General features: G+C 44.9%; 5 protein-coding genes and 2 long non-coding RNA genes across 37 annotated transcripts in view; 4 read left to right on the forward strand and 3 right to left on the reverse strand.

Annotated features, from left to right (window-relative positions):
• Positions 1-319: 319 nt before the first annotated feature.
• LOC102899266 (cuticle collagen 39-like) lies at positions 320-11346 on the reverse strand. Its single transcript, XM_045037338.1, has 3 exons — positions 11329-11346; positions 2912-3693; positions 320-1388 (listed from the first exon to the last, which is right to left on the reverse strand). The coding sequence occupies exons 1-2, from the start codon at positions 11344-11346 to the stop codon at positions 2935-2937; spliced, it is 777 nt and encodes a 258-aa protein (XP_044893273.1). The 3' UTR covers positions 320-1388; positions 2912-2934.
• LRRFIP2 (LRR binding FLII interacting protein 2) lies at positions 3427-107864 on the forward strand. Of its 24 annotated transcripts, none has more exons than XM_045037897.1 (29): positions 3427-3564; positions 8464-8559; positions 23497-23640; positions 40765-40851; positions 42566-42616; positions 47906-47962; positions 48061-48105; positions 52360-52401; positions 53846-53911; positions 55442-55516; positions 57293-57340; positions 57422-57466; positions 58285-58332; positions 58799-58855; positions 62266-62334; positions 64551-64640; positions 71436-71480; positions 73055-73171; positions 76013-76084; positions 81327-81497; positions 89726-89818; positions 91990-92082; positions 97642-97743; positions 98007-98139; positions 99896-99945; positions 105452-105572; positions 106448-106527; positions 107113-107217; positions 107590-107864. In XM_045037897.1, exons 3-29 carry the CDS (start codon positions 23551-23553, stop codon positions 107698-107700), a joined length of 2163 nt encoding a protein of 720 aa, XP_044893832.1. In that variant the 5' UTR covers positions 3427-3564; positions 8464-8559; positions 23497-23550; the 3' UTR covers positions 107701-107864. The 24 variants fall into 24 exon arrangements, with proteins under 24 accessions (XP_044893832.1, XP_023116530.2, XP_023116534.2 ...); XM_003992258.6 differs by lacking the exon at positions 3427-3564 and adding an exon at positions 4389-4406; XM_023260762.2 differs by lacking the exon at positions 8464-8559 and having other exon boundaries at positions 3429-3564.
• LOC123380190 lies at positions 43880-48196 on the reverse strand. Its single transcript, XR_006585678.1, has 2 exons — positions 47814-48196; positions 43880-44739 (listed from the first exon to the last, which is right to left on the reverse strand). It is a non-coding gene; the product is annotated as an uncharacterized LOC123380190 (long non-coding RNA).
• On the reverse strand, positions 105845-154200 carry MLH1 (mutL homolog 1). Of its 7 annotated transcripts, none has more exons than XR_002145089.2 (21): positions 154051-154200; positions 151926-152016; positions 148606-148704; positions 144691-144764; positions 142564-142636; positions 141357-141448; positions 139867-139909; positions 139645-139733; positions 137634-137746; positions 134635-134728; positions 133658-133811; positions 127485-127861; positions 125750-125898; positions 118401-118509; positions 116439-116502; positions 112384-112548; positions 111753-111845; positions 111370-111483; positions 110422-110645; positions 106536-106653; positions 105845-106443 (listed from the first exon to the last, which is right to left on the reverse strand). XR_002145089.2 is itself a non-coding variant. In XM_019810954.2 (19 exons), the coding sequence occupies exons 1-19, from the start codon at positions 154164-154166 to the stop codon at positions 110478-110480; spliced, it is 2277 nt and encodes a 758-aa protein (XP_019666513.2). In that variant the 5' UTR covers positions 154167-154200; the 3' UTR covers positions 110322-110477. The 7 variants fall into 7 exon arrangements, 2 of the variants coding, with proteins under 2 accessions (XP_019666513.2, XP_023116529.1); XR_006585677.1 differs by having other exon boundaries at positions 105845-106438; positions 106536-109673; XR_006585676.1 differs by having other exon boundaries at positions 106536-109673.
• On the forward strand, positions 154200-162358 carry EPM2AIP1 (EPM2A interacting protein 1). The gene is made up of 2 exons (XM_003992266.6): positions 154200-157267; positions 160544-162358. The coding sequence occupies exon 1, from the start codon at positions 154648-154650 to the stop codon at positions 156472-156474; it is 1827 nt and encodes a 608-aa protein (XP_003992315.1). The 5' UTR covers positions 154200-154647; the 3' UTR covers positions 156475-157267; positions 160544-162358.
• A 28806-nt stretch (positions 162359-191164) lies between these two features.
• TRANK1 (tetratricopeptide repeat and ankyrin repeat containing 1) overlaps positions 191165-285549 on the forward strand; it is a 99966-nt gene continuing 5581 nt past the window's right edge. The window contains exons 1-22 of one of the 2 annotated variants that reach the window (XM_045037902.1): positions 191165-191248; positions 210951-211082; positions 214147-214273; positions 216818-216968; positions 219689-219807; positions 222509-222592; positions 222839-222977; positions 225407-225541; positions 237628-237798; positions 247852-248013; positions 250128-250382; positions 252223-252399; positions 253296-256229; positions 260996-261195; positions 261512-261649; positions 266287-266433; positions 268353-268509; positions 272169-272257; positions 276419-276522; positions 276635-276767; positions 281671-281816; positions 284801-285549. The exon at positions 284801-285549 is cut by the window's right edge and continues 2301 nt beyond it. In XM_045037902.1, the coding sequence (XP_044893837.1) occupies positions 191226-191248; positions 210951-211082; positions 214147-214273; positions 216818-216968; positions 219689-219807; positions 222509-222592; positions 222839-222977; positions 225407-225541; positions 237628-237798; positions 247852-248013; positions 250128-250382; positions 252223-252399; positions 253296-256229; positions 260996-261195; positions 261512-261649; positions 266287-266433; positions 268353-268509; positions 272169-272257; positions 276419-276522; positions 276635-276767; positions 281671-281816; positions 284801-285549 (6472 nt within the window). In that variant the 5' untranslated portion in view covers positions 191165-191225. Of the gene's footprint in view, positions 191249-210950; positions 211083-214146; positions 214274-216817; positions 216969-219688; positions 219808-222508; positions 222593-222838; positions 222978-225406; positions 225542-237627; positions 237799-247851; positions 248014-250127; positions 250383-252222; positions 252400-253295; positions 256230-260995; positions 261196-261511; positions 261650-266286; positions 266434-268352; positions 268510-272168; positions 272258-276418; positions 276523-276634; positions 276768-281670; positions 281817-284800 lie in introns of those variants that run through there. The other variant, XM_045037903.1, reaches the window with a different exon arrangement.
• LOC123380191 lies at positions 203509-208574 on the forward strand. Its single transcript, XR_006585679.1, has 2 exons — positions 203509-207304; positions 207454-208574. It is a non-coding gene; the product is annotated as an uncharacterized LOC123380191 (long non-coding RNA).

Raw genomic sequence — 285549 nt, forward strand, 5'->3', positions numbered from 1 at the left:
TAATGTATTATGGGTACGCAAGATGCTGCCAGAGGGTGAACCTGGGTGGAGGGTAACCTCGCTGCGTTATTTTTGTACCCTTTTGCGAGTCTATAATTATTTCCAAATAAAAAGTGAAATAAACACATAAATAAAATAAAAAAAGAAGACAGCAGGAAAAACAGTAAATGTAGAGAAGAAGGGATTTTTAGAACGAGAACTTAAATATACATAGTCAAAGACTGGCTTTGCCAGACTCCCATAGGTTTATAAGGAGTTAACCAAAATGAAAAAGACAGACAGACACATCTCATTAATAAAAACATTAGGCTCTGAAAAGTCGCATCCTATTTTTAATGTCTGAACTAGTGATGTTTTCTGGAAATGTGCAGAGAGCAACACGTAGTACTATGTGTGCAAAACACAACTGAATTTTGTGAAAACCACAAAAAACGACTGCTCTTGAGAAAGGAAAAGTTTTATTTCTTGACATCATCAAAGAAAAACGTGAAGGATCTGATAGGAACGAAACAAAAATGTACAAATCCTACTACCTCATTCCTCAAAACCATATAAACACTTGCAAGATTTTCCTTCATCCGTTAAATGTCTCTAGAGCAGCCAGCCTACACAGACCTGGGGGCATTCACATGTCAGAATATTCCATAAAAATCTGGGAACATATTTTTGGCAGAAAGAAGTCACTTTGTGTGCAAGGAAAGGCTGCTTGTGAAAGAATGCAGACTGACACAGTTGGGCAGGAGCCCCTTGCAATGACATAATGTTAGTGTCATCATTTATCACATTATTGGGAGCATTTAAAAGACACAGGGCGAGGGTGCCTGGGTGGCTCAGCAGGTTGAGCGCCTGACTCTTCTCATTTCCGCCAGGTCATGGTCCCAAGGTCTTGAGCTTGGAGCTCAAGCCCCAACACTGAGCTCGGAGCCTGCTTAAGGATTCTCTCCCCCTCTCCCTCTGCCCTTCCCCTGCTGGCGCTCTCTTCCTCTCACCTAAAACCACCAACCAACCAAAAGACACATGGCATTCTGAACTCCTAAAACAAGGAGAGTTGTTTTTTGGTGTCAAATAGATGGCAAATATCCTTTAGAGGGAGAAGTAAAAACGCAGAGAAGCTCGCTCCAACATTGCCTCGTATCACTCGACCTTGAAGCTTATTTCTGTAACAAAATTCTAAAAGCAACATACAAATCTGCTTGGCTGGACACTTGACTTATATTTCCTTCTTAAATATTAGGGGATAGCACATGGTGCAAAAGGGGAATTAGGGCTAGGGTTAATTAGAGTTCATTAGTTAGAGTTTAATTTCTGACCCTTCCAGCGACTATGTCTTCTGTCTTCGTTACGACAACGGGTGTAATAATCCCCGTATCTCAAGGTTGGTCCCAGTCCTGAAAGGGATAATGTATTTAAATGCCTAGCACAATGCTGTGCAAACAGTAGGCAGCAAGAAGTGTGAGCTCGCTCCCAGTTTTCCCAGAAGACACAACAAAATATTTCCTTCTGTTAGTTTGGTATGAACCAAAACAAATGGCCGAGGGGTAAGCAAAGAGTGCTCGAGATTCTAACCCCACTATTATTATCCAAACAATCGTTCCATTAATTATGCAGTTATATAAACTAATATTGAATAAACATTATTGGGTTTTTTGGTATCATTCAGGTAATGCGTTATAACCTGAAAAGGTCCTCTCTTCGCAAGTCCGCTTTTAATTTTGTCTTTAACTGATTTAGCAAAATAGGTCATTAATTCTCTTATTCAGATCGTAACAGAGCTCCATCTTTTGGGAGGATTAAGCTCCCAGGTAAAAATCATAGTTTTTATGTTTACTCATGGGTTTCAGGAAAAGTGACGTGGGAAAAGAAACGGCAAAAGGTTACAGAATTTGTCTTTCGGGGCTGTTTGCCTTCAAGCATCTGTTGATGTCCGTCTACACACCAAAGCTCCCTAATTCCTGCCTTGAACCTCCGCTAAGAAGCCACAGTCCCAGACCCCAACAACTCCCAAGGGGGAGCAAGCCCTTCGAAACTGAAGGAGTGGACAGGGCAGAGCCCTTAGAAGGCTTTAGAGGGGTCGCCTGTGTGGCTGAATCGGTGAAGCGTCCCACTTTGGCTCAGTTCATGATCCCAGGGTTTGTGAGCTCGAGCCCCGCGTCGGGCTCTGTGCTGGCAGCTCAGAGCCTGGAGCCTGCTTGGGATTCTGGGTCTCCCTCTCTCTCTATGCCCTTCCCCCGCTCGCGCTGTCTCTCTCTCTCTCTCTCTCTCTCTCTCTCTCTCTCTCTCAAAAAATAAACATTAAAAGGAAAATTAAAAAAAAATGTTTTTATGTTTTTAACATAATCCGCGGCCTTACGCAGCAGTTCTGGAACCTACAGTCCCCGGCTGCAAAACTGTGTCTAAGTTGTCATTTCATGCCTTTGTCTCAGGAAGCAGCTCAACTATCACTTCCCTCCAGAGGTCCTCTAGCCATCCTATCCCGAAAAAGGGGGTCTCGCCCACTCAACCCTCGCATCATTCTTCTGTATCTCCTGCATGGCACAGCCTTGCCGCAATCCGTCTTTACCTTGTCTGTCTGCTTAAATCTCTCTACTCCACTAGAAGGTAAGCTTCCTAAAGAGCAAGGCCCTGGGTCTGCCTCCAGCGCCTTGAACCTGCTGAGTCTCAAGAGACACTTCTGGAATGAACGACAGGTCCGGGTCTGGCAGATATTGAACTGCCTCCATATCCCGCCATCTCCGCCTCCCCGCCCCCCCCCTCCCCCCCCTCCCCCCAAACCACCGCCGCCGCCTTCTCCGGAAATCATTTCAAAATCACGGGTTTTCATTTTGGAAACAGGGCTTTCAGCGTTGCCGCTGCACCCGCTCGCTCTCGCACGCTCGTTCCCGCAGTCGGAGCCGCCGCCCGGCCCACTTACCCAAGCCCACTAGGCCGGACAGTTTAGGGGCGATCAGGGCAGGTGCAGCCTCGAGCGGGCGACCGCCTCAGTTCACCTTCCCGGTCCCCGGTCCTCCGCGGGCCCCGAGAAGCCACCTCTAGGCCGCCCGGGCCTCCGCCCACCGGCGGTCGCACCCTGCCGCCCTCCCTCCGGCGCGGCGCCAGCAGCTCGCAGCGGTCGCGGCGGGGTCTGCTGCTCCCGGCACCCGGCGCAGCCGGCCGCGGGAGAGCCGGCCGTCTTTTCGCCAGGCCGCGAACCCGCCTGTCCCGCAGCGCGCGCCGCCGCCGCCGCAACTGCTTCCGGGTGAGCGGGTCACCGACCCTGTGGCCCCGCCCCTCCTTCGCCTCCTTCGGCTGCCGCTGGGGCTGCGGCTCCTCTCGGGGGCCGGTTCCCGCTGTCTCCGTGTCAGCCACCGCGCCGCGGGGCCGCCGGCCTGACTGAGCGACCCGCTGCGGGCGCCGGGAGCCGCTGCGTCCGGCCGGGCAAGCCTGCGGGAGCCTGGGAGCCAGTCCGCCGTCCGCGCCCCTCGCCCTCCGCTGCTCGCTCTTCGCCCGTCCGGGTGCCGGCGGCCGACCCGCGCGCCCCAGCCCTTCCCGGGCGGCGCCGCAGTCACAGTCCGCGCCCAGGGACAGGTAAGGACCGCTTCTCCCGCCGGCCCCGGAGGCCCCCGTTCGGCCTGCAGCCCGTGCGACCCGCGCCGCCGCTGACCCCTGCTGGGGGCCGGGCTTCCCTGCCGGCTCCGGGTCGGGGTCGCCCCCCGCCTACCGCGTTCGCCGGCAGCACGCCTGATTTCTACCGCGCACCCTCCGTCTGCGCCGGGGGGCAAGGGTCCCTCCCATTGTGGAAGAAATTACATCGGGCCGCTGTCCCTTTTGCCTCCGGTGTTCGGGGCTCCTTCAACTCCTCCCCAGCGCGACACCCCAGCGAACGGTGTCAGGCCGGTGGAGGGCGTAGCATTTTTATGGGATTTTTTTTTTTTTTTCTTCCTCCTTGACCCGAACTGAAGCGCGGGCATAACAGGCGCTTGCTAGGAGTGTCAGGGTTAATGCTTGACTAATATGTGGCGTTATTCACACCCAGATCGTTAAGTTATACAGCTCCAGTCAGGCCTGCTTCTCTTGCCTGTGGATACCCAGCAGGAAGCTGGCGGACCTATGGAAACGCACCTCTTTGCCTCTCTTAGAGGGGAAAAAAAGTTCAAGTGTTTGCTCTACTTTTCCGCCGTGGGAGATACAAATATCAGGCTGCCGAGAAACGGCTAGGGAAATACTGTATCCTAAACTTTAACTGTTTGTAGCTCATTTTCTTTGAGTTTCCATTTAATGACTCAGCATTTCTGCCATAAACAGAAAAACTGCAGAATAGTTTAATTGGCTACAAGAGAAGATGTAAGGATAGTAGCCGTTACTTTATGTTCTCACAATGGGAAGAGAACGTGGATGCAGTAAATGGAACCAGAGGGACGGTGAACGGGGTACGGGTGGGCGAGTTCATAATGTTTAAAATAACATTTTTTTTTTCCAGGATAACATTTTTCTTTTATTCGGGGATGAATCTGTATATAAGGGTGCAATTGCAGATAAAAGTTAGTTGGCGAAGACTTGAGGTTTGCTGTGGTTTGGGCGTCTTGACGAATGAACCCTGCTTAACTTCTGTTTATCCTCTGTTTAACAAATGTAGAGATGATGACCTGGTGTTAAATTCATGTTGGGGTAAGAATTTCAGAAAGTGATTCATTTAGAAAGTTAGGTCACGCTGTGAATCATTGATACGGATCTTAGGATTGGAATAGAGAGGAAAGCTAGAAGTTTGTTACTGCCTGTTTAATTAGAAGCTTTCAGTCATTTTGTATGAAGTGTTGTATTATGCTTTGTTAGGTTTGTTGGTAGGTATTTATTGTTATGAAGTGCGATAAGGAAATCCTAATTGAACTTTTGCAGAATGTTTGGCTTCAGAACAGTTTGTTAGTTCCTGAGTATATTGTGGTAATTTTACCCCCACTCCTTTTTTTTTTTTTTTTTTTGGCCAGATGTGAGAAGATAATTAAAGATGTCTAGAAACAAAATAAATGTCAGTGAAAAGATATAAAAAAGTTTACTGAAAGAATCCATAGTTACAAAGTAGTCTTTTGAGTGAAAGGCCTCACCTATTTTGCAAATCCTCAAAAATGTGGAATGAGACTATACCGAGTTCTTACCTAAGTTCTGTTACAGAAGAAAGTGTATGGAGGTTGTGATTTATGATTGGAATGAATTCATTGTAAACTAGAAATAACTTTTTATTGCTCAAGTGTAATTTGATCATTTTTGGCTTTAAAAATGTTAAGCAAAATAACTTTGAATCACAGAATACTCGATACTCTTAACCTTGTTTTCCTTTTCTTTTTGGAATTCAGTTTATTTTACCTTGAGTTTCATTTATAGAGAACCTTAGTTATTACTTACAAAGTAATGGTGAGTTGGTCTTGCTTACCAGATTCCTTTAGTTGTTTGACTAAATCTTGGCATCTCATTTTCTTATCCATTCTTATATACAGAGTGTTCCCTAATGTTGCTTTTGATTTTTGTCCAGCTAATAGTAACTTAATTAGGAGTTTCAGTTCCCAGTGAACAGATTCCCTTTTGGAAAATCCCTTGTGGAAACCACCGTAACTAACAGTCTTGATAGGTAGATATACAAGAGAAGCCTTCTTTCTCAAAAATAACATAAAAACAGAGAAAGAGACAAGCCATGAGAGACTCTTAAATACAGAGAACAAACTGAGGGTTGCTGGATGGGTTTTGGGTGGGGGTAATGGGCTAAATGGGCAAGGGGCATTAAGGAGGGCACCTGTTGGGATGAGCATTGGGTGTTATACGTAAGTGATGAATCACTAAATTCTATTCCTGAAATCATTATTACACCATATGTTAACTAACTTGGATTTAAATAATAATAAAAATAATAATAATTAAAAAACAGAAGCCTTCTTTTGTTATGATTGAAGCATCTCCATTATGAAGGAAAAAAGTGATATGAGGGTATATTTGGCAAATAGATTCTTTCTCTCTCAAAACAAAACCAAAAACAGATCTTTACTAGAAATGAGAGCTGTTTCTTGCAAAGCTCTTTGTGAATTGTTTATCCTGCTCCTAGTGTGAAAAGGGACAGAATTGATGATGTATAGAAAAAGAAATTCTCTCTGCAGCATGCTGGGAATGTTGATGAGGATCATTTAAGCGAAAATACAGTTCTTCCGTCTTCACCAGAGGAGCACTATCCATTGCACCTACAAAATAGAGGCCATTTCATAGCCTTTTTCTTGTGGGTAGTTGATTGCTTTCTGGAGACTCTGAATAGAGAGATGGACCTTTAACCAGGAAAACCTACTACCTTATCCAGTTTGCAAACAATAGACTTTATGACCGTCATTCAAAACTTAACTTTTAAAATTTCAGAAGGAAGGTATTGAGCAAAATTTGCCCTTTTTCTCCATTTTTCCTTTTAAGATAGACACCTTTGGAAATGATTTTTTTGCGTTGCACATTGCACTTTGACTTTTAAAACTTTCTGCCCTACAGTAAATTAGGGTAGATTTAAAAGGAATCAAACATTGGCTAAAAACTGGGTTTGGCATAAGTGTTACTTTTTCATTTGTTCCATTTTTTTTTTATTTGGTGGGGGCTGGAGAGAGGATTCTGTTTCTTGGGGGAACTCTGAGCTTTGCCTTTGTGTGCTTTTGTTTGGGTCAGGAGAGCAGTAGATACAAGTGGTTGAGAAGGGGGAAGACATGGCATGCGTACCCGGAAGGAGAATGCCCACTTCATGGGTGCAGTAGATGTTTGTGGGAGTTTAAAAAATTGATAACGACAGTTTAAATGTTATATGGTGCAAAAGAAGCCTTCTTTCCACAACAGACTTCTAGCCTTTTCCCTTTTCTACTCTCCCACCCCCTAATCCAAGCAACCACTGTGAGTGGTTTCCTGTATGTCCTCCTCCAAATTTTTTATTACATATGTAATTGGCTTTGTTTAGGAGAGTTATCTTCTTTCGTTGTTACCCTTGATATATCTTAGAGACTTTTCTGTATTTGCACATATGTCCACCTGATTATGTATTTATTTATTTTTAATGTTTATTTTTGAGACACACACACACGCACACGCACAGAATGTGAGTGGGGGAGGGGCAGAGAGAGAGAGGGAGACCCAGAATCCTAAGCAGGCTCCAGGCTCTGAGCTGTCAGCACAGAGCTCATCACAAGGCTTGAATTCACAAACCATGAGTTCATAACCTGAGCCAAAGTTGATGCTCAACTGACTGAGCCAACCAGGAGCCCCCACCTGATTTTTAAAAAAGACTGAATGCCCTGGGTAGTGTAGATGAACCATAATTTATTCATTTTCCATGATTTATTTTACCATTCCTTGTTAACAGACATTTAGGTTGTTTTAGCTTTCTACAAATGCTGCTATAGTGAACAACTAGTATTTAAGTCTTTGCACTAGTCCATAAGCATGTATATTGAATATATTTCTGAAAGAGTGATTGCAAAGTTGGGGCTTAAGTTGTGAAAAATGTATAAATTTATTTCCATCTTATATTGGACTTTATAATAGTTAACTTTCTCAACCTTGTGGAAGGAGAAAGGAACTCTTAATTACTTTGGATTCTTTATCTTCTCTATTTTAAAAAATACTAAAATGTATTGTATAAGGTGGTCTTAAACATTTTAGAGTGACAGGTGGTTAATTTTATTTGTAGTGGTAAGGCTAAAAATACTGTAGCTTGAAGACTGATGTTGTATTTGGCAAGAGTTAAATGAATACCTTTTGTAGTGGGTTGTTTTAGGATTTTATGACTGGTGTCAATTAAAAATATTGTATATAGTTTAACTTCTTGCTCTAACGAAGTCTGCTACTATATTAGTCATGGGAAATAAATAGCCCACCTTCTGTCTTCCTTCACCGTCCACATCCTAGTCTATTCGTAATAAAATAAACCTTGGTAGAGTTTGAGATTCAAAAATCCTTTTGCAAACCATAGTGCTGTTGATGGATTAATTTCCCAAGGCAGGGGGTAGGTACAAATTCAGTTTTTATTCTGCAGAGTGTTTGTGAGCAAATTAAGGGTTTACGATTTTAATTTCTATACTGCACCGTTCACTCATGAACAAGAGGAAGGAGGTTGAGAACCTCTGTCCTTTGAAAATGATAGAGACTGGAGGAAAAAAAAAAAAGTACAGAGGGGCTAATGTATGATGATCAAGTTGGAACTTGTGAGTGGCAGTTTCTCTGGCTGGTGCCCAGGATCTATTTTGAGGCCTTGTCAAAGCTCATCTGACAGAACCTACCACAGAACTGTAATCTGTCCTGGCCCCCGCTGCAAGTCAGGAAGGCCTGCGGTTTAGGAAAAGTGGCAACCACAGAAGAGTGAGCTTACGAAGGACATTTGCTTTCAGAAGATTAAGTCTAAGTTTTGGGGTGAAAATCTGCTTCGCGTGCATATTCTAGGATCATTTTCTTTTTTTCTTTTTGCCCTCCTCTTTTCAGAGCACGATTAAGGAGAACTAACAAGGGAAGTGTTTTAGAAAAACGTGCACAAGGAGGAGCACAGGATTGTACCAGTATTGATAGCATGTTCCGGTGGTAAGAGTGATCAGATGTTTTATGACAGGGGAAAACCATTACTGATACTGGCGTAGGGTGGCCGTGACCCTTGTTGAACTAGTGCAATTCAGAGACCTGCACACGTGTCTTTGGATCAAAAGGACACTGGGAATGATGAGCTGTTTTATAAGCTTATTTTGAGTTCACACAGAGAAATTAGCTTCTTGCCAAATTCTCATTGTCTTCTTCCCATAGAACTGCTAGTCTCATGTACATTATCGTGAAGTTATCTCTTTAAAAATAACTTGTGGCTGTTACCAGATGCTGTATCCCAGCACAGCTGCCTCTGGGTATCATGTGCTTTCTCACGAAAACCTTGCTGTTTTCTATACTTAGTGAATGAGGCACTTGAGTTTCAAGTTCTTTGACTGATTTCACTTCTTAGCTAGAAAGCTGTTTAAAGGGTTAGTGCTCCACCAAGGTTCATTTCACCATATTAAACTGCAGCCTTGTATTACATTACAGTCAAGGTTGTTTGAAGAATTTGGTGCACAGTGCACATTTAATTTGCAGACGGAAAGCCTGCAGATGGTTTCCTTTCTTCTGCTTTACATTAGGTCGTAACTCCAAGAAATTTAGTTTTTCCTTGCCCTCAGAAATGTGAATTATGTGCATTTGATAATGATGGTGTATTTAGTACTGTAGTCAATGTGAGGAAGAAAAATAAACTGGAGTATTTTTCCTTTTTTTCCTATTCCTATTTCTGGTTTATTCCTATTATCCCTTCCCTGTTTCAGCCTTCCCCTACCAGAAAAAAAGAGGGTGGGGAGGGTGGGGAAGGGAGGGGAGGATAGGGCAGAGCAGAGAGAGTGGAAAAGAGGAGAAGAGGTTGGGAAAAGCGTTTGAGTACAAAGTGTGTAACAGGGTTTTTAAAAATTTTGTATATATATTTTAATTTTTTTATTTTAGAGAGAGAGGGATCTTGAACAGGGGATTGGGGCAGAGGGAGAGAGAGAATCCCAAGCAGGCTCTTTGCTCAGTGTGCAGCCCAACACAGGGCTGGATCCCATGACTTTGGGGTCATGACCTAAGCTGAAAGCTAGAGTCAGACACTCAACCAGCTGAGCAACCCAGGCACCCCAGGGTGTTTTTATTTTCTCAGGAGTGAGATTTTAAAACCCTTCTTAAAGAATTGTAGTTCATCTCTTTCATTGTTTTCACTTTGAACCTTGTATATCTTAGTTTTTGGGTTTTTTTTTTTTTTTCATTATGAACACCAAACTCTTAACTAGTGTTTAAAAAAATTTTTTTATAATATTTATTTTTTGGGGGGGGGGAGGGATAGAGAAAGAGGGAGACACAAAATCTGAAGCAGGCTGTAGGCCCTGAGCTGTTAGCACAGAATCCAACACGGGGCTCAAACCCACGAACCGTGAGATCATGACCTCAGCTGAAGTCTGATGCTTAACCAACTGAGCCACCTTGGTGCCCCTTAACTAATTTTGATATAACAAAGCTTTACTGTTTAGGAAACTAATTTTAAAGTTCCTTGTTCCGATCACTTTGTTTTTCTTCTATAGACCCTACTTTCCTAAGTAGAAACATTTTAACAGCCAGGGGCACTCTTTTGGGTCTCTGTTGTCTAAGTAAAATACAGTATACTGTATGCAGAGGATTAGGATGTTAAAATATTTACTTCTCTGATTTTTCTTTTAAGTTTATTTATTTTGAGAGAGCACGCGAGCATATGCTAACAGGGGAGGAACAGAAAGGGAGAGAGTATCCCAAGAAGGCTCCTTGCTGTCAGCTCAGAGCCCAGCGTGGGGCTCCATCCTATGAACGGTGAGATCATAACCTGGATGGAAATCAAGAGTTAGGCGCAAAACCTACTGAGCCACATGGGCTCCCCTATTTCCCTGTTAAATGGTTTAACTAATTTGTAACAATAAGTAATACAATTAGTAAGTATACATGTTGTTGCTATTAAAAACTTAAAAAAATAATTTTGTTTAAGTGACCCAAGGATTATAGGACTAAAGATAGAAAAACAATTCAGTTTTACATTGGATGTCTTTTACCCTCTCGTGGATATTGCCACATCTAAGTAGAGAGTCACTGTCCTCCTGTCTTACCCAACTCACCCTTTGCTGTCTATCCGATTTTTTTAAAAAGTACGTTAAAATATACATAATATAGGAGCGCCTGGTTGGCTCAGTTGGTTAAGCATCAGACTTCAGCTCAGGTCATGATCTCATGGCTGGTGAGTTTGAGCCCTGTGTTGGGCTCTGTGCTGACAGCTCAGAACCTGGAGCCTGCTTCGGATTCTGTGTCTCCCTCTTTCTTTGCCCCTCCCCCCGCTCACGCTCTGTCTCTCTCTTTCTCAAAAATAAACATTAAGAAAATTAAAAAATGTGTACATAATACAAAATTTACCATTTTAATTACTTTAAGTGTATAATTCAGTGGTGTTAAGTACGTTCACATTGTTGTGCAACCTTCACCACCATCCATCTCCAGAACTTTCTCATCATCCCAAACTAAAACTGTGCCCATTAAAAAAATAACTCCTCCTTCCCCATTGCACCTGACATCCACTGTTCAACTTTCTGTCACTATGAATTTGATACTCTAAGTACTTCATGTAAGCAGAATGATGTATCTCTGTTTTGTGTCTGGCTTATTCCACTTGGTGCAGTGTTCTCAAAGTTCATTAGCATGCATGAGAATTTAACTCCTTTTTAAGGCTGAGTAATATTCCATATCCTGTTTATCCCTTTATCTGTTGATGGGTACTTGATTTGCTTTTACCTTTTGGCTGTGGTGCATCGTGCTGCTGTCTATGAAAACAAGTATGTAAATATCTATTTGAGTTCCTGCTTTCATTTCTTTTGGGTGTATACCCATAAGTGGAATTGCTGGATCGCATAGCACTGCTGTGTTTAATTTTTTGAGGAATGGCCAAAAATTTCCATAGCAGACGATCATTTCATAGTCCAAAGAGCAGTGTACAGGGGTTCTGGTTTCCTGCATCTTTGACACACTTGTTATTTTTTTTAAATAATGGCCGTTCTAATGGGTGTGAGATGGTATCTCAGTGTGGTTTTGGTTTGCGTTTCCCAAATAACTAGTGATGTGTAGCATCTTTTCTTGTGCTGCTTGGCCATTTATAGATCTTCTTTGGAGAAATACCTATTCAGGTCCTTTGCCTGGATTTGATTTGGGTTGTTTTTGTTGTTATTGTTGTTGTTGAATTTTAGGAGTTCTGTAGGTATTCTGGATATTAATCCCTTATTAGATGTACGATTTGCAAATATTTTCTCCCATTCTGTGGGTCACTTTTTTCTCTTGATAGTGTCTGTTGATGCACAGAGGTTTTATTTTGATAAAGTCCAGTTTATCTACTTTTGTTGTTGTTATTGTTGCCTGGGCTTTTGGCATCATATCCAAGAAATCATTGCCAAATCCAGTGTCGTTAAGTTTTCACATATGTTTTTTCCTAAGAGTTTTATAGTTTTAGCTTACCCTTATTTCTTTGATCTACTGTGAGTTGTTTTTTGTTTGTGGTATATGCCAGTAACACACTGTTTTGGTTACTGTAGCTTTCTAGTTAACTTTTGAAATCAGGAAGTGTGGTACCTCTACTTTGTTCTTCTTTTTCAAGATTGTTTTGGCTCTTCAGGGTCCCTTAAGATTCCATGTGAATTTTAGTTTTAGGATGGGTTTTTCTATTTCTGAAGAAAATGTCATTGGGATTTGATAGAGAGTACATCGAATCTGTAGATCATTTTGGGTAGTGTTAACATTTTAACAGTGGTAAGTCTTCCAGTCTTTGAACACAGGGTGGCTCTCCATTTATTTATGTCTCTTTTTTTCTTTCAGCAACGGTTTGTAACTTTTAGTGTACAGGTCTTTTGCTCCTTGGTTAAGTTTTTTCCTTGAGTATTTTATTCTTTTTGATACTATTGTAAATGTAATTGTTTTCTTAATTTCCTTTTTGGATTGTTCATAGCTAGTGTATAGAAATGCAACTGGCTTTTTTGTGTTGATTTTTTTTATCCCTGTACCCTTTGCTGGGTTTATTCATCCAGAGTTTGAAAAGCGGTTGCACTTGTTTTCTGTGTTGTGTAACAAGTGTAACAAATTTAGCAGCTTAAAACAACACACATTTATTATCCTACAGCCTCTATGGGGCAGGAATCTGAGCATGGCTGAGCAGAGTCCTCTGCATAGGGTCTTAGGAGATTGCCATTAAAGTGTTGGCTGGGCTGAATTCTCTCCTGGAGACTTACATGATAAAATCCACTTCCAGGCTCACCGAGGAAGGTTTGGCAGAATTAATTTCTTTGTGGCTTTTGGACTGAAGCTTCTTGCTCACTAGCAGTCACTTTAAGGTAACTAAAGGTTATCTGGAGGCTGTCTTCGAGCTCCTGAAGGCTGCTCCCAGCTCTTAGAGGCAACGTGAATTTCTTGGCCCTGTGGTATTTCCTGATAGAACCACGTCGTCAAATCATCAAGGAGAGTCTAGAGCAAGTCTGCTGGCTGGCTAGTCTTATATAAGGTAACATAATCATGGGAATGACATCTCATAACCTTTGTCCTATTCTGTTGGTTAGAAGCAAGTCACAAGTCCTGGCCACATTCTTTGGGAGGTGTTTACACAAAGATGGGAACAGAAGGAGGGGGGATAATGGTGGGGAGCCACCTTAGAGTCTGTCTGCCATAGCTGATTACAAAATGGCACATACTTTATAAACCATTTTTGTTTAAAAAACATACATATGCAGTTAAAAGAAGCATCTTACAAAGTAACACATACTTTGAAAAACGTGCGTGCAATTGAGGCATCACTGGTGGTTTTATTGTTCTTTTGTATTTTATTATTTTCCTCCCACTTCTCCTCTCTGCAACATCCCAGTTTTGCAATTTTAAATCAATAGTTGGTGTTTTCACCATAACTAAATAAATATTGTTTACTGTTCAGCCAGGTTTTCTACCATGATTGTTTTCTTTCTTGTTTAACTTTCAATTTTTTCCAGGAGGGTTTCCAGGGGTTTCCCTTTTTTTTTTTTTTGGCTTAGTTTTCTGTTCACCTTACTTTTCCCAAGTGCTCCAACAGATTTTTTTTTTAATGTTTGTTTGTTTGTTTGTTTGTTTATTTTGAGAGAGAGAGACAGAGAGCACGGGTACTTGCCTGAGCTGGGGAGGGATAGAGAGAGAAAGAAAGAGGGAGAGAGAGAGAGAGAGAGAGAGAAAGAAAGAAAGAAAGAAAGAAAGAAAGAAAGAAAGAAAGAAAGAGAGAGAGGGAGAGAAAATCCCAAGCAGGCTCATTGCTGTCAGCTCAGAGCCCAACGTGGGGCTCAATCTCATGAACTATGAGATTCATGACTGAACCAAAATCAAGAGTGGGGTGCTTCGCTGACTGAGCCACCCAAACACCCCTCCGGGAGATTTTTCAAATGCCTCATCCGATCTCTCTAATTTCTTTTGAATAAGATAGTTTTTGAAATACAGAAAAATATAAAACAAAAATACAGTTTGAGGAAGAACAATACAATGAGCATCTGTGTCTCGCTGCCTAGGTCAAGAAATGGCATTATAATTATCCTAGGAGTTCCTGTATGTGTTCTGTAATGCACGCCTTCCGCTCCAGGCAATTACAATACCATTTTACATGTTAATTAATCACTCTTCTTGGGACCATTCCCCGCCCAACTCTGCAGTCCCATTCTCCCCTCCATACATGTATTTCTAATCAATGTGTGGTTTAATTTTGAAAAGTGGATTAGCTCTACCACGTTGTTCTGTCTGTTAGGATAGCCTAACCTTCTTTAATACAGTTCAAGTGTATGTCTCACTCATGTCTGTGTCAGTTGTGAGTTGGGAAGCAGTGGTAGAGGAGTGGTCACCAGATGGAAGGTGCGTGAGTCCCTGCGTGACTGTGGAATAGACTGCTCCTTTGAGTTTCTCTTTTCTTTTATGAAGCATATCTTCTAGTAGCTTATTGACAAAGGGTATCAAAGAGGTAAGTTTTTGAGACCTTGCATGTCTGAAAAGGCCTTTAATTGTCACGCGTGAGAATAGAATGGTTTTTGACTGGCAAGTAGCCTATGCCAGTCTTCCTACAGAAGTTTGAAGGCATCAGTCTATTGTCTTCTTGTTTCCAGAATTACTTTTTAGGGTTTAAAGCCATTCTGATTGTTAATCTTTTCTGTGTAACCTTAATTTCCCACCCACGGAAGCTTGTCAAATCATCCTTGTCTTTGGTGTTTGAAATTCACTGTGGTAATTCACTACGAAACACCTTGGTATTGACTCAGGACTTGTGTTGAGCATTCTGTAGACCCTTTGAATCTGACTTCTCATGTCCGTAACTTCTGGGGAAGTTTCTGTGGGAGGAGGGTCAGTTTCTCTTAATTTGTATGCAAAGGAGCCACCCAAGTGTTGACGTGAGGTCTTTTTGGAGCGGAAGTGGTGAATGTAAGGTGGAGCTCGTGGCATGTGGCTTTAATTGGAATGGCACGTGGATTGGCTACTCGCACCTGTACTGTCAGCTCGGCTCTCTTCTCTGATCCTTCCCTTGTGAACATTGAACTTACGTTGCATGATATCTTGTGGACTTCTCCCTTTTATGGGCCTGATTGGTGTGTTGCCTACCATTTCAGGGCATTACTTTGCCCTTTGTAAGACAGGTTTAAGCTACACAAACCTGACCAACATGGCTCAAGAGAGATGTTGGCCTCTCCCTTTCTACTCCAAGAGCATCTCAAGTCGCTACTATTGTATTTTACACTCAGTGAGCTACATGGGTAGAAGCGTTCATAGAATAAAGGTCTTCAGGAAAAGCTGAAAATTTCAAAGGATTTTGCTTTGATAATAAAAGTTGTAGGCTTAAAACTTAGTGCTTTTCCCCAGGACTTTAGAGGAATTAATGCTTGCTTCTTTGTTCTAATTTTGACTTGATGCAAGTCAGATTTTTAATTTTCAGAGTTAATCCAGTGGTGCTCATTCTATTTAAAATTAGCAATGTGTTTCCCACTTACTTAGAATTTCATTATGCCTATAAAAGTGATGGTTACTGGGAAATCTGTTAGAAAAGTATAGTTTTACCAGAGATGACCAACATAAATTTTTATAGTGTTACTTTGCAGTTGCTCTGACAGATTAAATAAATCTTTCCTCTTTATCAGTTTATTAATATAATTTCAAAGTTGGTTAGTCCTTTAAGTTTATATTTTCATACTATGAATTAGCCCCTAATTGTAGCTTTTAATTTAAATCATTTTTTGATAAAGTGTTTTTTCACAATATATAAAGCTTATGAAAAAAGGAAAATTCTGTTTTATACATATTGCCTATGTTCTTCATTATTCGTGTGTATGAGGTTTTACATATTTGCAGTCATACCGTATATATGGTTTTGTTATCTTTTTGTACCTTATGGGCATAATATCAAAATATGTCCTTGTCTTTGCTTCCTTTCCGTGAGTTTTCTACTACCACAATTTATTACATCATGTTGATTGGCCTTGACTTAAAGCTATTGCTGTCAATTTGGGTCATTTTCAGTTTTGTGTGTGGTTTTACTAAAAAGAAATTAAAATGATCATATTTATCAATTTTTGATAAGTAATTTTTCCTCTTGCGCTATGTTTTAAGTTTTGCTTTTTTTATTAGAATATAGTTAGTATAAGTATTGTCAATAGAATTCATCTTAGTGTTGAATTAGAATTAGAATTAGAATATAGTTAGTATAAGTATTGTCAATAGAATTCATCTTAGTGATGAATTAGAATTAGAATTAGAATATAGTTAGTATAAGTATTGTCAATAGAATTCATCTTAGTGATGAATTAGAATTAGAATTAGAAAGGTCTAAGGCTAATTTAAGTTCTTTTCTCCTTTGGGGCTTAATTCTGGCCCCATCTATTGTATTATCAGTAACGCAGGTTAGTTAGCACACTTCTATCATGTTGGTTTTGATTTTCATTTCTTTTGACAGAAGAAGTATTTCAGTAATAATTCTATGCTGCTCCACAAAGAAAACACACACTTGTATAGTTCAGGAAAAGGATTTCCAGTTCCTTTTATTGTTGCCACATGTCTAGTAAATTAGAAATAGTGAAAAATGCCTTCCTACTAAGTATATAGATGCAGTGTTGGATTATATTTGTGTTTGAAAATATGCAATTCCCTCACCCACCTGTGGCTCAATTAAGATTAACCTTAGCCATGGGATATACTTCTGAATTCTATACTTCACTACCTTCTCTTTTGCCTATCGTGATTTTAGATATTTTGTTTTTTAGTGTCGGCGATACCACATATTTCCATAGCATTTTACATTTTATAGAAACTTTTATGTCTATTTGAGCTTTAAAGTGACCCCTGTGATATAGGAATAAATTTAATAAAAGAAGTATGCGAATTACTCATTGAAAATCACAGAACATAGAATAGAATTAAAGGTCTGAATAAATCCCATGTTAATTGATTGGAATCTTAATATTGTTAAGATGGTAATATTTCCCAAAGTGAACTATAGATTTAATGTAACCCCTGTCAAAATCCCAGCTACTTTCCTTTTTTTTAAAGTGGCATGTTAATCCTAAAATTTATTTGGAAATATGAGGCACCAGAATCTTAAGAAGAACAAAGTTGACTCACTTGTCCCGTTTTAAAACTTACTGTAGGGATGCCTGGGTGGCTCAGTCGGTTGAGCGTCTGACTTCAGCTCAGGTCGTGATCTCATGATGCATGAGTTCAAGCCCCACATCAGGCTGTGGGCTTACAGCTCAGAGCCCGTTTTGGATCCATTGTCCCTCTTTCTCTCTGTTCCTCCCCTGCTTGTGTTTGCTTTCTCTCTCAAAAATAAACAAACATTAAAAGATAAAAAATAAAGCTGTAGCAAAGCTACAGTAATCAAGACAGCATGATACTGACAGAAGGATGTTTATGTTGATATGGATGTAGATAGATCAATGGAATAGAATGGAGGGTCCACGCATAAACCCTTACTTTTGGGGTCAGTTGGTTTTTGACAAGGCTGCCAAGACCATTCAGTTGCAGAAAGAATAGTCTTTTCAACAAATGGTACTAGAACAAGTTGACATCCACAGGCAAAAGAATAGTGTTGGTACCATGCCTCAGACCATATATAAAAATTAACTCTAAATGGATCATAGACATAAAAGTAAGAGCTGAAATTGTACAACTCTGAGAAGAAAACATAGGAATATGTCATTGAGATATTTGGGTAGGCAGTGCTTTTTTAGGAATGACATCAAATTGAATGAAACAACAAAAGAAAAAATAGGTAAACTGACTTCCTCAAAATAAAAGCTTTTGTGCTTCAGAGAACACCATTAGGAAAGGATATGTGGGGGGCGCCTGGCTGGCTCAGTTGGTTGAGTGTCAGGTTTTGTGAGATAAAGCCTGGCATCGAGCTCTGTGCTGGCAGTGCAGAGCCTGCTTGGGATTCTCTCCCTCTCTCTCTGCCCCTCCCCTGCTCGCTCACATTCTTTGTCAAAATAAATAAACATTAGAAAAAAATCACATCTTTACTGCATGCTTCCCTATATCTTCCTAGTGTTTGGTTTTATCTTTGTTTTTTGCTGCCTAAGGTTCTGTTATTCTCCCTAATACTTTGTTTTTTTTGGTTTTTTTTTCTGTTCTGCTTTATGGCATGCTTTTAAGTCTGACCTGTCCTCAGCAATATGTACTTTTCTCTCCCTTCCTTTCATCCTCTGAGTGTATGTCTATACATAACATTTCTGGGGTGTTTTTTTTTTTTTTTTTTTTTTTTTTTTTTTAGCATAGTTGACACACTGACATACTTTTTAAAAGGCATAGGAAAAGGAGAGAATTTGATACTAGAAAATGGTTTACTTCTCAGGGCATACTGAGAATACAGTTGTTGGTTAAGAGCACATCTTCCTAATATGGGTTCTGCACAGTTGATGAAAATAGTATTGTAAATCATGTCAAACATACAGCCCATTAGAGCTAATTTATTTAAACATGGTTAGCAAGGAAGGAAGTGCAACCACTGTATGTCATCTTTATGAAAGTAGGAAATGGAAAGATTTGCAGTTGTTTGGGGTGTATGTGAGCAGTATGTATTCAAAATATGAGACTTTAAATTTTTGTTAATTCTTAGGACTACTGAATGTGGAAGTTGGAGATGTGATTATACAGGTTCTCATGGAAATATAAAATATAAGAAATATAATAAGCATTGTATTTTGTAAAATGTAAGCTTAATTTAACCATTCTAGGTTTTAATATTCTCCTGAGATTTAGTTTGTGTTTAACATCTACCTTTCATGTTCTGCCAGGTCTTCCAATTTTGCCTCATATATGCGTATTTTCTTTCCTTCTTTCCATCTTTCTTTTTTAACGTTTGTTTATTCTTGAGACAGAGCGCGAGCGGGGGAGGGGCAAAGAGAGCGGGCCACAGAATCTGAAGAAGGCTCCAGAGTCAAGCTGTCGGCACAGAGCCAGACGTGGGGTTCAAACTCAGAAACCTTGAGATCATGACCTGAACTGAAGTCAGACGCTCAACTGACTGAGCCACCCAGGCGCCCCCCATATTTTCATTTTATACTTAGCCTCAATTTCTAGATGTACCTTTTATTCTTTCCGTAGATTCTGTTAATGATTTACTCATTTTGTGAATCCCATCTAGATATTTGCAGGATTGATGTCTTTAACTGTTAATTCTTTCCTCTTGCCTACCTGCCTACCTTCCCTCATGCCTCCCTACCTCCTTCCCTACCTCCCTCTGCTGCCGCTTTGCTCCTCCCCTGCCTTTCCCTCTTCACTTCTTTGTCTTCTAGCCAGCAATGGAGCCATTCTCTCCTTTGCCTGTAATCTTTCTAATGTATACATAACTATTGGTATTCTTCTGTACCGTGATTACAGTAAAAATCAAGATTTTGGTTGAAATTCCCAGTTCCCATGTCTTTTGTTCCCTTGGTTATCTACCTTTCTCAACCAGTTATTTTTTCTAACACTTTATTGTACACATTTTGAAACATACAGAAAAGTTGAAGAGAGTTCTACTGTGAACACTCATGTACTTACTACCTGGATTCCACTACTAATATTTGATTATACTTTATCTCTTACTATCCTTTATCCATTCCTCTATTTATTGTTACATCTTTTTTTGGGAGCGTGGATGCATTTCAAAATAAGCAGCAGATATCACTCGCTTCAACCCTAAATATTTACCATGTGTCTTATTAACTAGAGTTTAGTGTTTGTTGAGAGGAATTTTTCTTTTGAGGTAAAATTTACATTGAAAGATCTTAAGTGAACCATCATTAAATGACCTCTATGTTCTAAGTCATTTGTGTTCTCATAAGGGCACTAACTCCCATCATAAGGCCATACTTCTAAAACTTGTGTATTCATTTGGATTTTCAAAAATAAGACTTTGAATACCACAAAACACCTTAAAATTTTTTTCTTTAAAAATTTTTTTATTACATAAAAGTGCTACATAGTATAATGATTATAATTTAAGGTGTTTCTATTTTTTCTAGATTGTTCCATGCTTCAGCAAATATTCTTAACATTGTTAATGATACCACATAATGCATGCTGGAGGAAATAACTTGAGGGTGTTTTTGTTTAGTTAAGCGTATGAACATGTAAAGAAAGGCAAGGATTGCCCCTTTGTCTACTTCATAAGCTAAATGTGTAAAGAGATAGTTGATTTAACACGCTTGAAACATTTATGGAGTGCTTTATGAGTTTATTGAGTGTTCGCATTTGTCTGAACTCACTTGAGCCTCCCGTTCACCGTGTTGGATAGCTGGATGGTTGATCTGTCTGTGCCGTGAGTGAAGAAACCAAGGCTCAGGCACGGGAAAGGGCAGGGTAGCCGTTGAACTCAGATCCTCTCCCTTTAAATTTAGTCCAGTAGCAACAGCTGTGCTCACATTCGTCTTTAGTTCAAGTGCCATTCCAGCTGCTGGGATTTGCTGAATAACTAGCAAATGTTTTATTGCGCAGACTGGCGTTAACTGTAGTGAGGACCCTGACACAAAGACCTATGCCAATATTTTGAGTTCCCCAGGATGAAGTACTCAGATATAAAGGAACTGCAACTATTGGGATCCAGACAGAACTCTCTAAGTGGGCTATATTTAGAATGTGACGTACTGATTCTACATCCCCGTTCTGTTCGCACAAAAGTGAACAGTATCATGATTTAAGTGTCACTTAATGTGGCATAATGCCTATTTTTCAGAAATCGATTGCATGTGAAGCTCATTGGAGAAGAGAAAGCCTTGTTGATCTGTTTTGGAAGGTTTAGGTTTCACAACATCCTTGAAGGTACTTCCCTACTTTCCCTTAGGTAGCAGATCCTTAATGACAAAAGCAGCTGGAGAAAATCAGCTTCACATTGGGTAACGGACTTGACAAAAACGTGGGCAGTTTTGGTTTTGGCGGTGGATGTAAAGGTTTAGCTCTTGGTTTGGTTGATACCATTAAGGAAAAGCTGGAAGAGATGAATATGGCTCCTGAAGAATGTGGACTTGAGGAAACCTTGCGATAGAAATTTACTGAAAGTCCTTCAGGATCAGAAACTGGAAGTAGTCTATTTGAGATCACCTTTTGAGTCTGTATCCTTATTTTTGTCATTTTGAAGATAGATTGCATAGGAGCTGAAAAGCTTTACCCTTTCTAGTATTAGTGAGGATGTCTGCCTACAGAGTACAAATCGTGGAATTCTTTCAAAAACGTTAGATTGCTTTTTGACATAGGCGATGGTTGATCTGACTCATGTGCACCTGAAAGTGGTGATAGGCCCTGACCAATGAGTCATTGAAACTAGATACTCCCTACAGATAAGACAAGAAGGACCAGGAAGACCAGAAGTTGTTCCCATTTCCCGCTTATCCTGTGTTTCTTTTTTCTTGTCATCTTTCTCGCCGGGCTGGCTAGCCCGGAGCCTGTTGGGACAGTTTCATTTGGAGCATTTTTAAGAAAACATAATTCTTTATGTAGATCTGTGTGCTAGGAATATCCTGACAGGTCTGAGGTCTAGGGCAGTGTTTGTTGAGAAAGAAGGAAATGGGTTATGGAAAAAGAGGAAAAAGAAATACATTCAAAAGAGTGTCTCCAGCAGTGGCTTCAGATAGTGTGTGTCAGCTGTGTGGTGTATGGGGCCTAACTTGGGTGTGATCCACTTTGGGGCCACTTTCTTTTTTGAGCCTTGCACCCGGTGTGTTTATTACTTTTTTTAAGTGCATCTCTCCCTGATGTAGTTGGAATGCTGGAGAATCAAAAAGAAGAAAAAGCGCAGCCATAATTCTTTTCCTTCTAATGAAACCGCTGTTAAACTTTTGATAAAATCTTAATTTCTTCTGTAATTATCTTTATGTTCCTGGAATTAGAAAATGCCTGCTTTTGTCTCCTGTTTCTGTGAATTGTCTTTGAATGTGCCCTTGGAAAGCTAGCTGAAGGACAGATACTGGGTGATATCACTGTGCATCGGTTAAATTGTCACTCCTGTCTTTGAAAAGCGTTACCGGCTGCTTTTTTTCTCAGTGGGTGACTAGTATTTGTGCATTGTTACTATTAAGGTGTATGGTCTTTAAAATGATGCTGAGCATGGGGATGATGGGAGACTTCTGAAAAACCAGCACCGAGCTTTTCAGAAATTGTCTCGATTTGTGGCTGGGACTTATCAGCTGCTGGTTTCAGGCCTACATTCTTTCTCTTTGTTTCCATTGCTTATCGTGCCCAGATGGATTTTCTGTGGCAGAGTAATGAATTATCATCCGTCTTCGTTTTGATTGACAAACATAGCATGCTAGCTATGTGGGAATAAGAAATGGTGTCAGATAAGAGGGGAATGGCCTGAATTTTCATTGGAGAAGACTTTTTTTAGAAGAGTGAATTGATGAAGTTCTATTTTAGTTTGCCTGAACCGAGTAAATTCCAACACATTAAAGTCACTTGGAGTTTTATATAGTTTATTCTGCTGGTACAGACTTACATGAGAATTCCTTTGTGACTCACGGTGTGATGAAATTTTGTCAGTTTATTTTGTTAAAGCTAGGAAAAAATTTTTTTTAAGTTAATGAGTATTTTACTAAATGAGCCGTACTTCTCAGGAATGTGTATAGGAGAGAGGGAGGTCATGCAAATGGGGATGCTTTTTCTCATGGGAATCTTTAATTTCAAATACCATGTATTTGGAAGGTTAGATGATCTTTATTATCCTTATTATTTAATCCTGGCAGATGAATTTTTCTTCTCTCTTTTGTAAAAATAGGTCTCTTTCATAATAACCACAATAATAATAGATCCACAGATACATTCTTAATCATTGGCCTGAGTCAGTTTAATTTGTCACTGTATCTTTGGCACTTTCCACAGTACCTGGCAGTGACAGGCACTCAGATATTTGTTGTGTGGACAGTGTTAGTTATTGTTAATTGCAGAATAATAAGCCTTCATTTGTTCTTTTACGTGGTAATAGTTTAATTGGAATTGTTTCTTAAATTACATTAAACAGCCAACTTACCTTTGTAAGTTTAAAGTTCTATACTAAAATTTCTTGATATGTTTTTTCAGAGCTTTAGACTGAATGACTTTTCTGAAAATTTTTTTTTTCTTTTGCTCTGGAATGGGAATAAGTTTTAGAAATACCTGTATTAATTTTATACTGATAAGTATACTGTATACTGATAAGAATTACTACTGACCGCAGTTTTCTGAGGCTAATATTACCACACGTTCTAGTAGGTTGCCGTGAGTAGTATGGTAAAAAAGTATAAATTTAAGTATTCTAACATTTATTGGCATAATTTGATAGTGGGAAAAAGTATCTGGTGACTAATTTACATGTAAATTAAATACAGAAATATAACTTCACATTTCTAAAAGCAAATGTATAAAGGAGCTTTAAAGTGATACAAAGAGAAACATCCTAAGTTATTCTGTGTCTGTTTATTTCAGGGCTGAAAACAGTGAAATCACGTTTCACAGTTAAGGAACTGTTAAGAAGACAACATGGGGACGCCTGGTTCTGGAAGGAAAAGGACGCCTGTAAAAGACCGATTTTCTGCAGAAGATGAAGCTTTGAGTAACATTGCCAGAGAGGTGTGTCTGGAAAACCCCCTCCCAACACTGAGTCTTTGTAAAAGCCCGGGGGTGGGGGTTAGATCTCGGTAGACTTTCTCGTTAACTGAGCTAATTTCAGAATGCTTACTGTGAGATGTTATATGTGGCCTCGAAATGATGTGTTGGAGTGACATACAGTTACCGTCTCTTTATTTGGCTGTTCCTCTTACCTGAAATTAGTTTTTCCTTTTATTTGTTGCGGATTACTTTGAGGTACCTGTTGGAATGTTTTGAAATTTGTAATTAACCTTCAGTATTGAAACTTAACGTAATTAGAATGTGGCAAATCTGACAGCTGTATCATAGAAACGCTCATGGGCTGTGCCGTTAACATATTCCAGGAGGCACCGTATAAATGTTGACGGAAACAATCCTTATTTGGTGTCTGCTCAGATTCAGTTGCTTTAGCCGGGTTTTGAAATACTGCGTTGGAATTTTTATGTTTAACTTTTAGCTAATACCAGAGCTTCTGCAGCATTTTTGTTTTGGTTTGTTGACAATTTAGGAGAAAGAAACAAATGGAAAGGGCTGTCACCTTTGAGTCACTGGCAGCATTTCCTGTTGCATATTGGAAATTTAAGATAACTCCCAGCTGTGATTTCTTAGTGAGGTGCCAACTTTGTTTCAGACTCTGACTCTGTCTGCAGCTGCAGACCTGACGGTAAACTAATCTGGCACGAGAATTGGGTAGAGCATTATTAAATTGTATTCTTTTTGTGAGGATTAGGCCCTCACCACTTCCTCTTTGTTATTCTTAGTAAATAGCTCATTTAGGGCTAGTGCTGTTTCCTTTTGACATATTATACGGTCTCTTTTTGATCCAGCTCTTTGTTAACTTTTTCCTCTGGTCAGCTACTCAGTTAGCTTTTGAATTAGAAGTCAAATTCTGTAGAACGATGTTTGAGGCAAAGACAAAAGTAATCTAAAAACGGTTGACAAAATTGTGATATTTAAAAAAACTCAAGTGAGGGGTGCCTGGGTAGCTCAGTCGTTAAGCATCTGACTTCGGTTCAGGTCCTGATCTTACAGTTCGTGAGTTCAAGCCCCACATTGGGTGAGCCTGAGCCCCAAACTGGGTGAGCCCTGCTTCTCTCTCTCTCTCTCTGTCTCTCTCTCTCTGTCTCTCTCCCTCTCTCCTCTTTTCTGCCCCTCATTCACTTGCGCCCCCTCTCTTTCTCTCTCAAAAAAATCAAGTGAGCTATTTTCAGATAAAAGGGTAAAAGATATTTGAAAATGGAATGAAAAGGAGTTATAGCGATGTTAAGTATTTGCAAAAATGAGGCATTTTGGGAGCCACATAGTTTTAGTTGAAAACTGAAACTACTCAAAATGTTTACCTCCCAAATTGGAGAGATTTATCCAGATTTCTATAAGGAAAGCAAATGTGAGCACCTTCTAGGCTTGTCTGTATTTTACTAAATGTTTCAACTCTTCTTTTTTGGATGTGACACTTCATTTGCAAAAGTGGGTGCCTTTAAACATTTAACACTTGCATACTTACTATGTGACAAATACTATTGTAAGCATTCAAACTGCATTAATTCATTTAATCTTCACAAAATTCTGAGATTGGTTTTATTATTATCTCCATCTTAACAGATAAACCATCTCACAGAAGAGTTAAATATTTTTCCTCAGGTCACATAGGCAGGAAATAGCAGAGCTTGGGTTCAAACACATGAAGTCTGGTTCCAAGGTCTGAGCATTCAAACACTCGCTATGCTATACTGTTACTCAATATTCTCCAACTCCCCCAGTTTGTTTTCTGTAACTTTTCATGATTTTGAAAGTACTTGCACATCTTGATTCTCATAATAACTTTGTGTGTTAGGTAGGATAGGTATTGTTATTAGCCTTATTTACAGACAAGGAAACAGATGAAGCTGAGATGAATGTCTAAAAGGTATGAGACCTGGGGCTCAAATTCAGCTCTGTAAAGCCATTGTTCATTCTACTGTACCATACTCTTCCAGAATAGGCAGGCTTTGGAGAGTTGTAAGTGTGGCTTTTAATTCTGGCCCTGTTAGTTGCTGGTAGAGTAATTTTGTTAAGTAGCTACTGTGGATTTCAGTTCCCTCATCTGTAAAATGGGAACAGTATTGTCTTCCTGTATTTATAAGGCTGTTGTGGCGATTAAAGGAAATAAAGCATGTAAACCTTTAGCATAGTGTTAGGCTTGCAGTGGCTATTTTGTTGCTTATTAATGTCATAATTGAAAGTGAGAATACAGGTAAAAGAGTCTTTTTTTTGTAAAAAAAAAAAAATGTAGTAAGATAGGTGTTCTAAAACATTTTTGATTGCCAGACTCAGGGAGATTTTTCAGCGTTCAGATTCCCAGGCCTTACCTGTGCTTGCGAATCTGAATCTGTGGGGGTTGAGCTCAGAAACCTGTGTTTAACTGTGTGTGCACGTATGGGTATGCACAAACACCTACACACACACTTCCTCCCAGAGGATTTTGATGGCCAGTCAGGTTTGGGGACCATGAACCAAAATACACTTGGATGGTCAGTTTTTTATACTTCCAGGTTGTTTTCCTCCCTGTATATTATTATTTTGCTATGCAATAACAAATTTAATCTGATTATTAAATGATAAGTTATAGTATAATAATAAAAGCTATTACTATAAAAGGGTTTAAAAGGCCAGTATTTCTAGTTTATGTTTCTGTTTTCAGAGCTCTCAATATGAATATACCATCTCCAATAATCTGGTCAAAAAGCTGATCTTAGCCTTCAACGTGAAAGGGACAGTCTTTACTAAATTGACGACTTTTATTTGCACGGGTGCCCAATGTGTGATGTAGTGGTTTGAAAACTTTAGAAGTTCGGTAGTTTTAACAATTCTTTCATATATTCCTTGTGGTTATTTTTCTTTCCTTTACAGTTTTCATAGCCAATTCTTAATTGTCCATTCATACATTGCTTGGTTGACACTCGCAGATAGTCCTTAATCCTTATTTTCTCCTTTCACTCACTCACACACACACACACACACACACACACCATGCCTGAAGTTAGGAAGAAACAAAAATGAACAGAACCCTTATCATTTTTTAAACATTTTTTTTTTTTACGTTTTATTTATTTTTGAGACAGAGAGAGACAGCGTGAACGGGGGAGGGGCAGAGAGAGAGGGAGACACAGAATCCGAAGCAGGCTCCAGGCTCTGAGCCATCAGCCCAGAGCCCGACGCGGGGCTCGAACTCACAGACCGCGAGATCGTGACCTGAGCTGAAGTCGGACGCTTAACCGACTGAGCCACTCAGGCGCCCCCAAGAACCCTTATCATTTTTAAAGAGGACAATAGCTTAATCCTTTTTTTTATAGCTAAATTTTAAGTGTTTAATTTTTCTTTTCTCACTTCACATTGCTTTTTGCAGTAGACAGGGAATGCCATAAATACAGAAAAATAATCTCTTTTTCCTCCTGCTTACTATTTGCTCAGGTTTCTTTGCTCCTCAGTTGATCCCAAGTCAGGGAACTGGGGAGAATGAGGAGGAAAAGAAACAAAAGGCATAAATACATTCTGCAGACTGGATAGTTTGCCTGCTAAATATGGAACTGAGTACATTGTGGTAAAACACACACAAAACCTAGCATCTTAACCATTTTTAAAATGTAGGATTCTGTGGCTTTAAGTACATTCACATTGTTGTGTAACCATTATCACCACCCATCTACAGGGGTCGAAGTCTTTGTTTTGTAAGACCTGTGTACATTCTAAGAAGGACATTTAGAAGTTTGAAGATTGCTCTGGGAAGGCAGGAATGTGGATGGATTTAGAAGTCCCACCGTCTAGTAGGCATGTGACTGCTCTGCGGCTGGGGGCGGGGGCGGGGTGGGGGGGTTGGTCTGTCACAGCTCTCAGAAGAGCTCAGAGGAGCTGAGTCAGAAGGGGTCACCAGCAAGTCCTCTAGGGCGTCAGGAGACCAATGCGGATTCTTTTCCTTTCTTGCTTGTTTGGCTTTGGTTGTTCCAGAGGTTTGGGGGAAATGCAGTTGAAGCATGGACTTTAAGCGAAAATTACCTAACAGCACGGAGTGTATCAAATTGGGAAGCCTGAGGCCGCTGGCTCTCCAAAGGAAAAAGATGAGGGTTGGGCAAAAGCTACTTATGCCGCCTTACTTGCAGTAAGTTTGGTGAATGTTATGGTGAGTGTTCCCAGAAGAAGTTAAGCCTTTGAAGGGATAGCAAACAGTCTTTTTGAGGTATCAAGAAGCCTGGAATATTACTAATCTCCTTGTTTTGGAGCTGAAAATACGAAGAAAACATGTTTCATGCACATCTCTCCAAATGGAAGTTATCAGAACATTGCTTAATTTCGGATCTTATGATCTGAGAGTCCTTCCAGCTCTAAAATTCTGTGATTTCCCTTGAGATCCAGGACCCAAAAAGATTCATGCTCTTAATGGACAGTTCTTTTAAATCTAAAAGATCAGTGACGAGCATAGAAATTGATTTTATAGGAGCTGGAGTTGGAGTCTAGCAAATGGAGTGTTCAGAGACTTGTTGAGCAGGTGTACATGTGGACGTGTTTGGAGCATATACCTACTTGTGATAACGAAGGAAGGTTTTATTTCTTTTCAACATTTGTGGCTGCTAGAGCTTTCAGATTTCATTTTTTAAAAATAGCTTTATTAAGATATAATTCACCCATTTGAAATGTTTTTGGTATGGTTTTGAAATGGTTTTTGGTATTTTACAACATTATTTTTTAAAAGTTGTGATTATAATATATATAACAAAATTTGCCATTTTAACCATTTTAAGACTACAATTCAGTGGCATTCATTGCATTTACAATGTTGTGTAGCCATCACCACTGTCTATTTCCAAAACCTTTTCATCACCCCAGATGTCAATTCTGTAGCCATTAAGTAAGAACTCCTCATTCCCCTTCTTCCAGCCCCTGGTAACCTTTAATCTATTTTAGGTCTCTAGGAGTTTGCTTAATTCTGGATATTTCATATAAGTAGAATTATATAGTATTTATCCTTTTGTATTTGCCTTTTTTTCACTTAGCGTAAGGATTTCAAGATTCATCCATGTTGTAACATGTGTCAGAACTTCATTCCTTCCCCCTCCTTTAAATTACTTCACTCCTTTGTTATGGCTGAATAATTTTCCACTGTTTGATATATTACATTTTGTTTATCCATTTATCTGTTGATGGTCAGTGGTTGGATTGCATTTTGCTGCCTACAGAAGTAATAGTCATCCAGGCATCTAGTGTGAGAATCAGAAGCTTGTGGGTTTTGATTATGGATTAGCAGCCTGAATGGAAGGATATAAAGGGAAGAATTGTGCTTATAGTTTAACAGATACTGTCCAGTGTTATTGTTTTGTATTAAAAAAAATTTTTAATGCTTTTGCTTGCTTTTTTTTTTTTTTTTTTTGAGAGAGAGAGAGAGGGAGACACAGAATCTGAATCAGGTTCTAGGCTCTGAGCTGTCAGCACAGAGACCAATGCGGGGCTCGAACTCACGGACTATGAGATCATGACCTGAGTGGAAGTCCAATGCTTAACCAACTGAGCCACCCAGGTGCCCCTGTTTTCTATTTTTAAAGTTTGTTTGTTTGTTTATTTATTTATTTATTTATTTATTTATGGGGGGGATGGAATATGAGTGGGGGAGGGGCAGAGAGAGAGAATCCCAGGCAGGCTCCATGCTGTCAGCACAGAGCCTGATGCAGGCAGGGCTCACACACCATGAGATCATGACCTGAGCCGAAGTCAGTTACTTAACCAACTGAGCCTCCCAGGCACCCTTCCTCATCTGGTGTTATTGTTTTGTGGAATGCTAACTATAATAGGTTGGTAGAGCTAATGGTCCTGTGGTTACCTCACTATTTTACTTGAGTAACGTTCTCATTTTTAGGATAAATTAAGGATGAAAAACTTTTGACAAGGATAGCAGCTTTTGAAGATGCAAATAATTGTGAATTACCATAATCACAATATTTATGGGTGTTAATACCATCTTTCATTTAAGAATAGAGTTGAAAAAAACTGCACAGATGTTGAATGTCATCCATTCAGTATGCACATCTGTTCTCTGCAAGCACACGTATGAGGGATGTGGGGTAGACACGTCTAACACGGTCGTCGCCCTCGTGGTGCTTAGATTCTACAGGGGAAACTGCATAATGGACTAGCTCAACTTTCAGTTCCTTTTTTTTCTTCAAAATTAGTATCTACATTTTACACGGTAATTTCTTTTTTTGTCTTGTAAGCTGTGACTGTCAGTGCTGATCACCGGCATTCTTAGAATCAAGGAAATACGGTCATCTGTTTGCAACTGTGTTAAGTGCTTTGAATAAAAAGTAAATGCTTTTATTAAAGAGTGTGTGGCAGTGGGGCTTGACATGTTTGGGGGCTTTGGGAAGGCTTCCCTGAGGAAGTGCCCTTTCAACTGAGTTCTGAAGAATGAGTGGAATTATTGAGGGGAAGAGAGTTGCCAGATGTAGGTAAGAGCTCTCCAGTCAGAGGGAAGAATGTGTGACAAGCTTTTGAGACTAAAAGAGTATGGAGAATTCGAAGAATAATAACAACAGCTAATATTTACTGATTCCTGAGCTTGTATTATGTACCAGTCACTGTCCTAAGTTCTTTAAAGGGATTTAGTCCTCATGACGACGCTGTGAGGTGGTCTGCTATTCTCATTTTATCCATGATGAATGCAAGGTGTGGAGAAGTGAGTAACTTGCTCAGGGTCACATAGCTAGAAAGGGTAGGACTGAAATTTGCACGGGGGCTCCTACACCCTGAAAGTATTATGCCTTCCGTGAGATCACTAACACCAACATGCACAGCAAGGAGGAGAGGAGTCAGAGAGGTAGGCAGGAGCCAGATCATATAAGCCAGTGGTTCTCAACCGAGGGTGATTTTGTCTCCCAGAGGACATTTGGCAATGTGTGGAGATATTTTGGAGATAACAGGAGGGGTGTGCTACTAGATAGAGCTTGTGGCTAGAGACCAGAGTTGCCCCTAAACATCTTGCTGTGCACAGGATACCCTTCACAACAAAGAATTATCTGGCCCAAATGTCAGTAGGGCCAAGGCTGAGAACCCTGAGGCAGGTTCTTTTAGACTGTATTTAGGATTTGGGTCTGTGTCCTAAGAACAGTGGAAAACCATTGAAAGGTTTTGTGTAGGGGCATGACGTGATCAGATCTGTGCCTTGAAAGGATGACTTTAGTGCAGGTTGGAGATTATATCAAAAAGGACATTAGTGGATGTGGGGAGATGAGTCGTGAGACTTTCAGAGGCAGTGGGGGCCTGGCCCAGAGGTATGACGCTGGGCATGTTGAGAGGTGGTTGGAACGGAGAAGTAAGTAGTCGATGCTTGGTGAGTGGCTGTGTTTGGGTAGCAGAGAGGGAAAGGTTTGGATTGTGCATCATCTGGGTGGTGGTAGGGAACATTCAAGTGGGGAGGAGGCTTGGAGAGGGAGGATCACGGATTTATGTGTATTGTATTTAAGGTGTCCGGGAGGCATCTAAGTGGAGATTATGAAGAGGCAGTTTGTGGATATGGATCAAGAGTTCCAAGGAGAGGCCTGGGCTGTAGATAAAAATTGAGACTTATGAGCATGTAGAAGGTAATTGAAATTGTGAGTATTGGTGAGATTGTCTAGGGAGGAAGTATAGAGTTGAAAGTAATCATTCCTCAGGTTGAATCCTAAAGCACTTCAAGGATTTCAAGGTCAAGTCTCAAGTCTTAATTCTGACACTTTTTTGATCATCCTTTTGTGTTTGGTTCACATTGTTCTGTGCAAATCAGATTTGTCTGAAAAGCTGACTTCATAGGAAGCAGAGTTATTCTTGTTTAAAATATTTTTGGGGCACCTGGGTGGCTCAGTTGGTTAAGCACCCAATTTTGGCTCAGGTCATGATCTCGCGGCCTGTGGGTTCAAGCCCTGTGTTGGGCTCTGTGCTGACAGCTCAGAGCCTTGGAGCCTGCTTCAGATTCTGTGTCTCCCTCTCTCTCTGCTCCCCCGCTCACACTCTGTGTCTCTCTCAAAAATGAATGAACATTAGAAAAAAAATTTTTAAGTACTTTCGAGTGTTCTCAACAGTGGTCTTCAAAAATTTATAAAAGGTTATGAAATGTGAGTTAATTTTTCAGAGTTTTGGAGAGTGACTATATTTTTATTTCTACTCAGTTAAAAAATTCTCCCCCTGTACTTACTGTTTTTATTAGACAAATCCTTTGAAAGAGCAAATCTAAGTTGTTTTTAGTCATTTAGAATTCCTTCCAGTGGCATTAATACATGAATGCAACCAGTGTCCATTGAGTTCAGAACTCTCTCCATTTTTTTCCCCATTTACCCCTGGAACTGAGTCAGAGTTCTGGCTCTGTAATGGCCAGCGTCACTCTGATTATCTCCCTGTTCTTGATTTGTTCTTCTAACCAAAATTAACAAGATTTAGTTTTGTGTCAATGTGATTGAAATATATTTGGTATAGCATTCATTGTCATAATCTTTACCATTCCTGTGATTTACAGGAATTTGGAGAAAAAAGTTCAAACAGCACAGTATCAGTAACCTAAATATGAAGACGTTACTGGCAACACCCTTTCTTTTTCTCCCAAAGTATTTCTACTGTGATTCGTAATTTCCCTTTGGTTAGATGTGTCACTGCAGATCCAAAGTTTCAGTTCTCCTGAGTGATCTCTCTGTTAGGTTATATTCAGACCTCAGTAGTAAAGTCTGTAATCTTAAATTTCCTCTCTCATTACAAAAGAATATTTTGCCATCAAAAGGTCTCAATAAAAGGAGTATATAGTCGTTCGACATCAGAAGAAAATGGCTTAAAAATCCCTAGATTTTATCTAATACATGTAGCTGTTTGTGCTCAGAAAAATTTATACAGTTGGTCTTCAACTACCAAAAACTTTATGAAAAGTAGTTAACCATAATTACGTTGTAAGATTTAATTAAGAAAAAATGGTACCTGAGATTTTCTACTAAAGGGAAGTTGCTAAGAAATCAAGTAATGATTTTTATTTGTTAGTCTGGAAACCATAGCAACACAATAAATATTATGTCTCAATTTGTCTTTCACGGTTCTTTTGGCATGAGTGTCATGGAAAAATAAACAAAATTAAACACAGTAAACTCTGAGTCTTAGCTACCTGAATTAGTCATTTTCCTTGAATGTTTCACTTTCTAGAATTTTGTATTTCAGGTTTCTTGAAATTAAAGCGTAGTCTGTAAAGATCCAGATCGTATTTTGTCTTTTCTTCTTATGCCAGTTACATGGGTTTTATCTAATGGATATACATGCAGGCTGGCAACTCCACACTTGGCTTCATTAAGTGCATTTCTGTCAAATTACAAAGTTTTAATTTGCCTCCCTTGAAAAGTGTTACATGAGCACAGTAGGACAAAAGTTTTAAAGCTAGAGGTTTCTCTTTTTTTTAAGACATTGAAGTGTGTGTTTTCATGCACTACTCTTTGAAAATATTAAATGCAGGAAGGTTTTGATAATAGTATAATGTTTGGTGACAATTGTTTCAGATTAAAAAAAGATGAGAAAGAAGGGAGAAAGAAGACATTATAAACCAAGTCTAGGGTCCTTTGTTTCACTCCCTAGGCCTATCTTCCCCTACCCCTCTCACCCAACAGGGAACTACTGTAATAAAATCGTAAGATACCCTTCCTGTCTATGTTCTAAAAGTTCTAATACATAGCTCCGTGAACAGTATTGTTTTACGGGTTTTTCTGTATTGTTTTCTAAGTGCTCTACAGGCGTGCGGGTGTGAAACAAGTAGAACCATATGGGAAGCCGCCAGGGTGATAACTCAGTATGGCTGGGGAGAGGTTGGGGAATGGGAGGAGAAGATGCTAGAGAGACCGCAGGGACCAATCCTGAAGGGATTTGTGCGCCGCGGAGTTTAAATTTGGTTTTGCAAGCTGTGGAGGAGCCACTGAAGGGTAAAACCCTTTTCAGATTTGATTTGTAGCCTAACGGGTTTAGCTACCATGTGGAGAATGACTGGTAGGAGGCAGAAATCTAGCCGGGGAGCTGCTGTAGTCATCTTTGCTGGAGCTGCCAAGAGCCTGAGTTAAGGCAGTGATAGTGGGAATGGGGAGGACAATTTGGATGGAAGGAATAGTAAAGAGAGAGAGTCTCGATGGGAGCTACCTAGTTGAGGTCGAATGACCTAATGTATGTGTGTGGGGGGGGGGGTAAAAAAAGAAAGAGGGGCATTGTGTTGATTCTTCACCTCAGGTTTTGGGTGACCGGAACAGAAAGAGGAAGAGCAAGCTGAAGGGAAGGGCTATAGATTCAGTTTGTAATACGTTGAGTCTCAGGTTCCAGTGGGACAGCCCAAGTAGCTAATCGCCAGTTGGATCAGGACAGTGGGAGAAAAGTCTGAGGTGGACAGAAGATTTACGGGTCATCAGTGTCACCTGGGGTGGGGTGGGGGGCTGCGGAGCCTAGAGTAAAAAGAGGGAGTTAAGCCTGGAAGCTTTGGTTGCATTAAAATTTAAGGAGCTAGTAGAGAAAAATGAGCTCATGATAAGTTCTGAGGAGGAGAGATCAGAGAGTCATGAGGAAAACTGGGAGGTTAGTATTGCAGAAAGCCACGAGCTGAGAGTTTTAAGAAGCAATTGAGTGGTGAGGGATGTTGGAAGTGCAGAACTGACAAGCGAGGGAAGCATAGAAAAACCCTATTGGGCTTGGTAGTTAGAGGTCATTAGTGACTGACTTGCAGGAAAATGGTTGGGGCAGAAGCCAGAAGGCAGTCATGTGGAGAGAGTGAGAAACGAGGAGGAGGTGTGAGAAAAGTCGGCTGTAAAGACAAGATAAGGCAGAATCGAACCAGGATGGGATTGTTTGTTCGTTATTTGTTTTTGAAAGATGGGAGGGAGTTTGAACCTACCTAATGAGAAGAACAAGCCAATAAGGGTGAAGACAGAGAAGAGAGATCACATGGTTGAGGCAAGATCCCTGGGGAAGATGGGGTTCACATCATAGCATGGAGAGGGTGTGTGTGTGTGTGTGTGTGTGTGTGTGTGTGTGTGTGTGTGTGTCGGGAGGGGTATATTTATATTTATATTAAGTTATATAGCTTATAATTAATTTTCTTGCCTTTGAATCTTAGGATGATGGATTCAAGCTATTTTTTTAAGTAAACATAACTCCCCCCCCCCCCCGCCAATAGTCCCAAATGAAATTTGACTTGTGAATTGTATTCCAAGGAAACAGTGAGCACTCTGCAGTGAATCGGATGGATCCTGCCTTACTTGTCAACCCACTGGACAGATGGAAGATTTATGATAGGATTGGTTTCAGTTGAGTTTCTTATCTGGAATGCCACTGGGAGCCACAGTAGTTTTATTTTAGCCTGTTCTCCTGCGTTTATTTTACCAAAGGAGCAACAGAATCCAAATTTGTGTAAGGATAATTTTGAACATTGGATACCACAAAATATATTATATTTTATGTGGGGATGTTTTATCTCACTTGTTCCTTGGTGTTGCAGACAGATCATTTGAACAGTGTGTAGTATGGAATAGCAAGGATGGGAGGAGAGTGGGGATGGAGACAGTGAAGTTAGAATTAGGAAATGAAGTATTCTGGCTGAAAGTGGTAAGAGCCTGCTTGGGAGAGGGGGAGTCTTTTGGAATGGAAAGCAAAGGTGGGAACCAAGGGATATTATAAAGGAAGATTTGGTTAGGAAGTAGGAGGCCCTGAGACCTTTGGTCTTGAACAAGTGTGGCAGAGGTTCCATTTCTAGAGATTGGAAGATAGGGGAACAGAGCCTCTTCACTGGGGGAAGATGAGGCCTCTGTGGAAGGTGGTTGATGTTTTGAGGAATTGCTAAACTGTTTTGAATAGTGGCTGCGCCGTTTACCTTTCCAGTGTTTAAGGGTGCTGATTTCTCCGCATCTTTGCCAACACTAGTTATTTATTTATTTTTAATTTTACACATCCTAGTGGGTGTGAAATATCTCAGTGTGGTTTTGATTTGCATTTCCCTAATGGCTAATGATGTTGAGTATCTCTTCATGTGCTTATTGGCCATTTGTGTATCTTCTTTACAAACATACCTAGTCAAATCCTTTGCCCATTTTATTTATTTAAACTTTTTTTTTTTTTTTTTTTTACATTTATTTATTTTCTGAGAGACATAGAGAGACAGAGCACAAGTTGGGGAGGGACAGAGAGAGAAGGAGACACAGAATCCGAAGCAGGCTTCAGGCTCCGAGCTGTCAGCACAGAGCCCGACGCGGGGCTGGAACCCACCAACCGTGAGATCATGACCTGAGCCGAAGTTGGACACTTAACCGACTGAGCCACCCAGGCGCCCCCCTTTGCCCATTTTAAAATGGAGTTATGTATCTTTTTATTGAATCCCATCTTCTTTCTTTCTCCTTCTCCTCCTCCTCCTCCTCCTCCTCCTCCTCCTCCTCCTCCTCCTCCTCCTCCTCCTGCCAAGTTTTAATCTAAATTTCCAACTTCCTTGATGTGGCCTCTTCTGTCCCTCTAGTTGTGCAGTTGTTATGTTAGTCCTCAGGTCGATTTTATGGGTATTCAGAATGATTTGATAGTATCTAGTTGTGTTCTAGAGTGAAGATAAGCACAGGGTCCTCCTATGATGCCACCATCCTGGCTTGCAAACCCACACAATATTTTTACTTTCTTAAATTCCAAAAGAGGATAATGCAAAATCTTCATGGTAAAGGGAGAGTCCTTAGTGTAGAAGGTACTCAAACCATAGTGGTTAGTTCTCAGCTTTTCCTCCAAGTTCTTTCTTAGCGGTCACTGTACGATTCTAATCATTACGTTGAGTACTACAGTGAATGTCTTAACACATCTGGAATGTTTCTAAATTAACACAACCTAAAGCAGTTTTGTTCCGGGGGTGATCGAGTCCCATGATTTTTCCTGCTGTCATTTTCTTTTTCCATTTGCCCCAAGAATTTAGGAGGAAAGGGATTTAAATCTATCCAAATATAGCTTTACTTTTTGTACTATAATTTTCATTGTCCTAAGAAGAACAAATTTCTATACTTATGTGATTGCATATTTCCTTTAATCAGCCTTACTGTGTCTAATATTTGAAAGCAGCATGATCAGAAAAATTTTTAGAAACCTAGTCCATTGACCTGCTTGATTTCACAGGTAACTTGTGAACCCATATTTCCAGTTCCTAAATTTTCTTGTTTATTTTAAAAGTTTGAATCATGGCACTTCTGGGTGCTTGTTGGTTGAGTGTCTGACTCTTGATTTCGGCTCAGGTCATTATCCCAGGGCTGTGGGATCAAGCCCTGCATTCGACCATATGCCTGTTTAGGATTCTCTCTCTCTCTCTCTCTCTCCCTCTCCCTCTCCCCCTCCTTCTGCCCCTTCCCTGAATGTGCTCTCTCTTTCTATCTCTCTCTCTCTCTCAAAAAAAAAAAAAAAGTTTGAGTCATATATCAGCTTAAAGACCCTGCAATACTTCAATGATTTAGGCTCCTGAATAATTCTGATTTCATGTCTTATGCTAACTTTAACTTTTTTTTTGGTAAAATATATGTAACATAATTTACCATTTTAATCATTAAGTATATAGTTCAGTGTCATTGAGTACATTTACGTTGTTATCTGACCATCGCTATTATCCGTCTTCGGAACTTTTTCATCATCTTATACTGAAACCCTGTACCCATTAAGTAAAAACTCCCCATTTCTCCCTTCCCTCCAGCCCCTTAGAACCACTGTTCAACTTTCTATCCCCACTGTTCAGTTTTATTCTAGGTACTTCAAATAATTAGAATCACACAACATTTGTACTTCCGTATCTGGCTTATTTCACTTAACATAACGTTTTCAAGATTCATCTTTGTTTTAGCATATGTCAAAATTTTATTCCTTTTAAAAGCTGAATCATATTCTCCTGTATGGATATAACACATTTCGTTTATTCATCCATTGATGGACATTGGGTTGTTTCTACTTTTTGGCTGTTATGGATAAGGCTGATTTGAACATTGGCATATAGATATTTGTTTGACTCTTTGATTTCAGTTCTTTTGTGTATGTACCCAGGTACAGAATGATATGATCAAATGGTAATTCCATGTTTAACTTTTTTTTTTTTGTTTTAAACTTAATTTTTTGTGATCCTTTATTGTTATGTCCCATTTATTTTCCATCTCTGAGTGTGTGTTAAGACGAATCTGTACTAACTTTTGTGCAGGATTCAGAGGAGAAAATGCTAGTGTCACTACCTAGAAGTGTCCTGTGTGTGCCTGTAATTTGTCTATTCCATTGGATCAGTACACGCATACAGTGCAGGCTTTGTCTGCTGGGTTGGAATCTCCTGTAGCTGCTTGCTGTTCCTACTATCAGTTCTGCCTCAGGCATCTGTTAGCAATGTGTAGAAAAATACTAAGATAAAGTAATTTTAAATCCTGTTTCCTTTTTTTAAGCTTGCTGTTTAGTGACCTTCTTCAGTACGCTCTCCAAGGGAGGCATCTCTGAGTTTGCACAGAGGATAAGGAACAGGGAAGGGCATTTTTGTGGCTGTGAAGCCCGTGTTCTTTCTGTTACACTGCAGCCAGGTTCCCTGCCCTTTCATTGCAAAAGAAATCCTTATTAGAGAGTAGATCTCAATTATCTGTAATTTGGACTTGGTGAAAGAAAGATAGTGAGCCATTTTAGTATAGATTGTACAGAATGGGCCATAGATCTTGGATGAAATGGGCATTATTGAGACATTTCTAAGGAAGGCCACAAATACAAAGCTAATAACGTGGAAATGACAATCCCAACACATTGCTCTGGCTTTTCTTAAATAAAAAAGAAAAAAAGGAGGTTTGAAAATTTTCCCTAGAAAAGTGATACTTTGTTAATTTAAAAATGTATTTGCGATCTGCTGAAGCATAACTTAGCCTTGAAGTGTTTTTCTATAAAATACAAGCTCTAGTAAGAAAGTGGTGTCTATCTAGTCAAAAGGGTAAGGAAGGCAGGAATAGCTTTTTTTTTTTTTTTTTTTAATTTTTTTTTTTTCAACGTTTATTTATTTTTGGGACAGAGAGAGACAGAGCTTGAACGGGGGAGGGGCAGAGAGAGAGGGAGACACAGAATCGGAAACAGGCTCCAGGCTCCGAGCCATCAGCCCAGAGCCTGACGCGGGGCTCGAACTCACGGACCGCGAGATCGTGACCTGGCTGAAGTCAGACGCTTAACCGACTGCGCCACCCAGGCGCCCCGGAATAGCTTTTTTAAAGATAAGAGGCCAATGAAAAATTCATGTGAGAAGATTAATTGCCCTGGCCATGTCATTGTTTAAAGCTTGAGGTTGGCAGATTGCAGTTTAGGGTTTTTGTTACCAAAAGGCCAGTTAATCAGACTGGGAAAGTGCCAGAATTGAGGTGGTTGAATAAGTGTTAGCTGTTCAGCTGTCTCCTCTTCTTAGAAGCCTGCTGCGACCTTGCTGGGCAAAACTAATTGTTCTTCCTGCACTCCTTCCTGGAGCGTTGTGTTTCTGCGTCCCTCAGCTGGAGTGAAGACTTTGGGGCAGAGATGTCACATCTTACCCTGCATTCTCAGCACCGAGCACAATTGCTTCCTCACCATAATCTTTTAAATATTGGCTGAGTCTTAGTGTGAGACTTGGGCATGGAAGAAGAAACCGCTGTAGTTATCAGGGGGTGATCTGAATCAGACTCAGGTAGGATGTGGCCAAGAACAGGGGAAACCACTGCCAGATAGACATCATTGAGAAGATTTTTACGTTTCATGTGGTAGGTCACACTGTTTCCCTGTGTCATTTCCTCGGTGCTTTGGTCCATGGCCTGACATTCTTCTGTTTATTTAGCAGACGTTGATTGAGACGTGGAAGTTGTGGGAGTGACAGAAGTGTGTAATTTTAATACAGTGTTGTAGAGCCACAGTAGAGACGTTTGTATGCAGATGGAATGGGGAAAAGCTTCATAACGGGTCACATTTTAGCCGAAGAGGAGAGGGGATCCCTCTCGCCAGGTAGACCGTGTGTGAACAGAGGCTTAATGGGACACACTGGAGTCTGGGATGGAGCAAGGAGGCCTGCAGCTAGTGCACGTGGGACAAGTCCGGGGAAATGAGGGGGAGATCTGACTGAGAGGAATTATACCTGTGCTGGGCCCTCCCCTCCCCTATCTTTGTGCTAATCTGTGGAATTTTGTTTTAGCCATAAGGGAGGGGGAGCCAGTGGTGGATTTGATACAGCTTAATGACATGATCAGAAATGTGTTTTGAAAGGCAGATTGACAGTCCCGTCACCAGGTAGAAGATGAATTATAGGGTGGATTCTGGAGGCAGGTAGGTGGATTTGAAGGCATTGCGGTTGCAGTGTTCGAGCAAGAGATGAGTTCCCATTGTATGATGTCCCCGGTAGGAAATTTCCAAAATAGGCAAGTCCACAGAGACAGAAAGTACGTTTGGTGGTTTCTGGGAGCTGGGAGGAGGAGGATGGAGGGGTGCCTATAATGGGCATAGGCTTTCTTTTTGGGGTGAGGAAAATATCCTGGAATCAGATAGTAGTGATGATCATTGTGCAACCTTGTGACTGTGCTGCTGAAAACCACCAAATTGTAGAGTTGTAGGTGGTGAATTCGATGGCATGTGACTTACGTACGAGTTTAAAGGGAGGGAGATGTGAAGAGCTCCCCAGTCGGTCAGAAACAGCACAAGGAAGGCCGAGTTGGGGTGCGAGAAACTCAGCGGTAGAGGATTGGCAGTGCTTGGAGCCTGGATATTGGCAATGCCCAAGATGAAAGAGAGACTGCTTCTGAAGCTTCTAATTTGTAGGAGTGAAGTGACAGGGAAAGAAATTCTGGAAAAAGCAAGTTTGCAGAGACTAAGAAGACGTTTAATGAGTTGTGGGAAATGTTTGAATCAAAGCGAGCACTTAAAAGGAAAGGCCCAGATCGCAGGAGAGACTATGGGGCAGAACAGAGACACGAGTGCACGGGAGCGGAGTGAGGCAGCTGATAGAGAGGGTATCTCTTCCCCCCGCACCCCCTTTGAATGGTCGTGCCCCATCTGCCCCTTAACCTCGAAGCTGGTGGAGGTCAGTGTTGTTCGTAAATGAAGCTGAATCTGTCTGTTACTTTTCAGGCAGAGGCAAGGCTGGCAGCAAAACGGGCCGCTCGGGCAGAAGCGAGAGACATACGCATGAGAGAACTGGAGCGACAACAGAAAGAGGTAATTTGGGGGTGATCCTCGTTTCCTCATTTCATGCCAGTGTCAAAGAAATCAATACTTGGTTGATTTCCTTCCCTCCCTCCCTCCCTCCCTCCCTCCCTCCCTCCCTCCCTTCCTTCCTTCCTTCCTTCCTTCCTTCCTTCCTTCCTTCCTTCCTCCTTCCTCCCTCCCCCTCTCCTCCCCTCCCCTTTTTCTTTCTTTCTGCCTTTCTTTCTTTCTTTCTTTCTTTCTTTCTTTCTTTCTTTCTTTCTTTCTGCCTTTCTTTCTTTCTTTCTGCCTTTCTTTCTTTCCTTCTTTTTCTCTTTCCTTCCTTCTTTCTTTTCTTTTCTTTTCTTTTTCTTTTCTTTTTCTTTTTTTCCTTCTTTTTCTCTTTCTTTCCTTCCTTTCCTCTTTCTTTCTTTCTTTCTTTCTTTCTTTCTTTCTTTCTTTCTTTCTTTCTTTCTTTCTTTCTTTCTTTCCAGAGTTAGTTATTTATTTATTTATTTATTTATTTATTTATTTATTTATTTATTGGCTAGTTTCCTTCTGATGGAGTATATCTGGTTCATGTTGAAACACTGGGAATAGTTTGACCTGATGTGTGTATTTTAACAAGCCATTCTGTGTCAGCAAATTAAATGCAATCTTCCTTTAAATAATAACAGCAAACACCTATACAGCTCTTGCTATGTACATTGTAATAAGTTGTTACGGTATGAAAAGTGCTTTACTTATATCAGGGAGAATCAGCTTAGAGGAGACAAAGTTATTTACTATAGTCCTAATTGTCCTAGAGTTTTGGTTAATTGTATAATGATATCTACATAGTAAAACACTGTGAAGTCATTCAACCTTGTAGTTGTTAAGCATATTTAATAATGGAGGAAAGTATTCATATAAGAAAATTTAAAAAAAAAAAAACAAAAAACAAACCCAGCTGTAAGACTGACTGGTAGGACTTCCATCGTGTGTTACAAAAACTAGTATCCATATATAGGGTCAAAAACTACTAGAAAGAAATGATTACTATCAATACTTCAGTTTGTCAGTGGTGGAATTGATTGGTTTTGTTTTCTTCTTAATGCTTTTCTATAGTTCATAAATTTGAATATACCTTTATCAGAAAGAAAAGCAAAAAAAAAAATCATAGAAATTGGGCTTCTTTAAAATGAAACAAATATTCTTTTTTTTTTTTTTTTTTTTTTTTTTTTTTAGTCCTTCCATTCTGAGATTGACCTGGCTCTGAAAATTCACATAAAAAATACTTTGGATGCCATATTGGTATAAAGGGGAAAACACCTGCAGAGTAGTATTCAACACTTTATTTTGATATTGGTGGTGGATCTTCCGCTAATGGTTTACAGAGGACTGTGTAGACTTTATTCACAAACTCAAAAACAGTTGATACATACACTGCTTTTAACTTCATATATAGTTTCAAATATTGAATGCAGGTCTTGGCTTAAGATGAAAATGTTGCAGTGCATTATAGGAAATTATAGGGAGATTGTTACTAAGCATAAGTGCCATTTCCTCTGAACTACAGAGGGCGGTATATCTCTTCCTTATTGAACACAGTTAACTTAAACTTAGTGATTTTCTGTATTTTGAACGTGTAGCTTATGTCGAGCTAATGATCACTGCCCCTCAGGGAAGATGTACATGATTGATTGAAGACTTTTGAGAGCGTGCAGTATGTTGGAAACTTCAGTTTATGAAACTTTTGTATTTGTAGCACTGTCATTATTCCTTTGACCGGAAATGGGGACAGATTCACAAGTGGCTGGTAGGCCAGGATTGCCTGTCCGCATGTTGTGATCGGTTGCTGAAATAACACAGTCTTGAAGTAAAACATTGACTAATCGTTTGCCAAGTAGGAGTGTTTGGCATGTTTGAACCTAAAGGTCAGAGAGAGTCTCTTCTGGCTGTAGTGGACCACACATGTACTTAGAGTCCACCCATTTTCTCTCGTAGTCTAGCCTCACACTTGTGTCATGAGTGCTCTTGACCAAGGAAGACTGAGTAAATGGATGTGTTTTCTTCCTCTGTGTTTGTTCTTGTCTCCCTCAAATTCGTCCGTCCTTCTTTACTTCTCTCCTTCCCCCCTCCTCTCCCCGCTGTCTCCTTCCCTCTCCCCCTTTCTTTCTCTTTTTTTTAAAAAACGCTAGGCAGAAATGTCCTCATTGAGAGATGGTGGCCCAAGTCATTCTTTAATTTTCTGTGGAAATTACTCTTATGTTTTCAGTTCTCTCAGCTCCTTTTGGAGTCTTCTCTACCACCGTTCCCAGTGTTTTAGTTACAGGAGCAAATTGCGAACCAGTAGAATATTCGTACTTAGGAAGCATTCCTAAATTTGAGCTTTTTTCAGTGTTGTAACTTCCCCAACTGTCTCCTCCTGCAGAGCTTCTTAACCCTGGACGTGAACAGGCTTGGGAGAGGGGCAGGAAGCCTGAAAATCTGCAGAGTGTTGAATGCATGGATATTTTTAATGAAATGTCCACAGGTGTTAACGATCACCAGATCCTCAAGGGCATCTCTGACCCCTAAAGGGTTAGGAACCACTAATTGCTGTTAAACAAGACATTTTTATCAGCACGTTCCTTCTGTAGCGGTATTTTGAAGTACATCTGGAATTAAAATATTTATGACTGTATTGATCTACAGATTTCAAACTTTATCACACTTCTCATGATATTTTAGAAAGGAGAGAAAGATGATGTTTGGTTACTTAAAATTGAGTGAGTTCTCATGTATGTGTTTGTTACTTTGGAATGGAATCTGCCCTTGTTACTAAAGCTAGCCTAATTGGTTTTATTTAAAGTATCTTCTGCATGAAACTGGGTTATCTTACTGATAATGCATTAGGAACATTTTGTGTGACTCAAGGACATCACTTTTCCTTGCAAATTTTCCATGGAAATATTAGCGTATTTTTTTAAAATTACATATTATAATTCTAAAATTAAATTGTCTGATTTTATTAGGGCAGACCGACAAACACATGAAAGAAGAAAAGCCTATATTAAAAGTCTAATATTTGATTCTTATATTCAAAGGCCGTGAAGATAAACATACTTTTTTTTTTTTATCTCTGTGAAATGTGTGCAGTTCAGGCAGTGAATGCACTAGATTGTCACAGAAGGGGGAGTGTTTTTGGGTTTGGAGGCTTAGAATGTAAATGGTGACTAACTCAAGTCCTGAATGATAGCTGGGACTTGCAGAGAACATGGGGTTTAGTTTCAGAGGGGAACAGTGACCACTTAACCCCTTCGGACACTTGCTTTTACTCTTTTCAAACTAATTTTTCCTTTCACTTCTCACCTTAGCTCTGTCTGTATGACTGCTTTCTGTTTGTGAACCTATAGAAGTTGGCATGTAATAGTCACTATATAAAATATAAAGAATAATAAATGTATAATAAACCAAACATATACAAAAAGTAGGATTGTCTGTTACCAGAAGGAAAAATCCTCCTGTGTTAGAAATTTCTCCTAAGTTTAACACTTTGTGTGTGTGCGCGCGCGCGCGCGTGTGTGTGGGATGTTGGGAAGTGAACAGGGAAAGCGAGGGCACGGGGCTCAGGAAGGATGCTAACTCTGAGTACGCCTGCGTATGCCAGCGCTGTGTGAGTGCTTTCACATATGTCAGCATTTCGCACGATAGGAGAGGTACCACCATCTCCATTTTCTGGGTCGGGTGACGAAGGATTGGTGAAGTCAGCAACTTGCTCAGCCCCTGGCAGAGCCAGAATTCAAGGGTTGGGGAGAGCACCACGTCTGCCAGTGGGTTGGGAGGTGAAAGGACCAAGCTGAAAGGGCCTCGGTCTTTGTGGGCCTCCAGATAGTCCTAGCGTGTGGCCGGGGTTTCCGTTTGTAAACTGGGCGTCCCCATCAGGAGCATGTTGGTGACCTGGAAGAGAACGTGCCATTTCTGAGGTTTCCTAATTTGAAACTGAGGGAGTGGCTCTAGCCTTGACTTAAATATTACTTGTTGACAGAGAACATGGGCAGGTCTCCTCACGGGGTTGTGGTCTTCTTTCTTAACAAAATCACTTCACCCCCTCATCAGGTGAACTTTTAAAAACAGGCTACATTTCATTTCCACTAATTTAATTTAAATGTATCAAAACGATTTTCCAGAAAGCCTCGAACAAATATATATGCATCTTTGCAGGCGTTGCCCTATTTTTGCCACCTTGGATCCTTTATGCTACTAAGGACTTCCAGGACAATAAAAATGGATTGTTTCCCAGATGGTGGAAGAGAAGGATAGTCAGCCCTGTAGTTGGTACATAGAAACACAGGGCGCCGGATTTTTTTTTCTCTTGGTCTCTGGTGCTATTAATTCAGGAAAAGTCAGTTGACAATTTAAAATACTATTCTAGAAATATGGGAGAAGTGAAGCTGGTTGTTCTTCCAGAGAAGGAGAAATCTCTCAGTAAAAGCCAGACTACCTGGCCATTTTCTTTATGCTCTTATTATATAATCAGTGTGAATTTAGCCAGGAAAGGATGGTCTCTTTATGGTTCAGTGGTCTACTGAGTCGGAATATCCGAATGCTAGTCCCAGCTTTCTGTCTTTGTAGATTCCTACTTAATCTTTTTGAGCTGTGATTTCCTTTACTTTAAAACGAAGGGATCAGACTATATAATCTCTCAGGACCTTTCTAGCACTTAAAAGTAATTCTAGGGTTGGTGCTAGGGTCTTTTATAGAAGGGTTTCCTTCTCTTTCTCTCATATTTGCCACTGTGCAGAAGTATTCAAAGTCAATAATTTACAACAACTTAAATGCCTGCCTTTTTATACAAAAGTAGTGCTACATGGCAGCCTCTTAAAATATGTGCTTTGTGTCTTTTTTGGTGTAATAAAAATCTGCTTAAGCTTGCCTTACTGTTTATACAGTCACCACTAGCCATATGTGGATAATTAGATTAAAAATAAAAATTCATCAGTTGCACTTCTAGCATTTCAGGTGGTCAGTAGCCACATGTGGCCAGTGGCTACCATATTAGCACAAAGAGAACGTTTCCATTTTATCACAAAGTTCTCGTGGACAGGGCTGGCTTAAGGTGTAGTTTATGACTGGAATAAACTATATTCTCTCACTTTATGTTAACTGGCCTGTATGGGTTTACATGTTATTCTGTAGTCTTCTAAGGTCTTTTTAGGCCATTTTTTCCCAAATGGGATTAGAAAGAAAGGCTGTGTAAGGTATTCTTATTAAGAATTATTTTTATAGTAGTATAATTAAAAATAAATATGAATTCATCTGTCTTTACTGCATCTCTGATGGGCTGTGCTATTTTTAGAGGTAGGTTTTAAAAAAGTGCTCTTGTGTGGCAGGTGGAATGAAAATAAAGGGTAAAGAAAGGGAAGCAAAAGTAATATAAAAACAGGGAGGGGGACAAAACATAAGAGACTCTGAAATATAGAGAACAAACAGAAGGTTGCTGGGGAGTTGTGGAGGGGGGGAGGGGCTAAATGGGCATTAAGGAATCTACTCCTGAAATCATTGTTGGATTATATGCTAACTAACTTGGATGGAAATTTAAAAATAAATAAATTATATTTAAAAAAATAAAGAGTAAAGGGAAGATTGAACATTAAACTATGTATGTTGCCCTGGTACCCCAAAGAAGACTGGGAAGAGGCATGTAGAATTAACTTGCTTGTGTAGTACAAGGTTCTTTAAAGCTAACTAGCCCAGAACTGGTTACCACTTAATAAACTGTACCTACTCTTCTGGGTTTATGCACATGCCCCACAAAACTTTTGGGTTTATAACCTGATAATCAAGGGAAGGGAAGAAACTTGCTTGTCTTCTTGCAGATTGCGTGTGTCTATTACATAAGAAAAATGTAAATCAGTGGTGAACTCCCGAAAGTTCAGAACACCCTGTTGGATATTGAATCATTGAATCATACTGGTGCTTACAAGCAGACTTCTCAACATATTTGGTCACATGGATTAATGTACAAGGCAGATGACAACCAGGAGGTTTTTTTTTGAAGGAGACCGAAAGCTCGTGACCGAAATACGGCATTGTGGTGTGTCTGCTGAGTTACTGTTTCTGTATTTGAAATGAATGCTCAGACATAGCAACATCTGTGTGTTCTGTGTAGTGATCGTGCTGGAGTGCCATGTGTTGAAGTATTGATTCATTTTGGAAAAGACAGTGTTAATTAGCTCTGAACCCAGTTGGACAGCTGTGTGTAGATTCTTAGTCAATGCAAATTACCTTAACACTTTGGACTTTGAAATTCTGAAAGATCAGAAGTTCCTTACTGTTTCAGTTGATTAGATTCTAGGACTAGTCATTTGATTTCACAGACGCAGGCAGGGCTTAATGCTCCAGTGCTAATAGCTGACTGTGGAAAAGTTTAGAATTGCATTTTGATTTAATCAGCTGTTAGGCTGTGGTCATGGTTGTCGTTTTGTTTTGCTTTGCTTTGTTTTTACCGTCTTCATAAAGCATGACTCTTGAGTTAACTTTACCAACTCTAAAATATTTATTTAGTTTCTTCTAATTAAAAGTAGCTTTTCATGTTAACAACGCACATTTCGTTATTCTTTTCTGAGTGGTGCGAGAAAACAGGAAGAAATTCTTTTCTGTGAGCACAGAATTATGACCCAGATTTTTTTAGGTCCTTAAACTATCTCTGTATTAAACATTTCTTCCTGCCTTGCATAAATGAACATTCACAATGAGAAAAAAAATAGATAAAAGTCTACTTTTAATGCTGAACTCAATTTGTTCGTTAAGTACACTTGCTTATTTTTATCTGGGTATACTGTGCTCTTATGGTCATATATAGATTACATTCTACAAGTGGTCAGACATACATACACTTATTAAAATAAAAACATTTCCAAGATTATTTCTACTTTCTTTTTGCCCGAAGCATGTGCCTGCTCCAAACCCAGCTGCTGAAGCTGAGTGGTCCACACCTGCCTGCTATGAGAAGGATGCTGCTGTGCTCTTACCTTAACCGACTGTTCTTTGCTCAGTTGCTGTGATAGACAAAGACAAGCCTCCGTTCAGCGATTAACTCTCCATGTGCTTTCTCCTTTCCCAGGAAGATTCCGAAAGGGCCCGGTATTCCCACCGGTCCAGTCATCGTCGACCTTCTCTGGTTTGTAATAACCGATAAGCTTGCCCCTGATACTTTTCCTCATTGCCTTCATGCAGTCACCCTCAAACTTATGCTCTGTTTGTTTCTGTTCTTATCAGGGAGTTGAGGATGCACTGTCCATTCGAAGTCTTGGCAGCCACAGGGTTGGTATTTTAAGTTGTTTGCGCTGTGATAGCAGCTTCTGCGTGTGAGCCTTCTGCAGCACTGTTGCCCGAACAATCTGACAGTGTTCATATAGTCCTTTGCCTTTAAAAAAAGAGAAAAGAAAATATTGGCAAAGTCCTTTCATTGGCAAGTGATACTTTCTCTAAATCATTGCTATAATCAATCTAAATCAATTCTAAAATCATGAATATTTTAATCTATTAACATATATATTTACTATTTTTCTATAAAAGGACCTTTGATTTTGGAAAATTATCACAAAATAGTAAGGTTGACTTTTATGGGATGACATCTGTGTGGTTCAACTTGCAAATTTTCCTACTTTCATATTTTTTTTAAAAAAGCAGTTTATTAAATGGGTTAATTGCTTTGGGGCTTGGTTGACTAATTATAGTTTTATTACATACAAAAATTGAGCTACTGATTTGAAAAATTCCCTGCTTAATCATGTTTATAGTAATTACCATACTTCAACATTTTGATTAACAGTTTGTAGTATGCTTCAGCTTCTTAGCATACATTGCTGTAAATCAAGATAAATGGGAGTTTGTTCATTAAAGGCTGGTATATTGTGTCAAGACACGGGTCTCTTTTTAAAGAATTGTGCTTTAAACCTTAAAGCAATGCTTGTAATTTATGTATTGGTAAGATTGTATGTATGTTATATGTAGATTTTTCATCAGTAAAATGATCTGTCATGTTGAGGTCTATATTGGTTAACTTTCCCTAAGTCTAGTTTTCTTCCTATCTTGTGTAATATATAAAAGTACACTATAATAACCCAAGTATGATCTGGTATACTAGATACTGATGTGTTTATAATTCTTAAATGGTCCTTTCCTCTGGTTATATTTCTTACTGGTAGATGTAATCTACTGTCTTTTTACAGTAAGTTAGTAGACTTGTTTTTGAATCAAATATTTTTGTTAATTGCAAAAGTTTAGATTTATGAGAATATTAACAAGCTGTCACAGTAATCTAATCAGCAGCTTAAGAATGATTTTACCGGAGAACCATTTTTTAAAGATAATAAATTCATCCTGCTTCTCCCTGGAGATATTTTTTTTCCCTTTAGACACTTAGGAAAGAATCATACAGGGAGTTAGTCAACAAAAGCTTAAAAGTTGAGTGTCGGGGGCTTTGAAAATCATCTCTCCCCACTTTTTAAAAATTTATGGCTTTTTTCTTTGCTTTCCATTTTAATGTTCATAGTGTGAAGTTTCACACAGTTATTATCATCAAGCTGGTTATTTAAATTTCTATGTGGTCTCAGGCAAACTTGACACTATATTAGTTATATTTGTTTATTCGAACGGTAAAACCATCTAAGTTTGACCTAATTTAGGAACCTTTAAAACAAATATTCAAATAAGCACAAGAGAAATTAAACGTGCAATTAAAGTAATAAGGAATTGATTACCCTGAGTGTCTATAAAGTAATAATGAGGATTTTCTTACTATGGAAATTATAGAATTAAATAACTTGAAGATAAAAGTAGATCTTCACAGTAGTTTATTTCACTGTGGTAACTATGAAAATTTCCTATTATGGTATAATTTGGGAGTTTTGGTATTTCTTTGCAGTTATTAAAGAAATTTTTTTAATGTTTATTTTTGAGAGAGACAGAGTGTGAGTGGGGGAGGGGCAGAGAGCGAGGATGACACAGAATCCAAAGGAAGCGGACTCCAGGCTCTGAGATATCAGCACAGAGCTTGACGCGGGGCTCAAACTCGCGAGAACTCACGAAACTGTGAGATCGTGACCTGAGCCGAAGTCGGATGCTCAACCGACTGAGCTACCCAGGCACCCCTGTCAGTTCTTTTTTAAAATTTTTCTTTTAAAACTTGTAGTTGATGTGTGAAAATTAGCAGTACCTGGATGTGAGGGCAGATATAGTTAAGGTTTTCTGCCCCATTCTTAGGACTTTGATCTTTGATTTTTGTCCAATTAACTTTCAGTACTTTTTGTGACAAATGGCCTGCCCGAAGGTATTTGGGCTGGAAATGGTGTTCATGCTAGAGACATTCTATATAAAAATAAAAAGAGCAAAGATAGTTCAGAACTGAGAATGGTTGGTTTGGGGGAAAGAGGATGAAATGAAAGCCCTGAGCTTAGAATTTAAAGTCTGTTTCTTTAAAAAACAATCTCCCTTTAAAAAACATCTTACAAATGCTTGGTCACTGCTTTTTATACTGAAATACAAGAAGACTGTAAAGTAGACGTCCAAAATTAGAAAACTGAGGTGAGCTTGAACTAGAGCAGTAGGGACACATGGCAGGTTCTTACTGGTGCCGATTTTTACTGGTACAAATACTAGTTCCTATTTAATTATCAGTAGCCTCAGTCTAATTTTAATGGATTTGCTTTTAATATGCTTGCGATTTCTGTTTTGTCATTTACTACTACACTGTTTAATTCCATGGAAGAGCCCATCGAAGGACATGACTGGGACACACTGGAGCAGAGCCAGTTCACCCAGAAGGAAAGACATCATGGTGTGCAGTTCAGAAAAATGTGCAGTGTTAATATTATGCATTCACTGCTGACTTGGAGAGTTTTGTGGGCTTGAGTAATAGGTGTATGTTCTAATGGAAATTGTCACTTGCTGAACTTTGTTTCCACAACTTGTTTGCTGTATTTCTTTTAATTTTATTTCAAATGAAGACTTTCAGGTAACTGTCTGTGAGGGAAAAAAATTTTTAATAGCATTTTGGAAATGTTTTAGCTAGAGTCCTTTAATGTCTTCAGTTCTCCCTCCTTTGATGAATCATTTGTTTTAGACAACATAAATGCCATTTGGCAGGTACTGGGGGATTCTTTTCATTTACCCAGTTGTTTTAGTAGCAGTTGGAGTGCCAACTTTCGGATATCTTACCAGTTAGATTCAACAGTTTTTTAAAAAGAAACAGCTGAACTCTGCATTACATTGTGGGAAAGGAAAATCGAAATAGGTCAAGTTCAATTCAACTTGTTAAATCCTGTTTAAATCCTATGCCTCCGTAAAATGCCATTGGTGCTCCAGAGAGGATCAGAGAACAGAAGACATGACTGTTTTCTTCAGTGAACTTATCTGGTTGGGAGGGTGGAATAGTTTATATGCAAGAAATGTGTGGCTTGAGTGATACGTACTTTAGTGATGGTTTAAACAAAAAAGATACTTTGTTGACTGAGAAAAGACCTAAGTGAAATTTCTATAGAGAAGGAACTTTACTTTCCGGGAAATGTCACTCACCATACAGAGACGTTTTATCATTGCACATAATTTACCAAATGCACACCTTTAGGCATTTAAAAAATTTTTAGATAAACATTTTTTTTTTTTGCATATGTAATAACACTCTTTATTTCTCGCCTCTTCTGGGTAAGATTGCTTAAAAGGTATGAGCTAGAATGCTTAAAAAACAAAATTAGGAAACCAGAAATCTCAGTAGTTACTATTTTATTGAGTTTCTTGCATTTGAAATGTACTGTTACGCCTATTATCTTATTTTCTTAGAGACTGTACATGAAGTGTGGTTTTTCTGGTCTTACCATAAATTTTCCGTATTTTTCCTTTATTTATATTTTTAACGTTATGTATGTATACTGTGCATTCCGCACTTTGCTCGGACTAAGTTTCCAGTTTTGTCCAGTGTTTTCAGTTGTTAGTTTAGTCGAGAAAGGCAGTTTTTCACCTGTTTGTCCACAGGCAGCTCCAAGGGAACTTCCTACACTTTGACGCTGCATTTGTTTTTTTTGTAAGCCTGATTATATTACATGCTCTCGCTTCGTTATTCATGCCTTGCTTTTGTCACGTTTTAAACAATGGGAAATGATGGTAATGGTCACAATAATAAAGAGTAAAACCTCTTTTAACTTCAGAATGCTTAATTCCTGCATTTAAAGGCTTCCTTGGGATGTATCATGCTCTAGTGTACTGAGATCGAATCGTCTCACCATTACCGATGATGAATTCTGTGTCTGAAAGAGAACATATGGTTTTACATGTACATACAGTTTACAATAACTTACACTAGGGAAGTGTGGGTGAGGGGAAGAATATTTTTTAATCCACGTGTAACAACCTTTGCGTAGAATATGGGGCTTTTAATAGTGCTGGATCTTTTTTAAATTAAGTTTTTATTTAAATTCCAGTTAGTTTGGATTTTTAATCTTTGCACATGTTGCTTTTTCCTCTTTATATTTCTGATTTTGGAACTACAACCAACTTTCACCTTTCTCTGAAACCCAGTATGATGTTCTCAAGGATAGATCATCAAGACTTTCATCATTAGTATGTAGTGCATGATTTTGTGTTAAATGTAGAGTTTTACTTTATAAATGCTTAATGATGCTAATCATAGATTATGACTAACTTTCACAGGTTTGTTCTTATGTTTTGGGGAAAGAATATGGCCAACAGTACAATCGTGGCATAATTTAATATTTGAATCATTTTTCTTTTAGAATTTCAGGATCAGATAAAAATGATTTACTTCCCTATTTAGGACTAAGATTGGTAGTCACTTCTTTTTTTAGAGTGATAAACCACCCAGCTGACACATGTGCATTGCCCGGAAGACATGTTTCTGGCAGTGTTTGATACTCACTGAACTATAGACCCTGCTGTGTTTCACGTTTATGTGTCCCAACCCAGCAGGTGTGAAGTTACTAAACAGGAAACAGCCAGCAGTGAGAGATGATGCCTGAAACATCAGTTATGTTTGCTTCTATTTGCTTGATTTGGTTCGTTTTTTTTATGTGTGTCATCTTAGCCAAGGAAGTTTAGTTATAGCATGTTTTCCTTGAGTTATGTCAGTAGATTGCCTGAGTTTCTAGATTGTATAGTCATCTCTTAAAATGTTCAGGGTAACGTATACATGGAAGGTTATGCATATTCAAAAAAGGAAAGTGAGTGGACAGATTCAGGATCGAGCTCGGTGTGTGTGTGTCAGATGGTTGGCCTGGAGCAGACTAGTGATAGCTAGGACGCTTCTGCCCGCACCTCCTCATTTCACGTGAGCCGTGCATAGCTGTACTGGGTTTCTTGTCTCCCCATTGACCTGTGTAGTAGTATTTCTGTCCTTTATTCCCTCGTATACACTTGGCTCTGCACTCCTGGGAGAGGTTATGTATTGAGACAGTCTGTCTTCCTAGGACCTGCGTGTAAGGCCGTTGTCTGGTAATGCTCTTGCTACAAGGGACAATCCATACCACGTTGGCTGTTTTCTTCCTGAGCAGCGCGTGCTGTGGGACGACTAACTTGGGTCAAGGGTGCATTCTTGGGCAAAGCAATGTCCTGTTCTTTCTCTCTTGTTTTGGTTGATCCCAATGGATTGCCCTTTGGCTTTTAGCTGAGGACAACCTAGAAGGAGGTGGACCCTCCTGTCACCCATGTCTTTATGAAGAAGATAGAAGGACTCAAATAAAGGGTGGGGAGAACATCCCCACAGATCCCCTGCCTGGCTCTGAGTCGTAATTGCATCTTTTTTAACTGGTTGCACATGGAGCCAGCCGATGGCACGGGGGGTGGGGGAGTGCAGATGTGTAGAGGTGCTGGAGATCTTAGCTAGTCAAGGGCAGTGAATCATTTACTAACAGCTGGGAAGTAGATTGCATGGGGACTACTCTGTATCTCATGCATCTTTCTGTGTCTAATTTTAAAACAGGTTTTGTGAAGTGATTGTTAAAACTTCACTGTATGATCATTAAAGTTAACTTCCAATGTTTGTTTCCAGAATCATTCTTACAGTCACTCTTACGGAATGAAGAAGAGGTCTTCTGGTTCTCGTAAAGACCCACTGGTTAGTTGTGTTCTTTCTCATGTCCCACTATCTTGTGCTGCTGTAAAATTCACGGATTACTTTTAGGGAACTTGAGAATTATGATTGCAACTTTGGTGTGCCTTAGGCGTTATTGCAATCTGATACCATACTGAAACATGATTCTTCAGAATCTTATTTAAAAGTAGTTTTGTTTTCACTTACAGGATTTACTATCAAGTTAATACAAGAAGTTCCTTAACCACCTGTTTTCATTTATGAACTGTCTTTTGGCATATACTTCAAGAATACATTTAGTGAGATTTTTATCCTTATTTTAGAAATTTGAATTGATTTAGTTGTGGTAGTATCGGCAATGCCAAACTCACAAATAGGTTTCATTCTGAGAGTTTGTAGGTTAAATTTTGGGAACGTGGAATGAGTTTTCTGGTAGAAACAATGAAGTTTGTGTTAGCAGAGTTCCCATGCTGTCTTGCAGAGAGCTCTTTAACCTATAATGCCGTGAAGCCACAGGACCAACAACAGTGCTCCATTCCAGCCACTTCCAGCCACTTTGCTAGAAGAAGCGTGTCCAGAATGCCCGTTTGGGGTGTGAGGAACACCTCTCCCTGTTAGGCTGCCGCAGCACTGGCAGGAAAATCAGTCCCAAGCTCCCCTGCTAACTAGTTCTATGGACAGGGCTCTGATATTTGGTGGGGTGAGAGAGGGTCGGTGGGCTTTGGCACAGAGGAGAGAGGAGAGAATGTGATGGAGAGGACATTTGTGAGAGGTGGGGGCTGAAGCATTGGGAGGGCGTGGTACAGGGAGGCAAGGCCTGGAGTGGCAGGGGGGCGGTGGGAGGAGGGGTGCCCCCGACTGCAGGGGGATTCGGTCAGGGATTGCTTACATTTCTTCAACTTCTAGCAAAGAAGATGGCTGGATAAATTAGAAAGGGAGTTCTGTAGATGTTTTTCTCTATGTCAAGCAACCGCAGTCTGTAAAATGGGTTATTTTGTGCAGTGTATTGAAAATGAACTTGCCATGGAGGTTTTAGGCCAAACCTGTTCAGTAAACACGTGCACTCCATCTTTGGTAACGTAATTTGATCAGTTCATTTTGACAAATAATGGGATTAGGAGAAGTTTGGGAAGAAAAAAGACTTGAATATTTTCTGTGACATTGCCAAATGGAATTATAATTGGTAATTACTAAATGGTAATTATAATGGTAATTATAAATGGCAGTTACTCAGTTGTCCTGGATTTTTCAAGGATGTTACTAAATGTGACATGAGAATCAATCACTTATTATTTCTGTTTCATTTTGACTGAGGGTTTATGCTCATGTTTTTAAAGTAAAAAAGTTAGTAGTGACTTGGTTTGAAAACAGTTAACCTTTAGTATTGGTCTTTTTTTGGAGACTTGAGATAATTATTATTGTAACTTTTACTTAATGCAATTCAGCGCTTTAAAGTCATTGTTTTGGAGGAGAGGGCTTTGGCAGTATCGGAGTCTGCCTTTGTGCATTGGTAACGTTTAACCTAAGAAAAGTGTTTAATTTCACTTTCTGCAGAGTGGCCTCTACTTTGACCAGAGAAACTATAGCAGTCTCAGACATAGCAAACCCACCTCTGCCTACTTCACTCGGGTTTGTCTCAAGCTTTTTGGCTCTGTGTGTTTTATTGTCCAACTTTAACACATTTCTAACCCTCGATTTTGCCTTTGACTAGTTAGAACTAATCTGTGAACGGCTGTGTGTCCCCTGGTTTGTGGTAACTGAATTCATATAGTCTGTGTGAGTGTGTCTTCACACACTGGGAGCTATTGAATCACCGTTGTTGTAAGTGAGTACCATTTTCTTCCAGTTTTTTGAAGTGAAAAAACTTAACATATAAAAAAGTTCAAAGAATTGTATAGTGACCATCCGTGTGCCCACCACTTAGAGTCTACAATCAATATTTTGCTCTGTTTCCTTTATCGTATTATTGTCTGCCTGTCTGTCCATCCATTGATCCATCTTTTTACGGGGGGGGGGGATGTATTTCAGAATAACTCGTAGGCATCAGTACACATCATGGTGGATGTCTTTCTAATAAAAGCTGACATGTAAAGGTTTAAACTATAAATGGGATGAGAAGAATATAATTATTTGTTTAATGTTAGAACTCTTACTTTTTTCAAGGCATTTGGCACATCAATAAATTTAAAAAACATTCAATACATGGTGCGTAGTACATTTAAAATAATTCACTTGTCAAAGCCTGCACACACAACTCACTCTTATTTGCCCTGTCTGATGGGCTTGGGAAAAGGAACTGAAAATTATATTTTCAAATGACGTCAGAAAAAGAAAGATTTAATTCCATTTGAGAGTGCTGTGCCTTGTCGGTGCTTGGGCTTTGTTGTGACCACTACAGTTTATCTGATTAAACTAAGGCACTTGGTCCATGGCTTGTTTTGAAAGACTGGGTTTCTCATCCATTTGGAAAACAGTGTTTATAGTGATGGCTTGGAGCTCATTTACCTGGTTCCTCAGCAGTCAGGCTAAGCCCATCAGGAGTCTGCCGTGAGATCACAGAATGTCCCAGGAACTACTGGCGACCTGCGTGTGGCCACCGTCCTCCACAGACCCTGTGCCGTGACCCCCTTTCCTGGAGTGTTTTCTTGGGCTGCCACACTACCTCCTGACGTTACTGTTGAAAGCCCAGTAGGACTTAACCCATTTATGGAAAACCATCCCAGGTGTTTTTGTTACTTACCCCTTAAGATGGGTACTCAAAGACTTTTTTTTTTTCCAACGTTTATTTATTTTTGGGACAGAGAGAGACAGAGCATGAACGGGGGAGGGGCAGAGAGAGAGGGAGACACAGAATCGGAAACAGGCTCCAGGCTCTGAGCCATCAGCCCAGAGCCCGACGCGGGGCTCGAACTCCCGGACCGCGAGATCGTGACCTGGCTGAAGTCGGACACTTAACCGACTGCGCCACCCAGGCGCCCCATCAAAGACTTTTTTTTAACGTTTATTCGTTTTTGAGAGGAGAGAGAGAGTGGGAGAGCAAGAGAGCACAAGCAGGGGCAGGGCAGAGAGAGAGGGAGACGCAGAATCCGAAGCAGGCTCCAGGCTCCGAGCCCAAAGTGCAGAGCCCGATGCGGGGCTCGAACTGGTGAACCGTGAGATCATGACCTGAGCCGGCCGAAGTCAGAGGCTCAACCAACTGAGTGAGCCCCCCCGGGCGCCCTCATAAAAGATTTCTAATGACTAATTTTTTTTCACTTGTGTGTTACTTAACTGCCTTAAGCACTCAGGAATTGCTAATAAATTATGCAGTATAGAATAAACGAGGCTTCTGCTTTCGTGTTGGGGAGACCAGTTCTTTTGTTTTGCTAAGTTACCTTGTTCTGTTTTGCTTTTGTTTCTTAACAGTCTTCTTCCCTGTGTAGTGACCCCCTGGCGACCTCAAGGAGTAACAGGGTTAGTACTTTGTGAGAAGTGTGTTGCCTTCATCGCTACCAGTTGCTTTTCTTTGGGTGAGATCGTGCACTTTTTTCATAGGCCTCCTCCACTGCAGATTCTGGTCTGCTGAGAAGTACCAGTCTGGTTCGTATTGCTCTCTTCCAGTGTGTGTACTCCCGGGGAGCCCCTGTCATGGCGCTGACTCTGGCTTGACAGCTTTCCTCCACAACAGTCGGGGGCACATGGCTTTGATGCTGTGTGTCCTGCAGGATGTGCTGCCTGTGCTTAACTTGCAAAACTTTATGGTAGTAAAAAGGCCCCTATTTTCCAGATACTGCTGGCTGCTGGTAGGCCCTTGCTTAGGATTGGTTCCTGTAGAGAAGGCCGACCTGCATGGGCCCCACTTCACTTGTGTACTTTTGTGAGATGGCTGCCCATGCACAGCGGCCATGTCTTTCTTTGGGACAGCTGTGGCCTTGGCCACATTAATACCAGGCTCTAATAAAGCAAGCTGACTAGAAAGCGGAAGCCATAGCTCTGTGTAACGTGCGACTTGTGAGCCGGTTGCTTTCGAGCTGTCGCTTGCTTACTGGGGCCTGTTCTCGTAGACCGGCCCCTTAGGGCTCTGTAGTTTCGTTTTATGGTTGCCGGTGGGCGAAATGCTTTCTGTCCCTCGCTTTCCTTTTCTGTTCAGAGAATAAATTCATAAGTGTTCCTTCTCCTAGCTTCGTAACACAATGATGGGAGGAAATACTGTAACTAAAGGTGCTATTTAAACGAAGCGTGAGCTTGAAGTTTTAATGGGATCAATGTAGGGCTTCACGCATATCAGTGGGTGTTCTCACCTGAGATACCACTCTTTGACGCCTTTTTGGAACTGAGTACTGCAGAGACGTTGTGACATTTTCCAAACAACTTGGATGCTGAATCAATAGACAAATGGCATTTTCTCTGTTCTGTAGGTGTCATTGTATGACGGTGGATTATATAACCCTTATGGGTCTCGAACTGTAAGTCCAACCGGAGGGAGGTGGTGAAGAGGGTGATGTGCAGGTGGGCACAGTTCCCTTACAAAGGAAAAGTCATTTCATCTGACCTGCAGTTGCTCTGTAAGCAGCGACCCATGAGCTAGCCAGTTGTGACTCTCACCCAAGCTGTGAGCAAGTGCCTGCCGGAAATCGTGGCTCAAAGTCTGAAGGGAACATAGGCAGAGGAACCTCTTTTCCTGCTCACTAGTCCCGCAGAAAGAGGATGAGAGCAGTGCTCCTCCGGGCATCCCCTTCCCCTTCTCAGCCTCCTGCCGAGCGATGCTGGGTCTGAAGGGTTGTGGGGGAGGTAGGGTTCCAGACCAGGGAGTAGCCAGCACCTTCCCTCTGGGAGCCAGCAGCCACTTAGGGTCCAGGGTCCTTAATGTATTTCCAGCAGGAAAGGGAGCTGGCCATTATTGTAAAACCTTTCTTCTTGGAAACTTTATAGCCATCCGAATACAGTTCCTACTCCTCAAGAACGAGTTCGGCCCGAAGCAGTCCTGTGGTGAGCTGTCTGGTCTCTTTGCATGCTTTGTAGACACTTGGGGTTGTTTAATTAACCTGTACTCACGGTTCAGAAGACTGAGGATGTGTGTTTCACTCTTGTGTGTGGATTATCATTGGCCGTCAGAGCACAAACTCAGGTGTGCTAATTTGTCCTAATTGGTGGTTTCTGTATGAATGTGGCTTTGTACATAATTTCTTAAATGAGTCTGGAACCAATGCCATTAAACGTTTAAAAAATGTTGTACTGTCATTTATGTGAACTTCTTGTCTTTTTAGTGGTGATAATTCAAAAGATGGGTTGATCATCCTGAATTTCTCCCCTCCCTCTGTTTCTGCTTCCTGCGTTGAGCCATTTCACTTGCCTGCCAGCACTTCAGGGATCAGTGTTGTGAAAGGAGAAGTAGTAAAACAAGCCAGCTTCTAAAAATTGTTACATAAAAGACAAAACTGGGACAGTTCTAATCACCTAATCTTTCTGGAATATTAAAACATTTTTTATTTTATTCAAAAAAATTTTTTTTAATCTTTATTTATTTTTGAGAGAGAGACAGACAGACAGACAGACAGAGTGCAAGTCAGGGAGGAACAGAGAGAGGCAGACACAGAATCCAAAGCAGGCTCCAGGCTCCGAGCTGTCAGCACAGAGCCCGACACGGGGCTCGAACTCACAAACTGTGAGATCATGAAGTCGGACGTTCAACTAACTGAGCCACCCAGGTGCCCCAAAACATTTTTTAAACATTTTTTAAAGTTATAAAAGTGGTATTAGCTTAAGGAAAGTCCAAATTAAAAATCCCTTGACGCTTTCCCCCATTTCTCTTCCCCCAAGTGCAGGCTCTGTCCTCGTATATCCTTTCAGAGATACGTTATGCATGCATGAGTGTCCTTTATTTGACCAGTATGTATATGTATACAGATTGTGCCTCAGCTTGTTTTCTTTACTTAAAGTCTCTTTTTTGTATCCATACATAAAGATTTATTTCATTCTTTTTTTTGACATTTAAAATATTTTTTGGAAATGTTAATTTTTTAAGACAGAGAGTGAGAGTGCATCATGTGTGAGCACAAGCAGGGGAGGGGCAGAGAGAAGGAGAGAGAGAGAGAATCCTAAGCAGGCTCTGTGCTGTCAGTCCAGTGCAGGGCTCAGACCCACAAACTGTGAGATCATGACCTGAGCTGACATCAAGAGTTGTATGCCCACCCCGCTGAGCCACCCAGGCACCCTTGACATTTAAAAGATTTTTAAAAAGTAAACTATGTTCCTTTTTCTACTGAATGCTTTTTGGAGATAGGTTTGTTTTTTTTTTTTTTTTTTTTTTTTGTCAGCACTTTCTTTTTAATGGCAATCTATTATTTCATTAGTGCATAAATTGTACATTTCTTTTTGAGGATTTCTTGGATATATTTTATGTTTTGGTACGGGTACTGCTTTTCTTTTTTGTTTTTAAATTGAACTGTGGTTGGCGTCCAGTGTTAAATTACTTTCAGGTTTGCAACACAGTAATTGGACAAGGCTATACGTTCTGTGTTTGCCACAATGCATCTGTCACTGTTCAACACTGTTACAGTTCCACTGTCTGTATTCTCTATGCTGTAGCTTTTATCCTTGTGATTTAGTCATCACATAACTGGAAGTTTGTATTTCCCACTCCCCTACCCATGGACATTTAGGGTTGCCAGAGTTTTGTTACTAAACACTTGCATAGTAGACTTTCTTACACAAGTCTATTTTTGTGTACATATGAGTAGATCTCATACCAGGTAAATTGCTAATCCTAACATGATAGGGGTCAAAGAGTATATACATTAAAATTACGATGTACGTTGCCGTATTGCCCACCAAGAAGACCGTACTAATTTACTTTTCCAGTGGCAAAGGATGACTTTAAGAACTACCTTGTTATTCTTGACAGTGTCAAAATTGGAGAAGTTACTTTTTTAAAAAAAATGTTTATTTTTGAGAGAGAGAAAGAGAACACGCAAGCACACGAGTAGGGGAGGGACAGAGAGAGAGGGCGTCAGAGGATCCTAAGCAGGCTCTGTGCTGACAACAGAGAGCCCAGTGTGGGGCTTGAACTCACGAACCGTGAGATCATGACCTGAGCCAAAGTCGGATGCTTAACTGACTGAGCCACCCAGGCGTGCTGGAGAAATTATTAAAGCAGTTTCTTAACGTTCGATACAGATTGTTTTTGTGGAATGGAGTAAGTGGACTACGTAGGTTTTCTTTTATATATGTGTTTGACTCTGTTCTCCTGCCATTTCCAAGTGGCACTTCTCAAGAATTCTCCTTTACTTAACAAAAATGTGCACAGGAATGTTTAAGGAGATAAAGGTTTTTTGATATAAGTGGGGAGTTTACTTTTACCTTACTCCATAATAAAATTCCACTTGGCAATTCTTGGGCCTGGTAGCATTTTTAATGTACCAATGTAATGACCCCTTGCAAACAAAATTACGGTAATGTATTTTCAGTCAAGCATAGAATCTTGTCCTTGTGTGCTAGTAGCTACATGCTATTTCATTTGGACGTTGTGTTCAGAGTTATTGTCTTAGTGATGCCAGAATGGTTCCTCGGTGATGTCAGAATGGAGGTAACCTTCACCTGTGGAAGAGGAGTCTTCTAGGGCTGGTGAAATAGGAAGAAAACTATAGGGTGATGTTAGAAATAGCTCCACTCATTGCATAGGAATGAATAAAGGACTAAGAATCATCATTTCAGTGTCCTTGCTGGTAGGCAATTCTTTGACTTACATTATTTCCTCAGAAGATATTCGTATATTTTCTCTCCCAAACTGAAACGTCAAGTACGCTTACTGACCCCGGACGGGATCCCAAGGGGCCTTTATTTAAAAAAATTTTTTTTTCAACGTTTTATTTTATTTTTGAGACAGAGAGAGACAGAGCATGAACGGGGGAGGGGCAGAGAGAGAGGGAGACACAGAATCGGAAACAGGCTCCAGGCTCTGAGCCATCAGCCCAGAGCCCGACGCGGGGCTCGAACTCCCGGACCGCGAGATCGTGACCTGGCTGAAGTCGGACGCTTAACCGACTGTGCCACCCAGGCGCCCCAAGGGCCTGGGGGTTTAAAAAGCATGAAACCCTAGCTGCTTTTGGTTGGTCTGTTTATACCCCGGCCCCTCACTCCTGTCCTCTTTTCTTCTGTAACTTAAAAGATAAAGTAGCCTTTTATTCTGTGTGCTCTTTGGAAACGTCTGTTGGTTTTTAGGGATAGTTTATTACACCTTGAAGTCCCTTTTCTGTCTGATGGTGCATGATACATGGTGCCAGTTAGATGCTCACGTATAGGATTTGCATGCTTCTCGAAACCTTACCTAACGTGCTTACGGTCAGGTGAGACCTGGAGTGAAATCGCCGGTTTTCATTATCTGCTTTTACCGTCCATAGTTTACCGACGATGGCAGTGCGAGCGTTGGGTCTTCTGGTCGTGCCAGTCACGGGCGAAGGGACAGTGTGGTGAGCGTGGTTTGCATGCAAACACATAGAATGAGTTTTAAACTTGCACCAGTGTGTGATCACGTGAAATCTATCGGGAAGTGAAATTTGCATTTGGCAAAATGAGCATTTTCCTCAGATTTCGCTTATGTGAGTAAGTTGCCTTCAGAAATGTGTTCCCGCGACTGCGTATTCTCTGGGGGCTGTGGAAACTTTCATTAGTAACTTGCCTGCGCACACCCCTAACGTGCTAGTCTTTGCGTATTTGAAAGTTTTTCACTTTCTATACTTTGTTGCTATTTCATTCACATGCATTTATGTGCACAGTTCACCACAGACAAGTTTCTCAAGCAAAATTAATGCTCCGCTCTGTGTAAAACTCCTAACTGTGGATCACAAATCATGTTGCCATCAGTTGCTTTCTTCTCTGTGTGTTTAAGATGTATTGTTTATTGTTTACATATCTTTTAAGACCTGTGAGCTTTTTAAGAGTTGTTGATGGCAAAACTTAAAAATTCTGGTCTTAGAATTCAACTAGCTTAATAATTGTAGACGCAACAAATAGCTGGGTTAGACTACAAGTTAAATAATTTCAGATTATTCTTTTTGATGAAGTTGGAAGTTTTACAGAGAGCTGATGGCATTTTTGCTACATATAAGAATTGATTTGAAAGTTACATTGCTAAGGATGGTATGTCAGCTTCGAGCTAGAAAAAAGAACCGTGTTTTGTGAAAGATTGTAATAGACGTGAAGTTTTCTTAGAGAAGAGGAACACCAAACGTTCGTGAGATTTATGGCCAAGAATGCAGTGATCTAATGAAGGCAGTTGTGGTCCATCGGCGAGCCCGCTAGAGCTCATACTCATGGCTGAAGGAGAAAAAACAAGCCAGGCCACCTGAAAGCCCCTGGGACAGCGATGGCATTGAAAGGGCAGGGACTTGAAAGTCACGATGCCTGGCTTTGAGCCACTTCCACAGCCTCTTAGTTGTGTTAATTGCAGTTTATTTGCGGTGGGGATGTCAGTGACTGTCTTTGTAGGAGGGCTTAATATATGCATTAAATGAATTAGTATGTGGAAATTACCTACCGCAATTCGGAGACGGTGGGAACCGGTCAGATATTAGGTATGTGTCAATCTAAGTTGTATTACTATTGGTGTGAATAAAAATACTGTTGCTTGCCTGCAGTTGCCCTTAGCAAAACTTCACATTGTAAGCCTTTTTTGTCTCTGTGGATGGACTTCCAAATTCCGTTCCTGGAAGGGAAGAGTTTTTAAGCAAGGCAGTCAGACAGAGCTGAGGTAAGGAAAGCTGATGAGTGAGGTAAAAAATACTCCCTTATTAATTCACCAAATGTTTAGGGAGTAAAGTGCTGGCGGGCCAGACAGATCAGGTTTCTGACCTCCTAGAGCTTATATCCTTGTGAAAGAAATAGAAGATAAGTAAGCAAAGGAAGATAAAAAGAAAGTAACCCCGGGAACTGTGAAGAGAAAAGCAAGGACAGGACAGGGAACGTGAAGGGACGCCTGTGTGTGTGTGTGCAAGTCCCTTTGGACGGGGTGGTCAGAGAAGGCTTCCCCAAGGAAAGTGACCTTTGAGCTGAGACATTCCTCCTCGTAATGGGAGGAACCAGCTGCCTGAAGAGCTGGGAGCAGAGCTTTGTAGGCCAGTGACAAAGTCTCAGGTGGGACAAGACGCAGTGTTTGGGGAACCCAGAAAGAGGCCAGTGTAGTTCTGTCATTATTTTGTCCCACGGTTCCTGGTCTTGAGGAATGTGAAAAGGAAGGAAGTGTAGAAATGGGCTGAAAGTGCAGTAGATACCCTGCAAATCGTTCCGCATCGAGCATACAGGTGCTTAACAGAGTTGATACTGTGACGAACTGTAAATTTGAAATACGGTAGAGGTTTTAGGGAAATACTATTCTAGGGACCCTCCCAGTGAGGATGATGTATGTGCCACACACGCTACCTTTGCTGGCCCTCGGGCAGTAAGTGATCTCTGCAGTATCGAACTCTGGCGAAGGTGAATAAAAGCGTGTTTCAGGGAGCTGTGATTTCGTTCAGGAACCCTTTACCTTTCTTTTCTACGTCTTTGAGGATGTTAATTGCATTCGTTTCCTCATTTCATGATACGTTACCAAGCACCTAAAAAAGTTTTCCGCTCATATGCCAATGTTCTTACCTTTTCTGCTCTCTTTTCTTAACCTTTAAAGCCTCTCATTTTTTCTGATTGAAAGGTTTCTGCCGCCGATTATTTTAGTCGCTCCAATCGTAGGGGGAGCGTGGTCTCTGAGGTGGATGACGTCATTATCCCAGATGTGACCCGCGTGAGTGTATTGCATGCAGTGGTTGTGGTGTCTCGGTCTTGCGACTAACGGCTCACACATTAGCTGTTTGAAAGTTAGGAACTTAATTGTAGCATAAAATAGCTATTTGTTTTGGAATGTGTGTATTGAGATGCTCTGATTGAAAAAAAAAACAAAAAACTTTTCTGTGAAAAATTTCCCCCGTGGAACTTATCAGCAGTTTCCACGATTACCAGTAATTGGCCAATTTTGCTTTATTGCCCCGTTTCCTTCCTTTTTTCCCCCTGAACTATTTAAAAACAAAGCCATGTCATTTAGTTCAGTATGCATCTCTAATTGAGAATTTCTTTGTTGGTTTTTTTTTTTTTTAATGTTTATTTATTTTTGAGAGACAGAGAGAGAGAGTGGGGCAGGGGCAGAGAGAGAGAGAGAGAGAGAGAGAGAGAGAATCCCAAGCAGGCTCTACACAGTCAGGGCAGAATTCGATGAGGTGTTCGATCTCACAAACCGGGAGATCATGACCTGAGCCAAAATCGAGAACTGGATGCTTAACCAACTGAGCCACCCAGGCACCCCTGAGAATTTCTTTTTCATATTCACTCTACTATTATCATACCTAATAAAATAAATAATTCCTTGGGGTGCCTGGGTGGCTCAGTCGTCTGAGCGTTCGATTTTGGCTCAGGTCATGACCACATGGTTCATGAGTTCAGGCCGTGCATTGGGCTCACTGCTGCCCGTGCAGAGCCTGCTTTGGAGCCTGTGTCCTCCTCTGTCTCTGCCCCTTCCCCGCTCACGTGCGCGCGGGCTCGCTCTCTGTCTCAAAAACAAATAAAGATTAAAAAATAATAATTCCTTAAAACCATCTAATACCTAGCCCATATTTAGATATTCCTAATCAGTCTTAAAAGTTTTCTTTTTATTTTGGTGAATCTATGTAGTACTAGGTAGACTTTGAAGGTTGAACAATAGAACGTATTACTTAGCAAAGTATCACTAACGTGGTTACTTGAATAGATTTTAAACATTTGGACCATGGCATTGTTTTGAAGAAATGCTTATCCTTTGCTTTCACATTCATGGGGAAGTGAATTTAGGAAAGATTGTCCAATAGAGATGCCTCGAAGCATTTGTCTTAATGAAGGAACCCCAAACGGCATATACTCCTGACGGATCTAACAACCTGATTTTCTCTTTGACACCTTCTCTCCCTTGCTGGGATTAGTGTTGTTTTGCACATAGACCGGTGCTGTTTTGATTTTCAAGCACTTTGAAGTAGATGAGAGGTAGTATTTCTAAGCCAAAAAGTTAGTTTTCAAATGAAGAGATATTGCTTTACATTTAGCATGTTACTGATTGTATTTATTTGTATTTGATAAACCTTTATTTATTTTCAGAGAGAGGGAAAGGGAGAGGGGCAGAGAGAGAGGGAGAGAGAGAATCCCAAGCAGGCCAAGAGCCTGTCAGCAAGGAGTCCAACGTGGGTCTCGATCCCACTAACACAGGATCTTGACCTAAGCAGAAATCAAGAGTCAGATGTTTAACCGACTGAGCTACCCAGGCACCCCACTGATTGTATTTAAATAGCTGTTTCTGAATGACTTTAATCCTTGTAGTCCTTAAGTATTCCAGATCGTTGGGCCTCAAACCTGGCCTTAGAGCAATCCTGTCTTGCCCTCTGTCGGATCAAGGAATCTCAGCATGTGGAGTTGGAAAGTTGGCTGCCAAAAGTCTTTGCTCTGAAATATTGCTCATTTTATTTTTGCTTAACAACTTGTTCTTTTTTTGTAGATACAAACAATTTAATGTATACAGCTTTTTTTCTTAAAAACTTGAATTCTGTTAGCCTCATATTTGTGATGGTGGTTTTGTCCTCCTTACATGTATTTCTTGGCAGTTTATCTTAGTAACTACACAGAAGTGAAAAGCTTGATAGTTTAAGAAAAAAATCTCTTCCTGCTTCTACTAATTTAATATAACTCTTTTCTTTTCCCAGATAGTTATTTTGGTTTATTTACATATTTTAAAATGAAAGTTATACATATTTAATGTGTATAACATGATTTGATAGAATAGCCTGTGTGTGTGTGTGTGTGTGTGTGTGTGTGTGTGTGTGTGTAACCATTATACATGGTTATAGCGCCCTCTTATTTTATAGCTTGTGAGCTAATGATTTTTATCTTTTTTTTCATTGTTGTTTAAGTACCTGTAATGATATCCTTAATTTTACCTCTTGATAAAACCTTAATGTGTTAACTAAAATTTAAATTAAAAAAAAAAAAGGTTTTACTCTGTAAAAAAACAAAAACCCTAAAATGCTTGCCATTCATCTCTCTAGAGCAAAAATTTTCTCTAATATTATTTCTTGTAAAGGGGAACTATAATTCAGTTCATTGTGGATAAATGGGAAGTAGACTTGATATTGCTAAGATCCCCGCCTTTAAAAGGTAAGCTGGGAAATCTGCACTTTTATGTGAAATATTCTGCTTTTAAGACGCTGACAGTGAATTCACAATTTTAAAAGACACTTTCTGGCTTCCCCACTGTGGACCAAATATATGTGTACAGTCTGCTCCATTTATAACTTCTGAGCTGGGAGTGCTTGAAAAGGGTGCCAGGCCCTGATTTGGCAAGACTCTTAACACAGTGTTTGTGACTGCTCTAGCCAACGGCCTTTTTCTCTTATCCTATCGGTTAGGCTGGGGAGAAGAATGTAAATGTGCTAACTTTAGTTTTACTGATTATTAATAATTAGTGCATTTCTGAGTGGAGTCCAAAGCCATTTTTGCTTTATGAGATTATTAAAGTTAATTGCTCCCTTCCCTTCTGTAGTTGGGGAATCAGATCTTCAGTTTTCTGGGTTTTGTTTTTTTTTTTTTTCTGTCAAACAGAATTTTTATTAGTGTTATCATATCATATATAAAATTAGAAGTTAATAAATGATTAGACTAATGATTACATTAAACAAATACTATAAATACTTTATTTGACTATAACTTTATAACATTAAAAAATAAGTCGTTTATTCAAATGCCTTAATATAAATACCTTTAACTTCTGATCATATATATTACTGATACATTTGACCAAATGGTGGCTGCACGCTGAAAATTGTACACATCAGACATGAATAGCTCAGTCCTTTTAAGAAAATAATTGTAACAAGGTACCGGTCTTTATTTCTAAACAACTTTTAAATGACAGCATCAAAATGTATTTATAACTAAAATGCTCTGTTTCTATTCTATTCTAAAAAAATTCAGTTGTATTTTACCATTTTAGTCAGGTAAAATTATCTGTCAAACTAAGCAGCCTTATGTTTAAGTGGTTCAAAGGGCCTCTTAATCAGAGAATAAATATCAGAATAAATGCCTTTCTTTAAGAAGAAACAAGGAGTTTCAAAGATTTGACAAGATGTGTATTCTAAAATATTTCTCACATGTGTTAATTTCAACAAATATTCAAGGAGTTCAGATTTAAAGAGAAGTAATGTACAATCTGTAATGTCAAGAGCAAAGCATTTTCAAGCATCCTGGCATAAATAGGGCGAAGGCTTTTATCACTGAAATGTGGGAAAGATTATATTTAATTTTGTTTACTAGTTGATCATGGAAATTCTTCAAGAAAATGTTACTTAAAAATTTTTTTATTTATTTATTTGAGGGGGGTGGGCAGAGAGAGACGGACAGAGAATCCCAAGCAGGCTTGAATTCAGGAATCATGAGATCATGACCTGAGTGGAAACCAAGAGTTGGTCACTTAACCTAACTTTGAGCCACCCAGGCGCCCCTAAGAAAATACTACCTTTGAACTTAAGCTTTCAAATTGGAATATGAAGTTTGCCACCGTGTGCTCTCCTTTTCACATTAATACTAACGTGAAATATTGCAAGCTTGTTAGCTGACTTTCAAGTTCAAACGACCAGACCCCTTCCTTGATCGGAAAATTACCTATTTAATTATTTAAGAGTGCAATGACATAATGTTTACTTGAAATTTTTTGAGAAGAGTAGGCTACAGTTAACATTAATGAGCAAGTCCTGAGCACCATATTAAGGTGGAAAAAAGCTTTGCTTGCTGTTTTTTGCTTTTGTTTTTGGTATTTTAGTCTACTTTTTTATTAGCCACTTTTTTAACAATTTGATTTACTTTTAATAGTTTTTCTATCTCTAATTTGTTTTACAGAATTGCAACCATATATGCAGCCTTTGCTTTCTGATTTCTCACTAATGTTACAAAGTTTTTATATTGTTGTGCATATTCATTTTTCCATGGTTACTTATACACAACAATTTTTTATCAGCTCTAGTCGCCATGATTTTGCATTGGATCCTCAGGCCTTATTCATCTTATAGCTGAAAGCTTGTAGCCTTTTGCTGTTTCCCTATTTCATACTTTAATATATTAAACATGATTAACTTTTATTCCATTTGAAAGCCTTTTCAGTACCTGGCAGACTCTGGGTCATCATTATGAACCTTGGCTTGTCATTGCGGTACAGGTGTTTAGACCTCCTAGAGAGAGCACTGGGGCTTTTGGAAGACCAGGTTTCAAGTGGCTTTTTGTCTAAATGGGAGATAGCACGTAGCAGAGCACAAGTCTGAGAAGTGAGAACTGGAGCCTCTGGCCAAGTCACTGCAGCTCAAGAACCTGGACTGCAGCGTCGCTGCTCTTGGCATTTTTTGCTGCCTTAACAATCCCCGAGGTTTGGCGCGTGATCAGTTTGGGTTGCGACAGTTGGGATCTGTCAGAAGACAGTGGAAGCAATAGGATCGACGTTGCCACGGACTAGTTCAGTGATGCAGCCTCTGAAATGTAAGATCATTCCAAGTTGACTGTTTAAAAAATGGGTGGGTTTGGTGGTCATTTTTGTGAGAGGGGACATGAGCCAGGGTTTTAGGTGGACCTAGAAGAGTGTTTCCGGATTTTGCCTGTTTTTCTCTAACTCATTAGTAGAAGAGAGGTGGGAGATACTCTGAGGAAAATAAGGCAGTTTTATCCAGACACGGTATTTCTTTCACTCTGAAGAATAACACTTTAAATGTGAGGCAGTGGTTTTAGTAGCATAAATGTGATGGAAGATGATTCCTTTTCGTGGCAATAATCGCCAGTATTAAAAACCACTGTCATTGCTTGTTTGTTTCAAAATGTTTCATGTGTGACTTAAAAAAAAATCAGTTAACTAAAATCAATTCCTTTTAAAGAGTGTTACTGTAAAAAGTGGCAAAAAGAGATCAAAGCCGAAAGTTGAATATAAATGCATTATTGATACAGTACTTTTAATAAAGTAAACACCTTTTATTATAAACAGTGTTTATTATATAAATGCAGAGAAAAAAATGAACGTGATAAATGGGCGATGAAAAAGAACAGAAAACCTTTCAAATATGAGGAAATTAGAATGAAGTGAACTGAATAGAACCAGAAATAATGGCATTTTGTGTTTTAATAATTAACTGAGGAAAGTTTTCAAATCTTTTTTTCTAGATTGAGCTGGGAGGGTTGGTCTAGGAGTTGGAATCTGGGTTGATTTTCATTTAGTTAAGTAATTGGGACAGTAAATAATATGAAGGCGGGTTTTAAAATTCACAAAACTGAGATCTGAATCCAGCCCTGACGTTTAGCAGTTGTTCAGTTTTCAGGAAGATCTTCTGCCCCTGAATTTCTCTCTCCTCAGCTGCAAGGTCGGGGTTTGGGAGGAGACCTGTAAGATGCCTCTCTTTATGAAACGCTAATAACTAAGGCCTATCTGCGGAAGATAGGCTAACTCAATCATCATGTCTAGATAATAGGACAGACACTATGCTGCTGTTAAAGTAAATGAAGTAAGTCTGTAAGTCCAGATGGGGTATGATTCGTTTCCTCATTCACCCAGTAAACTTTTAGTCCTTCTACATGTCAGGTGCTAGTTTTGATGTTGTGAATACAGAAACGAACATACAGGCATAGGCTTACTTACATGAAAGATAAAGAGATCAGACAATAAATTAATAAATATCATGGGGTCAGAGATTGATAAATGCCATGAAGACAATGAAGTAGTTTCTTTAATTCCTGAAAGTTGGTAAGGAGAAAAAGAAGGTATAGAATGTATTTGAGGCATTGCTCTAGAATTTGTTAAAGACTTGGTGGCTGGTTATCCTTGGATCAAGAATTGGAAGGTCAGGACGTGGTAGGGTAGGCAGAAAGGCTTACTTCACGTACCCTTTTGTGCTATTTCATTTTTTCTTTTCTTTTTGACGTGTGTGTACTGCTTTAAAAAACCCAAAAACCAAAAAAGCCAAAGAGCTCCCTTAAGGCTGTAGGGGAAATCTTTTTTGATGGTATATTTCACATGCTTTAATCCAGTCGAAACTCTTTGTGGCTAAGTGTACTGGTCTTATCTATGTGTCCTGTGTCCTAATAATGTTTAGAGAATAAAGCTTTTTGGCTTTTGGTTTTATCAGAGTTTTGCTTTTGATGTGTACAAGTTTGTGGGGTTTTTTTTTTTTTTTGTATTAACATTTGCAGTGCTAAAACTTAAGTTTATAATTTTCTTTAATGTGTTTCAAATACCATGAAAAGAAAATCTAAAATTCTAAACTGCACAAGGACAGCTTGCTCACTGCATGTTCATCCTTAGGATAAGAATTAACATTCTTGACATTTTGTCTTATCTGTCTCAACTTTTATTTCAGTTTTAATATGTTTACTTTTAGGTTGCAAACAGCAGTTGAACTTGGAGAACTCAACTGTGGTCATTTCTTTTTTTCCTCTAAAAAAAAACCTGACATGCTAATAAGCATCTTTCCTGATTTTTATCTCTGTTCTTTTCTAGTTGGATGAAAAATCTGACAAACAGTATGCTGAAAATTACACAAGAGTGAGTATATACATTCCTAAGAGAATTAAATTCTCAAGGTCAGTTGAACTTAATTTTAACTGCAATTTCATGATTATACTACATGTGAACTGGGGGAGCTACTCTTCCTTTCTCCGTCTATTTCCTGTTCTTGACCCCCCAAATTCCTCCGAGGTTGAATCATGTGAAGCTCTGGGAAGAGAAAAGACCCTGCGTTTTATTTCCTTGAATGTCACTTCTGAAGCTTTGGGCTGGTCTTTTGATTTCCATTGCCTAGAACTGGATCCCGAGGAGAAGCCATTAAACACTGAAAATGAAGTGGAATGCTAGTGACAAACTCTGAGGGTTTTGTTTTTGTTTGCTTTTGGTTTTTTTCCTTAATAACACATTTTTCTTTGGAAGTAAAATAACTCCGTTCTAGGACTTGATTTATGTTAAAGTCTCTATATTCTGGAAGTACTTTCAGAAAGTCATTTTAGGGAAATTATCAGGATTCATTTCATGCTGTACCTAAAAAAGATACAGCTGTTCTGTCCAGTAGGGATACGATGCAAGCCACAAATGTACCCCACATATGTAAGTTTAACTTTTCTTTAAAAGAAATTTTTTTTAATGTTTATTTTTAAGAGAGGGAGAGACAGAGTGTGAGTGGGGCAGGGGCAGAGAGAGAGAGGGAAACACAGAATCCGAAGCAGGCTCCAGGCTCTGAGCTGTCAGCCAGGAGCCCGAGGCAGGGCTTGAACTCATGAACCGTGAGATCATGTCCTGAGCCGAAGTCGGACACTTAACAGACTGAGCCACTCAGGCGCCCCAAGTTTAACTTTTCTAGTAGCCTCATTAAAACAGTAAAAAGCAACAGTTAAACTTAATTTAGATAATTTATTTAACCCAAATATCCAAGATATTTCAGTGTAATTAACATGAAAAATTATTAATGAGATAATTTACCCTCTTTTTTCCATACTAAGCCTTTGAAATCTGGTGTGTATTTTACACTTAAATGTCAATTTCGTCTAGCCGTATTTCAGATGCTGAGTAGCTGCATGTGGCTAATGGTTAACTCTATTTGGTTGCTGCATCGTGTGTTCATCCAGTAGCGTATCTCACATGTAAACTAACTGTGGGAATAGCAGTCTAAATTCATAGTGATACACAGTTTGCTCGAGCTGCAAATATTGTTTCCAACTTTATCAGAGTATTAGAAAAAGAAAAGATTCTAAAGAAGCAGCCTCAGGAACTCAGTAGGAGGACTGCTAATTAGCATACCAGTTATAAATCCTGAACTGTTTGAAATTAATCTCGTGTGCTCAGTATTGTTTACAGTATACCAAAGATAGAAAAAAACTCGCACGCAAGCCATTTCCTTTGTCATTATGAATTCTAGACTACAGTAATGTGTTGGAGGGAACAAGGTTATGCTTCGTATTCCCCAGGCCCTTCTCTGGATACCCCTTTCCCAAAGCCAACCTATGTTGTCCGCACGTCTCATCCACAGGTTGTTAGGTGTCCCCCGCCCCCACCCCATGTTCAGCTTCCACAGCAAACGTCTTTGTACAGAAACGAGACTTAGATGTGTCCTCTTTCTCTTTCTCTAGCCTTCGTCTCGGAACTCCGCCTCAGCAACAACCCCTCTAAGTGGAAATTCATCCAGACGAGGGAGCGGAGACACCAGCAGCTTAGTAGACCCAGACACCTCATTAAGTGAATTGCGGGTAAACCGCAGTCTTTGGTTTGCTTTTTACAAACAGGTTTTCGGCTTCTTTGTAGTAGAGTATACTGGAGCTATTTAACACTTAATGTGACTTAGTGGAAAGAAAAGGAGTATGAGTTCTTGAAGAAATACTGTTAAAAGACAGTTTGGGAATGTGACTCAGATCTGAAAGGAAAGAGATGAGTTCATTCTTTTTTCTGTTCTCTTTCTTGAACATTTGATGATACTGGAGTGATCAGTATCTCTCTGCTCACTTACAAATGCCAAAAAAACTTTTTAATGTATGTAAAAGTAATTCTCTCAGAAATAGTTGGCCATATTTTAGATGGAAAATACATAGATATGCAAGGGACCAGGTTCTAGGAATTGTCGGCCTTTTGAGCCATTACGGTATTATTTGGCTGCTGGAGTGTAGTTATCTCTCAGTTTTTCATGGTAAGATAAGCATAGGAATATTTGGGATAACAGAAATACCTGAGTTGAGTCCTCGGTTGAGTTCCTGTTCTTATTAACCCTTTTATTTGAAAGATGGGGACTTTCAAAATGTAGTTGAAGGTCTGTTTGCTGAACCTGCTATTTGTGAGCAATGGGGGGAAGGGTTGTAATAAAAATTGCATTCATTCATTCATTCATTCATTCATTCAACATTTACTGAGCCGTTGGCTTCAGCAATTTAGGCAGTGAAACACACTTTGAACTTCAGGAATTCACTGTTTCATAGGGAAGATCCGCTGATAGAAACCAGTAAAACTAGGTCACGTGTATGATCCTATGTAGTAGCGAGAATAGGACTGTTAAGAGAATTCAGAGAAGCATCAGCTCTGTTGGACTAGGAGAAGAGATTACAGAAAGTTTTTCAGAGGAGACCCACTGTGAAGGAAGAATGCAAATGCATCGGGCAAAGAAGTTGGAGGGAAAAGGCTTTCTGAGAACTTCAGAGAACCAGAAGGTTCTCTGTCTAGCACAGTTGCCCGAGGGTAGGATGGGAAGTGAGGAGGAGAGGTGAGTGGGAGGGAAAACTGGGGGCAGTACTCGTGGGCCAGACCACAAAGCATCATGTGTGGTAGCCTAGAAGACATTTGGTTCGCCACCCCCCGCCCCCGCCGCCCCCCGACAACTGTGGGATATTAAATAGGGGAGCAGGAGTATCTTATTTGCATCCTTAAAGAGTGTCCCCAGGTCGGAGGAAGCTCTGGAGGTGAAGGGAACCCTGTGGCTGAGTGATGAGGATGGCGTGAACAAGGCGGAACTGCCGTGGGAGAGGATGCAAGGAACTTACTCCGAGGAGAATCCTGGGAGATACTGGAGTTGATTGGTCAGTAGCAGAGAGGAGAGGTTAAGGGAAGGTTTTTGTTTTCTTTCAAAGGCAGGCTTGATTATTTTTATCCGTTGGCTTGAGCCAGTTGAGAGAGAACAGGAAGGCAGAGCGAGGAGAGGGTGGCTGATGAGCAGGGTGCCTGAGAGGGATGCCCGGGCGCAGATAGAGGGGGGCCAGATGTGGCGGGCCCGTCCTGCTGACACAGGGAGGGAGGGAGGGAGGGGGCGTGCTGGGGTACTGAGTCAGACCGCAGGCAGGTAGGAGCAAGAGTCCGGCTTACGGGATGGGAGGCCTGTAAAAGTGGGCTGGGGGTTAGAGGGTGGAGACGTTTGCCGCGGCGGCAGTGGCGGCGGCAACGGAGAGCTGACCCAGGCCGACGTGGCGTGACTTTGAGGGTGTCCGTATTTATCAGGCTCTTACGAAGTGCCGGGCATAGGTGCTGGGGCTGCAGAGTTGAATGGGCGCAACTCTTGTCTGCAGTGGGACGGAAGACCGGAGGACAAGGCCTTCCAGCCTCACCACTCAGCTCGTATTGCTTCTTTGAGGGAATGACTCCCTTGAAGGAAGTGAGAGTTTTGTATCCTCACGCTTCGCTTGCGGTAGCCTCTTGACGTGTGTCTGTTGAATGAATCAGCGAGTACACGACAGACCTACCAAGGAGGAGACGAAGAGGGCAGGGGGGGTATAATATAGACGGTGTGTGTGACCGGCCTTTGAGGATTGGTCCTGCCCGTATTGCAGAATTGCACGTGGGGCCCTGTGGCAGTTGTATTCCGCCTAAATCAAGCATCCAGGATAGATTGTAGGTAGCAGGGTCAGGTATAGGAGGAACTGTATTTTCCATTTAAAATTTGACCTGCTTTACTTTTAATGATTGGGGTAACATTTGGAACAAATGCTCTTTTCTCATCATTCATTTAAATGGCCTCCTCAGCATAGACTCTCTCATCTGACATACGGTTTAAAATGTCGGTGTTTAACTTCCCTCCCTTTACTTTCGTTCTTCCAAATTAATTGTGATTAGTAACCAAGTCATTGAAAGACATTTTGTTCGTGTCCATTTATTACAGTTTTAAAAACTTCTGAATGAGCCAGTAAAATTTGCTGCTTATAATTAATTTAGTACTTTAGTAATTTACTGGTTCAGGTGAAGCATTATGTTAAAGATTATTGAAATGATTTATAAATTTTTAAAGTTTGTATGTTCAAAACATTATAATTGGTACAGCTTTTTCTCGTACACGGCCCCATCCCCCTCTTGCTAATGCGGTCTCAACACAAGTTCATGCCAAGAAGATATGTAACACTTTAGATTGATTACTCCAGGCCTTCCCCAGCCCCATTATCACCTGACCTATTTGCCTCGTTCGGTGGTTTTAAGTGGCAGTTACGTTTGTGTATTTTGATTTCTCTGCTTTTGGTCCGGAATACATGAAAGTAATTCACATTTTCATCTGAATCCTTTGAGACTTAAGATATGTTTGTGCATGGTTTTATGCAATGGTTCATTCCTATGTCCTGCAGGATATCTATGACCTTAAGGACCAGATACAGGATGTAGAAGGGAGATACATGCAAGGGCTTAAAGAACTAAAGGTATCAGGGCCCATTGTGCAGCCCACGCATGCTCTCTGTGTGCAGAATGGTTGGGTAATGGTGGTTTCACAAGTTCTGTTAACCCCAGTGCACAAAGCTTTACTAACAGTGTTTGTCTTTCCAGCATGTGCTTAACCTGCAGTGCACAGGAAAGGTGAACTTTCAGTCTGCTTATGTCTCAACGTTTACTATGGTTTTTGCAATATTCAGTACAAGATATTATACCTTAGAGTTTTTAAACTTTGTGAAATACTTACATGTCGCTTGTGTCTTAGCCATACAAAATAGAATTGGGTGAACTCTTAAAACGTATTCTGAGATTATGGTTTTCAATTGAGAATTAGACCTTAAAATTCTTCCCTGCTAAATGAGAGAGTATTGCCTATTTCTGTCAACAAATTTAGTCAGTATTGAAGGCAGGAGGAAGAAGCATCTAAGAGTGCATTATTATAAACATCTCTTACGGAGGAAGGAACCTGAGGTAGGAGGCCTGTGTTTTTATTTTGTTTTTTCTTCTCCTCTTCCTTTTCCTCTTGTTTTTCACTATGCCTCAAAGAAGATTACACAGGTTCAGTGCTTTGAAGAATCTGGAGGTAAACTGAGACAGGTCTTAATCTTTTCCGAGCAAGGATGGCTACCAGTTCTCAATAGAAGTGTCCTTGTGACACAGACATTTTGGTTGTAAATGGCGGTTGGTTATCATGCACTTCCCCATGTTTAATTATGAAGTTCAACTCTGATACAAGGAAGCTACAAGTTTCTCAACATATGCATGGCCCTGTTTGAAACAGAAATATCAGGTCTCAAGGTGCATAAACAAGGCATTCAGAAAGACGACTCAGGATATGCCCAAAGGACAAAGCGGGGACCTCACGGGCAAGGCTCTCATCAGCTTTCCTGGCGAGATGCAAAGTGGCCCAGTTACCAGTCGGTACCTTCACGCAGGTCATGATTGTCCAGAGGAAACTTACGGTTACGAGTCAGGACAGAAAAGGGTAGCGGGTCCTATGGAGAGTGTCCGTGAGGGCAGCCTGGAAGCTGCTGACCCGGCAGTGTGTGTGCGCGTGCGGTTGTCAGTCGAGCAGGAGAAGTACAGGGGTATATGCTGACCTGCCCGGTCTTCCTGGCTCAGATCATCAGGGTTGAATCACCTTTGAAGATTTTAGTGATAAGACTTTTGGAAATATGTTGGATCAAGGGAGCAAATTAAATATGTTAAATAAATACACTTCTATTGAAATCTCATATGTAATGTAACGTATCAGGAAAGCAAGCAATTCAGAGGTTTTCTTGCTTTTTATTTATTTAAAACATTTTTTTCTTACATTTTAGATCTACCATTTGTTACCTTCTTTGAAGGATACAAAAGAACAGATTAAATGTGAGACTGAACAGATACAAGATCCACTTTTTTAAGAGAAAAAAAGCAAAACTTCATGTTCCTCACATTATATGTTACCATGCTAAGAAAAACTGTTAAGATATACATTAAATATATTCATGTTCAATGCAACAGTTTTAAGCATACCTAGAGTAAAGGAAAACTTACTTAGTGATATACAGTGATGTGCCCTGCTTTATTTTATTATTATTATTATTATTATTTTCATTTAGAAGAGATATAGTTTATTTTATTGAAGTAAAATTAACATAAAGTGCTATATCTAAGGTGCACAACATAATTATACAACAATTCTGAACGTTACTCAGTGCTCATCATGATAAATGTACTTTTAATCCCCTTGTCTATTTCACCCATCCCCTGCCACCTCCATTTTCTTAATTCACGGTCAGCATATAATTGAGCTTGACTTCAGGTTATATTTGTCCTTGAAACAACTTAAGTGGAAGAAAAATCATTAAAAAATGATCTGATTGGTGGTCAAACACAATAGTGTGATAATATCCATACATATTCTATTGAAAAAGGATACTGGGTCATTGCTTATGATATATTTTTTTTAAGTTTTTATTTATTCATTTTGAGAGAGAGTATGAGTGGGGAAGAGAGAGAGAAGGAAAATCCCAACAGGCTCTGCACTGTCAGTGCAGAGCTCAATGTGGGACTTGAACCCGCAAACTGTAAGATCATGACCTGAGCTGACATCAAGAGTCGGGACGCTTAACTGACTCAGCTGGCCACCCAGGCACCCCTACTTTTGACAGTATTCGTGATTAAGTGGGTCGGCTTTTGGGATGCTTTTCCTCATTCTGTCCTCCATGCAGAACCACCTGGGTTTTGTTAAAACACAGATTGCTGGATCGTACTCCCACATTTTCTCATTCAGTGGGTCTAGGAGGGGGTTGAAATGTTGCATTTTTACCCAGTTCCTAGCTAATGCTGTTGCTGCTAATCTAGAACCCACCCTTGCAAAACCATTGCCTTAGATACATTTAAGTAAAACTATTTCCTAATAGGTATCACCATATAAGCTAGATTTAAATAATTAAAACTATCTTTATACTTAAATTTAAAACAGTCTTCTGTGGTTTATTGTTTAAAGGAAGAGTACATTCCGTAAATGTTATGTCACATTTATTGTGTTATATATTGTATTTTTGCATCTGTTGAGTAACTATCTCAGTTCTGGTTTTTCATGCAGTTGTGTCCCATTTTCTATGAGACTAAGCTGTGAAAAAGACTTTTTTAATGCTATCAGCCTTTAAGGTGGATCAGACTCATTCTAAATTCTGTATTATATAAGATCCTACTATATTTAAATCATTGTACGGTTGACTTTGCTTTTATTTTTTATTTGGGTTCTGTCTGTTCCCAGACCTGGTATAAATGTCTGTTAATGCAGTCCTAGTTTGTGAAGCATTATTAGTGTGTGTGTGTGTGTGTGTGTGTGTGTGTGTGTGTGTGTGTGTGTATCTTGATTGAGATATAATTCAAATACTGTAAGATTTACCCATTTGAAGTGTGCACAATTCAAGCGGTTTTTAGCATAGTCACAGTGTTGCACAACCATCACCACAATCCAATTTTGGAATGCTTTCATTACCCCGAAGAGAAACCCTGTCCTAATGAGCAGTCATACCTCACCCTCCCTCTTCCACTTCCACACCCAGCCCTCGGTAACCACTAATCTACTTTCTGTGTCTGGATTTGCCTGTTCTGGACATTTCGTACAAATGGAATCTTATAATATGTTGTCTTTTGTGGTTGACTTTTCATTTAGTGTAATGTTTTCAAGATTCATCCATGTCGTAACACCTATCCCATCATCTATCTGTGTGTCTCTGTCATGATTGGTTAATATTCCAGTATGTGTCTGTTGATGGACATTTGGGTTGTTTCCAGTTTTTAGCTGTTATGAAAAATGCTGCTATGAGCATTTGTGTACAAGTTTTTGTATGGCTATTCCTTTTCATTTCTCCTACATAGATACCTAGGAATAGACTTGCAGGGTCAGATGGTAACACCGTGTTTAACATTTTGAGGAATTGTCAAACTGTTTTCCAAAACAGCTGCACTATTTTACACTCTCCCCAGCAATGTATGAGGTTTCTGGTTTTTCCATCTCCTCACCAACACTTTAATCTTGTTTCTGTTTTTTTAATTATAGCCATCATAGTAGGTTTGAAGTGGTATCTCATTGCGGTTTTGGTGTGCATTTCCCTAATTGCTAATGATGTTGAGCCTGTTTTCATGTGCTTCTTGGCCATTTGTATATCCTGTTTGGAGAACTCTCTAATCAAATCCATACCCATTTTTAAAATATGTGTCTCTTTATGATAGTATTGTAAGAGTTCTTTATGTATTTTGGATACAAGTCTCTTACTCAGTGTAAGATTTACAAATATCCTCTCCTACTGTATGCCTTTTTTTTTTTTTCCTTGATGGTATTGTTTGTAGCACAAAAGGTTTTAATTCTGGTGGTCTTTTCTTTCATTGATAGTGCTTTTGGTATTGTATCTAAGAAACCATTGCCTACTCCAAGGTCATGAAGGTTTAGGGCTATGTTTTCTTTGAAGAATTTTATAATTTTAGCTCTGACATTTAGGTCTCGGATCCACTTTGAGTTAATTTTTGTGTTTGGTGTGGGTCCAACTTTAGTCTCTTGCAGTGTGGATATCCTGTTGTCCCAACACCATTTGTTGAAAAAACCTATTTTTTTTTTAACATTTACTTATTTTTGAAAGAGAAAGAGAAAGAGACAGAGTGTGAGTGGGGGAGGGGCAGAGAGAGAGGGAGACACAGAATCCGAAGCAGGCTCCGGCCTCCGAGCTGTCTGCACAGAGCTCGGTGTGGGGCTTGAACCCATGAACCATGAGATCATAAAATGAGCCAAAGTCGGATGCTTAACCAACTGAGCCACTCAGGTGCCCCTGAAAAAAATATTCTTTCTTCCATTGAGTTGTCTGGGTACTCTTGTCAAAAGTCAGTTGATCATAAATATAAGCATTCTGGACTATCAGTTTTATATCCTTAATCTTGGCTTGTTGAACATTTATGTTAGTACTTTTAAAATGTATTCCAGAAGTGATGATTTTTTCTATGTGAAATGTTTTTTCTTTTTAGCTTTAAAAACTGTCACTATGTAGTAATAATCTACCAAATTAGATATAGTTACTAAAAGATAGACTTGAAGCTGTTTTAAGCAGAAAGCTTTGAAGTATATAAAATTTCAGTTGTTTTTTGTTGCTCTTTTTTTGTCGTTGTTGCTTTTTTTCATCGTTTTGGTGTTGCTTACTTATTTAAGAATGACCAGAATTTGAATAATTGCTAGAAAAAATGTTTATACGTTTACATGAAAATTCCTATGCAGAACGGGAAAGAACTGAAAGCAGATGTCTAGGAAGCAGCAAAATTCAAATGAGTATGAAGCTTACTTGTGTAAGAGAGGCTGTATTATGTTGTATCATTGCATTCTGGGTACCGAATAGCTTGTTAAAAACGAGAGTAACGTTTCCGAAAACATTGATGATTCTTCGTTTTAGGACTCTTAACAAATGGATGTGGTCTGCATACCTTTTCATCTTTCAGAGGCTCCATTGGTGCTTGGTTTTGTTTTCTCGGGTAGCAGAGAGCATACGAAGTTCTCACGGTGGCGCAGCTGGCTTCTCACCGTCCTTCTGTTTTGCGTGCATGTTACTAAACATGGAGCTCCCCCGACTGCTTGTATTTTGCGAAAACGCACCTTCGTGTGTTTGTGCCGGTCCTGTATTTCCTGTCATGTTGCATATAAGCGATGAGCATGTTTTAGATGTCAGGCTAATGGCTTTGCCTTTCGTTCAGGAATCTTTGTCTGAAGTGGAAGAAAAATACAAGAAGGCCATGGTTTCCAACGCACAGTTGGACAATGAGAAGAACAATTTGATCTACCAGGTAGACACGCTCAAAGACGTTATTGAAGAACAGGAGGAACAGATGGCGGAATTTTATAGAGAAAATGAAGAAAAATCAAAGGTAATTGTGCACCTTGTGTCCTCTCTTGGTCTGGGGCGGAAAATTCACACCTGCCATTTAAAAGGTGCTGCGCTGGATGGAAGAGGGCTTCAGACCTGGAAGTGGAGCTTCAGTCGAAACTGACTGTTCCAAGGAAATTGACAGAACGTGAGCTACCAGTTCCTAGAATGTTTTCCTTTTAAGTTCTTACAGAATCTGTTTAATTTTAAGAAAAGTCTTATGACCTCCTTCAGTTTCTGAAGATAAAATGCAGCTCAAGTTTTATCTTTATTTTCTGTCTCTTAATTGTGGCAGTTTCAGTGAGTTACTTAATTTCTTCCTGTTGAAACTGGCTGGAAACTCCACAAAGCTCTGAAGACTTTCCGGGAGGCAGTTCATTTTGTTCTTTTCTTTTATTTCTATCGTTTTTTTAAGAGAATCTCTTTTCTAAATGATTAGAGAGTTTTTAATCAGTTATTTAAAAACAGCAGGATGGAGACTTGGGTCAGATGTCAGCAGATGTTTTCTTTAGAGGTTTGTAAGCTATACTGTTAGAATGTACAGATGGAAAATGAAAGCCACTGTCCAAGGTTCACATTTGCCCTTTGACGCATGCAGAAAACAAATTGGGTTCTCTTTTAAAATGCTAATGTCAGTCCAAGCAGAGGACAAAAGGCTATTACTGCCAAAATATGAGTTGTGACAACATTGCAAAAATAAAAAGCCCAGAAAACAATTTCGGAAATGTGCATTGGTTAGAAACATCAGTCATTTGAAGGGAGGGAAGCTGTTGATATAACCTCGAAGGGACTGGCATTAATACTGTAAATTCTAATAGGGATTTTTTTTTTCCTTGAGGATTGAAAATGTTCATTCCAGTCTGTTTTGGTCATGTTTAAAAAGTGTTCAGAAGTGTTTGCCAAGAATTTGGGAGAAGGAAGGATGAATAGGCAGCACATTGAGGATTTTTAGGGCAGTGATACTGTTCTAATGGATACATTATCCATTTGTGGAAACCCATAGGGTATACAATACCAAGAATGAACCTGCATGTAAACTGTGGGCTTTGGGTGTGGTGATATGTCACTGTGGGTTCAGCGACTGTAACGATTGTACCTCTCTGGTGCAGGATGTTGATAGCAGGTAGGAGAGCCTCTTTGTGTTGGGGGGAGGGGTATGTGGGAACTCTGTGCTTTCCACTCAACTCCCAAGAACCCAGAAGTGCTCTAAACAGTCAAGTCTACTAAAAAAAAAGTTAGGATAAGAAAACTTGTATCTGCACAAGTGGAAAAGAGACTTCTGGGTATTGTCATATTGGATGACAGGGCTCATTGCGGACTATGATTTGGTGGCATAGTTGGTTTCCTCTGTGATTCTTCCTGTTTCTTAAGGACCAGTTTTGGAGATTATGAACCATCATATTTTATGTAGAGCCCTTGGACTCCTTTTTTTGCTTTTCCATGCTTTTTTCGTATCTATTTCTGGCTCTTTGCTTCTAGGAGATTAGAGGACAATCTCACGCTAAAGTATTTAATGTTCAGTGCTAAATGCCCTTGAGCGTTTAAAAAAAAAAAAAAACCTCCATGATTAACTTACTAAGCCACTTTCTTTTTCCCTTCTTTTCCTAAGATCTAGAGATGTCTTAGCATACGTAGTGCTGTGGTTTTTAATTTTTATGTAGAAAAAAACTTGTGCTTTTCAAATTAAAAAAATCTGTGAGCTTTTTAAATACTCTGTAAATCTACTTCGGGTACCGTGATGCCAAAGACCTTGTCATAGCGTCTCTCTCTAGCGCACCTTCTCTCTGAGCACTTCTCAGTAGATACCGCCTCATGCAGGAGGCTCAGAGGTTCATGCTCGGAGACATACAGAGAGGTCAGGCGCTCAGGTATGTTTCATTATAGCTCAGAAGGTAAGGGTGGAGAAGGACCATTCAATTAAAACAACAATGATATTAATATAGTTTTTCAGATGTCGTCAGTGCTTCCTACTGGGAATATAATAACTGCATCTTAAATATTCTGTCTGTACCTACTTTGGGGAAGAATGCCTGATTAGGAATGTCTCAAGTATATTATTCTTTTCTTTTTATTTTTTAAGTAATTAATTAAAAAAATTTTTTTTTTAATGTTTATTTATTTTTGAGACAGAGAGAGACACAGCATGAGCAGGGAAGGGGCAGAGAGAGAGAGAGGGAGACACAGAATGTGAAGCAGGCTCCAGGCTCCGAGCTGTCAGCACAGAGCCTGATGCGGGGCTCGAACTCACAAACCGTGAGATCATGACCTAAGCCGAAGTCAGACGCTTAACTGATTGAGCCACCCAGGCGCCCCAATTAATTTATTTTTTAATGTTGATTTATTTTTGAGAGACAGTGTGAGCAGGGAGGGACAGAGAGAGAGAGACACAGAATCCAAAGCAGGCTCCAGGCTCTGAGCCATCAGCACAGAGCCTGATTCAGCACTTGAACTCATGAACCGTGAGATCATGACCTGAGCCCAAGTTGGATGCTTAACCGACTGAACCACCCAGGTGCCCCATTATTCTTTTCTTAGTAGCTATTTATTTTAGTAGGGGATTCTTTTTTTTTTTTTAAGCTTATCTGAGATTTTTAAAAAGTGTTTTATTACAGATTTTAAAAATACAAAAAAAATAGACTATACTGAACCCTCCTAAAACCCATCACGTACCCCCCAGCAACCATCAGTGTGTGGCCAATTTTACCCTGTCCACTTCCTTCACTCCTGTTCTTTGAGACAAGTCCTCAGTGTCTCATATTTTGATAAGAGTTTAGGTATGGCTCTCTAAGTGATATGGACTCCCTCTCTCTCTCTCTTTTTTTTTAAACTTTTTTTAACGTTTATTCATTTTTGAGAGAGCACAAGGAGGGGTGGGGCAGAGAGAGAGGGAGATACAGAATCTGAAATGGGCTCCAGTCTCTGAGCTGTCATCACAGAGCCCGACGTGGGGCTCCGACTCATGAACCGTGAGATCATGACCTGAGCTGAAGTCAGATGCTTAACTGACTGAGTCACCCAGGTGCCCCAGACTCCCTCTCTTTTTAAAACATAACCACAAGATCATTTCACATCTGAAAAATTCAGAATAATTCCTTCATACTACCGGTCCAACCATTGTTAAAATCTTAACGGTCTCCAGTGACCTAAGTTGTTTTCTTTTTTACACTTCAACAACAACGACCACCAAGGATCCAGATAAGTTCCACACATTGGAATTAGTTGTCATGTCTTTTAAGTCTCTTTTTATTTATAGGTTTCCTTTCATCTCTCTCTCTCTCTCTCTTTTTTTTTTTTTCCCCTCCCTTGCAATTTGTGTGTTGAAGAGACTGGATTGCTTGGCTTAACAGTTTCCAACAGCCTTAGGGATTTTGCTGTTTTATCCCTATGGTGTCTTTAATGTGTTCCCTTTTCCTCTGTGTTTCCTGTAAACAGGTAGTTAGGTTTAGAGGCTTAAACAAATACAGGTGTAGTGTCTTTGGCAAGTTCACTTCATAGGTTGTCTTCCTTCAGGAGGCCCTGATGTGTGGCTCTTTCTTTTTGTAATGCTGTCGCTGGGTGCTTCGGTCTGTTAGTTGACCAGGCGCTGTAAAATGGGACGTTCTAAGTCCATCATTACTGTTTTCTTTGACTATGTTAAAGTGGATTGGAGCTATAATTCACATACCATATGTTGTAGTTCATGTTTGAAGTGTACAATTCAGGGCCTTTGTATATTCACAGTTACGTGCAGCCATCCCCAGTTTCAGAGTCCTGTAGTCTTGTCGGAAAGAAACCCCGTATCCTTTAGCTGTTATCCCCCTGTCTCCCGCCCCCTCAGCCCTACGTAACCACTGGTCTGCCTTCTGTGTCTGTAGAGTTCCTCTTCTAGATTTGCATTTAGTGGAGTCATATAATATGAGACTGGCTTCTTTCACTTAGCTTAAATCTTTTTGAGGTTCACTCATGCTGTAGTAGGAGTCACTACTTTCACTGCTTTTTTATAGCCTAATATTATCCCATTGTATGGGTATAGCGCATTTTGTGTGTCCATTTGGGTGTTGATGCACATTCTCCCCCCCCCCCCCCTTGTGAGTAATGCTGCTGTAAACATTTGTGTACAAGTTTTTGTGTAGACGTATGCTGTCCTTCCTGTTGAGTGTATACCTGGGAGTACAATTGCTGGTCACATGGCAACGCCATGTTCAACCATTGGAGGAATGCCAGAGTGGTTTCCAAAGTGGCTGCGCCATTTCACATTCCCAGCAGCAGGGCGTGTGAGTTCTGATTTCTCTATACCCTCACCAACACTTGTTATTGTCTGACTTTTTTTAGAGCCGTCCTAGCAGCTGTGGTTTTGATTTGTGTTTTCCTGATAACTAATGGCTTTGAGTATATTTTCATGTATTTATTGACTCTTTGTATATCTTTCTCAGAAAAATACATCTTTTGCCTATTTTTAACTTGGGTTGTCTGCTTATAATCGAGTTGTAAGAGTTTATATATTCCAGATACAAGTCCCTTATCATGTACAGCCTAAAGCATGTTTTAAAATATCATTATGAAGTCAAGAATTCAAACATTTGATGATTCGAATTCATTGTAGCTTTTATTCTTAGTCGACTTTCAAGTTGTTCAACCTTTAATATGAGTGTCTTCAGGTTGATTTCCAAGTAGCTTTGACTCATTGTTAAGTCTCACCGTCTTGGTAAATTCTCTGCTACCCAGCACGAGAAAGGGTTCCAGGTTCGTCTGGTCGTTTCTTGCTCCAGACCTGGAACCAGCTGTTTGTCCGGGGTGCTGGCTCTCGTAGGGGGCAGTGTGTGTGCTAGAGAGCTCTTGCCACCGAGAGGATCATGGTTTATAAAGGCCTTTTTAGTGGATATATAGGAAATGTTTATGTGGGGTACTTTTTTCTTTGTAAAGTCAAAATACATTACGAATTTACGCTGGTAGTTCTAGTTCACGTTCAGGACTCAAGCATTTTTCCTTCTTACACGTGCATGTCTCCGTTTTCCCACTGCCCGTTCTCAAAGTCACTGGGGATGATAGTAATTATGTTATATTCTGTTCTCATTGCTGTGCCCCACAGTACTCAGAATAGCAATACCAATGTCACCACCAACGATATAATTACTGAAAATAGTTAAAAGTTTTTTTGTGTTCTTCTGTTGGGTTGTTACTTTGCTGCTAGCCTATGTATAGCCCAAGCACTGGTTTTAAAAGTTACTCAAAATAGTTTCTCTCTCTGTGCTTATGCTGCTACCTGGATATATAGTTAGGTTCTCTGTATTTTATGTTCAGTATTTAGGAGTTGCTTTTAAAATTTTTATCTTTAAATAATTTTCGCTTTTAACTGTGGTGAAAAGTACAACGAAGTTCACCGTCTTAACAACAGTTCGGTGATATCAAGTATATTCACATTGTTGTGCAGTGAGAACTTTCTCATCTTGCAAAACTGAAACTCTGTTACACAACAGCTCCCGTCCGCGTGCCCTCCGCCCCTGGCAACGACCGACCGTTCTCCTTGCTCTGTGGGTCTGGCTGCTCTGGGCGTCTCATATCAGTGAGCTCATACAGGATTTGTCTTTTTGTGACTGGCTTGTTTCACTAGCGTAATGCCCTCAGGTTTCACCCATGTTAGCACGTGTCAGAATTCCCTTCCTGAATAATATTGTAGTGTGTCTGTGTACCACATTTTGTTTATCCATTCATTTGCTGGTGGACACTCGGGTTGCTTCCATCAGGAATTGCTTCTTCAATTTAATTTTGTTGCAGTTATATAACATTTACGTGTATCTGAAGTCAAATCAAAGAAAATCTACTCAAAGAAATCAGTCTTCTATCTCTTCATTCCTGTTTCTTGAGGGAATTTTTCACCTAAATGGTTTATTCTTCCTTTCTTCTTCTTCTTCTTCTTCTTCTTCTTTTTTTTTTTTTTTTTTTTTTTGCTTAAGAAGGTAGATCTATTTTGCTATTCAAAAAATATATATACACAAATGTGTATGTTTTTATTTCCCCCCTTTCTTAGAAAATGGTAGCATACTGTAAATACCTTTCCATACCTCGATGACTGTGACCTTTATGATCGTGGATCTTCTTCACTCTTTTGTATTATTACATAGTTATTCCGTTGTGTGTGTGTCCCGTAGTTTATTCCACCAGCTCCCTATTAATGGACATTTGAATTGCTGGCAGTCTTTTGCTGTTAAAAATAGTCCTGCAGAAGTGGTGTGCTACATAAGTCCTTTTGCATTTTTGCTGGCCTGTCTACGGCAGTCGTCAAAGTGGGTTTACTGGGTCTAAGGGTATGGTAATTCTGTCGGATCTGCCGGATTCCCTTTGTGGTAGTAGTGATGCCATTTCGGATTCCTGTCAAAATGTGCAAGAGGGCCTGTTCCCTTCCCCATAGAATTTTCTTGAATATGTTGTCAAGTTTTGGACGAGTGCTTCAGTGGGACATACAGTTTTAACTTCTTGTTCTTTTAGTATGATCATCTTTTTATATTCAGAGTGATTTCTGTTTTTTTCTGTGAACTGTCCATATCTTTAGACTATTTTTCTATATACTAGTGTTTTTTCTTCCTAAGTTTAGAGACTCTCTATAGAGAGATAGTCATGTTTTGTCTCTGATGTAAGTTGTAATTTATTTTTTACAGCTTATCATTTGTATTTTTACTTTTCTTAGGGTGCCTTTTGCCATTCGAAAGTTTGTATGTGGTCTAACTTATTACCCATTTCCTATTCTTGGTTACAGATTTTTGGATTTCTTAGTACTGTTTTCCCTACTCTTTGGTTATAGGAATTCACTCATTTTTTTCTCTAGTAACTATATCCTTCCTTCCTTCTCTCTTTTTCCCTCTCTTCTTTCTGTGCACTTCCAATCCATTTGAAATTTGTCTCGGTGTATAGTCTGGGGTGTGGTTCCAATTCTCTTTTTCCATTTGGATATACAGTTTTTCCAGGGTCACGACATGAAAGTCTGTCTTTTCTCATTGATTTGAGATGCTCTTCTTGTTTTGTTGTTTGATATATTTGACATGTAACTGGGTATATTTCTGGATTTTCTGTTCTGCTCTCTGTGCTCATAAGCCATTACAACATTGTTTTAATTATGTAGGTCTTATATCCAGTAAGGCTAGCTTTCTGTTTTTTCAGTGCTTTTTTTCCTGGCTGTTTTTTCTTACATTTTTCTTACAAATTTTACAATCAGCTTCTCTAACTCTGATGAGAAAAAAGCCTAATAGTATTTTTATTTGGACTGCATTAAATGTATAGATTTATTTGGGGGAGAACTGACATTCTTATACTGAGGTGTTTTTTTTTTAATTTTTTATTACATTTATTTATTTTTGAGAGACAGAATGAGACAAGGTGAGAACAGGGGAGGGGCAGAGAGAGAGGGAGACACGGAATCTGAAGCAGGCTCCAGGCTCTGAGCTGTCAGCACAGAGCCCGATTCAGGGTTCAAACCCACAAACCGTGAGAACATGACCTGAGCTGAAGTCGGACGCCTAACCGACCGAGCCACCCAGGTGCCCTGATACTGAGTCTTTTTATCCAGGAAGATGGTATACCTTTCTGTTTGTTGAGTCCTACTTGTCTTTCAGGAATATAGATTTCTTAGCGTTTGTTTATTTTGAGAGAGAGAGAGAGACAGAGACAGAGACAGAGAGGGAGAGTGTGGGTGAGGGGCAGGGGGAGAGGGAGAGGGAGAATCCCAAGCAGGCTCCATACTGTCGGTGCAGAGCCAGACATGGGGCTTGATCCCATGAACCGTGAGATCATGACCTGAGCTGAAATCAATACTTAACCGACTGAACCACCCAGGCGCCCTCAGGAACATTGTATATAATTTTCCCCATATTGATTTTTGGGTATTTCCTATATGTTTACACATGTATTTTTAAAAATTTTATGTTGTGATCGTGTGTTTATTGTATTTTCTCTCTAGATTATATTTATGAAGATTATTGAGTTTTATATGTTAATTTTATGACCTGTTACTTTATTACGTCATCTCATAGTTCTTAGTAATTTTGCCATTGATTAGTCTGGGTTTTCATCTCCTAGGAGATGAAAAATGTTAATTTTCTGAGCCTTTCCCTAGAACACGGCATTTTTCTAAGCTGCTGTGCGTGGGAAGTCCGGGTGTGTTTCTGGAGGTCATGCGTCGCCTGTTACTCTGGCGTAGACGGTCCAGTGTCTTGTGCGCCATTCTCTGTGCAAACCGTGTCACTTGTGTATTGACAGGAGTTGGAAAGGCAGAAACACATGTGCAGCGTGCTGCAGCATAAGATGGATGAGCTTAAAGAAGGCCTTCGGCAGAGAGACGAGCTCATCGAGGTAGGTGCGGGCCCTGTGGAAACACTTAATTTTGGAAACAAAGCATTGGGTGGGACGAGGGGGTGTGCGCTGGGAGGGAAGGGAGTTAAGATGCCACAGCTTCCTGGTCTCTTCCTCACCCTAAAGTTTCACACACGTGACGCATCAAGTCAGGCTTAAAAAGTTGACGCTACCAGTCTTACAAACATTCCCGCTCTTGCCAGCAGAAGCTTCTGTAATTGTCTTTTATTCCTCAGCTCATTCTTTGCTAAAGTTATCTTAGAAAGCGAGCAAAAGGAAAAAGCAGGAGCACCATCGTTCTTTGGCACGTGGTGGGTGCCGTGTGTCGAGACGGGAGCCTCGGGGAGTGAGGCGTTTGGTCTTCGCCGAGGCAGCCAGACGACAAGGCCGAGTCGCCGTGACGCCTTCCCCGCAGAAGGGTGGAGCTCGGCAGCGCAGAGGCTGTGCTCGGGGAGGAGCCCGGGGTGGCAGCAGCGGGGGTCCCCCAGGGGGAATCCGAGAGCGCTCCTCATCTCTCCCCTGTGAGCATCCCTGATTTCCCGCGAATGTGGTTTTCCCGCTCGAGGCTGTCGTGTTTTGTAAGCGTCTGGGCAGGGGTCCCGCCCGCTGGCTCGGTGTGGGTATCAGAGGTGTCTCGCGTGCGCCTGATGCCACGAGGGCGATTTCAGGAAGGCCAGCTCTCGAGGGTCCCCGGGACGTGCCTCCTGTGCCACACGGGTGCTTGTCCACCTTCCTGTCGCTCGGCACCCGCCCTGCCCCCGCTGTTTCTTTTCCCCCATGGACCCGCCTCACCTAATCCCTCACCCTGTAAGTCAGTTAAGAAACCAGTTCATAGAGGAAAAGAAATGCCTGCTTTTTTGTCTGTGGATCTGCGTCACTTCTCTTCATCCTTGAGAAGAAGTGAATGTAGCCTGCCGAAAGCAGGTGGAGTTTGTGAATCTAAACACGGACGCAGACAACCCTTTGAAAATATCAGATGACACGTGAGGTTGGTTGTCCTAGTTTTTCCATTTATGGCATGGAGCATAATATCTAAATTTTGTGTCCTGCCGGTGTTCAAAAGTAATGGGAATTCCTCTCCTTTTTGTCCTTTTGTGTTTTTTGTGTCAATATGCCGCCACTTGTTGTTTCTTCTTCTAATTAAGATCTATACTTTTCCCGTTTTTGATATGGAAAGAATAGCAAAACTGCTTTGGCAGCTGCCTCTCAAATTCAGTAGCTTAAGTCAGAATTGGTTAAGCTTTTAATTTGATGATTGTGCTTAAGAGGAATTGTAATGCTTGATTCCTGTAACTTGTCACCGTGGTTTCTCTAAAAGCCGGGGGTGCTGGATATACAGACTTTAAAAAAACCTTAGTTTTGGGAGTTTTTATGTTTAGAGTTGACATCTCTCAGATGTGAATACCCATGTTTACGTATAACTGCCAAACCTTGAACGTGACAAAATAATGCTTTGAGGTCTTGCGTGGTTAAGTAGATGAGAAATGTGTAAGTTGAGAAGGTAGGAGATGGTAATTTGCCAGGAATTTTTAAAAGCAAACCTGTCAAATACAAAAGGATACACGTTGAGCCTCATTGCCTGAGGAGGACAGTTGTTTAGGAATCGCTGGACACGGCGTTCCAGTGTTTCTAAAAACCAACAGGACTGTTTATTCAATTCGTGATACTCTTGCTATCGTAGGTTCTGCTGACAAGTTCAGAATGATTCAGCTGAGATACGGCTCCCTTGTATTCTTCAGCGGGGCTTCAAAAAAGGAAGTTTAAAACCACTGCTTGTTCTCGGTGATAAGGATCATTTGTCCATAAGCAAATCTGCGTCTCCCTCTCTAGAAACGTCAGTCGTTCCATGTTGGGGAGAGTCAGTTACCAGAGGAGCACACGTGGGGCCGCATGCACACAGAAGCCCCGCCTGGCCTGCTGCCCCACAGCTGTGGTTGCAGCGGCTACTCCCGGTTTCCTTGTGGCAAGCCAGGGGGAGTCGTGTCGCCGAGACACGGGATGTCATCTTGCCCTTTAGCAAGCAACTCTGGCTTTTCCTGTTGATCGCAGACTTTCTTTCTCCCTTTTTAAAGTTTCCTTACCAGCTTTATTTCTGTTCTGTTTGCCTCCCTCTGACCCCCTCCATTTTTCTTTCTGCTTTTTTATTACTTCTCTCCCCTCTTCCTCTGCAGGAGAATCAACGAATGCAGCAGAAAATAGACACCATGACAAAAGAGGTGTTTGACCTCCAGGAGACACTTCTTTGGAAAGATAAAAACATTAGGGTACGAGATGACGTTGGGCTTTGGTCTGAAGCTCATTGATGAGGAACAGACCAATAGAATTTTACCTAGAGGTTCCTAAAAATCCGTCCTTTGGGTTATCTTTGAGCATTTATGCACGGAAATGTGAGTAAAAGCAGAAGAAGAACAAAACTTCCAGGGGGAAACCTGATACCGTGCCTGGAAGGAACTCTTCTTTCTAGCTGACTGTGGGATTCTGAAACCTACAAGTAGGAACTTTCTAGGGAAGTTTATTTCCCCAGGATTCTTATCCAGAAGCAGCCACAGGCATTTAATTCAAACTCTGTGGGTAACTTGATATCCTTACATTGCAAGAGTTTTGGATGAGAAGCGAGAGAACAGTGAGTGGGGGGTAGAGGACAAGTAATTAGTGTCCCATAAATCCCTGGTGAATAAAATAGGGGGAGATTAACATCATCGTCGTCGTTACGGAAGTGGATAGGAATGTGAGATTGGCCAGGGCTGCCAAACTGTGGCGTCATCTCTGATTATGACCCCGTGACTCCCCAAAGCAGGGGCCCCGACGAGGAAAGTCCTCAGTGCTTTTTCCCTAAGGCCTTCAGGTAGATTCCAGGCACACAGGAGGCTGGAAAAACGCCCCCCGGTTCGTCCTGTGTCACCCCTTTGACACGTGCCCCGTCTCCTGGCGTGGACTCCGGGTCGTGCGGCGGGGGTTCCACGCAGCCACAGCTGCCAGAGCAGCGCTTCCCTCGTCAGGAAGGGGCCGCGGGGGAGGCAGCAGACCGAGGAAGCCCCTGTCCCGAGACCGTGGTGAAAAAGCCTTTTCGGCTTGACAAGGTTTGGTGGCGTGGGGGGAAGTTGGCACAGACCCCCAAGAGCGCCTGCGTGGACCCGGGATGAGAAGCCCTCTGGGTCCATGTCCTTCATTGTAGGGAGGGCTCTCGGGTGCTTCTCATCCCTCCCGGGACCTGTCCTCTTAGGAATGAACACATGGGAAACAAAATGACTTCTTAAGAGTTTGGTAGACCAAAAGTTTGAAAGGAATAAAGCTACCTTTTTAGAATTTCTAATATTTAAATAATGGAGTTTCTAAAATTCCACCCCAAATTAGAAGAGCCTTCTGGAATATAAATTAACAGTTAAGAGTTTGGAAATTTTGATTGTCATCTGCTGATCTCATTGAAATTTTTACTTGGGGAATTTAAAATGAGATGTGAAAAATGTGTGGCACTAAGGAGTAGTTTGAAAGTTTGGTTGAAGTCTGGTCACTAGCCAGAATGGTCTTCTTTTAGGACCTTCCATGATTTTCTTTAGCGCAGATCTGTAGGTCCATGATTTCCATTTTGTGTAATTATCTTAGTATTTAAACTGATTATTTTGGATCAGCCATAGGAAAACCCCAACCCACACAGTCCAATAAAATAGCTATTCAAAATAAAACAAAAATTTTTTTCTACCAAAAAGATGTGCTGATAGTTGAGACACAAATTTTTTGACTTTTAAGTTTTCCTGGCATTACTGAATGACTAAGTGGCTATCTTCTTTCTGTGTGGTATATAATAATGTGTTCCTTTGGCTTTTTTTTTTTTTTTAAGTTACACTTAAAGAATTTTTTTGAGGTAATTGTAGCTTCACATGCAATTGTGAGAAGTAATACAGAGAGATCCTGTATGCCCTTCATCCACTTTTCCCCTAAGGTCACGTCTTACAAAGTGCCACAGCCAGGATATCGACCTTGATGTAGGCACAGCACAGAACATTCTCATCACCACGAAGGATCCCTCCAGTCGCCCTTTCGTGGCCTTGTCCACCACCTCCCTTACTCCTTGCCGAGCCCTGGCAGCCGCCAATCTGTTCTCATTTCTGTGATTTGGCCATTATGAGTCCTGTCACAGAAATGGAATCATACACTATTTAACCCTTTGGGGTTATGTTTTTCCCTCAGCACAGTTCCCTTGAGATTCACCCAAGTTGCATGTATTAGTAGTTGGTCCCTCCTTTGACTTTTTTGGAAAGTTTCTAAATTACGGTAAAGTACAAATAACGTACAGCTTGCCACTTGAACCAGTTTTCGGCGTCGAGTTCGGTGGTCCTGAGTACGTCCACAGTGTTGTGTTACCGTCACCACGGTCCGTCTCCAGGGCTCCTTCGCCCTGCACAACTGAAACTGTGCCCGTTAAACGCCAACTCCCCCCCCTCCTCCCCAGCCCCCGGCAGCCACCATTCCACGCTCCGTCTTTACGGACTTACTGCTCTAGGCACCTCACGTAATCATCAGACGGAATCAGACGGCCTTTGTCCTTCTGTGACTGCCTTATTTCACTTCCCATCGGGTCCTCAAGGCTTCTCTGTGGTGGGGCAGGTGTCAGAATGCCCTTCCTTTTTAAGACCAAATGAGAAATATTTCATTGTCCGGATGCACCACGTTTTGTTCATCCACTCGTCTGTTGGTGGACAGACCCGTGGTTGGCTTCCACCTTTTGGCTGTTGTGCATAATGCTGCTGTGAACATGAGTTGGCAAATACCTCTTTGCGACCCTGCTTTCATTTCTTCGGCTGTATACCCAGGAGTGGAATTGCTGCATAATGTGGCGATGGTGTGTTTAAGTTTTTTGGGGACCAGCCACACTGTATCCCACAGCCACTGCCCCATTTCACATTCCCATCAAGCACTGCGTAGGGGTTCCATTACCAACACCTGTTTTCCGTTTTTCCGATAGCCATCCTGATGTGGTCCTCCCATGACTTACCCAAGACGCGTTTTCGACAGTCAGTGACTCCCTAATGCACCACTTGCCTCTAGCTTCATTTTCAAGATTTCAAGTTAGTAACTTAATAAAGGAACACGGCCATTATTTTCATGCTACAGTTTGGTTCTCTTTAGTTCTTCCTTCATGGATCCTTGTAGTCATGCACACAGCCCGAAAGCAGCTCTAAGTGCCAGGTGGCTACATGTAGAATAAACGCATCCAAAGGACTTTTCGATCTAGATGGCCCAGTGTGAGACTCACTCCCATTCTGACGAAAGATATTTCTGCCCCTGTGCAATTATATGGAGAGTTAACCTGTTGCCCAAAAGTGCAGCCTGTTATACGTATCTTCCAGACTTCTTGACACTAGAATTTGAGGTTAGGTCAGGGGTAAAGAATTCTTTAGATCTCCGCAAGCATGTACTTTTTACCCTGAGAAAAAAAAATGCTGTATGAGCTATTACTGAATGCAAACACAGGGTAGTGGTTTTATGGTCAGGTACTACAGAGGATTTCAGATCCGGCGTGAGTACATTTGTTCCAATTATAAGGTATTTTGGTAGTCTCCAAACTTTGTGGTGAAGTGGGAGAACTTATAGGATGTATTTTATTTTCCCGTCCATAATTATGGGAAGACGAAGTTTAAAAAGTCCAAAAGTAAAGCTGTCCATTGCCAGAAGATGTAGAAAGAGGAGTGAATGGCATGTACCGGCATTTGCTAGAATGTCCAGTTTCAGATTGGTCTGTTCCTGAGAGACCGTGTATGTTCAGTGGTGGTGTTTCTGTGGAGCATGTCGTGGCCGTGATCGCTGACCCAGCTGTGTGTGCTGATGCACGCGTAACTGCACGCAGATACCAATAACCCACAGATTCTAACCCAGCGGAGGGTCCGGCTGTCTGTCAACAGATGGGAAAGTATTGCTTGTGCTTTTTTGTCCTGATGTGACACTTGTTGTTAATGGAATGGCATGGGAGTATTAGCGTGGAGGGTCAGGGTAAATGCCTTGTGATGCTAGCAACTCAAAGTATCAACTTATAGGCAGACTTAAGACACACCATATGGCGTGAATGTAAATTGTTGAAAAGAAATGAGATCTTGACGTTGCAGTGTGGGTGAGCACGGAGAAGGACTTGCCCTTATACACTGCTTTTCCAGCAACACTGAGACGACAGTAAGGAAGCGTAATTGTGGCTTTTTTAGGGCTGTGATACAGAGAAAGTATGCAAAGGCTTTGGAACTGAAAAGAACTGGCATTGACACTTACTGGGACTTTGGGCAAGAAAAGCATAACCTCTCTGGGCCTCAGTTTTCTCATCTGTGAAATGGGGATAACACAAGTACAGGATATATAAGGGAGAGATTATATATGTAAACATATTAGGGCAGATTTTATGTCTTTGTAGCAGCGCCTGCTGTATAGTTGGAGCTGCACAGAGGTCATTGCTAGCATCCCTTATTTACTGACTGCCAGTTTGGGTGCACAGTAGGATTTATAAGGATTTAGAACATCGTCCACCTGTTCCCCAGTCAGTAATGAAGCAGTTGGCTCATTTCTAGCCCACTAAACCGAGAGAGCAGGGTTACCTGTTGTAGTTTAATTTCTTGGATTAATGGGGTTGTGGGTAGAAAATATTAAATATACGAACACGTGTAGAGAGAGGCTTTTTAAAAATAGTCACCCGTCAGCTGTCCGCGTAGACTGCTTGCCTGGGGTACGTTTTGAAGTCTGGGTTATTTCATTACCTGGGGCAGGTTTGGTTTGTCACCTGCTTCTCCCGCTCGCATGCCCACTTCTCCCACCGCCACCCTCGGCTCCTCAGCTCCGACGGTTGTGAGGTCCAGGCAGTGGTGGGGGGCTCCAGGTGCAAACGGCGGGCGGGGGGCGGCTTTTCCGGAGCTTTCCCCGGGGCTCTGGTGCTGCAGCAGTGCCCACACCGTGTACCTGGGGCGGGGCTGCTGTTGTCCCTTGTGCTTTTCAGATGGGGAGTCTGAGGCATAGGTAAGTCACCTGCCACCACTCAAAAGCCTGATCCCCAAACCCTTATTCTGCTGCGCTCCGTACGCAGACTCCTTTGGTTTTGTCAGTATTTTAGTTTCGGTTTTCACATTCAGAAAGGTGTATCAGAACACCAGATGATTCTTAATTGTATTTAAGTAAATTAACAAAAAACAGGTCCTTGGGGATCCCTTTGGAGGTTAGCTATTTTGAATTAGGTGGTATTTGAGGAATATTTTGCCACACTGCTTAGAGAACAATCACTACGGCCAGTATTGAATTAAAATACCTTGTGCATACTGGTGTTTTTTCTTCCAGGGCCATTGAAATTTTCTGACTTAAAAAAAGTTTAAATGAAATTAATTTTTTGAATTAAACCTCACTATGTTCTTGAATGAAGTATTTTAAACGTGAGATGTATTTGTATTGGTCACCAGATGAAAATGTAGTAAGGAGATCAGTAAGGAAAACTTCATTTTAATATTATTGCTGTCTTCATCTTCCTTTTCCTGTTTTTTTTTTTTTGTTTTTTTTTTTTTCTTTTCATCGACTGGGAAAGAAAGATCAGCTCTCCTGCCTGATGGGATAAGCATGCTTTGGCGAATTTATGCACGATTAACCAGTTTCTGTTAAAATTCTCCTGTGGAGACGTGTGTCCCCAAGACCTTGTATTTCCTCCCGTGTCTACCTAACTGCCTGGTTTCCAAGCTTTTACTGCTCCCTCGTCTTTTATGCCCTTATATGTGTTTATTTGAATTAGGTGCTCTCTGCTCCCTCTTTCACTCGCTCTTTTTCTGTGCCATTCTTTCCCTTGCTACCCTGTCTAAAACCAGGCCCTAGAGAAACAGAGAGAATACATTGCCTGCCTTAGGAATGAGCGAGATGCGCTCAGAGAGCAGCTGGCTGACCCGAAGGAGACGGTGAAGACAGGAGAGGTACGTTAGCTTTGGCCCGGAGTTAAGTCCCTCGCTGCTTTTATTCTTCCCTTTCATCTGGTTATCTTTCCTAGCCCAAAGACAAACCAGTGCTCATTCTTCAGTGCACAGTAGACAGGAGTAAGCCACTTCTTCCGCAGAGCTCTGCTCCATGTAACTAGTTCTCACCAGGTGTTACCCGTGGCACACGTCCTGTCTGTCACAGGACGTACCGCCTCTGCGTGAGCCGTGTTTTGTGACGGTGGGTTTTGCCTTCTCCACAGAAGCATGGCTTAGTTATAATCCCTGATGGCACCCCCAATGGTGACGTCCATCATGAACCGGTGGTTGGAGCCATCACTGTGGTGTCCCAGGAGGCTGCTCAGGTCTTGGAGTCTGCAGGAGAAGGTCCGCTAGGTAAGGCACCGGCCGCTGCTGTGTCGACTGGGATTTAATGTCCTCGTGAGAGTTCCGGCTTATTCATGTCCCATCTTGGAAAACAAAAACGACACAAGGGCCATCTGAGGTGTATCTAAATCCTTAACAGGAAGAAATCTGGGCACGTTGTCTCCAGGCATCCTTGACCTTGGGAAACCAGCATCTGGGTCATTGTAAGGCCCCTGGGGAGAGGCACTGTTGGTGTATACACATTGCTTTTTCACCTAAATACAAATCTTCCTGGAGGAGATAATCCAGCACAGGCACCCCAGGGAAGCGGGGGGCTGGTAGGCGGCTCCCAAGTAGGTTTTAAGTTTCTTCTTCCTAGAGAATCTGGTTTTCTGCTCCTCATCCTGCAGTTCTGCAGCTCACCGCAGATGACCAAGAAGACAGGTCTTACAGAGCAGGGCCTCTGAGCCTCTTGACATCTAAGCCTCTTAAATTTAAGCCCTCGAGACTTTCATAACACCTCTCCCAGGAAACCACACGGGTGTGCATCCATTGGCTCCACTAAGATCCTGCTCTAGAGGAAGGAAAATGGCAGAAACTCTATCATCAGCTCACTTTTTTGTTTAAAAAAATCTTTTTTTCGTTTTCATAGATATCGTAGGTTTCCCAGAGGAGTGGGACATTTTTAGAGTTAGTAAGCACATTCTCTAATGCGCAGCACTTTGGTACAGCAGATGCGGGCGAGGCAGTGGGAGCCGCTCTAGAGAATGCGCTGAATGTGTGGCTGGGGGCAGCTCAGGGTGTCCTCTGTTGATCTGAAAGGTGCTGAGGAAACCAGCACTTGCATTTAGCTGTGACCCCGGTTGGTTGTGGGAGGTGCTGGCTTGATGCCGGCTGCTGCTTTTACTCATCTGTGGTCCTCCCTCAGCCCAAGATCCAGTTGTTTTCTTTTTTAATTGTTTTTTAAATGTTTTTGAGGGAAAGACATAGCGTGAACAGTGTGGGGGGGGGGGAGGGCAGAGAGAGAGAGAGGGAGACCCAGAATCCAAAGCAGGCTCCAGGCTCCGAGCTGTCCGCACAGAGCCCGACGCGGGGCTTGGGCTTGACCTCACGAGCCTCGAGATCGTGACCTGAGCCAAAGCTGGACGCTTAATCGCCAGAGCCACTCAGGCGCCCAGGATCCAGTTTTGATGCATGCCGGGGAAGCAGCCGTCTTCCTCTCGGGCCGGGAGCGAGCCCCGGCGAGCCAGCTGCCGTGCCTCGGATGAGCCCTTGACAGCCTTCGGCTCAGGGTTGGTCCCCGTGTGCCCCCACCGGCCCGCGTGGGCCTTTGGCTTCTTCGGCACGGAGTTCCTGCTTCCCCTGTCCAGCCTCCCCGCCCAGGCCCCCTCTCCCCCACATCATGTTTGCTCCTGTGAGGCTTCATCAAGCCTGCGAGAACACCCCGGCAGCTCGAGCCGTCTGCCTATGGTGAAAGCTTGCACATTTTGAAACAAGGAAGTGATCTTTGTACTTTGGTTTGTCTTTAAATGGAAAATCACTGCCCTTGGGAGCAAATGTTGTATTTAGTGCCTTGATAACTATCAGCTATGTGGCAATATGTGAATATTTAAGTACTTTTACTTAATACCATTAACTGAAGCATTTCCTTCGAAGCTCTTCAGTAGAAAGCTGTGAGCTGTTTATCAGATAATGTTTGTTGTTTTTGAATTTCAAGAATTATTTTTCATTGTTCCAGTACTGTATCATTACAAATTTGGTTTATAGCCTTTTCCAATTTTTTTAGACGTCAGGCTACGAAAACTTGCTGGAGAAAAGGAAGAGCTACTATCACAGGTAAAGGCATTCTTCTCATTGGAAGGTAATGTTGGTCGTAATGGACTAAATCACGGGGTAAAACGTTAGCGAATTAAAATGTACACAAGAAAGAAGGGTGCTTACTTCAAACATCGGTACGCAAGCAACATTTGAAGGGTAAAAAGATGATGCCCGTTTTGTCTCTTTGTTGTTTCCTGTTCTTTTAAAAAAATTTACAGGACATGGAGTCGAAGGAGTTAAATAGTTTCACAGAGCTTGTAGTGAAGACAGGAGCTCCCTGCCCTGCCTCCCCACCCTCACCCCTGACCGTGCCCACCTGGTCTGGCAGAGTCTGTCGATGGTACTGCTCTTGTGCATCTCCGTCCCACACGCTCAGTTGCTTCTGGGCGTTCTCTGTTGGCCTCCCTCTGTAGAAGCTCCCATCTGGCCTTCTGTCCTGTGCCCCCATCCTCCTCCGGAAGGAACGGCACGCCCGGCCCGTGCGTTTTATCAGGACTCGCGAGCGCCACTCGCCGTTGGAGCCCGGCCACATTCCAGGGGTGCCTTCCCTCTCCTCCGAGGCTCCGGCTCCCCCACAGTCCATAGCATGCCTTTGCTTTTCCTTTGCTTGGTTTCCTGTGTATTTATGACCAGTTTGGCTACAGAGTCTGCAACGGTAGTGAAATCTGCTGTTAGCGTTTTCAGATCCACCGTGTATTCTCTCAGTTCCGCTTCTTTTTTTTTTTTTTAAATGTTTACTTATTTTTGAGAGAGAGAGAGAGACAGAGCATGAGCATGGGAGGGGCAGAGAGAGAGAGACAGACACAGAATCCGAAGCACGTTCCAGGCTCCGAGCCGTCAGCACAGAGCCTGACGTGGGGCTCGAACTCATGAACCACGAGATCATGACCTGAGGCGAAGTCAGACACTTAACTGACTGAGCCACCCGGGCGCCCCTCAGTTCCACTGCTTGATTCTTGGAGCACGACCTGTGCCCCTGGGAACTTAATGGCCTGCTCCCTCCATGCAGAGCCGGACTGCCCTCCGTTGCCACCTAGGCTTTCCTCTGCTGTGGCTCAGGTTGGATTCCCTTTTGCAAGGCCTTATGACTTCCTCCTTTTTTATTCGTTCTCTTTTTGGTCTGTCCCCCAGTAACTTCCTGAGAAAGGTGTATATGGGCTGTAAATTTTTCTTACCTTTGGAGGCCTGATAATGTTTTCATTTTACTCTCTCACTTGATTAACAATTTAGGTATAGAATTCTTCATGACAGTCATTTTCCTTCTTTTTTTTTTTTTTTTTTTTTTTTTTTTTTTTTTTTTTTTTAGAAGTTGCTTCATTGTTCTCTGGCTTCCGGTATGGCTGTTAAAGATTTCAAGGGCATTCTGATTTTTCATCTTCTGTATGTGACTCCTTCTGTAGAACCCTCTCTGGCTGTTTATATCACACTTTTCCCTTAGTGTTTGGAAGTTTCACAGTGATGTGGTTTGGAGTTGTCATGCGTGGTATGGGCCCCTGTCAGTTGTAGGAATTCCTGTCCTTCAATCCTGGGGAAATTTCTTGACTGATCTGCTCCCTTCCCATCTTCTCTTCTCCTAGAATGACTGACTCCTGTTCAGTCTTTTCAAATGTCTAAAGAGAGCGCACTGTTTAGCAGGCATTTGGCATATTTCAGTGAACCCAGCAGTTAAAGAATTCCTGCACGAGTAGCCCTTACATTCTTGTGGAAGAAGAGCAGACAGTAAACAGCACACAAAACGAGCACGTCGGTTACACGGGATGTCAGAAGTTTGTGTGAACACGCCTACCGCGTGTGTGTCTGCAGTCACATTGAGTGGCACAGGTGCCGGCATGGGTGGGTGGAGTTGGATTTTACCAGGGAGTGTAACTGGGCAGAGGAGGTGAGGGCGGAAAACCATGGCCCCAGAGATAATGGGTAATCCGGGGAAGATGTCAGGACCCAGTGGAAAGAAGATGGGAGGTGCCGGTGGGATTGAAGGCTTTGGGGATTCTGGGTCCTGAGAGAGGGAGCTGGAAGGATCGGCAACAGAGGTTAGAAAGAAGAGAATGGGACTGACTTATGCAGGGACTACCCTCATCTAGTAGGAGATCTAGTATGTGACCGTGAGAGAGTGGTGAGGGCAAGAAGGGATAGATGGCAGGATCCTTGGAGAGGAGGTTTTCTAGAAACTGACATCAGTTGTAGAGCACTCCTCTACTTACATGTATCTTGAAATTGCCAAGGCTATTCTCGAGGGAGTGAGGTTCAGGAGCTAAATGGTGAAGCAGGAGTGGGGCACTGGCAGTGAGGAGGGGTGGCAGGTGTGTGGAATTAGAGGGGAAGAGGTCAGAAAAGAGGAGTTTTGGGGAGCACCGAGGGAGAATAGTTGGGACACAGCACAGAAAGGTCATGTGTTCTGTTCTCAGGCTCAGTGGTAGGAGGACTGTGGAAGCAATCTCCAGAAGGCCAGAGGGCTGCAGAGGGAGCTTCTCAGGGGAGAGCGTTTTTCTGCTAGTGCACTAGGTGAGGAGACGGCTCCGAGAAGAGACTGAGGATGAGGGGGAAATGGTAACCCAGAGTTCCAGGCTTTGGGAAGGGTGAGGAGGAGTTGTACAGAGCCCTTTAGGAAAGAGCGTAGGAGGAGGATGACTGTTCTTGAGATGGACGTGACGATGATGGGGATAACGAAAGACTAGTCCTGGTTCACTCAAGGCAGACGGTGATGGCGACCGTCTGTGTTGAAAGGGTGGAAGTGTCTGGGAAGCATGGCTTTCCTCCCAGTGCAGAGCTCACCCTTTCCCCATTGGGGGAGTGGCATACTTGGTCCTCGAGGATTCCCCTGGCCACTATTGATGGGGTCACAGTGAGGGAAGCCTTCTCTTCCACCTGGACCCCTGATCATCGCGTTCACCCTTGACCCTTGATGATGAATGGTGAAGGAGGCCCGGGGAGACTCACATCTTGGTCCCAGAGGCAGCTCCCCATCGTAGTTCTGAGCTGTGGTGCTCCCCAGACCTCTGCTGATAAGAGTAATAGGCATTTGGGGAAACATGGCTCTGATTTCTGGGGGAGGGGGCAACAGACCCCTGGGACCAGGGTTTTAACCTTTTTGTTTCTCTGGTTTCCCCATCCCTTTTGATCTCTTTCGCTTTTTTTTTTTTTTTTTAAGTTTATTTACTTAATTTGAGAGAGCGCAAGAGAGCAAGTGCATAAGTGGGGGAGGGGCAGAGAGTGAGGGAAAGAGAGAGAAACCCAAGTAGTCTCCACACCGTCAGCGAGGAGCACAACACAGGGCTCGAACCCACAAACCATGAGATCATGACCTGAACTGAAATCGAGTCGGATGCTTACCTGACTGAGCTACCCAGGCACCCCTCTTTTGCTCTACTTTTTAAAAAACGTTCTTAACTTTATCTTTGAATACTTCTGTTGGGTTTCGGTTTCTGCAGTCATTTCCAGGATGCAGTTATTTTCACTTATCCTGATAGCTCATTGCTTTGTTTTCTGATTTCTTCTGTCTGCATCGTTCATTTCCAAACAGATGCTTTTTTATGTGTATCATTCGGCCTTACGTTTCAGGGAGAGCTAAAATGCCAGTGGGAAGCTTTAAGCGTATGTCAGTGTCTTGGTGAAGTTGATGTGGCAGGGTGTTTCGTTCGGGTATGTCGGTCTTGACTTTAGACTAGGCAGATGGTCTTCTAGGGAGACGTGCCCGGGTCCCCCGTGTGCGGGTACCAGCCTCGCCATCAGCATTCTGGGAACTGAGGCTGCACCGGAGGCCTGAGCATGGGGTACGTGTCCATTCGCCTCATCTCCTTGTTCCCCATGTGCGGGGCTCCTGTCTCCACCAGGCCTTGTCTTTTTCCAACCCAGAGTTCCTTTTTGTTGGATTTTTTAGTTTCTTCACCTTGCCAATTTAGAGCAGCCTACAGCTTTACGAAGGTATAACTGGTACGGAATAAGCGGCCTGTGCGTAAAGGGTAAAAAGAAATGTAGCTACCGTATTCGTTTCCATGGCTGCCATAACAAAGTACCACGAACTGGCTGGCTCAGAGCAACAGAAATTTCTTGTCTACGCAGTTCTGGAGATTAGAAAATGCCCCAGGTGAGGCAGCAGTAGCCGGGTTGGTTCCTTCTGAGGCTTCTGAAGGGCAATCTGTTCCACACTTCTCTTCTGGCTCCTGGTGGTTTGCCGGCAGACTTTGGCATTCCGTGGCCCGTACACAGCCTTCTGTGTGTCTTCACAGCGTCTTCCCTCTGTCTGTCTCTCTTCTTATGGCATTCTTTTTGTAAGGACACCAGTCGTACTGGATTGTGGGCCCACTCTATTCCGGCATGACCTCATCTCAACTAAGTGCATCTTCAGGGACTCCCACTTCCAAGTAAGTTCACATTCTGAGGTAGCGGGAGTTAGAACTTCGTATGAATTTTGCAAGGACACTACTCAACCCTTAACGATACCGGTGGAAATATTTGTAACGCTCAAGTTTCTGTGTCCCTTGGTGAACCTTCCTTCCTGAGCCTCCCTCTCCCCAACTCTCCAGGCAACCAACCACTGGTCTGCTATCACTGGGGATTAGTCTGCATTTTCTGGAGTTTTATAGAATTAGAATTCTACACTATGTACTTACTCACTCTTCTTTTGTCTGGCATCTTCCACACAGCACACTCCGCTCTCCCTCCTTCCTGGGTAGTAATTCCACTGTCTAGATGTGCCACAGTTAGTTAATCCTCCTGTCACATTTGGGTTATTTCCAGTGTGGAGCTATTACGAATAAGTGACTATAAGCATCCTTTATTTTGGGCACAGTAAGGTAGATCAACTATGTAGCCAACTCAAAAACAGATTTGCAGTTATTTTTGCATACTAATATATTTAAGCCAATATTTAAGTTTTAATGTTAATATGGAATACCTAATTTAATATATTAATTAAACGTACTTCTCAATTTTAATATTTAATATGGATTTAAGTTTTAATACTTAAGTTTCCTGAATACTTAACGTAGAATATGTAACCTAATTCTAAGACAAAGCAAAAGCATCTAACTCCCCTTGGAATTTTATTAAAAATGGAATTTTAGGGGTGCCTGGGTGGCTCAGTTGGTTGGGCGCCCAACTCTTGATTTCAGCTCCGGTCATGATCTCCCGGTCTGTGAGATCAAGCCCCGCGTTGGGCGTAGCACAGAGCGCAGAAGCCGCTTGGGGTTCTCTCTGGCCCTCCCCCGCTTGTGCGCGCACTCGCTCGCTCTCGCTCTCTCTCAAGATAAATAAAAGAGTTAAAAACAAAAAAGCAATTTGATGAAAGTAGTGAAGAACACTGAAAAGACCTGTTGCAGCCGCCTACACACGATGGGGCTGCTGCGATCGGCACACCTGGTCCTGGGGCGGGCTCCTTCTGACGCTGCTTTACAGCTTGTCGCCAGCGCCTCTGGCAGTGTGGCCCCCGCGGTGGGCACTCCGGTTCTGGGTGCACGACCCGTGTGGCCGGTGAGGGCCCGCGGTGTCCTTCAGATCTTGTGACGGACCCCTCCTTCCGCCGCAGATCCGGAGGCTGAAGCTGCAGCTGGAGGAAGAGCGGCAGAGGTGCTCCCGCAGCGAGAGCACGGCGGCCGACCTGGCGGGGCTGCACAACGGTTCAGACCTGCAGTTCATCGACATGCAGAGTAGGTCCCGGGGCCGGGCAGGCGCCACGGGTAGGGAGGCTGTGTTCTAGGCGGGGGGGTTGCGAGCAGGCCGCCGGCCCGGGGATGGCGTTTCTCTAGAGGAGCCATGTTACAAAGATCGCTCGGTCCTCGGCGAGTGATTTTTGTTAAATTTGGTTTGCTGGAGGGAATTTCTAAACTTCTCGTTTTAAATGATGTGCTGCTTAGGTCAGAAGTACAAGTAATGACTTAGAAGTCGACCCATCACATTAGCCACATGTTACTGAAAAGCATTTCTTTCAGCAAATGTTTATTAAGCACACGCACAGAGCCCTCGGCAAGACGCAGATAGACCGAGGGAGGCGGAGCCAGGGCCCGCGTTCAGAGGCATGATCAGTGTTAGAAAAGACAGTGCAAATCAAAGCGACAGGGAAGAAGTCACAGTTGACTAAGGAGAGTCATGACGGAGGTTGCTGGGGACTTCAGTCAGCGGTGGGAGAGCGGGGCACCCGAGGTGTGGCAGCAGGAGGGAACCCGGGAGGCGGGAAGGTACAGGAAACTGGAGGCTCCTGGACGGGGGTCAGCAGGTCAAGGTTGGCAGGGCCACTGAGGCACCGACAGGGCTCCTTGCTCCACGTTCAGCCTACGCACATCGTGGGGTGAAGGGTACGTTTTCTTCTCCCCGGTCCAAGGGAGGCTTGGATCGGTGCCGGAGCTTCTCACAGGAGACTCGTTCTAGGGCCCGGGGCGCTGGAGATGCTGTGGCTGCCCTGCGGGCATTCGTGTCTGTCTTGGGGACCGCATCGTCCTCTCCCGGGCTGCAGCAGGTGTCAGCGCCTCATGGGTCACACCTTCACTCCCTCCGGGAGAGGATTCATTCTCTTCTTCTGTTCTAGGAGATGCCAATAGACAAATTAGTGAATACAAATTTAAGCTTTCAAAAGCAGAACAGGATATAACCACGTTGGAACAAAATGTAAGTACCTTCTCAGTATGGTGGCGAGAGATTTAAAGTCCCTTTGCAACATCTAAGTGGCCGACTCCAGGAGTACCTAGGTTTCTTTGGGTTGGGTGTCTCTGCAGTTGGATCTCTGTAGAAGCTCTGTAGTAAAGAAGAAAGCCAGCAGAAGAGACCCCGAAGGGCACTTCAGCCTTCCGTTCGCTATTGAAAACGTAGAAAACCGTAGCTGTAATTCTGTTTTTTCCAGATATTTCAGGGGACTTCAGGAAGTCTCTTAGTTTGAAAATCCCTTATTCTACGTTTCAAGAAGTCTGAAAGCTTTTCCACTTAGTGTGTCTGATCCTGCAGTGTTACTTTGGCACTTAAACAATATGTCCATCGTAAACCTGACGTGGGAAATCGGCCCTCTGTTGACTGTCCAGCTGTAATCCTCTCAGGGGACACTTCCTCATCTATAAATAGCCGCTGGGTTCTGAGAGGCCCTATGACTCACCGTGAGGGGACAACTTGGGATTTGTAATGACGCTGCGTTTCCATGGTGGCTGCAAGCAAAGGGCTCCCGGTGCCCGTCAGCAGTAGCCCGTGTTCTCTTGTTGACAGGTCAGCCGACTCGAGGGCCAGGTGCTGAGGTATAAGACCGCCGCCGAGAATGCGGAGAAAGTGGAAGATGAACTGAAGGCGGAGAAGAGGAAGCTACAGCGAGAGGTACCTGCTTTTGCGCGCTCACGTTCCTAAAACGTAAAGATCCTTCGCGGCGTCAGGAGTTGAATCCTGGGTCCAGTCCTAAGGGAACAGCGGTGGGTCTCTCCCTGTTCCGTGGTGGGTTTTGACCTGCACGGTGACTGCCATTTACTTGTATGTTTCGGTCAGTTCGAGACTAAGGAAGAGGAGAGGTTTCCCTTTTGTTTTAGCACCGGTCTGTTCCTCCACCTGCTGTATGTCTGTCCTTACTGTGATCCACGCTCAGTGTCCCCGTTCAGCGCCGCCAGCGGGTCCCGTCTCGCAGACAGGGGCATTGAAGTGGCACCGGGTTTTGTGTGTGACCGTGTCAAGTGACTGGGCTCTCCCTGTCCGCAGTTACGAACGGCACTGGACAAGATCGAGGAGGTGGAGATGACCAACAGCCACCTGGCCAAGCGGCTGGAAAAGATGAAGGCCAACAGGACAGCACTTCTGGCCCAGCAGTAGGAGGCACCCCTCTGCCCGGGAGCCGCGCCCGGGGTCCCGCCCAGAGGGACTTTCTGTCCACTGACACAAACCCCCTTCTGTACTGTTTGAGTCTTGTCAGTAAAATAGCCACCTTTGTATTTTATAATTTATGAGAGAATGAAACAGGTTTGAATCTTCATGAATGAACGCTTTGGATTTCGTTTGTAATTTGATTCTAGACTAAGAACTGGTCCGTGCTGTTTTTACTTTTTATTTCCATAATTGTAGAATCGAGTTTACTCACCATTTCCCCCAGCGGCCTCTGTGACGGGGCTCTCGTCACGGCGAGAGGACGGCGGTTCTGTGAGCGCCCCGTGAGATACTTGGCTGGAGACCTCGGGAAACACAAGTGCCTTCTCCACGGTGCAATTCAGACTTCAGTCCTCTCCAGCGGTCAAAGACACTTACCCTTCGTATCAGATAGCATTTATATTTTAGTGAAGAAACAGGTTCACACGTGGGGAATGTATGTTTCACTCAAATTTCTATGTTTGGAGGAAGAAGCCTTTTTTTGTAAAATATTTAAATTTATATAAGAAAATGTTAGAAAAAATACAGATACGGGGAGTGTATATAAAACTTGCTTTATTGCATGTGGCCGGGGAAGTCCAAAGCCCGACACTCTTAAGGTCAGAGTAGGGCCCTTTGTCGTCAACATCGCCTGTGCTGTATCTCGTGTAAAGTATCTCATCTGCTGCTGATTTGTGGAATGAAACCTCAGACGAGCCCGGCGGGGGGTGCGGGGGGGGGGGGAGTCGGCCCAAGACCCTATTAAACACACCCTCTTGCTGACCACAGCTGGCTCCTGACACATTCATTTTGTTACGGGAGCCTTTCAACACATCGGGGCAGCCACGTCCCTCTTACGCTGCCCCTCTTCTCCTCCTCCTCACGGAAAATAATCTGGAATGTACAGCTTTTTAAGAACTTCAGTCGTGTCTTTAAACGCATCCAGTTTAAGAGGCTTTTATCGTGGAGCCACTTTGCAGGATCCGTGATTCTCGTCTGCCCTCAGAATCAAGGTGTTTGTGGAGATGGTGGTTGCATGTTCAGAACAAATACCGCGAGAAGTCTAATGAGTCAGTCCAGGGCACGTGAGATAACAAAGTTAGACTTGGAATTACATCCTGAAGCTAACTCGGATGTGAAGAAAATCTCTGCGAATTACCCTCTTCAGAGCAGTTAGTCTTTTGTTTTTAAAATATGGAACCGGTGTCGTGAGTCCGGGGGGATTTCCTACATACTTCCTTCGCAGCCGTAGTAGTGGGACCCGGGGTAGGAGGGGTGGGGGCCCACAGCTGGAGCCAGCACACCGTGAGGTGACCCCTCCTCGCCCCGCCTGGGCCGCTCAGCCTGTGCCCCGCTGGGCTCCCGGAGGGCCGCTGCTGAGATGCCCTGTCAACCTTTTGGAAGTTCTACGTGGTAGGACCTGATCCTGCTTCTTTTGGGATACAACAGATTTGTCTCTTCCAAAGGGAATGGTTCCACTTTTTCTTAAGGGACGGTTCCCTGTTCTTTCCATGGAACGTTCTTTACTGAGTCTTGTCATCTGGATTTTACCTCAAAACTGTAGGCGTTCTTCCCGTGCACACTGCACATTTCTGTGAACCAGGCTAGTATTAAAGGCATCTGACGGTAGTGGCACATACGGCTCGGGTTTGTATTTTTACGTCATCCTTCGGGTCAGAATAATGAGAACTTAAGCTGGTAGTGTTCACATCCCTTAACAAAGGGGGCTGGTTTAAAATGTGCACCAGTTACAGATTCCGTAAGGACTTCTGTCTTCTCTCAAGGTTTTTTCATTACGAATAAACTAATGAGCTTAGGTTACTGAGGGTGCTAACAGATCCTCGATTCACCTTTCTCCATTCTCAGTGTCACCAGAGCCTCTTCTAGTTCAGGACTCTAGTTTTGGGGCTTAACCGACTGAACCACCCTGGTGCCCCCAGGACCTGTTTTAAAAGGCACGTGAACCAACATAATTTGTATCACCCAGTATTAGAAATTTACCAGAATACACAAAGAATCAAACCAGAGCAAGAACTGTAAAATCTTCAGGGCATTTTTAGAATTACGAGATGCCCAGAGGGCTTTCAAACTACTTTCGGATTTTTTTTTAACACAGCCAGGTATATTATAGGTAAAAATGGATCCAGAACCTTTCAAGTGTAATTCTTATTTTAACACTTACTTATTTTTGAGAGACAGAGCACGAGCAGGGGAGGGGCAGAGAGGGAGACACAGAATCGGAAGCAGGCTCCAGGCTCCAAGCTGTCAGTACAGAGCCCAATGCGGGGCTGGAATTCACGAACGGCGAAAATCATGACCTGAGCCAAAGTTGGAGGCTCAACCGACTGAGCCCCTCAAGTATTAATAAGGAATCGGGCGCCTAGGTGGCTCATTCGGTTAAGCGTCCGACTTCGGCTCAGGTCGTGATCTCGTGGTCCGTGAGTTCTAGCCCCGCGTCGGGCTCTGTGCTGACAGCTCAGAGCCTGGAGCCTGCTTCGGATTCTGCGTCTCCCTCTCTCTCTGGCCCTCCCCCGTTCATGCTCTGTCTCTGTCTCAAAAATAAATGTTAAAAAAAAAAAAAAGGAATCATGTTAGGATGTGTCTGACAATTTATTTCTGGTCAGTCCACCAAGGGTGAAAGAATGCTACGGGTCAGAAGGCAGATAGGGAGTCTTCAGCCATAAGACCTACCCTCATCAGGACACAGTGCAGGAACCGCACACCCCCGAGTCCAAGAGTGACGGTGCTTAACATCTCTCGAAGACTTTGTATAGATCGGGCAGGTTGGCAAGCTGTAGGATATTTCCATCTTCCGTGAAACGTTTAGGAGGCAGAAGGTGTGAGCGGAAGGCTTTATAGACGATGTGTTCCACAGTCCACTTCCAGGGGTTTGCTGAGGAGCCAGGCACGTCACTCTGGAAGAGACACGTTAGATGTCACAAACCTCCCGTTCACCCTGCTCACATCCCGGTGCGCATGGTTTCCTGGCTGACGTGTACTGGGCCCGGGAAGTCTTGCTGGTTACAACAGGCTTTCTAGCCAGTGCTGGTGACACATCCTCTTTGGCCAGCCTCTCAGGGAGCCTACAGGCCTGAACGTGAGAGAGGAGCCACGGGGAAGAGACTTGCTCGCATGGAAACTTTGTTTCCATTTGGGAGGAAGTTTACTATAGCGGGCTCTAACATAATGTCTGATCCTGACGATGACGTCTGGATGGCAGCAGTAAGCAGGGCATTCACCCAGGCCCTTGTGTGTCCAGCCGAGCCCATCCGTAAGAAGGGCCAGGGACGCCGCCCCAGTACAGCCCTGCTTTCCCGGCAGAGCGGCAGTCGGATGCAGAAGGCTGCCAGAGCCGGGGAGGCTGACGTGGGACCGGAAGGCGGAGGCGACACACGACGGGCTAACGATGGAGACAGCCTCCCATGTCTCCTCGGGATGGCCTGTGTCCTTCCATTTGACGGCGACATCGTTCCAGACCAGCAGAAGGAAGCAAAACTCACGAATAAAAGCTGACCGCCATGTCTAACCCTCCTGTGCAGTGAAATCCTAGGAACTTGGGGACGGCCAGTTTCATCTCCTAAAGGTGGTGTGAGGGCCCGTGCCCGTCCCGGGTGCTGATGGGCATTATCACCACAGTACCTGCTGGCCTGAGAGGGTCGACTCCTCACATACATACTGCTTCCGGATGGAGTAAAACATAGCACACTCTTTGCTGAGGCTTTCAAAACATTCCTTTTCTTCATCCCAGTTCACCTGGTCCAAAGAGAATTTGACACCTCAACATATGTACTGGCTTTAATAAACACCTTTCATTTCCAAGTGGAGATTGCACACCACTTAAAGCTTTTCAAATGTTACTTCTTAGGTGTTAAATCTACAGCGTAACTGCCAAGTACTGCCCGGGGAGGTGGGGGAAGGGGGCCTTGGGCTGTTCTATCCTCTTCATCATCCTTCTAGACGAAGGTGTGACCCTGTGCCCTCTCCCTCCGGCCCACACACCTGGGGTCGGCTTGGTCACTTGCCTCGGTGGCTAGTCGAAGAATGAAGAGAGGCAGGCCCTCCAAAGGGGGCACGTAGTTGTCGATCAGCAGGGGTAATCCAATCAGGTTCCCTTCCTGCTCGTTTTCAGAAGAGAGGCCAACCAAGACAAGGGGACAAGAAATAACACGGTTACAGTTAATCAAGTTCAGTTTCCCGCTGCTTCCTCCGGGTCCTGTCCTCCTCCCTGCACTCTGGGTGGCCAGGTGCCCGACTGGGCCGCGCCCTGGGGGCAGGAGAGCAAAGCACTTAAAGCGAGCTTTCTGTATTGACATGAGGCAGAACAACTATTTCTTTCTATATGCTCACCAACTAAACAACACTTGGAGATGGAAAGCCCCAAAGGTTAAACGAATAAGATGAAGAAACAAGGAAGGCAAGTGGCCTGGCATAATCTGTGGCCTGCGGGACCGTGGGATTCAGCTCTCCCTCACATGAGTCCTTCACTCTGGGAACAGAAATGGGCATGAAAGAGTAAGAAAACGGTTGTGTAACCCAGAAATGCAAGCTGGGAGTGAAGATGTGAACATATATGCTCCGTGCTGGGGTGGGCAGCCTTTTCATCCTGATCTTGGACCAACTACAGAACTGGACTCTTACGTGAAGAATACACACCTCATCGATCTCCAAGGAGAAATAGTCCGCAAGCATCTCAGCCTTCTTCTTTAGAAACTCAACAATGTACTCAGCAAGTCCTTCTTTGGGGCCATCCTCCTCTGTCCAGCCACTCTCGGGACTGTCTAAGGCGAGCATGGCCAGGTCAAAGAGTGGCGCTGGCTCCTAGAAGGGAGAAGTGTTAACCGTGCGTCCCGGTGGCGCCTGAATTCCCTCCCGTGAGACCGCCACGGGTGTACGTGCCTCGGAGGTGCTGTGGATTTGCTTCCAGACCACGATAAAGGGAGTAAAATGAATTTTTTGGTTTCCCAGTGCATATAAAAGTTCCATTTACACGTCTGTTACACGTGAAACAGCACTGTGTCTTAAAAAACAACATACATACCTTAGCTAAATTTATTGCTAAAAAATGCTAACCATCGTCTGAGTTTCCACTGAGTTATAATCACTGATCAGTTTGTCTTGTGCACAAATAGGAGAATAACAAAAAAGTCTGAAATGCTGTGAGAATCACCAAACTGACAGAGACACAGAGTGAGCACATGCTGCTGGAAAGACGGTGCCACCAGACTTGCTCTGCACAGTTGCCACAGACCTCCCCTTGGTAAAAATGCGATGTCTGTGAAGCGCAGCGAGGTGCAGAACGAAGACGAGGTGTGGCTGTGTGAACAACCACAAAACCATGATCGTGACGACGGGAGAAACCCCAAATCTAGCACTCATTCTCCATCTCCCACAAAGAAAACACCCGGAAATCCACAAGGAAACCTTGCTCCTCCTCACTGATGGCCATTTCAACAGAGAGGTGACAGCCTGCTGAACAGGGCAGGGTGAGGCCCGGTGGAGGCATCTGCCTTCTGTGTAGGTCTAAGAACTCCACTTGCTTTCATAGTTCTACTGCCTCACTGATAACTAAAGCGACGGGGGAGGGTGAATAAGTTGGATGACATTCCAGGTAAATCATCGGATTAGGAAGACTGAAATACATGGTTAAAAATAAGATGCCTAAATTGTCTTTCATTTCTCCCCTTCTGTCATTACCGTGGCCATACATCTTACTTTTTGGCATGTTAGGAACCTACACAACATCGTTAGTAATTTTCATAATGGAGGAGTTGATGAAAGGACCTGACGATTCTAAACGTTTACACACTCAGTAACAGCTTTAAAGTCTACGAAGGACCAAACTAATGGAAATGGAAAGAGAAAAAGACAAGTTCACAATGATAGTCAGAGGTTTCAATACCACCCTTTTTAAAAAATAAACTGGAACAAGTAGACAGAAAATCAGGATCCATAAGATCTGATCATCACTGTCAACCTGCTATGCTTGCCATTCCTAGAACACTCTACTCAACAAGACCAAAATACAAATTCCTTTCAAGTGTGCACGGATCAGCACAGACCAGACTCTGGGCCATAAGACAAGTCTCAGTAATGTAAGAGGATTCCAGTATGTTCTCTGACCAAAATGGAATTAAATTAGAAATCAATAACAGATATCAAGTCACTGGAAAATCTCCAAGTCACTGGAAACAACATACTTCTAAATAACCTGTGGGTCAAAGAAGAAACCAAAAGGGAAATAAAATATTTTGAACAGGATGAAAACGAAAATGACTTGTCAAAAGTTGTGGGAGGCAGCTAAAGCAGCACATAGAGGAAATTTATTGGCACTTGAACACCTACATTAGAAAAGAAGAAAGATGTCAAATCAGTGACCTCAGCTTCCACCTTGGGAAATTTGAAACAGAAGAGCAAATTAAGCCCAAAATAAGTAGAAAGGAAATAATAAGGATCAGAGTACATACCGGTGAAATAGAAAACTGGGAAACAATAGAGAAAACTCAATGAAACCAAAAGTCAGTTCTTTGAGATCAATACTATTGATAAACATCTAGCCACACTGATTAGGTTAAAACGAGAGAACATACATTCCTAGTATTAGGAATGAGAGAGGATCTACACATTAAAAGAATTACAAAAGGGGCGCCTGGGTGGCTCGGTCGGGTAAACGTCCGACGTCAGCTCAGGTCATGATCTCGCGGCCTGTGAGTTCAAGCCCCGCGTTGGGCTCTGTGCTGACAGCTCAGAGCTTGGATCCCACTTCGGATTCTGTGTCTCCCTCTCTCTCTGTTCCTCCCCCACTCATACTCTGTCTCGCTGTCTCTCTCTCAAAAATAAATGAAGAATAAAAAAAAATTTTTTTTTAAAGAATTAGAAAAAATACTATGAAAAACTTCATACCACTAAGTTTGAAAACTTCAATGGACAAATTCCTTAAAAGAAACAAAAACCAAAGCTCAGTCAAGAAGCAAAAGACAATCTGAATAGTTATCTATGAAAGAAATTGAATTTGTAGCTAAAAACCTTCCCATGAGGAAATCTCTAGGCACAGGTGGTCTCACTGAATTTTACTAGACATTTAAGGAATAAACACCAATTCTACACAGAAGGGATGCCCCCCCCCCATTCATTCTATGAAACCAGTATTATGCTGATACCAAAACCAGACAAAGACTACAACAAAAATAAAAACCAGTATCATTCATGAATATATATGTAACAATTGTAAACAAAATTCTAGAAAATCTATTTCATAAACCATACAGAGAAAAGACAGATACCATATGTTTTCACTCTTATGTGGATCCTGAGAAACTTAACGGAAACCCATGGGGGAGGGGGAGGAAAAAAAAAAGAGGTTAGAGTGGGAGAGAGCCAAAGCATAAGAGACTTAAAAACTGAGAACAAACTGAGGGTTGATGGGGGGTGGGAGGGCAGGGTGGGTGGGTGATGGGTACTGAAGAGGGCATTTTTTGGGGATGAGCACTGGGTGTTGTATGGAAACCAATTTGACAATAAGTTTCATAAAAAAAATTAAAAATAAAATAAATCTATTTCAATAACATATAAAAAGAATAATACATCATGTACAGGCAGCGTTCATTCCAGGATTTCAAGGTTGGTTTTTAACATGAAAACCAATGTAATTCATTATGTTAACAAATTAAAAAAGAACACCATGCAATCATCTTAACAGGTGCAGAAAAAACATTTGAAAAAACTCAATATCCATTCCTGAATAAAAACTCTAAGCAAGCAAGAACAGAAGGGAACTTCCTCAACCTCACAAGGGACATCTCATCTCTACGTACAGCAGAAAGCATACTTGATTCTGAAAGCTGAATGTGTCTGCCCCTAAGATCAGGAACAAGAGAAGGATTTCCATGCTCACCACTTGTATTCAACATTGTACTAAGGGTCTAGCCAGTGCAGTCAGGGAAGAAAAAGAGAAGCCATCCAGACTGGACAGGAAAAATAAAAGTGCCTTTATTCATACAGAGGCCATGTAGTAACTGATGGAATCTGTAAGAAAGCTACTAGGACTCCTAAGTGAGTTTGTCAAGATTGCAAAGTACAAGACCAACACACGAAAACACCTGTGTTTCTATGTACTAGCAACAAACAATTGGAAGATTTTTAACATGCCATCTATAATTGTGTTGAAGCGTGTGAGATGCTAAGGGATAAATCTAACAAAAGACTTTCTCCCCAAACTGATCTGTAAATTAAAGATACACCCAAGAAAAATCCCAGAAGGCTTTTTTTGTAGAGTTTGTCACCCCTAAAAAGAAGACATAAACCTACATAAATAGTAGTATTTTAATTCTAAATTAAAATTAAGCAATGAAAAAGTCTTGCAAGAAATGACCTGATATTGTCAGCTGGGGCTGGTTGCACTTGGGTCATGGGCCTTAGAGGATGTTTATTTCTATTTTTATCTCTTTACAAGTTTTCTTAAGTAGATATGTATTAACTTATATAACAACAAACACGTGTTTAAGCTTGGCTACCAAATGATTGTTCTGCTTTGTATAAAACTGTTGTAACTAAAGACACTTCCATCTACAAATCATACAACATAGACACTGTCCTAAGCATAGTTAGAAAAATCTAACATCCTGCAAATCAGATATTAGGGTAGAGCTATTATTTTCAGAAATGACCAGCTGTTGGAACTTTCAGAAGTGAGAAGCAGGAAATAAACTTACCGACAGCCTCAGAACACCAAAATTGGCAAAATCATAAATGAGTATCTGGTAGAACAGTTCTTCACTGAAAATAAAAATGAAGTGACTTTAAGGAAAGGCTGAATCCATGCTTGAGAGCCAAGCAGCCAGAACAAAGGGGAGAAATAACCCCTGAAACACGGATGGGTCAAAGGGACGCTTCCGCCTTGCTGCGGAGCCTTCTCGGCGGTCCACGGAGACCTCCTCCCCCTCCACAGCGCCGGGCCCACTGCGTGCTCCAGCCGCGGCTTTGGCTCTCTGGCCTCCACATGCAGCTTAGAGCACTAAGACTAAGTCACCCATGCTCTGTCCCCACCCCCTGGTGCCGCAAGAGGCGCTTGAATGCCCTGTAGGTGAAATTTAAGGGATTTTTGTTTGCTTACCTTTTCCCCACTTACAAAGAATCCTATAAACCACTTTTTTTTTTTTTTTTTTTTTTTTAACAATTCACCATTAAAAATGGTGTGGAGTGAATAGGGAGGGTAGGAGACTTGCTAAATAATCACCAGTGGACACAAGGCAGAATTAGACCACCCTGGTGTATGGTGTAGGATGATGCGCTGGCTGGCAACATTCCAGAAGCAGCGGAAAAGTACACAATACACTGAACCCCTTACACAACACAGCACTGAAATAAATGGCACTTTATAGTTCTTAAGCAATCCGAACCACACAGGGCTGTTTAAAGACTTCTTTTCATTATCAGTCAAAGTAGACAAAGCATCCAGTACACTCGCATTCTAGTGGGGAAACCGAGGCACCCAGTAAGTACCTGACTTGTCCCAGGTCAGAGTTAATAAGGTGGAAAAGGAAGGAGCTGAACCCAGACACTGCACGCTGAACCTGGTTCTCAATCGGGGAAACCATTCACATTCATTACTAGCTGAAATTCTAGGACTGGCCTGGATTTCTGTCTGTGAAGTGAAAGACCCTGACCACAACCGTGATTTGGATGGAGCCTTGGAAATGCACTCACACATGCTGGAAAAGCAGGAAGAAGGGCAGGCGAATTCCTAGCACATTAGTAAGAGACCGCTCACCGGACAAGCCAAAGGATCCTCAAAGCAAAGACCATGGACCTTGGACAGAGCCGCACCAAAAGGGCGTAGGAGGAGTGAGTTCTTAGCCAAAGGGATGTACGAGCCAACAGTCGGCTGCACGAGGGCAGTTTCTAGGTGAGGGAGATCAAATTGGTCTTCACCTGTGTGCCGCCCCCAAGCAACGTCCAGTGGCCGCCCCGCTCACAGGCTCCAGAGGCTGAGGCAACCGCGGGGCTCAGCGGGCAGGGGCCCCACGGGGACAAGCGAGGTCTCGTACATGTAGGGCGGCAGCACCCTCCCCTCTGTGCCGCCTACTCGAGGAGATACTTAATACAGCTTCTAGACTCACTAGGAGCTCACCCACCAAGCTCTGTGGAAACAGTCAACAGAAATGTTGCCGGCTACGTGCAGAGCAAATGGCACTGCTGTGATCACCTTTCTGTGCTCGTCAGCCCCACAGGCGGGTGTGGTGGCGAGGGTAAGCCTTGGCTGTGCTCGCGGAGGAGGAAAGGGGGCCTCAGGTCTTCTTTCTCTTGCGTCCCACAGTACCCCGCTGCACACAGCAGATGCTAGAATTCACCAGCACCAAGCCCTAAACACCTGGTTCACCGGGGCCAACATTTACCGAGCTCCAAGAAGCTTCCAAACATTAGGCTTCTCCTGTCATTTCCTATCCTCACAAAACCCTGCAAGTTAAGTAGTGATTTCCAAATTTGCAGATGGGAAATCTGAGACACAGTTTAGGAAAGTACCTTGTCCCGGTCACATAAATGGTAAATGGCTGAGCCTGGATTTGAAACCATTATCCGCCTGGACCTTTCCAAACACCTCATGCCTTTTGTGCCTGTGCCTGCAAGACCTTCCTTGTAGCGGCCCTGCTTTCCTCACACACTCACTCATTTACCTAAGTTTGGTGGTGTTGAGAAGGTATAGCTTGGTCTGATGCTGTGCCAAGGCCCACTGAGGATTCACGCAGCCCACGAAGGAGTGGTTGTGCAACATCTCTCGGAGAGCTGGAAGACAAAAAGCAGGTTACGTAATGACATCTGACCCTCTGCAGCCCAACACACCAAGCACCAGGACTAGAGACGATGACGCAACAAAAAGCTGCCCAAGGACGAAGGAATACTTGAAGATCACAACCTAAGGCAAAGCAAGGAGCCAGAGAAGTACTGTGAGGCGTGAAGCCAGGTTCACCCAAAGGCACCAGAGGAAGCTCAGGAATCACGAATGCTAGACTTTGCAGGCTCTGACGGGGAGAAAAAGAAAAATAAAAATCTAGGACTGGTTTGAAATGGGGAGGCTCACAGGAGACCTCTTCCCTGGCACGTGAAGCTGCACCTTCCAGCCAAAGAGAAGAAATACTGTGTCCCGTGCCCTCCAAGGGCAGTGGGCAAAACTCTACCCACCTCAAGTCTGGGTGTTGGGAGCAAAGAAAAACATTACAGCCCTGAGAATCTATAACCCCGATGAGCGCGTCGCCTAAAACCTTGTATGGAGATTATAGCTTGACGTGATTCGGGGCTGACTGTTCCTCCAGGTCCCTGATAGAATCAAATGCAAACTCTCTGTTTCAATCCAGGCTTCAAATAATCCCCCACAGATAAAATACCAGGAACTAGCAGTCAAAAAATTACAAAACACACAAAGAATGCACCAAGAATTAGAATCCAGAAGAAACCGCATGACCTCTGCAAAGGCTCAGAGACTGGAAATACCAGCAGAAAAGAGAAAATATGTATGTTCAGTATACTTAAGAGGGATTAAAATAATGAATAAGTAGCAGGAGACTATCAGAAATGATCAAGATTTCCAAAAGAACTCAAATTTCTAAAAATGAAAAATATAATAATTGAAATTAAAAATCAAGACGGACTTCACAACAGATTAGACAAAGCTGGCAAGGTAATTAACTGGAATGTAGGTCTAAATAAACTATCCAGAATGCAGCACAGAGAGACAAAGAGAATGCAGCACAGAGAGACAAAGAGATGAAAACTATGGGGAACAGCTTATGTAACATGGAGGATAATATGTAACTCGAGTTCCGGAAGGGGCAGAGGGCACGGGGAGAGATGATATTTGCTGACTTTGAAGACAAAGATATCAGAGACTATCTCAGAAGTGACATAAGACACCGAGCCTCAGCTCCAGGAGGCCCAACAAAACCCACATTTGGTGCACAGAGATACTGCAGTACACTAAAGAAGAGACCTTAAGGGGCATGTGGGTGGCTCAGTCGGTTAAATGTCTGACTCTTGATCTTGGCTCAGGTCATGATCTCATGGTTCCTGAGTTCAAACCCCAAGTCAGGCTCTGTGCTGCCAGTGTGGAATTGCTTGGGATTCTCCCTCCCCCTCTCTCTCTGCCCCTCCCCTGCTTGTGCCCTCTCTCTCTCAAAATAAAACATTAAAGAAAAAAAAAAAAAGAGTGCTTAAAAGCACTCAGAGACAAAAGAGAGACTACCCACAAAGTAATAAAATATAACACCGATAGCTGGATTTGCAGCAACAGTGGAAGCTGAAAAATGATAAAACACCTTCAATGCATTAAGAAAAGGTAATTTCTTTGCCAACTGGCAATTTCAATTGCCAATCTGGAATTTTAAAACCAGCAAAAACACTTTTCAAAATGCGGATGAAGTGGACCAAAAAAAAAAACTCAGTTTGCCACCCAAGACCTCACCAAAGGATGTGCTTCAGGTAGACCATGAAAGATCTCAGGGAAAGAATTATGAGCAAATAATATTTGCTAATTCCAAACAAGCAGTAACATATTATGGAACAATATGATATCCACATGAAAACCATGAATCTAACACTGTCCACCAAAGACAAATTCCAGGAGGACTAGGGATTTACACAAAGCATTTTAGGAGGCAATGTAAGAATGTATCTTTAATTATCCCAGAGTTGGCAAGGATCTTCTAAATAAGATTTAAAAAGCCAGTCTGTAAAGAACGATTCATAAAATCTGCCTATGTTAAATCTAAGAATTTCTGTTCATGAAACAAGTGTTTGTTTAAGAAAAGATGGATGAGTCCTAAACTGGGAGAAGATGTTTTCATGTAATGGATTACCATCTGGAATATATGAAGAACTCCTCAAATCAGTTCGAAAAGGCCAAAACCCAACAGAAAAATGGGCAAAAAACTTGAACAGGCACTTAAGGGGAAACATACTTTAATGTATTAGTACTCACAGAGATGCAATTAAAACTACCATTAGCTACCATTTCACAAACACTAAACTGGTAAAAAGTCTGACAGGATCAAATGCTGGAGAGAAAGCAGAACAAATCCAACTTCTGTACATCGTTGGTGGGACCAACAATGTGTACATTTATCCGACCCTTCTGAAAAACAATTTATCATCTTATGACCCAGGAGTAGCTCTCCTACATATATATCCATAGCAAGCTTCCAAACCTGCGTGCCAAGCTCTTGAATCTCCTGTGTCCAAGAGTGGGGTGGAGTATGAGGAAGCAGGGATGAGGCCATGTGAGTCTCTAAACGTCCCTCGACAGCAGAGTGAATGAACAAACGTGCAGTAATAGTCACTAAGTGGAAACTATTACATAAAAAAAGTAAACCAGAGCTATATGTAATAAAATGGACAAATCCTAGGAACATATGCATAGATACATACATATATATGTAGCAAAAAAACCACAGTATGATTCCATTTATGTAAAATTAAAAAAAAAATTTTTTTTTTAACGTTTATTTATTTTGGGGACAGAGAGAGACAGAGCATGAACGGGGGAGGGGCAGATAGAGAGGGAGACACAGAATCGGAAACAGGCTCCAGGCTCTGAGCCATCAGCACAGAGCCCGATGCGGGGCTCGAACTCACGGATCACGAGATCGTGACCAGAGCTGAAGTCGGATGTTTAACCGACTGCGCCACCCAGGCGCCCCCATTTATGTAAAATTTAAAACTTGCAGGCTAAACAAATTTTTAGGGCTACAAATAGGGGTGGTAAAAATAGATTATAAAGAAAAGAAATAACAATCACAAAATTTAGGAAAGTGGTTACCTTTAAGGGAAAGGGAAGGGGGTGGATTAGGAAGAAGCACCTAAGAGATTCAAAGGTGATCAGCAATGCTCTCTCTTCAGCAGACGTTCACATGTTTTCCTCTATAGGTCCTATGTAAATATTTTATAAATTTGATTTTGTATTTACCAGTGTGTGTGTGTGTGTGTGTGTGTGTGTGTGTGTGCGCGCGCGCGTGCGCGTTTTAAATGGAAGAACAAAAAATACCGCCACCAAGAGGGGAATGGGGGAAAGCGGTCTGGAAACCACAGAAAAGGGTCTGGGGACAGCAGTAAGCCTGTATATCATGTTTTCACTACACAGCACTTTTCTGTTTAAGCTTGGGCACCACAAGTGAATTCTCATATTGTTACATAAGTTCTGTAATACTCTCTGTCCCCTCAACCCCCAGTAAGAAGAGGCTTTTTTTCCCCTTCATTCTACAATGAAGCGTTCCCCTCTGTTACCACTGGAAACTCAATGTCTCTACGGGATGTTCTGCGTAGGCGGGAAATGATTATTTTAAAAGCTGGAGAACATCAAATAATCTTGAATAATGAGGCACTGGAGGAAAGAAAAGCAGTGTAATCCACCAAAAAAAGGGTCAGAGATTTTTCCACACAGATTTCTCATGGAACCCTCTGGCGCATCCCGGCTACTGAGGCGCGGCCCTGCACCCTGGGCGGGGAAGGCAGGAGGGGTCTGCGGGCGTCTGGCGTGGGGCCCCCACAGGTGCTCCTTCATGCAGATGGGACTCTTCTTCCCTGGGCTTCCTGAGGCTGCTCGGCCCTCTTCACCACCTCTCAGCTGCACCTCGAGCACCTCGATTCCACGCTTCCTCTAAATATCTCCACAGCCTTATTAGTCCGCGGGCATTTCCCTGCCATTCTGCCGGCAGCAAAACGGGACACGATCCCTCTGCGCTTCAAGGCCAAACCACACATCTGAGTGCTCGATGGAGGCTCTGGGTCTCAGTGTGTTTTTCCGAGAAGGAGCAAGTAAAGCCAAACCCGATGGAAGCACGAGCAGTCCTCTACTTCTGAGCGGCCATCTGCAGAGCAGAAGCTCGGCGCCCTGCAGGCCCGCCTTCCAGAAGCCAACGGGTGCCCAGCCTGTGGCTGCTGTCGGAGATGGCCCGGAAGCTCTCCCAGGCTGGTCTCTCCCTGGGCTCGGCTGACGTGGCCTTCTATCTGTGACAGAGTACCTTTTGCCTTACCTTAGGGGGTAGCCGGTTACTTACTAAACACTCCCCACAACACCCTGGTGTCCTGTAGGGCCGGGGTCAAGGCCCATTCACCTCACTTTCTGCCTCAGGGCTTGGCATCGAGCATCTGTGCGGAGAAGATACTTGACAAATGTCTGCCAAGCTGATTTCCTGTACCGAAAGAAACTATCATCTGGGGACAGGCCATGTAAAAGTATGAACATTTAGACCCAGGACTGTTCGCCAAAGATCAAGAAAGTGAAACTGTGGATAAAAAGTGAAGCACATTTTTACATTCAAATGACAGCAAAAGACATTACGACATTCCTTATCCTCATAAATTAACAGATCAAAATTACGGGACTAGCAGTAGGTTTAGTCATTACTAATCTGAGATGAGCCTAATTCCATGCAGCATCCAGTTAACTGGAAACTGGGCCAAAATTTAACCTCATTTCTTGACTGAAAGTGTGCCCACCAGGAGTGGGGAAATCCAGAAGACTCAAGGGAGTTGTCTGAGTGTTCAACTCTGACATCCTTCACGATAAAGATTCACCTCCCGGGCTACTCCCCTCAATCCTGAGTCCACCCACCAGGCACTCTGTGGACACCAACAGGGAGGCGGGGAGTGCGAGAGACGCGATCCCTGCACAGACAACACGATCGATCGCGTATTGCAGATTATTCGTAGATCGAATAATCACACGAATAAGCACAGCTAAGGATGTCGCTACAAGGAGGGTATCCCGTACTCCTTTCCTGGGTTAGGGGCACAGCCAGCCTCTGCGGGGGAGCGGTCAGGCTGTTGGTCTGCTGAGGCCGGTGGCCCACCTCACCAAATCTGAGCTTCAGGGAAATCCCGGTACAGCATTCACCTCAAAGACCAGCAGCTTCCCGCACCTGGGGCTGCCACGCCAGCGGGCAGGACCCAAGGCAGAGGTCCTTCCCCTTGGACGCGGGCTGGCGCTGACGAGGCCCACACATGGTATCCTAGGTGTTCATCACTAGGGCCCAGGAAGGCTGTTGCAGAGCATGAAAACGATGCCCCAAAAAGGTGAACAAATTCCGAGGGGCTCCAGCAGCGTGCTTCCGGCTCCCTCCACTCCCAGACCACGGACACTACTCCTCCTGTAAGCCCCTCCCCGGCGCATCTGAAAAACCAGCCTCAGATGCGGGATGGGATCACAAGGTGCACCTGCCCACACAGGCAGGTGATTGTTTAGCATCTGAATCCCGGGCCGGCCACCTCGTGCGCAGGCCGTGCCAGTCACGACCCGCCCTCACCAAGGCGTGTCCCTGGGCCTGTTTCTGACTGCCGCGATGTTCCAACTCATCTGTCCTCTCCATCTCCCATTCCACGTCCCCATCTTCAAAACACCTAACAGCAGCTGCTCTCACAGGGCGATTCTAGTTCAATGACATAATGCGTACAAAGACACAATTTGGGAACATCTAGATTTATCAACTGAGCCTCAGCGACGGACGCTACACCTGATCCAACGTGATGCAGGTTAGCTTGACGCTGCACCAAAAATAGTTTGCAACCAGTCAGAAGTTTCTCGAAACCTGAACTTTAAGTAGCTTGCTTTGCACGAGGGAGACAAACCCTCAAGAAGACTCAGTCAATTCCAAGTCTGAGGGAGGCTGTCAATGAAACTACTGTGAGCAAGCCTGCTAAGTAAATCAAGTTAACAGCCCACCGCTCTTACGTTATTTTAAACGGTTGTGAAAGTCCCCAGCTTGAAAGCCAATAAACAGAAGAGCAACCAGAACAAATCTTCACGGAAACAAAAGCCAGAAGCCAACTGGCAACTACTCCTGCAACTGGCAGGACCTCAGTCACAGGAGGCGTTTACTCTTGCCACGTGTGGGGACACCTGTGTCTTTGCCCACGTGCGGACGAAGGGCCAGAGTGCAAGGAAAAGAGAGAACACGGCGAGGCAAATGGAGGCCTTCCTGAATTTGTTCACACAGGGGATGACTGAGACAGAGAAAAATGGAAGGGGCCGCTGAGTCATGGCAGCCGCTTTAGAAGGTTGAGGATTAGTGTGGAAAGTGCTAAATTCACCTCGGCCACTCAGGACGTTATGAGTTAATCCAGGTTGTCCTATTTTAAGACACAGCGTTGAAATGTGACTGCTCTAACCAAGAAATGAGTTGCACGTGAAAAATGGAAAAGCCATGGCTGAACCGTGTGGCCTGCAGTGCGGACCTGCCGTCTGGAGCCCGGAGCCAGGTCGTCTACACTTGAAGCACGACTGACTCATTAGGTGGTGACAGCTCTCTGGGGGCCGCTGTTACACTCCTCAATCCCTCCCTGGTCAGTTCACGCCCAGGAGGGCGCTAGCCCCCTTTAATTCCTAAACCACATTAGTTAGTTTTGAAGTAACAGGGACCAAAATGGAGCTTCTATACTGAAGGATTATGAAAAGCTATTTCTGAGGAAGATGATGTTGACTTATGTCTTTATCTTCAGGATATAAAAGTATCTACTGACTCTTTACTGTGTAACAAGTCTTTTACTTACATTTTATCTCTAATCAACACAATCATCTTCAAGGGTAAAACCGATCTCATTTTACAGATGAGGAAAACCTGAGGCACAGCAAGGTTAAGTCACAACTTTAAGGTCACACAACAGAAGCGGTAGGGCCAGGATATCCACTCAGAGCCCTGCAAAGCCTGTGTGCTTCGGCAAGAGCACGTCCCAGCGAGGCTTAAGATTAAAGAATCTTGCTTTAATAGGGCTAAGAAACAAACTGAAGATAGTTTCAATGACTGCCTTACTCTGACTGCTGGGTTTAATGAGAATACCGATGATTATAATTAAAACCAAAGACTACTTTTCCCTTCCCTACCAGTTGAAAATCATCTGTAAGCTGCTGCTGCAGGTTAATAAAGGGAGGTCTGCTTGGCACACTGCGGTGGCCACCCTGACATAAATACTTCCTGCACTTCCAAAACCTTCACGTTCTGGCCCTCTGAGACCCCGACAGACCTTGGCACTTACGTACTCTCATGTCCCCGCTCATTAATTTCTTCCTGGAGGCTCAGGACACTGGTGAGGTTGATGATCCTTCTCCGGGGAGTACAAGCTGCTGTCATTTCCTTCCGGGAATCATCTTCCACCATTTCCACATCAGAGCTTTCCCGGGGCCTCTTTCTGTGATGACGATAAGGAACCCAGAGATTACCATTCTTAAAAATTGTGTTTTTAAGTCAGCCAAATTTTGTGTATGCATTTGGAAGAGGGGACAGCTTCTTGTGCTGGCTATGCACGTCTGGGGCGGGGTCCTTGTGAGGGTGGCAGGCCAGCAAGATGGGTCTGTTTTCTAGCATACTGTGTGTCGGCTGACCCTGCGGCCCCAGCAGCCGGCCCTGCACATAGCAGGACTCTGGAGTCACTCGCCCTGTGGGCCGTGGGGCCTTGAGCATGTGCGCTGACCTTGCCAAGTTTTGCTCGTTCAGTCCTCTATCAGACACGTAGAGTGCCAGCTCTGGGCAGCCACGCACAAGGCAGACAAGGTGACTGCCCTCACCACACTTACTTTCCAGCTGGGGAGTCAGAAAGACACAGAAAAAAAGCTCATTTTAAGTAGCAACAAATACTAAGAAGAAAACTAAAAAGGTAACACACTGATGGGGCAGTGAGAGGGCCTCTGGCAAGAGGTGACCCAGAAGTCCTGAGTGCCAAGACGGCAGAGTCTTCCTAGGCCCAGAGCACGGCGAGAGCAAAGGGCGGAAGCTCAGGCAGTTCAGGTCAGCCACAGAGAGGAGTGGCCAAGCACCCCGTGGGACAGGGAAAGCGGAGGCTGACGGGGAGGCAGGGTGGATGCACCCAAGTGCAAGGGGAAACGCTGGTTTTCAGCTAAGGAGTGACAGTTTCATTCCTGGTTTCAAAAGTTTCTTTTGACTGCTGTGCGGTAAAGAGCTGGTGGTGTTACCTTCCCCGGTGACAAACGGAAACATAATCCTGCCCTGCAGGGCTGCTAAGAGTGTGCATACAGTATCCACCACACGGCATCTTCTCCATAAGTGGCGGCACCCTTATTATTCTCTGGAAACAGCCCTCCAGGTGGTCTTGCCAGACCGACTTGACAACGGACAAACTGGAGTCCAGTAACGCGTCCAAATCCCAAAGGCCAATTTAGCGTCGGGGTCCCAGTGGCCGGCCACGGTGTGGATGGGCAGCCCTGGGCAAGCACCTGGATGCCCAGGTGTGGCACCCAAGCCCACAGGTAAGAAATGTCCGCCTGGGGTCCCAGCGCCGCACCTCTGGAGAGCGTACCGGGTGCATGCTGGGAACGCAGCTAAATGTCAGCTGTTGTTACCGTCCACCCTTCTCCTGCTCTCACCGCCAGCCTGTGGGCTTAATACGAACTGGGAAAATGCATTTTTACTGAGAGGAGTGGAATGAAGGAGAACCCTCTGGATGTTTTAGGGCTGTCTCCAGTCACCTCTGCTATTGGGGCTGTATCAAAATCCAGTACTAAAAATAAAGGATGAATCTTCTGATTTGTTTTTTCTGATGTGTGTTTAACTCACGCTTGGAACAATGGACATTTAAGATATTTCGCAGACTACTGGGTGGGGGACTCTCAAGCCATGGTCAAAGGCAGGGCACTGTCCCACTGGAGTCAGAGGCTGAGTCAGACAGAGAGAAGCTGCAAGCGGTTCGTGAAGTCGAGCCAGAAAGCAGTTTTAAGGGAGAACAGCAGAGGCAAGCCGCTCCTCCCCCCGAGTCCATACCTGGGGTTACCTGGGCTGGAAGGGGGCCCTCTCTTCTCCGACGCTTGCGAAGTCCCCTCTGTTGCATCCCCCTCCAAGCCCTGATTTGTGGCAGCCACTGCAGCAGGCTCCGGGAGTTCGAGCATTTCCTCATCCTGCTGCCTGGCCCTGCTGCTGGAAGCCTCAGGCCCATCTTCTGGGACCACGGCCTGAGGCTGACCGGACAGAGCCTTGCTCACAGGCTGCATAAACGCATCGAGCTTCTGTTCCCGCGAATCTGTGCGGACCATCTGGTGAGCATAGACCTTGTCGCTGCTTCCAGAAGTGGATGAGGGGGTCACACCCATTGTGGACTTAACCACCTCCCCAGAGGGGCCAGCAAGACCTGGGAGTAAAGTCTGGGTCAAAAAAGAAGGTAGCGGATTAAAAACACTTTTTTTAAGTAAATAAGATTCCTAGCCACCAAGATCTTTCAAGCTCAGTGGTATTTATGTAATAGGAGATTCCCTTTACGTTTGATGCTGAACTCTTACTGTATTCTATCTTATATGTTTCAATAAAGTAGGATCTATCAGAAAAAAAATATTAAAAAGAGGACAACGGGAAGATTTAGAACATGAACTAAGTCCAGGTTCCAGGGGCACCTGGCTGGCTCAGTTGGTAGAACAAGCCACTCTTGATCTTGGGGTTGTGAGTTCAAGCCTCAAAGTGTAGAGATTACTTTTAAAAATTCTTTAAATAAAAATAAAAAGACGTTCTGGTCCCAAAGTGAAGCAGTACTGGAGAAAGAAGCCAGAACCAGGTAAGTCGTTACAGAAGTAGTTATAATATAGGAGTTCTAACCAGAACTTGAAATTCAACAGATACTCCAGTAAAAAATTCAAAAGTTCAACAAAATCCTTATAATTTTAAAATTGGTTTCAAATGAGAAATATTAGTGTAAAGTTCTCCTATTTTTGTCTTTTTTTCCCCTGCCATAAGAGGATTTTTTTATTGTGGTAAAATTGTGGTAAAATAAACACAAAATTTACCACTTAACCATGTTCAAGCGTGTAGCTCTGTGGCATTGAGTAGATCACATCACTGTGCAACCATCACCACCATCCATCTCTAGAACTTGTTCATCCACCCAAACTGAAACTTTGTCCCCATTCTCCCCTACTCACCAGCTCCTGGCAACCACTATCCTATTTTTAAATATACATATTTCCTAGCTCTGTCCACTGGCAAGGACTAAAGTCAATGACCACCCAGCAGCAGTAAGGACCCCTGGACCCCAGATTATAGTCTCTAAATACCATCCCCACTAAAATAAACCAGATTTCCTTGGAGAAATGGCCAATTCCAGAGCTCGGGCTGGGAAAGTACGCAGTGAGCCTACAACATATTCTCTTGCCAGAAACAAGGAAACTATCAAAGACTAATGGAATTGGGTCATAAGGACAAGAGCATCAGCTTGAAGGGGATTTCGTTGGTCTAAGATGGGATAATTTGAGCATCCAAAATAAAAACGACTCTATGTAATTAAACTATATAGCTTTGTTAGCAGTTATGATAAAATACTAAGAGAAAAAGAAAAAACGGGTAGGAAGAGGGAGAGAGAGAGAGACAGTGAGGACAAAGTCATTAAACATCACTGCAGATCTCTAGGACACCAACTCATTCCTCTGCACATTGATAATTAAAGAGACGGAATTCAGCATTTACCCTTACTTTCTAGTATGAACTGTATTTCAGGATAACCAAAAAGCTCTAACAAATGAGGGAAAGTTATTGTATACAGAAGAATTACAGTTCAGTAATGTAGAAAAAATGATAAAATGAGAAAATCAATCTTGCAATCCTAGTGAAATAACAGAATCAGGTAATGGTCATCAATGAATGGTGAAACCATTAAGCTAAATATTCATGGAGAACTTAACAACGAAGGAAACAGGCTGTCACCAGCTGAACCCACTGATGAGTCCCATCACCAAAATGCATAACAAGTCAGTATGCGCCTCCTGCTGGGATGTGACCAAAAGTACAAGGCAAACACAAACTGCTTTTTAAAGCTGAGTGTAATTATGCTAGTTTATAGGAATTCCAAGTTTACAGGAAATGTGGAGAATTAGAACAAGTTAAATGACACTAAGAAGCAATCAGCCAAACAAAAATGTGCATTATTCCACAGGAAGCCTTTAGAATAAGCTAATAGGAACAACAAAAGATTGTACAGGGATTTTCTACTTTCAAAGAGATGTAAAAGAAATTTAAAGACAGATCAACTAAATACAATGGAACTTAAACGGATACAGATTTGAACAAAGCTACTTTATAAAAGGATCTTTTTTGGACAATTGGGATATCTGAATATGGACTGGATATTAAATGACATTATCATTGTTATGTATAAAAGAACACTGTGATTATATAAGGAAAAAATATTTAAAATTTTTTTAAATGCATAACGAAGTACTAGGGAAAAAAGTAAATGCCTGGAATGTGCTTTAAGGTACTCTTTCCCCTGGGGCGCCTGGGTGGCTCAGTCGGTTAAAGCAGCCGACTTAGGCTCAGATCATGGTCTTGCGGTTTGTGAGTTCAAACCCCACGTCAGGCTCTGTGCTGACAGCTCAGACCTGGAGCCTGCTTTGGATTCTGTGTCTCCCTCTCTCTCTGCCCCTCCCTTGCTCGTGCCTGTCTCTCTCTCTCTCAAAAGTAAATAAACATTAAAAAAAATACATTTAACAAAATATTCTTTTCCCCACCCCCAAGCCAGAGAGGGAGAGGGAAAACAAATATGGCAAAATGTTGGTTGTTGAAGTTGGGTGACAGGTTCGTGGATAATTTGTGTATTATCCACTTCCATGTATACTTAGAAATATTCAACGAATTAGATAACAAAAAGTCAAATAAAGTAGCAACTCTGCTCAAAAAAACAAAAAAACCCCCAAAAAACCTTTCTTCATGGACAATATAAAACCTTTGCAACACACACAGGAAAATGAAGTAAATGCAGCTGACCCTTGAACAGAGCAGATTTGAACGCCACGGGTCCACTTACATGCAGGTTTTTTACAGTATAAGTGTATTTTCTCTTCCTTATGATTTTCTTAAAAACCTGAGTTTCTTTTTTCTAGCTTACTTTATCGTAACAATACAGTATGTAACACATACATAAAATACGTGTTAAATGACTGTTTACGTTATCCGTAAGGTTCCAGTCATCACTAGGCTACTAGTAGTTAAAGGCTTTGGGGAGTCAAATCTTATACACAGATTTGTAACTGCACAGGGGGTCGGCACCCCAACCCCCGCTCTGAGTTTCAACTGCATTTGCTTCATTTGCTCGTGTAATATCCATAGGAGTGGAAATTAACATAAATACTTCGCAGACAGTAATTTTAAAGTCCAGAAAAGTGAAATGCTTTGATGGAGTCGGAACAAGCCCAAGAGCCCCTGGGGTTTGTGATTTCCATACCAAATGGTTTCATTGCAAACCAGGGCTTGTGCTGTAGGCCCTGGGCAGTCTTGTGCAAGGCACAGATGCCAAGCAGGAGAGAAAGGATTCTGATTCCCCTCTAGGAGGAGGACAGCTCTGAGTTGGGACCCCACCACACACAGCAATGCTCCGAGGCTTGTGCCACCGCACCAGCAGAGGCAGGCCGTCTGATCCAGAAATCACTTTCCTTCTGAAGACACACTGGTCAGAAATCTACTTACTGGAAAATACAACGTAAGCCCACTAAATGAATCTGACTCCTGCAAAATAAGCCAGGAGGAAGAGTTCTTTTCCCAGTGCGGTCACAGACACAGCCCGGGACCTCTGGCAGATCCCTTCCTTGGATCTCAGCTGGGACAGAGCGAGGGGTGGCCCCTCTGGCCCGGCCAGCATGCTCCTCATCTTCGTGTCCTGCTTTCAGCCCGTCCCCCTGCTCCCCCCCGCCCCAAGCCAAGCCCTGTCCGGGTCCCGGCAGTTCGAGATCTTCAACCCTCTGTGAGTGGAGCGACCTCCTCTGCCCAGACCCTCCTCTGCTTCTCCCAGACAGCTGCGGGTCTCCATCGTGCTCCCCCGCAATCCCTGCCCCACTACGACCACAGGATTCTTCATAAAATGGCACATCAGACCTCAGCATAAGCTCCTTAACATGCCAACAGAAATGTCTACGTGGGGGGATCTCTGCAGCCTCCTCTCCCCTCGGCCAGCTCCCCAACGGGCCCACGCTTGGGCTCCACCCTGGCTGCACGTGACAGCACCTGGGAAAGCTGTCAAACTACTGATGTGCCACCTTGAGACTGAACTCTTAGTCTGGAGAAGACCCAGGCAAGGGTGTTTTCTAAGTTTCCCAGGTGATTCTACTGGCAGCAGGGTAAACACTGGACCCTGGAACTTCTATAACCTCAAACACGCATCTTCCTGCCCTCCCGCCCGGCGCCCCCCCCCCCCCCAGCCTTTTCTTCACTGTTTCTTCAGCCAAAAAGAACTCTTTTCATTCCTCCTCCCCTTTGCCCATCTCATTCCTACTCAGCCTTCGGATCCCAGCCTTCGCATCCCTCCCTTCCCTTCCCTGACCGCCCAAGTCCGGGCAGGAGTCCCTCTTTCCCTCTCTCGTGAGATGTACTCTCTAGCAGGCTGGGGCGCCTCTGTGGAGGCAGGAACTGGCTATGGAGCATCCCCTGGCACCCAACGGAGTCCTGCCCACGGCAGGGTCCTCAGTGCACAGTTGCCAGGGAGCAGCCACAGATATAAACCAAGTAACAGTGATGGTTCGCACGTACCACACACTGCTGAGGGCCTCACCCGTGCACGCCAGGTGCACCAACCCTCACGGCGTGCGCGTTGCTCTCGCCACCACGGCACTGCGAGGATTTGTGTGTCTGTTACCTCTGCGAGACGTGGGCCTCACGTGGCACCAGGGGCCCACCAAGAGTCACAGGAGATTGAGGGCTGGTTCCCCGGGAGAACTTCCTTCTGCCCGCCTGCCACACACACCTTTCGGGTAGCATCGGTAGCAACCTGAGGGGACTCTGCCCAGCCCTCTGTCTGGGCTCCAGGGGCGGGGGGCTGCCCCACCGGCACTTATCTCACCGCAGTGCCCAGGCCATCTCCCAGCCAGGTGCTTTCCGTGGAGCGTCCTGGGTGAAGCATTCGCCAGCTTGGTGACTTAACAAGTTTTCTGTGAAGTAGGCTCGCAGAAGCCCACTCTCTGCTTGCAGAACCCAGAATAATTAATCGGGAAAGCGTTTCCGTTTCTACAGGTCTGGGGTCTGTTGTGCTTCTGAACACACCCTCGCCACGTGCTGCCTGGAATCACATCATGTCAGAACTGGGAGGGACACGGGACATCGTATTATCCACCTGTTTATTTTACAGAGGGGAAAACTGAGGCCCCAGACAGCCAGGAGTAGCTGAGAATCCAAAGTACTGGGAAGCTCAGTAATTACAAGAAGGCGAACGGTGCCAGGCTCTGCAGACTTTCACCTACTGCTTGTAACCACCCTCGGATGTGGGGAAGGCCAGTTCAATCCTTACTGAGGGAGACGTGGAGACCGGGGAAGTTAGTCACACAGTGGTGACCCAGGCCTGCCTGACTCTAAGGGCCCTGCTCCTCCCGCTGCCCCCCTGCTTCGCCACTCTGCCCCGTGAATGCGGGATCGGCCTCCTCCTGAACATCCCCAGGGAAGAATGCACGGAACGGTGCCGTATTCTGTTTCAGACAGCCTGTTTTCCTAAGGGGTCGGTCTAAGGTGCCAGATAGAGGCAGACTGTAAACGCAGGCCTCCTGACTCCAGGCCCAGGGCTAACATTCCAAATTTTTTTTTTTAACATTTATTTATTTTTGAGAGACAAAGACAGAGCGTGAGCGGGGGAGGGACAGAGAGAGAAGGAGACACAGAATCTGGAGCAGCTCCAGGCTCAGAGCTGTCAGCACAGAGCCCGACACGGGGCTTGAACCCACAAACTGTAAGATCATGACCTGAGCCGAAGTCGGATGCTCAACCGACTGAGCCACCCAGGCGCCCTGAGGACTAACATTCTAATACCTTCGTGGTTAGGTTCAAATCAGGAGATGTTACCAAAGGAAAACTACCAAAGCAATCCTTGGAAAGACAGTCTAAAGCAACACGCAGAAGTCTGGGCTCTCCCGTCTGAGGGGGCACACGTTCAGGTGGGGAAGGGACCAGAGCAACAGCCGGACGGGGAGCGCCCTCACCTGGGTGAAGTACATCCTGGACGAGTTGGAGCCCAGGAGCTTGCTCTCAATGTGCTGTTGCACCCGCTCCAGGATGCTGTCCTCGTGTAGGAAGTGAACCTCGTGCTTTGTGGGGTGCACGTTGACATCCACGTTCTGGGGGCTGATCTCCAAACTGGCAGGGTGAAAAGAGAATAGTTACCCCAGCAGACTTGGGAAGGCCAAATGACACAGTGGTCAAAACTTCAAGCTCAAGCCGGAGCGACAGGATTCTCCAGCTGTGCAGCCCCAGGTCACTGACATCATCGTTCTTTGCTGCAGTTTCCTCATTTGTAAAATGGACACAATGTACAGTGGGGATTAAATCTGCGTAAAGCACTTCACACGGACCTGGCACATTAATTCTACGTCAGCTGTTACCATCTTTCCAGAACTAGTGGAACTTCTTACTGAGTGACCTGGGGCAAGTCGCTTAACCGCTCTGGATGGGTTTTCTCATCAGTAACCTGTCCCCTACTTACTTCTCGGAATTATGAGGATCAAAACAAGAATACACGAGAGAACTTTCCATCATTAAAATCTAACACAAAGGTCAGTGGAGAGGCTGTGCCAGCTCCAAACCCAGCTTTCATCGTGTGCTCCGCGACCACAATGTGAATCTCTGTCAGTAGAGGGCACTGGAGGGACCCTGGGGGAGGAAGACGGGGGCCAGGTGGGGGCAGTTTCCGTCTGGTTCCCGGACAAGACCTGTTACCCACCTTTGTTTCACCAACACAGCGGCTGGCACGTGGGAGGCGTTCAGTGAGATTCTGCTGCATGAGTGAACACATGCAGGAAAACCGTGCCCTTTACCGTGAGAAAGGACAGAACACCCTTTGGCCAGCGGCGCACGGGACTCACTCCGATGGAGGTACTGGCAAGCCCATCTCTTTTAAGAGGACAGCCGAGAGGGATTTGCTCCTTGTGACTCTTGGGTGCGGCGTCTGCTGCTACGTTACCTGAGGTACAGGAACGGGTGTGTGTTTTTGGGCAAATAGGCTGCATACACGGTTTCAATGGCTTTTCTTAAGGAAGCTGACTCTACCAGACGATCTAGAAAATAAAAGGAAAGTAACCGGCTCAAAACTGTCCTGAAGGGAGAGGTAACGGGTGCACGTTCATACCATGCCATGAAATCACTCGGGAAGAACACTTCGGGAGTGACAGCCACAGCAGGCTCCAGGAAGGCCGCTTTTACGTGTTGCCGTGTCTCACTACGGGCTTGGGGCTCTCTCCGCTCCCCCACGTCACAGGTACGCGGGAGGGTGGTCAATTGGGCCTGCCCGCTTCCCTTCCCTCAGTCTGCCCGGGCGGACTACCTCGCTGGGCACAGTGGGCAGTGAACCATCGGCTCTCAGACTCTTCATGCTGCAACACAACACGCTGGCCGCCTATCGCAGGTACCACAGGAGACAATACGCTGGTGACTAGGTAAACTCCAGTTCCGAGTGGTGAGCACCACAAGAGAGGTGTGTGCTAAGTGGTGGGAGGAGAGAGCAACCGATTCTGCCCGGGTACCTGGTGTGGTGGGGGGCAGTGTTCCAACAGTGGGGTGTCCCAACTGAGCGACGAGAGCAAGAAAGTTTTCTGGACACTTCGGGCAGTACGGATAGCTGAATGTACATTTAAGGTAATTTAGGAAATGAGGCAGGTTGGAAGGGGGTGGATGGAAAACACCAAAAGATGGGAGAGGTAAGACAAAAATCAGAGGAAGATCTATTTTCACAAAACACAGCCTTCCTTTCTCCCCTGACAGGTGACACGCTGGTGACCTGTTCTTCTGGGTCGGTGTCGCAAGGACACGTCCGTGGTTTTATTTCCAATGGAGAATTGAGGCTGTGATCTTATCAATGAAGAGACCGTTCTTCTCTGAGTGCTCAGCACCCCCACAGCCCCTCAACAGTGTTGCTGTACTTGGGGACACGTGCCCTGAGCACACGGGCCTGGAGCAGGTATGCACACCTGAAAGGGGATGGCCAGAGTCCCTCTGCTGCGATTTCTGGACTGGAGACAATTTGAGGGAGTGTTCCTTGTCCCACCACCCAAGTGAGAGCACGCAGTGCAGAGATAACCCGATGATACACCTACAAGTCTGACCTCTCTGCTTCTGGGAACCTGGTATCATGACCAGGCTACTAGCACTGATGCACAGCCCGTGCGGTGAACAGCTCACCAGAAGCACAGACGTGAGCTACGCACGTGGCACTTACACGGATTTCTGCTGGCCTGTTCGGTAGCCAACACATGTGTTAAAAAGCAGCGATTCTTCATGGTTGGGAAAAACAAATGAAAAATACTTCTGGGCTTTGATAAAAGCAAACTTTGTTACACATCAGGCTTAAGTCCTTCTTAATAAAGTAGGAAAAAAACCCTACTATTATAGATCAGTTTAACAGAACGTGTCTATGAAATATTGACTCTCTCTTCCCTGTTCTTTTTTTTTTTTATTATTATTTTTTTTAACGTTTATTTATTTTTGGGACAGAGAGAGACAGAGCATGAACGGGGGAGGAGTAGAGAGAGGGGGAGACACAGAATCGGAAACAGGCTCCAGGCTCTGAGCCATCAGCCCAGAGCCTGACGCGGGGCTCAAACTCACGGACCACGAGATCGTGACCTGGCTGAAGTCGGACGCTTAACCGACTGCGCCACCCAGGCGCCCCTCTCTTCCCTGTTCTATATGGCTCTGAAAACTGCTGTAAAATATGTACAATCTAGGGGCACCTGGGTGGCTCAGCTTCTGAGTCTTGATTTCAGCTCAGGTCATGATCTCACACTCATGAGACTGAGCCCCAAGTTGGGCTTTGTGCTGACAGTGTGTAGCCTGCTTAAGATTCTCTCTCTCCCTCTCCCTCTCTGCCCCTCCTCTGCTCATGCACTGTCTTTCTCTCAGAAAAAACCCATGTATAATCTGGGACATTTATAGCTGGTTGTCATTATAAATGGAACAAAGGAATATACCATTTTCAATGGCAAGCAAACAAAACTGTAATTGTGAATTGCTTTAAACAAGAAAGGTAAAGGATCTATATGATAAAAATGGTAAGTGCTGGGGCGCCTGCATAGCTAAGTAAGTTGAGTGTCCGACTCTTGATTTCGGCTCAGGTCAGGATCTCACGGGTCATTGAGATTGAGTCCCATGTAGGGCTCTGCACTGACAGCACAGAGCCTGCTTGGGATTCTCTCTCTCTCCTTCTCTGCCCCTCCTCTGCATGTGTTCTCTCACTCTCAAAATAAATAAACATTTAAAAAATGGTAAGTACCAAACAAAATGGAATGATGCATCTCTGGTTGGAAAATTAAAAACCAAATCAGACACATTTCTAGTTCCCCCGTCAGTCTCTCAAAACCATATAATATGCAATTAAGTAAAAAGCAGCAGAATGCAAAACAGTTATTTACTTAACAAGTAGTGATCATGTAAACAATATGCCTGCAGAGAGATGAAGAGTGGAGAGGAAATTCACAAAAATCCAAATTCATTAGCTAATTTCCTCCTTGATTTCTGGTACTGCTCACTGTATCATAAATAACTCATTCTCTAAAAAGAAAAATTGCAAGGAACTTTGCTAATGACACCCAAGGTACCCCTCTCCTTGTGTCCTGCTGTGCAATTCAAACAGTGAATCTTGATCTCGAGAGAGAACAAACATCCGCCTGGGGCCTGCTTATGAGGTTCTGATGCCAGCAGGTGAGGAAGCTGCTCGGACTCACAAGGGTCTGTGTTGCCCTCGCCCGTGCTCCCTCTCAAAGGCAAGCATCAAGAGGCCTCTGCAACAGCCAGCCAGCGCTGAGCAGGTATCTGAGGGCTGAACAGGCGTCGGCCAGAAATCATGAACACCTCCTTACCGAGCCACACTTCAGCATGAGGGTTCCGTGTGTGTAATCGAACCTGTGGATTAGGAATTTTTCTATGGTCCCATAAAATTCCCTGCAGACATGGTCCTTTTCCACTTACGGTTGATGAAGAGTAAGAAGATACACTTCTTCACGGAGTAATTTGCATTGGATATAAAGCCATTCATTTTGAAGGCTAGGGTTTTATCCTCACACCCGACTTCTATCAGCTCTCTGGTTGGAAAAAAGAAATTCTGAGGCTTTTGAAGATAATGGAAAATTCAAACAGTATAAAAACTCAGAGCAGGAAAATGAGGGCTCCTTCCCATAAATGAATTCTGCCAAATAAGGACCCAGAGACTTGGTTTGTTGAGGTCTTCTGGGCCCACGCATCCATGCATGCGTCCAACCACCCACTCACACAACCGCCTGTTGTCCATCCATCTACCCACCTGTCCACCCAGTCACTGTTTTCAAGCACTTATGTTATATGCCAAGCACTGCCCTGACTGCTGGGACATAATCACAAACCTTAAGCTCAGAGACCCTGTTTTACTGAAACTCTTATGTATCTTAGTAACTAAGTCCCAAAGACGGAACTCCAAAAAGACTCATTTCTACTTAACCCCTTACTATATGAATAGCACCACAATGGGGATGTTCCTCAGAGCTGTGCTTACGGGGAGGCGCGTTAATAAGGAAGTCTCAGCCTCACTCATCTCTGCCTGCTGGTTCCTCTGCCTGGAAAGCTCCTATTGATAGCGGGCTAACTCCTCCATATCCTTCGTGCCAGGGCTTAACCTCATCAAAGAAGTACCTAACTCTATCACTCTCCTTGACCCTGAGAGATTCTCCTGTTGTGCCTTGTATTTTTCCTTTGAGACATCCAGCATGACCACTCATGAATGGCATAGTTATCTCATGTGTCTTTCCAACTAGGTATGAGTCCTCTGAGGGCAAGAAGCATCTCTGCTTTACGCCCTACTCTGTTTCTCAGCACAGTGCCCAGCAATTAGTAGGCACTCGTGAGGCATTTGCTGAGTGTATGCTAGAAGCTGTCATGTAGTAATGTGTACTCTGAGGCTGTGAGCAGAAAATACAGCTTGTGCTGTTTCTCCCACACAATAAACCAGCAAATCCTTTCTTCCCCTAGATATCTCAAGAGGCTGGTATTCTGGAAACACGCTTTGGGGAACGGCTGCTCTGTGGGATTTCTCATCTCTTGTAGTCCCTAGGAATCTCGTAACGACTAATTCTGAGTCTTCAAATATAATAAAGAAACTCATAAAAGTTTCCTTGTACAACAGGGTTCTCCCTCTGCTCTCGGAACACAATTAAAAAACTTAATTCATTAACAGTAAGAGAAGGGTAATTAAAAGCAAGTTGACTGTTCCCTAGTTTGGAACTTGGTTTTGCTCAAAGAATGAATAATTTGTCCTTTCAAGTAGAAAACTGGGCTCTGGGACTACTGTTGCTGCTCCTAAGATCTTTGGAAAAAGTGAAGTCAGGGTCTGTCTTCTCCATCGGTGTGTGGCCTGCATCTGGGGCATGCGGGGCACACAGCGGGCTCCTAGTATTTCTCCCTCAGTTGATGACACAGGCACTTTGGGCTTGGCAGAATCCTGAGGTCTAGCCAGGACTCTTTCCTTGGCAATGTAGACTTGGTAACATTTACAAATCTGCTTTCCACCAGACAGGGAAGTCTTTAAGGACAGGAAATATTTTGTCTTTACATCCCTAACTTCTGGCACAAAGCCTAGAATATGGGAGGCAATTAATAAATGCTGAATGATCACAAAGTCCCAAAGTGATGTTAAGGGAAATATCAGGAAAAGAAGGAACGTTAGAAAATGAAAGAATTCTACTACCCTATAAACATTTTAAAGACAGAAACTAGAGAGAACACACTGATTGACAGCCAGAGCCTCTAGGAGATAACATGCACCCAAGAAGTATGGATTCCATGAAATAATGACTCCAAGAATGAATCTGAACCATGGAAAGAAGGCTGCATATTTCATTAAAGCAAACTCTTAAGGCAGGTACTACCTTGACAGATTCCAAAATAATGTGATAAATAATAAACCAAGATGTGGAATGCAGATTTCTTAAAATATGAATTACCAACATACCGGCTAACAGCATTTCCAAAAATGGAGCGAATATTGTCTACAGTCGTGGCACTGGGCAGTGTTCTAACGTCAGCCACTGTCTCGCCTTGCTGATAAACAGAGCAGAAGATACGACTTACTGTCTCACAGCTGTGAATGAATGAAACATCCCAACCTTACCTCCACAGGTGAACTCTTAAAAACCAAAAACATCCCTTTTTCTGATACAAAACCAACACTTACTTTTTTAACTGAGAAACCAATGCCTGAATTGTGTATCGAATACCTGGCAAAGAAAGACAACAGAACAGTAAGCAGCAAGAAATCGCCTAATGCACAATATAAGGCAGAACCCCCTTTTGGTTAAATAAATTGGTGGGGTTAAGTGATTTAAACAAAGATATAGCCAGTCAAGAATATCTCCATATGTCATATTTTACCCACAGGAAAATAAGCCAGCACAAACATCATGGAGACAATCAATGCCAAAAGTGGCAGAATCAAACAAAAACCAGGGTTGTTTGCTTTTACAGGGTGCTGAGTAGATGCAGGGGTACTTTAACACACTCTCCTCCTTGCCTACAGCGTTACTACCCCAGACCCAACAGGTCTAGGTGCTACATCTTGAGAACCTGGCCTTTACAACTCCTGAACTCTTATTCTCTCTCAGAGCCCTTCAAGACACCCCCCCTCCTCATTCGCTTTCTCCTTGGCCCCCGGCCCTGCTCCAGCATCTTCCAGCCTTTTCTCAGTTGGCTGTTATTTATTTATTATTCCTCCTCCCATGGACCCCATGAACCGAAGGACTGTGTCTAGCAAAATGCATTTATTCAGCTAACAACTAGGAATTCACTTGACCACACCTAGAACCAAAACAGCCAACCAGAACTCTCTTATTTCCAGGGATAATATTTTGATGCTGCTTGTACAACGCCAGGGAAAAGCAAAGACACCTGAAGTATAAGTCTGTTCCACTTTATTAGGAGTATATGTTTTATTCATTTTGGAGTTTTGAGAAATACTGGAAAACAGTTAACCGATCTCTGCTACAATTCAAGGACATGCAGGCTTGGCGAGCCCATGCTGGATCCACTGAACCCGCAGATGAAGTAAGTCTACAGTGGACATAATGTTCTTTTCACCTGCCCTGCCTTTCACTTTCTTCTTTTAAGAGCCCCTAGCTTTCCTCTGGGAAACTACTTCTTCCCCATTCCATCTGATAGACCCGTAGACTGCCAATCAAGGAATCTCCCACAGACAGGAACGCATGATGGGGGTACCCAGGCCCTGCCAATCAGATGTACTCTCCAAGGAAACAGATGCTTGAGTAGAGACGGGAAAAGAATGAAAACACCTGCAGCAGGGCCACCATAAAATTCGAAGCCACCCTGGTTCTCGTGTCTTCCCCAGGGAGCAACTACTGACACTTGTTGCCACTTGGTGAGTCACTCCCAGCCTTCCCATAAATTTCTCTTAGGCGCAAGTCAGCTGGAGTTTGTCTGTTTTGCTTTCCACCAAAGAACCCTCACTGATTCAGAGACCAACTGCTCTCTCCTGGGAGATGAGAGAAAGCCCAGAAGTGGCGACCAAACCTTGATCAGAAACCATCTGTAGGCTAAAACACAGTGTACTCTTTTCCATCTAGCTCGGAAACGGTTCTCAATTTATAAGCAGGGGAACACATTTCTTTGGTGAGACACCTCAAAGAACCACTCCCAGATTTTGGACTGTACCTGCCAACAACTTCCAAAATTTTCCCATACTCTTCACTCGGATTTTTTAAAGCTTTCCTCCTTGTGGATATGTTGTAAAAGAGATCTTCCACCTGAAAAGAAGATTTTTTTCTTGTAAATTCACAGAAGTACATGGAAATAAAGACCCAAGCTATCCACCTAAAGCTGGCTAGCAGAGAATCAAACTGTACTTATCAACAGTACAGTTCTAAGCACTGACTGGGGAGGGGGCAAGAGATAAGCCAGCCTTAGCCAACAAAGGAAATAAAAGAGATTTTTCCTGCTTCTCATTTCATTCACTGATTCCTCAAACAGGTACTGGGGGCTTTCTCTACAACAGGCTCTTTGCTTTGTGCTGGGAATACGAAGATAAATAAAGCACAGTCTTACCCACAATAGCACACAATTCAGCGGGGCAAACATGTAAATTTACAAATAACTGTACTATCATATGGCATCCAAACGTATTTTTCGAACTAAGAATAATAATAAAATTTCTGAAATCATTTTGGCTTCTTGGAAATCACACTGTGGTCACCCTGGATACAGGATCTGTCTTAACATGCACTTAGAAGCACACATTCATTTCTGCCTCCTGCCTGCTGTACAAGTCTAGGGCTAGGAGCCTTCAGGGAAGTGTGCCTTAGCTGGGACTGGAGGTGGAAGATGGCATGCATAACCTGACAGTGGGGTGCTTTACGGGATCACACAATGGGAAGAGACCAAATGTGGCACCACAGAAAAAGGCAGCATACTAGACTTTTTCTGATGAATGATACAATCATATTCCTCAAACAACCTCTGAGTGGGCAGCTATTCTTTGTTCCATTTGATAGTTGGGAAAAGCAAGGTTAAGGGACATTAAACAACTTGCCTCTGGACACACAACCAGTGAGTTGCAAGACTGAGATGACACTCTTCACTCGAGTCTTTCCGGAACTGAGTTCAAGGTCCTCTCAATGCCAACTACCTTGCCATTCATTTCTGCCATCCCCATAAAAAAAGATGCAGGGAGTACACAGGCTGCCATGCCACAAAAGCCAATAACCACACCTCTTGTTTAGAGAGTAATTATCTGCTGTTTCTTTTAACTAGCAAGACTTCATTTTATTATTGCTTTGGAAACTCAGAGACAATATTATTCCTTATTTCAATATTTATGCAGCACTCTTTTTCAGCAACTTATACTCTCCTGTGCCGTTCTTACCATAATCTGGGTCCCCTGATTGCCTGCACATGGTTTAGGAGGAGCTGTCAGCTTTCCATCTGAGTAACTTGCTCTTAAAAGGAAATAATAAGAGATCATTAATATCCAACAGAAGCAGAATACTTATCCAAACGTAAAAAAGAAAATTATACAACAAATTAAAATATAGCCATATTATTAGACTGTCACTTTAAAAAAAATTTTTTTAACGTTTATTCATTTTTGAGAGATACAGCGCAAGCTTGGGAAAGAGAGGGAGACACAGAATCCAAAGCAGGCTCCAGGCTCTGAGCTGTCAGCACAGATCATGGCACGAGCCAAAGTCAGATGCTTAACCTACTTAGCCACCCAGGTGCCCCTATATATTGTCTTAATTACGATTTATTTCTTTGTTTTTCTACTATTCCAGTATCATTCCAATTGGATAGAAAGAGAGAAAGAAAGAAAGAAAGAAAGAAAGAAAGAAAGAAAGAAAGAAAGAAAGAAAGAAAGAAAGAAACCCTATTCTAGCAAATGTTGCTTTTTAGTTCCTGAGTTTTGTTTTGTTTTTTATTTTGAGAGAGAGAGAGAGACAGAGCAACAGGGTAGGGGCAGAGATGGAGGGAGACAGAATGCCAAGCAGGCTCCATGCTGTCAGCACAGAGCATGATGCAGGGCTCAAACTCACAAACCATGAGATCATGACCTGAGCTGAAATCAAGAGTCGGATGCTTAACCGACAGGGCCACCCAGGCATCCCAGTTCCTCAGTTTCAAGCTACAATGCAAATTGCTTATGGTGAGAGTAAAATGTCTTCAGTAATTCTGTAATCATTCATGGAGGGGCCATCACACGACAGACCTGCAGAGGCCCTGGTAATAAAGAAAGGCCCTAGAGAACCCTCAATCTAGGGACAGACTTTTCCCTTAAGTGTAGAACACTGTCCTAAGTGATCTGGAGAAGGAAACATTCAGCTTGGGGTCAGGAAGGGGGGGTGAAAGCATCACAGAAGGGCTGACGATTCATCTGGGCTCTAGGGAGGAACAGTTTCAGGGAGAAAGCAGGGAAGACCATCCAGGAAGAGAAAAACATAAAAGCTCCGAAGCTTTAGAACACATGGCAGCTGGGGATTGGTGGAGAAAAGAGGCTGGAAAGGTGGACGGCAGGCACAGTGGGAGGGTGTGCTATTTAGGGATCGCTCTGGATTTTATCCTACTATGTAAGTTGGGGGGGGGGGGTGGTCACTGGAGGTCCCAAGCAGGAGCGTAACGTAATTCCAGAGGTGAAGAAACAGAGTTTGTGTCCCAGTCTATTTTAGGAAGACATTAATTTGTGAGAAGGAATTCTGATCATATCAGTGCACGCAGATTCTAGGGCAAGTCTAATGCACAAAGAGTCAAACTCTCCTAGCAACAGTGCTGTATACTCTGGAATGCCCCCTTTCCCATTACGTTACACATCTCTCTGTTGAGGACTGAGAAACAGGCAGAACTGCCATTGTTAGGGCTATTTTCTGTGTTGATTTATGAACAATCTGTAGGATTAAAAAAATTTCTTTTTACCGTCCCCCTGGATCGGGTACTCCTACCTGTCTCCCACGAGTAAGTGGCGAGTGCTTATAAAAACAAAGATGTAACTCTGATTCCTCAAATCCTGTTTTTGTTCTGTTCCAAGGCTGTTTGTCAGCCTCTGAAAACTGCATCAGCACAACAGAGAGCCAGTGGCCACCTGTGGAGGGCAAGCCAGCACAGGCATGCACCTGTGGCGGGGAGCTGCTGGCTCACAAGCCAGCAAAGGAACCGTGAGCCTCCAGCACCCCAGCCACAGACCTGTAATCAAAGTAATAACCTACTATAGGGCACGGGAGCAGAAGAACATCCACATCTGCCACCTACTTAGAATACATCTGTGTAACAGAGTTTGTAGGCACTTATAATGTGTCACATCTTATCTGTTAAGAATCCATAAATAAGATTATTACCTAATAATCATCCCTCTGGATTATCAACTAATCCAGAAAGGAAAGAAAACTTACTCAAGATCTTGGTCAAAAAAGATGACACTAGTGTTTAGACAGGGTTACTTTGAAATCTAGGCATAAAAGCCGTTTCAGGATGAATATGTGAATAAAAGCAGCCTACCCCATACCTGTATGCGCACTTTGCATCAGCTGTTTTGGTCGTAATAGTAACGTGAGCCACGTGGCTGATGCTGGCCAAAGCCTAAGGAAGAAGAAAAAAATGGAATGAAAGAAAAACTCACTGCTGGGTCACCCACTGTCACCTCATTACCGAGAAAGGTGACCTAAATCTAAATTTCCCTTTCCATTTTGTATTAACAAAGGCAACGATGAGCATTTTCTGCTCACTCACTTTCATGACCTGTAAAAAAAGGGATATCAAACTGAACTTGTGGCATATTACTAGAACAGGGGGAAAATATATATTAGAAGTCCAAAAGGAAACACATCAGAGTATTTACTTTAAATCCAGTATAGCTAACATACAGTTCTTCGTTAATTTCAGGTGTACATTATAGTGACTCAACAATTATGTACATCACGATAAGCATACTCTTCATCCCTTTCACCTATTTCACCCGCCCCTCCCCCGCTTTTGGTAACCCCCCCCCCCCGTTTGTTTTCTACAGCTAAGAGTCTGTTGTTTGGTTTGTCTTTCTTTTTTTCCCTTTGCTTGTTTGTTTTGTTTCTTAAGCTCCACATATGAGTGGAATCATACGGTATGTCTTTCTATGACTCACTTATTTCGCTTAGCATAATACACTCCCGCTCCATCCATGTCGTTGCAAAGAAACACACCAGGGTACTAATGTGTCAGCAGCAAGTGCGCTCAGGCAGCAGAAGTGCAGGCATGCTTAATAATATTCTCAACAATTTGCCTCCCAACAATTTGAAAAGTTGCCTTCAGAAACAGGAGCACTCCAAGTAGATAATGTGGCATACTGGTACACAAAACTGTTTTCAAAACTTACGTGTTTAGAAATGTAAATTTAAGGTTATGAAATTGAGACACCACAAATTTTTTGAAAATGACCACTCCCCACCCCTCTCCTCAACCTTGTCACCAAGACTGGTTTCCTAGCTCACTGGAACCTGTTTCTCCTTTCTCAAGGGCATCACAGCACATAAAAATGCAACCAGCACTGCAATGGGGTCTGTGTGACAGCATCTCGGAAGACAGTGAACACGCAGCCTGCGGCAGGTTCGGTTCATTCACGAGGAACATGGCTCAGGCTCTGAGATTACAGGTCCTGGCTGGGTTTCCCTAGTTGACGTAACTGAGGTCATTTTCATCACGTCAGACGTAAACGATTTTGAGAGCTGCATAAGGCAGACACGAACTATATAGAGTATGTGGCACAACAGTACATAATGCCAGAAAGACAGCACGCCATTGGCAGAGGTTCTGCTGCTTTAGGGGCTTTCGCACCAGAAACGGAGCAGGAACAGACTCTGAAGTCAAACTGCCAGGGTTCAATCCCCCGCTCGTCACTTTCTAGCTGTGTGCCCTGGCCATGTCCTTCCCTTCCCTTCCCTTCCCTTCTTCCCTTCCCTTCTTCCCTTCCCTTCTTCCCTTTCCTTCTTTCCTTCTTTCCTTCTTTCCTTTCCTTCTTTCCCTTTCCTCCCTTCCCTTCCCTTCCCTTCCCTTCCCTTCCCTTCCCTTCCCTTCCCTTCCCTTCCCTTTCCTTCTTTCTTCCCCCTTCCCCCTCCCTTGATTTTTTTTAAGTAATCTGTACACCCAACGTGGGGCTGTCCTCATAACCCTGAGATCGAGAGTCACGCACTCCACCAACTGGGCCAGCCAGGCGCTCCTATTAATACTTCAGAAGGGTCAGTTTCCTCAGATGTAAAACAGGGTAGTAACAGAACCCAGTCTACAGAGCTACTGTCAAGAGTTAATGCATACAAAGTGCTGAGAACCAGGGAAAGAACACATAGAAATCCCTCATTAAATCCTCCTTGTTTTTAAAAAAAAATTTTTTTTAATGTTTATTTTTGAGAGAGATGGGGGGAGGGGCAGAGAGAGAGGGAGACACAGAATCCAAATCAGGCTCTAGGCTCTGAGTTGTCAGCACAGGGCCTGATGTGGGGCTCGAACTCATGAACCATGAGCCAAAGTCAGATGCTTAACTGACTGAGCCACCCAGCGCCCCAATCTTCCCAGTTTTAATTACAGTAAAATAAAAGCCCAAAGATCTTCTCCAGCTAGGCTAAGGCTCCAGGAGGCCATGGGCTTAGGAACTGACGCAGGAAGTTGCAAAGCCACAACAGAGCTGCTTTCCTAGGACTTTACCAGAAGCGCACTTAAAATCAGGGCTGCCTCAGGGTAAACAGTGTGAAATTGCTTCTATCTGGAATAATTTGGGGCTCACTGTTAAGCCAGAGGGTGCTTGAGACCACCCCAGTTTGATATGAATTGCAATGACTAGGTCACAGCTGCCTTTTAATTTAAAAAATTTAAAGTAATAGACACATGATAAAAAATGGAAAGACTACAGACTGGCCTAAAGGGAAAAGTAATTGGTTCCATCCCCTCTCTTACTCTCATTTCCCCAAAATAACTACTCCAAACAATTTCTCTGGTACACTAAAGAAATGTCTCCAGAAAGGAACACAGCCTTGCCAACACTTTGATTTCAGTGCTGTGAGACCTGCTGGACCCCTGGCTTCTGACCTCCAGAACTGTAAGATAACAGATTTTTATTGTTTTAAGTCACTAAAAACATGGCAATTTTTGGAGGGCAAAAATAGGAAACTAACACAAACTATTTGACATGTACACATATTTTACCGATGAATGTTATTTCTATAAATTTACCGAGGCAGTGATTGAAAAAACCACATTGTATGTACATGAATAGTCACCAAAGCATCAAACAGGAAAATGGTAAAAAGTATAAATGTTTAACAGGAAATCATTTAAAGAAACTACAGTACATTCATGTAAAAGAATAGAGTATAACTATTAAAAATTATACAGGCCTATATATATACTGGATGAAAAGATGTCCAACAGAGTATGGTCATAAAATTTTAAGATCCTATTTTGGTCTTAAAATGTTTTTATCTACTTTTTATATGCCTCTGATACATCATGTAATTTCACTCATAAATATTTCCATATATATCTTAAAAGACTCCACCCAAAAACATGATGCTATTTTTTTATACCCATAAAATCAACAATTTCTTCTCAATACTATGAAATAACCAATCTGTGCTCAATATCCGACACAGAAATTTTTGTTTACATTTTGCTCAAATCAAGATCCAACTAAGATTCAAACATTGGAACTGGTTCGTATGCCTCTTTTTCTAAAAACAAATTTTTTTTTACTGCTTATTCATTTTTTGAGAGAGAGAGAGAGAGAGAGAGAGAGAGAGAGACAGAGTGCGAGCAGGGGAGGGGCAGAGAGGGAGACACCGAATCTGAAGCAGGCTCCAGGCTCTGAGCTGCCAGCACAGAGCCCGACAATGGGCTCAACTCACAAACCCTGAGATCATGAACTGAGCCCAAGTTGGAGGCTTAACCGACCAAGCCACCCAGGCACCCTGGTTCACGTGCTTCTTAAGCCTCTTTTAAATTACAGGTTCTTTCTCCCTCCTCCACTTTTCTTCCTTAATTTGTTGAAGGACACAAACAAGCCTTTTATCATGTAGCTTCCTAATTTTTGTATCATTTACCATGCTCCCTTGCCTCCTATATTTTCTCAATACTGGCACTTAATAAGTATTAATCAGATTCACATTTGATTATCTGACCAAAAAAACTTTGTAGGTGGTGTTGCATTCTCCATCAAAAGATACCAAACATCCTGGCAGGAGGGGAGGAGGGGGCTGTATCTGTAGATAAAATAATTTTCAGTGTATTAAGTATTTATGAACAATCTTTGGTTTTAGAAAATTGAATTTAATTAAGATTTTTCAATTTGCATATATTTAACAAGTAGAAAGTATCATATCTTATTTACCTCTATGTTGAGAAATGGCAGAAATGTTATCACAGGAGAATATTTTACTCATTTCCTTAATATTTAGCTTACCTCACCCCGAAAGCCATAGGTAGAAATACTAGCTAAATCCTCAAAGGACTGCAGTTTACTTGTAGTGAACCTCTCACACACAATATCCAGATCTTCTTTCTAGAAGACATCAAAAAATAAGTAAATAATTATGTTACTCATTTTTCCAAATCCTGAATTTCCCTTTTCTTGACTGAATCCAAGAAGCAACCCCTCTTAGGAGAAGAGTTTTAAAACGAGCAGTAACTTTGTCACTTGGCATCCAGAGTGCTACACTGTCCCAGGGTCCCTTCTCATTCACTGGTTACATTTCTCATTTGCATTCACTGGTTCCTTCTCGCCTCTGACAGCAGAGTAACCCAGGACTCCATCCTTGGACCTCTCTGCTGTCTGCACTCACTCTCTTGATGAGTTCTCCCAGTCTCATGGATTTTAAAAAAATCATTATTATGAGAAAACTTTATTAAAAATCTATAGAACATTTAATTACAGTAAAATACACATAACAAAAGTTGCCATTTTAACAGTATTTTTTTGAGAGAGAGAGGGAGGGAGGGAGAGGGAGAGGGGGAGGGAGAGGGAGAGGGAGAGGGGGAGGGAGAGGGAGAGGGAGAGGGAGAGGGAGAGGGAGAGGGAGAGGGAGAGGGAGAGGGAGAGGGAGAGAGAGAACATGCACATGGGAGGAGCAGAGAGAGGATCCCAAGCAGGCTCCATGCTGTCAGCACAGAGCCTGACACGGGGCTCAAACCCACGATCCCTGAGATCTTGACCTGACCTGAAACCAAGGGTTGGACGCTTAACGACTGAGCCACCCAGGTGCCCATTTTAACCATTCTTAAAAAATTTTTGTAATTGTTTTTATTTTTTTTTGATTGGGGGAGGGGGGGAAGGCAGAGAGAGAGGGAGACAGAATCCAAAGCAGGCTCCAGGCTCTGAGCTGTCAGTGCAGAGCCAGACGTGGGGTTTGAACTCACAAACCATGACCCAAGCCGAAGTTGGAAAACCGACTGAGCCACCCAGGCACCCCAGCCATTTTAACCATTTTTACATGTACAGTTCTGTGGCCTTGAGTACATTCGCACTGTTGTGCAACCACCCTCCATCCTCCGAAACTAAAACTCTATCCCCGCTAAACACTTCCTCTCCACCCACCCCTCCCCAGTCCCAGGCAACCACCATTCTACTGTCTATGAATGGGACTACTCTAGGAACCTCCTACAAGAGGAATCTTACAACATCTGTCCTTTTGTGACTGGCTTATTTCACTTGACATGTCGTCAAGGTTCATGCATGTTGCAGCATGTGTCTGAATTTCAATCCTTCGTAAGGCTGAATGATATTCCATTATATGTACACACCACATTTTTAAATCCACTCATCTGTGGATACTTGGGTAGCTCCTACCTTTGGGCTACTGTGAATACGCTATGAACATGGGGGTACAAATCTCTTCAAGACCTTGCTTTCAATTCTTTGGAGTATATACCCACAACTTCTATTGAATCATATGGTAAGTGTGTTTAATTTTTTTCAGGGATCACCATACTATTTTCCACAGTGGCTACACTATGTTACATTCCCACCAGCAAATGCAGAAGAGTTCTAATTTCTCTATATCCTTTATAACACTTGTTATTTTATCTTATCGTTTTTATAATAGCCATCCTAATGGGTGTCAAATGGTATGTTATTACTGCTTTTATTTGTATTTCTCTAATGGCTTGGGGCATTCAGCACCTTTTAATGGGAGACTCATAGTTTTTAATACCATCAAACTGCAATACATTACATTTTCATCTCCAGCTGTTAAACCTCTACTCTACCCTCCAGACCCACACACTTATTCAACTAAGAGCCATCTTAAGTTTAACATGCTCCCAAACGAATTTGTGATCTTCCCCAAAATGTTTCTTCCATAGGCTTTCCCATCAGTAAATAGCAACTCTTTTTTCCATTTGCACAGGCCAAAACCTTGAAATCATTCTTTTCTTTTTTTTTTTTAATTTTTTTTTTCAACGTTTATTTATTTTTTTGGGGACAGAGAGAGACAGAGCATGAACGGGGGAGGGGCAGAGAGAGAGGGAGACACAGAATCAGAAACAGGCTCCAGGCTCTGAGCCATCAGCCCAGAGCCCGACGCGGGGCTCGAACTCACGGACCGTGAGATCGTGACCTGGCTGAAGTCGGACACCTAACCGACTGCGCCACCCAGGCGCCCCGATTCTTTTCTTTTTTTTAAGGTTTTATTTGTATTTATTTCAGGGGTTGCAGAGACAGAGAGAGAGCAAGTCCCAAGCAGGCTCCATGCTGTCAGCACAGAGTCTGATGCGAGACTCAAACCCACGAACTATGAGATCATGACTTGAGCCGAAGTCAAGAGCTGGGCACTTAACCGAATGGCCACCCAGGCGCCCCAGACCCTGAACCTTGGCTTCTCTTTCTCTTATACATCGGCAAATTCTGAGAGCTCCGTCTTCATAATCAATGCGGAATCTCACTGCAACCAAATTGGTCCAAGGCATGGTCACCACTCTCCTGGACTGCTCCGAAAGCCCTCTCACTGCCTCTGTCCTGTCCTGCTACTGTCCATCTTCCATATTCTAGACAAATGGGTTCTTACAAAACTCCAAACCATGTCACCTCTTTGCTCAAAACCATTCGATAGTATCCCACCTTGATCAGAGTAAAAGCCAAAGATGTTACAATGGCCCACAAGGTCCTACATGATCAGCCTTCTTATCTTTCAGATCTCATCTCCTGTCACTTTTTTTTTTTAAGTTTTTTTAATGTGTATTTATTTTTGAAAGAGAGAGACAGAAACAGAGTGCAAGCAGGGGAGAGGCAAAGATAGAGGGAGACACAGAATCCGAAGCAGGCTCCAGGCTCCAAGCTGTCAGCACAGAGCCCAACGCGGGGCTCAAACTCACGAACCGCGAGATCATGACCCGAGCCCAAGTCAGTCGCTTAACCGACTGAGCCACCCAAGTGCCCCTCATTTCCCGTTATTCTTCAACTCCCTCACCCTGTCAGAGACACACGGGCCTCCTTGCTGGTGCTTAAACAAGTCCAGCATGCTTCCATTTTGTGGTCTTTGCATGTTCTCTCTGCCCAGAACATTCATCCTTTAAACAGCCTCATGACTCTCTCCTGGACCATTTTCCTGAATAAGTGTCCAGCTTGGAATAGGCACTCAAAATATATTTATCATGGGTATTGAAAATCTCAGTTAAAAATCTCATCTGCAAAGTTGAGTTTCCCCAACAAGGAAAGGCTCTGCCACTTCCTGCAGATGGACCCCACAAAGCACGCGCACAGCCCCCTCCTCTGAGGTTTTTACCTACCCGGATCCCAGTGCCATTGTCTTGGATCTGAATCAACTTGAGGCCTCCCTCTTTAACAACCACTTGGATGCTGGTGGCTTTTGCATCTAAGCTGGCAAATCAAACAGAAAAAAAAAAAGTTATTACTCTGCCCTATTCTAATGCACCTATTTTAATCAGACAAGGTATGAGAACAAATTCCAGATAAACGCCAGACTGTCTGAGTGATGTGTTTTTCCTTTGTTTTACAGGCTCCATGACTACACTGTAAAGAGTTTACATGCTGTGTGAGAGAGGGAGAAGAGAGAGAGGGGGCAGGGGGCAAGCATCATTTCCATTAGGACATGCAGCACCATTTCTGGTCCTCTGGGAAAGAAAGTGAAGTTAAAAGTAGGATCCACATGCCTGTTTACCACATGCCTGTTTCTTACCTTCTTCTCAACTAATTTTGCCACTTATCTCTTCCACTTTATTCAGCCTTGGGTTCCCGAGGGCCCCTAATTAAATGTCATTAAAAAAAAATCTATATAGGGACGCCTGGGTGGCTCAGTTGGTTAAGTGACCGACTTTGGCTCAGGTCATGATCTCGCAGTTTGTGAGTTCGAGCCCCGCATCAGGCTCTGTGCTGACAGCTCAGAGCCTGGAGCCTATTTCAGATTCTGTGTTTCCCCCTCTCTCTACCCCTCTCCTGTTCACACTCTGTGTCTCTCTGTCTCTCAATAATAAATAAATGTTAAAGAAAAAAAAAAATATATATATATATATATATGTGTTTTTATGCTAATACCCTTTTAAGAAAATACATTTTGTTGGGGAAAAGAAAAAAAAAATGGCAATACAGAAAGTTCTTTGGGAAGCCAGTAAATCTTTGGTACTTCCGAAGCGTAGCCAACAATCCCAAAGAGCGCCAGCGACAGAAAAGGAATTCAGTCCGCGGCTGCACGAGAAAAAAGGGTAATCTCCTCGCACAGAAAATTCTTTTTTCAAAAATAGTTAAGTTACTTAAATATCAAAGACCTTTCTCAGGAGCGCCTGAATTGACGTGGTATTAGCCATCTCGACTCCCATATTAAAAAAGAGCACGACTGGGCTCCAAACAAAAGCCCTGCTCACAGGACTGATTATTAACCACTTAGCTAATATATTGGGTTTGGTTGTGCAGTATTGTGGCCTTCGGATAAGAGGCCCACGTCGTTCCATCAGTGAATATTCCAACACTGCAGAGACAAAAGGCGGCGTCACGTTAGGTGGAAGGAGAAAGTTGCCAGCCTCCCAGCTCTGTCCCTTTCCCTCCTTTCTGCACGGTTTTTAGTCCCACGACCCCGAACGGCTGTCTTCCGTTTTCCCAATAAATCCCCTCACAAACCTACCGTTCTTTGCAGGCTCATTTTGTTCCTTCACTGTACGGATCTTATTAACATCAATTGATTTCAACACGCAGGTCACGTTTAGGTACCCCACGAGCGAGCCTTTTTGGAAGTTTATAGTTTACCCCCACCTTTCCTTCCAGGTTTCTAACTTCTTCCTTCCACAATGCGAAGGAAATTCCGAAACGTCAGAATCCTCGGGATACCCCGTTAACACCAGGTTGTCTTTGACGTGCTCCCCCACGGAGAGGTAAAGGGGAGGAAAACACTATGTTGGGTCACTAACGCGGCAGTAGGGATATCACAAGTTAAACCCAGGCAGTGTCCATCGGCCTGTCCGAAAACCTCGACAATTTATTTGGAATAAAATTCAAAATGAACTGCACCCTGGACTGATTATTTTTGGAGCAAACATTACACGCATAACACGGTACTCTCTGGAGCATGAAGCGGGCCCCCCCCTTCTGAAAATGTTTATGCATTTAAAATCTTGCACCTTCTGTATATAGAATATAAAAAGTCTTTCCCTCAACTAACGGCGCCATTAAAATACTATGTCGCCGCCGCTCGCGCCCCCAACAGCTCTACAGAAGTCTCGCGAGAGCTCTCAAGAACTCGCGGTACCCGCGAATTGAGGAGCAGGACACCCAGACCTCGGGCGCTGTGGGCGTGCGCCGTGCACGCCTCCGCCCACCGCAGGGAGGCGGGTCCGCGCCATCCCGAAGAACGGCCCGTTGAGTCGTAGCTTATAAGGAAGCCCGGCTCCACTCCCTCCCTACCAGTTCTCAATCATCTCCTTGATGGCGTTGGCCGGCCGCTGGATGACTTCCCCTGCCGCGATGCGGTTCACCACTGTTTCGTCCAGCCGCCGAATAACCCCCGCTACGAGCGACATTTTGGCGCCAGAGGAGCCCAAGACACGTCGAGATGCTCACCGGAAGTACCTTCGGCCAATCACCTCAGGGCTCCGTGCTGACGTCTTTCCATCAACTCTGTCTACGCTGCCCTGCCAGCCCTTCCCGCGGCAGCGGCTTCAGAGCGAGGGAGCCGTTGATTGGGCAGCTGGGATGCCAGTCAAATTTCTTAAGTCCCCCGGTGCCCGGCTCACTTGGTCCCTCCCTATAGCCCTTCAGTCCACTGGCTAGAAGGGTATGCGCCTGCGCGCTCTCCACTCTCCCATTGGCTCATTCCTGGGCTAGGGAATACGAAATCTCCAGCCAATAGGAGTGCAGGTGCCGTAGCCGGAGGTTGGTGTCCCCCTGCTGGGGTGATCTGGCGCAGAGCGGAGGAGGTGCTTGCTCCTGCTCCTGCTCCCGCTCTTCCCCTCTCCTTGCGGCCTCCCGGAGGTCGACCCTCTTCTTGCGGCCTGCAGTAGGATGTTTATGACGCCTAAGAGGAGCAAAATGGAAGTCGACGAGTCTCGGGTTTTCCGGGCCGAGTGGACCCAGCGTTACTTGGTGGTGGAGCCTCCGGAGGGCGAAGGGGCCCTGTGCCTGGTCTGTCGCCGCCTCGTCGTAGCCACCCGCGAACGCGATGTCAGGCGCCACTACGAGGCCGAGCACGACTACTACGAGCGGTATGTGGCGGAGGGCGAGCGCGCGGCCCTGGTGGAGCGTCTGCAGCAGGGCGACTTGCCCGTGGTCACCCCGCTCACTCCCGAGGAGAGAGCCGCCCGTGCAGGCCTCGGGCTCGCCCGCCTCTTGGCCTTGAAGGGTCGCGGCTGGGGTGAGGGGGACTTTGTGTACCAGTGCATGGAGGTGATGCTGAGGGATGTGCTGCCCGAACACGTAAGCGCTCTGGATGGCGTTGATTTATCGCCAGAGGTCACGCGGCAGAGGGTCCTCAACATTAACAAGAATCTACGCAGTCAGCTTTTTAACCGAGCCAAGGACTTTAAAGCCTATTCCCTTGCCTTGGACGACCAGGCCTTTGTGGCCTATGAGAACTACCTCCTGGTCTTTGTCCGTGGCGTGGGCCAGGACTTGGAGGTACAGGAAGAGCTTCTGACCATCATCAACCTGACTCGTCACTTCAGTGTTGGGGCCCTTATGGCGGCAATCCTCGAGGCCCTGCAGACGGCAGGGCTTAGCTTGCAGCGAATGGTTGGACTCACCACGACCCACACGCTGAGGATGATTGGTGAGAACTCAGGACTAGTGTCATACATGAGAGAAAAGGCTGTAAGCCCCAACTGTTGGAATGTTATCCATTATTCAGGATTTCTGCACTTGGAACTGTTGAGCTCCTACGATGTAGACGTTAACCAGATCATAAATACGATATCTGAATGGATAGTTTTGATTAAGACCAGGGGCGTTAGGCGCCCCGAATTTCAGGCTCTCCTCACTGAATCTGAATCAGAGCATGGCGAAAGGGTTAACGGACGGTGTCTGAACAATTGGCTTAGAAGAGGGAAAACTTTAAAACTGATATTTTCCCTGAGAAAAGAGATAGAAGCCTTCCTGGTTTCGATAGGGGCCACAACGGTCCATTTCACAGACAAGCAGTGGCTTTGTGACTTTGGCTTCTTGGTGGATATCATGGACCATCTTCGAGAACTCAGTGAACTGTTGAGAGTTAGTAAAGTCTTTGCTGCCGCTGCCTTTGACCATATCTGTACCTTTGAAGTTAAGCTGAGTTTACTGCAGAGACACATTGAAGAAAAAAACCTAACACACTTTGCGGCCTTCAGAGAAGTTGTCGATGAGCTTAAACAGCATCTTAAAGAAGAACAAAAAATATTTGATCCCGATAGGTATCAAGTGGTGATCTGTCGCCTGCAAAAAGAATTTGAGAGACATTTCAAGGACCTCAGGTTCATTAAAAAGGACTTGGAACTTTTTGCAAATCCTTTTAATTTTAAGCCTGAATATGCACCTATTTCAGTAAGAGTGGAGCTAACCAAACTTCAGGCAAATACTAACCTTTGGAATGAATACAGAGTCAAAGACCTAGGGCAGTTCTATGCTGGCTTGTCTGCCGAATCTTACCCAATTATCAAAGGGGTTGCCTGTAAGGTGGCATCCTTGTTTGATAGTAATGAAATCTGCGAAAAGGCTTTTTCGTATTTGACTCGAAACCAACACACTTTGAGCCAACCCTTGACAGATGAGCATCTCCACGCCCTGTTTAGGATTGCCACAACTGAAATAGAGCCGCATTGGGATGACCTTGTGAGAGGAAGAAACGAACCCAATCCATAGGCCTTGGTAGTACGACACTGAGACGCTCAGAGTCTGATTCTAAAAGCAAACCTTTGCCTGATTTTTCAAGTTAACTAATTTGGATTGTGGCAAAGCACCAAGTTTATTCATCCAAATTGATCACGATTCAGATTCTTCTGACAGAGGTGTTTTTGTTTTTGTTTTTGTTTTTTTCATCTCAAGAGGCAGCATGGGACTGACACATGCAAACACCTTTTTTTAAATTTAATTTAATGACAATGTCATTGTCTTTTACTTTTATGATACGATTGTTTCTAAAGAAATTCAGTACTGATAATGCGAGTTGAATTAGAAGTCTGTTTTTCTGGTGTTTTGAAGAAGTTTTAGCTCTTCTTTTGAACAAAGTGTTAAAATTTTGATGCATATGATCTGAAGTTACCAACCCCATAAATGTATGTTTGAGCCAGTTTGCAGAAACTCACATAGCAAGTTCAGAAGTTTCTGCAAAGGAGGAGCGTACATACGGTGGAGGTATTTTGTCTAACTATCAAAGTGTTTGTTTGAGACTATTTTTTTTAAACATTTTTCTGAGTCCTAAGTAAATACTGACAGATTTCCTCAACTCCCCCCCCCCCCCCCCCCGCAACCAGCCCTAGCAATGATTAGAGGGAAATAATCAAAATTTTAGTCAGAGGAGTAAGAATTATGTTTCAGTTGCTGGTTTAGGAGGCTTCCTGCATTTTGGAGATCAGACTAACCAATTATTGGGGATTTCCCCTGAATTTTTCACACTTGGGTGCTGTTTTGTCAGCTTGCCTACTAAAGGACTACGGTAAGTATAGAATCTTAATGGTTGCCCGTTAGTAGTTCTTTATTCTCCTCCAGATAGAAGTTTGGCCCTGTCAAAAAAGGATGAGAGAATAAGATTTTTGCCCTCCAGGATCAGGAGGTGGGAGGTATTTTAGCTTATTATGCATGGGTGTTGACTGCTTCATAAAGAAACCCTGTTAAAAGGAAACCCTTTAGTTTAAAGTGGTAAAGATCTCAGATCGTGTTAGCTGCTGGAAGTGGATTTATTATAGAATTTAAAACTGTCCCACTCGTTCTGTATTTAAGATAGTGCACAAGTAGAAATATTTAACTTTCAAGAAGCAGCTTTATTAACAGATTGTGGCAATTCCATATTTCTAGTGAGACATCTGCTTTGTGCTAAAACAGTTATTTTCAAACTTATGTTAACCGTGAAAAGAAAATCTTACAGTAAAGCCAAATATACAAAACGATTTAAAGGCAGGACCCAGCTTAGAGGTCCTCTCAAGTACAGTTTGCAGACTTGTGCTAAAGTCCTGTCTTAACCTTTGTAACACATTCTATGGTCACTAATCCAGCAAATTCATCGAACCAGGATGCAACCAAGAATTTAGAAGGAATTGATGCCTGAGCAATCAAAATCGATGCCATAAAAGCCCAGGAACCAAAATTGTGTCACTGGTTCTCAACCAGAAGCAGTAACCCCTCTTTCCAGGGGTTGTTGGAAAGCGTAGGGGACTTTTTTGGTTCTCAGACTCCCTGGGAGGGTTCTGCTGGCATTCCCCCTGCCCCCACAGTGCATAGGACAGCCAGGCACAATGGAGAATTATCCTTCGCAAAGTGCCAGTAGACAGCCCTCCCCCCCCCCCCATTGTAGATTATTTTATTTTGAGGGACAGGGCAAATTACCGGTAGAAGCAGAATGAAAGGGCAAATCTGGCAAACTGATGATATTTGATAGGAACTAATTCCAACATTCCAGGTTTGGCTGGTAAAGTGCGGTAAAGGCCTTCATAGGTTCTGGTAGCTCGCAATAGCATTTACATGTCAGTGATTTATACTGAACCAGACCAAAGGGCTCTATTCTGTTTAATTAGAGCAGAAAAGCAAGTATTTACAAGCTAGTAATCAAGAACGGTCAAGTTGAGATTTTAGTTAACAGGAAATAAGCTTAAAATATCTGGAAAAACAGCAGTAAAAAAAAAAAAAACAGCCCCCCCCCCCCAAAAAAAATCTACCGGTAATTTCCCACTAGTTTAGAGTACTCTCTTTCACGGCAAGTGCTTTATTGAAAAAAAATGTTTGGAGGACCTGCTTCTGCTTTCCTACCCTGGTTCCTCAAATATTGAAGTCTTGTACATTTTGTGAAGTTCCATTATATATTTTTGCTTAAGGTAATAAAACTAGTTTGCATCATGTAGGTACTGAGTCGGGGGGGGGGGGAGATATAAACTAAGGATTTAAAATTGACCCTAAATAGTAGAGAATTTGCTATAAACTAGTCTTGTTTGTAAAAAAGAAAAAAGCGTGTATATTACTGTTTCCTGTATTAACTGCATGGCAGTCTTTAAAAAAAATTTTTTTTTTTTTTTTTTTTTACAAAATAGTTGTTACTGGTCCTGTTGTATCAGTGAATATAGTTAAAATAAGTACTATTTTTTAAAAGCCCTATGTCCCTATATATCTCCCATTCCTCCTAGTTTTCTTAAAAGATGTGTCTGTATTCCCGGTCTCCTGTAGTGCCACTCAAACTGCTCTAGCCAGCCAGATCCTTGTCAACATTCTTGCCCTCTCTCACACCACTGACCACTTTTCCTTGAAGTCTGGTTTACTTTTGCTTCGGGGGTAGATACCATCAGCAGGTATGCTTTCTCAGTCTCCTTCGTGGGTGCTCTTTCCCGTCCATGTTTGTGTTCTTGTGATGTTAAAATTTGGTTTCAGAGCTACCGTTTTGTACCTCCCCTTAGCTGCTGTCATCTCTGTTCGCGGCTTCAGTTACCGTTTATGTGCAAATGATTCCTAAATTCCCATCTCCTTTCCAGGCCTTTCCTAATCCATATATCAAATTGCTAACTTAAGTCTGCTCTGCCGTCTCATGGACACCACGGCATGTCATTGATCTTGCCCCCAAACCTGCTCCTTTTATGTTCCCTCTTTCAGTAGATGGCACGGCTGCTATCAGTCGTCATAGCCCAAGCCAAAACGTGACCTGCCCGTGACTCTTCGTCCATCACATCCACTCGCGGGAACCTTGGTGTTAAGTCGACTGTCTCTAAAGTTTTTCTCACTTCTCCAGTTCAGGCCATCAGCCTACCTTAATACAGCAACAGCATCCTCGTCGAGTCTCTTTTTCTCTGGTTTCGATCCCTTTTTATGCTGCAGCCAGATCATTCCAAAAGACATAGTTGGTCATATCTCTCCACTGCTTTCCCCGTTATGTAGGATAACATACGACTGATACTCGTCTTTGAGGTCTCAGTTTAAATACCACTTGCTCTAGGAAGCCTTCATAGATGCCCTCTAGACTAAGAGCCTTCGTAGATGCCCTCTAGACTAGGTGCCCCCACTGGACACTCCCTAAATACCCTTTTCTCCTAATCATACACTTAGCACACTTTGTTGCTACTTATTGATCACTGCTAGACTGTAAGCTTTACCAGGGCAGGGACTGTGCCTTGCTAGCTGTTCTATATGTAGTGCTTAGCACAATGCCTGGCATTCCAATAAATGTTTGGATGAATAAATACGTGTGTAGTGTTTTATGATCTTTGAAGCCCTTTTGCGGTCTCATTTGACCTTCACCGAGGTCCTCCTGCCTTAGCCCGCTTCTTGGGTAATTGTTATTCACGTATTACAAATTAAATGAAACTAAGTTCTTTGTGACTACAGAGCTGTATTCCCAGAATTTAGCTCAGTGCTTGGCATGCGGCTCAAGTATTTACTATGTGAGTGTTGTTGAGGAAACAAACTTAAATTGCAGTTTGCCCTAGGAAACGAAGTGAGGCCAGGTTTCAGACGCAGGTATACTCACATAAATCTATGGAATATTGAGTCTTTACCTCCTTTATTTAGAAGTATTATTAGTTTACTATTTTTAGGTTTCAAAGGTAGACTTCAAAGGAACCTAGATGAAAAAGATTGGGCAACCATTTAGTGAACTAAAACAATACTTGGGTAATTAAAAAGTTTTACTCGGCATCAGAAGAAGATAATGCTGCTTAAAATACCCTTTTCCTTTTATAATGTGTCAATCCTAGAAGAAAATGACGTACTATTTACTTGCTACTTTCCTTTACAGATGATTTCTGGCTCTTCTGGGATTTAAAAGTAAGTAAATTTAATAACATTTTCGAGGAATGACTCGGTATTTCTGGTCACTAGATACCCAGTTCTCTTGCTTTCTTGCCTGCGGAATGTCCTCATCACTTCTCCAAGGGAGGTGACCCAAGAGGGACATCTAGTCAAGGTGTACTTACTCTTTTTCTTTGCTTTCTTGTTCATGTGCCTCTGAACTTAATTTCTGGGTAACTGGGGCTTTTGGGATTCGTGGAAGAACTATAACCATGGCCTGTTTCCTTGAGTCATTTTAATTTAAGGGATTAACCAGTGTTCACTTAGTTGGACTTTTAGTCTGTGGCACATTAACTCATCCAGAGGCGTTAACGGTAGGTGTGGTGGTCATCCGGTGATCCTTGCTGCAAAACTGGGTTTTCATGGGCTTCTTTAATCTTCTGGATTAAACAATTTCTCGTTTTTATCTTTTTGTAATTGAGCAGTAGCCTCATCCTACCCAATAAGTACTTCAACTTGTGAACTCTACCCCTTTCATTTCTGCTTGCAATTTGACGAATTCTGAGTTCATCTCTTTCTTGTACATTTTGTCAAATGCAGCCAACAACAACCATAAAACATTTTGTTTTCTTTCTTTTTCCCCCCCTTTAATAAAGAAAGAGTCTGTGCCTTCCATGCTTTCCCAAGAGACAATTTGACCACTCCACAACGTGAATTGCCCCTACGTAAGTTATTTCTCCCATCCTCCAGTAGCAATTTCCTGAATGCCTCCCAACGAAGCCAGCGTGTAGTACGTTAAGGTTTTTAAAAAATGGAGCCACTTTCTGTATCAGGATGGGTAAGGTTGTCCTACAGTAACGACCACAGAATCTCAATGCCTCACGTAACTTTTTTTCTTGCAACTTGTCTAGAGACTTTGCTCTAGGTCAGGGGTCAACAAACTACAGTCCACAGGCAAAATCCGTCCTGTTGCCTGCTGCTGTAAATAAAGTTTTACTGGAAGGCAGCCTTGCCCATTTACTTATGTCTGTGGCTGCTTTTGCTCTATGGCAGAATTGAATAGCTGTGACAAAGTGCATAGTCCACTGAGTCTAAAATATTTACTGTGTGACCCCACAGAAAACGCTCACTGATCCCTGCTCTGAGTCGCTGAGACTCAGGTTGACCAGGCAGATACCATCTAGGGTGTGGCTGTTCATTTTGGGAAATGAGAAGAATACAGCAAATCACTTACAGGCCCTTAAAGCACTTTCATTGACCAAAACAAATCCCATGGCCACACCAAAGTTCGAGGAATAGTGTTAAGTCTTCCACGTGCCTCAAAGGAAAACCAGAAATATTTGGAAGACAACACTAGATTAACACATGGTTATGTCTCCATTTATATAATTTCTTTAGAAATCTTTTTTAGTGAGGTAAAACATCCAGTAAAGTGTGTAAATGTTGAGTGTATGCCTCAGTGGATTTTTATATACACCCTTGAACCCATCACCCAGATCAAGATAGTGAACATTTCTAGCACCCCAGCAAATGCCCTTGTGTCCCTCCCGCCCACAGATAAACACTACTCTGACCTTGATCACCATAGATTACTTTTGTCTTTTTAAAGCTTCATGTAAATGTAACAATTATATGTACTCTTGTGTCTTTTGTTCAGTACTGTGTGACTCATCCATGTTGCATGTAGCAGCATTTTTTACTCACGTGCAGTATTCCATTGTACGACTACCGCAATTTAAAATTCCATTCTACTGTTGATGGAAATTTTGGTTGTTTCCAGTTTGTGGTTATTATGAATAAAGTCGCTATAAACATTTTCGTATCTGTCTTTCAGTGATCGTGTGCACCCATTTCTCTTGGTATATTACTCCCTGCTTCCATACTTATCTGTAATTACGCAGATAGCAACCAGAGTGATCCCTACTGTAAAATATAAATCAGACCATGCCATTCCTCTGCTCAAAATCCTCCAATGGCTTAGTATTATAATTACAGTAAAATCCAAGGTCTTTATCACAGTCTACAAAGCTTTGCATGATCTGCCCCCACACGTACCCTTTTGCTTCCTACCCTGTTTTCCGTCGTATCCTCAATCCCTTTACCTTTCCCCAGTCACTCTGCTCTGTACTGGACACTGCCTTTTGAGTTGGGGAATCCAGATACATGATTCGACCCTGTCCTTAAAGTGGCTGTGATCTACATGGATAATTTTAACAAGCCGTAACTCTGGTGTGTGTCAACCAATTACTACTTCTGTAGGGAGTAAGAGGCAAATTTGCCCTATGATTAAACTGTTAGTGTAAAATAATTCACAATTATAAAAGTGTAAAATAAGTTGCAATCCCTGTAAGGGATTTAGAGAGTAAGATTAAAATGTAAAAGTTCCCCGATAAGGTTAATCAATGTGTACTTCTACTGACTATGAATGAGAGTTCACCAACTTGACTACTCTTACATTTTACTATTTACATGTTCACTTCCATGAGGCATAGGAGGGAGCTGGGGGTGGAGGAGGTGAGAAGACGCTGGAATAAATAAAGAAGTGCTGATACTAAGCACAATCCACAATCGCACAGTCATGGCAAAGGACCTCCTATGCATGGTACCATTATTGGTACATTATGGATAATTATAAAATAAAATTGACTTAAGGTCTTTCCACATATTTTTACTTTATTGATACATAGTTGAAGTACAGTAAACTGCACAGTTTAAACTATAAAACGTGATTGGTTTTGACGTAAATGCATAAAAGTCACCACAATCAAGATAATGAACACTTCATCACCCCACAAAGTTTGCGGGTTTTGACTACTGGGGAGGGAAATACACTCCAATTTAAGTGGGGATGGGGGAAAAGAACTTTTTGAAAGAATATGAGCTTCTCTCAGAACCCTTTATTGTTGACTTGCCTCTCTGCACTTTCTTACCACTTTTGCCAGCCAGGATCTGTACATCTTCCTGGCTATTTCAACCACCCCACTCCAGGGCCACCGGCCACGGACCCAGTCTCCTGATACGTCAATTCAACATTCTGGGGCACGAACCGTGGCAGTGCTGTCTGGTGGTCTTTTCCCTGAGGCCAGGTGCATATACCTGGAGTGGAGTGGTGGCTACAAAGGGAAGGGTCCCCTACCGTATTTGGTGGGGCTTTCTGATTGTAAGAGACCAACTTGAGTTAGCTTAAAGGGAAACAAATAAGGGTATCATTGTAAGTATATGAGTATCTCATGGAAACCAAGTAGGGGAATTAAATTCAGCTGTCATTCAACAATCACTTAACGAAAGCCTCCTTTTTTTTTTTTTTTTAATGTTTATATTTGAGAGAGAGAGAAGAGGCAGAGTACAAGCAGGGGAGGGGCAGAGAGAGAGATGGAGACAGAATTGAAGTTCTGAGCTGTCAACGGAGCCCAACGTAGGGCTCGAACCTATGAACTGTGAGATCATGACCTGAGTCGAAGTCAGACGCTCAACTGACTGAGCCACCCAGGTGCCCTCCCCCTTTTTTTTTTGGATTTTCTTAGGAAATTTTCCATTAAATTAAGGTTTTCAAATTTATTATGTGGCTCAGAACATTTTTCTTTTGTCTCCTCTGTACCTCTGGTTATATTTCCTGTCTCATTCCAAATGTTTGGGCTTTCTCTTTCTCTTAATTAGCCTCACTACAGATTTTTATTTTTTTTGTCCTTTTCAATTAATTTGCTCCTGTGTTACATCGGTGCGTATTTCAGTGCTATTATTTTCTAACGTATTGTTTTCTGCTTTTATTTTCTTTAACTCATTCTTCCTATGTTTGTATTCTCTTCTTCCCCTTGATTATTTTTTCCATGCCCTTGAATTGAATATTTTTAAACTTGGTTTAATAACTAACCTACCTTCATTGTACATCAAACCTATTATCAACATAGAGTAAATTTCTAAGGCCTCTATTTATGGCTTTTGTTGACTCAAATTCTCATTTGACTGGCTGATGTGGATGCTCTCGCACCGCTGAGATACCTCCTTTAGCACTGGGGTTCTTATTTCCTCTCTAAAAACCAGGAACATTTTCATATAATTACAATGCTGTTGTCACACTGAGTTAATTATTTGACAAAAACTAATGCCTAGTTCACATCCAGTTCTCCCCAGTTGTCCTAAAGATGGACTTTTTACAAACAGTTTCTTCAAATCAGGATCCAAGCAAAGTCCACACACTGTATGTGGTTGTTGCATCTTGTAAATTTCATTTAATCCAGAGAAGTCCCTCTGCATGCTTCCCATTTCCTCCTGCCATTATCTTGTTGAATAAGCCAGGCCTGCTGCTGTGTGGACTGTCCCTGTGCCACGTTGATCTGTTTTCTTCCTTGTACTGTTCCAGTTGTTCCTCTATCCCCCATATTTTGTGGGGTCTTGCAGTTCATGCTAGAGGCTTGATTTGATTCAGGTTGGACTGTTGTAGCTAGAATACTGAAAATATGGTAATGTGAGCTTCCTGCTGCCTCACAGCAGGATTTGGTCTACACATGCCTTCCTCCCTCCCTTCCTCCCTCCCTCCTTTTTTCTTTCTTTCTTTCTTTCTTTCTTTCTTTCTTTCTTTCTTTCTTTCTTTCTTTCTTTCTTTCTTCTTTCTTTCTTCCTATGTTTATTTATTTTGAGAGAGAGAGTGCATGCATGGGAACAGGGGAGGGGCAGAGGGAGAGAGAGAGAGAAGGAGAGAGAAAATCTTAAGCAGACTCCACTCTCAGCACAGAGCCTGATGTGGGGTTCGATCCCATGACTTGGGCTAAATCAAGCGTTGGACACTCAACAGACTGAGCCACCCAGGTGTCCCTGGCCTGCCCATTTTTAGTAATGGTAGGATTGGTCAGTGGTTTCAAGGGTCGAAGCCTCATCCTGCCTCTGTCAGATTCCCTCCCAGTGTTTTACCTGATAGCTTGGGTCCGCTGGTCATTGTCTCCTGGATCCATCTTTCATTAGGACTTATAACAATAATATAGTTGCCTTTTTAACTCTATCACTTTTCTACACTTATGAGCTGAATTCTTCTGTAAAGTAGAACGTTTCCTTAATAATGAGGACTATTTAGTTACCTTGAAATATAGTTACATGCCAAAGAGTCACAGACAAGATCTGCAAGGGTAGGAATTTGCTTTACTGATGAAATCTCCAGTACTGACTTCAGTGCCTGGCCCTGGGAGGCCTGCACTAAATACTTGTTGAAGGGACAACAAATGCATAATTCTTCCTCCTTAATTGCTAATTCTCAGAGTTAGGAGTTGGTGTCTCCGTTTCATTCATTTGGTTTTGGTTTTTTACTTGCAGACTTCTTGCATTTTAATCAAAACTTTTAGGGGCGCCTGGGTGGTGCAGTCGGTTAAACGTCCGACTTCAGCCAGGTCACGATCTCGCGGTCCGTGAGTTCGAGCCCCGCGTCAGGCTCTGGGCTGATGGCTCAGAGCCTGGAGCCTGTTTCTGATTCTGTGTCTCCCTCTCTCTCTGCCCCTCCCCCGTTCATGCTCTGTCTCTCTCTGTCCCAAAATAAATAAATGTTAATCAAAACTTTTATTTGTAAACTTGAAGACTTCATTGTTTCAGTTTGCAGTTATTTTCATGCTCATGATGCCTCATCTTTGACTGTTGGCAGCTTCTTCAAGTCGGTTCCTGTGTCCTTTGCCACAATCCCATTGGTCTTTGATAGCTGCCATGCTTTTCTGTGTAAGATGCTCCAGGCTCATCTATCTATCCCTATCCATACTTGGTTCAGAGTCCCAGTTCCTTGAGTAGAGAGAATGGTTGGAGAGATCACCATTAGGTTGTTGGTGTTGCTTGTTGTTAGCTGTCATTGCTTCTGGGGCTTTCTGGTGCATGGAGCTAAGAAATACATGCTTTAAAGCCATATTAATATTTCCATGTTAAAAATTTGTTTAATCTTTATTTATTTTTGAGAGAGAGAGAGAGAGAGAGAGAGAGAGAGAGAGAGAGGAAAGTGGGAGCTGGGGAGGAACAGAGAGAGAGGGAGACAGAAATCTGAAGCAGGTTCCAGGCTCTGAGCCATCAGCATAGAACCTGACATGGGGCTCGAACTCACGAACCGCGAGTTTGTGACCTGAGCCGAAGTTGGATGCTTGACTGACTGAGCCACCCAGGAGTCCCTTAATATTTCCGTTTTAACTTAACATTGCGGAATTGGTATTTAACTTTTATTTAATTTTGATCTTATACTAATATTTCATTTATTTTATGCTGAAAATATTTGTTTCTAAAACGTTATCATAGTAACTTACTTGCTTTACCTACATTACACATGAAATTCTTTCAAAATAACATTTTAAATAATTTAGTAATATTAACGATAGTAAGATTAAGACTTCTCAAATGAAGGTGAGATTTCTGTGCAGTTCTAGTTGTCTTTACAATTGCCTTTACAGTATATTCCTCTAAGAATGTACAGTCAAAAGACTGTGCTCTAAAGTTAATTGAAATCAGGGGTGCCTGGGTGGCTCAGTCGGTCGAGCGTCTGACTTTGGCTCAGGTCATGATCTCGCGGTCTGTGAGTTTGAGCCCCCCTGTCGGACTCTGTGCTGACAGCTCAGAGCCTGGAGCCTGTTTCAGATTCTGTGTGTGTGTGTCTCTCTCTGCCCCTCCCCTGCTCATGCTCTGTCTCTCTCTCTCTCTCTCTCTCTCTGTCAAAAATAAATAAACATAAAAAAAAATTAAAGTTAATTGAAATCAGGGGCACCTAGTTGGCTCAGTTGGTTAAGCGTCTGACTTTGGCTCAGGTCATGATCTCAGTTTGTGGGTTTGAGCCCCCCATTGGGCTCTCTGTTGACAGCTCAGAGCCTGGAACCTACTTCAGATTCTGTGTCTCCCTCTCTCTCTGCCCCTCCCCTGCTCGTGCTCTGTCTCTCTCTGTCTCTCAAAAATGAATAAACATTAAAAAAAATTTTTTTAAATAAAGTTCATTGAAATCATTGTTTTTGTTTGTATGGTTATGTCATCAACTTGGTATTCATTTAACTTTACTGGTTTCATTTTGGGACAATTTTAAGATTGTTTTTTATTTTTTATTTGATATTATGTTTTATATATAAAAGGAAGTATTTCTTCTGAAGATAAAACTGTATGATGTTTCATTTTCACCCTTTTCCTTGTAATGCAAGGTTAAGACTGCTTGAAATTAACCCTGTGTTCTCACCATGGATTGTCTAGAAAATGAACTAGCTAGCTTCTCGTCCTTCTCCTTGATGGGATGATAGCACCTGTGAAGAGTCAGAGCCAACTACAGAATTAGAGGGATACCTTCCATACAATACTGCTCTCTCTTCTGAGACAAAAACAAGTTCGGGGGGGGGGGGGGCTCCTGAAACTAACTCTTGGGTTCAATAGTATGCTGACTAGAAGGACTCAGAACTCACTGAAAGCTGCTGTACTCAAAATTGTAGTTTATTTCAGGGAAAGGATACATACAAAAATCAGTCTAGGGAAGAAGCATATGCAGCAGAATCCAGCAAAGTATCAGATGTGGAGCTTCCTTTGTGCTCTTCCCATGGAATCAGGATGCATTACTTTCCTGGTGTTGATGTGTGACCAAAGGCATCGAGCATTGTCATCCAGGAAATCTCACTTGAACTTCAATGTGCAGAGTTTTTACTGGGGCTCTATTACATAAGCATGACTGACTGTCTACATGGCTGGTCTCACTCTCCAGTCTCCAGTCACTCTGGGTGTGATTCAAAGCCCACAACTAAAGTGCATTGTTAGACTACTGGGCCTGACCAACAGCCCCCTGCTAAACAAAGACACTCCTATCAGGTATAGTGTGTTCCAAGGGTTTCAAGATCACTTCCTAGAAGCCAAGGGTGAAGGCCAGGCCTCTTTTGGGGTAAGGTTAATTTTTTTAGAGTTGAGATATAATTAACATAGTTAAACTCCTTACTGCATAGCACCTAAGCTCAGCTTCTCATGCAACCTGTAGCTCCCCTCCTGCATAAAAGATTTGTAAGGGGCGCTTGGGTGGCTCAGTCGGTTGAGCGTCCGACTTCGGCTCAGGTCGTGATCTCGCGGTCTGTGAGTTCGAGCCCTGTGTCCGGCTCTGTGCTGACAGCTTGGAGCCTGGAGCCTGCTTCACATTCTGTGTCTCCCTCTCTCTCTGCCCCTCCCCCGCTCGTGCTCTGTCTCTCTCTGTCTCAAAAATAAATAAATGTTAAAAAAATTAAAAAAAAAAAGATTCGTAAAATCTCACAGGCTTCGAGGTCCCTGGGTGCAGGGTAAGTGACTTTCCCAGATAACCCTTGTGAATCACTGGCACATCCAATCCCAGACTGCCTGGTATCGAACAGACTGTTTAGATCTCTTTACCACGTGAACCAGTGCGGGGAGGGTTTCCTCCAACAGAACTCCTTGAACATACACTGTTGTCCAGCAGATGCCCTGGCCCTGGTACCCCTGTCCATGGGATGATGGAGAGACTGCACGATGTACGCGTCTTTGTTTTGCCGACTCTGGTCTTGTGAGTTTTCCCCAGGACAGCCAATTCCTTACCCATGCTCTGGGAGGGCATATACTTCATCTCAATCCCTTGTACAAAAAATGGCAGCCCCAAAGGGACCAGACACAGCATTATCTAAATTCTCTTTGGCACTTTGTAAAATGAACAATACAAACATTATCTTGGAGATTACTTCAAATGGATACGAAAGAGGTCTTCCGCATTCTTTTTAATGCTATGTAGTATTCCTTTGTGTGAATGCACCTAGTTTATTCAACTACTCCTGTAGATTGTTTCCAGTCTTTTATTTTTACAAAGAATGGGCTCATGACTTACTTTGTGTGTAGGTCATTTCATGGTTTTGTCAGTGGAACTTTGAGGTGGAGATCCAGAAGTGGAACTTCTAGGTTAAAGCATAAGTACGTTCATTATTTTCCTAGATGTTGCCATATTTTCCTCCTTGGTAGTTGCTTCATTTTTTATCCTCACCAGCAATATATGTATATCTGTTTCCTAACAGTCTTACAAGAAACAAAAGTTGTAAAACTTTTGGATTATTTCCAATCTGATGGTTAGGAAATGGTGTTTTGGTGTACCTCTACTTTATGCTTCTCTCTCTTTTAAAAAATTTTTTTTTAATGTTTATTTATTTTTGAGAGGGAGAGAGAGAGACAGCGTGAATGGTGGAGGGCAGAGAGAGAGGGAGACACAGACTCCGAAGCAGGCTCCAGGCTCCGAGCGGTCAGCAGGGAGCCCGATGCGGGGCTCGAACTCATGAACTGTGAGATCATGACCTGAGCCGAAGTCAGACGCTCAACTGACTGAACCACCCAGGCACCCCTATGTTTCTCTTATGAAAGAATAGTTTTTTAAAAAATATATTTAATGGGGCACCTGGGTGGCGCAGTCGGTTGAGCGTCCGACTTCAGCCAGGTCACGATCTCGCGGTCCGTGAGTTCGAGCCCCGCATCAGGCTCTGGGCTGATGGCTCGGAGCCTGGAGCCTGTTTCTGATTCTGTGTCTCCCTCTCTCTCTGCCCCTCCCCCGTTCACGCTCTGTCTCTCTCTGTCCCAAAAATAAATAAACGTTGAAAAATATATATATATATTTAATGATTATTTGTAATTTTTTTTCTGTGAACCATCTGTTCAAACCTTTTGCCTATTTTTCTGTTGGGCTGTCGGCCTTTACAATTTTTAGGAGCTCTTTATGTATTAGGGATATTAGTCCTTTGTGATAGAGGTTACAGATTTTTACCCAGTGTGTCATTTTGTTTCTGATTTTTCCCCCCTAAGAGAAAGTTGATTTTTTTTTCTTTTTTACAAACCTCTAGCTATATTGATGAAGGAAATAAAAGAAGACTCAAATTACTAAAATCAGAAATGAAAGAAGGGAACATTACTTATAAAAATAAAAAGCATTATGAAGAAACACTATATCAACTGTATGCCAATAAGTTAGATAACTTAGATGAAATGGACAGATTCCTAGAAATACACAAATTACTAAAAGAGAAGTCTGAGAAGAAATAGACCATCTGAATAGACCAGTTACAAGCAAAGAGATAGAATTAATAACCAAAAAATTACCCACAAAGAAAAGCCCAGGCCCAGATAGCTTCACGACGGAATTCTACCACACATTTAAAGAAGAATTAATATCAATTCTTCTCAAACTCTTACAGAAAATAGAAGGAAAGAAAATACTTCCCAACTCATTCTGTGAAGTCAATGTTACCTTGATGCCAAAACCAGAGACATCACAAGAAAACCACAAATATGCCTTACGAATATAGATGCAAAAATCCTCAAATAAATACTGTCAAGTTGAACCCAGCAACATATGAAAAGAACTGTCCACTGTGAACAAGTTAGATTTTTCCCATTGAAGCGAGGTTGGCTTACCATCTGAAAATCAATGAACATAATATATCATCTTAAATTTTTTTTTCAACTTTTATTTATTTTTGGGACAGAGAGAGAGAGCATGAATGGGCGAGGGGCAGAGAGAGAGGGAGACACAGAATCCGAAGCAGGCTCCAGGCTCTGAGCCATCAGCCCAGAGCCTGACGCGGGACTCAAACTCACAGACCGCGAGATCGTGACCTGGCTGAAGTCGGACGCTTAACCAACTGCGCCACCCAGGCGTCCCAATATATCATCTTAATAAGATAAAAAATAAAGACCACACAATGCAGGAAAGGCATTTCACAAAATCCAACACCCTTTCACGATTAAAACACTCAACAAACTTCATAGCATCAAAAAGAACAAAATATTTAGGGATAAACTTAGCAAAAGTAGTGCAAAACTTGCATTTTAGAAACTACAAAACGTTGAAATATTGAAAATGGAAAATATTCAGTTTGTTTATTCTCTCATAGATTTATGATTTATAGATTTATGATATATAGATCTATAGATTTATGATATATAGATCTATAAATCTCATAGATTTATTTATATTTATATTTATATATATTTATATTTATAAATCTCAAAGATTTATTGGGGGTAAATCTTCAAGTAACTTTTTCTAAAAATATAGTTTTTTTTTTTTAACACTATAGTTCAAAATCTATACTTCACAAAATGTTGTGGGATACATCTAGGTAGGGGTCTTTCCACTGACTTTTTTTTCTATGGAGGAGCTAACATGCAATGGATTTGTCCAGTTCATTGGCCTTTCGGGTGGGAAGTTAAGGGTGGAGAAGGGATGTTTAAAAAAAAAAAATTTTTTTTAATGTTTATTTTTGAGACAGAGAGAAACGGAGCATGAGTGGGGGAGGGGCAGGTAGAGAGGGAGACACAGAATCCGAAGAAGCAGGCTCCAGACTTCGAGCTGTCAGCACAGAGCCCAACATGGGGCTCGAATCCACCAACTGTGAGATCATGACCTGAGCCGAAGTCAGATGCTTAACCAGCTGAGCCAGCCAGGCGCCCCTGGGATGTTTTAAAATGCAAGTTTTGTTATTATTCAGATACGGTGAAATCAACACATCAGGAGATGAACGTCGCTGAAAAGATAACTTATGATTCACAGTTCCCAAGAAGAGGGGCACTCCACACTATGTAGGGCACAGGGGGAAACACCAGGGTAGGTCAGGATTTATGAGGAATGAGGGGAGAGCATAGGCAGGGTTTCCATGGGAGAGACAAAGCAAGGCAGGGTAAGCAGGTTTAGGATTGGCTGGTTTGAATAATCTCAGCTGGGAATATGGGATACGGGGGCTCTCTCTAGTTGTCTAGTACCTGGCCGGGGGATGATTAGGGCAGAAGAATATTGTCTCTTAGAGTGTAAGCACCAGATGGGGGAAGGGGTCCAGAGTACAGACTCTGGATTAGGTTGGTTTACAGATGACAGGCATGCTCAAAGGGAAGTAGTTTGCTATGTGTAGGGATTAGCTACCCTGGGGCCTCTCCTGGGTCAGGAAGGACCCAGATGCCAGAAAGTCAGGAAAACAGAAAATAAGAAAATAAAGTTAACAGGAGGGGGTAACTACCATTCCAGACCCCGTAATTTTCTGGCAGAGGAACGGCCAGTCCCAGCTCAGGGATAGCTGGCTTATTCTTACAGGTGTTCGAGGGACTCATTTTAGGAGTTTCCTTTTCAAAAGGATACTGGCTCTTTCTTCAAGCATGAACATGTCAATCAAGGGCAAGCCAATGGCTTGATGGAGAAATGAGTTCTGGCTTTTGTGCTTAGCTTGGGCTCCTCAAGTTTCCGTGTAACCAGGCAAGCCTACCAGCCCATGACTGCTGTCAGATTAAGTACTACCTAGGGCATCTGGTGTAGGGTCCCCCTGGTAGATCACATGAGTCATCAAGACAAATCAGAACCTCAGTCTCCTAAAAAAGGAAAATCATCTGTTAGTTGGAATATAAAGAATGGTGGTGAGGGTTCCCTTATGGCCCCTTGCTTCTTTGCTGCTCCTTTACCAAGTACTCTTGACTGTCATCCCATCTCTTGAACACGGGCAGAGAGACTAGATAGTTGTTATCCAGGCAGCCTGAAAAACACCGTCCTTAGTTGGTAGTTCCGAATAGACCTTTGTTTGCCTCCACGCTCAGCCACTTTAGAGAATGTATGTTCTTCTCTGCCTGCTACCAAATGCCAATAATTGTTAAAGCTTATGCGTGGCCACCTGGAGGTCTCTCATCTTTTGTGTATGTTTGAAGACTCCAGAAGAAAGAGATTTTAAAAAATGAATCACGTTTATATCCACCAGGATGGCCACTATAAAAAAAAGCGGAAACTAAGTGTTGGGCAAGGATGTGGAGAAATTGGTGCCCTGATGCGCTTTTGGTGAGAAAATGTAAAATGATGCAGTCACTATAAAAAACAATATGGCGGGGCGCCTGGGTGGCGCAGTCGGTTAAGCGCCCGACTTCAGCCAGGTCATGATCTCGCGGTCTGTGAGTTCGAGCCCCGCGTCAGGCTCTGGGCTGATGGCTCGGAGCCTGGAGCCTGTTTCCGATTCTGTGTCTCCCTCTCTCTCTGCCCCTCCCCCGTTCATGCTCTGTCTCTCTTTGTCCCAAAAATAAACGTTGAAAAAAAAATTAAAAAAAAAACCAATATGGCAGTCCTTCAAAATATTAAAAATAGAAATATCAGATGATCCAGTAGTTCCAATTCTGAGTATGTACTCTAAAAGAGGAAAACCTGGGACTTGAAGAGATATTCGTACGCCCAAGTTCATAACATTGTTGTTCACAGCAGCCCGAACGTGGAAACAGTGGATGAATGCATAAGCAAAATGTGGCATATACATACAGTGGAATGTGACTCAGCTTTAAAAAAGAAAAAAGTTCTGACATACAGTCCAACGTGGATGAACCTTGAGGACATCATGCTAAGTGAGAAATAGCTGGTCACAAAAGGACAGATACTGTTTGATTCTACTCTAGGTGTCAAGTTCATAGACAGAAAGTAGAAAGATGGGTGCCAGCGGCTGAGGGATATTTAATGGATGTAGAGTTTCAGCTTTGCCACATGACAAAGGTTCCAGAGATGGATGGACAGCGGTCATGTTTACACAACAATGTGAACGTACTTAGATGGTTAAGATGGGGGGATGCCTGGGCTGTTCGGACGGTTAAGCTAAGCGTCTGGCCCTAGATTTCGGCTCCGGTCATGATCTCACGGTTCGTGGCACTGAGTCCCGTGTCAGGCTCTGTGCTGACAGCGTGGAGCCTGCTTGATATTCTTTCTCCGCCTCCCGCTCTCTGCCTTCCCCTCCTCTCTCTCTCAAAATAAATAAATAAACTTAGAAAAGAGTTAAGATGGTACCTTTTACGTTACGTGTATCTTACCACAATTTAAAAAAAGAAACAAGTTTGGGACGCCTGGCTGGCTCAGTCAGAAGAGCATGCAGCTTTCAATCAGGGGTCCTGAGCTGGAGCCTCACGTTGGGTGTAGAGATGACTTAAAAAGAAAATCTTAAAAAAAAAAGAATCAAGTTTAAATACTCCATAAAGTTAAACGTAAGCCTATCCCATGACTCAGCCATTTTACTCCTAGGTATTTACTCAAGAGATATGAAAACATATGTGACCAAAATGTTCATCGTTAAGGAATATTCATAGCACTTTGAGTCAGAATAATCAAAATCTGGCAATAAGCCAAATGCCCATCAATACGAAATGGATACACAAAACGTGTTCTATTTGTACAATGAAAGACTAATCTGCAACAAATACCCATACATATAACAACAGGGATGAATGCCAACAAGCTACTCTGAGCAAAAGAAGTCAGGCCAAAGGGAACATAACTATTTAAATGAAAGTTAAGAATGGAAGAATCTAAATGATGGTGATACTATAGTGATGGAAATCAGAGCCGGTGGGGGAGGGAGGGACGCAGAGAGGGCAGGGAGGTGAAAGTAAGGGTTAAATGTGTGTGTGTGTGTGTGTGTGTGTGTGTGTGTGCGCGTGCATGTGTTATTGACGAAAAAGGTTCAAGAAGGAACTTACAGGGGTTGATGGAAATACCCTGTATCTTGATGGGGGTGGTGGTTCTACGGGGGTACACATTTGTCAAAACTCGTAAACTGTATACTTAGCATCTGTGCAGTACTATATATTATTTATACTATATCATAAATAGTATTTAAAAAATGTCCTCTGGGGCACCTGAGTGGCTCAGACTGTTGAGCAGCTGACTAGGCTTAGGTCCAGAAATCGTGGTTTGTGAGTTTGAGCCCTGCATTGGATTCACTGCTGTCAGCGAAGAGGCCGCTTTGAATCCCCTGTTCCCCCCTCCCCCTCTGCCCCTTCCCCACTCTCTCTCTCTCTCTCTCTCTCTCTCTCTCTCTCTCTCTCTCTCAAAAATAAATAAAACATTTAAAAAAATATCTTCTCTCTGCTCTCTCCCTCTGCTCCTGGGGCCCGTGAAGCAAGGCTGAAAAAAAAAATAATGTGGTTTTCACACTATTCTCTGGGCTGCGACGTGTATCATTTAGAAAACAACCACTGCTCATGCCTAACGAGCAGGTCTGCCTGCAACAAAACACAGGCAGCAGGTCGCGCTGGCTGGTGCAGCCCCCTAGCCAGTGTCGCGGGCAACAAAGCGGGACGTGAGAGAGAGCAGGTGTGAGCTTCCTGCGCCGGGACAGCACCACACAGGGCAAGAGACGGGCCAGGAAGGTGGCCGGGCTCAAGAGGAAGGGTGCTTGGTGAACAGCGGGCCTGCGGCTTTATCTTTGGCATCAGTGAGAAGCTGGTTTCCCTGGCGACGGGAGGCTTCTTAATGAGCGGTGCCCGGCAGCGGGCATGAACACAGCCAAAGCAAGCATGCACGGAGACGCAGCACCTCCTCACCAAATACTCCCTTTCACTCTGCATTCTCAGCTCTGTGGATGGTTAAAAACAAAATCAGGAGCTGCCGGAAGATAATGACAAAAAGCTTTGGTGCCCCCACCCATTGCTCTCCTCCCACAGGCTATGCTCTGGTAATAACCGCGCGTAGGCTTTTGCTTATACTGTTCTTTTGGTTTCATATGAATCACTGTATATCATGCACTCAACTGATCCCCTGTCCACATTATCCCTTTACTGCCTATTAAAAGAAATAAAGACTTAGAGAATCCATACCACTCCGTTTCTCCTCTCCTTCTTCGTGTGTCACTATTCCTCTGGGATCATTGGTTCTTGTTCCAGTGGTTACTTTTGAAAATTTAGGTGCTATTCTTTTTTTTTTTTAAATGTTCAGTGTTTATTTATTTGAGAGAGAGAGAGAGAGAGAGGCAAGGGCAGAGAGAGAGGGAGGCACAGAATCTGAAGCAGGCTCCAGGCTCTGGGCTGTCAGCACAGAGTCTGACGTGGGGCTTGACTTCATGGACCGTGAGATCATGACCTGAGCCAAAGTCAGATGCTTAACCCACTGAGCCACCCAGGCGCCTCTAGATGCTATTCTTAAACTATTTGCTTTTTCTTTGTCAATTTTCACCAGTTCCTCTCAGCTCTGCCCCATTCAGCCCTCCATCCCTCATCTCACTTCTACCTCCTAGTGCCTCTGGCCATCCAGCCCGGGGTTAGAAGGTTCTGTTCAGAATCCAGAACTATTCCCTATACCTGGTACCTAGGTGATGATACACGCTTTAAATTAACAAATAATCAATTGCTATGACATGATTAGCTACATTTTCTCCTATGCTTACAATGTTACAGCCCTGGGCTCCTCAAAGGAGGATGTTCCTAGCAAATCATCAGATGGATTCTTTTTTTTTCTTAAACTACCAACCACAGTTGCTCAAATGCATATCACATTTTAGTTTGCTTCGAAGACAGGTCATAACTTTACAGTCTTTTTGGAATTTTGTGTTGCCCCTCCCTCTCATTGGGAGACGTAAAAGACTTTTTCATCACACCGCTGATAGTTTCTTTTTCATTCTAAATAGTGCAGGGTCTATTCTAGAATTCTTCTTAAGGACATCTCTTTGGAGGTGATTGACCTTCTGATTTCTTTCAAAACCTGCTGCAAGCTATCATCCTGAGATTTCTTTTCATTAGATGAGCAAGGTTAGTTTTCTATGTTTCTTGTTAGTTTCTATGTTAGTTTCTTGTTTTCTATGTGCACCTCACACTTGATTTCTCTGCCAACATCTTTAAAGCTCTTGTTCACAAAGACTAAATAGTAGATAAGCCATTTTATCTCTGAGTCTTTACAGGTATAAAAATGGTTTTAGTTCTCAATCTTTTTTTTTTAAGTTTATTTATTTATTCATTTATTTTGAGAGAGGGAGAGAGAGAGAGAGGCAGGGGGAGGGGCAGAGAGAGAGGGAGAGACAGAGAATCCCAAACAAGCTAGATGCTGTCAGCATAGAGCCCGACAGGGGGGCCCGATTCCACGAACCATGAGAGCCAAAATCAAAAGTCAGATGCTTAACCGACTGAGCCACCCAGGTTCCCCTAGGTCTCCATTTTGATAGCTAGTATGGCTAGGTACTGATTTCCAGGTTCAAAATTATTTTCCCGCAGGCCTTGAAGGTGTGCTTCACTAATTCATTGAACGCTTTACAAATTGTGAAATAGAACACAAATATAGAGAGGTGCATAAACACAAATATTTATCTTCATGGATTGTTATCAACCACCAGCCAGGCCATAAAATGACATTTTGGCCAAACCCTAAAAGTCCACACCATACCTCTACCCCCAACTCATATGCCCCTTTCCAACGATAGAGCTGCCCTTCCCTCTTGGAGATATCCACAATTCTGACTTTTATGGAACTAATGCTTGCCTTTAAAAAATAATGTTGTTATGCAAACACGCATCCCTAAACACATAGTCTAGTTTTGCTTACTTTTGAGTCTCACACAAACAGAATTCTACAGTGTATTTTGTATCTGACCTCATGTACTCAACGTTATGTTCTGAGACTCATCCATGTTGTTGCATGTAGCAATGGTTCATCCACTTACACCGATGTCTAGTGGATGAATCCAACACGATTCCACCTATGATGGATAGTTAGGTTGCTTCCAGTGCGGGGCTATTGTGAATAAGCTGCTGTAAACATCCTTCTACATGCCTTTTGGTGCTGATTTGAGGAGAATTTTTGACTGTTTGTTCTACCAGCTAGTGATACAACGTTAAAATTTCCCACCAGCACTGTGAATTTCTCTTTCTCTGACACCTCTTGCTTTACACATGTGAAGGACATTATTCAGCGCATACACATTTTCAATTAATTACTTAATATTGCTAATTCTTCCTGATGACTCGAAACTTAAAAAAAATTTTTTTTTGATGTTTATTTATTTTTGAGAGAGGGAGAAAGACAGAGCGTGAGTGGGGGAAGGGCAGAGAGAGAGGAGACATAGAATCTGGAGCAGGCTCCGGGCTCTAAGCTGTCAGCACAGAGCCAGATGTGGGGCTCGAACTCACAGACGGTGAGATCATGACCTGAGATAAAGTCAGACACTTAACCGACTGAGCCACCCAGGTGCCCCTTGAACCTTTTATCATAGTGAAATGTCCCTCTCTAATGCTTTAAAAAAAATGTTTATTTACTTATTTTGAGAGAGAAAGAGAGAGGGGGGCAGAGAGAAGGAGAGAGAAAGAATCCCAAGCAGGCTCCATGCTGTTAGCACAGAGCCTAATGTGGGGTTTGAACTCACCAGCCGTGAGTTCACTAATCCGAGCTAAAATTATCAAGAGGCTGCTAATGGACTGAGCCACCCAGGCGCCCCTCTAATGCTTTTTTAATCTAAATTCTGTTTTGTCTGATGTTAATAGGGTTAGATGAGCTTTCTGTCATTTCCTTATTGTGAATTATGCATAATATAGAATTTTCCATTTTAGCCATTTTAAAGTGTACAATTCAGCGGCATAAAGTACATTCACGATCACCACTATTTCATTCCAGAGTTTTTTCATCATTGCAAACAGAAATTCTATACCCATTAAATAGCAACTACGCCTCTCCCTTCCCCTCAGGGCCTGGTAGCCAATATTGCACCTTCTGTCCTTAGGGAATTTGAGTGTTCTAGGTGCCTCCAGAAGTGGGATCATATACTATTTGTCTTTTTTGGGGATAGCTTGTTTCACTTGTTTCTGGAGGTTTTTTTTTTTTTTTAATTTTTTTTTTCAACGTTTATTTATTTTTGGGACAGAGAGAGACAGAGCATGAACGGGCGAGGGGCAGAGAGAGAGGGAGACACAGAATCAGAAACAGGCTCCAGGCTCTGAGCCATCAGCCCAGAGCCCGACGCGGGGCTCGAACTCACGGACCGCGAGATCGTGACCTGGCTGAAGTCGGACGCTTAACCGACTGCACCACCCAGGCGCCCCGTTTCTGGAGGTTTAAACAAACATGTTGTATTATCTTCACATAAATGCACTGAGCAGAGATGTTTTTTCTTCATGGACAGACCTCTGTCTCCAAATGGTTTGGGACAGACTGCTTGGGAGGCCGACACAAGACAAGGAATTAGCATCAGGGAGGCCCATGATTGACTGTGAAATGAGTAGCGCGTGGTCTTCCTTTTGTTTGACCTCAGTTGACGTAAAGAGCAATCTGTGTGATATTTATTTACACGTTATTGAAATTGGATCTGTAAAAGGGCGGGGCTTCAGCACGGTTTCCGCCTGCCTGGAGGTGAAGCCCGAGCCGGCCGCCTGGTGGTGTAATTACACACTCCTGCCTCACGGGGGCGGCACACCGAAATGAAAGGAGGGCTTGCTTGTCCGGGGAAGGAAGCTGGGGAAACGAAGCAGCACCGATCCTATCATGGGAGGAAACAAAACCCTTTCCAAGGGTGGCGCCGCTCCAGGTGGCCGTCAGAAGGTGCTGGAAGCACTTTCTAGTTCCTATCCCCCACCACGTCGTTTGCCCCTGCACCCTCCAGTTCCCTTGTGAGACCACCCCATCACAGCCACTCTGTTTCATTTGTCGCCTTACTGCCCGCATCCTCACCACCAGAGTCGCCGAGGGCTTTCCGTCCTTTGAGCCGTTAGTTTCATTCCAGGCTTGTCCTGGTTTTGCTCCTCCTTCTCCCGCCGTACAAGTCGGTTTCCCAGTCCTTGCCCGTGCTGCTCAACATTATTTTGGCCCACCCCCAGGCTCTGATAATGAACGGATTGTCACAGATACCGATTTGGAATTAGGGGCACCGACTCCTTACCCAGTCGAAAATCCACGAATAACTTTTGACTCCCCGAAACTTAACTACTAATAGCCTACTGTTGACCAGAGGCCTCACGGATAACATCAACAGTCGGTTAATACACACTGTGTGTTAGAGGTATTATACGCTCTATTCTTACAATAAAGTAAGCTAGAGAAAAGAAAATAATGGGGCGCCTGGGTGGCTCAGTGGGTTAAGCGTCCGACATCAGCTCAGGTCATGATCTCACCCTTTCCAAGCTCCCAAGTTCGAGCCCCACCTCAGGCTCTGTGCTGACAGCTCAGAGCCTGGAACCTGTTTTGGATTCTGTGTCTCCCTCTCTGTCTCTGCCCCTCCCCCACTGGTGCTCGCTCTCGCTCTCTCTCTCTTTCTCTCTCTCAAAAATAAATAAACATTAAACAAAATTTTAAAGAAAATGTTAAGAACATCATAAGGAAGAGAAAAATATATTTACAGTGCTATAGCGTATGATCTGCACATAAGTGGACCCACACCGTTCAAGTGGTGTTGTTCAAAAGGTCAGCTGTATATCCAGAAGCTTCCTGACACTGCTCTCATTCCCGATGTGTACTGTTTGTTCATTCACTCCTCAAGCATTGTCAGCTGAGTGCCAGGGAGCTGGGAACACAGGATAAAGAAGATGAACCCGTAGATTTGGAGGCGTTCACAGTGTAGTGGTAGATGACAAGTGAACAGTTCCAAAGCAATGTGGTGTGGGCTAACACTGAGACATGCAGTGAGCAGGAAGTGTTGAAAATGGAGAGGCCTGGGCTCGGTGGATGGGTCAGTCCAGGCGTTCACATGGGAGGTGACGACAGAGATGAGTCATATAGGGACTTGCGGGTTTGCCAGATGGAAGAGGGTGGGTCGAGAGGCTACATCAGGCTGCAGAATCACAACCCGTGAAAACATCATTAGTTCCTCAAAGTGTCCGGAGTTCAGTGAGGTCGGGGCAAACCACAAGCCAGCCTTAGCCGGACAACTGGATCTTGGTCGTCTTATTGCTTGTGTAGAGGGTTACCCAGAGGTCCCGCCTTCTGCAGAGCGATGAGTCAGAGCAAAGGAGGAGAAATGAGGGGACAGTCCATTCCTGCGGCCAAGACCTACACGAGGAGCGCAGAGAGCGAGGAAGGATCATGCCCATTCCTTGGACATTATTCCTGGCCTGGGAGCGTGAGAGTGATAGGTTCACGCCAACTATTGCGGGGGCCAGGGCAATGGCACAAATAGAGATCCACAGCCTGAAGCCTGCTCTCTTTCTCCTCCTATTTTCACCTCTGCCCCGCAGGATGAAGTACACATCATAGCGTGTGGACACCCCAGCCCACAAGTTGAGCTCTGTCAGCAGCTCTCCATGCTCCTGGCAAACAGCCACTCATTGGCTGCCCTTTGGGTGTGCACTGGGAGCTTGGTGCACTCTTGGAAGGGCAGAGTCAAGAACCAGGCCTGGGCAGACCCTGAAAGAAGGCTTGGAGGCATTTGGGCTGGGAATTATGGTTCAGATCTTGGTCTACAAGGAAGGTGTAGGCTCTGGAGGGGCATGTCTCTTTGGGCCAGTGGACTCCTCACCCCCTAGGGAAGGACATGGTTGGAGGAGAGCCTGAATCCTGGAGCCTTCTAAAGCCATTGGCCACAGGAAGTGTTAAGAACAGAAATGTACTGGGGATACCTTAGGTAATGGGGCCTCTATTCATTTGCTGTGTCTGCTGAAACACAGTACTACAAATTGGGTGACTTAAGACAACAGAACCTTCTTCCCTCATAGTTCTGGAGGCTAGGTGTCAGCAGGGTTGCTTCCTTTGGAGGGCTCCAAGGGAGAATCTGTCCCATGCCTCTCTCGAGCTTCTGGTGACACATGGCAATCCTTGGCTTGAAACCCAGTATTCTGACCTCTGCCTCCACCTTCACAGGGTGCTCCCCCTGTCTCTGTGTCCTCACATGTCCATCTCCTCATAGAGGACACCAGTCTTACTGGATTAGGGCCCGCCCGACTCCCATGTGACCTCATCTTAACCAATTCTATCTGCAACAGCCCTATTTCCAAATAAGGTCCCATTCTGAGGTACTGGGGGTGAGCACTTCAACATTTTTCAGGGGAGGGGGAGGGAGGAGTGTTACAATTCAACCCACAACAGGACCTCACAGCGGGTCGCAGGCAAGCGACAAGGGAGGTGAGACAGGTTCGCAGAAAGCACCTTTCAGACGGGCCTCCTGCATCCACAAGGCGGATGTTTCCTTGGCATAGCTTGTTTCTCACTGACTCTTGCTCATAAGAATTTTCTTATCATCTAACAGCACGGGGCCCAAGTCTGGGCGTGTGCCCCCAGTACTCATGCTGCATTGTCGATCAGCTGCTTTCCTTCCGTGTATCTTTTTATCTGCCTCACGCCTTTGGCCCACTCTGGTCTTCGTGACCCATCCGTGGGGTTGTCCCCTCTCCATATTTTTCATCTTTGGCTTCTTCTGCCAGTTACCCGGACCCTGACCTCTAATGACCCCTCAGACCACTAAGAGATGGTCTGGTCCAGAAAAATCACTGTAGTCCCTTTCAGAACAGCTTTCTTATCAGTCTGCCTCAGTGAGGAGTGGCCAGTCTGCCTTGGCTGTCCTTGGGTAGATGCCTACCCTCCCTGGTCCGGGGTTTGGGTCTTATAATACAAACCCTGGCAGTTTATCAACGGAGGAAGCAGCCCCAGGTGGTTTGTTAGCAAAGTTGTCCAAGACAAGGCTATTGTCCACTGCTTCCTCAAAGGTAAGGTTTCCCAAACTTGGCACCATTGACATTTTGGGCTGCGTATTTATTTACTGTGGGGGACTGACCTGTGCGTTGTAGGATGTTCAGCAGCATGACCGGCCTCTGCCGAGCTGGTGCTAACAGCAGGCCCCCTTTCCCCACTTCCACTGAGTTATGATCATCCGAAACGTCTTCAGACATTGCCAAATGTCTCCTGGGAGGAAACTCACCCCCGGTGGAGAATCACAGTTCTAAGAGTATGGGAGGCTCCAGTGTTAGCCCATCCAGGCGTAGAGTTAGTAGTCAGCAGCGTGAAGATGAAGAATAGCGATTGTATGCCTGCCTTCCTCAGCGCTGGCTTAGAGGCTGAGAGGGGCAGCTCCTGCTGTGGGCAGGGGGTTGGGTGGAGCGTCGATGGGTTCAGATATAAGCAGCGGTGCTCGATCAACGTGGGGAAACCGAGGCAGTATCACGTGTGTGTGTGTGTTGTAGCTGCGTGGGTTTGAACGAGCATGTTCAGTGGTCTCCTCTTTCTGTGTACATTTCCGAGACTGGGCAGTTCTCTGTGTGGGTGTAAAGGTATCTGAGTGAGGACGCAGGTATCTGTATGTCTTGAGGTTGGACGGCACATAGCGCACACTGCCCTCCTCCTACGTAATCAGGAGAGATTAGTGCCATATATGACGCACCTGATTAATACCAATCGGACTGTCACCCGGGGTGAGAATTAGCTTTACTGAAGTTGAAATGAAAACCAGAACTTACTTCAGAGTGGTTTTTCTTCTTGGGTGGACCTGTCTGCCTCTGGGCTCCTACCACGGTGCCACGCATGGGTCACGCCCCTAGTGGTCTCAGTGACACCATGCTGCAGCACCAGAGTCCAGGGTGGGCCAAGCTCAGGGGCCCAGGAGCACAGCCAAGGCCACTCCAAGCTCATGTGTGTTTTCCAGTTTCAGCCCTTGAAAAACTAGCTGTACAACAAACTGCTCAGCCTTTCTTTTTCTTGGGTTTTCCTTTCTGTAAAATGAAGATAAGTAATACCCTTCTCAGAGGAGTCTCAGGAGTCTCAGGGGACTCTGACATTGTCATGCTTTAAAAAATGGTACTACCTAAATGTTGAATGAAAACGAATTGTACTTCCTCCTCTTTTTGGCATTAGGTGAGCTCTTCCCTTTTAAAAAAATCGACGGATATTTATTTATATACTCTATGTTCCTGATCATTTATCTAAATATTTGCCCTTCTGACTTGATTAGCTCTCTGGGCACATAGGGTTAGGTCCAAAGGGAGGTATGGACCTAACCGTACGTGCCCAGAGAGCTAATCAAGTCAGAAGGACAAATATTTATCAAAGGAGAAGAGCTTGTTAATCCTTCAACAAGCAGCCACAGGTGAGAAACAGAAAGGTTATGTACGGCGTCTCCAACCCTCAAAGCATTATGGTAAAGGACGAAGCGTGTCGGAAAGAGGCCCATGGACAGTCTTGCCAGTCATTCTTCTGCTCGTTCACGTTAATGGCCTTTTCTTTTCTCCAGCTTTATTGTGGTATAATTGACAAATAAAATCACATGTATTTAAGTGCACAGCTAGACGATTTGATATACATGCACTTTTTGAAATGATTACCGCAACTAACATATCCGTCACCTTACATAGCGACCTTTTTTTGGTCATGAGGACGTTTAAGATCGATTTTCTTAGCAGATTTCAAGTGGACACTCCAGGATTATTCACTCCGGCCACCGTGTTGTACGTCGTGTCTCCAGAACTTATTATCTTATAACTGAAGCTTGTGCTCTTTGACCAGCGTCTCCCCAGTCGCCAGCCTGGTAATTACCTTTCCATTTTCTGTTTCTGTGAGTTTGGCTTTTCTTTTTCTTTCACTTTTCTCCCTTCCTTTCCATTTCTTTCTTTCTCCCTTTCTTTTCCCTTTTCTTTCTTTCTTTCTTTCTTTCTTTCTTTCTTTCTTTCTTTCTTTCTTTCCTTCCTTCTCCTTCTCTCTCCTCTTTCTTTCTTTCTTTCTCCCCCCTCTTTCTCTTTCTTTCTCCCCCTCTTTCTCTTTCTTTCTTTCTTTCTTTCTCTCTCTTCCTTCCTTCCTTCTTTCCTTCTTTCCTTTTCTTTCTTTCTTCCATCTTTCTTTCTTTCTTTCTTTCTTTCTTTCTTTCTTTCTTTCTCTCTCTTCCTTCCTTCCTTCCTTCCTTCCTTCCTTCCTTCCTTCCTTCCCTCTTTCTTTCTTTCTTTCTTTCTTTCTTTCTTTCTTTCTTTCCACATGTGTGAGATCATATATTATTTGTCTTTTTCTGGGTGGCTTATTTTACTTAGCATAATGTCGTCTAGGTTCACCCATGTTGTTGCAAATGGTAGGATTTCCTTCTTTCTCAGGGCTGAATGATAGCCAGTTGTCTATATCTATATGTACATATCACATTTTCTTCATCTATTCATCCATCATTAAACACACAAGTTGTTTCCAAATCTTGGCTAGTGTGAATAATGCTGCAGTGAATATGGGTGTACAGATATCTCTTCAAGGTACTGATTTCATTTTCCTTGAATATATACCCAGAAGTGGAATTTCTGGGTTCTATTTGGTTCTATTTGTGAGTTTTTGAGGAGACTCCATGTAGTTTTCCATAGTGGCTGCACCAGTTTATATCACCACCAACAGTGCACAAGTGTTCCCTTTTGTCCACATCCTCATCAATACTTGTTATCTCTTGATTTTAAAAAAAATTATGTTTATTTATTTTTGAGACAGAGAGAGAGAGAAAGACAGACTGTAGCGAGGGAGGGGCAGAGAGAGAGGGAGACACAGAATCCGAAGCAGGCTCCAGGCTCCAAGCGGTCAGCACAGAGCCCGACGCGGGGCTTGAACCCAAGAACCGTGAGATCATGACCTGAGCCAAAGTCGGATGTTTAACTGACTGAGCTGCCCAGGAGCCCCTCTCTTGTCTTTTAAAAAGTGAATTCATTTACTCTGAGAGAGAGAGAGAGAGAGAGAGTGCACACACACATTCATGAGCAGGAGAGGAGCAGAGAGAGAGAGAATCCCAAGCAGGTTCTGTGCTGTCAGCAGGGCTCCATCTCACAAACTGTGAGATCATGACCTGAGCTGAAATCAAGAGTTGGACCATTAACTGACTGAGCCACCCAGGCATCCCTGGAGAGTTCTTTTTGAATGAAGACCTCTAGCTAATAAATGCAGAAAGAATGATAGAATTAAAAAATGACTTAATTTTTAACTTTTTAAATGTCAATTTATTTTGAGAGAGAGTGTGAGTGGGAGAGGGGCAGAGAGAGAGGGAGAGAGAATCCAAAGCAGGCTCCACATTATCAGTGCAGAGCCCGACGTGGGCTTCAATGTGGGGCTCAATCTCACAACCCTGAGATCATGACCTGAGCCAAAATCAAGAATTGGACATTTGACTGACTGAGCCACCCAAGCATGCCCCTTAAAAAATGATTTAAAAAATGCTTAAATTTCCCATGTTTGAACATACAAGTGGAAACCCCTATAAGTTGGTTTCAGGATTCTCTGACGTAATCACATTCCCCATTGGCAGCTTCTTTGCTTTCTGGAACAACACAGTCTCCCTGGTTCAACTTAAGCATCTCTGCCCCCAACATGGAATTAGTGATTTTTTTTTTAACAAGTCATGGTTCCTTGTAGAGAGGAATAGCATTTAGAGATCACCTTGTGGGTGCTGGGGTGCACACTATGATTGATTCTAGAAATACTGCATCACATCAAGGATGGACAGAATGAACAGAGCTAGGTAATAAACCACAAGTCCACACTGATATTTCCAGTTCAGTTCTCAGATTACAGAATTTTTCCTTAACTTCTCTGACTTTATGTTTATATTTCTTTGCTCTTACGCTGAAAAATCTGAGCTCTGGATAACATTATTATAATTAAGTATTTGCTGATTCTAATTTATATACATTCTGAGTAATAAAAATATTACTGAGTAATATTTTAGATAAATATTTTAAAAACATATCAATATTGAAACTTGAAATAATTTTTGTGTGGTTATGCTCCCATGTGATATTCATTTGTTTCCATATGTCTTCAATTTTGGGAGCTACTTAAACAAATTTATCTATTTATTTTGAAAGAGAGAGAGAGAGAGTGTGTGTGTATGTGTGTGTGAGCAGGAGAGGGACAGAGAGAGAGGGAGAGAGAGAGAATCCCAAGCAGGCTCCATGCTGTCAGCATAGAGCCTGAAGCAGGGCTCAGATCCCATAAACCATGAGATCATGACCTGAGCTGAAATCAAGAGCCTGATGCTCAATTGACTGAGCCACCCAGGTGCCCCAGGAACTACTTTAGACTTAACTTTTCAATTATGTTAAATATTCACATGGTTCCAATGACAAAACTATGAAACAAAGTGTGTGTGTGTGTGTGTGTGTGTGCGCGTGTGTGTAAGATTTAAAGTTTATTTTTAATTCCAGTTAGTTAAAATACAGTATATTAGTTTCAGGTGTAAAATATAGTGATTCAACATTTCCATACAATCCCAGTGCTCATCACAACTTAATGTATGGGGTTAATCCCCGTAACCTTAATCCCCAACCCCCCCCCCCACACCAACTGGTAACCATCAGATTGTTCTCTATAATTCAGTCTTTTTTTTAGTTAAAAAATGTTTATTTATTTATTTTGAAAGAGAGCGAGAGGTAGACAGAGAGAGGAAGAAAGAGACTTCCAACCAGGCTCTGCACTATCAGCATGGACCCCAATGTGGGACTCGATTCCCATAAACTCTGAGATCATGAGCTGAGCTGAAATCAAGACCTGGACGTTTAACTAACTGAGCTACTCAGGCACCCCTATAATTCAGAGTCTTAAAACAAGGTTTATTTAAAGAACTTTAGCTACCCTAACTTTCCCTCCTGCTTTGTTCCTCCTTATAAGTAACCATTTGTCTTAGTTTTTGGTTTTCCTTCCATTGTTTCTTTCAGAAAATGTAAGCAAATGCACGAAAATATTCAGCTTCCCTTCTTACTGAAAAGGTCACATACTATCAATACTGTTTTCATCTAGCTTTTTTGACTTGACAGTATTTCCTGGCCCCAGCCCATAGTGTTACATAGCAATTCTCTTCATTTCTTAGTACAGCTGCATGGTTCTGTATGGTGTAGATATACCATGGGTTATTCAATCAGTTCTCTACTGATGGACATTTTGTTCCCATAGTTTTAATCCTGAGCAGATGATCATCTGAGGAAAATACATAACAATGAGACTAAAACAAGAAACATTAATAGAAAAAGGAACCCAGAGAATGGAGCCTGTGTAGAGAAAACGAAACCACTATTAATATCAGTAAGGAGATGAGAAAAGTATATAATCATGAAAAAGGGAATGGGGCACTCCAACAAAGAATAATAAAGAGCTCTTGGAACAATCAAAGAATGATATCAGAAATAAAAAACTCATTAAGAAGAATTAGAAGATAAAATTGAAGTAATCTGCCAGCAAAAAAGACAAAAAAGAGAAGTGATTTGAGCCTTAGGGAAACACATCACAGGAACCAATCCTGGAAGTTCAATTTTTGAATAATAGGAATTCCAAAAAAAAGAGAATAGGGAAAATGGAAGAGAAGTAATAATCAACAAAATTATTCAAGATCGTTTCTCAGAACTAAATAGCTTGAATGTCAGGACTCAAAGAACCCATTCAATACACAGTAGAAAAGATGAATAGGCCCATAGAAAATTACATCATTGCGTAATTTCAAAACGTTGAGGGGGAAAAGATTTTTCAGGTTGCCAGAAATTTAAAACAAAAAGAGGTCACATAAGATGGGTATTTGGATGTTTTCAGATTTTCAACAGTGGTACTGGAAGCTAGTGGTCACTGGAATAAATAGCTTCAAAATCCTGAAGGAAAATCCTTTTCAACCTAGAATTTTATACCCAGCCAAACTACGTCAAAGGGGGAATTTTTTTAGACAGGCACAATCTAAAAAAGAAGTACCCAATGATACATAAAACTGGGGGGAAAAACCACCCAACAAGAAGTAGGAGTATTATTTAGAGGTGGAAATGGAGCCAACAGAATGATTAGCTAGCAGGGATAAAATTGGTTGCCTCTGGAGAACAAGTCAGGTGGGGGGAAACTGTTCTTTTAATTGTGAGAATGTATAATTTTGATAAAAATATTTAAAATCCGAAAGAGAAGAAACAACTTTAAAAAGAAAGGTGACTGGAGGACCGTTTTGAGTTGATGTGATTGTTTTGAAAACCACCACAAAAGACACAGAGAAAGAAGTATGACAAAAAGATTCTAAGATGCTTATGGAAACTGGTCAAAGGGTGGCCAAAGTTTAGAGGATCCTTTTCAACCTTCTGCACCATCACCAACTTCTTGACGTGTTCTCCTTCATGTAAGAACCTGGGAGTCTTCTGGAAGCAGAGACTCCTTGAAGTTGGCTAAAAAGAAGAGCCGTGCTAGAAGAGGTGTGTAGAAGAGATCTAGATTCCTAAATATAGGACTGGGAGGCATTGAGAAAAAACTGGAGGAAGGATAGGTAAAGTTTCCTAAAAGCGAAAGGACCGATAATGTCTGGGAAATGAGAAGTAGCTCCAAGTATTTGGAGACTAGAAGTGCTTCCCAAACTTTGCTTTATGTTATCATCACCTGAGGAGCTTTAAAAAATCCAGATGCCCATGCCATACCCCATAACAATTAAATCAGACTACTCTGGGAGCAGGAGTCAGACATCAGGATTTTTTAAAGACCCTCAGGTGATTCCTATGTGCAGCCAAGTTTGGGAACCACTGGAGTAGTCTGTGTATGAGGAAGTAAGACTGGGAGGATAGGGCAAAATCGTGAAGAGTCTCAAATGCCCAGCTACCTCATCTGGTCTCTAGGCAATGGGGCGCCACTGAAGGATTCTGAACTGGAAGTAATGCAATGTGACATCTGCGGAAGACGAATGGACAGAAGAAATGGGAGGGGCTGAGACTCTAGAAGCAAAGAGACCACTAGCTACACTGATAGGCTAGTTTTCTTTTTAATGTAATTTATTGTCAAATTGGTTTCCATACAACACCCCGTGGTCACCCCAACGGGTGTGATAGGCTAGTTTTTGACTCAGAGGAAACAGCGCAGAGAAGGACACGGGTTGTGTGCATTAGCTATGTCCGTGCGTCACCAAATCCTCCCTGCCTCATTGGAAGCTGTACTGCCCCTCTCGGAAAACTCTGTGGTGTTCTCCTCCCTGCCACGGGGCTGCCCAGTGTGGTGGGCCCGGATTGATCAGAGAATCACCAGGTGGCTGTGCAGGCAAAGCCTAGTTGACCCAAGAGAGGAGCTGCGAGCTTCGCTCTCGGCTTGGGCCAAACCCCAGGTGTGTGGCAAAGTGATCCCCGTACCAGACAAGCTGGGGGCCAAACCCCAGTGGTGGTTGACAGGCTGTGCAGCCCGTTGCGCGCATGACAACCGAAGGATAGAGGGCAGTCACCTTAACTGTGTCTAACTCTTTGAGTCATCACTGCCCTTCCAGGAGCTTCCCGGCCATTCCGCCTGTAGGGAGAGGCGCACTCCTGGGCAAGTACAACGAACGCGGCTGTGAGCGTGGAGACGTCGGGGGTGTCCCTGGCCTCTTCCCAGGGACGGGGTCCCTGTCCCTGGTCCCTGAATGCCCAGCGTCTCCAGAATGCAGGCCCGAGCACACAGCGCTAGACAGCCAACGAGTGACTGCCCAAGGCGACCACGAAGTGGGAGCCAGTGGGCGCGGTGTTGGTTGCCTGAGCCTGGTGTCCCTGGTTTCTTTGTTGGAGGGGGCGGGAGGCAAGAGAGGAGGCGAGCTGGGGCCGTCAGCTGACCGTGTGCTCGGTTTACCCCACCATCCAGGCGGGCCCAGCCTAAGAACGCAGGAGTCCCCGAGGACCCGAACGTGTCGCAGGGGCGCGTGTGCGCGCTCGGTCCCTCGTGGCGGCCGGCTCGAAGCCCTCGCTTTTCAAAGGCGGCCGGGAGCCACCCCATTGGAGCACTCGCACGCCTGATGGGAGACACCGAAACGCCTCCTCTGAACACGGTGACAAACACGCCCTCCCACCCAGCGGCGACGTGCACGTGACAGTCCTCGGGCTCTCGCAACTACGTGGAAACTTGGAATAGGTCTGCGGCTGCACACAGCCCGGACGCCGGGGTCCCCGCGCCCCCGCCCCCTCCGCGCGGCCCGGGAGCCGCGCCGCCGCCGGCAGGGGCCCCCCGCGCGGCCGCCGCTCCCGCCGCCCGCGCCCGGGGCCGCGGCTCTCGGGCTTCGGCGCCGCGCCCTGCCCCCCCCCCCCACCGGGAAGCAGCCCCCCAGGCGGCGGCGGCGGCCCGGGCCATGTGGGACCCGCGGGCAGCTAGGTGCGTAGCGGCGCGGGAAACGCGGGGAGCGCTTCTGGCCTTGCGGGCCCAGCGCCTCTTCCCGGCGGGAAGCGGCGGCGCGCTGGGGCTGGCGACCCCCGAGCGGTCGTGGGGCGAAGGGAGGGCGACCCGGGCCTGTCGCGCGGGGGGCGCGCAAGCGGGGGCGGCTCCGGCCCCGGGGGTGGGGTGGGGGGCGAGGGCTCGCGCGGCGACGGGACCGCGGCGGCGCGCGGCCTGCCCCGTTCCCACCCGGGCGCCGAAGCTGCGGCTCCCGGGCCCACCTCCCACCTCCCGCGGGGGGACCCCGGGGCCGCTGGCCGGTGGCGCGGCGCGGACCGGCGGACGCGCCCCCGGGGCACGCAGTCGGGGCTGGCAGGTCCGGACGTGGGGCGGGATTTACGGGAACTTGGACGGCGCTGGCCGCCCCCCCCCCCCACCCCCGGCGGGAGGAGGCTCGCGATTCCCGCCCCGGGAGGCCTCGTCTCCAGCCCGCCCGGTCGGGAGCCGGGCTGGCCCGCAAGGGGCCGTCCGGTCCTCCATCCTCGGCTAAACGCGCCTGGGGCGGGGGTAGCAGCAGGGCCCCGCGGCCGAGAAGCGGGGGGTTCCGCTGGCGAGCGTTGGCAGGCGTGGGTTCCCAGCCCGGAGGCCGGGAGGCGCTCTCCGCCCCCCGCGCCGCGCGCCCCCTCGGAGCCCCGCGGCGCGGCTGGAATAGCGCCTCCCTTGGGTGCGCCGCGCGGGCCGGCTCCTCGCCCGGCCGGAGGCGTTTCCGGGAGCCCGAGAGCCTTCGTGCTTCCCCGGGACGATCTCTAGGGAGGTGTGCAATTTGGAAAATAAAGGGGGAAATTTTTGAAAAGGGGGGGGGGCTCTGAGGTCTCTAGCCCCCAGCCCAGCTGCTTTCCGTCCGATTTCTGTCGGTGGATCCTTAGCAGGGAGAACGAGCGGGGAGCAAAGGGCCTTGCGTTCCCAACGCCCAGGCTCTCCTCCGCTCCCCGGTGTTGAGCCTCCCGGGTGCCAGGAGCCTTTTTGGGGCAAAGCTTTTACCCGGATGACTTGGTCTTTTGTGGAGTATCCTGTTTTGTGTCTCAGTGAAAGGGCTATCGTAGTAGGAGAGTCAGAAGTTTGTTTCAACTGTTTTCCAGTCTAGTCTGTTTTGTAGACTTGCAGGCTGGGTGACTGAGTTCTAAGTAACCTTTGCTGGCTCCTGTATCCTCTGCAGGGCGTGGAGGCAGGAGAGGTATGTGTGGCATTCACCCCCTGGAGTAGGATCCCACTGCCTCAGGATGTGGGTTTCCCCATGTTTAAAATTTCTTTATTTTATTTTTTAATGTTTGTGTGTGTGTGTGTGTGTGAGAGAGAGAGAGAGAGAGAGAGAGAGAGAGAGAGAGAGAGATTGTGAATAGGGGAGGGGCAGAGAGAGAAGGAGACACAGAATCCGAAGCAGGCTCCAGACTGAGCTGTCAGCACAGAGCCCCTCCTTGGTCTGGAGCCCACAAACCCAGAGATCATGACCTGAGCGGAAGTCAGAGCCTGAAGGACTGAGCCACCCAGGCGACTCTCCCCATCTTTTTTAAAAACCAGATCCACAGTCCAGACCCACCCCTGCCCCCATATATACAAGTATAAAATTGCAACAAGGACTTTACAGTATATTATTCTTTCTACAGGGTGGGGCACAATGATATATATTTTCTATTTTGTTCTATTTTCTGTTGTTTAAAAACGCTAGTCATAATCCATGAACTTGATTTTGTGATCGACTAACCAGTTTTAGGGGGCAACTGCAGGCTCTCTTTAGGGCTGAGAACATCAGCATTTCGCGGAGAAACCAACTTTGGGAGGGGGGAGTTGGTGTAAGAGACATGAAGGAGGCTGAAGTTCAGACCGGAGTAAGGAAATTCATACCTGGGTCCTGAGAGTACCACAGGACATGGCTGTGTGGTTCCCATCAGTAGCATCTACAAAGGCAGACCAAGGGATGCTTCCAGTTACTCTGGTTCTGTGTGTCCACAAGGAGCTCGCCACCTTCCATGGAGGCCAGTGGAGCCTTGGTTAAGTTTTGGAGAGATAGGGGCGTAATGTCTCCTTGGCGTGAGGCCTTTTTTGGGGTGGTGAAGGAACAAAGAAGGAGGGTGCTGCAAAGCTGCCTCAAATTCTGGATTCATAAATTCAAAAGAGGATCCTTAACATCTCTGCCCAGAATTGCACAGCTGCAGTGTTAGGGGCAGGGCCATGAACATTGTATAGATGGAAAGACTGAGGCCCATCAGCTGTTAGTCATTACAGCTAATGAAGGGTAGCCCTGGAGTTGAACACCCACTGTCTTGATTTCTCAGCCCATGACTCTCAAGGACCGAATAGAGACTTTGCCCTTGACTCTCAAGGACCGAATAGAGACTTTGCCCTTGACTCTCAAGGACCGAATAGAGACTTTGCCCTTGTGGACTTCTCAAACTCCTCTTTGCTGATTATTTGTTTCCTGGGTCCCTACCAAATGCAGGCATATACCGTCTTACCGTTTTATCTTTGCGTCTTGGGATGAAGATTCTTTTTTTTTTTCCTTTTCTTCTTCTTCTTTTTGCTTGGGTTTCCCCTGCATTTGCTAGACTCAGGAAATGCTTTTTGGCAATAAATTGTGACAACTGTAAGGTTCTCCCTCATTTGTTTCCCATCTCTCAAGATCACTGCCCTTCCCCCTGACCCTGGCCTCGTTTTGGAGTCTATAGCTGCTGAATTTATTTTAGTTTATTTATTTATTTTTTTACTTTAGATTCACTTAAAGTGTGACCCCATCTTTCCTCTTAAAGCCTTAGCTGCCGCTGGGAAAATGTCACAAAGAAATTTTCTGGATTATAGTACCACCTTTTATCCTCTCTAGATACCAAAGATAAATGCTGTAAAAATCATTTCATGCATTTACTATTTACTCAAAACATTTGGTGAACATCGACCATATCCTGGTCACTATTTTAAGGGCTAGCTAGCTTATTTATTTATTTATTTATTTATTTATTTATTTATTTATTTTTGGGATTTGTCATATGCCAACCATATAACCTCATTAATTATCAATTGAGATTTGAAATTGTGTTGAAGGTGGAGGCTGTGTCTTAGATATCTTTGAATCCTTTTCTATTCATAGAACGGGGAACAGCATTCTGTACATATGGGTGTTACATTCAGAGTGAATTGAATGATGGAAAACAAAAATAAATGAAAATCTTTTCTCCAGAGTGAGAGATGCAAAGTTAAATCAGTGATGTTTTCTTTTTAATTTTCCTTTTTTAAAATCTTTAAATTTTTTTTATTTTTTGAGAGAGAGAGAGACAGAACGTGAGCAGGGGAGGGGCAGAGACAGAGGGAGACACAGAATCCAAAGCAGGTTCCAGGCTCTGAGCTGTCAGCACAGTGCCCGACGCGGGGCTCGAACCCACGAACTGGGAGCTCATGACCTGAGCCGAAGCCAGACGCTTAACCGACTGAGCCACCCAGGCACCCCTTTTTAATTTTCTATTTAATAAATTTATACCCCCTTCACCCATTTCTCCCATCCTCCTTCCCCACCTCTGGCAACCACCAATCTGTTCTCTGTATCTCTGAACATTTTTTTTTTAAAGATCCCAGATATAAGAGAGATCGTATAGTTCTGCAGATTCTTATTTTTATTTTTTTAATTTTTTTTATTTTTGGGACAGAGAGAGACAGAGCATGAACGGGGGAGGGGCAGAGAGAGAGGGAGACACAGAGTCGGAAACAGGCTCCAGGCTCCGAGCCATCAGCCCAGAGCCCGACGCGGGGCTCGAACCCACGGACTGGGAGATCGTGACCTGGCTGAAGTCGGACGCTTAACCGACTGCGCCACCCAGGCGCCCCTCTGCAGATTCTTAGTAGCCAAAGTGGAGCCCCGAGGTCCCGAGTTTGAGGAAGGTAAAGTGATTCTGTGGATGTTTTCAAGAACTGACGTGGAGGTTGGGGCCTGGGCCTCTGGCCATTGTCAAGAGCGTGGCATTGTTTCATTTGACCTTGAGGAACAAGCTCTCTGTTACCTTTCCCCACCCTGGGAAGTCGAGCCCATAAGTCACTGGCTTGCCTCTGGTCTTCCAGTCAGTGACACAACTGACGGTGGGCTCGTGGCTTTCTACGTTTTAAAATTTCTTTTACTTCTTAATTTATTTGATTTATTTACAATTTTTTTTAATTCACATTTTAATTAGCATACAGTGCCATATTGGTCTCAGGAGTATGGCTCATGGCTTTTGTCACAAGTTTCCTTGGAGTGCAGCCTGAAGTTTTCAAGGCCAACGAATCCTCGGTGGAAGAAATCTTTACAAGGAAGAGGAATTTGGGGGAAATGGACAGTCTCCTCAGCAGAGATGACACTTCAGGTTGTGGCAGAGACTGATGGTGGGGACGGTGGCAGTGGTGGGGAGAACATTCAGGCTGAGACTCAAAAAGTATTGAACGAGGTGAACAGACACGTCAGAACCCGCAAATGTCACAGCACCCAAACCGAGAGCAATGCTCGTCTGTTCTGCCTGACCAGACATTTTTCTTGGTCTCAACATTCATGAGTGAGCACTGCCTTGTTTCCTTGTTTCTTGTTGAATTTTTGGACAGGTGAACGAGCCTTACCTGTGACACCAGTTTAGCCGAATTGACTCCATCTTTTGTCCGGTCAGTATCAGTGCGCACCTGCCCTCACCATGGCATGTTTGCCCGAGCTCTTGTGGGCCTGGCTAGCTGGTGGGACTCACTCCCTGTGTGTCTGTTAGAGCCGGGACAGGTGCGAATTTGGCTCTGTGTTTGAAGTTCCAACCACACGTAGACTGAGAATTTTTTTAAGCGCTGGGTCCTCCGATCCGTGGGGCAGCGCTGGGAAAGGGAACACGAGTGCCAAGCCTGGAAAACGCTGACGCTATCTGGGGGGAAACCATGCCACTGCCCGACAATGCAGAAAATATGGAGAATTACAGTGCCATACCGGGCAATTTGATTCCCTGTGACCAGAGTACTCGGGTCACGGCCTTGAGTCATATCCAGCTCTGGCCTCCAGGGTGTTCTCCTTTGGTCACCTTTGGGCCAGCTCATCCCTCAGCCCATTGGGGTCCCCTCTCCCTGGAGGCTCAAAATATGGTGACTTTGAGGGCTCACTCAAGTCTAAACTTGTTGGCCAGGGTCTAAGGGTCCTGACTGGCCCTTAGACTTTCTCTCTGATGAGCCCTTTCTTCTCCCCTCGGGGTTTTACCTCTTCTTACCTCTTTGCAAGTCAGTTCTTCTCATATAACTGAAGCCCCTGCATTGGCCTATGGAGGATAGAAACAGCTGAGACACAGGTGCTTCTCGTGCTGGTAGAACAAAGCTGATGGCGGGCAGACCCGTGAGAAGACCTCAGTGGAGACGTAGACAAGCGCCCCGAGACAGTTCCCAGCTCCTGAATCCTTCCCAGGAGGAAGTAAGGGAGGCCGCTTTTGAACCAGGCCTAGACAGACGAGAGAACTTCCAGCAGGCAGATTGAGGGGGGCCAGGAGGGACAGAGGGACAGTCCAAACGAACGAAGCAGCTTCTTAGTACGAATAATACTGAACAAAAGGGCTTAGACTCTAACCGTCAAGAGAATACTAGCAAGGATAATAACGGTTGACCTGGAGCCCGGCTCTATGTTTGGTGTGTTTCAGATATTCCCTTATGTGATTCTCACAGAAGTATTGTGAGCAATACCCATTTGACAGATGTCCCTGCAGCAGAACGTAAGCTTCTGGGCAGCAGTGTTTTGGCCGGTTACGCTCAGCCCCATATCCCAGGCATCCAGCAGAGTGCCTGGCACGCAGTAGGCGTTCAACTCATTTGTGCTGACTGACTGAGGACCCAGGGAGTCCCGTCAGAGAGGCGATGCTGTCCCCGTTTTCCAGGATGGAAACCGAGGCCTCGGCTCATGTGGTACCAGGTAACGTGTGACTTGATCCCACGTTTTGGGCCTTTCTTTCCTATGAGGAGGACACACTCGTATCCTCACGTTCTCCTCTGACACGTGCCCCAGCCTTGCAGAGGCATGGGAGAAGGAGGGAGCCAGAAAAATCTGGGGTCGTGTGGCTACAGCATGGCAGACGAAGTGCTAGAGAATGCTGGAAAGCTAAGTTGAAGGTGGTGTGTGTGAGAGGCTGAGAATGGGAATCTAAGCTATTGAGAGTTTATTCTAAACGGTTTTAAGAGCCGTGGAAAGTGTGTGCGTGTGTGTGCGTGTGTGTGTGCATGTGTGTACATGGTTCTGTGTTTTATGAAGAAGGCTGAGATTGTGGATGAATACATTGTTCAGCCTGGCCAAAGTTCATACTTTTTTCAAGGCCAAGTTCAAGGCCCTGTGTTTTAGGAATCTGCCAGCTGGTGTTAGAGCGGGAGCTAGAACTCAGCTCGTCCCGGTGCTGCTGAGGGACCTCCCTTTCATGGGGTGGTCCTTCAGGGGCCCCTGTCTGGGGGAGACTGGTTTATGAGGCGCTCCTGGGCACCTCCAGACCCTCCCCACGCTGCAGTAGATGGTGTTTTAGCCTCTCTGCAGGGTTTGTCTTGCCTTCCAGATTGAGGGGGAAGCAGACTGCTGTGGTTTGAGGACAGGAGGTGCAATGGAGGCCATTCATCAGCATTTGAACGGTCGCGGTTGCGGAGAGGCTTGGGGGCGGACCTGGGGCAGGAGGTGACTGGGCTGTGAGTATTCAAACTGAGCCCTCTCTGAATCAGAAAGCCTTTTTTCAAGGGCTGTCGTAGGAGGGCTTGGTCGCTTCCTCCGGAGCTGCTCCTGACTTCACAAGCAGGTGCCCCCTGTGAGGGGAATATGGCAGTTGTCCTGGTATAGAAAGAAGCCAGGTCAGGAGTTGTAAGCAACCTGTGGTGGCCGATGCTGACCTCCCTCATCTGTCCTGAAGCAGAGTACGGAGTGCTCACTTTTCGGTTTCCTTCAGGTTCGCTTTTACGGGGATTTTATTTCATTCTTTCAAGAGTTTATTGTATTCAATGTATTTTCTAAAAGTTTATTTATTTTGAGAGAGAGAGAGCGAGCGAGCGCATCCTCATGAGCAGAGGAGGGGCAGAGAGAGAGAGAGAGGGAGAGGGAGAGAGAGAGAATCCCAAGCAGGCTCCGTGCTGTCGGCGCAGAGCCCGATGTGGGGCTCGATCCCATGAACCGTGAGACCTGAGCTGAAATCAAGAGTTGGATGCTCAACCGACTGAGCCATCCAGGTGCTGTATTTTTAAGGACTCTATACCCAATGTGGGGCTCCAGCTCGCAGCTCCGAGATCAGGAGTTGCATGTGAGCCAGGCACTGAGCCAGGCAGGCACTCCTGGGTTTGGTTTCAATTTTGAAGGCCGTCCTTTATGTTTTCCCCGGTCACCCCCACCCTTCCTACATCCATCTCCCCGAGGAGCTGTGGACACAGATTTTTGGTAGCAGACTTGGGTTTGTAACTTTCTTGGAGAAATCCCTTCACCTTGCTCAAAAATGTTTCCTGATGTGTACAACCAGGATAACACTTACACCTCCTTCACTAGCACCGTTAGGGATGTTCCGTGAGAAAATGCCGGAGAAGGTCTCAGCACGGGGGCCGGCACGTAGTAAGTGCTCAATAAATTTTAGCCGATGTTACCTCAGGCTGCTCTCATTCAAACACCAAAATGGAAGGGTGCCGATCTGTGCACACACTGAGGAGAGACCGTGCCCACCGCTAGCCCCTGAGTGGGAGGGACGTCGAGAGTCCAGGACTCCAGTTCAGAAGTAGGAGTTGCGACTGAGCCACCTTTGCATGCAGCGATATTTCTTGAGTAGCTTTCAGAGACCTGGTGTGGTTTTGGGAATTTGGAATGTCTGTCTCTCAAAGCTCACACCATCTGCACACTATCGAAGCCTACGATGCAAAGCCCTTGGCCCATCCTTTTTCAAGAACGGCATTCTTTAGTCTGAGTTTACATTCTTCCTTCTTTTTTTTTTTTTTTTTTTGGAGTTAAAATGTTCCTTATTTTGTGAAATTATGGGACGGTGGAGGGTACACGTAGACATTAAAAAAAATTTTTTTTAATGTTTATTTATTTTTGAGAGAGACAGAGACAGAATGCGAGTGGGGGAGGGGCAGAGAGAGAGGAGGAGACACAGAATCCGAAGCAGGCTCCAGGCCCCGAGCTGTCGGCACAGAGCCCGACGCGGGGCTCGAACTCAAGAGCTGCGAGATCATGACCTGAGCTGAAGTCGGACACTTTACCGACTGAGCCACCCAGGCGCCCCAACATTTTTTTTAATTAAAAAAATTTTAAGTCAACTTTGTGCCCCATGTGGGGTTCAAACTCATGACCCAGAGATCGAAGAGTCACATGCTCTACTGACTGAGCCACCCAGATACCCTTGGCTCCATGGTATCTTTTTTTTTCCTTTTTCAAGTTTTTATTTAAATTCCAGTTAGTTAACATGCAGTGTAATATTAGTTTCAGGTGTAGAATGTGATGATTTATCACTTACCTGCCGCATTTAGTGCTCATGCCAACGAGTGCCCTCCTTAATGCCCATCCCCCATTTAGCCCATCCCCCCACCCATCTCTCCTTCGGCAACCCTCAGTTTGTTTTCTATAGTTAAGAGTCTGTTTTATGGTTTGCCTTTCTCTCACCCCCCCCTACCGTGTTCATTGGTTTTGTTTCTTACATTCCACATATGAGCGAAATTGTATGGTATTTGTCTTTCCCGGACTGACTTACCTTGCTTCGCGTAATACACTCTAGTTCCATCCCCATCTTTGCAAGTGGCAAGACTTCATCCTTTTTTATGGCTGAGTAATATTCCGTTGTATATGTATTATCACGTCTTCTTTTTCTTTTTAAGTTTATTTATTTATTTTGAGAAGAAGAGGCAGGAGGGGCAGAGAGAGGGAGGGAGAGAGAGTGAGTCCCAAGCAGGCTCTTCATCGTTGGCATGGAGCCCCAGGTGGGGCTCGAATCCATGAACCATGAAATCATGACCTGAGCCAAAACCAAGAGTCGAATGCTTAAATGACTGAGCCACCCTGGCGCCCCAATTACCACGATCACATCTTCTTTATCCATGCACCAGTTGATGGACATTTGGGCTCTTTCCATAGTTTGGCTAGTGTCAACAATGCTGCTATAAACAGCAGGGTGTATGTAACCCTTTGAATCAGCATTTTTGTATCTTTTGGGTAAGTGGTAGTGCAATTGCTGTATTATAGGGTGGTTCTATTTTTAACTTTTCGAGGAGCCTCCAAACCGTTTTTCTAGAGTGGCTGCACCAGCTTGCATTCATTCCTGTCAACAGTGTAAGAGGGTTCCCCTTTCTCTGCATTTTCCCCAACATCAGTTGTTTCCTGTGTTGTTAATTTTAGTCATTCTGACGGGTGTGAGGTGATATCTCATTATAGTTTTGATTTCTATTTCCCTGATGATGAGTGATGTTGAGCACCTTTTTAATGTGTCTGCTAATCGTCTGTATGTCTTCTTTGGAAAAATATTTATTCATGTCTTCTGCCCATTTTTGAACTGGACTATTTATGTTTTGGGTGTTGAGTTTGAAAAGTTCTTTATAGATTTTGTATCTTTACAAGATTGTATCCAATATGTCATTTGCAGCTTTACAAGATTGTATCCAATACAAGATTGTATCCAATGTGTCGTTTGCAAATATCTTCTCCCATTCTGTAGGTTGCCTTTTAGTTTTGTCCATTGTCTCCTTTGCTGTGCAGAAGCTTTTTAGGTCGATGAGGTCCCAAGAGGTCATTTTTGCTTTTGGTTCCCTTGCCTCCAGAGACATATCTAGTAGTTGCTATGGATGATGTCAAAGAGGTTGTTGCCTGTTTTCTCCTCCAGGATTTTGATGGTTTCCTGTCTTATATTTAGGTCTTTCATTCATTTTGAATTTATTTTCATATATGATGGTACACTTAAAAATTCCTTTTAATGTTTATTTATTTAATTTTTAAATGTTTATTTATTTTTGAGAGAGACAGAGCGGGAGCGGGAGAGGGGCAGAGAGAGAGACAGAATCCAAAGCAGGCTCCAGGCTCTGAGCTGTCAGCACAGAGCCCGACACGGGGCTCGAACCCACGAACTGCGAGATCATGACCTGAGCCGAAGTCGGACACTTAACCAACTGAGTCACCCTGGTGCCCCGATCCTGGAGGCTTTTTAACCCCACACAGAAGGCGATGTGATGCATTTGGGGACCATCTCCCTGGTGGCGGTGAGGAGGCCAAGCTGGAGTCGGGTGAGGCTGGGGTAAGGGGAGGGTGACAAGGCGGATACTGTAGTAACCCAGGCCGACGAGGAAGAATTCTCTGGAGGGTGTGTGTGAGCCAGACTTGGGGACAGCTCTTCTGGAAGCTGTATGCCGAGGTGGGGAACAGCTGACTTGTCTTCGGCCTGTTGTTTCCCAGTCACGGCACTGTGTGTGTTCGTGCTTAGATGCCCAAGTTGATTTTTGGCCCAAATCTTTGGTGTGCAACTGGGAATGGCACGTAGGATTCGTCTGGGGCAGGGTGTACCTCCTAGGGTCTGTGTGGAGGGAAAGATTCTGAGGCCTCGTCGAGCCCTGCAGGGAGGGATACTGTGACTAGAGATGTCTGGAGTGGGGTGGAGGCAGGACACCCCTGATTTAGACCCTTGTCTAACGTGAAGCTCTAAAGAGGCGTGAAATGGGCAAGCTGCTATCCTGTCCCCCTTTCTAGCAAACGAAAATAACAACGATTCAAATTGCTTAGGTTAAAGAAGGAAAGTTCTAGAAGGTGGCCCATGACTTCAGTAACTAGGGAAGAGGCAGGGGAATGTGGAGGGAGCCCCTCTTTCTGCCTCTTCCGCTCTCTGTCCACTCTCAGTCCAGAGTGGCTTCTTCTCGGGGTGGGGGTAAGGCTGTACCCCTTTGGAGCCTCCTACCTCAGCTGCCACTACCAGAGGAGCTCTTCCCAAAGTTCAGGTTCAAAGTCCCAGGGAAAGGTTCTGTCGGGGAACGCTGGCCTGCAGGTCCGGCACACAGAACAGGTGTGAGGGCTGGGGTTTGCCTCTGTGCACCTCACGCCTCCTGTCAGAAGGCCTCTGTGGCGAGCCACGCAGCCATCCCAGAGTGCGTTCACGTCGGTTCATTGGCCGCCTTCTAGAACTTTCCTTCTTTTGCCTAAGCAATTTGAATCGTTATTTTCATTCGCTAGAAAGGGGGAAAAGGAGAGCAGCTTGCCCGTTTCGTGCCTCTTCACAGCTTCACGTTAGACAAGGATTTATTAAGGCCGGTAAGCAAGTGTGGACCCTTCTTTTCGAAGGAACTATCACAGCAGAGAAGGAGAAAGTTGGGGGCCATTTTCAGATGTTGCAGTGCTGACCCCCTCTCTCCCCTCATCCAAGGCCTCAAATCTCCGATGTTCTCAGCTATGGCTATTTAACTGACTGGTAATTTCAGGGATCCTCCGTGGAAACAGGCAAATACTAGGGCTGTGTTTTCTACCAAATATTTTCTCTTTGCTGGGTAAACAAAGCAAAGGTTCTGTAAATGTTGCAGGGATTACACTCAAATAACCTATGGAGGTTGTCACGGCCGGTACCGTTAGCCGAAACCTTCACAGACCAGGGGCAAGACCCGGGTTCTGGCCCTGGCTCTTTTGCCCCCGCAACAGGTGGTGTGGACCGGGGTGCCGGGGTCCAGGAGAGAAGCCCAGGTTTGAACTCTGGTGCTCACTACATTGTGACTGTGGTCAGGCCCCCAAATCTTTGAGCCTTGGTTTCCTTGCTCTGGAAACTAGGCTAATAGTGTCACTTTATTAAGTCCTTTTTATTTATATGATTCTGTGAGCATACTCGGTGAGGGTGTCATACTCGTTGGCTAGGGCTGCGATAACAAATTACCACAAAGTGGGTGACTGAAGTCAACAGAAGTTTATTCTATCATAGTTTGGGAATGTTCTTCCCATCCCCAGACCTACTCCCCAAAGATAGCCACTCTTGTTCGCTTCTCAAGGCCTTCCAGAACTTCTCCCAGTAGATCGAGCATATACACATACACAAATACGGCCCTAAGCTTTCCAAGTTGCTCTACAAATTGTTCTCCAGTTTGCTTTATTCACGTCATCGCGCATCTTGACATGGCTTCCTCTTACTTAGATCAGCCTCATAGTTTAAAAAAAATTTTTTTAAGAGAGAGAGAGAGAGACAGACAGACAGAGCATGAGCAGGACAGGGGCAGACAGAGAAGGAGACACAGAATCTAAAGCAGGTTCCAGGCTCTGAGCCGTCAGCACAGAGCGCGACATGGGGCTCGAACTCACAGACCGTGAGATCATGACCTGAGCCGAAGTCAGACACTCAACCGACTGAGCCACCCAGACGCCCCTCGTTCTTTGTTTTTAAACACTTTTGTAAGACTTTGTGGTGGGGAGCTGCACTGTGATTTATTAAACCAGTCTCCCGTCAATGGGCTTTAATGCTGGTCCCAGTCTTTTCTAATTACAAACAGTTCGACAGGTGAATAATCTTGTACATGTTCCATTTCCAGTGTGTGCAATCAGTCTGTAAGATTGATTTCCGGAAGTGGAATCGCCAGCTCAAAGGCCGTGTGGATGTGTCACTTGGTTCAGTATTCCCAAATTTCCTCCTAGAGCAGCTGAAGATGATCTAGAATGTGTACCTACATTTTCTCTTACAGTTTTTATGGTTTCTTTTCCTCAATTTTTTTTAAATGAGCTATTTGCATGTAATGAAAGGCACAGATTTTGAGTGCACTATTCAATGAGCTTTCGCAAGTATATGTACCTGTGTGGCCACCAGTCCATCGAAATCTAGAACATTTCCATTGCCAGCAAAAGTGCCCCTCCCTCCTTAGGCAACCGCTGTTCTGATTTCTGAGATTTGCCGGTTCCAGAACGTCATCCACATGGGATCACACAGTGTATCCTCTTTTGAGTCTGGCTTCTTTTGTTCATCATATTTTTGAGGTTCTTTGTGTTGCTGTGCATTTTATTATATGATTTGTATTGGTTTTCTATTGCCCCCATACCAAATGCCACAGACTTAGTGGCCACATAAGTGAGTTGTGTCACAGTCTATGGGTCCGAAGTCTGGGTCAGCTTGGCTGAGGTCAGGGTGTTGGCTGGCTGGGCTCTTACAGGAAGGTCTGCAGAGAAGCGCCTTCTAGGCTCATTCACGTTGCAGGCAGGATCAGTTCTTGCAGCTGTAGTGTTGAGGGCCCTGTGTCCTCACTGACTGTCACCCAGGGGCCTCGTCAGGTTCCCGGGCCACCTACCTTCCCCTTGACGTTGCCTTCTCTCCACCAGCAAGGCAGTCAGTGATGGGACCGGGCTTTCCCTAGTTCCACGTCACGTGCCACATCTCTCCCGCCTTCTTCCCTGGCATCTTCCTGACTCCAGCCAGAGAGGTTTTCTGCTTGTAAGGGTCCAGTGATTAGGCTGGGCTCACCCAGATCATCCAGGATGATATCCTTGTCTAAAGGCCTGTAATCTTAACTACGTACACAAAGTCCCTTTTGCATTCACGGGTTCTGGGGATTGGGGCGCGGGCAGATTTGGCGGGGGTGTGTGTGTCCATTGTTTAGCCTAGCACACGGTATGAGTTAGAAAATTAACTTCTTTTCCAGATGGTCAGCCAGTTGTACCAAAGTGATTCATTCTTTTCCTATCTATTAACAATCCGTCCCTGTCACACATGGAGTTCTTTGATAGTAGTATATATTTGTTTCTGGGTATTCTATTTTGTCCCACCCATCTGCCTACTCCCATGTTAGCATCCTCCTTTAAAAATCAGACAGGTTTTGTAAATATATTTTAAAATGTTAGAGATTTTCTCTTGATCCTTTTTTCTCTTTTTCCTGTAGAATATATTTCTACTTGGCACATCCCTGACGGTCACACATGATCCATTGTCAGGCTTCTGTGTGTTTCCCCAAATTGGCTACTTTATACCGTTCGATTCAGTGCCATCAGAATGGATCCTCAGGGGCGAGGCTGTGTGTGTGTGTGTGTGTGTGTGTGTGTGTGTGTGTGTGTGTGTCTGGAAGATAATACAACGTTATATCCATTTGTGTTTGAAACTAGAGCTTTCTATATTTCTTTAAAATTTTTTTTAATGTTTATTTTTGAGAGAGACAGAGCGCAAGTGGGGGAGGGGTAGAGAGAGGGGGAGACACAGAATCTGAAGCAGGCTCTAGGCTCTGAGCTGTCAGCACAGAGCCTGACGCGGGGCCTGAACCCACAGACCGTGAGCTCATGACCTAAGCTGAAGTCGGACGCATAACCGACTGAGCCATCCAGGGACCCCTAGAGCTCCTATTTCTGTAACGCAAGGTTAATTTTGACTAAAAGCTTTGGAGTTGACTCTTCCTGCCCTTTAGTCCCATGGAGAGTGTCTGCCTCCTGAATGGGCCTTACACTGGTTCATTTCTCTCCATCTTGCCTGCAGCCAGCATGCTGGAGTTGGTTTTTGTTAATCCCCAGCTCAAAAGCCTCTGGTGCTGTACTGTCCAGTGTGGTAGCCATGGGTCACAGGTGGCTGTGTAAATTAAGGTTAGTGAAGCTGAAACAAAAAATTCAGTTCTTCTGTACCAGCCATATTTCAAATGCGTAATAGCCACATGTGGCTGGTGGCCACTGTCTTAGTGCAAAACAGAACATTCCCATCATCATAGAAAGTTGGAGTGGACAGGGCTGCTTTCTCAATCGTATTTAAGATGAATTCTGGTATCCTTGGTCGGCCTTCATGATCCCAGATTATTTATCTCTTACAGCAATTACCAATTACTTCCCAGCCTCACTTCTGTCCCCACCCCCTGGCAGTTCTTGAACGATGAAGCTCAGGGCCTTTGCATATACTGTTCCCCTGGCCCTATTCTTCACTGGGCCAACTACTCACTTTTGGGGCTTGGCTTACATGTCACTTGCCCTCCCCATTCTAAAGTTATATTCTCATTTTATAAGCTTTCTTTTACCCTCTACTTTTCTACTTCAGAAGAACAATCCGTTAGCTATAATATTTGTGTGGTTATTTATTTTATGTCCATCTCTCTAACAGACAATAAACTTCTTGCAGGTGAAATAGTGGTTGCCCTTTCACCACGAAACCCCCGATGCTCAGGACAGTGCCTCACCCAGGTTAATTCCCTGTAAATATTAACATTGGAGTAATCTAAAGTTCTAGATCCTCTTGAGAGGCACGAATATGTTGGGTGAGTAAGTGAAAATTTCATTAACAGAGGCGTAGCTTTAAAAGCAGTCAAGAGACCCCACATATTAGGGAGATTGTTACTTATTCACGTTTAGGATGTAAATTTCACAAGGGTGGTTTGGAGCTGAACTAGCCCATTGGTTTTCGAGTCACCATCCTGACTTTGGTGAACACATAGTTGGGGGTAATTGAGGCTATAAATTAAGGTGGAAGTCACTTAAAGTTGTTGGATAAAGGGGATTGGCTGGATTAGGACAGCCCTGGGGTTTATGGCAGGCCACTGAGCTGGGCTTTGGTGGGTTGGTGCAGGCTGGTGAGACGTCTGCGGGGTGGACACGGTGATCTGGTCTTTCTTGTTCTAATTAAACACCCAGGTAGGAAAAGCTTGCGTCCAGCACCTCATACTTTTCCACAGGCCTTTTGAAAAAAATGTGGGTGAGTTTCTCCAGAAAACCTCTACTCTTTCCCCATCAGCATTTACAAGCCTTCCCCCGGGGGGAGGGGGGGGGGGAAAGGAAAGAAAAGAGAAGAAAAGAAAAAAGAAAGAAGGGCAAAGAAAACAAACTGGAATCTCCAGAATGAGTTCTGACTTTGGATTTCTATCCCAGACTGTCTGTGGCCACCTTCTCTCCTGTGGGGAGTAGGAAGGAGTCAGTTTTAAGAACTGTTCCCCCTGGCCTTGGTTCGGAACTGTCTATCCCCAGCATTCCAGGGTGCGTCTTAAATCATTGACTGTCTTTGCAGGGTTTTTTGAAAGGATTTTCATAAAAAAGAAACAAAAAAACCCCACAAAAACCCGAGAACAAGAAAAGTGAATTTGCTATCAAGATTTCTAGTGCTCAGATGACGTATGAAGGTAAAGCCTCCCTGTGCCCATTTTAGTGGCCCCACGCCCAACCCTGTCTGAAGTTTTTGCTCTATTCCTATAAGTCAGTTACAGGGTTTCATGTGTATATAGACAACAAGTAATAAAAGCTACAACAACCTGAATCTGCTTTGTTTCAGACTTGCTGGTTTAAAAAAATCTACCGCGGGCACTTGTATTTTCTTCTTTCTACTTCCTTGGGTGTAGCCAGGCAGCCCATGACACCTCCCCACAACTGGACCTTGAATCCTGATGGGGACACAGTGAAAATGACTGCCAGCCAGCACCACAGCTGTGAGACTATCTACTTTGGGCTTTCATCACACCAAAAAAAAACCCTGGAAGTGAGGGCTCGGTGCCAGCCAAATCATCACATGCCTTGGGGATTGACTGGGTGCTGACCTTTGAGCCCCCGTCCTGGCCTTGCAGACTGTAGTTCAAGGTCACATCACCTAGGTGTGCACTGTAGTGCCACGACTTTCTGTGTCACTGTGGCAAGTAGCTTAACTTCTCTCTGCTGCAGTGTCCCTGTGTGTCAAATGGGGATGCAGTCATGACTCCCTCGTGGGTTTTCTTGTAAGAATGAAATGGCGTGATTGATGTCACGCACATAGTAGGCACTTGGTACGTATTAGCCATCAACTGTATGTCATTACCATTTGTACTTAATGATTTATTCTATAAACAGACTGCCCGGTTGCTTAAAAAAAGCAGACTCAACCACCAGGCCCTCTGTGTTCTAAGGAAGAGATATAAAGCATTCTTCCCTATCATGAGACCGTGGCTGCTAACAAATCCCAATAAGAAGCCAAAAGCCGGGGCGGGGCGCCTGGGTGGCTCTGCCGGTCAAGCATCTGACTCTCAGTTTCAGCTCAGGTCATGATCTCGCTCTTTCGTGAGTTCGAGCCCTGCCTTGGGCTCTGCGCTGACCGTGCGGAGCCTGCTTGGGATTCTGTCTCTCTCTCCCGCTCTCTCTGCCCCTCCCCCACTCACGCTGTCTCTATCTGTCTCAAAATAAATAAATAAAAACTTAAAAAAAAAAAAAGAGGCAAAAAGCCTTCTGTGTGGCTGGCAATCCCCCTATTTCCTGTGACGTCATTTTACCGAGAAAAAGCAGAAACAAGAGAAGGAATACATTTGACGTTTGCTCACCTAACATTAAAAGCTCACTGTTGGTGGAAACAACCCGAAAATTCTGACATGAATTGTTTTTATTGTATTTGTAAATAAAGTGGAAATGTTTTGTGTTTGAATTCTTCAATTAAGCCCTTAAAGAGGCTCATTTTAATAATATTTATATTCTGATTATTAATGTACATTGTAGAGCAGCTGGGAATTCAGAAAAGGACAAGAAGGAAAATTAAAACCCTGCCTAATCTCAATGGTGTTTCATTTTGGCATATTTTCTTTTTCAAAAAAATTTTTTTTACATTGATTTATTTTTGAGAAACAGAGTGAGACAAAACGTGAGCGGGGGAGGGGCAGAGAGAGAAGGAGACACAGAATCTGAAGCAGGCTCCAGGCTCTGAGCAAGCGGTCAGCACAGAGCCTGATGCGGGGCTTGAACTCACAAACTGTGAGATCATGACCTGAGCCGAAGTCGGACGCTCAACTGACTGAGCCACCCAGGCGCCCCGTGGCATATTTTCAATATATTATATGTGTTAAAAATTCAATTTGGGATTATACACCTATTTATGTAGACTGTACTTTTCATTTACTAACATAGCCAATCATTAAATGTTCTTTTACAACATGATTTTTTAATTAATCGTGTGGTATTCTCCCATATGGATATATATTTTTTTAATTTTTTTTAATGTTTATTTATTTTTGAGAGAGAAAGAGACAGAATGCAAGTGGGTTAGGGGCAGAGAGAGAGGGAGACACAGAATCCGAAGCAGGCTCCAGGCTCCGAGCTGTCAGCACAGAGCCTGACACGGGGCCCTAACTCACAAACTGTGAGATCATGACCTGAGCGGAAGTCAGAGGCTCAACCAACTGAGCCACCCAGGTGCCCCCCCCCCCAATATGTGTATTCTATAACCGATTCAAATCCATTACGAGTCATAGGACATTTAGGGTTATTTCCACATTTCACTGTGGCAAACATCCATAAGACTGAATCTGTCCGTGATGTAGTACATTTCCCCTCTAAGCGGTATATGACAGCCCCCGACATTTGGGGTCATTCTTTTAATTCTTTAAGTATTTCCCCATGATACCTTGTTGCTGTAATTCTTCATTTCTTTGCTCTCTAGTGAGAGTGATCTTTTTTATTCACTCTCCATATATTTAGAAATTACTTGTATTCCTCTGTGAATCGTGGGCTTACAGCCTTACACATTTTGGACAAATTTGTGGCCTTTTCTTGCAGTGGAGAAGTATTTTTTAAAGTTTTTATTTATTTTGAGAGAGACAGAGAGAGAAAGAAAGAGCTAGCAGTGGAGGGGCAGAGAGAGAGAATGCCAAGCTGGCTCGGTGCTCAGGTCGGAGCATGACGTGGGGCTCGATCTCACAACTGTGAGCTCATGACCTGAGCCGAAATCGGGAGTTGGACGCTTAACTGACTGAGGCACTCGGGTGCCCCGGGGAGTTATTTCTAAAAGAGGCATATTGGGACACCTGGCTGGCTGGCTTAGTCAGTAGAACATGCAACTCTTGATCTTGGGGTTATGGGTTCAAGCTCCTCTCTACTACCTTTGCTCAGCAAACACTCCTGGGGTCCACGGGCAGGTGAGGCTCTGGACGCTTGTCTCCGACTACACATCAGAGAGAATCGGTAACAGGCAACCTTCTGGGTTGCCTGGGTTTGGCATTCTTTCTGGGTTTGGCATTCCAATCTGTTACACCATGAATATTTAAATGGCCCTCATATGCTAGTCTGTAGGGCGACAAAGATGAGTAAGACAGAAGGTACGACCTGCAAGAAGCAATCTCGGGGACAAATACTCTGGGGATTATATTAGAGTGTTTGAGAAAGGGGAGAGGGCGGAAGAGGCAGTGGCTGTGGCCCTGTGTCCTACCTAACCCCTCGTATATGGAGGCCTCTAGACCTTTCCCCCCTTCCAAGAGGATGGGAGGGCTATCCACTGAGTTTCGCTGTTGCCAATAGTCGAAGCGGTGCAGTGGTCAGGAGCAGAAGCTTGGCCATCAGGTCGGAACCGGGGGCAGGTGACTTGAACCTCCAGGAGCCTCAGTTTCCGCCTCTGCACAGCGGGGACGGCGCCTCCTTACGGGCCGTGGTGGGTGGGTAAACAAGAAGGTAACAGCAGTGCCAGTTTCGGGAACAGACGCCGCTTCTCGGGGCACACACGACCTGCCAGGTGTCAGTCGTCTTGCGGGCAGAAGCAGCCTCACCACTCAGTGCCCGGCCGGCCATTAGCACAGAATAAATGGAATCCCCCCCCCCCCCTCCCTGGCTGCTGCCACTGAGGTCAGAAAAGAACTGGGGAAGAAACGGTCTCCTCAGGAGCCCCGTGTGGTCCCCTGGTGGTGAGGGGTGTTGTCAGGATGTGCTCGGCAGGTGGGTGGGGCCAGAATGAACCGAGTGCCTCTCCACACAGTCCGCGATGCAGACGTGAAGGGAGAGCGGCCGGGCCGCCAGCCTTTCCCCTCCCCGTCTCTCTGCTCACAGGATGGACCCCACGGCTTACGCTGAGCTGTTGAAAGAGTCTGGCAACCAAGTTCTTAAGAACGGGAACTTCTCTCTGGCCATCAGAAAGTATGATGAGGCCATCCAGATTCTCCTGCAGTTATATCCGTGGGGGTAAGTGCTGGGATTCACTCCTCACCTTTCGTTTGTTTGTTTGTTTGTTTGTTTGTTTGTTTTTGTAGCAAATGGAAAGAAACTCACTCTGCCGCTTATGTTTTCATTTCTTATCACGCCGCCTAGTTTCTGTTTTCTTTCTCGCCCACTTCCTATTTATCCGCTCTGTGCTGTGAGCTCAGAAACTGCACAGAGAATACCAAGTGCTGGAGAAATAGAAAGTGAAACATAGGACGCTGTTGGTAAGCATTGCACAATTTCCCCTTCTGTCTGGTTATGGGAATCTGAGTTCCTGGGACGATCCCAGCCCCCAGCCTCTCTCAATGGCCATCTCTCTCACTTTCTTGATCATCTGTGATGTTTACCCCCAGGCTACAGTGTGTACCCCAGGGGGACTCAGGTCCACCCCTTCCTCTGCCCCCTCGGCTTTCGGGAGACCTGTTCCCAAACATTTTTATTATCGCAGCACGCTTAACAGCTAAAAGCTGTTGTCTGTATAGGGTGTAGCTTTCAGTAGAGTCTGTATTTGAATTTAAAACGGAGGTAAGCTTAAAATACGTTTTTAAGCATCTATTGAAAAGATCAGTAATAAGCCCATTATATGTTAACGTAAGTAACACATTATAATGCAAAATAAGTATGTTTTCCAAAGCTGAAAATTTAGTGAGGAGGGTGGCTGGCCCAGTTTTCATTTTTGCAGACCTATTTAATGTCCGTCCCCACAGAAGGCATCCGACTTCTCGTATCTGCTTCTGCGTTCAATCCACTGATACCACGTGTCGTGTAGCCTCTGGAAGATTCCCCGCACACATGGGAGAGAATGTGTGAAAAAGACACATGCGTGGTCCCCTGTTACCGCTGTGACTAATGACCACAATTTAGCGGCTGAAAACACCGTTTGTTATCCTATAGTTCCGGCGGTCAGAAGCTGAGATGAGTCTCCCGAAGCTAAAATCGGGGTGCAGGTGGGGCTGGTCATTTGCAGAGGAGAACCCATTTCTTGCCTCTTTCGGCTCTGGGTGGCTGCCTGCACGGCTTGGCTTGTGGTCCCTTCCTTCATCCTCAAAGCATCTCTTCCCAGTGTGCTGCCACGTCGTGTCACTCTCTCCTCTGCTACAGCCACGTCTCCCTCTGTCCCTCTCCCATAAGGACTCTTGTGGTTGTATCCTGATCCAGGACCATCTTCCCCCAAGATCTGTAAATTAATCCCATCTGCAAAGTTTCTGTGGCCACCAAGTGGTACCATTATTGGGGGACTATTATTCAGCCTGCTATCGTTGTGAGAATATTTTGACCTTGTGGGCCACCTGAGATGGTCTTGGGGCACACCAGACACTCCCAGACCACACTTGGGGGACCGCTGCAGTAGAGGAGGCCGAGATTGGCATTTGTGGGGTGCCTGCGGCCTAAATGTGTACTGGGAAATGCCCCGGGGTGAAATTACTGAATCCCGGCTCCCACCTCCTGCCTTCTGTCACCTTGGTGTCTACCCAGTAGCTGGATGTGGGTTGAGTGTCATTGATTTGGGCCTGTAATTCCGCCCCTCCCGGCTCAGATCAGAACGGTGTCAGAGCTGGGCCTCGAGCACAAAGCATTTGACTTTGTTAAACAGGCAGTCGGGTGTAGCGGTTATGGCTGTAGACTGACCCCGCACCGTGGGGCCGCTAACGGGACCCCTGCCCGGACCCTCCCCTATTATCTCTCATAACCTTCCTGCCGCTGTTCCCCCCTGCCGCTGCCGGCTGACATAGGGATTTAGGTGCCTTTGGTTTGCTGAGCAAGTGCTCTCAGGCGAAGGGGACTGAGGGAAGGAGGATGGGGCAGGGGCAGGGGCTCCGAGCAGGGATGGTGCGGCCTCTGGAGGCAGCTTCAGCCTGATCCCCTGGGGAGCTCTGGCGCATGAGCTGGACTGCAGAGCCCGTCCCACTTTGGGGCCAGGGAGCTGATCTTCTGGTTCCCATGCCAGCCAACCCTCGGTTGTAGGCTGTCTGGCCCCGGGGAGTTGTCCTCAGGAGTGGGGCTTGGGCTGCCAAAACAACATGCCATTGACCCGGCAGAGTCAACAACAGGAACTTACTCCTCACGGTTCTGAGGCTGGTAAGTCTGAGATCAAGGTGCTGGCCAGCTCAGTTCCCGGTGAAAGCCCTCTTCCCCAAATAGCATCACACGGGGGGCCAGGGCTTCGACATACGGACGGAGAGGCACAATTTAGTCCGCAGCAGGGGCACAACTTCCCGGGGAGAGGGCAGCTCCCGTTAGGTCGAGGGCGAATCTGGAGAACAGGGCCATGGGAGCCCCTAGTGGCAGCCAGTGCTCACTGCAGCTGTGGATGGCTGCTCGGCCCAGGTTATGTGGGCGGGACACCTGCAGTCAGCCCCTGCTGATCCATCACCCATTGACCGCCCCACTGCCTCTTCTGCGCACCTCTGGGGCCTCATCCCTTCAACTTAAGGGGACAGAAGCCGGAAACAAAGCACTGACGATGGGGCAGTTGTAGAGGTGATGTTTACTTTGCTTTTTATTTGTGCTTATCTGCATCACCTAACTTTAAAAAAAAAATTTTTTTTAACACTTACTTATTTTTGAGAGACAGAGAGAGAGCATGATCAGGGGAGGGGCAGAGAGAGAGGGAGACACAGAATCCAAAGCAGGTCGGCACAGAGCCTGATGTGGGGCTCAAACCCAGGACTTGTGAGAGTATAACCTGAGCTGAAGTCGGACACTTGACTGAGCCACCCCAGGGCCCCAGGACCAGTCACCATTTTCACAGAAGCTTCACCAACGGTCTCTAAAAAATGAAAAGATCCGTGGAGATCAGTCAGAGGTGGAACCGAGGTGCTGAGAACGTCTGTCATGAAAAGGAGTAGAGGGTTTGGGAGCGGTTGCACTTTGCCGGTGCCCCGGGATTTCTGGGGGCTGGAGGGTCAGATGTGATCCGTGTAATTGGGACCTTAGCTGGTGATGGTGGCAGTCAGCCCCAGAATTGTGACCTCGAAGGTGGTTTTCTGCATTTGCAGAAAGGTGGCTCGGGCTCTACTGACCACCGGTTGGTTCTTTCTGACAGGGTTCCCCCCAGGGAGCTGGCCGTCCTGCTGTGCAACAAATCCAGTGCATTTTACAGCCTCGGGAAATGGAATGAGGCCTTTGTGGCGGCCAAGGAATGTCTCCAGTGGGATCCAACCTACGTGAAGGTACGGGGACAGCTGGGGGGCCCTGCCTCCTTCCTCCCTTCTTTTTAAAACGGAAATATGAGGAGTGCATCTCATTCAATCCTTTGCACTTTACACAGGTGCCCGTAGGGCGTGTGAGCCTGTCTGGAGAAGACTGGGAACACTGAGGGCCAGGTGTGGCAATGCCCTTGCAGGTGGAGCTCGTTGTGCTCTGATGTAGTTTCACCACTACTCGTAGTCTGAAGTGTACTTTGAAGTTTCCGAGTTTCATTTGAGCTAAGCCGTGTTGCAGGTGCAAGCTGGGTGGACCCACGTGGCACCGATTATTTCTTCCGAAGCACTTCTTACTTCGAAATCAGCTCCGTTGGAGGGATGGGGGTGGGGGAAGGTTCGAATGGCCAGCTATCCACCCCCACCCCACCCTCCCACCAGGGGTTAACAAAGATCGGTAAATGAGTATTTAAATGAGTATTTGATTGTTTTCCGCAGCTAAAATGCTGTCAGAGTTCTTCCTGCCTCAGGGTGAACAAAAGGCCAGGGAGACACCAGCCCAGCTGTTGAGTAACTCTCGGTCAAGTTGGGGAGAGGACAAAAAGCAAAATCGGAGGAGACCATAAAGGAGTTGCCATTCTGGAGCCATCTGAGGCACAGACAATTAAGTGTCACGTGAGTGATACGGGCCATTTGTGGCGAGGCTCCAAGGTCAGAAACGCATAGGCCTTTCTCCCTGCTGCTCTGCTGTGCGGCAGACTGGTTTCAGCATGGGAGGAAATGCGTTTCCTTCCTTAAGCCTTCCTTTCCCCGACTGTGTAGGGAGTGGCTGCTTAGGTCTCAGAGTCGCTTCAAGGATTAAGGAGACCTTGGTTCGAGTCGTTGGCACTCAGGACGTAGGAGTTTGTATCGTCTTCTCAGTGATCTGCATTTTGTGTACGGAACAGTGGGAAGGGGCGAGGGGTTTTGACCTGCGTGTTCTCCATCCTCGAGGGAGGGATTTGCCTATTTTACCTTCAGCCTTTCCTTAAAAAAATTTTTTTTAAACATCTGTTCATATTTGAGACTGAGAGAGACGGAGTGGGAGTGGGGGAGGGGCGGAGAGAGGCAGACACAGAATCCGAAGCAGGCTCCAGGCTCTGAGCTGTCAGCAGAGCCCGATGCGGGGCTCGAACTCATGAAGTGCGAGATTATGACCTGAGCTGAAATCGGATGCTTAACCGACTGAGCCACCCAGACGCCCCTATACATTTTTAACAGAGTGGTAAAGTGTGGAGGCGGGACAGACAAAGGAGAGGGGTTTAGACTTCGGGGGCTGCAGACTGTGGGAACGCACATGCACACACGTGGGGGAAACTCATGAGAGGGGAGATAAGGGTGATCTTAGTAATGTTTAGCAGCGCTGGGCCGGCTCAGTGCCAATGTCCGTCTTCTTCATGGCCGTAAAAATTCCCTGGGAGAGAAAATTTATGGCAGTCTTCATTTTGTAGACTTTGTGCTTTTACTCAGATCAGGGGAGCTCCAGGAAGGTTTCCTTCCACATCTTTTGAATCTCAAATGCCTTGGGCTCAAGATAATCCTTAGGCCCAAGTGCCGTATTTTGGGGTGGCGTATTCTGAACCCCTTTCCTCTCCCCACCAAAATAAAAGATGAAAGAAACTAAAATCAGAGGAAGGGAAGGAAGCGGAGAATTCTGTATCCAGCTTACTGGGTTGGGCGAAAAAAAACCCAGACATTCTCCCAACCCTTTTTTTTCTCGTTGTCATCTAATGACGTTTCAAATGAAGGTGAAAACAAATCGATAGTCAGAGATTTGGTGTTGAGTGGAATTTTTAAGTGCTTGCTTTTTGTGTGAACCCAGTTGGTGGACACCTTTCATTATCTTAGAATGTTGTCATGATAGATCCTGGTGTGGATTCCTTTAGAGAATCAAAGAGGGGGAAGGCACTGCCATTTTGTTCCTACTCAAGGCACACCATTTTATATAGGCAAAAGTCCGCCATTTTCCTCCAACAATCATTGTAATTTTCCTCTCCACAGAAATAGAAAATTTTTGCCTCCGGTATACACTGCCTATAACGTGGAGCTCGATATACCTCAACGCTTGTCATGACAACTTTTTTTCCAGCCGGGTAGCCGTGGAAGTCGTGTTGACTTTGATTGAAAGGAGCAGGGAACAAGTTCTGTGTTTACATGACAATCTCGTTCTTTTCTGGAACGCTGTCGTCGGAGGATGTTTTTTCATTCTCTTCTTGCCAGGGCTGTGATTTGTTGCGTGAATAAGCCACACGTGTACTTGGAAGCGGGCCCGCTTCCTTCGCTCTGTCCTATGTTAGAGGCAGCAGAAGTCATGCATTTGGAAATGATTGTTTTCTTGGCAGTTGCAAAATGACAGGAAAACTGTGGCACAGAACGTAACGTGGAAATCCTGTAGCCAGTGCTTGTTAGAAATCTGTGCTGACACAGAAGTGAAACCTCTCCGGGTCATTTCCCCATGTCATCAATCTTGCCTTTCCTTTTAGCAGCTGGCTAGAGGGATGGGTGAGTTACGGGTTTGCTTTTCTTCTGTCCCAGGGATACTACCGGGCTGGTTACTCCTTGCTGAGGTTGCTTCAGCCTTACGAAGCTGCTCGAATGTTTTTCGAGGGTCTGCGACTTCTCCAGGGCAGCCCGGACCAGATCCAGATTGCTGATTTCCTTGTGGGAGTCTTTACCACTATGGGCAGTAAGTTGTAACCGTGGGAAATCTGCCTTTCTTCCTTCCTTCCCCTTCCTTCCTTCCTCCCTCCCTCCCTCCCTCCCTCCCTTCCTTCCTTCCTTCCTTCCTTCCTTCCTTCCTTCCTTCCTTCCTTCCTTCCTTCCTTCCTTCCTTTCCATGTCCTTGTTATTTTATTTGAATGGCTCCTGGAGAGATAATTCCAGGGGGTTTCTTTGTGGCTGATGTATGCAGTTTGAATGAAACTGATTTTCACATTAGAAAGCATTTTGGAAGTTGGGGTGGCTCAGGTGCTTGTAAAAACACCGAAATTGTTTTGCAGAAATCACTTAGAGCTCTGCCACTCTTGTTTCAGACGTCAGTTTTCTGTGTTGCTACTGAGAGATCTTTCCCTATTCATACTACTCGTTTTACGTGAGTTGTGCTCTTTCCTATGATTTTTGCATGGATTTATCCCATACGTGGAGGCAATATTTTTGTTCGCTGTCAGAATAGCCTGGAAGGGCTGATGGAGGGTCCTGCGGAAGCTGCCGCGGTGCCCGGCGTCTCGGCCGCTATGGTCAGTGACGCACGGGGGCTTTCTGCGTCACTGCCTTGAGTTATTACTCTAATGACCTGGCCCGTGAGCCGGCTTTGTCAGTGGCCTGGATTAGACAAAGACAGAAAGCCGTAACACAATGTAATGTACTCCCTGCCAGTGACCACGCAACTCTTTCTGTGTTTATCTTGGCGCAGTCTAAAAGTTCTGCCAATGACCAGCCCATTGTTTTATATATTGTGTTTGATCACATTTAAGATTGTACCCATGTAAGATGTGCCACTGAAACAGATGCTTTGCCACTAAGAGACAAACTCAATCGTCACACACGTCCCGATTCTAGAGATGTTAGGATGTGAAACATGGCACCTGTTAGAACTGTGGGCAAATGGTCTTTGGCTTTCAGAGGCGGGGAAATAAATTCAACTGTGACAGAGCCACCTGTTCCCACTGGGAGTGTGGGAAGGCAACTTGTGTGGTCTGTGGCCAGCATGCCACAGATTTTGGCAAGTTTGGCACAGATGGGGGGTGAGAGCCGCATCAGGCAGTGAGTGGGGGGTGGTTGGAGGTAGACACAGCCACGTCCCCCCAGCAGAGAAATGGAAGATGCCCAGATGAGTGCTGATGGGTCACAGCTTTCCAGGCACCCTTTCACTGCCGTGACGGAGCCTGTGTCCCATTCCTCTGAACCTGATGGCTTGGCCATTCCCCTTCGATCCCTCATGTCTTTTCTGCATCTTTGTAAAGTCACCGTTCGTTCTTGGCGACGGCTCCCCTAAGAAATCTGGACGGTTTCCATTCTGCTCCCATCCTGAGAACGGCACGTCGTAGGACTCCGTAGGGTAACTCATCCCAGACTTTTATACCAAAGGACTCCTGTTTGGAGGGTGAATGGATGCCCACGGCCCGATTTCTAAAATTTGAAAAATATGCTTATGGAAATTTTGTATCCTTTTGTGCAACATCTATTTATTTTGGTAGTTACCTATCTGTGGAAATTGATAATCCTGGAGGAGGTGCCATGCTATTCTGGCACCTGCCTCGTCTCCTTGGATGATCTCACCCATGGGTTTGAGAAATGTGGCTTTTGGAGGATCATGAGATGCATTGGGCCACTAGGTTAGAAGAATGTGTGTTGAATAAGAGAGTTGGTGGATCTGGGTTCCCATCTCTGTTTTTGTCGTTAACTGGTTGCGTGATATGCCACGAAGCCTGGCCTCGTTTGTCTCCGTTTCTCATTGGTTGGGTGAGGATAATATTTGTCACATCTTTCTTTCTATCTTTCTTCTTCTTCTTTTTTTTTTTTTATAATTTCTTTATTTTTTAAATTTATATCCAAGTTAGTTAGCATCTAGTGCAACAATGATTTCGGGAGTATATTCCTTAATGCCCCTGACACGTTGAGCCCATTCCCCCTCCCACCACCCCTCCAGCAACCCTCTGTTTGTTCTCCATATTGAAGAGTCGCTTATGTTTTGTCCCCCTCCCTGTTATATTAGTTTTGCTTCCCTTCCCTTATGTTCATCTGTTTTGTATCTTAACATGCCTCATATGATGTCACATCTTAAGGGAAGTGAGTTTTTTTTTTTTTTTTAACTTTTTTGAGCTTCTATTTCTTCCTCTCTAAGTGGAGATAATAGGCAGTGCCTTGTCAGTATGTTTGAGGGATTAAATATTAGCACATATCACTGGGCTTCACATATAGAAGAGCTAAGTAAGTATTAGCTCACATTACACCGCTTAACCCTTGGGGCATTGAGTTTATAGGTGAACTTAAAATGATTGCTGCTTCAGTCAATTATATAGGACTTTTACTTTGAAAGTGCCTCTCTTTCTTTTTTCTTTTTTAAAAAGTTTATTTATTTTGAGAGAGAGAGAGAGAGGGAGAGAGAGAGTGTGTGTGTGTATGTGTGAGCAGGGGAGGGGCAGAGAGAGGGGGAGAGAGAATCCCAGGTAGGCTCTTCACTGTCAGAGTGGGGCTCTAACCCACAAACCAGGAGCTCATGACTTGAGCCTAAGTCAAGAGTCAGAGGCTCAACTGACCGAGCCACCCTGGTGCCCGAGAATGCCTCTCGTTCTGATATCTTTAATTTACCATTTGTTTATGTGTGGTCCTAAATGGAGGACCTTTTCCCAAATGTTCTAGACTCTGCCTGGGTTAAAATTTCTAAACTATGGAACTTTCTTTCAGGCGACCCCATTGTTTTGCAAAGTTTCTTGCCCTGTTTCGATCGTATTTTTACTACCGGATTCTCAACAGAAGTGTGGCAGTCTGTAATAGAAAAGTTGGCAAAGAAAGGATTATGGCACGTAAGTAAAAGGAGATGACTCTCTTGTGGGAAAAGCACATTCTCGATCAAACAGAGTCTTTCTGCTGGCACTGGGGAGGGGGATTGTAATTTATTATTTGTTTATCTTGATGCCAAAATAACTTTTTAACTGACACATCATTAAAAATGGAAAGTCACTGAGGTATATTAATTAGCCAGTTTTTTTTAAAGATAGAAAACGTATTCAGAACACTATAATAATATTAGCTAACGTGTATCACCCTCTCTCCTTGCCCTATGTCTCCGTGGTCATCCCAGAAGTGTAAAGTCCAGATGCCAATGGTAATATGGAATGAGGAAAATAAATTTTGGAATGTTCATCTTCATATAATCTTTTTTTAATGTTTACTTATTCATTTTGAGAGAGAGAGAGAGGGAGAGCACGTGAGCAGGGGAAGGGCAGCAAAGGAGGGAGAGAGAGAGAATCCCACACAGACTCCACGCTATGACTCCCTCCCGATGTGGGGCTTGAACTCACAAACCGTGAGCTCATGACCTGGGCTAGAATCAAGAATTGGACATTTAAGCAACCGAGCCACCCAGGCGCCCTCATGCAGTCTTTTCTATATTGCATTTGCTAGTGTGGGCTCAGGAGACCTGCCTGTGCTGCCCCCAGCGCTTCCGTGTAGGCTTAAGGGACCGCTGCCCGCAGGTAGCAGTGAGGCTGCAGGAGCCGGCCCGAGGCGGGGAATCCGTGGAAGGGATTCCCGGTGCCCAGCACACACGCAGCCTGGGCTTTGGTGTGACACAGATGCCTCCTCGAATCATCATCTTCCACTTTCTGTTTTGGACCAATTATTTCCCCTCTGGGCCTCATTTCCGCGTTTGTAAGTTTCAGGCTATAAACTTACTCCCTCGGGGCTTTGGTGAAGTTTAGAAATACCGGAGCAAGAACGCCTAATAATAATATTAGCTAATGCTTGTCAGGGGCTTACGATGTGCCAGGCACTGAGCTAATGGAGCTTCATGGTAGCTGGCTGTGCTACGTGCCCAGTGCATAGTTGTCATTGATGGTGGCCTCTCCGTGCTCGTGAAAAGAGCCGGCCGAGGATGGGAGTTAGGTCAGGAAGGGCCTGCTGGGCTTTCTAAAGCCTGGCAGTCCAGAAAAGTCACTGAAAGCCAGGGCAAGCCGTAAGGACTCTAGAGCCAGGCAGGGCGAATGACTTTAGAAGACAGAATTCTTCAATTTTTAGAAAGCTCGTGGATTCCACTGGAAATCTAATGAAATCTATGAGGTTCTGTTTTTATACACACACAGTTATGGCTATAGTTTCAGGGGGTTCGTGGGACATCCCCTAAAATCCAGCCACGAGTTCCCTGAAACTCAGTCCCATGTTCCAAGGTCTTGAGAAAGCAGGTAGGTAGGGAAGGGAAGGCCCAAGAAGGCAGCCCAAGGGACAGGTGCACTTGGTCCAATACCCCAGCAGTGGGGCCCAGGTCATTTTCACATATTGGAAACAAAGACCCCCCCCCCCACCCAAAAAAAAAAGCCGGTCAGCAATCAGGATTGTTAGAACCCTGAGTATGTCATCTGAGATTGGGGCCTGTGTGTTCAGGGTGAGCAGTAAAGAGAGGGTAGCAGGCTGAAGGAACCTGCAAACAAGATGTGGCCATAGGCTCAGTCCCTGTGGTCCCCATGTCCACTGGGCATACACGAGGGAGACTGATGCAGAGCCCGGGCCCCAGTCACGGCCATACCAGAACCTGGAGCCCTCAGACCTGTTGGCACACCTGGATGATCTCAGGAGGGACCTCTCTGTGTGACCTAGGACAAATTGCTTAACCTTTCTGAGGGATTCAGTTTCTTCATTGACTCTAGTTTGGGTCAGTGGTTCAACAACTGGCTCTCTGCGAGAAAAAGGCCTGATTTGTAGTGTTTGTCAATCTTTGTAGCATCAGTACTCCAGCCATGGCCAACCTGAAGCCTCGAACAGGGCTACCGGGTGTGGAATTGGGGAGAGATGGGCAGCCGGCTGTCACTCGCTGATAGGGACCTTTCCAGCACACTCTGCTCGGCGGGGTCTAACGGACCCCAAACACTTGGGGCTTATGAAACACCCGTGTGCTACAGAATTAATTGGGATGAGATGCTTGTGAAGGATGGGATTCCTCTGCTTGCTCGGCTTTAAGAATTTTGCAGAGAATCACTTTTTTACCCACTCTGCCCTCGGCAATGCTGCTTAACGTCAGCTGCTCCCGTCTGCAGCAGGCTTCGAGGAAATGTGGAGAGAGCTTAGCTGTCAGCAGGAGCAGGACATCGGCCGGACGGAGGGACTTCGATTATCATGGCTCAGGCTGTAAAGCTTGGCACGTAACTTAAAAAGAGTGATGGGGTTGGGGGGCCTGGGTGGCTCAGCTGGTTAAGCATCTGACTTCAGCTCAGGTCATGATCTCACAGTTCGTGAGTTCAAGCCTCGCATCAGGCTGTCTGCTGTCATCACAGAGCGCGCTTCATATCCTCTGTCCCCATCTCTCTCTGCCCCTCCCCCGGCTTGTGCTCGCTCTGTCTCTCTCTCAAAAACAAATATTTAAAAAAAAAAGAGAGAGAGAGAGATAGGGCTGGAGGGTATTTTGTTTTGGTTTTTGCTTGTTTGTTTTCACCCCGAAGGTAACGTTTGTTCCAATAACCTACGTGGAGAGCATTATTATTCCAGGTTTTTCTCTTTCTCCCTTCTCACCAGTCGTTCCTACTTCTGTCAGCGAGAAAGGACCGGCTACCCCGAAATATCCATGTCCCAGAGTTATCACTGAAGAGTCTCTTTGAGGTGAGGTGGCTTCTTGAGACATACGGTTTTAAGTCAGGCCACTTGGGGCTTGTATTTGGGACCTCCGCTTGTATAAGGGGACTTCAGCTGCCTCACTGCATATCGGTTGTTTATAATGATCTCAGGCGTGGGCCACAGCGAATCTAGGTTTTGCTGATCCCAAATTCTATGAGTGAAGGGGTTTGACGTTTAATATTGATGTAGTGACTTCCATGATTCTTCCTTTGTGTTTTTCTCCCCCCCCAGAAATATGTCTTCATTGGGCTTTACGAGAATATGGAACAGGTGCCCAAGCTAGTGCAGTGGCTCGTCTCCATTGGTGCGAGTATTGAGACGATAGGACCATACCCTCTTCATGCCCTCATGCGGCTCTGTATCCAAGCAAGTGAGTGTTCTTCTGGTTCACCCCACCCAAGCCGCCCTCCCGGCTCTGAGCTCCGAGCTCTGCTGAATTTAGCCACCAGAATTTAGCCACTTGAAGGTGGAATGTTCAAACCATTTGAATACTCAAATGGTTTGATTATTCAGATGAATAAAGGCAGCAGGGAGATAGCATTGTTTGGTTTTGGTTTTGGTTTTAAAACGTTTTATTTTTTTATTTTACAGAGAGAGAGGGTGCGAGCGGGGGAGAGGGGCAGAGGGAGAGACAGAGAGAGGGAGAGAGAGAATGCCAAGCAAGCTCTAGGCTGTGAGTGCAGAGTCCGATTGGGGGGCCGAACTCACAAGCCGTGAGATCATGACCTGAGCCAAAGTCAAACGCTCAACTGACTGAGCCACCCGGGCTCCCCAGACAGCCTTGTTTTTATTTCGCCCGGGACCTAGTAGCTACAGGGGCCCAAGCTGAAAAGATTCTGTGTTCCTAGACAGATCCTGGCAGCACAGGGGCACTGAGACCCGAGGAGGGACCTTGGGACAGACAGCCTTTGCTGGGTGGAGCTCCTCGAGCCGCGGAAGGCGCGTGTGGTCTTTCCCCTTGTTCGGGTTCATTTTCTCTCTAGCCGGAGAGTCGACTGCTTCAACACTCTTCAACACTGGCTGTTGTTGATAGTGCCTGCTGTGGTTCTTTTAAAGGACTCCGATTTTCATAGAATTCTTTGTTTTTTTTAAGTCTTCACCACTTGGCTATAGGAGTTCAATTCAAAAATATTTAAATTTTATCATTCACACACACACGCACACACGCACACACAAGATAAAAGCTTGTTTTTCTTTTCCAAGCATGTACGGCACCAGAAGAGGCAAGAGAATTGTCCAGACAGTCTTCCTCTTCTAGGCTGGATTGCCTTCCTGGGAATGAGAGAGTGAGGGGGGTGGGCAGGGCCTTCAAGACCTGGGCCCCCACTTTCCTTTAACCAGATTTCCATTTCATGTACTGAGGAGCCCATGAAATGTTTTATTCTTGCGGAGGGACTGGTGGATCAAACATTTAAAAGTAAAGTCTGACTAAAAGCAATTTGGTCCAATCCTCCCAGTTTTTTTAATTTTTATTTTTGATTTTTGAAGGGCAGAGTGGGAGAGAGAGAGAATCTTGAGCAGGTTCCACGCTCCGTGTGGAGTACAGTTCTGGGCTCGATCCCACGACCGGGGGATCATGACCTGAGCTGAAATCAAGCGTCGGACGCCGGCTGACGGAGCCAACTGGGCGCCCCCAATCCTCCCAGTTTTAAACTAGGAATCTGGAACCCAGAGACGTGTGCCTCTGGTTGTGAAAGTCATGATTCCCCGCTGTGTCTGCTCTTTACGTTAGCTCCCATGGGTACAGGCACGTGTCAATACCATCAAGCGTTCAAGGTTATCCCCGATTTGTTTCTCAGAGGAAAACTCTGACGTAGTGACAGACCGTGTTCAAAGAGTTGGCAGAAGTGTGTGGCTTTCCTTGATCCCAGGAGCTCCAAGGAAGGAACGTGGGAAAATAACTTTTAACTATATGTCCTATCGGGGCTCCTGGGTGGCTCAGTCAGTTGAGCGTCCGACTCTTGACTTCAGCTCAGGTTATGATCTCACAGTCATGGGATCAAGCCCCGCACCGGGCGCCCAGCTGAGCACGGAGCCTGCTTGAGATTCTCTCCCTCTCTTTCTGCCCCTCCCCTGCTTGCATGTGCGCTCACGCACATGCGCTCTCTCTCGAAATAAATAAACATAAAAAATATTAACAGTCTTGATTAACAGTCTTATTAACAGTATTGAATAGGGTAACCTTTTCGGATACTGACCTGCTTTCTGACACGGGCACTGTTGCCCTGCCTGGAGCCTCTTTACGACTAGTGCCCCCATCCCCACCTGCTGTTCCACAGCTGCCTCCTTGGCCAGAGAGCTGCTCTTGGCCAATCAGCCCCCCATTCTCTGGAGGCGCTCCCCCCCCACCACACCCCCTCCCTAGAGGTGCTCTGGAGCTCTTGACTGACTGACACAGAGGTTAGCCCCTGCCTCCTCGTGGGTCAACACCGTGGTGCAGCTCACGCTGCAGAGCTCCCTGGGGGGTCAGGCTGAGGCCGACTCAGGGGAGACCACACCTCTGCTCGCCTCCTTCCCCTGCCCCGCCCTGCGTCCCTCACGCTCTTTCTCCTGAGCTCCCCGTCAACAACTCACACGTACAAGAACCCCGGTCTCGGGCTCTGCTGCTCGGAAATCTGGCTGAAGTTAGAACTCATCCTTTTAGTTGACAAGCTCTGTGTCTCCCATTCCCGTGGTGAGTGGCACACATGTGTCGGAGTCCCCATTCGGCTCCCTCAGGACGGGACGTGTTGATGTGCTTTCAGATTGATTTTCTGTGTGTGGAAAATAACGTCAGGAACTCATTTTAATTCCCTTCAGAGGAAAACCATCTTTTCAGGTGGTTGATGGACCACAAGCCCGAGTGGAAAGGCCGCATCAACCAGAAGGACGAGGGTGGTTGCACCGTTCTCCACGTCGTTGCCGCGGCTCACTACCCAGGATACCTCATCAAACGTAAGTGGCGACACCAGGCTGGAGGGGGTGCTGTGGGCTGGGTGACCTCAGGCATTAGAGAGCCTGACCGCACGTTTTTACCCTTTTCCTCCTGGGCCGGGCTCCAGAGGGCTAAACCTTATGTCGACCTAAGCATGACCGGGAGCGCAGGCTATATGCAGGAAAGATGCGGGTCGAGGGAAGGAAGATTGGCTGGGATCCCACGCTCTTTCGGCTTCAATGGCTTCTGTGGGGTTGAATGTCTCTGGGATACGGGCTTCTGGCTGTCCTGCTCCTTCCCTCATCACACAGTTACTATAAGCGCTTTATTTTATGCCAAATCTACACTAACAAGCCAGACCACAGAAGTGGTCCTGCTTTCTGGCCACTTAGAATCGAACGCGGGGATCGCATCCTCCATACCTGCCAAGGCCGGACAGGCCACGAGGAAGAGTGAGGCTGGTTCTTTTTTTTGTTTAATGTACTTTTTAAATGTTTATTTATTTTTGAGACAGAGAGAGACAGAGCACGAGCGAGGGAGGGCGGGGTAGAGAGAGAGACACACACAGAATCCGAAACAGGCTCCAGGCTCTGAGCTGTCAGCACAGAGCCCAATGCGGGGCTCGAACCCATGAACAGTGAGATCATGACCTAAGCCGAAGTCGGACGCTCAACCGACTGAGCCACCCAGGTGCCCCCTGGAAAGATGGATTTTTAAAAAATAAGACACCTCAAGATTATAAAATGTCTGCTCAAAATTAAACATGCCTGTGGACTAGACGCAGCCTGGAGGGCTCTGGTTGGGGATGTCCCAGGCACTTGTAGTCTTTTTTCCTCAACGTGTCCCAGGGAAGCCCAGCGAGGATTGTTTCTCTAATGTCACCCCCACGGAACTGCGTCCCAGGAACCCACATCTGGGGAAACGGAGAAAGGGTGTGCTACAGATACTGTTTGGAGCTTTATCGAAATATAATTCAGATGCCACATAATTCACCTGTTTCAAGGGTCCGATTCCCTGTTTTTAGCACATTCACGGTGTTATGCAACCATCACCACGATCAGTTATAAAACATTCTCATCGTCTCCAGAAGAAACCGCGGATCCATCAGCAGTCATTTCCCATTTCTCCCTACCTCTCCAGCCCTAAGCAACCACTAACCTACTTTCTGTGCCCGTGGACTTCCCTCTTCTGGCCATCTCATACAAATGGAATCATACAGTCTCGTGACTGGCTTCTGTCACTGAGCATGCTCTCAACGTTCACCTTGTAGCATGTATCAGGACCTCATTCCTTATTATTGCCAAATAATATCCCGTTGTGTGGGTAAACCACATCTTATTTACCCATTCATCAGTGGATGGGCCCGTGTCTTGTCTCCACCCTTCGGCTATTACGAATAATGCTGCTGTGAACGTTTGTGTATGTGTTTTTGTGTTGGGATATATTTCCATTTTTCTTAGGTAGATACCTAGGAGTGGTATTGCCAGATCATACGGTAACCACGTGGAATCCCTTCAGGAACTGCCAGACTGGTTTCCAAAGTGGCTACACCATTTTATACTTCCCACCAGTGACGCACAAAAGTTCTCATTTTTCTGAATCCTTGCCGGCACTCGTTACTGTCTTTTTTGGTGTCCTGTGTATTTTACTACCTTCTTCTCTTGTCCAGATACAGTCCTACGCTTCCCCAGCCTCCCTTCCTCTTCTCTTTGTCTCTCTGCAGAAGGGGATCCCTCCCCTCTGTTCCTCTGCCGCCCATCGTATCTCTCCCAGTTTGCAGTCACGCACCTACGGCCCACCAGTTTGTCCTGGTAGGTCCCTGGAGGCATCTCTGTCACGTTGCTACCCGGGGTCTTGCAGTTCAAAGTCCTTTGGACTCAACACTGCTGTGTTCGAGAGACGAGGGAACTTCGGATCCCCCTGCTTCTCCGCCATGTGGGATCGCTTCCTATTTTAGTACCTTCTTAAAGGCAATGGTATCCTGGCAAATGTTTGACAAGTGGGTTCTTCAGAAGGAAAAGCCCTGAATTGTGGTGTTTGCCAATTTTCTTGGTGTAAACACGGCAAGACTTGGTGCCCCGAGTTTTGTTTTTAATGTAACCTATTTATCGTAAGTTTAAATGGCTATGTTGATCAACCATCTTGTAGCATTTCTAGACATTCGACTACTGGCCCTTGTGGACTAGGGTGATCTGGTTCCAGCTAATGATAATTACCCTGGTCATTTATGGGTAACGTCTGTGTCTCCAATCACTGTGCTCTCCTTACACATCCCTACTCTGAAAATGCCCCCCCCCCAGAAGTATTTCCAGACAGGACTTTTCAGTTTGCAAAGAAACGCAGCTCCAAGTCTCCTGAAATCCAGGTGGTTTTGCACGGTGTGGGGTATTTTACATGCATGGAGCGCCTCGGGTGCCAACTCTCTGCATTGATAACTTGGCAAGCATTTCCTTTCCTGGAACTTATACAAGGACTGTCCAGTACAAGCATCATGAGAGCCACGTATAATTTTAAATTTTCTGGTAGTCATATGAAAAAGTAAAGGCAAAAGAAGTGAAACTAATTTTCGTCATGTATGTTATTTAACCCATCCAACCGATGTGCGTTATCCAATAGATGTTATTTAGCCCATCCAATATATGTTTATATATATTTAGCCTATGTATTTAGGCAATATATATAGCCTGTATATATATATAGGCCAGTATACTTAGCCTATCCAATATGTGTTATTTAGCCCATCCAATATATGTTTATATATATTTAGCCTATGTATTTAGCCAATATATATAGCCTATATATATATATAAGCCAGTATACTTAGCCTATCCAATATGTGTTATTTAGCCCATCCAATATATGTTTATATATATTTAGCCTATGTATTTAGCCAATATATATAGCCTATATATATATAAGCCAGTATACTTAGCCTATCCAATATGTGTTATTTAGCCTATCCAATATATGTTTTTATATATTTAGCCTATGTATTTAGCCAATATATATAGCCTATATATATATATATATATATATATATATATATATATATATAGGCCAGTATACTTAGCCTATCCAATATGTGTTATTTAGCCCATCTATCCAGCATATGATCGCTCACATCTCAGTGCCGACGAGCCACATCTCAAGTGCTCAGGAGCCATCTGTGTCTCACGGCTGCCATATGGGACGGCACAACTTTATACTGTTTCTTACAAAGGCAGAAACCTTCCGGACTTTCTGCAACATGGGAGAATAAGCACGTGAAGTAAAGAGAGGCTCCTTTCTCCATGCAGGTGTAAACATGGGCTGTCCCCCGGGCATTGCCAAATGAGGCTTCACTACTCTTGCAGGATGCTTCTCTTTTTCATCAAAGGAGCTTTTTTTTGTTTTTAAATCTTCAATTTCAACTAATTTTAGACATACAGAAAAGAGGCAAAAATAGTTCAGAGAGTTTCTGTATACCCTCCCCCAGCTTCCCTTAATCTTAGCATGTTACGTGTCAGAGTTTGATTATCAAAGTCAAGAAGTTAATTTTGACAATGCTATCAACATACACAGACCTCATGCGAATTTCACCCCTGTTTTCATGAATGACCTTTTTCCATTTGGAGACCTGTACCCCACTTCCTTGTCAGGGCTCCCTAGTATCCTCCAGTCTTTGACAGTTCCTCGGGCTTCTGTTACCTTGACCCTTTTGAGGAGTACTGGTCAGTCGTTTTGTAGATGGTCTATCAGTTTGAGTTTGTTTGATGCTTTCTCATCATTGGAATAAAGTCAGGCATTTTTGGTAAGAATTCTACAGAAATAATTTTGTGTTCTTCTCAACATTATATCCAGGAGTTCGTGATGGCAATATGTCCTGTGACGTTAGCCTTGATTGGCTGGTTAAGTTGTGATCTGTGGGACTTCTCCATTGTGAAGTTACCATCTTTCTTTTCATAGTTGTTGAATACCTTGTAGGAGATAATGTGAACTCTCCAAATACCATCTATGCAAATACTGTTGCCCTTTAAACTTTTGCACACTAATTTTAGTATCCATTGGTGGATCTTATCAGCATCAACTATTACTGTGACCTTTGGTTAATGTTGATTTTTAATTTTCTTCTTTTCTTCTACATTTATTACTTAGGATTGTGTTGCAATGAAGAGCTATCCCTTCGATATATGTATGTATGTATGTATGTGTATTTTAATATGGACTCATGGATATTTATTCTATGGGGTAAAATCTAATACTATCATTATTTATTTTGTTGCCCAAGTTGTTCCAGCTGTGGCCATGAGGCACTCTTTCCTTCGGATTGGCTTCTGTGTTCCTTTGACGAGCCCTATCATACCTCTGATTGCAGACCAACACCATGGTTGTTTAGCCTTTTAAAATTTGTGACCTCTCTCTTCTACAATATATTTACTTATGTGCTCACTTTTATGAGTTTCAGACCTGCTATCCCATGCCTCTTTGAGAAACACATCCACTAACTAGATTTATGTTTGTTTTATGTTCATTTTATGTTCGTCTGTGTTCAGTTCTTTTTGTCTTCAACTTTACGGCATCCAGTCAAGATAGTAAGTTCTTTTCCTCCCCACCCTATTCACTGCAGGTATGCTGCTCATTTGTAGTACCCCGAGGATTATTTTTTCAGTGTTTGCATTTCATTTTAGGGTTCTTCTCATGTCCTGATTGGTTTTGTTTACGTTTTGGTACGTGAAAGCCACATATGTGAAACATTATTATGGTTCTAGGAGTCTGAACTTTACAAAAAGATATACTCAGAGAAGGGTCATTTCCTCCTCCTCTCAACACCCTCAGTTCCCAATTCCCCCCTTCTTTCTGCCCCTCTCCCATCCGCTCCCTGTAAGCGATCAGTTTCTTGTATATCAGGCCTATTTTTTCTGGATTCCCTTTGCAGTGATGGGCAGATACACGTGTGTTTTCTTACATCTCCTTTTTTACATGGAGGGTCCCCTTCTACAGATGCTGTTTGGCACCTGGCTTTTTTTTTCCCATTAACAGTTATGTCCTGCAGGTCACCCCATATCATAAGTGCATATTTAGTTCTGTTAGATATCGTCAGATTTCCATCTGGAAGGACTGTGTCAGTTTGCACAACTACCTGCCATGTATGCGTCTTTCCCCACAGATTCACCAACAGAATTTGTTGTCGGATTTCTAAATTTCTTCTGGTCTGAGAGGTAAAAATTGGTGTCTCAAGGTATCAATAGGTTTACCTTCTAATTATGTATGACTTTGGATGTTGAAAAATACATTTGAGAACCATTTACACGCACACACACACACACACACACACATATACACACAGATACTTTTTTTTTTGGAGAGTTATATGTTCATGTCTGTTTCCCCTTTTTCCATAGAATTTTTGGTCTTTTGCCCTCAATTTTTAAGAATTCTTTGTTCATTAGCTCTTTGTCTATGGTATAAGTTATGAATTTTTTCTCCCAGTTTTTCAGTTGTCTTCTGCCTTCTTTTTTGTCATGCAAATTTGATTCTTTTTATGTAGTCAAATTTATTGATCTATTAATTTCTTGCTTCTGTATTTGGCGTCAGAGTTAGAAAATCTTTACCTGCATCAAAGTTAAAGACTTCTGTTTTTTTCTAGTACCTGTATGGTTTCTTTCTTTTTTTTTTTTTTTTAAGTTTTTTTTCTATGTATTTGAGAGAGAGATAGAGCATGAGCGGGGGAAGGTCAGAATGAGAGGGAGAGAGAATCCACACTCTTAGCATAGAGCACAATGTGAGGCTCAATCCCACGACCATGAAATCATGACCTGAGCTGAAATCAAGAGTCAGATGCTTAACTGACTGCGCCAGCCAGGTGCCTGGTTTCCTTTTTGACATTTAGATCCTTGGTCCATTGGAGTTTCATGCAAAGATCTAGTTTTACCATTTTCCAGATGTCCACTTATTTGTCTCAGCCTTATTTATTTATTTTATTTATTTTTCAGCATCATTTATTTTTAAAGTGTGCAAGACCTCAGGGATTTGAGATGCCACTAATTCTGAACTTTCTCTCCTGGTCTACTAGTCTCTTTGCCTTTTCATAGAGGCTTCTTTGAATCACCTTTCAAAAGCTGGTTTAAAAATTAAAAGTACACTTCACACCAAGATGGCTGAGATACAAAAAGATGACAGGAACTTATTGACGAGGATGTGGAAACATTGGGAATAAAAAATGGCGTGCACCTGCTTTGCAAAAAAGTCTGGCAGTACTCACATCACCATATGATCTGGCAATGTTACCCCTAGGTGTATGCCTCATGGAAATGAAAACGTATTCCTACAAAAACTTGCCCGTGAAGGTTTAAAGCAGCCTTATGGGATAAGAGCCAAAATAATGCAGGCAACCCAAATCTCCATCAATTGCTGAATGGACAAAAAAAGGCAGTACATCCATACAGTGCAATATTATTCAGCCATAAAAAAGAAGGAAATATTGATACATGCTGCAACGTGGATGAACCTTGAAACATTATGCTGAGTTCGAGCCCCGCGTCGGGCTCTGGGCTGACAGCTCAGAGCCTGGAGCCTGTTTCAGATTCTGTCTCCCTCTCTGTCTGCCCCTCCCCCTCTCATGCTCTGTCTCTCTCTGTCTCAGAAATAAACAAACATTAAAAAAAAAAAAAAAAAGAAACATTATGCTGAGTAAAAGAAACCAGACACAAAAGACCACATACTGCACGATCACATTTATATGAAATGTCCGGAACAAGGAAATCCCTAGAGACAGAATCAGATTCCACATTGCCCCTGGGGGTGGGACAGGGGAAATATGGAGTGACTGCTAATGCATGTAAGGTTTCTTTTTGGGGGGATGAAATGTTTTGGAACTGGATAGTGGTGATGGTTATGCAACTTCATAAATACACAGAAACCCACTAAATTGTACACTTTAAAAAGGATGAATTTTATGGTATGTTCAATCAAAAAATATTTTAATGGGCACATGGGTGGCTCAGTCGGTTAAACATCCGACTTCGGCTCAGGTCATGATCTCATGTTTCGTGAGTTCGAGCCCTGCACCGCACTCTGTGCTGATAGCTCAGAGTCTGGAGCCTGCTTCAGATTCTGTGTCTCTCTGCCTCTCTCCCACTCACACTCTGTCTCTCTTTCAAGAATAAATAAACATTTAAAAAAATTTAAAAAATATTTTAAAAGCAAAAAATAAAATTGAAAGGCATGCTGTTGGTTAAAAAGAAATCCAAACATTTAAAAAAGATACGTGATCAAAAGTAAATTCTCTTTCACAAAGTCAGCTACCAAGCATTTTTTCGTGAGTCTTGCCAGAATATATACATGTGTGTACCTGTGTGTGCATGTGCGTGTGTGTGTCTATATCCAATTTTTATTTTCCTGCTTTAAATATGAATGTGGGCATACTCTACATTTTATTGAGTAACTTGCTTTTTCCCTGAACAATAATCTTGGCCATTTTCCCCTAATAGTAACTGCATAGCTATTTCATTTTTTTTTTAATTTTTTTTCAATGTTTATGTATTTTTGAGACCGAGAGAGACAGCGCATGAACAGGGGAGGGGCAGAGAGAGAGGGAGACACAGATTCTGAAACAGGCTCCAGGCTCCGAGCTGTCAACACAGAGCCCGACGCGGGGCTCGAACTCACGGGCCGTGAGATCATGACCTGAGCCGAAGTCAGACGCTTAACCGACCGAGCCACCCAGGCGCCCCATCATTTTTTTTTTTTTTAACAGTTTTTTCTGACATGGCTATACTTCACTGATGGGTGTGTAAATGGTTTTCAGTTATTTTGCTACCGAAAATAAAGCTCAGAGAATATTTTCCTACTCACATCTTTGTGCACTGGTGGGAATGTATCTGTAGGATTATCTCCTAGTTGAGGGATTGTTTGTTCAAAGAATTGTACATTTTGTTTATTTGGATGACTCTCATTTTATTTAAATTTTAAATAGATTACCTTCACAACTCAGAAGATACAAAAAGTATTGAGAGTCTTTGTCCTTTAGCCTTAGAAACCCATGTTACCAATATCTTATGATTTTTTCCTACAAATATTCTATGAATGTATAAATAAAAACATATGTGCAACTTTAGGATGTTAGCATATTGGTATGCATCTGGCTTTTGAAAGCTATTGCTAATTTGAACCCCAGAAAGGTTGCCCCAACAGCGTATGAGTTATCTCCACTTTTAATACTTTTTTGATACATGGAGACTCAGGAGCTCTCCAGCGACTTTAACGTGGCCTGAATTCCAAATTCACCATTTAAAATAATTGCAGCATCATCGAGCCTCTGAAATCATCAGTTCTGTCGGCATTTTGGTGGGTGGTGGTTGTTACTACGGTCTTCTTGGCTCTGGATCAATGTGGTTTGGGAGGCCCAGGAGTACAGTCTCAGGGAATTACCAGAGCCCGGCAGCAGCAGGACCCAAAGCCTAGAAACGGTCATCTCCTACAACTGACATCAAGCCAGGCCAGGAGTCGTTGCACTGGACTTGGTTATAAGCTGCAGACGCTCCAACTGGCTTTGGCAAGAAAGGGGATTTATTGGCTCATGTGACTCAAGAGTCCAGAGTTGGGTCCAGGTATTCCAAAGGTGTTTTCAAGAATCTTTCTACCTCTCAGCTCTGCTTTCTTCTGTGTTAGGTTCCTTCTTAGGCAGGCTCTCTTTCAGGTGAAGCTGCCTGATATTAAGTTTATCTTATGCCTATTTGTCAATCGCAGCCAGAGAGGATACCTCCACTCAGTATTTCAGCTCAAGTCCTAGGAAGGAGTCTTGGTGACTTGACGTTGGTCACATGCCCTCCATGAACCAATCAGTAGAGCCAGAAGGATGGGATGATCTTATTGGCTAGTTCTTGGTGAGGCATTTTCCCCAGAGCTGGGGCTGGGGCAGAGCTCCGGGATGGAATGATCTGATTGTCCAGATCCCGATCAGACGTTTGCCCCTGGATCTGGGGCTGGGGCTGGGGTTGGTTGGGGTCAGAGCTGGGGCCCCGGCCGACGCCGGGGCTGCGGCCGTTGTGGAGGATGTCACGGTGGTAGAATGTGTGTCTGTCTGGTGTTCACTCACCTCAAGTCAGGTAGGCTGGAAAAGGTGCTTCTCAAAGGAAAACTGGGCTCTTGTTATCAGGAAAAAGGGTAACGGGTGCTAGTCAAGTAAAAAAAAAAAGCCTAGTGTGTCTTCAAATTTTGCCTCTTTATCTCCTTCAAGACTTGAAAACCTATGCACTTTACATGTTTTCATGTTGACATCTAGAATTTTTCATCTGTGAGTCAAAAATGTGTAAGAAAAGGTAATTTTCAGAATTGTGTACACAGATATTTTAAAATACACCTATTCTCTCTCTCTTTCATTTGCATATACTAGAATATAAATGCTACAGCAATTTTGATGTCCTCTAACACCTGTGTAAAAAATTATGGACCAGCTCTTTAGTAGCCAAAAATATCAAATTGTTCATTCATTTTTTGGGGGATCATATCTCTCGTTTACTTTTCAGAGAGAAGTTTACCCTAATATAATTTATGCCTGAAAGTCTCATCAGCCGTCCAGTGATCTTCTGGAACAAAAATACTTATATGGTTTTAGATTAAAAAAAAAAAAAATTTTTTTTCCTGTGATTTAAAAGTCTAGAGTTAGTCTCTTTTCTAGATTTAATTATTACAAAGTTGCTACTCCAGATATCATCAAAGCCACAGCACTCTATTAAAATCTTCTGTAACTAATTATTACAGAGAAAAATAATAATTTCGGAGGACAGTAAGAGGGGGTAGCCTGTAGTTCCTTCGAAAAGAGTCACCTGGCGGTCACCTGCTTCTCCCTTCTGTTTTGATACTCTGCGGGCCAGGAATTTTCACCTCCTTGGGGCAGTACATGAGTTCGCGGTCAGTTCTCTCGGCTGTGCAGCAGATCCCTGTAAATGTAGTGGCTCAAAACAGCTCAGTTCTGTAGGACAGTCGTCTGATATGACGTGACTCAGTTTTCTACTCGGTGTCCCCTGAGGCTGGTGTCAAGGTACTGACGGGGCTTTGTTCTCATCTGGAATTCCGGGCCCTCTTTCGGGGTCACACGGTAGTGGCAGAAGCCGGTGCCCTGCGGTGGTAGGACTGAGGTTCTCGTTCCCTTGCTGGCTGACAGCCAGAGGCTGCGTCAGCTTCTATAGGCCCCACACATTCTTTGTCATGTGGCCCCCCCCCCCTTCAAAGCCAGCAGGGGAGAATTTCTTTTGTGCCTCACACCCCTCTCGTATTTTAATCCTTTGCCCTCTTCCTGACCTGTATACCTTTGACCTTTATGTAGTTCAGGCGGTTAGGTCAGGATAATCTCCATATCTTGAGGTCAAGTGCTTTGGGGCCTTGATTACCTGTGTGAAGTCTCATCACGTTTTGACGTTTAAAAATTTTTTAAATGTTTGTTTATTTTCAAGAGAGAGACAGAGACAGAGACAGAGAGCAAGCAGGGGAGGGGCAGAGAGGGAGACACAGAATCCGAAGCAGGCTCCAGGCTCCGAGCTGTCAGCACAGAGCCTGACGTGGGGCTCGAACCCACGAACCATGAGATCACGACCTGAGCCGAAGTTGGATGCTCAACCGACTGAGCGACCCAGGCACCCCTGATGTTTGTTTATTTTTGAGAGAGAGAGAGACAGACAGAGTGTGAGCAGGGGAGGGGCAGAGAAAGAGGGATACAGAACCCGAAGCAGGCTCCAGGCTCTGAGCTGTCAGTACAGAGCCCGACGCGGGGCTCAAACTCCTGGACCGCGAGATCATGACCTGAGCCGAAGTCGGACGCTTAATCCACTGAGCCACCCAGGCGCCCCATTACATTTATTCATTTTTGAGAGAGAGACAGAGCACAAGTGGAGGAGGGGCAGAGAGAGAGGGAGGCCCAGAACCCGAAGCAGGCTCCAGGCTCTGAGCTGTCAGCACAGAGCCCGACGCGGGGCTCGAACCCACAAACTGCGTGCTGATCGATTTTGCCAGTGCAGCTGGGCAGTTGGGGGCTATCTTTTTTTTTTTTATTTTTATTTATTTATTTATTTTTCAACATTTATTTATTTTTGGGACAGAGAGAGACAGAGCACGAACGGGGGAGGGGCAGAGAGAGAGGGAGACACAGAATCGGAAACAGGCTCCAGGCTCTGAGCCATCAGCCCAGAGCCCGACACGGGGCTCGAACTCACGGACCGCGAGATCGTGACCTGGCTGAAGTCGGACGCTTAACCGACTGCGCCACCCAGGCGCCCCACTTGGGGGCGATCTTAGAATTCTGCCTGCCCCAGTGAGATCCTTGATGGGTAAGACGTTTGACTTTGTAATTTTGTCTCATTTTTGTCAATGGGAGAAGGGCACTTGTGACTGGGGACATGGGAAAAGGGGGCTCCGTGAACAGGACGATGCCTGGATAGGTGCCTTGTCAAGGCGGTGAATTTTAGGAAAACATGGGCTTGGAAGTTGGGGATCAGGCGTTGATTTGCCCACATAAGTCTTTGTACCCCCAGGGCTACACCCGTTCCATTCGGAAACCTGTTGCATCTGTGATCACAGAGGCACCTTGGTGCTCGGCAAATACATATGTCAAAGCAGCGAATGGAGCTGGCAGCCAGAGGGTTGGGACTGGGAGGGTGGAAACAGTGACAACAAAAAGACCCTGATGCGAAAGCAATTGCCACTTTCTTCTATCCCCAGACAGGCTTTTTCCCCCCCCTTTTTTTTTCTGGAAGAATATTCTGTTTCCCCTCTAGGGAATAAAGAAATCCGAAGTCACAGCTTGCTGTTATCCTTACAGCTGTAACTGTTGCTTAGTAACCAGATCCCCCCTCTCCTTGCGTGTTGCCAAGGAGAGGGGAGAAAGGTAGAGAGGAGAGCACTTCTGAACCTCTTAAAAGCTATTGTCCTACCCACTCCACACAGGACTTCTCGCTTCTGGGAGTTGGGTGGATTGCCCAAGGCCAGCAGTTAAGATTCTAGAAGCAGAGGGACCTTGGTCTCCTTGCCCCAGGCTGCTTGGGCAGGGAACTGGGAGGAAGAGCCTTCATGGGGACGTCTCCTTATAGAAGGAACCTCGACAATCCCCTGTTGTCGTTCTGGCCTGCTCTAGCACAAACAGAGGACGTACAGATGCTCCTGAGCTTTGGGGCAGACCCCACCTTGCTGGATCGACAGTCCCGGTCTGCCATGGATGTCCTGAAGAGGAATAAGAACTTCAAAGCCATCGAGAAAATCAACAGTCACTTGGAAAAGCTGGCCACATGTTCCAAGGACCTATCAGGTACAGCTTCCGGTGAAATAACTTTTTTGGAGGGGGGGGGGGGGAGGTGCTAAAACTGGGTCTGTGATATTAGATGCAAATCACTTTATACTTTCTTAGTATATGATGATGGAGGTGAGACCCCTCAACTTTGGAAAACTTGTTTGCCTGTTTGGAAAGGTACAGTAAGACAACTCTTCCTTACAGAGTGTCTGTGACATTCTGGTAACTTTGCTAGGTCCGCCTTTGGGCGGTATAGGTGACTTTTTTTTTCCATGCATGCACACAGTAAAAAAAAAAGAATCATACAAAACAGGAGATAACAAAAATGAAGCCTACTCCCCAGAAGCAACTACAGCCAACAGTTTAAAATACATTCGTATCTCTTAAACACACATGGCTTATCAGTATGGGACAGCATCTATTGACTGGCTGCTGTATCCAACGAAATGCAACAAGTTAGCTCTAATTGTTGTATTTTGCCTAGTAATGTTATGTGTGTCGTTTACATTCTGCTCCTTACCTCTGAGTTTTCTGTGCTTCATCCACAGATGAATTCTAGAAATGGAATTCTAGTAAATGGCATTTACATGGTAGTGTGATTATGTAAATGATTATGTAAATTATGTTCTGCAACTGAACATAAGCCTAGCTGAAGCCGTAGAAAAGAATCACCAAATGTCCCGAAAACTTTGCTCTGTAATTGTGATACTATTTAAGCATCCCGGTTTAACAAAACATATACATTATTGTGTGGATGTGTGTGTGTATTTTTCCTGGAGGAGAGACACGGATAGTAGACTCATGGAGTTTTTTGAGAATGTCTTTATGTTGTCCTTACATTGGTTGAGTATAGGCAGTGTTTTCTTGAACATAGGTATTGTGTTTTGTCAATTCTAAATTGCAGTTTCCCCCCACATTTTAACGTCTTTAAAATCGGAGTGTGTTTCACATGTGGCGTGTCGATTTGAGGGCAGCTGTTTCTGGTGTGTCCGTCAGTGCGTGGGGTCTTAGATTGACAGAATATTCTGTAAAACCTTGTTCCTCCCAACTTTGGGGAAACTGTCACTGTCTTCTAGCTTCCATTTGCTACTGATTAGAAATCTGATGTCAGTCTCGCTTACTTTCCCGTCTAGGACTTTCTCTGTCCTTCGAGTTTTGAAATGTCCCTGGGATATTTCTAGGTGTGGGTCCTTTTTCGTTCTTTCCGCTTGGCTCTTGTTGGCCCCTTTCAATCTAACTTTTTTTTAGCACAGGGAAATTTATCTTTTATCATTTTGTTCCCCTCCGATGCCTTTTTGGTGCTACCATTAAATGGCTGCGCTTCCTGAATTTATAACACGTCTCTCTATTTTTCCCAAATGTTTTCTAGGTGCTTTTTCTTCCCAGATCTTTAACTTGGTCTCCAGCGTTTCTTTTATAACTCAGCTCGCTCTTTGCATATTTTGATTTGGAAACTCAGTTTTAATTTCTAGCAACTCTTGTTCTCTGATTCTTTCCTATCTATGGCAGCTCGTGCTTGTTCCGCATTCGCGCCTGTTCTTGAATGGCATTTGAGAATATTGCACATTTCAGGGCGTCTGTGTGGCTCAGTTGGTGAAGCATCTGACTTTGGCTCAGGTTATGATCTTGCAGTTTGTGAGTTCGAGCCTCGCGTCAGGCTCTATGCTGACAGGGCAGAGCCTGCTTGGGATTCTCTCTCTCTCTCTCTCTCTCTCTCTCTCTCTCTCTCTCTCTCTCTCCCCCTCCCCACTGCCCCTCTTACAAGCAAATAAGCATTAAAAAAAAAAGAATATCAAGAATTTCTTTCCTAAAAGAACGTCCTCCTCTCTTCTCTGAATTATTTGTTTCTTTGGCGGTTAGTAGATTCATTTTCTTATTTCTCTTTTGTGCTATTGCTCTTCCTTTTTTTTTTAAATAACAAAAAAAAAATTTAATGTTTATTTTTGAGAGAGAAAGACAGTGTGCAAACAGGGGAGGGGCAGAGAGAGAGGGAGACACAGAATCCAAAGCGGGCTCCAGGCTGTCAGCGCAGAGCCCGACGCGGGGCTCAAACTCACGAACCCCTGAGATTATGACCTGAGCCGAAGTCGGAAACTCAACCAACCGAGCCCCGCTGCCCCGCCCCCGGTGCCCTGCTATTGTTCTTCCTTAATTATCTTCTGATCTTTGGATGGTTTTTGTGCATGAATGAAGAACTAGACTGACTAATCCTCAATAGATGGTTAGTGTGTGTTTCCTGAAGTTATCTGGATGTGTTTCCCCTGGAAACACTGCCCCCACCCCCTGGAGTGGGTAAGTAGGTGACAAGGTGAAGGAAGCCCATTGGGTGTGTGTGTTGGAACCAAAGGCAGTGGGACAGGCGAGGTCATCGCAATTGCCAGGGTCCGGAAGGTTTTACTTGGGGGAGAAACTGCTTTTCATTTAACATCCCTGTGCCCCTCATTGCCCTATGTTTTTATTTTCATGTAATTGTTTAAAATATCTTCTGTTGTTTCCATGAGATCGTGGGAATGAGGGGACTGAAGTGTATTTGCAGAGTCCTCTGTTTCTCATAAATGATCTTTTAAAGCTGTGACATATCATGTTTAGTATTTTATTTATTTTTTATTATTATTTTTAAATATAATTTATTGTCAAATTGGCTTACATACAGCACCCAGTGCTCATCCCCACAAGTGCCCTGCTCAATGCCCATCACCCATTTTCCCCTCTCCTACCTGCCCCCCCACCCCCCATCCACCCTCAGTTTGTTCATGTTTAGTTTTTAAATGGTTTTGTGATTTCTTCTGTAAGGTAGTGTAATTAACAAATCATTGTGAATTCTTTCCTGAGAGGTTTATGTCTGTAATCCCAGCTTCGGGATGGTTTCTACTGTTTGAGAAATTGACACTGACCAAACAGATTTCTTTGCCAGTGAATTTCCAGGTTTTAAAATAACAACAAAAAAGGACCACCTGTTGATGGTAGAAAATGGCTGATTTGTTTGCAGATTTTTCACTTATGTTTAATTTTGTGTTTGTGATTAATTCTAACCCTAATTCTTAGAATACTGTATATGTGTGTATGTATGCTATATTTAGGGCTACAGACGTTAGCATTAGGTCATTCATTTTTGTTTAGTTTTCAAAGTTTTGATTTTTTCAAGTTTTTTTTTTTTTGTAGACTAGAATCTTTGAATATCTGCTAATCCTAAAAGCATCTCAGTTTCTTTTTTTTTTTTTTTAATTTGTTTTTTCAACGTTTATTTATTTTTGGGACAGAGAGAGACAGAGCATGAACGGGGGAGGGGCAGAGAGAGAGGGAGACACAGAATCGGAAGCAGGCTCCAGGCTCTGAGCCATCAGCCCAGAGCCCGACGTGGGGCTCGAACTCACGGACCGCGAGATCGTGACCTGGCTGAAGTCGGACGCTTAACCGACTGCGCCACCCAGGCGCCCCAGCATCTCAGTTTCTGAGACAGGGTCTTGTTCTCCTTTGCTCTCTCTCCACCTTCACCAACTAAATTTGTGGCCTAGGTTTGGAACTGGGAGAAGAGATTCAGTAGAATAGCAGCCAGTTCCCTTTTTACCTATTAGAATTCAATTATACTCTCATGGGAAGAAAAGCACATTCAAGAGGAATATGCCTTGTTCCAAGCCTGCCATTTGTCTCACTGAGTAGTTTGTGATGACAGTGGATGCCGTGAAACCTACAGCCTGCGTTCGTAAGCTTATTGGATATTACTTTAAAGTTTTCCGGACCGTCAACCACGAATTTTTTCTTGCCGTGTAGAAGAGTATTGAAAGACCATAGGGAAACTGAGTCAGAAGAGGCAAAAGAAACTGATAGATAGAAATTGGAGAAGAGGAGGATGACAGTTGTCATGACAAGCTAGCGAGTTGGAGTCTTCTGGTAGTGTATTTCCCAAAGACCCCGAGCAGTAGAACCCTTGTAGAAGTCGTTGGAATATGATGTCTGTATTGAACATCATTGAGCATCAATACGGCTGTGTAGAGCGGTGTGCGTAAATTTCATTTCTAAGATTTTTGCCAGTTGCACAAACTTTAAAATCTAAGGTGGGGTCCGGGAATCTTTGTAGACGAGTACCATGCAATATAATTTTCTGTAGTGATGTAAATGTTCTATATCTGCTCCGTCTCATGTGATAGCCTCTGGTCACATACGGCTAGTGAGCACTTGAAATGTGTGACCCATGCAACAGAGGAACTGGAAATTTCATTTTATTTAATGCATTTTAATTCTGCTTAATTAAGTTAGTGGCCATCGTGGTGGACAGTGTAGTTTTAGACTTCAGCCCCAGCGTGGTCTTTCTCACCAGCGTAGTAGTTGAGAAGACAGGCAGAGGGAGGGCCCAGGGCTATGGGCATAAAGGTAGCTCTCCAGTCATAAAGATTAGGGTTTTATGGACTTTAATCCTTCCCCATCCTCACATTAAATGAGCTGGATGGAAACACACTATCTTTGGGAAGAGTGCTGCTAGAGAGTTGGGGACCCTTGCTCCTGACCTGAGTCCACGAACTTAATCGTTTTGTTTTTTACATCTGGGGTCCCAAGTAAAGCGCCTTCAAGACCCTAGCTTTTCTTTTTCTTTTTTTTTTTTTATATATTAAATTTATTGACAGATTGGTTTCCATACAACACCCAGTGCTCATCCCAAAAGGTGCCCTCCTCAATACCCATCACCCACCCTCTCCTCCCTCCCACCCCCCATCAACCCTCAGTTTGTTCTCAGTTTTTAACAATCTCTTATGCTTTGGCTCTCTCCCACTCTAACCTCTTTTTTTTTTTTCCCTTCCCCTCCCCCATGGGTTCCTGTTAAGTTTCTCAGGATCCACATAAGAGTGAAACCATATGGTATCTGTCTTTCTCTGTATGGCTTATTTCACTTAGCATCACACTCTCCAGTTCCATCCACGTTGCTACAAAAGGCCATATTTCATTTTTTCTCATTGCCACGTAGTATTCTATTGTGTATATAAACCACAATTTCTTTATCCATTCATCAGTTGATGGACATTTAGGCTCTTTCCATAATTTGGCTATTGTTGAGAGTGCTGCTATGAACATTGGGGTACAAGTGGCCCTATGCATCAGTACTCCTGTATCCCTTGGATAAATTCCTAGCAGTGCTATTGCTGAAGACCCTAGCTTTTCGTACCCGGACGGACAATATTCTAATGTACAGAGTAGGGTAAAAGAAGCTCTCAGCCTCGGCTCATCCTGGGTGTCTCTGCGCCCGTTTTGATGATTATGGCGACAACGTCTTTGGAGAGGATGGCTTTTGCGCCTAGGTGAGAAGTAAAGGGTCTTCCTGAAGACTTCTGCTGTTCTCCAAACCAGAGCTTCTGATGTTAATGGGAGCCATTTGGGAGGCTGTTAAAATGCAGAGTTTGATTCGGCAGGTTCTGGGCAGGACCCGAGATTTTGCAGTTCTTGCAAACTCCCGGCGGAAGCTAGAGCCCATTGGGAGGAGCAAAGCTTTAGTCCTAGAGTCAGGGTTACATACAGCAGTCCCCCGCCCCATCTGCAGGGGACACGTGCCGAGACTCCCCGTGGACGCCCGCCACCGTGGACGGTACTGAACCCCGGATGTCCTATGTTTTTTCCTATTCATACATCCCTCTGATAAAGTTTAATCAGAGCCCAGCAGGAGATGGAAAACAATAACTCATATTAAATAGAACCGTTATAACGATCTAGACTGTAAGAAGAGCTAGGTGAATGTGGTCTCTCTCGCTCTCTCAAAACACTTTATTTGTACTCTTCTGGCCCTTCTTGTGATGACGTGCGACGGTAAAATGCCTGCCTGATGAGGCGACATGAGTCTGAGGTGGGCACTGCGACAGAGCCTTAGGGTACTACGGACCTTCTGGCGATTTGTGAGCAGGAGCACCGTCTGTTTCTGGACTGCGGTCGACCGTGTGACTGAAACCTTGGCGAGGGACACTCTTAACTGCCTTTCCCTGCCTCTCACGGCCACCACCAGGTGGCGGCAGGTCCACCGCTCTGGCCGCCGTCCCTCTTCTCTCCTCAGGACCGGAGCCCTCATTTTCCTCATTTTGTACTGTCTGATTCACTTAGAATGAGGACCATTCCAGGCCTCTGAGGCCCTCCCTCCAGGGCTCCGGTGGGAGCCAGCTGCGTTGTGTTGTGCACAGCACTCGGAGGACACGAGAAGCTTCTCTGTGTGTGTGTGGGCTTCCCCCGTAGACGGAACTTGGGGCTCAGAGGCCCTAGTTTCTCATCTTACCAGCCCTCAGCACCGAGATGGTGCCCCATTTTCATACATACAGGAATCGACCTAAAAGATGTTCCTGATATGTTTTCCTTATTAAAAAAGCAATGTATTCTTTTTTTTTTTAATTTTTTTTTTTCAACGTTTATTCATTTTTGGGACAGAGAGAGACAGAGCATGAACGGGGGAGGGGCAGAGAGAGAGGGAGACACAGAATCGGAAACAGGCTCCAGGCTCTGAGCCATCAGCCCAGAGCCCGACGCGGGGCTCGAACTCACGGACCGCGAGATCGTGACCTGGCTGAAGTCGGACGCTTAACCGACTGTGCCACCCAGGCGCCCCAGCTATGTATTCTTTTTAAAAATTTCACAAAGTATAGAAAAGGAAAACAAGAAAATATTAATTTTCCATAAACTCACCTCCCTCCCCCCCCCCCCCAAATTAATATGTTTGTGATTTGGTCATTTCGTCTTGTTCCATGCTTTTAAGGTTATGCATTTTTCTTTTCTTTTGTAAAAGTGAAATGAGTACATAAATTTAAATTGATAAAATGTGTGTACTAAAATTTAACCAGTTGTGCCTTTTTTAGCTTGAAAGAAGAATTTCAGGCAAAAACGAAATCTCTTTCTGAGATGGTTTGTTTCTGTGTTCTAACACTTCTGAGCACGATTGCAACTCCAGAAGATCTCTTTTCGTTCTAAGTTTTGATTTAATTTAATTTTTTTCCAAAAATTTTTAAATGTTTATTTATTTTTAAGAGACAGAGAGAAACAGAGCACGAGTGGGGGAAGGACAGAGAGAGAGGGAGACACAGAATCCTAAGTAGGCTGCAGGCTCTGAGCTGTCCTCACAGAGCCTGATGTGGGGCCCGTGAGATTGTGACCTGAGCCGAAGTCGGAAGCTTAACTGACCGAGCCACCCAGGCGCCCCCCCCAACTTTTAATTTTAAATCTGCTTATATATATATCTAGTAAACCTGATCATTGTAGAAAATTTGTAAAAACAGAGTTTTATGTAAAAACAAACATTTATTATAATTATACTTTGGCATATTTTATGCAGTCTTTTTGTTGTTGTTATTCAGCACTTATATAATCATCTTAAAAAAATCTGTGATTATAATGTATAAGCAACTTTATATTCTGATGTTTCTCTTGTCTCTTATTAAGCTTATGGAAAATTTAGAACAAAACAGATTCAGAGTAATAAGCAAGTCTGCCCAGAAATACCATCATCAGTGTGTTAGCACCTTTCCTTTAATGTGTCTTTTTAAACAATTTTTTAAGTTTACTTATTTATTTTTGAGAGGGAAAGAGAGAGAAAGAGAGAGCATGAGCTGACAGGCAGAGAGAGAGAGAGTCCCAAGCAGGTTCTGCTCTGTCAGCACGGAGCCAGATGTGGGGCTCAAACTCACAGACCACGAGATCATGACCTGAGCGAAACCAAGAGTCGGACGCTTAGTCGACTGAGCTGCCCAGGCGCCCCCTTTACGCACCTTTACATTGTTGATGTCATTCTCTGGTTTCTTTCCTGATGCGTGGAATTTTCTCTGACCCACTGCTTGACTATTCAGAACCACACAACCATGCGTTTATTATACAACCGCATCTAATTGTCTGTATTGTCAAGCTTAGTATATTTCTGTTCAGTTTCAAGAAGACTTTTATACTAATTTCCCTAGTGGAAGAATGATGTTCTAGAAAAGCTGTTGATGGCATGAGGTCGGGCACACGAGACTGATGGAAGTTGCTCCTTTTCCAAGGGTTTTGTTGTTCTGTGAATTTCACTGTTGTGAAACACTGTTGTGTTGTTCTGTGAATTTTCACTGTTTTCTGTGTGTTCGTTGGCATCTTAGGATGAACTTGGGAGGGCCGATCTGGGGGTGCTAGTTGGTCAGTGTTACACCACATACACGTTTCCTGGGTCTCTGGCTGAGGTGATGTAGCTCTTCCTTTGCCACGCGGTTTCCATTTCTTTTTCTTTTTTATAAATTTTTTTTTTCAACGTTTATTTATTTTTGGGACAGAGAGAGACAGAGCATGAATGGGGGAAGGGCAGAGAGAGAGGGAGACACAGAATCGGAAGCAGGCTCCAGGCTCTGAGCCATCAGCCCAGAGCCCGACGCGGGGCTCGAACTCACAGACCGCGAGATCGTGACCTGGCTGAAGTCGGACGCTTAACCGACTGCGCCACCCAGGCGCCCCATCCATTTCTTTTTCTGTGGAGGATGGTGCTAAAATGGGTCTTGCTTCTGTCTGGCACCTGGAGGTCTCTTGAGTAGAGGTCAAAGTGCGTTTGTCCCCGATGTCAGTAAGTATTGCTGTGTGTGTGTATGTGTGTGTGTTTCTGGTGCTCTGACTTGATGTGTTGAAAGGGCATCCAGGTGTGTGTCAGAAGGCACAGCAGGTAATGTTGGAACTGTGCTTGGATCCTGGGTCCCTTTCACCATTGTTGTGTGCTCCCTGACATGCTGTGCCCTTCAGTTTGGGAAGCCAATGCCCAAGGTTTGCTCTCAAGGAGACCGGCTTATGGAGCCAGTTTTGCTTGTGTTCCTTCAAACCAGGAGTGCTAGGGAATTTACACGCTCTCAGGGCAGCCTGTAGCCAGTGACACAGTGAGGTGAGCATTTGAAAGCCCGTCTCCCTGACTTCTCATGGGGACACCTGTTTGGAGTACTCACGTTGGAGCTCCCCTGTGGGTTCAGGCAAGGCCACCTGGCTTCCTCCCTGACCCCTAATCTGCTTCCCCCCATTTCTCCGCTGGTTGCCTCCTTCATGAACAGCTTGCACACAAATCCTTGACTCGGGGCCTGCTGCTGGGGAAGCTGATGAAGACAGGATGCTTTCAATCTTTTTCTCATTTTCAACTAGTTCATCTCTTTTAAAGCGTCCCTGCTCTATTAGAACATGACGTTGAATATTCGTTCGTCTCTGCACGATGTGATGGCACTTGACGCCGTGGGGCAGGCCCTTTCCACTGGGTGTGAAAACACACATCCTATGTGCTCAGTAAGATTCCGTCGTAAGCACGAGCGCTTTCTGAGTGTATCACCTGATAGCAAAATAAAACATTTGCCCTTTTCAACATTGTCTCCGCGGAGGTTTTCTAATCATGGCGACTTTCTCAAGTAAATGGAACCAAGGGGGTAGAGAGGTGGCTCCTTCCTCTTGGCTTTTTCCTGCTTGCCAGTAAGACTCACGGGTGGCTGGGGTATGGTTGGATGTTACTGTGGTGCTAAGCCCTCCTCTTGCTGTCTTACTTCCCTGAACTGTTGTTATGTGAGTTATCTATAGCTATGTAACACATCGCTCCCCGAATGTAGCCTCTTGACGCAACCAGCATTTATTTCGCTCATGATCCTGCAGGTCAGTAGTTCAGGCTGGGCTGTTCTCGTAGCTTTAACTGAATTCCTCCAAGTGTCTGTGGACGTGCCGGTCTTGGCCAGGCCCTTGCACGTCTATGGAGCCTCAGTTTGGACAGCTGGACTGATTCCTCTTTGTTCTACGCTGTCTCTTGTCCCCCCCCAAGGACGAGACTGGACCTATTCCCATGGCAGAGGCCCGGGTCTCAAGAGAGCAAATAGAACTAGGCCAGGCCTCTTGAGACCCCGCCTCAGAACGAGCATCAAAATCACACCCACTGCATTCTAGAAGTCCAGAAGCCAGGCCAGAAGCCAGGGTGGGGAGGAGAAAAGGCTCCACCTCGTGATGGAAGGTGATGCGAAGCCACCTGGCAAAGCACGGGCGTACACGGAGGGGTGGAGAATTGGGGTGGTTTTTGCAACCTGCCACGGCTGTGGTCCCTGTATTCAGAAGCATCGTCTGCTTGTTTTGTAGGACTGACCAATGGTGATGGACCCGCTAGTGAGACCGACACTTTCCGGAAGGCCACTGAGCAGCTGGTCAAGTACATGAACTCAGGAAACCGGCTGCTGCATAAAAACTTTCTGAAGCAAGAAGTAGTTCAAAGGTTCTTACGCCTCCTTTCTTCTCTGCAAGGTAATTTCGCTCGCAACGTTCGCTTGTGCCAAAGATGATTTATGCTCACTAAAACTCTTTTCTAGTATCCTTAAGTTTTTTTAAACATTTATTTATTTTTGAGAGACAGAGAGAGATACAGCATAAGCAGGGGAGGGGCCGAGAGAGAAGGAGACACAGAATCCGAAGCAGGCTCCAGGCTCTGAGCTGTCAGCGCAGAGCCCGACGGGGGGCTCGAACCCACAAACCGAGAGATTGTGACCTGAGCCGAGGTCAGATGCTTAACTGACTGAGCCACCCAGGCTCCCCCTGTTTCCTAATATCTTTAAAAAATTAATTAAAAAAAATAAAAGTGATGAGCTACATGTAACACATTCCAACAGCACAGAACATTATTCAGTGGAAAGTCTAGATCATGCACCTTGAACTTTAGTCCCTAAATCCCATCCCCAGCATCAGCCTCTGTTTCTGGTTTGTCATGTATCCTGCAACAGTTACTTTTGCATATATGATCGTTTTTTAAATACCACAGATGTTTCTCTCTTCTATAGATAGTGGCTAATGTTGGGATATAAAGTTATTGTAGAATTGAATGTAATTTTTTTCATTAGGGGGAAATCAGGAAAGTTCTAGAAAAGAACTTCAGAGACACATTCTAGATAACTAGGGAAGATTCTAGAAACCCTAAGTAGGTGACAGTTAGTACTTTTAAAATTGGCAGTCAGTATGGGCTGTAACACATTCACTTGGACCATCCAAAGGGCTGAGATTTCTTACTTTTCCAGAGAATGCAGGAAGGAGTAGCCAGTGGAAGGAAAATGCTCTTCAGGGTATGCAGTAGATCTTTGTATGTATTTCAGGCTTGGAGTTTTGCATTTGAATCTTAACCTCTACCACTTACCGGATCTGTGGCCTTGGACCAATTATTTAACCTCAGGACCTTCGGTTTCCTCAACCCTGCGTTAGCTAGGGTCCCTACCTGCTGAGATGATGGGCATAGAGCACGTCGTCCAGGGTCCTGTTTTTCTCATTTTAAATGACGATTTTCAGTATTAAAGTGAGTGTTTGTTTTAGAAATCTTCGAGGAAGGTGGGAAGCAAACACCAGCAATGCACATTAAATTGCTCCCCTAAGGGACTCCTGATTTCTTCCCTTCTTCTCTTCCTCCCTGCCTTCTTACTGCCAGGATTGCCAAACTGCAGAATGCCAGTTGAATTGTAATTAAAAATTTTTTTTAATGTTTTATTTTATATTAGAGAGACAGAGAGAGAGAGCGCGCACAAGCAGGGGAAGGGCAGAGAGATGGAGACAGTCTGAGCTGTCAGCACAGAGCCCGACACGGGGCTCGAAACTCACGAACTAACTGTGAGATCATGACCTGAGCAGAAGTTGGACGCTTAACCTACCGAGTCACCCACGCGCCTCGAATTATAATTTTAGATAAACAATGAATATAGCTTAAGTGTGTCCCAAATAGTACGTGAAAGATTTAACTGGCATCCTATGTTTTTATTTGCTGAATCTGGAAATTTACTTACTGGGGACCTCTTTTAGAAGTTTCCCGTCCGTGGGCTATACCAGCGTCATGAACTGGGATAACATGATCTTGTCTCTGATGGAATACATCAGAGATCAGATGGAAACACTTGGCATCTCGTGATGTGAAATTAGGAACTGAGGGTTAAACCATCCTCTCGCTCCCAGCCGGCAACTGTCGATGTTGTAATTATTCTTCAGTGCCTTGTTGCATTTCAGTGTTCCTTAAGCAGAAGACACTCTTAATGTTATGCAAGACTTAAGGCAGGCTCTTGCCCTTCTAACCTCTGAAGAGTGGCCTGACTTACGTCTTCTTCTAAGACACAGTCATCTTTCTGCCCTCCTTCGGGGCCAGGCTCTACTCTCCTTCGAGTGTTTCTAACCCTCCCAAGAGGGTCGCATGGCCGGTGCTGCCACTGATGTTTATGAGGGGCTGAGTTGTGTGCTCAAAGGAATGGCTTGTTTCTGTTTTCCCCAGTGCTTACAAACACTGACCGGTAAATTCCTGTTAATTATGCCTAAATGTGTTGAGCGGTATTTGCGTTCAGAAATCATATGCACCTTTTTTGGGGCGTGTGGTGTATTCTTATTTTTCAAAGAAATTCCTCCTGACCTGGTCTGTGACATTAACCGTGACTGCGCCAACACCTTCATCAAGTTTTTGCTGGAGAAACAGAAGTGGCCTGAAGTGCTTCTGCTGCTGACCCGCAAGGTAAATGGGGAGCCGCCCCTGGGCGACTGCTTCCTCAAGGGCTGCAACTTCTCCGACCTTGACCTCTGCGCCCTCATCCCCCGCCTCAGCGCTTGGGACCCTCGGAGGATGCAGCTCCTGGGCTGCCTCATCGACAGTGGAGGTGAGAAGGCCCGTGATGAGCACTGGAGGCTTGTCCCCTGGGATGTCAGGCCACCGCTGGTGGTGGGGCTTTCACTTGGTTTTGGAGATTCCTCTAAATGTTGCCCCATTCTCTTCTTCGGGAGCGTCTCATTTTGCAACAGTGGCCCGGTTAATGCCCCGTCGGTTGGTGCTGGCCTGTAGGAACTCTCTGCGTCTTCGTGAATTCCACTTACCTTTCTTGTCTTGTCCTCTGCCTTGTGTGAGGAACCTCAGGTGCGTGGAGGGGCCCTTGGCCCTGGGTGTGGCCCACGGCAGTCTTTTCCTTCCGATGGCCAGCCAGACTCTTCCCTCCGCTCAGGATGCTGTGTGCATCCCTGTCAAACTCTGGCATTCTTTTCTAGTCAGTGGACTGGGATTTGGTGCTTGTTTTTAAAGAAATGGCCAAGCAATTGCTGGGTGGAAACATCTGCCGTTGTAATCAGCACAATCACTGTATGTGGCTCAGTGTATGTCTGGAGTGAGCCGTCGAGTTGGTCTCCCTTCCTTCCTTCCTTCCTCTCTATTTCTTTCTTCCTTCCTTCCAACTTTATTTATTTTTGAGAGAGAGAGACAGAGCATGCGTGTAAGTGGGGGAAGGGCCAGAGAGGGAGGGAGACACAGAATCCGAAGCAGGCCCCAGGCTCCGAGCTGTCAGCACAGAGTCTGATGCGGGGCTCGAACCCATGAACCGCGAGATCATGACCGGAGCCGAAGTCGGACGCTCAACCGACTGAGCCACCCAGGTGGCCCGGATTGGGTTTATTTTAAAACTAATTTGGGAGCACCAGCCTCCTCCCACTTCCCTCTCTTCCCCCCTCTCCCCCCTCCCCCCCCCCAACTAATGCCACTACTGATTGTGTGGCTTGGGGCATGCTATTTCTGCCTTCATGTCCTTCTTTATAAAATGAGAATGATAACAGCCCCCCATTCTTAGGTTGTTTTGGATATAAAATGAGTTCATGCATGCAGGTTCTTGGAAGAGCACCGTGGCTGTGTGGTTTTCTGCTTGCTTGGCTGTTTAAGGGGGAAGGCCGTTCATTGGTCCTCAGCTCTCAAAGTGCCACACAAAGCCTGCAGGCGTTGGCTGTACCCACATTTTCCGGGAGGTAGATAGAATGCCTCCCGTAGTTTAATGTCTTTAAACCCTTTCCTCGAGCAGAGCGTTACTGCTACCTTTGCCTGGACCCTGGCCATCATGGGATTTCTCTTTTGTGCCCGAGTCAGCGAGCACTTAGGAAGCGCCTCCCTGGAATCGGGTTCTGGGGGGGGCAAGGACGGAGTGAATGTGTGGCTGCCGGGGGCGTGTGCAGAGTGTAGGGGTGGAGGTCGGCAGCCTGGGGTGCAGAGGGGGTGTGGACGGGGCTAGAAGGAAGCTGACGTTGGGGGTGGAGAGGTGTCACGGAAGATGGCATTTGAGGGTAGAAGGGCATCCTCAAGAAGAACCTTGGTAGACGCAAGAGATGGGGGCAAGCCATACTCGTATCACCTGATCACCGACTGTGTGTCAGGTAGGGCGGCAGGCAGGCCCCGGGATTTGCGTTGTTCACGGGCCCTGTCCCCGCTCCCGGGCAGTGCTGAAGATGTGAGGGGGGGCAGACGAGTGGGGAGCGGCACGGCCCGCGGACTTGGGCTTTCACCCGGAGGGCTCTGGGAAGCCTTCGCCTCCCAGAAGGGATGGTGGTTAAGAGGGGCTCAGAAGCCGGGTCGGCGTCCGCTCTCGGAGTAGGTGGCAGAAGGGGGCCCCTCCTCCTCCGGTGGGCCAGGCTGTACCCCGTCACAGGGATGCAGCTCACGGGTGTCCTTCTCTTCTGCCTCCTCAGCCTTGCCCGAGGGTCTCCAGGACAGGCAGGAGACGCCGCTTGTGTTGTGCCTGAAACACGAGGACTTTGAGCTGGCTTTTCTTCTCTTGACCAAGGGTGCAGACCCCCGCGGCATCACCCTCACGGAAGGTGATACCCCTCTGCATGCAGCGCTCCACATCTTTTTAGATATCAGAGGTAGGCCTTTATTTATTTATTTTTTTAAATTTTTTTTTTCCCAACATTTAGTTATTTTTGGGACAGAGAGAGACAGAGCATGAACGGGGGAGGGGCAGAGAGAGAGGGAGACACAGAATCGGAAGCAGGCTCCAGGCTCCGAGCCGTCAGCCCAGAGCCCGACGCGGGGCTCGAACTCACGGACCGCGAGATCGTGACCTGGCTGAAGTCGGACGCTTAACCGACTGTGCCACCCAGGCGCCCCTCGGCCTTTATTTTTTAAGCAGTCTTCTCCTCGGAGGGGCAGCTGGGCATTAGAACTGATGCCATACTTTTTTGTCTTTCCTGTGGGGAAAGCCAACGCTCTGAAAAAGGCCCATTTCTTGGTGAGGCCCACCTGTTATCTCCCGGCCCCTCACCCATAGCTTGATGAGAAGGGGCAACCATCACGGTGAATGGTCGGCGCGGGTTGATTCTTCACCTGGCTGTCCGTAGCCGACAAATACTTCCCGGTTATCGACACCATTTTCGGGGGCCCTGACAAAAATCTTATGTCAGGAATGCTATGAAGCTATTTTAGGGTTTCTCAACCTTGACCCTATTGACATTGGGACCAGGCGATTCCTTGCTGCGGGGGCTGTCTCGTGCGTTGTAGGATGTCTAGCAGCATCCTGGGCCTCTACCCATTAGATGCCCATCCCGCCTCCCAAAGCGTGACAACCAACGGTGTCTCCAGACGAGGCCAGGTGTCCCTCGGGGAGCAGACCGTCCCTGCTTGTGAACCCCTGGGCTGTCAAGTACTTGGGGGAAGTTTCGTGCTCTGAGATGCCCCCGGCTGGCGTCTCTCCCAATCCCGGGGTCTCTGTGCCCTGGGGAGAGTGACGGAGCACTCACAGGGTTTGGTTTGTGTCTTTCAGCTGACATCGGTTTTAACTTCCTCAGCCACCTGCTGGATCTCTTCTGGTCCAACCCCGCTGAATTTTGCTACCTCAACCCCAACACCCAGGACAGCAACGGCAACACGCTGATGCACATCCTCTTCCAGAAAGGCATGCTGAAGCGCACGAAGAAGCTAATAGACCTGCTGGTGAAGTTTGACATCAACTTCAACCTGAAGAACAAAGAAGGCAAAGACGTGCGGCACCGGATCAAGAAGAACGACGCCCTGCTCTTGGCCTGGAACAAAGCTCTGGCGGAGTCCAGGCACAGGAGCCGGCAGGACTCTGCCGCCCACCCGGGGAGGCTCCCGAGGCCCGCCGCCCCCGGTCACGCGTCTCGGCTCAGGTCCCAGGGTTCATCCAAGTCTCTGTCGTGCAGCATCGACGCCAGGACCCTGCCCAAAGGAGCTTTGGTCCCCGACAGCTGGGAGACTCTCCCGGATGCACAGGCAACGAGGCAGGAGCGGGGGGCCGTCAGGCCCTGCTCTCTGAGAGACCGGCTGGTGCGGGACATCACGGGTTTAATTCAGCAGCTTGAACCGAATCCGTCCCTCCCGGAGGACTGTTCTCAGGGCTCTGAGCCTCTGGAGACAGGAGCTGGTAGGGAGGTAAAGAAGGACGAGCCCCAGCGAGCCCTGGGGGCGCGAGGCTCTGACTCCAGTGGGAACAGCCACACCATCCTCGAGGCAGGGGGTGGAGTTGCTCAGGCGGGCCTCGGGGCCTCGCGGCTCGTTCCCGCTGGCCACAGAGGGAGAGAAGGCAGTGACGATCTGGACAGCTGGAGCACGCAGGAGATCGAGGCCTGCCTCCAGGACTTCGAGAACATGACATGGGAGATCGAGTGCACTTCGGAAATGCTGAAGAAGCTGTCCAGTAAGGTAATGACTAAGGTCATGAAGAAGAAAGTCATCCTAGCCATCCAGCAGCTGGGGAACGGCGAGTGGACCCAAGGCCTCCAGAAGCGGCTGAAACATCTGAAAGGAAGCATCCGGCTCTTCGAGGCCAAGCTGGACAAGGGGGCCCGGATGCTCTGGGAGCTGGCCATCGACTTCTCCCCTCGATGCAGCGAGAACCCGGAGAAGGTCATCACCACGGAGCGGACCCTGCACTGCCCGGAGAAGTCGGGTCGGGTCTACACGGAGATCATCCGGATCTGGGACATCGTCTTGGACCACTGCAAGCTGTCGGACTCCATCAGGGCCATCTGCAGCGCCTATAACCGGGGCCAGTCCTGCGTCCTGCGGAAGAAGCTGAAGGGCATCCACCAAGGCCGGGTGTCGGCCAACGTGAAGGCCCTCAAGCGCATACCCCGCTGCTACGTGGAAGACACGGAGGCCGAGAAGAGCCGGGGGCACGCGGACCCCGAGTACTTCCCGCCCGCCAGCGCGGTGGAGACCGAGTACAACATCATGAAGTTCCACAGCTTCAGCACCAGCATGGCCTTCAACATCCTCAACGACACGACGGCCACGGTGGAGTACCCCTTCCGGGTGGGCGAACTCGAGCATGCCGTGATCGGCCTCAACCCCAGGCCGCTGGAGCCCATCATCCTCATCGGCCGCAGCGGCACCGGGAAGACGACTTGCTGCCTGTACCGGCTGTGGAAGAATTTCCACGGCTACTGGGAAAAGGCTGGGCAGGCGGGAAGCCCGCTGCTGGCCAGACAGATGTGGCTGAAGAGGAGGCTGGAAGTAGACCCCGGAAAGGAGGGTCCGGGTCCGGAGGAAGAGGAAGAGGAGGAGGAGGAAGGGGAGGAGGAGGAAGAGGAGGAGGAGGAGGAAGCGGAGGGCTCCCGGGAGGCGGAAGCCGTGGACGGCACAGACGAGGAGCAGGACCCTGAAGCCCGTGCGGGGGGACCCGGCGGGGAGCCGGGGGGGCCTGGCCGGGGGGCCGAAGCGCGCGCCCCGGAGCATCTCCGCCAGCTGGAGCATTTACATCAGATCTTCGTGACCAAGAACCACGTCCTGTGCCGGGAGGTACAGCGGAATTTCATCGAGCTTTCCAAGTCTACCAAGGCCACCGGTCACTACAGACCCCCGGAACCCAACGTCCACAAACTCCAGGACCTGAGGGACGAGAACTTTCCTCTGTTTGTCACTTCCAAGCAGCTGCTCCTCCTGCTGGATGCTTCTCTGCCCAAACCATTTTTTCTGAGAAACGAAGACGGCAGCTTGAAAAGAAGCATCGTGGGATGGTCCACACAGGAGGAGGTGACCATCCCCAATTGGCAGGAGGAGGAGGAGGAGGCCGAGGCGGACGGCGACAATGGTGAGGAGGAGAGGGCGGCCGAAACGCGCCCGTGCGACAGTGACCCCCGGGCGTATGTGACATTTGAGGTGTTCGCCAATGAAATATGGCCCAAAATGATCAAAGGGAAAACCTCCTACAACGCTGCACTGATTTGGAAAGAGATCAAATCTTTTCTGAAGGGGTCCTTTGAGGCCCTCAGCTGCCCGCAGGGGAGACTCACGGAAGAAGCATATAAGAAATTAGGGAGGAAGCGGTGCCCCAATTTCCAGGAAGACCGGAGCGAGATCTACGGTCTCTTCTGCCTGTACCAGCAGATCAGGTCTCAGAAAGGTTATTTCGACGAGGAAGACGTTCTGTACAACCTGTCCCGGAGGCTGTCGAAGGTCAAGGTGCTCCCGTGGTCCATCCACGAGCTCTATGGCGATGAGATTCAGGACTTCACTCAAGCCGAGCTGGCGCTGCTGATGAAGTGCATCAATGACCCCAACGCCATGTTCCTCACGGGGGACACGGCCCAGAGCATCATGAAGGGGGTGGCCTTCCGCTTCAGCGACCTGCGCTCTCTGTTCCACTACGCCAGCAAAAGCACCGCGGACAAGCGGTGTGCCGTCCGGAAGCCCAAGAAGATCCACCAGCTGTACCAGAATTACAGGTCCCATTCGGGTATGTCCGGGCTTCGTGCCTGCCTGCAGGGGAGGTGCCTGGGCGCTGGCCTGGCACTGCTGGGCTTTGGTAGCTGAAGCGAGGGGAGGATCTTGGAGTCTGTGAGGAAATGAGCCCATGAACGAGAGATCCCGTGGTTTCGGCCGCCGCTCATCCTTAGGCTGATAATTCAAGCTGCGGCCGAGTGGAAGGCGCATCCTAGGGACCTTGCCATGACGTGAGAACATTCCAGGGGAGCGCTGAAAGTGCTTGAGAACGTCTGCTAAAACACTTGGGAAGCAGGAGCTCGTGCCATGTACGGCAATATGCCGACGACCAGTTACTAATCCCCAAAGCGGCACTTCTCTCCAGGAGAAGCCAAAAGAGGGGGCTAGGAGGCAGTCGGAATAGCACACACTCAGGTGCTTTTATTTTTTTTTTTTTAATTTTTTTTTCAACGTTTTTATTTATTTTTGGGACAGAGAGAGACCGAGCATGAATGGGGGAGGGGCAGAGAGAGAGGGAGACATAGAATCTGAAACAGGCTCCAGGCTCTGAGCCATCAGCCCAGAGCCCGACGCGGGGCTCGAACTCACGGACCGTGAGATCGTGACCTGGCTGAAGTCGGACGCTTAACCGACTGCGCCACCCAGGTGCCCCACACTCAGGTGCTTTTAACTTGAACTTCAGTTGTGCCCCTTCCTGGCGCCAGGCAGCTGGTGCAGAGCACCTGCCCTCGATCCTCACAAAAACCCTGCCGGTTAGGCATCCTTTCCATTTTACAGAGAACACCAAGGGGCAGAGGGTTTGAATAACACGACATCCGCGCTGGAGTCCTTCCTTTATGGTTTATAGAATGCTCGCACGTTCACCCCCCGTGTCCTGCATGTGTCCGTGAACAAGAGAGTATCGTTTTACACGCTTAGAAACTTCATCTGATGGCATCGTGCCAGACATAGCTTCCTGCCACTTTGCATTTTTGCTTCATGCTATGTTTTGAGATTTCTGCATATTGGCAATGTGGAGCTCTAGTCCCTGCAGTCGTGACTCCTGTCGGCGTCCTATTTTATGGCTGTACCACGATTTGTTATTCATTTTCCAGTAACGGGCATTAGGCTGGTGGCAGTTTTTCACTGTGATCCCGGAGTGAACCTTCCTGAGCAGATCTCTCTGGATCTGTGTTATAGCCTCTTGTTTGCTCCTGGGGTAGGTGTGAAATGACATCTGGTATGGTTTGAATTTCCATTGTCCTGAGATGGGGCATCCTTTCCTGCGTTCACTGGCTATTCGGTGTTCTGTGAATTGTCTGCTCTCCTGTGCCCGCCTTTTTTTTTTTTTTTAATGTTTACTTATTTTTGAGACAGAGAGAGACAGAGCATGAATGGGGGAGGGGCAGAGAGAGAGGGAGACACGGAATCGGAAGCAGGCTCCAGGCTCCGAGCCATCAGCCCAGAGCCCGACGCGGGGCTCGAACTCACGAACTGTGAGATCATGACCTGAGCTGAAGTCGGACGCTCAACCGACTGAGCCACCCAGGCGCCCCTGTGCCCGCCTTTTTAATGAGTTGTTTTTCTTACGGATTTGTTCAGAATTTCATTGGTTAGGATCTTAAGTAGTAGCTTTAACAGGTATCTGTTAAAGTCCACATAAGATGTACTAGATTTTGGAGACGTTATAACAGATGCCTGTTATTTCTGAAGTTAATGGGACCATTTCTCATATTTCACCATTTACGTCTGATGTTTCTTGTAGGATTTGATAGATGCTCTTTTTCTAGATGCATCTCAGATTGTCTTTGGTTTGGTGGAAAGAGAAAATACATACATACCACACATACACATAGACATGCGCATTCACACACACACACACACACACACACACACACACACACACTGTGAAATTAGATTGACATTCTGATTTGTTCAGCCAAGGAGTCAGAAACTGATCGGAGGGCAGGTGGCCTCCCAGAGTGCAGGGGACGCCACAGAACTCAGCCCAGCTTCCCGGGCTCCAGAAGACCTCACAGATGTTGTATTTGAATTGTGGGACCTGGCTGGGCCTGAGCAGTTCAACTTCTTGTTCTTCTGGGGTCTTATCCCTGAGACTTGGGTTGTGTAGGAAGAGCCGGCACAAAGTAATTTACGCTCTTCGTAGGAAAGAGAGCCCTGACCCTTTTTCATCCGTTCAGGAATCATTTACAGAGCTCCTACCCTGCCCGGCACTGTGTGCGGACTGGCCGACTCCCTCCTTTCGTCCCCAGGGAGTGGCTCCAGGGGCAGGATCTGGCACGAGTAGTCGAATGAGCTCCTCATTCTGGTCGACCCCCTGGTTCGGCGCTGCTGGTCCGGGGCCAACAGCCTTCACGGTTGGCATGGTAGAGCCTGGCAGGGGGAGTTGTTCCTGGGACCAGTTCTGGCTTCTCTGGCTGAGTAACCCGGGAGGACAGCGACTGCATAGACCGCACCTCCCACCTCCTCTCTCGGGATGGAGGGAAGACTCTGTGTATACGTTTCTGGTTATAGAACCAGGAAAAGCCCAGATAAGATGTACTAGATTATAGAGACTTTGTGAAACACAGAAAATGTTAAAAAAAAAAAAAAATTACAAGCTACCTGTAAGGGCCGCTCACTGCTAATATTTTGTTTCATTTCCTTTGGATCTTTTAAAAATATACATTAGGGGCGCCTGGGTGGCTCAGTCGGTTGGGCGTCCGACTTCAGCTCAGGTCACTACCTCGCGGTCAGTGGGTTCGAGCCCCGCGTCAGTCTCTGGGCCGACAGCTCGGAGCCTGGAGCCTGCTTCCGATTCTGTGTCTCCCTCTCTCTCTGCCCCTCCCCTGTTCATGCTCTGTCTCTCTCTGTCTCAAAAATAAATAAACGTTAAAAAAAATTTAAAAATATACATGATATGCATTCATCATGCACATGTATGTATTGATTATGTGGTGAATATACACTGTGTTTAGTGAATATTTTCCCTTATGCTGTACTCTTTTTTAAAATTGAGATTCATGTAGTGCAGCATTCACCTGTTCATTTATTTTTTTATTAAAAAATTTGTTTAATGTTTACTTAATTTTTGAGAGAGAGGGAGAGAGACAGAGTGTGAGAGGGGGAGGGCAGAGAGAGAGGGAGACACAGAATCCGAAGCGGGCTCCAGGCTCTGAGCTGTCAGCACAGAGCCCGACGTGGGGCTCGAACCCACGAACTGTGAGATCACGCCCTGAGCCGGAGCCACATGCTTAACCGACTGAGCCACCCAGGTGCTCCCACATTCACTTGTTAAAAATATGGAAGTTGGTCGTTTTAATATATACACAAGGTTGTGCAACCGTCACCAACATCTGATTCCAGAACATTGTCGCTCATCACCCCAGAAAGAAAGCCTGTACCATGAGCAGTGACTCCCCGTTCCCCTCACCCTCCCTCCTCTGGAAACCACTAATCTACTTTCTATCTCTGGATTTGCCTGTTCTGGGCATTTCATGTCATAGGAATCGTCCGGTATGTGGCCTTGGCTACGTGATTAGCATAGCGTTTTCCAGGGTCCTCCGTGTTGGAGAATGTGCCAGAATTTCATTCCTTTTTACGGTGGAACCATCTTTTATTCTTTGGGTGTGCTCGCTTAAGTTTCTCTAGAAGGCATTGAAGTGGGTGCCCATTTATCACTGCAGTGAGCACTTCCCTGCCCTTTTCTGCTGCTCCCGTGAGTATGGATCTCTGGCCTTTGCTAGCTCTTAAGGGGGAGGGAGCCTCAGTAGCGGCTGATTTGCTTTGACTCAGTAGCTTCCGCCTGTGGTCTCACCGTATACATCTAGTAATATTACTATTGGATAGTGAAAGTTCTCCTTATTATTTGGTGATGATAGCAATTGGGACACGTATGCCCATTTCGTGGCGTTTTACCAAGGACGTAGTATTCTATCTGGTGTTAGGCAAAGGACACGTGGCCCCTGTGAACAGCGGAGAGACCCAAGATGATCTGTGTTCAATTCAGCTTCAAATCCTGTCACTTGGAGGGGTTTGCTAACTTCTTGGACCTGGGAGTCTCCGCTCATAAAGGTGGGATTGTCTGGTCTATCTCACTGGGCAGTCCTGAGGATTAAATGAGATAATTTTATGAAGGTGTTTGTTGTGTTGTAGTGTTCAGCCAGCTGACCGGCTAAGATAAGACAGGACAAGACAGGACAAGACATGACAGGAGCTTAGTGAGAAACGGGTCCCAGGGAGAAAGCTCTTCGCAGAACCCTCTCTCCAGCTTAGTCCTATCTCGGCTGGGTATAAATGTGGTGGAAAGGTGATGGAGGCCTTGGCTGCTGCCCCCAGCTAACATCCAGCACTGCAGTTCCGTGGCAACATTTCCAGTGCTCCAAGCTCCAAGGGTCAGAATCATTGTTGTCTCCTCACCATCTATACCAGCCCCTTATATTAGCATCCTAACAACACTGATTGTTCAAATTACATTTCTGCCTCGACATTTCTTTATGAGGTGTTTTTCTCTAATATGAATGTAGGTCGAGGATGAGCTCCCACAACACCTTAGCAACGCGTCTCTGCCTTCATCCCCTGTCCCCAGAGTGATTCCGCACAGGGCCAAAGTGGTAACCTAATGGGAACCCGAAATTGGCTTGCAGTGATCCATACTCTCAGGGCCAATGCTGCTTCTCAGGACAAAACCACACACACACACACACACACACACACACACACACGCACAAAAACACAAAAAAACCGAGTCATGTTGTTGTGTTGTTCATTATGTGACATGTGTTTTCTCTTTTATGTCAGGAATCCTTAATCTGGCATCTGGAGTGGTGGATTTACTTCAGTTCTATTTCCCAGAATCTTTTGATCGCCTCCCCAGGGACTCTGGCCTCTTTGATGGTCCCAAACCAACTGTCCTGGAGTCTTGCAGTGTAAGCGACTTGGCAATTTTGCTCCGAGGGAACAAAAGGAAAACCCAGCCCATTGAATTTGGAGCCCACCAGGTGAGCTTCTGGGGAATGCATGTTGCGAAATAAAAAGCAGTATGCAGTTGAGAAGAGGTTCGGGAGGCCGAATTACTCCACAGTGTAGAATTCAGTAGCCCCTCTTCCTGAATGGGTGAGTGTCAGAGATGGGCGAGTGAACGGTTATAAATATTTCAGCTAGCCTGGTTGGCCAATCCCTTGGCGGCCACTTCTCGTTTAAAGACGTTACTTGCCTCCCACAGAAATAGAGTGAGCTTTTACCAGATTTCTCTTTGTAGAATTTGATGGTGTTTTCCTTTCCTACCTTCTTCTTCTCCTCCCCTCCCTCCCCCAGGTAATCCTTGTAGCTAATGAAGTGGCAAAGGAGAAAATTCCAGAAGAGCTGGGGTTAGCACTTGTGCTCACCGTTTATGAAGCCAAAGGCTTGGAATTTGACGATGTGCTCCTTTACAACTTTTTTACTGATTCTGAGGTATGTCATGGTGAATTCTGTTCACGCTGTGCATGCGTATGTATGAGCTGGGCTTCCGCTCTGGGAGACGCAACTTGGAGCTGAGTAGAAGTGAGTCTGTCACAGGTACTGGTTTCCGTTTTAGAGCATCACCCATTTGGTGGCGGGGGGTGCTTGTTGTGTTTGGATACGGGTTTTGTCAATGGCTGCGGGTGGTTTTCTAGCGTGTCGTCGGCTGGTTCGCCCTGCCCTACTCTCTTGTATTCATCTTCTTCTGAGTGCCTGGTACCCAAGCGCCAGCTTCCAGTTTTCACTAGCTCTGTTATCCTTGACTCCCAAGGATGCTCCAGTTGGAGTGAGCTCTAAGGAGAGCCTTACAAAGGAAGGCAAGGTTAGCAGTGTCCACCCTATGAGGACAGAACTGGGCAAGTTCAGTTCATAGAAAGAGAAAACTCCGGGAAGACAAATGAGGCTTGGTTCCTGCCCACTGCATCAGGTAATGTGGGGGATGAGGACAGCTGCCCCGCCTGGGAGCTCCCTTCTGGCATGGCTTCACCACTGCTTGCGGCCCGTGTAGACGATGGCGGTGAAAGAGTCCCTGGGTTGACCCCCGGTGACCTCCGTGCCAGCCCGCTGCTTTGACTTGGCTCCCGAGTCCTTGGGAGGCTCTTTCTTCCCAAGCTCAGTACACTGTGGGTAGGGTCACCAACTCGAGCCGCTGGTTTCTCTTCACCACTCTCTTTTGATGGGGGCTCAGGCTGGATGCCGACTGTGCTGTGGGGTCTCCTCTGGGGACGTAGCTGGCTGTGTCCTTGTCCCTGGCGCAGACTTCCCACTACCCACGTGCATGCTTGAAGGGGCTGTTTTTTGTACCTGATTTAGGAGCACTGTTAGCCTTGACACCTTAAAATCTGTCCCGGAACTGACCGTTCACATGGGGTCCTTAGTGTTTTCTTTCCGGTCTTTTAAAAAATATGATTGCCTTGATGGTACCTAGGACTAATATTGCTATGGGTACTTTACGGCTTATGAAGTAATTTTGAAGGCCTTGTTTCCCGTTATCCTCCTCTAACCCTCTGAGGTTGTGTGTAATTTCATCACCCTCATTCTACAGGTAGAGCTGAGGGTTGTGGGAAAATAGTCATGATGTAGGTGCCAGAGCCCGGAGACCAACTCAGATGCTTTCAGTTCTGAGTCTCAAGATCTTTCCTCTGTACTCCTTTCCTTTTAAAGCCCCGCATGCAAATGGGCTTCCAGAATCTTCCACGATGGGTATGACATTGCCAGACCTTAAGTGCATTCTTTTTCTATGGACTTTTGCTAAGGCAATCAGATGCACTCTCATTGACCCTGGAACCATTTTTAATCTCTGAGGACGAACTCTTTTCTTCTCATAATACGTCCATTGGTCATGGTTGGACCGAGGCTCTGCTGAAAGAGGAAGGGGTAAGACTTTGTTGTTCCTGTCCTTTATTAAGTGCCGGCTGTATGCTTGTGCCAGTAAGAAGCCCGAGGAGCTGTGGGCTTACGGATCTGTAACTCGTGGTCGGTTCTACTTGTGAGAGAAAAATCCAGTTATCCTGTCTCACCTTGATCCTGGAAATGACAAAGGCGAAGACACCTTGGCCCTGTGCTCCCACCAATGGCTCCGTTTGTCGCATGAAATGAAAATAATCCCAAATGGAATCTTTTGGTAACCGCCGCTTCATCCTGTGCATGCGATAAGATGTCTAAAAAGGCTTCTGATGGGGTGCTTCTCCGTTCCCGGGGGATGTAACCATGCCTTCCCCGGCGCAGAGCACACCCCCTGTTACCACGGACAAACTCAAGCCCAACAAACGTCTCATTTCTAAATGAGAGGAAGTGCTTCAATTAAAGCAGAGGAAAGACAGGGATCACTGAAGTCTTCGGTCGCCTGTAGTCTGGCTCCTCATGTGGGGTTTCCTTCGGGGCGACTGGCCGAAGGCTGCTGCAGAGCAATGGTGTTTTGATACGGGCGACCGTGGAGAGTTCCGCTCTCCATCCCTGGCCTCTTCTTCTACCCCCAGTTTGTGTTTCTGGCAGACACTCTCTTTGAGCATGTGTATGTGGGGGGTGGGGAGTTCTTGTTGACCTCGTTTGTGAGTCTTCTGTCTGGAGGATTTGCTGTGACCTGTTCAACTGTAGGTGCCAGGGCCATCTTCTGAGACGGGAAAGGGACCAAGAATGGTTACACCAAACCCTTCTCTTCTAGGATCTGGCCTCAACTGGGGGGAGCAGCAGTTGTTCTCCCAGTCACCCCCACCCTGTCCCCCTGTGGGGACTTGGAAGGGTGCCTGCCGTTTACTCTGCCCCCGTGGGGACTCCTTTCCTTCACGCTGGCCTGTGAAGAGGACGGGAGGGACTTTGGAAACCACAGCTTTTATGGGTTAATCACTTAGAGAACAGGCCCACCTTTGGCCTCCCCAATTCTCAATCCCATAGAAGGAGCTGGAAGAGTTAAATCCTGCTTCTTTGATGCTCAGAGGTGCTGGAGGCCTGGATTCTTGCCACAAAGACACGTGCTCACTCCTCAAAGGCCCTGTCTTGAAAGTGAAGTGTGTTTTATTCCTGGAGGCAGGTTAGTCACGTGCCCGATGAGTGGCTTTGCTCCTCATTCAGCGGTTTTAAAATACGCTGGCGCTTCACAAGCCCTTCTAAGGTCAGCCGGTCTGCTCCTCGCGCTGTCCCCCAGGAGAGCCTCGCAAATGTCAGAACACTTGTGTCTTTTGCCTGCCTTCGTTGGCACACAATTCAGTGACCGTGAGCGGCTCTGTAAGGCCCATAGTCATAAGTACATCCGGAAGGCTTTTTTTTTTTTTTTTTTTTTTTAACTTCCAACCACTCAAGTGATTACGTGATTCACATCTTGTTCAGAGCGTGGTGATTCATCTCGCAATTGGTTAGTAGCGTGACCATTTTTACGTAGTAGGCAGCGTATAAAGCATTTACCCTAATACTTCTATAGCGTTAAGTCCTGGAGTGACTTGAGGGACGTCATGAACCGTATTCTGCTTCATGTTTTCATCGTTCTTGAGAAGGTAGCACCATGTTATTTAATTATTTATTTGTTTATTTATTTATTTGTTGTCATTCAAAGGATGAATTTTTATTTTATTATTATTATTATTATTTTTAATATGAAATTTATTGTCAAATTGGTTTCCATACAACACCCAGTGCTCCTCCCAACAGGTGCCCTCCTCCGTGCCCCCCACCCACCCTCCCCTCCCTCCCACCCCCATCCACCCTCAGTTTATTCTCAGTTTTTCAGAGTCTCTTATGATTTGCCTCCTTCCGTCTCTAACTTTTTTTTTCCTTCCCCTCCCCCCTGGCCTTCTGTTAAGTTTCTCAGGAGCCACATAAGAGTGAAAACATGTGTTATCTGTCTTTCTCTGTATGACTTATTTCACTTAGCACGACGCTCTCCAGTTCCATCCACGTTGGGTAGCACCATTTTATAAATGGAAAAGGTAAAGGCTAGGGACAGTTAACTAGCCACTTTCCCAAGACGCAGTAAAGTCTGAAATCTGAAATTTCATGGGAATTCTGCCCTCTACGTCCGGCATGTATTCTGGGCACTTTAGCTTCGCCACAGTCTGCCAGCCGTGAAGGCCAAATCCAGCCTACTGTCTACTTTTGTACTGCCTGTGGCCTAACAGTGGTTTTTACATTTTTAAATGGTTAAGAAGAAAATCCAAGGAAAATAATATGACATGACACATGGAAATCACATTCAATTCAGTTTTAGTGTCGGAAAACAATGTTTTATTGGAACACACCATGCCCATACATCTACATAATTGACTCTGGCTGGTTTTGCATCATAAAGGCAGAGTTGAGTAGTGGTGACAGAGGCCACATGGCCCGCAAAACCTAAAATATTTATCACCTGACCGTTTAGAGAAAAAACTTGCCAACTTCTGGTCTACGTAGTCACTTTGTGGTATGAGTTTGGCTAAAGGGACGCGTGGCTAAAATATCAACTCCTTGTCAAGCATCGTATTATTAGACACTTGACATTGATGATCTCCTTTTATTTCCCCCCAAACTTGGGTAGTTCTATCACCCCCATTTTTCAGAGCAGGAGTAGGAGACCAGCGGAAACAAATAAACAATTTGTCTGAGGTCACATAGCTGAGAAGAGAAAGAACCGAGATATAAATATGTTCTTTCTGACATCATTCTACTGTGTCCACGGTTCCTGAATGTTGTTCCATCTTTGCTTGAATAGTTTAGTTAGAAATGTTGTCATATATGTCTTAACAGCTGACACTAAGTGGCATCTCTAACACGTTGTGAAAAGGGGTGAAGGACACTGGATTCCTCCCTCCACACTGCTTGCTGAAATTATTGACACAAGAAACTTCCTGGGTGCTTAGCATTCCTTCTGGAAGTGGGCACGTGTGCCTGGCTTCTCAGCTGTCTTGGCCAAGTGTCCGGGGGAGTTTTCATGGTGGCTTCCCCGGTCCCTGCCTGTGCAACCTGAGGTCCCCCCAACTGAGGCCATAGGATGGCCGCCTCCTTACAGCTGGGGCTGAGGGCCCCAAGCCAGGAAAAGGGGGCTTCATTCACCATGAAGCTGTGTGTACAGTTCAAAAGCATATTCTCTTGGTCTCTAATTTGTCCTTGTTGTTCAGGCTTACAAGGAATGGAAGATCATTTCCTCATTTACACCTTCATCATCTGACTCCAGACAGGAAAACCGGCCACTGATTGAAGTGCCCCTGGAGAAACCCAGCTCCTCTCAGGGTCGGTCTGTTGTGATGAATCCAGAAATGTACAAGGTGATTTTCTGCCATTTGTCCACACGCTGGTTTGATGGGGAGGCAGTAAACAAGGTTTGGATGAGAAGACGAGGTTGAAAACAGAGTCTGGCACTTGACTGGTTTTTTCGTACGTCAGCAATGGCGAGTGGAGGGTGGGAGTGGGCATGGCAGGGATCTCAGTGTTGGCAAACTCTCTTTTCTCAGCAGAGAGTGGGGCTTGGTGGGTGGGGCACTGTCTTGAACGTGGAAGGGGGAGGCTTGTTCTTTCTATCCATCTCTGGAACTCAGCTCTCTTTGGAAATTTTGATGTTGCCGACAGGGAACTCAGACGTGAAATGCAGGGCAATAGTTAATAGAGACTTGTATACCAGCCTTAACTGTTGTTGGGGAGGAAAAATTTTCTCTACATTTGAGGATTCTTCTATCTTCTAGTTGGTCTAAAAATTAGATCGACACGAGACAGATTAACAGAAGACAACAAAACTTAATTATGTATGTACAGCAAATCGACATAGACCTGAGACTCCAAAAACAAACAAAATAAGGTGCATACGACACCCTGAACCAGGGAGAAGGGGGTAGGGCTTTAGGGCTTCAAAGGGAAAGAAAGTAATTCACAAGAAGATGAAAAAGATAAACGTTTGGTAAGCAAATGTTTGCTGGGTCATCCAGAAACAATGGGACACAGAAAGGAATTTACACAGTTTGCTATCATTGTTCCTGTTTACCACCCCTAGTTCATATTATACTGTACTTGTCTGTGGTGATGGGCCCCCTTCCTGGAGCAGGTCCTCTGTCTACATTCTTTTAGGCAGTCAGGGAGAAGGTCAAAGTTTCTTCCTGAGCCTTTCGTTTCTTGAAAATAATTGGCCCAGGGTGCCTGGATGGCTCAGTCATTAAGCATCTGACTTCAGCTCAGGTCATGATCTCACAGTTTGTGAGTTCGAGTCCAATGTCGGGTGAGCACGAGCCCTGCTTTGGATGAGTCCTGCTTCTCTCTCTTTCTTTCCCTCCCTCTCTCTCTGCCTCTCGCTCACTGTGCCCTCTCTCTTTGTCTCTCTCTCAAAAAGAATAATAATAATCCACATGCCAAAGAGATGGTAATCCACATTTTGGGGTGGCAGATTTTGCACACGTATACTGTTAAGGGACCTGGCTCCCCCTTCCCTACACCGCAGCTACCTCACTGAGAAAGAGGCTAAACCTGGACAGTTCTGCAGAGTTTTTGACTGGGGGAGGTTGATGGGGCCTCAAGAGAGTAAGGGCAACATCACAGAAAATTGAACCAGCAAAACCAAAAATTTTGGGAGAAACTCCTGCCCTAGTTTAACGTCTCATACAAAGTGCAAAACAAACAGAGTAGCAGTCATCAGGCACTGCAGAATTAGAAGTTAGATCACTGCCAAGCTATGCAAACCTCTAGGTAGCCACAAATCGGCTCTTGTCTTGAAATGTGCATTATTTAATTAAGTAGGCCTTCTCCATGCTCAAATCATAATACCCTTATATCTGTAGCCCTCAAGCGTGGCATAGGTCATGAGTAATTTTGTACTAATGATAGTGGTCATAGACGTGTATGAGTGGCTTAATTTTTAAAAGTAAGTTACAGTAATTGTGTAAGATGTAACCATTGGGAAAACTTGAATGAAAGGTGCATGGGACTTCTCTACACTGTCTTTGGAACTTCCTGTGCACCTGTAAATATTTCAAAATATAAAATTACGTTAGATCCAAGGGCAGTCCCGTGCTAGTGTTGTGCTCCCTTGTTAGAGCTCTGCTTACCTGTGCTGTGCCCACAGTTGAGTTCCTCGTGTCCCGCCCATGCCTGGGCTATACTTACGTTGGCTTTTTGTGTTTCGCCCGCATGAGTAAGCCCATCGAAGTATATTGCGTTGAAGGTTTAAACAAGAGGCTGTCTGTCTTTGTCCTCGATTTAGCTCCTCAACGGAGAGCTGAAGCAGCTATATACTGCTATCACACGGGCCCGGGTCAACCTCTGGATCTTTGATGAAAACCCAGAGAAGCGGGCTCCTGCTTTCAAATATTTCATGAGAAGAAATTTTGTCCAGGTTGTGAAGACAGATGAAAATAAAGGTGAGATCTCCTTAAACTATTCTGGCTGTTGGATACAAAACCGGTTACCCCTGACTTCTTCTTACGATACCTATGAAACCTATACAGGGTATAGGTTTTTGAGAGCGTGCTTTCTTTCCTTTGCACACTCTTCTGAGAAATGAGCGTTCATATTTACCGCTAAGGTATGTGGGAAAGTGTGGTTGTAATGGGATGGGGGGAGGTTAACTCCTTCAGGGAAGATCTTTTATTGGTCCTTTGAAAGTGAAGGTCATGGAGGGCACCTGGCTGGCTCAGTCAGTAGAGCATCTGACTCTTGATCTCAGGGTCGTGAGTTCAAGCCCCATGTTGGGTGTGGAGCCTACTTAAAAAAAAGCAAAAGTGAGGGTCATGGGCGAGGGTGAGAAGAAATAGGCTTTGTTGGGGGAACACAAATTGCTATGGTCTTTGGACAGCTGATTGGCGATATCCATCAAAATAAAGAATGTGCAGCTTTAAAAGTGACTCAGCAATTCTTGTTCTAGGAGACTATTCTAGAACATTCCTGGATAAAACCTCAAAAATTTATGCACAAGAGTGTTCATCACAGCACCATTTGTAATTATCAGAATCTAAAACAACCTAAGTGTCAAGTGTCCACCAACGAGGAACTGTTTATGGCGGCTCCTCTGGTCCTGTGACACGTGAGTGTGGGTTGTTGAGTAGATATGGATGCCTTTTACTTTTTCCCTTCTGTGCTGTTTGCGGTGTTGAGAAAGCCAAACCAATATTGTGTGTTGTTGTGATAACTTAGAGAGACTAGCTAATTAAAAACCGGAATGGAGGTCTCCTGGTAGGAGAACTAACAGAGAAACAATCAGCCCTTCATAAAGGAGAAAATTGCTGTCTTTCTTGTGGGTTAGCTGTTGAGTTGGCTCCCCTAGGCCACAGTTAATTTCTCCAAGGATGGGGGGAGGCGCACGGCTCGGCCACGGTGCAGAGGTCTGCTGATTTCCTGAGCATTTTCCACCCAGTTTTATGGAGACTATTTCTGGTTACAGCCAATGGCTCAGCTGGGGGCCAGGGTGAGACGTTCTATTCCTGGGCCCCGGCGGTTAGGTGTAACAGGGGAAGTTGAAGTCTTGGAGTTAAAAAACCCTAGCTTCTCATTAGAACTTTCTACCTATGCGGCCACGTGACCTTGTGCAGGCACACTGTCTCACCCCGGGCTTTCAGTTCTTCAACGAAAAGGGAGCGAGTGGGCTGGCCTCCCATGGTTGTTCTTGGCCTTTGCTGCAGCGCAAAGTCCTTTTGGTCTCAAAATAGATTCTGGCACCTGTTATGAGAGATCATCAGGAGAGGCAATTTTCCTTAATTTAAACATTCAGAATGAAACCAGATCACAATTTATTTTCCGTCTTGGTGCATGAAGAATACAAGAAAAGGGCAGTCTTTGCTGTGTTGTAAGTTGCACATGGGAAAGTCTGTGAGAACATCTGTTCCCACTGTGCAGGGGAGCCTGGGCTGAGCGCAGTGACTGTGTTTTTTGGGTTTCTTCATCATGGGCCGGCAGAGTTCATTGCCCTGTGCCGAGCTACTGTGGAGCTCTGCTGTGAGGGTAAAATGTCCCCCGGGTGCTGACAGCACTCGGGGAGTCAGGACAAGACGCTGCGAAGTTGTCTTTGCACTCACTGCTGCAGGGCATGGCAGAGGGCTGGCGGGAAGGATTTTGCACCTTTTATTTTATTTATTTATTAAAAAAAATTTTTTTTTTCAACGTTTATTTATTTTTGGGACAGAGAGAGACAGAGCATGAATGGGGGAGGGGCAGAGAGAGAGGGAGACACAGAATCCGAAACAGGCTCCAGGCTCTGAGCCATCAGCCCAGAGCCTGACGCGGGGCTCGAACTCACGGACCGCGAGATCGTGACCTGGCTGAAGTCGGACGTTTAACCGACTGCGCCACCCAGGCGCCCCGGATTTTGCACCTTTTAAACGAAGCTGGCAGGTCCGCCTTGCTGCCCCCCGTTGATATCCACGGGCCCAGGGATGCCAGACCCCTCTAGCCCCAGATTGGCCTCTCAGCCTGGTGCTGGTATTCAGTCTTTCATGTCCTTCTTGCAGCTGTGGCTCAGAACCAGCAGAGAGGGTTGCCCACTGCTGGTGATGCTCCGGGGCTGCAGGAGGGGTGTGATCTAGTCTCCAGCAGGCTAATGTGACGACAGAAAGGCCCGACAGCAGGTGGCTGCGATAGTCTGCGTCCACCAATGGGGATGCGACATGCTGCTCACCATGAGGGCAAAGCCTGGGCATTTGAAAACACTGTAAAGCGCTTTTACCTTGTTCCTTGCTAAAGCCCCTGTGTGGGAGTTTGCTAAGAGCTACATGGCTTTGGATTTTTAAGGAGGAATAGACTTCGCTTTATTTTTTTTATTTTTTTTTTAATTTTTTTTTTCAACATTTTTAAAATTTATTTTTGGGACAGAGAGTGACAGAGCATGAACGGGGGAGGAGCAGAGAGAGAGAGGGAGACACAGAATCGGAAACAGGCTCCAGGCTCCGAGCCATCAGCCCAGAGCCCGACGCGGGGCTCGAACTCACGGACCGCGAGATCGTGACCTGGCTGAAGTCGGACGCTTAACCGACTGCGCCACCCAGGCGCCCCTAGACTTCGCTTTAAAAAAAAGATTTTTTTTTTAATGTTCATTTATTTTTGAGAGAGAGAGAGGGAGACACAGAATCCGGAACAGGCTCCAGGCTCTGAGCTGTCAGCACGGAGCCTGACACAGGGCTCAAACTCACGAACCACGCAATCATGACCTGAGCTGAATTTGGATGCTTAACCGACTGAGCCACCAGGCGCCCCAGAATTTGCTGTCTTCCAATCTATAGCCGTAGGGGAGGAAGGTAGACTGAAGTTCAAAAACTGAGCAACATCCTTTCTCACCCCTACTTCCCCCTTCCGAAACCCGCAACAACCTGGCTTGGTAAGCTAACATCGATCTTTTTTTTTTTAATGTTTATTTATTTATTTATTTAGAGAGAGAGAGAGGGAGCACGAGAGGGGGAGGGGCAGAGAGAGAAAGAGAATCCCAGGCAGACTCTGTGGTGTCAGCGTAGAGCCCAATGAGGGGCTCGATCCTATGAACCACAAGATCATGACCTGAGCTGAAATCAAGAGTTGGATGCTTAACCGATTGAGCCTCCCACGAGCCCCTAAGCTATGTATTAAAACGAATACTAGAAAGACAGCACAGGTGTATTTGTCTGCCAGGGCTGCCATAATAAAATACCACAAACCTGATCGTCTACGTTCTGGAATAGTACGGTATTGGTCTCCAGTACTGGACGTGAGAAGTCCAAGACCACAGTGCCAGCACCTTGATCAGACCTCTTCTGAGGCCTCTCTCCTTGGCTTGTCGATGGCTTTCCCTCCGTGTGAGCCCCTCTTTCTCTGTGTTAATCTCCCTTCTAATAAGGACGTAGATCGGATTAGGGTCCACCCTCACAGCCTCCTTTTAACTTACTAACTTCTCGCGAGGCCCTACCTCCGAGTATAATCACATTCGGAGGCCCTGGGCGTTAGGGCTGCAACATATACATTTTTGGGGTGAGGGAGGGGGGCACACTTCAGCCCGTAAGAGCACATTTAAGGGAACGAATGCCCAGAGAAGCAAACCCACTTTTCTTTTTCATTTCAGACTTTGACGACAGCATGTTTGTTAAGACCTCAACACCTGAGGAGTGGATCGCGCAGGGAGAATATTATGCTAAACACCAGTGCTGGAAGGTAGGTGCTGGACCAGGAGCCTGGGGGTGACGTCTTTGCGACTGGGGACCTCATCGGGCCTCACAGGCAGGTTCTCCGCCGTCCAGCTTATCACCAGGACAGGGCCACGGTTATGGCTGTTGTGCTACTTCTTCCGAGACATCAGGTCGCCCCGCGACGAAGGGAGCTTCCTGTCCTGCTCCTTCCCCGGTGCAAGGGTGACATCCCTTCCCCGTGGCCGAGTGCCAGCATGTACCGAGAGGAAGAGGGAGTGTCATGGCTTCTGCCCCACCCACAGACCCTTCTGTCAACTTTCTTTTCCCCCTGTGTTCTTCGTTTCCACTTTTGTTGCTGTCACCCCACCGCGTTTTAAAATAGTAGCAGGGGCGCCTGGGTGGCGCAGTCGGTTGAGCGTCCGACTTCAGCCAGGTCACGATCTCGCGGTCCGTGGGTTCGAGCCCCGCGTCGGGCTCTGGGCTGATGGCTCGGAGCCTGGAGCCTGTTTCCGATTCTGTGTCTCCCTCTCTCTCTGCCCCTCCCCCGTTCATGCTCTGTCTCTCTTTGTCCCCCCAAAAATAAATAAACGTTGAAAAAAAAATAGTAGCAGATTGGGGGCGCCTGGGTGGCGCAGTCGGTTGAGCGTCCAACTTCAGCCAGGTCACGATCTCGCGGTCCGTGGGTTCGAGCCCCGCGTCGGGCTCTGGGCTGATGGCTCGGAGCCTGGAGCCTGTTTCCGATTCTGTGTCTCCCTCTCTCTCTGCCCCTCCCCCGTTCATGCTCTGTCTCTCTCTGTCCCCCCCAAAAAAAAATAAACGTTGAAAAAAAAATAAAAAAAAAATAGTAGCAGATTGGGGGCGTCTGGGTGGCTCAGTAGGTGGAGCGGCCGACTCTTGATTTCAGCTCCGGTCATGATCTCATGAGCCAGTGAGATGGTGAACCACGCTGACGGGGCAGAGCCTGCTTGGGTTTCTCTCTCTGCGCCCCTCTGCGTGTCTCTTTCGCCCAAAGGAAATAGTAAATAAACGTTAAAGGAAATAAAACAGTAACAGGTTGGTCAATTGTTTCTCGAACTGATCCGACACAGACCTGACTGCCAGTCTGGGGCTAGTGAGCATGGGTTAGGCTTTATCACCAGACTGAGTTGACCAATTCTGGGCCACGAGCCGTGTTGCCAAGCGTGAGCAGCCTTCCTCCGGGCAATGTTATCGCTGCTGGTCCTTTTGAAATACTGAAGCCGGCGTGAGAAGCCCCATCCCTCTCCCACGGTCTCAGGTGAGGCCCCAGGGCCTGTGTGTTTCCCGTGATGCGGCGGTAACGATGTCTCCACCTACAAGGCACAGGCACCTTCAGCCCAACAAGCTCATCTCGGGCCCCATCTCATTCCGTGTCTTCCCTGCGTCATCCGCAGCTTGTCAGGTGACATGATGACTGCAGCAGGTGGCTAAGCAGCCCGTCCTCCCCAGCAGCAACCCAAGCAGGGCTGAGGGCAGGCACTTTTCTTCTCAGGGGTCTCTTTCTTTATCAGGAAGTCCCCCGTGGACTTCTTCTGACATCTCACTGCTCGGTGCTAGGTCACGTGCCCACGCCTGGTGCAAGGGAGTCTGGGAGGGCAGTCCCATCCTGCGGTTTCAGCCCTTCATGGAAGGCAGGCTCTGCCGTGACGCACGGGAGGGAGCGGGGAGTGCTGTGGGCCGCTAACCCGCAGCTGAGTTCGGCTGTAGCTCCTGTAAGTCTCAGCCAGGCCACCCACGTCTGAACTCAGCAGCCAGTCGGCAAGCAGGTCGGCTTCTGGGGGTTAGTTGGCATTTGGCTCAGATGATGGGGGTGAATGGGGACACGGGCCCCTCATCCTCCAGCAGATGAGCCTGGGCTGAGCAGCATTCAGAGTAGAGAGGGAGGCAAACCATAAGAGTCCCTTAAATACAGAGAACAAACTGAGGGTTGATGGGGGGGGCGGGGAAGAGGGGAAAACGGGTGATGGGCACTGAGGAGGGCACCTGTGGGGAGGAGCACTGGGTGTTGTGTGTAAGTGATGAATCACGGGAATCTATGTATGTAACGCTGTATGTTAGCCAACTTGACAATAAATTATATTAAAAACAGAACGAAACAAAGAGTAGAGAAGCCCATGAGGCCCCCTGAAGCCTGGCCTTGGAGCTGGCCCTGTGTTACTTGGCTGTGTTGTGTTGGCCAGAGTAGGTCACAGCCCAGATCTGAAGGGAGGAGACATAGGCAGCAGTCTCGGGAAAAGCCGCAGAATTATACTGTGAAGGGGTGTGGACCGCTACCGGGAGCACTGAAGGACTGTCGCCACCTTGCGATCAGTCCCAAGGGATGAATATGTAGGATTTAGCTGCTAGAAGTGGACAGAGCTCTGAAACTTTACTCACTGCCCATCTTTGTTATGCCTTGGATGCTGTTATAAAACCAAGACTCTCTTTGGGGGGAGCAGCAGAGAGGGAAGAGAGGGGAGATATGGGCAGCAGGTATGGATATGAACTTGGAAAACTAGACGGTCTTTCCCTTTACTCCCTTCAGAACAGTGTTGGTGTAACCTATACGTGTCGCCCATGCATTTCCAAGTCTTTAGCCCTTTTTAAATTATTATTGTTATTAATGTTTATTTTATTTTTGAGAGAGAGAGAAAGAGAGCAAGCAGGAGAGGGGCAGAGAGAGAGGGAGACACAGGATCCAAAGCAGGCTCCAGGCTCCAAGCTGTCAGCACAGAGCCCGACGCGGGGCTCGAACTCACGAACCAGGAGATCGTGACCTGAGCCGAAGTCGGAGCTTAACCGACGGAGCCACCCAGGGGCCCCTCCAGTTCTTTAGCCCTTTTGAACGTTCGAATCTAAAATCTTTTTATGGGAGCTGGCCCCGATGAGAATGCTATAAAAAGCTTTCTCCTCACCTGATTTTGTTTCGGCTCCGCTAAAGGGCTTCAGGACCCAGGTTTTTATTGAGTTTTTGGCTGCATGTCAGTGAATGTTCCAGAACCAGCATATAAATGGCAACCACTAGAGGTTCACTCACTCGATAAGTTCCTGTTGAGCTACTGGCCAAACATTGCGTTTAGGTTGCAGGGATACGATGGTGAGCAGGACACACACGGAAGGGCGCACGGCTCCTCCTGCTGCAGGTGTCACAGATGAGAGATGAGCTGCCCTTAGAACCAGCTGTCCTGGACAGGTTGGCCAGGAAGGATGCTCCAAGTGGGAGCCTTGAGCTGAGTCCTCTGGGCTGAATGAAGTTAACTGGGCAGAGAAGGAACGGGAGAGCGTTTCAGTTAGAAGGAGCGGCACGTGCAAAGGCCGGGTGGTTGCCAGGAGGGTGGCACAGGTCATTGGAATGCAAGGAGGCCCATGAGGCTGGGGAGGCTGAAGCAAAGAGCCTGAGGGAACAAGATGTTGTCCCATCTACTTAATCCTTCCCTCACCCACGCTGAGACCTAATCTTTACCTGCTGGACCAAACGTGACTTTTGGCCCTGTAGCCTGTGCGCTGAGACGTGGCGTCAGCACTCCCGTTTTAGAAAAACAGCTTTCTGCAGGCCGCGATGGGGGTCCAGGCCACTCTCCTGTGATGCTTTTATGCCCACCTTCTACGTGCTCAACACAGAGGCGCATGACCCAGGGATCTGGCTAGTTACCTTTCAGAAGGTCCCCGTCTCTACCCCCATCCCTACCCCCCCTTTCTGTGTTCGCGGCTCTTCCACCAACACTCCCAGTTGGCTATTGTGGTTCCGGACTAGAAAAAACCTGTGTGGGTGCCTTTGGGCCAACGCTCCGTGTCTCTGACCTGAGGTTGCTAGTGCATACGACGAGAAGGATGAAGCTTCTCACACGTGGCTTTTGGAAGGTTAAGTGAGGGTGTTACTTACGGCGGCCTGTAAAACTAGGTCCTGAATCCCTTTTCCATGGATTCTGGGCACTTCCAAAAGGAACCTTTGAATGGGAAGCGTTCGCCGGTAACGTTACTGGGCTTTGTCCCGTGAGGTCGTTTTCTTTAGCTCACCGGCACGTTCCGGCTCCCCCCCTCAGGCTGGGCCGGGGTGAGACTCACTCCCTTGTCGGTGCACACACGGGCGTGTGCGTGTGTGTGCGCGCGCGCGTGTGTGCGTTTAGCCCTCGTTCCGTACGTCACCTCCAGTTCCTTGTTGGGAATCAAAGCCTTCTGCCCGTTCCAGGTGGCAGCCAAGTGTTACCAAAAAGGAGGTGCGTTTGAGAAGGAGAAGCTGGCCCTGGCCCACAACACCGCCCTGAACATGAAATCCAAGAAAGTCAGCCCCAAGTAAGAGTCCCGGGGGGGGCATCTCGGGGCTGCTCTGGTGAGAGCTGCGGGTGAAACCTAGCGGGGGCTCTGTCGCCGGTCCGCGGACACTCTGTTTTGTCTCCTCCTCCAGGGAGAAGCAGGTGGAGTTCTTGGGACTGGCCAAGACCTATCTGGAGTGCAACGAGCCAAAGCTGTCCCTCAAGTGCCTGAGCTGCGCCAAGGAGTTCCAGCTGTCCGCCCAGCTGTGCGAGAGGCTGGGGAAGGTGAGGCCCAGCCTGCGCTGTCGCTGGGAGAACCGGGCCGCCCCGGAGCCGACTCCCTCAGCCCCCGCTTGCGTCAGGGAGGGGTCCCGGGCCTCCAAAGAGGGACACGGCAGCCCCGAGGCCTGCAGGGCAGTCGTTCTGTCCACGCGCCCGAGCGTTTCCACGACTCCAAAGATGTGTGCGCGTGTCCACGTCTGTGTGAAGGTTTGCGATCCGGCCGGCGTCAGTCACAGAGGGGCCGAGGGTTCAAATCAAAGGGCCGATGGGCTTTGGCAGAGTCCTGCCTTCCTGTCCTCCCTGTCCAGGCCGGAGTCTGCCTGCGGCGATGGCCCGGCACGACATGGCGGTTTTCCCGTGTTCTCGGTCACTGCTCTAGTTGCCAACCAATCTGGCGGGCCGCTAGCCACAGGTGGCTATTTAATTTATAATTCCAGTTAACCAAAACGTCACAAAATAAGAAATTCAGTTCCTCGGTCCCACTAGCCACGTTTCAAGTGCGCATTGCTACGAGAACACTTCCATCATCGCGGAAAGCTCTGTTGGGCAGAGCTAATGGTCTAGAGCATAGCTACTCACTGCGTGGTCAGCAGGCTGGCGGGCGGGCCACGCGATTTCACGTGTCTGCCCCAAGATTAACACCGAAGGTGAACGTGACCAGTGAGAGACTGTTAGGGCAGTTCGGCACTGCCGTGACATCCAAGTGGTGATGATTTTTTTGGCGGTTCCTTTTTCTCCTCGAGTCAGAATTGGCGTGGAAAACTGTATCAGTTGTAGATGCACGACGTCGTGATTCGATACGTGTGCGTGCTGCGAGGCGATGCCCCCAGTAGGTTGAGTTAACATCCATCACCGTACAAAGCTTGTTTTCCCTCGCAATGAAACCTTTTAAGATCTGTTCTCGTAGCAGCTTTCCAGGGTGCGGTACGGCATTATCTGTACTCACACGGTTCACGTTCAGTGTATCCCTTGTAAGGGATGGGAGGTGTAGAGCGAGGTGGTTCGAGAAGCTTTGCTCTAGAATGCCCAGCTCGGGCTGCGGTATTCCCCCATGTAAAAGGCTTTCCAGCAGGAAAGTGGGTTTCCACGCCTCTCGTCTCCCCGTGAAACCTAGTAGCTCCTGGATGTGCAGAGCATCCCGGGCACTGGGTGGGGCGGGAGCGGCACCTGCTGGGGACTTTGAAGTGTGGCCCCCAAGTCAGTGTAAAGAACATGAGGCCCTCATGGTGCTGCCTGCCCGGCCCCACATTGATTAGGGTGTGCGACCTGTTAGGGTGTGGGAGACGGGGATGGGATAGGGATTCCCCTCTGGGTGGGAGTTTGGGTCCTAAGATTCCGGGAACTGGCGTAGCTTCTAACCTGTCCACGTTCCTTAGCTACCAAATCCTCAATGCCCTGTGTCTCCACCTTGGACCTACTCGCTGACAACTACAGGGAACCAGTCTCAGCCTTTGCTTCCCGTTTTTGCCCAGCAGTGCCCGCCTTGACTGAGTCAGAGACCTCTTCCTTACGGACTCACTTTGCCCACCGCCCCACCCCCACCCCCACCCCCAGCCTGGAGAGCTCTTCCTCTGAGAGTCGGGGGCTCAGGGGCCAGGAGGCCATAAGTACAGCCTGTGCTCCCTCCTCCGGGACTTCAGCACCTTCAGAATGTGGAGGCCACCCTGCTCCCCTTCCACGGGTTTGGCCACCGGTGGCGGCCTCGTCTGCTTCCTCTCCCCAGTACATTCTAGCAGCTCCAAGCCCCAGCCAGGGAAGGGTCTGGTCCCAGCGCCCTCCCCGGAAGGGTGTGCAGCCGTCAGCCAGCCTCAGACCTCACGTGGTCGTCCTGCCACACTAAACCGGCACGATTCACGTTGACCAGCTGGGCAGCAGCCTTCGTCAGTATCCTTAGACCAAATTGCCCCCCTGTTCCCAGCCCCTAAATGTGTGTCACCCCTGCCAAGAAGTGTTTTTGAGGGGACCCTGGGGATGCAAGACCATTTTGCAGGGATTCCTCTGCCTCATCCGCTTCTTGCCTCTTTCCTGAGAGCGACATGGGCTCCCTCGGAAACCTCTCAAGGCCCCTGCTCTGGACGGCGGGTGGGAGCCCTCCGCTCAGGGAGCAGAGCTGGTGGAGGAGGGAGCTGCTGCATAGAACCAGCCCTCTGCTCTCTCTCCGGTTGGGCACACGGTTGGCACCCGGCAGGACCTGCCTTCACACTGGGGGGTTTTCCTTCCGAGTAATCAGCATTGTCAGGGGAAGAAAGAGGTGGGGTGGTAGGTAATCCGGTTACGGGGTTTTATTCATGTGGCCGAGATGGGTCTAGATGCTCCCGGCTCTGTGAGGTCTCGGGACTTAGAAGAACCTCACACCCGAATCTTTCCTTGTTTTTTATGTTTAGTTATTTCCTGAGAGAGAGAGAGACAGAGTGCAAGCAGGGGAGGGGCAGAGAGAGAGGGGAAGACACAGAATCGGAGACAGGCTTCAGGCTCCGAGCTGTCAGCACAGAGCCCGATGCGGGGCTCGAACCCACAAACCGTGAGATCATAACCTGAGCCAAGGTTGGATGCTTCACTGACTGAGCCATCCAGACACCCCTCATACCTGAATCTTCTTTGAATTTTGGCACTTGGTGTAGATGGTCTAGATAAATAAAAGCCAACTAAAATTTACTGGAGGGACTGGAGTATATTTTGTCTTATTTCATTTTGGTTTTATTTTCTCTTTGGACCTCAGGAGCAGTAAGTAGAATTATGAAATGAACTATTCGACAAACAAACAGATGGGCCCGGGCTGTGTGCCGGGCACTGTGGGTGCTCAGTGGCCGGTAGGCGACAATACAGGGGCCTCTGCCTTGACAGAGCTTCCGTTCCTAGTGTGGGAGAGGGACGGCGGACAAGCCAGTAGCATAGAAGATGCCACTGGTGATGAGGCTGGGTGAGGGGAGAGGGGTGTCAGGTGTTGCTGTTTTGGGCAGGGGGCGGGCAGGGAGCTGTCTTGTGAGCAGAGACGGTGCGAACACCTGGAGGGCATCGTGGGCCAAGCGTCCTTGCAGGCAACAGCCCCCGAGGTGTGAGCGTGTGGGCGAGCTTGAAGAACAGCAAGGAAGCTGGTTGGGCCAGAGCAGAGTGAGTGGGGTAGAAGTGGTGAAGTGAGCAAGAGAGGGCGGCAGGAGCAAGTCACGTAGGGCCTCCAAGTCCGTGGTAGGGACTGGATCTTGTTGACGTGTGACAGGGAGCCAGTGGAAGTTTCTGATGGCAGGAGCCACATGGAGCTCGTTGTTTGGAGGCTCTGCGGGGGGGTCTGTAGGCAACAAGAGTAGAAGCAGACAGGCCAGTGGGTGTGATTTGGGTTGCCATGATGGTGGTGGGGTGCCGGGAAGGGGAACTGCGGAAACGTTGCGAGAGCCAAGCACAAAGGATTAACCAAAGGGCTGGATGGAAGTGTCGGGGGAAGAGCGGGATATAATCTTCTGTTCGCGCAAACCCACTGTTGGTTTTTGTTTGTTCATCCTCTTCCTCTTCATGGCCAGTCTCCGGTCCCATTCTCTCGTCACTGGGAGCCATTCCAGTGAATTTAACGTGTCATCCCCATATGCATGCCTAATTGAATAACAAATTCTAGTATTTTCTACACATGTATGTTTTGAGCTTTTGTAAATAGCATATTGTTCTGCTTTTTACTCTTTCCACCCCCTGCTGTAGTGTTGAGGTCCGGCCAGGTTTGTGACCCCTGATAGTATTCCAGAATGGGCATCCACTGTATTTGACTTTTCCATTTCCCTATCGGTGAACGTCCAAGTTGCCACCAACTCCCGGCTGCCACACACAGTACTATGTGGCACAGCACGTCTCCTGCCAGTCCTGGGTACTGCTGGAAATGGGCTTGCTGGCCCTTGGGTATGCATATACTTAATTTCACTAAGCGAAAGTGGAAGCCACTTTGCTTTCTAGAACAGCCGTACCACTCTGTGCAGGACGGTTCCACGCGCCCCATGTTCTTGACCACATTCAATGGGCTCTGGTTTTCTAATTTTGGCCAATTTCATGGATGTATCTCACTGTGGTTTTAATTGACGTTTCTCTATCAGTGAGCTGGAGCATCTTCATTGATTTGTTAGTCATTCAAGTTTCCCCCACTGTGACCTGCCTGTTTGTATCCTTTGCCTAGTTTTCTGTTGTGATTTCAGGAAAGTCTTTTTCTTGTGGTCGAAAGAATCCATTTTATGTTCTAGATCTGTCTGGTCAAATATGATAGCCATTGGCCACATGTGGAAATTAAAGTTAAAATGAATGGAAATGGAATGAAATGAAAAATTCAGTTCCTCAGTTACGCTACCCACATTCCATGTGCTCACTCTTCACACGTGCTTAGTGGCTACCATATTGGCTAGCATAGCTGTAGAATATTTCCATCTTCACTGCAAGGTCTATTTGATGGCGCTGGTCTAGATGTTCATGTTTGCCCTCTCTCTGTTAACTTTATTTCACATACCCTTTATTCAGCAGTTTTGATTCCATCAAAGGAAGTTTATGTGTTTTGGGTTTTATTGAAGACTTTCTTTAACCTCATGGTCACAAAGATATTCTCCTACGTTTTCGTCCAATAGCTTTCACATTTAGGTCTTTATCCTATCTGAAGGTTAATTTTGTATATGGTGTGAGGTTGGGATATAACTTTATTTTTCTCTCTATAAATAATTCTATACAATATATAATATGTATAATACAATATGTATTGCATTTTATATATAATTTTTATGTAATTTTATATAAGGAAATCGTTTTCCTAATATCGCCTATGTCTTAGCATTTTTCACTGGGTCCTAACAAATAGCAGACATATTGTTCGTGGTATTGGCTTATTTTTAAGATCAAAAGTTATGCTATGAATACTCTAAGAGTGTATTTTACTCTGTCCTAGATAAAAGATGCGGCCTATTTCTATAAGCGAAGCCAGTGCTACAAAGATGCTTTCAGATGCTTTGAGCAGATCCAGGAATTCGATCTAGCACTCAAAATGTACTGCGAACAGGAGCTTTTTGAAGAAGCTGCTATTGCAGCCGAAAAGTAGGTGGTTTTATTCTCTCCCTTCCCCCACCCCGCTCCCTCCCTCCTGCTGCTCTCTGGGGGCAGCCTGCCTTGGAGGGTGTTATTCTGCTCTTCTGAAGCGGCCTGCCCGTGTCGCCCTCCTTCCACTCGAGCGGTGGCCTCGGTGCTGGGTCAAGAGCTCCTTGAAAGCAAGAACCAAGCCTAAAGGATTAACCGAGGAGCTGAGTGGGAAGTGCGGGAGGAAAAAGAGTGGAATATAATCTCCAGTTCCCAGCAGAGTCACCACTGGTTTCAGTTTGTTCATCCTCTTCCTCGTCATGGCCGGTCTCCGTTCCCACTCTCTCATCGGCAGCCATTCCAGTGCCTTGAACATACACGCTCTTAATATATTCACATTTAATGTATTCTACTCTCTTTATAAGCTTTGACACAGTGTCATGAGAAGAGGCAGAAGATGATGAAGGGTTTGTTACAAGCGTGTATATAAGACACATGGCAATTTTGTGCTTAATGATGGTTCTGTCCTCTACCCTTACCTGCTGAGGTAGCAATTTCGCTGAATGGACGGATGAAGGTAAGTGCACTAGTGGGCAGTCAGGCCTTTGCTTCACCGTGACCTATGGGCAGACCCTCAGCCATGCGGTCATACATGTGTGTACGAAATGTACGTTCCCATACCCTCATAAGCTTCATACATGACCCACTGGAGGCCTTCTCGAGCCTTTTTCTAGCTCATATTCCAAGGATGATGTCGAGATGGGCAGGGCTGATGGTTGACAAGGAATACAGAAACGGCATGTTACTGGTGCCCCGAAGAGATCTTCTTGGTGGTACGGGGCAGCTGGAATGACAGAGACCGCTATTCCGTGTTTCTGTTTGAGTGCACTCTCAGCTCCTGGAGAAGCAGGGCGTGGGTTGGTTCTACATCTTCCTTGCTTTCTACCAAATTCTGCATGTGACAAAATGAACATAACGGACCCAGGTGTTCAAACTTCAGGTTTTTGGGAAGTTAGCTTTTGTTAAAGTATAATATATAGTCAAAAAGGTGCACCTAATTCTCACAAAATAGATCTACTTGTGTAACCAGCACCTCGATAGAGGTGCCCAGTACCTCGAGTTTGAGTTTTGGAAATGGAAAAGTAGGTGTTCTGTGCCATGGCTGGTAAAGTGAGCATATTCCTTCGTGAGGGTCTTTGGTATCTTTACGTTTATGATATACGCAACGGGTATGTAGTAGTCCGTTTAGGCAACCAGAACGAAATGCCATGGATTGAGGGGCTTAAGCAACAGAAATTTATTTTCTCCTAGTTTTGGAGGCTAGAAGTCCAAGATCAAGGCTCTGGCCGGTTGGGCTGTTGCTGAGAGCTCTTTCCCTGGCTTACAGATGGCTACCTTCTCACTGTGTCCTCAGGTGGCCTTTCCCTGGCACTTCCACATGGAGAGAGACTGCAAAAGACAGGTCATTCTCTGGTGTCTTCTTATAAGGACACTAATCCTGTTGGATCAGGACTCCACCTTTGTGACCTCATTTAACCGTAGTCTACTTCCTTTAGAGATCCCATCTCGAAATCCAACCACACTGGGGATTGGGCTCGAATGTATGAATTTCAGGGGACACAAACTATCACTCCATAAAAGGGTGCCAGCTGTGACATTTGTTGGGCACATAGTTACCAGGGTGCTATGCAGTCGTGATATGAGTAATTGACCAGACCAATTCCCTTGTGAAGTCATATGACAAAACTGACCAAGAGGTTGTTTTTTTTTTAAGTTTTAATTAGTTATTTAAACTTCTGCCCTCAGGTTTTCAGCAGAGCATTGAATCGTCACAGATTTTCCCCAGAAACATATTTTTCTCTCATTATTCTTTTTCAGCTTGATTGAGGTATACAGCTGAGCGTTCCTATGTGTTGAGTTGAGATCTAAGTGTAATCTGAGTATTAACTGGAAACTCACGTTAGATCTGTCCCAGTGTCCTTTGAGCACCGTGCATATTGAGTGTAGAATTCAGTGGCTAGCTGGCACGACCCAAAATACATTGTGGACCTTGCAGATTTGCAAAGGAAATACCCGGGGAGTTCTTTACACTTGCTGAAAGTACCCACTACTCCATTAGCCGAAGCTCACATGTGAAGTATACTCCTTTTCTTCATCTTTATTTACAACCCTTCATGGGAGACCTCTCGTAGAAGAGGAAAAGCTAGGAAAGCAGATGTTTGTAGGATAACTCTGAGCCATCATAAGGAGCCTGGGCGCTTCTCTGGTTGTGAGGAGACGGGTTTTGTCCTATCAGGGTTCAGAAGCACGCATGTTTTATTGGATTGTTCCAGTGCCTTGAAAATTGGTAGTGTGGGAGGTACTGACTTTGACCAGCAGAGTAAAGGGGAGCATTCGGAGCTTCGTTAATCTCACTCTTATCAACCACGCTCGTGCCTGGCAGAAGAGAAAAATCAGAGGTTGGGTGATGAGAGGAAGACCGATGTCGTTAATGTCACGCTGGCGTGTCATGCTCTGTCTTCACCCTTTCTCCTTAGTCCTGTCTCCAACTCAGTGGGGTTGTCGGCCCAAAATGAGGATCGTGCTTTTATGAAAATTTAAGGCTTTCTTTTTTTCTACAGGGATAATTTTGGTTATGCACAATCGTTGCCCTTCAGATTGACTTTCATTTATCTACTTAGTTTTCTTCTCAAAATTTTAGTTACTTTTCTTTCTTTAAATTCTCAGGCTGACTTTCAAACCTAACTTCCATTTGCTTAGGTCGTCACGCCGTAACATTTCATTAATTGAACATACGAAAGCTTCGTTCCTTTGGAGAATAAAGAATTCATTTTACCCCCGCGAAATGAACCACTCGTAAAGATGCCGGATAAGTTTAGGCCCTGTTTTGTAATTTAGGTCTACACGTGGGTGGGACTTGTGTCTGACTTGCTCTGTGCTGTATTTTGGAGGAGATTTTCTCCTGGGTGGTAATGAGCTGACATTTGGGTCGTCTGTCATTGCAGGTATGAAGAAATGCTGAGGGCCAAGACCCTTCCCATATCCAAGCTGTCTTATTCTGCCGGTCAGTTTTACCTGGAAGCCGCAGCAAAGTACCTGAATGCAAACAAGATCAAGGAGATGATGGCGGTCCTCTCGAAGCTGGACATAGAAGACCAGCTGGTGTTCCTGAAGTCTCGCAGACGGCTAGCGGAAGCTGCAGACCTGCTGAACGGGGAGGGTCGGAGAGAAGAGGCCGCCTTGCTGATGAAGCAACATGGCTGCCTGTTGGAGGCTGCCCAGCTGACTGCCGACAAGGACTTCCAGGCCTCGTGTCTGCTGGGGGCTGCCCGCCTCAATGTGGCCAGGGATTCGGACGTGGAACATACCAAGGCCATTCTGAGAGAAGCTCTTGACCTCTGCTATGAAACCAACCAGTTGGCCGGCATTGCCGAGGCCCAGTTCCTTCAGGGGGTAATCCTGAGAGACTTTCAAAAGCTCAAGGACGCCTTCTTCAAGTTTGACACACTCAATCACTCGGCGGGAGTGGTGGAGGCACTCTACGAAGCTGCCAGCCAGTGTGAGGTCGAGCCTGAGAAGGTCCTGGCCCTGGCTCCGGGGGGCTTGGAAGTCCTCCTCAATCTGGTCAGGGCCCTCAAAAGAGTGACCAACAATGCCGAGAAGGAGATGGTCAAGTCTTGCTTCGAGTTTTTTGGGATTTCTCAGGTGGATGCCAAGTATTGCCAGATAGCTCAGAACGACCCTGGACCCATAT

Source organism: Felis catus, chromosome C2 (assembly GCF_018350175.1).
Source record: "Felis catus isolate Fca126 chromosome C2, F.catus_Fca126_mat1.0, whole genome shotgun sequence".
Taxonomy (NCBI): Eukaryota; Metazoa; Chordata; class Mammalia; order Carnivora; family Felidae; genus Felis; species Felis catus.

What these genes read in the sequence shown, in the direction of transcription:
- LRRFIP2 (XM_045037897.1), top strand. Translation starts at nt 23,551, where the DNA reads ATGGGGACGCCTGGTTCTGGAAGGAAAAGGACGCCTGTAAAAGACCGA. An exon ending in TGAGTAACATTGCCAGAGAG is followed by an intron (nt 23,641 to 40,764) that starts GTGTGTCTGGAA and finishes GTTACTTTTCAG; the next exon opens with GCAGAGGCAAGGCTGGCAGC. An exon ending in GTCATCGTCGACCTTCTCTG is followed by an intron (nt 47,963 to 48,060) that starts GTTTGTAATAAC and finishes TGTTCTTATCAG; the next exon opens with GGAGTTGAGGATGCACTGTC.
- MLH1 (XM_019810954.2), bottom strand. Translation starts at nt 154,166, where the DNA reads ATGTCGCTCGTAGCGGGGGTTATTCGGCGGCTGGACGAAACAGTGGTG. An exon ending in ATTTTGGAAGTTGTTGGCAG is followed by an intron (nt 139,910 to 141,356) that starts GTACAGTCCAAA and finishes TTTCTTTGCCAG; the next exon opens with GTATTCGATACACAATTCAG. An exon ending in CGACCCTCTCAGGCCAGCAG is followed by an intron (nt 110,646 to 111,369) that starts GTACTGTGGTGA and finishes TGTCTCTTCCAG; the next exon opens with AGTGACGTGCCTGGCTCCTC.
- EPM2AIP1 (XM_003992266.6), top strand. Translation starts at nt 154,648, where the DNA reads ATGTTTATGACGCCTAAGAGGAGCAAAATGGAAGTCGACGAGTCTCGG.